Below are 288358 nucleotides of genomic sequence, written 5' to 3'. Positions count from 1 at the left end.
GAGCACTCGAAACACGGGTCCAGCAGGGTATCAGGCAGCAATGAGGTAGGCAAGCTGGCAGCAGGCGTGGGAGCGTGGGTGAGCGACCGCTTCGGGACAAGCCCAGGTGGTCACAGCGCTAGGAGGGGAGGAGGGACGCACTTACTCTGTCTGTGGGCGGGAGGGTCAGCAGGGAGGCGGGAGCGGGGAGGAGCCACGGGCTGGGAGTGGAGGCAACAACAACAACAAAAATGGCCTCTTAATGAATACACGAAACGGGGCACAGCCGAGGGTCTGCAAGCACAGTTAAACAGTTAACAAGAGCAGTCTCATGTACAGAGCAGCGCAAACGGCACCAAAAACGAGCAGCTTCTACAACAATGAATCAATTTCGAAATGTCTGGCAAAGAGAAGTGAAAGTAAATTTAGCGCAGGTAGGGCACTGAAAAGCGCTTAGCTGAAACGATACCAGGCGCAGAGGGAGAGCACTCGAAACACGGGTCCAGCAGGGTATCAGGCAGCAATGAGGTAGGCAAGCTGGCAGCAGGCGTGGGAGCGTGGGTGAGCGACCGCTTCGGGACAAGCCCAGGTAGCAGTTAGATTTAACATGATTTTTACTATACTCATAAAACGTACCAATCTACAGGCTAACTGAATGTCCCCTCCTTCAAAAAAAGCTTTTAATGCTTGTCTACGTGTTCGAATCTATCTTTGGTTCCAGAGTGGTTTTAATAATAGTCTTCGCTCTTTCTCTAGACCCTTGCAAATGCAAAGTAAATGTAGAACGTCCTCTTTAGGGTTTGATGCAGAATCTACAGTTCGTTGTTGTATCTAAACGTTTCCATGGTGGGAGTTTTGCAAGTAAGAAATACAGGAAGCAGATGCTGTCATGTAGTTTATTTGTAGAGATAAAACCCTAAGATGTCACTGTTAGAAAAACCCAGCTTCAACTGCTCTTACATTCCTAAGTACACACAGTGAAGTCATCAACATTCCATTAGAATTAAAGGAACAGTAATAACATTGAGACAGGAGGATGTAACACATCCTTTCTCTTAATTAAATTAAAATAATTAATAAAAACAAACTATATACACTGCAGTGAATATGGAGTCATAATGCATATATATGGAGTCACATCAAAACAAACTATGTACATTGTAATGAATATGGAATCGTTATGTATATATACAGAGTCACATCAAATAATCCTTAAGTTTGACAGGTTTCACAATAATACGACCTGATAATCTCCTGGGTTCGGGAACATCCTCCTTTGGAAGTTTAGATGACGCGGATTGAACACGGGAAGACTGAATAGAACTTGAAGCAGAAATGGAACCAGACCCCTTTTCTAACCAAAGATCACGTTCCAAATTATTGCACCTGGCAACATTACATAAATTCCATTTTTGTCCGTCATCAAGTAGTACACAATTACCCAATACCTTTAACACCTTTTTTTTTGGATAAGACCATCTGGAAGAACCATCCTTGGATAATCCAAAGCGAGAAGACTTAACTAAATCTCCTACATGAAAACTATTTACATGTTTCATAACCTTGTCATTATGCCTGTCTACATACTTCTTCTGATAAGAACTCATCCTACTGTTGAGACCTTCTTTATAATTACGACCAGCAGAAATCTTGAGTATCCATGCAGGAGTCACCTTATTACCAGCAGAACGCTCCTTCAAAAGATGGAATGGAGATACCATGGTAGCAGAATGTGGAGTGTTTCTATAACTCCAAACCAAATTTTTGACAGCAACCTTGCAATCATTACCACCAGACACAGCTAATTGTATACAATCTTTTAAAACACGGTTGAACCTTTCTACCATGCCGTTCTCTCTTGGACAATAAACAGCCGTGGTAATGTGTTTTATGCCACATAATTGTAAGTAAGTTTGGAACTCAGAAGCAACAAACTGTGGGCCATTGTCAGTCGTGATGCTCTCAGGAAAACCTTCCCTATGAAAAACCTCCTCACAAAAGTTAACAATGCTGGAAGCTTTAACCTCCTTAACAAATGCAACTTCTGGCCATTTGCTATAATAATCCATTAACACAATGGCAAACTTCCCAGTAATATTACCAACACTGAACGGACCACAAATGTCCATAGCTAACTTCTGCCATGGTCCGTCAGGAAATGAAACAGCAGAGATTTTGGTTTCTTGGGAAACATGAGATTTATCACTGCATGTGCAAGCGGCACAATTCCTTACACACCTTTCAACGTCCTTGTCCATACCTGGCCACCAGAAATCACACCTACATCTTCTCTTCATGCCAGACATGCCTGAGTGCCCTTCGTGCATAAGATCCAATAACTTATTCCGTAACGAAGACGGTACCACAAGTTTGTTAGCTCTTCTAACCACACCAACCACAAGGTCATAAGAAAGTTCAGCCCAAACTGTTTTATATTCGGACAAGTCAGAATCACTCGCTGCTCAGTTAATGTAAGTTGAACGCAAAATATCGGTAAAATGTTGCTAAGTAACCAGAAACATAAAATGGCTGATACGCGACGTAGTGTTGTTGTGCATCGCCTGACGTTGTCTTGAAGCTTCCGCCTGATTTGGTTGCCGGGTGACGACGCTGATGACGTTGGTCAGCTGGCGATGTTTAATGCGCGTGTGCTCGCGCTGGCAACAGATGCGGATGCTTTTCAAAAGATGCAAAGCATTTTTTGTAATCGCTGATTTCCCAATTTAGTCCAAAAACAAGGCACAATGTAATTTGAAGTAGTTTTTTCCTTTTTTTTTTTTTTTTTTTTTTTGTTGAAATTGAAATAGCAGTCTAAATGAATGTCGCTTTCCGTATCAGTAAGCGCTTTTCAGAAAATTTTGAGACAATGAGATAATGGCAAATTGTAGATACAACTCACTGCTCAAGACGCTGCCACTTCTGGATTGGTTCTGAAGATCTCTCCCTCTGTTGGTCAGTTGTAGAGATGTTTTTCTGGAATTCTCTCTCTTCTGTAGAAACGATTTTCAAAATTGAACTTGAAGACATCAAAGGGTTAGGTGGGTTGTTTTCTCCCTCGTCGCCACTTTTGCAAGTAAGAAATACAGGAAGCAGATGCTGTCATGTAGTTTATTTGTAGAGATAAAACCCTAATATGTCACTGTTAGAAAAACCCAGCTTCAACTGCTCTTACATTCCTAAGTACACACAGTGAAGTCATCAACATTCCATTAGAATTAAAGGAACAGTAATAACATTGAGACAGGAGGATGTAACAGGGAGGTGTTGATTTAACGGTAAGATTCCCATCCTCAATTGCAGATAAGATTCCTTCACAGCCCTCAAGAACCCTATTCCCAAAAAAACTTGTGACAGAGACCTTGTATAACTCTGAATAACAAACCATCCAACGGCCCTCATAGTCAGTGTAGCTTTATCTTCTTCCAGAGATAATATCTTTACTGTTTTGTTTGCAATCTGCTTAAAACGTTTGTGAGTCCCTGTAATTTCCCAGAGGTCTTGTAAAGCAAGAGAGCATATTGTCGTTTAGAGATAGACCATTGCTGGGCTGTCTTTATTCCTTTCCAGCTCTTTCCATAAATATGAATTCAGGGTACCTGTCTCAGCTCCCTTTATTTTGTGCTAGCATTTGGTGTAGGCACCCTTTTGTGCTATTTGATATTTTTGGAGGCCGAACTCTAGCCTTAATTGTGCTGGCCAAGTGTACTGTGGGAGGTTAAATATTATTTGCATTGCTTTGGACACCACTTTATCCAGAATGGTCTTGTCTCTCCCTCTCATACATTCACTGCCGTAAGTAATAGTTGGTAGCAGTCTTGCTCGAAGCACTTCTAGTAGAGGGGTTACATTTGGACCCTTTATTTTGTGCTTAATGTTCTTTAGTGCGATGGCTAGTGTGATCCCTCTAGTTCTGATCGCTACATTTTGTTGCCCAAACAATCCCTTTCTGTCAAAGATTATACCCAGATATGTATATTCTTTGACCACCTCCAACTGCTGACCCCGCAGTACCCACCGAGGTTGATGTATTTTACACTTTTGGTTTAGTATCATCACTTTAGATTTTTCTAAGTTTATACGTAACCCGTTCTTGTCTGAGAAGCTACTTGTAGTGCTTATAAGATGTTGCAGGCCGACTGGGGTTTGGCTAATCAATAATAAATTGTCCACATATAGTAAATTCGACAGTGTTAGGCTCCCTAGCTTGGGGGCATGATGGTTGTAATTATCAAGCTCTGCTGAGATATGGAATGGAATGGAATGGAATATATTCTCATTTGAAGAGAAGGAAAAGGATCAAACCCTAGGAAAGAGCCATGTTTTAATGTGCTTCCTAAACTCGAGTAAGGAGTCCATTTGTCTAATATTCTGAGGAAGCTTGTTCCAGAGGAGAGCGGCGGTCACACTAAATGACCTTCCTCCCATCCTGGATCGCTTAAATCTGGGAGTAACCAACAGACTGGCACTTGAAGAATGAAGTTGTCTTTTGGGATGGTACCAGGAGAATTCTTCTTGCAAAGGTACGGGGCCTATATCATGTACTGCTCTGTGGACTAAGCATAATGCCTTAAATTGGACCCTTTCCTCAATAGGCAGCCAGTGAAGTTCCCTCAAAGCTTGTGTGGATGAGGCGCTGCGCTGCCTATTTAATGCCATTTTTGCTGCTGCCGGCTGGACTCCCTGCAACCCCCTGATGATATATTGTGGAGCTCCAAAATATAGGGAGTTGCAGTAGTCCAGTCTGCTAAGCACTGTACTTCTCACCACCATCGGACGCAGTTCTTTCGGTAATAGTGGAAGCACCTGACGCAGCCCACGCAGCACCGAGAAACACACCCTGACAGTCTGATTAGCCTGTGATTCCATTTGGAGGTCGCCATCAATTAGTACTCCCAGATTACGTACTGTATCAACTGGTATCAATGGTTCCTCCTCCGGAGTTAGTCTCAGCTCGAGAGGAAAACGGTTGGGCATCATAGCAGAAAAACAGTATACTACCTCCGTCTTACTACAGTTGAACTGCAGGGAGTTTTCTCAGAGCCAGTTGGCGGTACTGCGCATGCATCGTTGGAAAGTGTCCACAGACACTGCATGTTCGCCTTCCAGAGAGAAGGCTAACTGAGTATCATCGGCATAGTTAATTAAATCAACTCCAAAAGATTTAATAATAGGAAACAACGGCTGAAGGTAGATATTAAATAATATGGGGCTGATCGCTGAGCCCTGTGGTACCCCATACACTACCGGAGTTTTATTGGAGGTAAACGGTACCATAGACACCCTTTGATGTCTCCCTGTTAAATAGTACTGCAGCCACTGCAGTGCCTACCCTTTCACCCCTATCCTTTCCAGTCTCTCTACTAGGATAGGGTGGCTTACCGTGTCGAATGCTGCCGACATATCGAGAAGCACTAGAACAGATGCATTCCCATTGTCGGCCCGCATGCGCAGGTTATCCAGCATGGTAGCCAAGGCCGTTTTGGTCCCGTGCCCTGGGCGGAACAGAGAAAATGCTCTTGTCATGGGTGAGTTGAAGCAACTTCCTGTTACTTCTCTATAGTCGCTGGTGGCAAACCTTTTAATTAGGGGAAGTGAGATTATTTTATTGCAAATAGATTAAAAACCACAAAAGAATAAAAAGTGTAGCAGTGCTTGGCCTAAATTTCCCTTACATGGGCAGGGGGTAGAGTCCATATTTTCCTGAAATCCTAAGGGGAAGCATAACATGTATTTCACAGTATAAGCCCTGAATTGAAACAACAAACATCTCTCCCATCGCCCCAAAGGTTGTGTTAAATACATCACCGGTAATCTATCTGCTCCTAAATTCATATATGCTGCTACACTTGACTTCAAAACCTACGCTGCCAATTAGTCAGCGTTGAGAGATTTATACAGGGCCATTTGAAGATCCTTTTTACTAACCGTTGGGGTTCCTTCTCAGTTTTCAAATAAGTGTAAGGTAACCTACTTTCCGTAGACAAGATTCCATGGTTGCCAGCCATGGAATACTCTTGCCTTTTTCAAATGCGAACCAGTCTCAAATAATATCCTTAGTGAGACTTGCCTGTATGGTCGTCCAAAGTGCGAGCCATAATAGTGGAGGTAGGGGTATGCGGGATATTCAATTCACTATGAGAAAATAAATTAGATGAAGAACCCCTAATACTCTTCTGCAAAACCTGTTTTCTTCCACTTGAATAGAACTACACTTATTAGTGCCCCGTATGTGGCTGTTGATCTACACTGTATTTTAAAAATCTGCTGAAGAGGGAGAAAGGCTCCTCCCTTTCCGTGGCTGTGGCAAGCTGAGCAGCGAGTTAAGTGCTCCAGCTCCGATAATTTATAACTGCTCTCTATAACATGCTCAGTCCATAAACCATTATCTGTGAACGTTATTCCCAGATATGAGAAAGTGCAAGTGCATTTTACAGAGGCCTCCCCCACCTTAAGTATTTCCAGGTTTATGTTTTTCAGCCCAAACATCATTATGTATGATTTAGTAAAATTAGTGTGTAAATCTAGGGATTTCATAAAATTTACAAATCCCTACACTAACTGTCATACGGCCCTTGGGGTATGTGCCATTAAAACTTCATCATCAGCATACAGCAGCAAGGGAAGGAAGGGGCCCTTAAATTTGGGCATATCAGGAGTAATAGTAAGTAAAAATGGGTGAAGATCATTTTTGTAAAAATTAAATAAGAGTGGAGCTAAAACACACCCCTGTCTTACTCCCCTAAAAATGTCAGTTGCCCCGGACACTGCCCCTTCAGTAGTTATCAGTGGCGGGCGCTCCATTAGGGCATTGGAGCAACGCCCCACTATTTCTCGCAGTGTCAAAAGCCGAAAATAAAATGGCATTTTAAATACCATTTCATTTTCTGCTTCTCGCTCTGCGAGAAAGCAGAATGCAGTGGTATGCCTGATTGGGGGCGGGCGGGTAGGCGGGTTGGGGAGGAGTGGCTTGCGCCACTTTTAGAACCAGACTGCTTTGGTCGGTCCTGGGGCTGACCAAAGCAGTCATGCGCACTCTACATTTTCTCTATGTAGGCTGCATGCAGCCTACATAGAGAAAATAGCGTCCCTACTGGTGCCCAGCTGGGCGCCGTCCAGGACTCCGCACCAATCACAACACTGCTATTGCAGCGTTGTGATTGGCTTACAGGAGCCTCAGGAGGGGAGGGAGAATGCCTGTTCCTGTTAGCAGAGGCAGCGCTGGACCCGTGAGCAGAGGGCAGAGGTGGTGCTGACCCGGTCAGGTAGATTTTTATTAATTTTTTGAGTTAACATCCCCCCTAACCCTGGCCCAAAACCCCCCGCGACCACCCCCCTCCCGCAAATATATTGTGAGCCGTGTCTCAACAAGATATTGTATTCCGCGTCCTTACATTTAACTCAGTGCTATGATGAAACACAACGCTGCCTGTTGTATGTTTTCAACGCTGGCTGGCAATATGTTTACTTTGCAGATGTTTATTCTGTGTTGTGCTTCCGCATCTTCCGTGATTGATTCACACTCAGTTTGCCCGGCTTGTTGTTTATAGAAAGATGTTGTCTACTATGGCGTGAGGAATTATAATGTAACCTGTGCAATTTGAAAGTAGGCGTTATTGAGCACGGTCACTCATTTACCTTTCAAAATGCTTACACGAAAAAAACACTGCCCTTACCTGTGAAACTAGAAATTTCAGGCTCTCTATCACTTCTTTGGACTCAATAGGAATTGAGCAGTAATCCCAAAAAGTAAGGATAACCAATAACACTGGACTAATCAGTCACCCTGGGTTCTCGATCAGAGTGCTGCCCGGCATAATGCGCTTCCACGACTCGCCGAAGGTTGTACTTGTAAGTGCTATATAAATGCAATTACAATTGGAAAATCAATCAAATCGTGGGCAGAAAAAGACACGGAAAGGTGAAGAGAACTAGAGAATAGATGATTAAAATGCGCTTTGAATCTCGCTGGGGTATTTTAAAGGGAAGGATATATACTTTATAACTATAGACTGTCCAGTGTATGTCCTTTTTCGGAGAGAGAGAGAGAGAGAGAGAGAGGAAGAAGGGACATGCCAGGGAGTGAGGAAAAGTTCCCAACAAAAATTCAACACACTCACTTGATCTGCCTGGCACTTCAGAACACAAGCACACCGTTGGCTTGAAGCGGTTCCTGGACACTCCCACCAGTAAGTAAATTAAAATCACTAAGTAGCATGCATCATAAGAACACACGCACAGATTGAAGTCAGAGCGAATGCCTGTATGAAATGATGAAAAAAAACATGTACAGACAAAGTTTGAATTCTTGTGATACTCAGGGCCTAAGTTAGAATGAATTAACAAAGGAGAAATGTATGTGAATAAATAACTGAATAAACAAAAATAATACGTTTAAAAAGCACACAACTCAATAAAAAGTCACACAGTAAACACTTTCAGAGGCTAGAATTCAGAATTTAGGACGAGCGTGAGCTTGATAAATTATAAGCGCCTAGACAGTGCGCAAATGAAAACATAAATAAGTAAAGAGTGCACAAGCACATATATATTATCTACATGCATACTGTAAATTAAATTCATTTTTTTCTATGGTGCTCCGACGCCCTTCAGGTCTGGCCTGAGCAATGGAATACTATGAAAATAGAAGTAATGAAACACTCAATGGGAGAAAGCATGTACTGTGTGGTGAATTACAGCATGCACATGGTGGTGATGTATGAATGAATGAGCAGTCACTTATGCCAATCATATCATAGGCTGTCGAGTGGTCCCTTATCTTGGTTTCCTCCTTCGGAATAGTATATAGTGTGCACCGATCAGACGGACAGATCCAGCCTTTCTGTGATCTAGTAATATAGCTCACTGGGTTCGCCACATTTTGTGGTGATATGTGAGCATGAGCATTCTGCTGGGATGGTTGCCTAACACTTTCATTCTCCCAATTTTGACAAGCTCAGTATCATTGTCGGGTCAGATTACAATATCTATTATTCAAATGTCTACGAATGGTGCACTATCCCAGGCCTGAACGTATCCCCAGGATCGAATCGATGCTCTAGTGGGTCCACCTCTCAACCTCCCCAACTCTGAATTAAAACCAAACACAGACTAAAGAGTGGTTAAGCGGGGGAAGGAAAGGATGGGGACAGCAGGGAGGGAGACTTGTAGTGAGACACAAAGAAGGCGAGGATTAGATTCTCAATGCTTGTTCTACTGTAATGTTACTCTCCCTTAGACCCCATCTTACACTAACCTGTAAAGGAAAATAACGATGTCCTGCTGACAGGGGTGTTGAGCGTTAGTTCTCTATACACTTGCACAATGCTGAAATTACATGATAATACTATTAGCACATTCCAGTCCTAATGAAGTATCACAAAACTGTATCTCATTCTACATGTGTATACCGGTGAAAGGAAAGGAACACACCAATAGCTCAAAGAGATACGAATCATGTATCACCCCTGTGGAGGAAAAGAAAACAGCAATCCAATGATGAGTAGAGCTACAAATATTGTCACCATCTCAATGCGGATATCAGTATAAACAATTATAAGTCATCCAAAATAGAATTCCAAAAGTACAATGATGGAGTTACGTCACTCAAAACATCAGAAACACCACTTCAGTGTTTGAACAGGACATGTAGGTTGTTGTTATAGCATAGCATAACCACGACCCCTCTCCCTCGCATGAACTCTACAATAGGATCAGGGGAAGAGTTCGCAAACCTAGGGAAAGGATTGAAAATGTCTCAAACCAGAGCTCTCCATAGGAAGCCCCAGTACACTATGAATCAACAAGGTGTGCAGAGAGAACAGGTAGGAGATACCTAACATCCAAATCACCCACACGGTAACTGTTAGAAAGATGCCTCGGCATCCACAAGACTCCAAAAATGCTGAGGCTGTAAAGTCCCAAAATACAGGTAAGTAGAAGAGCGTCACTCGACACCCTTACCACACCAAATACGCTCTCTGAGATGGCCTCCGTAAGGTAGCAACACCGGAGAATAATCGGCAGCGTCTTCTCCCCGATCTCGCCTTTTCGGGACTTCCGCATCATGTGATTGCGGAGTCCTGCGTGGCGTCCTGCGTGCTGTGCGTGCCGGGGATCATGGGAAGTGTAGTTCTTCCCTTTGCGTCAGCGTCTGCCTGCGCGATCAGCGCTGACGTGTCCCGCAACATGCACTTTGTATCATATGCCACTCGGTGCCTTGCCTCTACCAACCGCACCCGCTGTCTGCTGCAGGCGTTCGTGGGGTCTGTCATCCTCTTGCACCGTTTTCCATGAGGCGCATTCACACATACAGCCCTATTTACTAGAGGACAAGCACCCTGCTGCGATGCAGGGACATTTTTGAGGAGATTCCTGTGCTCCTGCAGGGTGAGTTGGGTTGGGACTGAGTCTGTGACATATGGTATCTTTTTAGATGGTAGTGAAGTTTAGGTTAAGTGAAATTTAGGTTAAGTTTAGTCCCGTTTTGGCTTTCGCCAGGGCCCACTGAAGCTTGTAGATTTGGGTCCTCAGAACCCAACTGTGGAGGCCTTGCTGCACTCATTATCTGAGGGTGGGGTAATGAGTTTGCTGACCACATAGCCCGTTTGTCGTTGGACAAAGGAGTGGGGCATCTGAGGCTGAAAAGAGGGTAACAGCCTATGTTTTATAGACATTTTTTGAGAGAGGCGCGGTACAAATGGTGTATCAATGTGGAGAGTTTAGCTGACTGGGGTGTGTGTGATGGGGGTGCCTGCAATTAAGGCCACTGCTGGTGGAAGGGGTTGGGCGCAGACATTCATCCTGCAGCAATGAGCATATGCTTTAGTTATGGTAGCAGGAAAAGAAAACTCGTGCAAGCTTTCAATATTTGATTTTCGACTATAATAAAGTGTGTTAAACGTCTTCGGCTTTAGCTGGAATTTCAAACAAGAGTTTGAAAACAGTGCACTACAGCACACTACCTTATTACGGATAAATAAAATGTATTTAAACCCACTATGCAGCAAAACGTGACCCTGATTGTCAAACGCTGTTGAGAGCCAGTGTCATATTTTAGTTAGAATTTTTGGAGCTAAGAAGTCGGCATTTCTGAGTGACAAGTGCTTACCCAAAATGTCTTCGATCATTCTGGGATGAAATAGTTGCATTGGGGAAGAGACGTGAGGGTGTTTACCAGTATGACTTAAGGTACGATTTGGGAGATTTATATTGCGCTCCCATGCCGCTTCAGTGTATGCCGAAGTTTAATTGCATTAATATGAGTGAGCTGCTGTTGTGTTGCAATATTGAAAACACGTCATCACTATCCATGAATATTATAGATGTGAGCACATTTAGAATTTTGGAGGAATGACTGTGTACTGTCAGTAACCTGGTCAAAGAGGACATGAAACAGCTGAAACTGTACCATATATTCAAAGCTGTTCCTCACAGGGGCCGGGGACCCCTAAATATGTTTGGCCCAGGGCCCCCAAAATCCTTAAGAATCCCAGTTTGCCCACTCTTTTTAAAAAAATCTCAGGGGAGAACCCCCTCGAACCCCCCTTAGGTTGTCCAGGCTCGCAAGCTACGCTCGCTCGCCATGGTGCACTCCCATACAAGTTTTACACTCACCACTTTCAAATGTCACCAGCCGCCACTGGTATTTATTCTTATTCTGGCTTTCATGTCTAAGTACAAATTGGCTATAAAGTGCACCAGTGCAGTATCCAAATCAAGGGTTAAAAGAGTAGACAATACACAGGGTGCCATTACATACCCAGCACGCCGGAAACCTCGCGGCGAGTCACAGTGGGGGCTCTACAATAAAGCCAGACGCTTTGATAGGTGAGACCAGGCGCAGTAAATAATCAAGACCGGACCAGGGGGGGCGAAACGAACCTCGCGCTTCACACACAGAATTGCGAAAGGCGCCAAAGAGACTCAAGGGGTACGCTCGTACAAAACCCCTGAAGGCACCGGCATTCGTCTGCCCATACCATTAACTCAGGATTATAGCGCAAGAAAACGAGAAGAGGGCAACACATTGCAAAGCCTTCAGGATCCACCTGCCAACATTGTAGATAACGACACAGCCCCCTGCAACTGACCCGGTGTGCCAAAATGTCAGGCAGAGGTCCTAGAAACCTCACGACGCAGGCCAAATTAGACAAATATGCCTACAATAAAGACTTTCCCCCATTGCAGGAAGGGAGGACCTCGTCAAGCGGAGCGCAGGGTGAAGGAGCACCAAACAAAGTTACACTGGAGGGCTGCAAACTACTGTGGGCTCCATTTCCACATATGTATCATTACTCCGTGCTGACTTCCAGAAAATCACCACCAGAGTGGCGGAGGTGGAGCATACCACAAAATCACTAGTGGGCGACACAGCGGCGTTAACAAAAACAGTCTCACGATTCGAGACTGAAAACAAAATGTTGGCCGAGAAGCTGGACGACCAAGAAGGGCGCTCTCGCCGAAATAATGTGCGAATTTTAGGTATTCCGGAGAATGAAGGCACCCAGGCTATGAACTTATTCGTTGAAGACCTGCTAAAAACTAGACTACAGCCCAAGGGGCTTTCCACATTCTTCTCAGTAGAACGGGTGCACAGGGTGCCAGGCGGAAAGGCTAAACCAGGGGCGCCCCCTAGACCGGTGCTTGCGCGCCTCTTCAATTTCAGAGACAGAGATGTCATTCTCCAGACAGCACGAATCTCCCCGCAAATCCGACTACAAAACTCTTCGATCTCATTCTTCCCTGACTATACTGCAGCGGTGTCAAAACGGCGTCGCAGCTTTCTGGAGGTCAAAAAAGTCTTGCGATAGCGTGAAATACCTCACTCAATGATGTTCCCGGCGAGGCTCAGAGTGGCTGCAGAGGGGAAGACTTGGTTCTTCGAGACTCCTGAGGAGGCGTACGACTGGCTTGAAGGTTGGAGAAAGAAAGATGGACCCCGTCGTGGTGCAAGAGACCGCAGCCGCCACACAGATGAAGCAGGGATGGGTAGCCCCGAACTCTTCACTCCAAACGAGGAAGACTCACAGAACCCGGAACAAGGAGACTCTGGACTGAAATGAATCAGGCTGAAAAGGCGAAGACTTTCACTTAGTGGACTGCGGATGCAGAAAGAAGTTTGTTATATGCCAGCTCTGGACACGGGGCAGAAACGGGCCCACCCGCAAGGGAGGGGTCACACTCACTTTACACGCAAGTACACTGTTGGGGCTTGGGATAGAGCACTCTGCTGAGTTGGGGTGGCGGGCCGTTCTGAGTCCGTCGGGCAGGGAGGCAGGGAGGAGGGAGGTGTTGAGGGGTGGGGGAGTTCGTAATTCCGAGTTTTTCGTTAGAGTTTCACACAGACAAGACTACAAGGCATGGGGTTTGCGGCATGGTGCCTTCTCACTAGGCACAACAAGGTTACGCTACTCATTTCTCACTCCACTTCGACGGAATGGTAGACACATCCTGTTGTAACACACAATACACGAGTCAAATGGCCCCAGTGGGCCCGCTCACAGTGATCACATGGAATGTCCACGGGTTAGGGGATAAAATTAAACGAGGGTTAGTTCTTCGCGCACTAAAACGCCAAGCCCCTACCCTGGTACTCCTACAGGAGACTCACCTCACGGGGGCGTTATGTAAATCAATGGATCGATGGGGGTTCAAAATGGCGGTGCACGCAGAATTCTCTGTGGGGTCTAGGGGAACAGGTATTTTAGTGAGAAAAAACTACCCATTTATAATCAAACAAACTAAACATGACGACCAGGGTAGGTTTGCAGCAGTCCACGGTCAATGGGAGGGCAGACTAATAAACGTAGTGTCAGTATATATCCCCCCGGCTCTACAATTGGTGGCACTTCCGGCTCTTAGCGATTTCCTATTGTCACTGCCAAGTGGAGACCTACTTGTGGGCGGGCATTTCATCGCCACGATGGACATTAATGTGGACAGACACCCAGTACCGGCGACAACCACTGTGGTCTCCCGCTTACGGAGTTTTGTGGAGGCGCTGGGATTAACAGACGTCTGGAGACATAAACATCCATTAGAGAGGCAATACACTTTTCACTCGGCTGTCCATGACAGTCTGTCCAGATTGGACTATTTCTTGGCCCAGGAATCCGTCCTTTCCAATGTAGAGAACATCACTATCGGCCCGAGAGGAATTCGGATCATTCACCAGTGACTCTGAAGCTCTCCTCCTCACACACCACGCACAAACGACTGTACCCGATATATCCAAGCTACTTACAAGTACCACCAATACGTAAGGAACTCTGTAACACTACAAAACACTTCTTCACCGAGAACGAAACCTCAGTAAGCTCCCCAACTATATTGTGGGAAGCCTACAAAACTGTCCTCAGAGGACAGGCCATTTCCTCCATAACGGAACACAAGCGTGCCAGGCAAAGAGAGCTCGCGGCCCTTGAACGGGAGCTCCAGGTAGCCGACACTGCCCACTCGACCAACCCCACACCAGACTCAGCTCAAGATCTTTTGTTAAAGCAACAACAACACAGGGAACACCTCAGACTAGAAACAATGACAGCTTACACAGCAACAAAGCATAGAATCTATGATGTTGGCGACAAAGCTGGGAGGTTGTTGGCGTGGCTAGACAGGAGAGAACAGGGTAACCGCACTATTGCACAACTTCAAACAGCAGAAGGGCCCTACACCTCAGACTCTGGGGAGATTGTGGAGGAACTAGCCACTCATTACAGTAAGGTGTGCGCATCCTCATCATCAGCCACGGAAGTCGTAGACGCGACATTCCTGCGGGCAGTAGAGATGCCCAGACTCGACTCCGAGGCCTCTGAGGAGCTAGAAGATGACCTCACTGCAGAGGAAATCGGAGAAGCAATCAAGTTTCTTCAATCCGGCAAAGCGCTGGGCCCAAACGGCATCCCAAAGGAGCTTTATAAACTCCTAGCACTCATACTCAGCCCACACCTACTGGCTATGTACAACGACAGCCTGGAACAAGGCACGCTGCCTTTGGACCAACAAATGACCACCATCGTGGCTATCCCAAAACCGGGGAGGCCCCCAGCTGAATGCTTATCATATCGCCCTATTTCATTGATCAATGCTGAGTCTAAAATACTGGCCAAATTAATTGCAAATAGACTACAAACACACATTCTCAACTTAATTCACCTCGGGCTTTATGCCAAACAGAAACACGGCACTAAATCTCAGGCGTTTACATAGTGTGCTGGCGAGGGAACACACTCTGACAGAGACAGCAGCGGTCCTATCCTTAGACGCCAAGATGGCCTTCAACATGGTGGAGTGGCCCTACCTTTTTACGGTTCTGCCATATTTGGGGTTTGGCCCTAAATTTTGCGCGTGGATCCGGCTCCTTTACACAGAACCAGTGGCACACGTGGCAGTGAACGGGCGACTATCACGCACCATCACATTAACGAGAGGGACACGACAGGGATGCCCTTTGTCGCCGCTCCTTTTTGCCCTGGTTTTGGGGCCGTTAGCGGCGCAGATCCGTAGTGCTCCTCTTATCCGTGGTATTACCTGGGCGGAGGGTTGGGAAGACCGTATATCGATATATGCGGATGATATTTTAGTTTACATCACAGACCCTGAAAACACTCTGCCGATCTTATTTGGAATTTGCGACGCATTTGGACGACTCTCGGGATACACTATAAACTGGGATAAATCGGTGTTGTTCCCGTTAAAAGGCCTGACACCGCGGCTTCCTCCAGACTGTCCATTGGCAGTTTCCCAAGAAACTTTTAAATATCTGGGCATACACATTGCAAGGGGCCCAGTGATCTTCTTTGCCAAGAATTTGGTTCCCCAGCTGGAACGACTGCGTAGAGATGTGACGCACTGGGAGTCGCTGCCGCTGACATTGTTGGGGAAAGCGGCATTATTTAAAATGATGGCCCTGCCCAGATTCCTGTACGCACTGGAAAACACGCCATACCAGGTTCCCATTAAATACTTTAGACAAATAACAGCACAAGTATCCACACTCCTGTGGGGCAACAAACCGTCCCGAATTGCACAAGTTAAACTGTGCCGCAGTTGGTACGATGGCGGCATAGCGCTCCCCAACTTACGCCTTTATTATTGGGCTGCCCACCTCAAAGTGATAAATCAATGGATACACGCCCCACAGACAGACTCAGCATATATGGCAGATGGGGTGCAATTAGGCTCTGACAACGTGTTAGCTGCCCTATATAACAGGCAGCGTGCATTGACACTAGCGGGCCCAACCAAACATACTGTTATGCTGTGGTATACAGCTCAGGCACAACTTGGATGGAAGGGGGTTATAACCAAGCTCACACCACTGTGGGATGCGAAACAGCTAGGGAATCTCAGAAACAGCAAGGGGTTCGGTCGCTGGGATAACATGAGTATCTCCACAGTGGGGGGCTTATGGGAAAAAGGGGCGATTATCCCATTCGACCAGCTTAGACAACGATATGAACTGGCGCCAACAGAGACATATCGTTATATACAAATTAGACACGCACTCCTAACAGCTCTTCCACAGACCGAGAATTTACCGGAGGCATCTCCATTAGAAGATAGACTCCTCACGAATGTTATGCCTAAATGAGCCACGTACCTCACATATCGCAAACTAATAAACAATATGTCAGACCCCACAGCAACACTTAAAGAGAAATGGACAACGGACATCGGGGCGATGGATGAGATAGATTGGCAGATGGCACTCGCCTCTCCTAAAGAAGTGGGAATATCAGCCAAGCTCCGACTGATACAATTTAAAATTTTACATAGAGCATACCTCCCCAGACCCACACATCACAGAATAGGTAGGGCGGACCATCCATATTGCCTGCGAGGCTGTGAACAGGAGGGAACTTTCTTTCACACAATTTGGGAATGCCCTCGGCTAGCAGAATATTGGCGCAAGATCCTACGCACAATATCTCAAACGCTAAATGTCTCCCTACTGCCTGAGCCGCGAAGGTGCCTCCTCAACATCTGGGAACCAAATGACTTGTCTCGCTATGGGCAGACCTGGGTGACGCTGGGCCTCATGGTGGCCAAAAGAAATGTGGCTCAAAAATGGGGGGCGGCGGAGCCTCCTTCCTTGGATGCCTGGTGCAGAGACATGGATACGACCATGATTACTGAAAGAGCTGTAAATAAAAATAGGAAATGCCCTCGCAAATGGACAGGCGTATGGACTAACTGGAACACATACAGAGGGGATATCTTTGACCCTGTTACCGATTCGGACAATGATAGCTCGGATAGTGACTCTGAAGGAGAATGAGAGATCTGGGGGGAGGGGTGGGTATGTACTAATAATGAGGTTTAGAGTAACAGGAGTTAAGAGGAAAATGGTTTTACTATACGAATACTATTGGATGATTGTAACCTTGAAATTCACCCATGCCAAATGTCTGTTTGTAATGTGTACTGAAACTAATAAAAATTGTTTTATAAAAAAAAGAGTAGACAACAGCTTCGAACGGTTTATGCTATCAAACACAGTGGTAAGGTGCATGAATCCCAGATATATATAGGGGAGTTTTGTTGTATTGTATATTTGCCAATCAATAGGCTAAGATTAAGACATTGCTCTACCGCACAAATCTTTGATCTGAAGCCGTACTGACATGTGAAAAAATTGCTTTCTCAGTTGCCCATTCTTTAATACGATTGTAAAGGGCCCCTCCCAGTATTTTTTTGTAGTGTCAATCAATTAGATAGGCCTGTAACAGCTTGGCTCTGAGCATACTATTATTGAAGTTGACCATGTACTTGGTACGGGAGAGTATCCTAAACTATTAAAATCATTCAATATCAGTTGGCCCAAAAGGCTGGGTTATATTTAAAAAGATCAATCGGTACCTCACCGGGACCTGAGGCCTTTCCCCCGAAACTCTGGTTCATAGACTCCTGGACTTCCCACAGAGTTAACTCTATTGGGATAATATTTGCGGGCAGCGTATAGTACGAGTCTGTGGAGACTAGTGCATAGATGTTCGAGAAGTGCTGTTGCCAGGCCTCACTGGTTATGTTACAGTAAAATTTTTTTACTGTTTACCCAAAAAAGTTTGCTATTCTTATTCTTGGCAGTCAAGGCTAGGAAATCCCATTGCTGGTTAGAGCTTCCTTTTTTTGGCAACGGTTACTTGCTTATAAGTCTTCTGTAAGCCTCTCACCTCCTGCATATTCCTGGTGGAGGCCTTAAGAGCCTGACATAATTGGCAGTTGGCAATAGCGCATTCCTGGCTAAACCATTTTGGTTTACTACTGTGGGCCTTTATAGGTCTCATAAGCTCATTCTTAATGAGGGCGTAGAGTTGTTCAAAGGCCGTAATCACTGGATGGGCCATATGCTCTTTGCTAAAACATGTCATGACCACTGAGAAATTCTCTTTAACATCTTTCTGGAATAGAGTGCAGGCACAACTGCCTTCCATATGAATCTAAGACCATCTGATGAGGGTTCAAGACTACTTGCTCCGATTTCTATCAACTAGTGTGGTCTGGGGGTCTAGGAGAAGACAACCTCAATTGGGTTGTGATCTCCAAAATCAGACGCAATAACTTTTCCTGTTAGAAGCAAGCCCTCCAAATTTGGGTGTACAAAAAGATAGTCAATTGTAGACATGAAGCCTCGACCCCTGAAGGTAGGTAATACTTATGAACAGTTACCTATCACATCCATAACGTTGGTGAATTCATAAATGGCCAAAAACGATGCCAGCTCAAGTCCCCTAATGCCGGATCTGCTTTGTACACAAGGATTATTGATGCATTAAGTGGTATTTGGGGAATAGGAATGGGTGCGGGCTGAACTCAAACTAGCATTAAAATCACTGCCCAAACAAAAAACATCCAATTGGCTGCTATCCCCTATGGCACTCTGTAAGGACAAAATGTATTCAAACTAAATTGGAAAATTATACTTCAGTACATTCATAAAATCATTATTATAAAAGTTGAATAAATATATAGTGGGCTGTGTTGACTTACTCAATAAAAATATTTAATACTAAATATATAGTGGGGCCTATCTGGTACCTCACTGGCTGGATGTTGTTATTGAACGGCTCTAAAGCCTTCACACAGCATCTTGCTTTGATATTCACCCAGATAGCTAGCCCTCCTGCTGCATGGCCTGATTTTGAGGGTATTGCTAAGTTATAATAGCAAGCAAAACCATCAACAAATATTTTGTGAGTAGTCCAGGTCTCTTGAAACATTAAAATATCGAACTGGCTAATAAAGGTAAACCATTCCGAGCTCAGTAGTTTAGAGTGGAGTGCTGCAACATTCCAACTCAGGATTTTTAATGTTTGATTATCATTGCATGTGCGCTGGGTTGGTGGAACTATAAGGGATGACTCAGTTGCCATATTGGTAATTGGGGGCCCACCCTCATCTATTATGTTAGATCTCAGTCAGTCTAGCCCATCAAGGACCTCTAAAATAGATAACTTATTATTGTGTGCGATCATCTGTGGGTAATAACGGCTTCCTAATACTAATGATTTGTAATTGGTAATTATCTTTATTGCATGGTTAATAAAAATCTTTGCAAAAAATCTATATTCAAAAACACCTGTGCAAAATCGCATAACACAGCTTATTTCATTGCAATGAGATTAATTTTAAAACATTTGAAATTTGAAGTATGTTGATACTATTATAAAAAATTAAAATGTAAAATTACATATACTATGCAAGGATTGAAATACAATGAGAGGACCTTAGACTTCAAATTAACAAATGTTAGACCAATACTATTTTCTACACACTATACCCTGAGATCCATGACAGATCTAACAAGGAAGGATAGTATAATCATTATAGTAAATAAGGTTTTTTTTTAAATTGGGGCAATACTGACATTTAAAAATTGTACAATTGGTTCTCATTTTTGAGTTGAATCATTTATAATCGATTCATCAGCTAGCAGTTAGATTTAACATGATTTTTACTATACTCATAAAACGTACCAGTCTACAGGCTAACTGAATGTCTTCTCCTTCAAAACAAACCTTTAATGCTTGTCCACATGTTCAAATCTGTCTTTGGTTCCAGAGTGGTTTTAATAATAGTGTTCACTCTTTCTCTACTCCCTTGCAAATGCACAGTAAATGCAGAACATCCTCTTTAGGGTTGCCACAGAATCTACAGTTCGTTGTTGTATCTAAACGTTTCCATGGTGGGAGGTGTTGATTTACAGGTTAGATTCCCATCCTCAATTGCAGATAAGATTCCTTCACAGCCCTCGAGAACCCTATTCCCAAATAAACTTGTGGCAGAGAACTTGTATAACTCTGGATAACAAACCATCCATGGGCCCTCCTAGTCAGTGTAGCTTTATCTTTTTCCAGAGATAATATCTTTACTGTTTTGTCTGCAAGCTATTTAAAAGGTTTGTGAGTCCCAGAAATTTCCCAGAGGTCTTGTAAAGCAAGAGAGCATATTGCTGTTTGGAGATAGGCCATTGCTGGGCTGTCTTTATTCCTTTCCATTTCTTTCCATAAATATGAATTCAGGGTACCTGCCTCAGCTCCCTTTATTTTCTGCAAGCATTTGGTATAGGCACCCTTTTGTGCTATTTGCTGTTTTTGGAGGCCGAACTCTAGCCTTAATTGTGCTGGCGAAGTGTACTGTGGGAGGTTAAATATTAGTCGCATCGCCATGGGCACCACTTTATCCAAAATGGTTTTGTCTCTCCCTCTCATACATTCACTGCTGTAAGTAATAGCTGGTAGCAGTCTTGCTCAAAGCTCTTCTAGTAGAGGGGTTAAATTTGAACCCGTTATTTTGTGCTTAATGTTCTTTAGTGTGACGGCCAGTGTGATCCCTCTAGTTCTGATCGCTGCTTTTTGTAGCCCAAACGATCCCTTTCTGTCAAAGATTATACCCAGATATTTATATTCTTTGCCCACCTTCAACTGCTGACCCCACAGCACCCACCGAGGCTGATGTATTTTACACTTTTGGTTTAGTATTACCACTTTAGATTTTTCTAAGTTTATGCATAACCCGTTCTTGTCTGACAAGCTACTTGTAGTGCTTATAAGATGTTGCAGGCCGACTGGCGAATATTAAATCGTCCGCATTCAGTAAATTCAACAGTGTTAGGCCCCCTAAATTGGGGCCATGATGGTTGCAATTATCAAGCTCTGCTGAGAGATCAGCCATAAAGAGATTAAACAGGGTCAGGGCAAGAACGCAACCCTGCTACAACCCCTTAGTGGTTAATATCTTCCTTGATAGACAGTTGCCTGTCCCCAGCTTTATTTGAATCCATGTCTCGGAGTAAAGTAAAATTAACTGATTCAAATGTTTTGGATCTAATTCCCAGCCAGATTATTTAGCCCAGAGTTCCCCCCTGTCTATACTGTCGAAGGCAGACATATAGTGAATAAAGCTAACAAATAATGGCTTTTTGATTTTTATGGTGGCGTCTATTAGGAGTGAAAGAGCGAGAATGTTTGTCGTTGTCCCTGTGCATTTTTGGAAACCTGTTTGCTTAGTGGGTATTAAGGCTTTCCCCAATGCCCATTTGGGGAGTTTGTCCAGTATGAGACCCGCAAAGTATTTGGCATCAATGTCAATTAGTTCGATGAGTCTATAATTCTTTGCTTGGCTCCTGCTTCCTGTTTTATATATCGGGGAAATGATTAATCCCTTCCAGGAATCAGGGATTCTTTCAATTTCCAAGGTGTTAGTAACACCTTGGAAGTTGAAAGAATCCCTGATTCCTGGAAGGGATGGGGAAAATGATTGAGCCCTTCCAGGATTCAGGGATTCTTTCAATTTCCAAGGTGTTAGTAACACCTTGGAAGTTGAAAGAATCCCTGATTCCTGGAAGGGATCAATCATTTCCCCGAGGCCATAGTAGCTCCGCCCAGTAATTCGGGTCCTGCATATATAGAATTGGTGGAATGCCATTGGGACCAAGTGCCCACTATTTTCTGCCTTTCAAGATTCTGTTCTTAATCTGTTTTATTGTGCATTGAAAGTGGATCTCCTCGGCTGGATTTTTTAGTGCCGGCAGACCTAGCTGGCAAGCCAAGACATCATGTTTAATTTCGTCGGCTTCTTTGTTAAAATGATGCAACAAGTACTTTACCCAGGCTTCCTCAGTTATGTAGAAGTTGATTCCAGGAGGCATTGGGCTCTCTATATTATTAACTGTGTCAAAACATGGCACTGTTGTTGGCTTTTGCATCATATAACAATTTGGCCCATATCTTCTCTGCGTTTTCCTGTTTCGCTTGCCAGATGATTTTGTTCTTACTGCACTTAAGCTTCCTCAATTCCTTCTGTGTTCTGTTGTCAGGGCCCTTTTAACACAGTATGCAGATTGTTCTGTTAATGTCCCTTTTTAGTTGTCTTAATTTGCCAATTTGATTTGTTTTTAATTGCTTGTGTGCCCAATAGATAATTCCTGTTGGTCCTTAATCCCACTAGTTGCTTTTGTTGGTTTTAGTTTAGACTACTGATCTGTAAAAGTAACCCAAAGGAAGGCAAAAGATTTTGGAATTAGGATCACCACACTCCTCCTGTCATTTTAACATATTACGCACGCTCTGGAGTCTGTCAAAATTAATAACAATACACTCACCCTCAATATCTTTGTTTTGGCGACCAAGCCACCCAACACTCTGTACCGTCAAAATGTCCTTACATCTTGCTGGATTAAATGTTTATGTTTAGTTAACCAGTCCATACACTTGTTCCACAGGTCCCCCAATGTTTCACTTTGGGATTCCCTCAGTGGGGGCACACCAACTAAGACCATTACATATGGGCATGATGCAGGTGGTAAGTCCAGTTGATCCTTGCTGGAAACGTGCCTTACAACATGTGGGCGATTGCAGGCGGTAGACGATTCTGTCCTTGCCCCTCTATCAATGGGGGGTACTGGTTTCATTTGTGTAATACTTGTATTAATTGCAGTAACAATATCCCCCACAATGGTTTGTTTAGCAGGCTGGATTAACCTGCAGAACTGCTCGGTCGGGGCTGCATTAGTTAACCCATCCTTAAGGGTACGTTTAGAGTCTGGGGTACAGATGCCCTAATCGGAGTATGTTTCGCGGAGTAGACATGGGGTACAGTGCCTCTGTCCTAAACCTCATTCCCTGCCATTACGCAGTTCTTAATTGTGTGTATCATCTATTATGGTATTAAGTTAGAACAGTACTGTTCAAAGAGCAGGGGATCTGCGAGCAGGCCAGCAGTTCCATCAGTGTCTTGGATCAGCGTATGGGGGGAGTGTTGTGTTTGTGGATTAGGGGCTGATGCTGACTGTACTGGTTGTATCCAGGTAATAAGGCGGTTATTGGTGCTGGCAACCCAGCTATGCTGCTTCCTATTTGTGGGCATCTGTTTACCTGTTGTTCTTTTCCTCTTTACAGCCAGAGCAGCAGCAGAGCAGTGGTCCATCACCAATGTTGCGGGCTCAAGCGGGAGTGTATTATTTGCGTGTTCAATGTTTTCACTTAAATTAAGTGTCTTCTATTGCAAGGAGGTAATTTCCTTAGATTTGGGTTTGCTAGACAACTTTCCACCTTTGTTTTGGGACACTGGCGACCTCTCAGGGCCCAGTGATAATCTGAGCTCCTCTAGTTTGACTCATTGGAGACTATCCCCACAACACTTTCTAACATAGAGTCAACGCTAACAGTGGGGTTTGTGGTAACAGTACTATTTTCGTTTTTACATTTCCCCATAATAATATATAGAGTTGTCCTACCTTCCTGCAAAGCTCTGCTGATGTCTGGTGAAGGATTTCCAGATCCAGATCCAGGAGGGAGGGCCCAGCCTCATCTGGCCGGGATCCCATTGTTGTAAATAGGCACCTCCAAGCTCTAGGTGCAATGTCACCGGTGGTAGTGCACTACTGGACCTGCAAAAGACTCTGCCGGTGTAAAGGCTGCTGTCGCAGAAAGATTGCCACTTTACTGGGACTGTCTGTTCCCAGGAACTGCTGCCTGCTTTGTTGGGCCACCCTGCTGACCTTTGCCTGTGAGCAAGAAATTCAAGACTACCGCCAGAGTGACTCCAAGGGCTTGCCAGCGGCCTCTGTTCACCCCCAGGGTCTCAGGATCACCGCAGGACCTAGCTGGGTCAAGACCTGCCTCTCATACCACCATGGCCGAGTGATAGGGGCCCTGCGTGCTGCAAATTGCCTGTGCCTGGTTGGGTGATCCCCCTGAGTCGACTGGCACTGAGTAAGGGAGTGCCCCTGTGGTCACAGTAGTACAGCTTGCACCGGCACGCTAGCATCCGCTCTCAATGCCATGAGAGATCATTCTGCCGCCCCTGGCCCCTGAGAGGTAGGCCGCAGACCCTCCCCCCACCTTCTCTGGAAACCCCAAAATTTGGATATTACTGAACCGGGCGTGCCCCTCCACGTCCTCAATCCGGCGGTCCAGGGCTTTCGTTGCTGAGGACATTTGGACCACTTGCTTCTTAAGTGTTGCCACCTTCAGGCCTTCGATGTCTTCCTCCGCAATGGTCACCTTATCTGCCACTTTTTGCAGTTCTGTTCTCAGGGGATTCACATCAATCGACAATGCCTTATTTTGGTTCTCCAGGGCCTTCCTGGACCCCTGTATGACAGCCAGGAGTTCGGCGCAGGAGGGTTCCCTGCTGTTCTCCACCTTTTCTTCTCCCCCATCTTTGTCATGATACACTGTGGGTGGTGGCGCGGCGTGGTGTATTGCATGATGGTGTTAGAACCAGCCGAGCATGCAGCTTTATCCTTGCCTATGATCTTTCGCTGATGGGGCACCCCCCCCCCCCCGGCAATGTTGCCTCTTGACAAGTGATCTCCCACTTGGTGGAGCCTGGGGCTGACATATTCTTTCCGACTATTGCTGCAACATCCTAGCCCAGCCAGATAGTCAATCCCTGGGAGCTAGTGCTGATATTCCTCAGTGTGAGGCCTCATGCCCGACTACTCTGTGGCGCCTCTGTTCACTGGCATGCTGGCCTCTTTCACTGCTCTCCCTCTGTTCTGGAAATACGGGTGGACAGGTGAAGCCCTTGGCACGCCACCCCGGCCAGTCATCATGCACGCTAGCTGCCCTATTGTTGGTCCAGGCCTTGTACAGGGGCTGCGGGTCAGCTCAATCCTCTGTCTGAACACATATCCTTATTTACAACAAGGGGTGGTGAGGGACAGAGTCTCTGAATTAAGCAGAATACTCTCACCCAGTCAAGAGATCAGGGCTAGATCCAACACCGTTTTTTAGCTCACTGCACCATCCCAGTTTCAGAACCTGGCTGTATGCAAATTAGTCTGTTCCTGTCCCAGTGCATGATGGGAACAGGGCAAACCAAACTACAAAAGCCAATTCTTACACTGGGAAGGAAACAAGCTTCCGGGGACCGGTTTCTGGCATTACAGCCGTCTTCGGCCCGGCTTGCTTGAATCCTGATGGTGCAATGAGCAAGGGACTCATGTCTGAGTATACCCTTCCACGCTTAGGGTGGACAAAAATATTTACAACAAGGGGTGGTGAGGGACAGAGTCTCTGAATTAAGCAGAATACTCTCACCCAGTCAAGAGATCAGGGCTAGATCCAACACCGTTTTTTAGCTCACTGCACCATCCCAGTTTCAGAACCTGGCTGTATGCAAATTAGTCTGTTCCTGTCCCAGTGCATGATGGGAACAGGGCAAACCAAACTACAAAAGCCAATTCTTACACTGGGAAGGAAACAAGCTTCCGGGGACCGGTTTCTGGCATTACAGCCGTCTTCGGCCCGGCTTGCTTGAATCCTGATGGTGCAATGAGCAAGGGACTCATGTCTGAGTATACCCTTCCACGCTTAGGGTGGACAAAAATATTTACAACAAGGGGTGGTGAGGGACAGAGTCTCTGAATTAAGCAGAATACTCTCACCCAGTCAAGAGATCAGGGCTAGATCCAACACCGTTTTTTAGCTCACTGCACCATCCCAGTTTCAGAACCTGGCTGTATGCAAATTAGTCTGTTCCTGTCCCAGTGCATGATGGGAACAGGGCAAACCAAACTACAAAAGCCAATTCTTACACTGGGAAGGAAACAAGCTTCCGGGGACCGGTTTCTGGCATTACAGCCGTCTTCGGCCCGGCTTGCTTGAATCCTGATGGTGCAATGAGCAAGGGACTCATGTCTGAGTATACCCTTCCACGCTTAGGGTGGACAAAAATATTTACAACAAGGGGTGGTGGTCTGCCCTGTTCCCATGATGCACTGGGCCAGGGGCAGACTAATTTGCATACAGCCAGGTTCTGAAACTGGGATGGTGCAATGAGCTAAAAAACGGTGTTGGATCTAGCCCTGATCTCTTGACTGGGTGAGAGTATTCTGCTTAATTCAGAGACTCTGTCCATCACCACCCCTTGTTGTAAATATTTTTGTCCACCATAAGCGTGGAAGGGTATACTCAGATGTGAGTCCCTTGCTCATTGCACCATCAGGATTCAAGCAAGCCGGGCCGAAGACGGCTGAAATGCCAGAAACCGGTCCCCGGAAGCTTGTTTCCTTCCCAGTGTAAGAATTGGCTTTTGTAGTCTGGTCTGCCCTGTTCCCATGATGCACTAGGCCAGGGACAGACTAATTTGCATACAGCCAGGTTCTGAAACTGGGATGGTGCAATGAGCTAAAAAACGGTGTTGGATCTAGCCCTGATCTCTTGACTGGGTGAGAGTATTCTGCTTAATTCAGAGACTCTGTCCATCACCACCCCTTGTTGTAAATATTTTTGTCCACCATAAGCGTGGAAGGGTATACTCAGATGTGAGTCCCTTGCTCATTGCACCATCAGGATTCAAGCAAGCCGGGCCGAAGACGGCTGAAATGCCAGAAACCGGTCCCCGGAAGCTTGTTTCCTTCCCAGTGTAAGAATTGGCTTTTGTAGTCTGGTCTGCCCTGTTCCCATGATGCACTGGGCCAGGGACAGACTAATTTGCATACAGCCAGGTTCTGAAACTGGGATGGTGCAATGAGCTAAAAAACGGTGTTGGATCTAGCCCTGATCTCTTGACTGGGTGAGAGTATTCTGCTTAATTCAGAGACTCTGTCCATCACCACCCCTTGTTGTAAATATTTTTGTCCACCATAAGCGTGGAAGGGTATACTCAGATGTGAGTCCCTTGCTCATTGCACCATCATGATTCAAGCAAGCCGGGCCGAAGACGGCTGAAATGCCAGAAACCGGTCCCCGGAAGCTTGTTTCCTTCCCAGTGTAAGAATTGGCTTTTGTAGTCTGGTCTGCCCTGTTCCCATGATGCACTGGGCCAGGGACAGACTAATTTGCATACAGCCAGGTTCTGAAACTGGGATGGTGCAATGAGCTAAAAAACGGTGTTGGATCTAGCCCTGATCTCTTGACTGGGTGAGAGTATTCTGCTTAATTCAGAGACTCTGTCCATCACCACCCCTTGTTGTAAATATTTTTGTCCACCATAAGCGTGGAAGGGTATACTCAGATGTGAGTCCCTTGCTCACTGCACCATCAGGATTCAAGCAAGCCGGGCCGAAGACGGCTGAAATGCCAGAAACCGGTCCCCGGAAGCTTGTTTCCTTCCCAGTGTAAGAATTGGCTTTTGTAGTCTGGTCTGCCCTGTTCCCATGATGCACTGGGCCAGAGACAGACTAATTTGCATACAGCCAGGTTCTGAAACTGGGATGGTGCAATGAGCTAAAAAACGGTGTTGGATCTAGCCCTGATCTCTTGACTGGGTGAGAGTATTCTGCTTAATTCAGAGACTCTGTCCATCACCACCCCTTGTTGTAAATATTTTTGTCCACCATAAGCGTGGAAGGGTATACTCAGATGTGAGTCCCTTGCTCATTGCACCATCAGGATTCAAGCAAGCCGGGCCGAAGACGGCTGAAATGCCAGAAACCGGTCCCCGGAAGCTTGTTTCCTTCCCAGTGTAAGAATTGGCTTTTGTAGTCTGGTCTGCCCTGTTCCCATGATGCACTGGGCCAGGGACAGACTAATTTGCATACAGCCAGGTTCTGAAACTGGGATGGTGTAATGAGCTAAAAAACGGTGTTGGATCTAGCCCTGATCTCTTGACTGGGTGAGAGTATTCTGCTTAATTCAGAGACTCTGTCCATCACCACCCCTTGTTGTAAATATTTTTGTCCACCATAAGCGTGGAAGGGTATACTCAGATGTGAGTCCCTTGCTCATTGCACCATCAGGATTCAAGCAAGCCGGGCCGAAGACGGCTGAAATGCCAGAAACCGGTCCCCGGAAGCTTGTTTCCTTCCCAGTGTAAGAATTGGCTTTTGTAGTCTGGTCTGCCCTGTTCCCATGATGCACTGGGCCAGGGACAGACTAATTTGCATACAGCCAGGTTCTGAAACTGGGATGGTGCAATGAGCTAAAAAACGGTGTTGGATCTAGCCCTGATCTCTTGACTGGGTGAGAGTATTCTGCTTAATTCAGAGACTCTGTCCATCACCACCCCTTGTTGTAAATATTTTTGTCCACCATAAGCGTGGAAGGGTATACTCAGATGTGAGTCCCTTGCTCATTGCACCATCAGGATTCAAGCAAGCCGGGCCGAAGACGGCTGAAATGCCAGAAACCGGTCCCCGGAAGCTTGTTTCCTTCCCAGTGTAAGAATTGGCTTTTGTAGTCTGGTCTGCCCTGTTCCCATGATGCACTGGGCCAGGGACAGACTAATTTGCATACAGCCAGGTTCTGAAACTGGGATGGTGCAATGAGCTAAAAAACGGTGTTGGATCTAGCCCTGATCTCTTGACTGGGTGAGAGTATTCTGCTTAATTCAGAGACTCTGTCCATCACCACCCCTTGTTGTAAATATTTTTGTCCACCATAAGCGTGGAAGGGTATACTCAGATGTGAGTCCCTTGCTCATTGCACCATCAGGATTCAAGCAAGCCGGGCCGAAGACGGCTGAAATGCCAGAAACCGGTCCCCGGAAGCTTGTTTCCTTCCCAGTGTAAGAATTGGCTTTTGTAGTCTGGTCTGCCCTGTTCCCATGATGCACTGGGCCAGGGACAGACTAATTTGCATACAGCCAGGTTCTGAAACTGGGATGGTGCAATGAGCTAAAAAACGGTGTTGGATCTAGCCCTGATCTCTTGACTGGGTGAGAGTATTCTGCTTAATTCAGAGACTCTGTCCATCACCACCCCTTGTTGTAAATATTTTTGTCCACCATAAGCGTGGAAGGGTATACTCAGATGTGAGTCCCTTGCTCATTGCACCATCAGGATTCAAGCAAGCCGGGCCGAAGACGGCTGAAATGCCAGAAACCGGTCCCCGGAAGCTTGTTTCCTTCCCAGTGTAAGAATTGGCTTTTGTAGTCTGGTCTGCCCTGTTCCCATGATGCACTGGGCCAGGGACAGACTAATTTGCATACAGCCAGGTTCTGAAACTGGGATGGTGCAATGAGCTAAAAAACGGTGTTGGATCTAGCCCTGATCTCTTGACTGGGTGAGAGTATTCTGCTTAATTCAGAGACTCTGTCCATCACCACCCCTTGTTGTAAATATTTTTGTCCACCATAAGCGTGGAAGGGTATACTCAGATGTGAGTCCCTTGCTCATTGCACCATCAGGATTCAAGCAAGCCGGGCCGAAGACGGCTGAAATGCCAGAAACCGGTCCCCGGAAGCTTGTTTCCTTCCCAGTGTAAGAATTGGCTTTTGTAGTCTGGTCTGCCCTGTTCCCATGATGCACTGGGCCAGGGACAGACTAATTTGCATACAGCCAGGTTCTGAAACTGGGATGGTGCAATGAGCTAAAAAACGGTGTTGGATCTAGCCCTGATCTCTTGACTGGGTGAGAGTATTCTGCTTAATTCAGAGACTCTGTCCATCACCACCCCTTGTTGTAAATATTTTTGTCCACCATAAGCGTGGAAGGGTATACTCAGATGTGAGTCCCTTGCTCATTGCACCATCAGGATTCAAGCAAGCCGGGCCGAAGACGGCTGAAATGCCAGAAACCGGTCCCCGGAAGCTTGTTTCCTTCCCAGTGTAAGAATTGGCTTTTGTAGTCTGGTCTGCCCTGTTCCCATGATGCACTGGGCCAGGGACCGACTAATTTGCATACAGCCAGGTTCTGAAACTGGGATGGTGCAATGAGCTAAAAAACGGTGTTGGATCTAGCCCTGATCTCTTGACTGGGTGAGAGTATTCTGCTTAATTCAGAGACTCTGTCCATCACCACCCCTTGTTGTAAATATTTTTGTCCACCATAAGCGTGGAAGGGTATACTCAGATGTGAGTCCCTTGCTCATTGCACCATCAGGATTCAAGCAAGCCGGGCCGAAGACGGCTGAAATGCCAGAAACCGGTCCCCGGAAGCTTGTTTCCTTCCCAGTGTAAGAATTGGCTTTTGTAGTCTGGTCTGCCCTGTTCCCATGATGCACTGGGCCAGGGACAGACTAATTTGCATACAGCCAGGTTCTGAAACTGGGATGGTGCAATGAGCTAAAAAACGGTGTTGGATCTAGCCCTGATCTCTTGACTGGGTGAGAGTATTCTGCTTAATTCAGAGACTCTGTCCATCACCACCCCTTGTTGTAAATATTTTTGTCCACCATAAGCGTGGAAGGGTATACTCAGATGTGAGTCCCTTGCTCATTGCACCATCAGGATTCAAGCAAGCCGGGCCGAAGACGGCTGAAATGCCAGAAACCGGTCCCCGGAAGCTTGTTTCCTTCCCAGTGTAAGAATTGGCTTTTGTAGTCTGGTCTGCCCTGTTCCAATGATGCACTGGGCCAGGGACAGACTAATTTGCATACAGCCAGGTTCTGAAACTGGGATGGTGCAATGAGCTAAAAAACGGTGTTGGATCTAGCCCTGATCTCTTGACTGGGTGAGAGTATTCTGCTTAATTCAGAGACTCTGTCCATCACCACCCCTTGTTGTAAATATTTTTGTCCACCATAAGCGTGGAAGGGTATACTCAGATGTGAGTCCCTTGCTCATTGCACCATCAGGATTCAAGCAAGCCGGGCCGAAGACGGCTGAAATGCCAGAAACCGGTCCCCGGAAGCTTGTTTCCTTCCCAGTGTAAGAATTGGCTTTTGTAGTCTGGTCTGCCCTGTTCCCATGATGCACTGGGCCAGGGACAGACTAATTTGCATACAGCCAGGTTCTGAAACTGGGATGGTGCAATGAGCTAAAAAACGGTGTTGGATCTAGCCCTGATCTCTTGACTGGGTGAGAGTATTCTGCTTAATTCAGAGACTCTGTCCATCACCACCCCTTGTTGTAAATATTTTTGTCCACCATAAGCGTGGAAGGGTATACTCAGATGTGAGTCCCTTGCTCATTGCACCATCAGGATTCAAGCAAGCCGGGCCGAAGACGGCTGAAATGCCAGAAACCGGTCCCCGGAAGCTTGTTTCCTTCCCAGTGTAAGAATTGGCTTTTGTAGTCTGGTCTGCCCTGTTCCCATGATGCACTGGGCCAGGGACAGACTAATTTGCATACAGCCAGGTTCTGAAACTGGGATGGTGCAATGAGCTAAAAAACGGTGTTGGATCTAGCCCTGATCTCTTGACTGGGTGAGAGTATTCTGCTTAATTCAGAGACTCTGTCCATCACCACCCGTTGTTGTAAATATTTTTGTCCACCATAAGCGTGGAAGGGTATACTCAGATGTGAGTCCCTTGCTCATTGCACCATCAGGATTCAAGCAAGCCGGGCCGAAGATGGCTGAAATGCCAGAAACCGGTCCCCGGAAGCTTGTTTCCTTCCCAGTGTAAGAATTGGCTTTTGTAGTCTGGTCTGCCCTGTTCCCATGATGCACTGGGCCAGGGACAGACTAATTTGCATACAGCCAGGTTCTGAAACTGGGATGGTGCAATGAGCTAAAAAACGGTGTTGGATCTAGCCCTGATCTCTTGACTGGGTGAGAGTATTCTGCTTAATTCAGAGACTCTGTCCATCACCACCCCTTGTTGTAAATATTTTTGTCCACCATAAGCGTGGAAGGGTATACTCAGATGTGAGTCCCTTGCTCATTGCACCATCAGGATTCAAGCAAGCCGGGCCGAAGACGGCTGAAATGCCAGAAACCGGTCCCCGGAAGCTTGTTTCCTTCACAGTGTAAGAATTGGCTTTTGTAGTCTGGTCTGCCCTGTTCCCATGATGCACTGGGCCAGGGACAGACTAATTTGCATACAGCCAGGTTCTGAAACTGGGATGGTGCAATGAGCTAAAAAACGGTGTTGGATCTAGCCCTGATCTCTTGACTGGGTGAGAGTATTCTGCTTAATTCAGAGACTCTGTCCATCACCACCCCTTGTTGTAAATATTTTTGTCCACCATAAGCGTGGAAGGGTATACTCAGATGTGAGTCCCTTGCTCATTGCACCATCAGGATTCAAGCAAGCCGGGCCGAAGACGGCTGAAATGCCAGAAACCGGTCCCCGGAAGCTTGTTTCCTTCCCAGTGTAAGAATTGGCTTTTGTAGTCTGGTCTGCCCTGTTCCCATGATGCACTGGGCCAGGGACAGACTAATTTGCATACAGCCAGGTTCTGAAACTGGGATGGTGCAATGAGCTAAAAAACGGTGTTGGATCTAGCCCTGATCTCTTGACTGGGTGAGAGTATTCTGCTTAATTCAGAGACTCTGTCCATCACCACCCCTTGTTGTAAATATTTTTGTCCACCATAAGCGTGGAAGGGTATACTCAGATGTGAGTCCCTTGCTCATTGCACCATCAGGATTCAAGCAAGCCGGGCCGAAGACGGCTGAAATGCCAGAAACCGGTCCCCGGAAGCTTGTTTCCTTCCCAGTGTAAGAATTGGCTTTTGTAGTCTGGTCTGCCCTGTTCCCATGATGCACTGGGACAGGGACAGACTAATTTGCATACAGCCAGGTTCTGAAACTGGGATGGTGCAATGAGCTAAAAAACGGTGTTGGATCTAGCCCTGATCTCTTGACTGGGTGAGAGTATTCTGCTTAATTCAGAGACTCTGTCCATCACCACCCCTTGTTGTAAATATTTTTGTCCACCATAAGCGTGGAAGGGTATACTCAGATGTGAGTCCCTTGCTCATTGCACCATCAGGATTCAAGCAAGCCGGGCCGAAGACGGCTGAAATGCCAGAAACCGGTCCCCGGAAGCTTGTTTCCTTCCCAGTGTAAGAATTGGCTTTTGTAGTCTGGTCTGCCCTGTTCCAATGATGCACTGGGCCAGGGACAGACTAATTTGCATACAGCCAGGTTCTGAAACTGGGATGGTGCAATGAGCTAAAAAACGGTGTTGGATCTAGCCCTGATCTCTTGACTGGGTGAGAGTATTCTGCTTAATTCAGAGACTCTGTCCATCACCACCCCTTGTTGTAAATATTTTTGTCCACCATAAGCGTGGAAGGGTATACTCAGATGTGAGTCCCTTGCTCATTGCACCATCAGGATTCAAGCAAGCCGGGCCGAAGACGGCTGAAATGCCAGAAACCGGTCCCCGGAAGCTTGTTTCCTTCCCAGTGTAAGAATTGGCTTTTGTAGTCTGGTCTGCCCTGTTCCCATGATGCACTGGGCCAGGGACAGACTAATTTGCATACAGCCAGGTTCTGAAACTGGGATGGTGCAATGAGCTAAAAAACGGTGTTGGATCTAGCCCTGATCTCTTGACTGGGTGAGAGTATTCTGCTTAATTCAGAGACTCTGTCCATCACCACCCCTTGTTGTAAATATTTTTGTCCACCATAAGCGTGGAAGGGTATACTCAGATGTGAGTCCCTTGCTCATTGCACCATCAGGATTCAAGCAAGCCGGGCCGAAGACGGCTGAAATGCCAGAAACCGGTCCCCGGAAGCTTGTTTCATTCCCAGTGTAAGAATTGGCTTTTGTAGTCTGGTCTGCCCTGTTCCCATGATGCACTGGGCCAGGGACAGACTAATTTGCATACAGCCAGGTTCTGAAACTGGGATGGTGCAATGAGCTAAAAAACGGTGTTGGATCTAGCCCTGATCTCTTGACTGGGTGAGAGTATTCTGCTTAATTCAGAGACTCTGTCCATCACCACCCCTTGTTGTAAATATGAACACATATCCTTGGCAGCCGCAGGGCCCCTTGCCATCCTCTGGGGCCCAATCCTGACAGAACTAGTTTGCAGGCCTGTGTGAGGAGGGCCTCCACCCACCGCCACTCTTGAATGCAGTTTCATGTGCCTTCCCCATGTGGGCTCCTGTGCTCTGCCGGACTGCCCTGATGTCCTGTCATGCCATGCACAGCACCTCAGGTCAGCACAGTCTCAGGGCCTCAGCCCACCCTGCTTGCAAAGGCAGCGTAGGCGGCTCTGGTCCCAGTTCTTTCACTCCGTGCCAATTCAGGAGCTCATTGGTGCCCTCCCACTGGGAGTCCGCATGGCCCTATGGGCGCTGCATGTTTGTTTGCCAGTCAGGCCCTGGAGCACCCCCGCAGCAGCTTCCACCTCCATTTGCGCCTGGCCCAAATTTCACAGGCCTCAGTTTTTTCTCTCTTCAGGCCCGGTGACTCTCCCACTGCAGTGTTCGTTCCTGCTTACCTGTTCGCCCCCAGTTGCTGCCCTCCTCTCTGGTCCCTGCAGCATGCCTGGTGTCCCCAGACTGGCCGACGGCATACAATGCTTCCCAGCCACCCCCAGCTCACCTCAAACTGCCAGTCACTGGGCCGCAGTCCGCCCCAGCCTGAGCAGCAACTCTAGATGGGGGCCAACTCTGTTACCACAAGGCTCCCTCCGGCTCCAGTCCCCGCCATCAGATCATCAATGCAGTGGATTTATTGTGCCAGGGTGACCGTGCTCCAAAGCTACTCCTCCGACAGGAGGTGAGGTATAGTCAGATGCATTGCACCGCCGACATCTCCGATCCGGCGGCCCAGGGGCGGCTCTAGGCTCATGGCGGCCCTGGGCAGGGAGTGTAGGTAGGGGGCCCCGAAAGAGGGGGTCCGGGCGGGGCGGAACCAGGTGGAACGCAGGCGCGGATGCCAGTGAAGGGGGGGGTCAGGGTATTTGGAAGTGGAACAGCGCCGGAGGCCGCCAAATCTCTGCCAGGGGCCGCCATGCAAATATGTATCCATCCTCAGAGGATTATTATATTAAGGATATATATTGGCATTGCGGCCCCCTGGGGTTTGGCGGTCCTGTGGAGGTGCACAGCTTGCATATGCCTAAGGCCGCCCCTGGATGGCTGCACCTCATGGACACGGATCGTGTAGGCGGTCTCCTGGCCCCTCAGTGCACTCCCAGCCAGGCTCTGGTGTGGGCCGGAGCTCGGCCTTCCGGGCTTCCACTCCTCCTCGTTGTCGGCCCGCCCTGATCGACACCGCATCGGATGCATGGGTCTCTGATAGCTGGCTGCCGAATTCTTGGCTGATTGTGAATCTTTTGAGCAAGATAAAACAGAATTAGTGGGCAGGCCGGGAGCTCAGAGGCTCACATCCTGTCGCCCATGTTGCTTGGCCACGACCCCAGTTGAAAGAAGGTTATGTATGCACTGTGTCTAGTGTAATCGGTGCATCTGACTTTTCACTACTGTCTGTCTCCTTTTGTCTATGTGTGTTTCTCTTTCACAAACTCTGTCACTCCTTCACCCTGCTTTTCCTATACCATTTCTTCTCAAGAGAGGAGATATAGTGTGAGAGTAAAGATATTAGAAACATAAAATATCACTATGGTATATGCAAAAGGTGTTAGAAAAAGGTATAAGCACCCTGTCTCAGTGTAGTCTGTATTATCAACATTTCTGGCTGTATCTTTCTGTATTTGGCCTTGATTACGAGTGCTTGGGAGGGGTGAGTGGTTCTTATAATACATATTAAAAGCAATACCCCATGATGATGAGCTCAATAGCTTAGACAAATGACACTGGTTATGAGCAAGGGAGATGGAGGTATTTAGAAAAATAAAATATCCCCTCTAAATATCATATACTGCCATGCCCTACATAGCTCTCAGCAAGTGAATCAGAGGAGACGCTAGGCAGTCATTTGGAAGATTGCTCACCTGAGGACATTGCTTCATTCATTCTCTACATCTTTTTCCAAGTCTTTTGTCCATTCTCTCCATCTTCATTGTCTATTTTCATCCGCTTTCCTTCTATTCTCCTTTATGTACTTGTTTTCACTGATACATCCATTTTTCTTTCTGTCTTTTCCATCCATCTATCCCTTTTTCCTTCCCACCATCTTTCGTTCTGTTTATCCTGCTTTCCTTCTCCCCATCCTTATTTGTATTTTTCCTTTCTACCTTCCCTATTTATCCATCATCCATCCTTCTTTCCTTCTCACTATCCCTCCGTCTCTCCACCCTTCCTTCTCTCCATCCATCCACCCAACATTTGTTCTTTCTATCCATCAGTGTCTTTTCTCTCCATACATTTGTCCTTTCCTCCATTCATCTTTGTCGCCATCCATTCATCATCCATCATTCTCTCCAGCCACCCTTCTCTCATCCATCCATCTCATCCATCCCTTCATGCTCCTCCCCATCCTGCATATTTATCGATTCATCCATTTCTCCATACATCCTCTCTTCATCCTTCTCTCAATTCAGGCTTCTCTCAATCCATCCATCCTGTCATTTATCTTCTCTTTATCATTTTGTCTATCACTCTTTCTCTCCTCCTCTCCCACCTTTAGTGCTTCCCTCCACTGCAAGAGACTATATTTGTGAGTTTCTTGGAGACTAGAGTCTCTGATCAACGGCAAAGGAGTTCTAAACAACAACTTGAATGTTTCAAGTTACACAAACTCTCCAGTGGCATACACCCCCTGCTAAAGTGGTGGTGGGGTGGGGGGGGCTAATGATGGTTCTGGTTACGAGTCATACTATCAAACAAGTTGCTTGGCACGCAGATTCTGGTGCTTTCCAGTATATCATTCACAGGGCCCAGTATTTTTAGGGATTGTCTACTGTAAAATGTTGGCAGGTTTGACCTGCTGAAGATTTTAAGGAAAAAAAATTGACGGTGCAGTTACTGAATGCAAAAAACGTCGCACAGCTTGTAATTGCGATCTGTTTGTGCAGGGATTGTAATATAAAGAGACCCCATAACAAGGATCTTGCCTTAGCTTCATTTTATTTTTTTCATTTAATTTTCCTCTCATCTGTCTCATTGTCACCCACTCATCCTGTGACTGTATCTCTGTCTTCCCCAAATCTCCTGCAATGTTTATTTATCCCCTTTTTTTCCATTCTTCACGTTCTTTCGATTGTTTACTACATTCCTCTCATATTGAAATGAACTGTAGTGTAGGAAAGATACCAAGATCAATTGTTTGTATTCGTCCGGAGGAGGCCTTAACCCATCCTGTGCTTATGACGAGCTCAGCTGGTCATGAGCCACGGCCCTCCAGTGCTCATGACGAGCTGAGCTCGTCATGACCTTGCCTGTTTGATGGAACGCTCGCATGCTGGGCTGATTCCCCTGCTGTGCTGAGCTCGTCATGAGCATCGGGGCGCTGTGCGCGCCAGCCCCCTTCCCCCAGCACAGCGGGGGGGAAATGCCCCGCAGGCAAGGGGTTAAACAAGGAGGCAACCAGTCGGGGATTGAGAAAGCCGTATAAGTCAGACAATGGGTGAGACAAGAAGACCTGCCCCGCACACATAAATATTACCAAAATAACTGGGAGTGCCAGCCACAGCGGCACAGCCATTACCTCTTGTTTTATGTTGCCGCTTGTTTCCCTGCCTTTTGGCACTTAGGCAGATCCTTTCTGCAAGTCACAATTTTGCAGCAAGGATTTAGGAGTGCGCCAGTGGCGGCACAGAAATAACTTTTCTTCACCTTTTCCATAAAGATGGTCTCCAACGTCACACCTTGTTCTTCTTGATATTTACTGGACCTTTGCCACTGTTTTAGAATGGAGCATAAATCAACATCAAATATTGACACTCCTTATTATGTTCAGTCAATAACGAGAGTTTAGAATAATTGTTAAAGCCTTTAATTATTGTTTAAAGTTTATCATTTTTGGTTGTGATCTCGTTATTCAGATTAGAAAAAATATGACAGAATCTTCCATAAATGAATAGTTAACTAAGTCCCTATTCTACTCTAATAGATCCTAACCTACCAGAACCCATAAAGAGTCCTTTTCAGAAAAGAGCGAGAATTTTAAGGAGCATTTAGAATAGGATTCGATTTTAGTTGAACTCATCATAAGGAGCAGTTCTGGAAACTTGTCAGAGTCTCCTCTCCTAGTTTAGAAGTTAGTCACAGCAGTAGCTGTATAATTCAAATAATTTAGAAAACACCAGCTCACAGTATAAAAGGCAAAAACCAGGAAAAGGATAGTCACAGAACAATTAGCTTGAACTAGTCTGGACAGCATAAATCTCTCAGAGTGTGCTCTAAGGAAAGAGTAGTGGAAGAGCTCTGAAGGCTCCTAACTAGGAATGTTTAAATGAAACACAAAAATGCATGTATCCATCTTCTTCAGTGTTAGGTCATCTTAGTCCAATAGTAAAAGTAACATCCGATGGTCTGCTACATCCTTCTTCATTCTCACGGTAAACATATGAAGGCAGCAAAGCAGTATCTGCAAACAATCTATTTAGTTGCTCACTTTCATGTGTGTTAGATTCATTCAGAGTTCCCAGAAGAACCCTTAAGTTGACATCTATTAACTATTCATAACTTCACTGTGTGACAATGAACTAGTCTAAAACAGAACATTCTAGTTGTAACTCCTAGGGAATTAAGTCATATGCTTCGCGTTTTCCTGCATACACTATTGTTTTATTATACTGTTGGTATTTATTATTGTGAATAAATGGCAGCCAAAATCTAATCAAATTCAACGATGACATGTAGCTTAGGAAAGAAAGAAATACATTTTTAAAGTCAGCACATTCTACAAAGATGACATGTCTAACGAAGTCAAAGTAAAATATTTATGTAATGCTGCGCCATTCAACATCTTGCTAAAACACTTATTTATTTAAGGAGCATTTAAATAAAGGCAATGCAGAAAATAGAGAAATAAATGTGGCCTAGTTTAGCTTGACAGTGTAAATATGATAGAAATGGAGGCTTACTACAAAACAAATCATGCTATCATGCTACACGTTAATTTGCACATTTAAGGAAAGACACATTCTCAATTTGTTCACTCTTTAGGCATTTTCATGTTAATATTTTTAAAAGTTAAAACACTTATTTATAAACTAACTTTTCCTGCTTCGTTAAATCTTACCATCTGAAGGTTTCTAAAAACCAACACACTAGTTGATTTCTGTGGGAAGCTGGCCCTGTATACACTATACCAAAGTACGGTATAGTGTGCTCAAAGTCCAGGGAGTCCCCAGAGGTATAGCAGAGGCTAAATTAGGTAAGTACTAACAGCTCTCTTTGTGGTAGTGTAGGTGAGCAGTTAGGCTTATTCAGAGGGTGTGTTAAGCATGTATTGTATTTTCTCGATTAATGACAGATACACACACTCAGAGACAGAATCCAGACCAATTAGGTAAGTATAAAAAAGGTATACTTTTGTTTTATTTTAGAACCAGGCAGGACTTGGCACCAGTAAGTCAAATATACTTTCAAATGCAAGACTGTTCAAGGAAATGCAGTTGTGCTTGACATTGCAATTATTACAGATTGGTAAATGTTTTGAAGACAGTTTCAATTACACAATAATTACTTTTTCATTACTTTTGCATTACTTTGGATTACGTGCAGTACTGGGGGTGGCATGCCTAGATACCACACCTTAGGATGTCTATATACAAATTGAGGTCAACTTTTTATACTTTACAATTAAGTTCACTTTTCCCCATACATTCATAATTCCACACTTTTAGTCCCAAAGTCTTAAAACCTGCGTTCCTATGGGAGAAAAATGGTTATCATTTTACAGGTAAGTAAACGTCTTACAAGTGGTACTTTTTGGGGCTAGGACCATGGCTCCCCAAAGTCCAGATAGGCACTCAAATTGCACCACCAGCAGCACTAGGGCGGCCGGGTGCAAGTTCAATGTTAGCCAATGGGGCTACGGGGCTGGTCACGGGCAGGCCACACGGTTTCGGGAGCCAAGCTCCTAGGGTTAAGGTCAGGGCAAAGGGGGTCCCCAGTCAGCACCAAGTTCACACCACCAGCGGCACTTGGGCGGCCGGGTGCAGGGTGCTTAGGAGGGGTCAGGAGCCCAATGCAATCCTACGGGGGTTGCCGGTTTTGGATTTTGGCTGCAGGCTTGGTCCAGGAAGTCTTCTGGGAGGAACCAACAGCAGGACAGGTAAGTTGGAGGGCTCGGGGACGTAGGTGCACCTCTGGTCCTCTTCTCCAGGGCACAGGGTGGCCAGATGCAGGGGTGCCTATTGATTTTACCTTACTGGGCTACTCGCAGTTGGAGGGGTCTCCCTGCAGAGGCTGGAGGCGATGTCGGGGTGTCCTGGGGGGTCAACCCACAGTGGACCCAGAGTCTGGAGCACCGCTGGACCTCTCTTGAACTGGTAGGCTACTAGTTGTCGGGTGCAGTGGTTGCTCTAGGCATCATTTTGTTTTGTCTTTTTCAGGCTCGGAGTCTTTCTTTGGAGATACGTTTGAACAGAGCTACTGTTCACAGGAGATCTGGTCTTTGTTAAAGGCAGTCAGTACTCCCAGGGGTTCTGAAGGTTGCTGGCTGCTGGACATGGTGACTTTTGGCACAGTATCTCTGGAAACTGTAGGCGGGCCAGTAGGGCTGGGGCCAAGTCAGTTCTTCTCTGCAGATTGCGGGAATCTCCTTCTGGGTTCATGGTTGCCCGAAATTACTGTATTTGGGGGGGGGGGGTTTAGGGGTCTTGTGTTAGTAGCCAATGGATACTGACCTTAGGGTGACTGCACCCTTGGTGTGCTCACCCCACGTGGGGGAGTGGGAACAATCCCTAATCCTGATTGGAGATTGCCTGCCATCTGCAAGATGGCAGGCATTGAAGAGTGGGCTTCACCTCCCCTCCCCCACCTGTGGGGTGGGGATTGCAGAGGTGGGCACACCTTCTGGCCTGTTCTAACTTTTCCCACCTGTCTTTCTCTCATAAAGGAGGTGAGACAGGGGGGTCTTTGAAGCTCCCCTGCCACAAATGGTTCTTCCTGACCTGGGGGAGGTATTCACAACTCCGCCCAGTAAAGGATCGTGTCTGGGCTCAGGGAGCGAAGGCTTCCACCCCAGGGGTCCACCCCAGGGGTCCAGAAACGTGTCTCATGGTGGCAGCCTGGTGTTTATCAGTCACAGAACCCACCAGAGGCTGGTCGTTTTTCAGGGGGCATCTCTAAGATGGCCTCTGAGTGCATTGTATAATAAATACCGCACTGGCATCAGTGTGGGTTCATTATGCTGAGAAGTGTGCTACAAAACTTCCCAGAATTCAGAAAAGCCATTATGGTGCTGTGGAGTTTGTAATGACAAACTCCCAGATCATATACTCTTTATGGCTTTACTGCACTTACAATGTCTAAGAATGGACTTAGACACTGTAGGGGGTACACTGCCCATGCAACTGTACCCTCACCAGTGTTATAGTGTGCCCAGCTAGAGATGTGACTTATCTATACCATAGGCAGTGGGTTGCAGGCATGGCACACAGGTGTGTGTGCCATGTCGACTCTTCACTTCTCTCTGCACCAAAACACACAGCCTGCAATGGTAGTGTGTGTGTGTTAAGGCACAGGACCCCTAAGGGTAGCACAATATGTGCTGCAGCCCTAAGAGGACTTCCCTGGTCACAGTACCCTTTTTACCCATGCTACCTTTTACAAGGAACTTACATGTGGCCAGAGGGGTGCCAATTTCGAATACAAATGTAAAGTTTTGGGAAAGAACACAAGCCGTGGGAACCTGATTGGCAGTGACTCAGGGCACATCAGAAACCTGGCAAAAAGTGTGGGGGGTTATTGCAGCAGAAATCCACTTTCCTACAAATTCCCACATGAGTTAAATTTCAGAGGGCACTCTCATCATCAACAAAGGGGGTTGGAGCAACCCCCTTTGTTGACTGTTTAAAATGGCTCTCGTGAGCCGCGAGCTGACGAGCTCAGGGGCACTTGCTTGCTGAGAGTGGCACTATTCCTGAGAAAATTGCGGCAGCACGTCTAGCGACCTATGAATACTTTCCCTACTGATGAAAGAGGAATCTAGAAACACTTGTCTAGGGATACGCTTGAAGAGAATACTGGCACTGGCCAATGAACTACGAGAACTGTGCATTGAGCGAATAACACTGAACCACATCAACCATGATGCAAAGAGGTAATTCAGCTGTGACGTGTCAAGCGATATGCTCCAACCCCCTTTGTTGGCACTCTCATCATCAGTTGAATCTTGTCTCTTTCGTTTCAAACCTCTAAATTTCAGTGAATTTGTGTAATCATCATTAATTATCCCCGTCAAATCTAAATCCCTCTCATATAACTTTCTTTGCATCCTTTCTTTACTTATGCATAAAATACAGCTACAGCTCATGAACAAAACATAAAGAAATATTAAGCTCATCCCTATTAATATTATTGGCATAAGTATAGCCTTTGGAATTCCTGCCCCTGCTGTTGAAATGCAGTTTACAATCATGTGTACTCCCTTCACAAAATTATCAAAAATACTTGGGGGTCATTAGGATGGTGGGCGGATTGCTCCCGCTGGGCTTGCGGTAGCTGCCGCTGGCCCGGCGGGGGTAATCCACCCGCCATCCTCAACAGAATGACCCCCACCACATTAGGATACCATGCAGCATCCATTTCTTTTGCTTGTGGGTGTAAATTCATACTTTCTATCAAAGGATTACTAGAAAGTATCAGATCATAGTTAGAATAAAAGTATTCTAAATGTCCTCTTCTGTATACTAAAGAAAGTATAATGCTACATGAAACAGCATAAGACAAAGGCATGTGGTAGTATGTTACCTCTTCTGAAACTGATGTAGGTAAGTGTACATAGATATAACAGTCTTTAGCGTCCACAGCATTAGTGTATTCCTCAACTAATGTAGAGTATACATTTGAAGAAAAAACATCTTTCTTATAACTCACAAAGGAATGTCTAACTTGATTTTCTAAATTAAGGTAGGTATGTGGTTTAGTAGAGTTCTTAATGTTGTTTTCTGTCTCAGGTGTTAAATAAAATCCCATTAGTACTATGGAAATAATTATTACTGTTATTATGAAAACTGAACCCATGATATAGTTACACTTATTTATAATGCAACACATTTCACTCTAATTCATTTCCCTGCTTCTTGAGTTTGTTTCTTCTTTCTTTTTGGTATTAGCCTTTTGAAAGTTTGGTTACTAAGTCGACAATCCTTAACCCTACTCCGTGTTCTTCTAAAATGTTATCCCTTTTCTTCTATTGCACACTCGGTCCTAGTTTGATCTTCTGTAAAAGAAAAGAGTAAAATAATAAAAGTCTAACAGCCCAATTTGTCTTGTCAATGAGTTTCTTCAAGGTTTCTTCTTTTTGCTTTTTCAAAATCATTTCCCCTAAAGCTGTTCAGATTGTTCTCAAGCGGGATCTGAAGCAACATTTAATGCTGTGTTCAAGGAATATAACCATTCAGGTGCTGACTACCTGTGAGAAGGCACCCTTGCTTCTTTGGATCTTCGCAGAGATTTTTCCTTTTGTTCTATACCACTTTCATCACTGGACTCGATTTCTTCAGGTATAGTCTCTGATATTCATGCTATTAATGAGTTTCGTCTCTGGCCTTTGTGGTAATAGCTTCGTGGCCATCCAGCTGGTCGATTTACTATTTTTTATACAGTACTCCTTCCCTCACCTGGATCTTCTGTTTGTGCAGATACAGTTTCAGTGCCCCTTCTGTTCTGAGGAGAAGTCTCTGATTCCTTATCGTAAGAGACTTTGATTCTACTTTGTGTGATTTTGGACACTTCAATTTCTCATTCAGTTGGTTGATCTTTACCCCTTTCATCCTCCTGCTGTTGCTCAGGCAACTGTGCTGCTGGTCTGGGTGGTCTAGCAGATATTGGCGCAGTCACTAATGCTCTTCTTTCAGGATCATAGACCACAATTGCTTCCCTCTGGGTTTCTCACTTTCTTGGTGTGTGAAACATGAATCCACTTTGCAATTCCAGTACAGCTAACAGCAGTATATTGCTGTCAAAATCACCTGGAAGCAGCTTTTACATCTGGGCTCTAAACAAGTCTTCCAAACGTTCTTCTTGATCACAACCCAGTCACCAGGGCTGAGGGTTTCGCACTGTTCTTGATGCAGATGTTGAGTGGTTGCTGAAACCTGATTTGCAATAATCAGATAATGTTGTCTTCTTTACAATTTTCCTCTCAGGTGTGGAGACAGAATATCGATTGAAAAATATTGACTTGCATAAATATTGAGTTGCAAATATTGTGGGTCAGAAATATTGACATACAGACTCTCGTGGTCAATAATATCGATTTTAGGTAAGTAATATTGGTGTTAAAAATATCAGTGTTTAATATCGTTTACAAAAATATAGTTGTTAAAAATATCGTTTGTTTATTTTGTATTTTACTATTTATTTTATATGTGTGTGTTGTATAAGAATTGTTTGTATTTTGAATATATAAGTTACATTTTTAAGAGTTATTAATTGTTCTTTTATTTGAATTTTGCATTTTTAGTTCTGTGGCGAGTTGTGGGTTTATAGGTGAACAGGGTGGGAAGTAATTTAATTATATAAAATGCATTGATTATTTTTTATTTATTAATATTTGTTTACCTGAGATAATATAGTGCTAAAAGTCTAAAGTAATTTATTATTAATTAATTAATAAGTGGTTGTTAATTAATTTAAATTCATTAATTGTTAATTAATTATGGTAATTGTGTAATCATTTGTAGGTGTGTGTTGGGTGTTTATAGGTATTAAGGGTGGGAAGTAATTCATTTTTAATTGATGAATTAATAATAGGATGTTAATTAATTTTAATTAATTAATTAGTACTTAATTATGTTAATTGGGTAATTAATTTTAGGTGTTTGTTTTGGTGTTTATAGGAGTAAAGGGAGGGAAGTAATTTGTATTTAATTAATTAATAAATAGGTAATTCATGTCAATTGTTTGATATGTATTTTTTTTTCACAACAAAATTTTTATTTTATTGATCAGGTTAGGCATAAATGCAGTCCTCCACAGTCAGGAGAATCCTGCCAAACGTCAACACATGTATAAGCCTCTCACAGACCCAATCAAAAACAACCCCACTTATCCCCCCACCTCCCACTCCCACCCAGTGACCCACCTACCCACCCCTTATCCCTCCCTAACCCAGTGCACGTGATCCCATTGAGCCTCTAGTAACTGTTTTCTCAAGCCAGGAAACATGTGCCTCATCAGGCCTGGACTCCTTCTTCCAAATCTAGACCATTGTCAGGCTCCACCGGGGGCACCAGGGTTAAACCCCAATATTCCGCCTAACTCTTCCAGATTTTATAATGTTTTCGGGGGCAGCCTCTGGCCTCAAATACTGGGGGCTCTAGCCCCATAAAATAGTCCATCCCTGCCTTCCATACATTCAACGGGGGGCACGATCGCTCTTCCATGCACGTGCCAAATCCCGTTTGGCCACAACAAGACCCAGCAACAAGAGGTGGCGCTTGTAGGTATTCCCCCACACACCGTCCAGCACATGCAGAAGGCCCAGCCGATGAGTACGGGGAAGATCCCACCCCAGCACCTCCGACAGACAGCCCCATACACCCCCTCAGAACCTGGTCAGGCCAGTACAAGACCATACAGTATGCAGCAGGGTACCCATCTCAGCTCCACATCGCAAACACTCCGGTGACCCAATCAAACCTGCTTTCCACAGCCGCTCCCTTGTGTAGTAAGCCCTATGCAGATATTTAAATTGGACTAGTCTGAGACGCACCACTATAGCAGTCCCTCGCGGGGACTCCAAGGCCTCCCTCCAATCGTCCTCATCTAGGGGTCCAACGTCTCCTTCCCAGGCTTCCTTTAATGCGAGTAGCGTAGAGGAACAGTGGATGACTAGGGTTTGATAAATATGTGACACCTTCTTGTCACCAAGGTCTCCCATGAAAACCTTCGCTTCCAGGGGGCTAAACTCCGGCAGCGACTCCAAACCCACTAAACTGGGCTCAAGCGCGTGGCGGAACTGCAGGTATTTGAAAAATTGAGTATTAGGCATATGGAACTCGTCTCTAAGCTCCTGGAACAATTTGAGGGCTACTCCGGACACAACATCTCCCAGCGAAGAGATCCCTATAGAATCCCATCCGCCAAACCCCGGTAGCGAGGCCAACGCGGGGAGTCGCCAATTTCTCCACAGAGGAGTCTCTGCTGTCAATCTGCCCCACCAGCCCATGCGACGCAGCGCCTGTCGCCATACCACAAAAACCACTTGCGTGGCATGGGGCAGCTGCCTCCGCAGTCTGGCCGAGTACAAGATCGTGTGCAGCGTATTAACACCCATCAACGAGCGCTCTAAAGCATAAGCCGGGTCTCCTCTATTTCCGTACCACCATTCATTCAACACTAACAAGTGGGAGGCCTGGTAATACGACAGCACGTCAGACGTTGCGAGACCACCACAATAGGTGGACAGGAAACATGTACGCAGCGCCACTCTGGCGGCACCTCCTGCCCACAAGAAGCGTCCCAGTACGGAATTAACTTGTCGGAACCACTGAGGTGCGACCAAGTGCGGATGGTTCTGCAGCTGATACAAAAGGCATGGTAGTACAACCATTTTAAAGATCGCAGATCTACCAAAAATAGTAAGTGGCATCCGGGACCACGTCTTAATGTCTGAATGGACCTTTTCCCAGACCGGTATCACGTTGCGCTCCCAAGAGATCGCCACGGACTCAGACAGGAACACGCCAAGATACAGCAGGCTTCCAACCGCTACCTGCAAAGCTGATGCCCAGGAACCCGCATAAGCCCCGTCATTCAGCACCCACAGGGTGGATTTACGTGGGTTAAGATAAAGACCCGACACCTCGCCAAATATGTGCATTATTTCCAACACCCGTGGGCCCGATCTATCCAAGTCCGTGAGGAAGAAGGGGACGTCATCCGCATAGAGCGCGATCCTGTCCGTGAGTCCCCCGTCCCACTTGAAGCCCCGCAGCTGTGCATCGATTCGCACCCAAGAGGCCAGGGGCCCCATGGCCAGCGCAAATAAATACGGAGACAGCGGGCAACCCTGGCTGGTTCCCCGACCAATTGGAAACCTCTCGGAAACCGCCCCGGAGACTCGCACGGATGCCGTGATGTCAGTGTACAGCAACTTGATATACGAAATAAAAACAGGGCCTAGTTTAAGATGGGGCAGGAGCGCAAACAGGTAGGTCCAGCTCACGGAGTCAAGCGCCCGATCAATGTCTGCCAACAGCAGGCTGCCCGCTCCCCTGTGGCCCCCATCGTGTCCACCGCCGTCTGCGCCCGTCGAATGTTGTGCCGCGTCGCCCTGTGCGGCATAAAGCCTGCCTGGTTCGGATGGACCAGATCAGCCACGTGGGGGAGAAGACGATTTCCAATGCCTTTGCCAGCAACTTAGCTTCGATGTTAAGCAAAGATATAGGGCGGTAGGAATCATGTTGATCAGGCGGCCTACCCGGTTTCTGGAACACCACCACCTCAGCGTGGCGCCAGTCAGCTGGCAGCCGACCCAGCTCCCTCGCCGCTTCCAACACAGCCCTGTAGTGGGACCCCAATTGGAGCCGGAATCTCCTATAGAATTCGCATGGGAAGCCACTCGGCCCAGGTGCCTTCCCGGTGTTGAGCTGTCCCAACGCATCACTCAGCTCCTCCGCCGTAAGAGGGAGGTCCAATGCCACTCGTGTCTCGTCAGAGACGGCCTTCGGGGGCAAGTCAGCAATAAATGTAGAGAAGTGTGGAGAAGTGTGGCTCAGGGGTTAGAGGCAGCAGACCCGGAAGCTGAGATCGGTCCTGGACCAGGGTTCAATTCCCCGCCTCGGCGGGTCTTGGGCTAAAAATTCCACGGACTCGATAATTCTCGCCCCGGTGCCTCCTCGACTCACGGGTTCACACTCTGCGACTCTGGGCAATAGCTTGCTTAATCTCCACAACGGCCCCTCGCGGCGGGATGCCTGACTTTCACCTTGTGGATACCCTGCTATCTCACAGGGGAATATCAGGACGGGTTCCCTAAGCAAGCGCCGGGAAACCCACTGCGGGTAGCGGTGCGCTATATAAGCTCAACTACATTTACATTTACATTTACATTTACAACCGCATCGGCTGAAAGGCATTCCTGTGGCGCATATTGCCTTGCGTAATATCGAGCACAACTAGCCGCCAACTCCCCTGGATCCGTCAACGTGACTCCGTCTTCATCCGTGAGTCCCGGCAGTGTAAGTGGCTGCAGGGTACGCTGACACAACCGATGGAGCATAGTACAGGACTTGTCCCCCCACTGGTAAACCCTACTTCGCGTGGCTAACCACGCCTGTCTGGCCTCATCTAATAACACGGACGCATAGGACTGCTGCGCCTGCAGGAGGAGCCGCACCGCCACGTAGTCACCCTCTCCCTGACACCGCCGCTCAAGAACCTCCACGCACGCCGCAGCAGCAACTATGGCCTCCTTACGTCGGCGACGGGCCGCCGCACACCACGCAATGTCGACTCCCCTCAACGTGGGCTTCATGGCCTCCCAGACCACCATCACATCCACGTCTGCCCCAAGGTTCTCCTGCCAATAGTGGGCAATCGCCCCCGCATGTGATGTACATAATCAGCCTGCTGTAGATGCCATGAGGACATCCTCCACCTAAACGGTTGTCTCCTACTGTGCAATTCAATGTCCACGGCTACTGGGGAATGGTCAGATAGCCCCCTAGGCAAAATATTAGCCCCTCGTACCCTACTCAGAAACGCACAGGGCACAAAGACACAATCCAGTCGCGAGAAGGAGCCATGCACAGCCGAAACATAGGTATACTCACGGGCCTTAGCATGCAAGTGTCGCCAAGCATCCACCCAGCCCAACCCTTCCATCATCGCACTCAACCGGGTGGGGGCAGCAGCAGGCGGTGTCCCTTGCGGTCTCCAACGGTCCATACTCACATCCATCACATCATTCCAATCTCCTCCCAGTACTGCCAGGGACTCTGGGATTTCCGCCCACACCGCAAACAACCTCTCAGCCAGGGACCACAGCAACGGGGGAGGGGCATATATACTCCCAAACACAACAGATTCAGCACCCACCTTTCCCTTCACAAAGACATACCGACCCTGTGGGTCTAGCCACTGTCGCTCATGAACATAAGCCAGCCTGCGATGGACCAATATGGCGACCCCCCTGGAGCCCCTAGAAAACCCAGCATGAAAAACTTGTTGGTAGCCAAAAGGTTGCAGACTAAGCACCTTCGTCCCCATCAGATGCGTTTCTTGTAGCAATAGGACATGCGCTGCTTCCCTCTTCCCCCATCGCAGAATCGCTCCCCTCTTAATGTTATCCAGCATCCCCCTGACATTCCAACTCAGTATGCACATGGACGCCCTAGGGAGTCTCGGAGTTGATGCATCAACCATGATCCCAGGGGACACAAACCCAGAACACCCAGCAGCAGGCCCGAGTAGACAGCACAATCAGTAGTAAAGCTTTAGAAATCACGTGCACCCCCCCCAACCCCTCCTGTCCCTCCCACCCACCCCCCCAGAACACCCCCTTCAACACCCAGTCCCCTTTCCCCCGCCCCCCACCCCTATACCTCATAGAACACTGAAGTATCTGTCGCGGCATGGGCAACCTCGGGCCCAAAACAGAGCGCCCAACGTCAACCATACCAAGGGATCCCAACTACCCACTCAACCAGTACGAACCCCCCCAGCCAACTCCCACCCATGTAGGAGGCAAGTAGCCCCTGTAAACAAGCTCCCCGAACCCCACCCCGCAGCCCCACACAATCACTAATATGCAAAGCGAAGAGTCACAATATACTCAGTCTTCAACTGTCCAATCAGCAGAGCACAGCCATCCGACCACTCCCGGCAGGGGCCCTAGATACCAGCAGACAAACTCGCACTCCGATGTCCTTCAATGCTCCTTTCCGGAGTGGTCAGAGTCAGCAGTTGCCCCATCCTGTGCTCCACTGCGAGAGGAGGAGCGCTTCCGCGAAACCTGAATCTCCTGTGTCTCTTGCTCCGGATACTTTGGTCGCCTCGCTCCTGTGACCAACCCCTTGACGGACCCGGATTCAAGCCCGGCTGGGCATGCGGCCGGACCCTCACCGTCTCGTCCGTCCACTTGAAGACCTCCTCCGGGGTATCAAAAAAATGGGTCTGTGACTGGAATACCACCCGAAGGCGGGCCGGATAGAGTAAGGAATACTGATGCTTCAGGCCTCGCAGTTTTGCCTTGGCAGCTATAAAGGAGTGGCGTTGTTGTTGTACTATCTTAGTATAGTCCGGAAAGATCATGATCTTCTGGTTCTCAAATGTAAGAGAATCCTTTACACTCGCCTCCCGTAGGATAGTGTCTCTATCGTGGAAGTTCAGAATTTTTGCAATCACCGGTCGGGGCGGCTCCCCAGCAGGCGGCTTCTGCGTCTGGGCTCAGTGTGCACGCTCTATTACAAAACAACGTGAGTGAACATCCGGAGGGAGCCAGCTCTCCAGCCACTGGGATAAGAAGTGTTCCATGTTCCCTTTCTCGCATCCTTCGGGAAAACCCACAAAGCGAAGGTTATTCCTGTGCGCGCGCCCTTCAGCATCCTCCACTCGGAGCGCAAGACCTTTTTGAATTTTCTCCATCGCAGCCACCTTCTGCTTTAAGGTCCCCATATCATCTTCCACACTCGAGATTCTGGATTCTGCCTCCGTGATGCGAGTCACTGCATTGCGAAGGTCCTGATGCAGCAGAGTCACGTCGGCCCCTACCGCCCCTATTTTGGCGTCCAACATGTCTCTAGATTGAGTTATCGCCGCCATAAGCGCTGCGTTGTCCGGCCCCGCGCCCTGGCCGCCACCAGATGCCCCAGAACCCCCACTCGGCCCTGTGAATTTGTCAATGGGCCCCTGCTTGGCGGATCCACTGCCCCCTCCGCCTCTGGTCATGGCGGGGATGCACAGGGAGGCAGCAATCTTTAGTCCGCTCTCAAGACGCCTCAATTCGGATTCGCTGCACCACCAATATCGACAAGGGCCACTCCACCCCACGATCTCCACTGCCCTCAGGTGCACGGCTCCTCCACGCAGTCGTCCTCCGGTATCCAGGGACACCTCAAGCCTCCATGTAGCCCCAATCTCTTGCCAAGGACTATTGCGTGGTCAGGATACTGCCCCTCCTCAGGAACACCATGGCTCTGGCAGGGGGACCTTCCCAGGGCACCCCCGGGTCGCTCGGATCTGCCAGTCCCCCGCACCGCCGGCATCACACCACCGCCCCTGTCAACTGCCAAGGCGTGTGTGCGGTCGCGTTGGGCCCTCCAAGGGGCCTCGCAGTTCTATTCCAGACCCCCCAGAGGTTGGTCGCAAGCTTCCGGCCGCAGGGGCCCCCTCACTCCACTGCACAATCTTCCAGGGTGGACCACGGGCACTCCAGCAGCGGGCCGCGGCTCCCCAGCCACTCGTCCACACACACGGGGGCTCCGGGGACACTCACTTCTCTCTCCTTGCATCTGCTGCCTCTGCTTACGGTCGCCTCCAGGCCCCGCGCACTACACCTGTGCGGGCCCCAAGAAGTCCGCCGGTCAGAGGTCCAAACGAGTTCGGCAGCGTTATGCTAGGCACACCAGGCAGGACCTCACCCCGGAGGTCACAGCGCCGCCGGTCCCTTCGCTTCGCCGCCCAGGCCGCCTCCGAGCACCACCACTGGCAGCCAGCGACCTCCAAACTCGAGGCCCCGGTCTCCGGGCCTCAGCGCAGGCCGCAACCCTCCACCAAAGCCTCCACCGTGCGGGCAGCCACACCTGCAAAAGAGGGCACCGCCGGGCTCCTACTCTCCACTCCGCCGCCGGTCATAAGCCCAGGGCAAGGGCCAAAAGTCGAGGCGGCAGGCCAGCTCCGGGATCTCCCGTCAGGGAGTCGTCAAAATCGAGGCCCCGGCTGCACACGCCGGGACCAGGCCGCAGGTCGCCACCGCCGCTATCGCCACTCCAGGGGGCCCGGGAGCTCAACACTCCACACCGGAAGGCACCCCCCGCTGATCGCCACTACGGCTACACTCGTGGGCTGTAGAGCAGGTCCGGGAGCCAGGATAATTGGTCGGATTAGTGTCGGGCTGGTGGGAGCTCTAGCAGGCTGCGTCCACCATCTTCGCCCGCGAAGCCACGCCCCCGTTTGATATGTATTTTGGGTAATTGTTTAATTTTTTGTCTGTTGTTTTTACTTTTAAAAGGGTAAAGGGTGGCTATTAAATACATTTTAATTACTTTATTATTAGTTGTTAATAGCAATAGTTCCTAATGTATAAATAAGTTTTAATTGTGTTTTATTATTTTAGAGTTTAATTTGGGTGTGTGTTGTAGATATCCTAGTGTTAAAGTGTGTGTAGTCAAATAATGTTTATTAGTTTCTATTTATTAATAATATTTTTTAATTGATTATTAATTATGCTAATTTTGGAAAAAAATTAATTAGAAATGTTGAAGTGTTTTTTATTGGTGTGGTGTTATAGGGTAGGAAATACAATAAATACACTTATGTATTATTTAATGTATTTGTTTGTAAATATTTTCTAGTTGAAAATAATTTTATTTTATGAACCTATTATTTTAATTATATATTATTTGTAGGTTTTTATATGTAATTAATATTACAATATTTTTATTTTGTATACATTTACCATATTATATTTTTCATTTCTAAATATTGTTCATTTTTGTAATGATTTTTTAATTTAAAAAAAAATTCTTAGTTTTAACTGCTTGAGTTTGGATAGTAATTTTAGGGCTCGCCTATTAATATCCCGCAGGGATATAATAGGCGAGCCCTATTGGGGTGAAACCAAGAGCTAAACTAAGCTCTCAAAAGCAAAGCGGTTTTCCAGAAGTGCACGTCCTCGTGCACGAGCTTGCCCGAGCCTTCCAGCAGCATTTCTCCTCCCTTTACCATTTGCTCCTGCCTCCGAGAGCTTCAAAGGGATCTGCTTCCCCGCCCACTGCTTCACACTTCACGGCCGCCAGGCCATGAGTCGCATTTCTCCTTCCTTCGTGCCCAGCCCCCCTCCCAGCGCTGCCTTGTTCTAAAGTCCATCTGTGGCTCCTCCTAATCTCGTCCATCTTCCCTTTCTTTCCCTTGCCTTCGATCCCTTCATGCCCTCTCTCTTCTACCCGCCGCTTTGCCTACCCTCCCTTCTTCTCTCCTCTCTCCTCCTTTCTCGTTTATTTATATTCCGTAAATCACTTTATCTTCCTGTGCCATTCTCCCGCCACCCGCATGTCGCTGCTTGTTGATTGGTTACAAGTGCTAGCATACTTCTGTGGCTTTCTTCAAAATATGTAATTTTACATATGCACTGACCGACTGACGTACAGCCTAAACAGAATCACTTTGTTACGTTTGTCACCTTGGTGACTGCATATTGGAAGAAGATGCATAGGGCCAGTACAGCATAATTTCTCTCCTCTAACTTCCTTCACTCCATTGCAAGTTATTGTCGAAACTTATTTGTCGCGATTTTAATTTGTTTTAAATGTCCATGTTAGTGGATCCCAGATTCTGTGTTGCGCTCTCCCTTGTGTGCTGCAGGCTCTCTCTAGCTCTTTTGTGTGCTTCGCCACCACCAAATTGCTCACTCACGTGCTCTGTTTTGCTCTCCGTCTTATGTACTTGCCCCACGCCGTATATTGCTCTCTCGCCTGACGCCCATTGCTACACAAAAACTGCTTCTGTGCCAGGCCTTGTGCTTTGGCGTACATGCGTTATTAAGAATTTTTACAAATTTGTTTGAAAATATATGGACGCAGACAATGTGGCACATCAATCTGTGAACGCGCACTTTTTCAGCTGTACATTTTCGATGATTAAAATTGCATTAGCTAAAGTTGCGTTCTACCTATGTAAGCTAGCTGCCGTATTTATTTTGCACCTTTCGGCTTTAGCTGGTTTAAAATACATTGACTAAATTTACGATCTAGCTATGTATGCAGCTTTGCTAGCGTGTTTGCAGTCCTTTGCTTTAGTTATTTGAAATACATCAAGGCAGACAATGTGGCGCGTACAACTAGCGCCAGATTGGTCATTTATTTCCTTCCTGCTAGCACCTCAACACTAACAGTTAAGTTACCCTGCCGCCTCGCCACATGTCCCATTTGTTCCTATCCTTGTAACACCTAGCGCACGATATTTGAGTTAGGCTGGCTTCCATTGCTACAAAAGAAGTGCTTCTATAGAACGTCTTCTTCTCTGCATCGGTAATGGCATTTTGCATATAAAGTTGCCTTTAAGTCTTCTGCTTTATATGTTGTTAAAAGCATTTTGTGCTAAATTACTAGCGCAGCATGCATGTGGTATTAAAAAACACATGTGCGTAATATACACGCAGTTCGTTTGCCGTTATTTGTGCATTATCAACCATAAAATTAATGCCGTAATGCTTATTTGTATGCCCATTATGCTGCAATAATCTACTAGTTATCCGTTTCTTAGCATTTTATATGTAGCTTTTCTGTGGTGAGCCCTATAGTTTGCATTGTTAATAGCATTTTGTCTATAAAGTTGCCTCACCCTTCAGCTTTAGCTCTTTTTAAATACATCGAGACAGTCAATGTGGCGCGTCCAGCTAGCGACATATTGGTGATTTATTTCCCTTTCCTAGCGCTTCAGAAACATTTGTATATAAAGTTGCCCTTAACCCTTTTGCTCTGTTAGGAGCATGTTGTGCTAAATTGCTAACACAGCATGCGTGTGGTATTAAAAAACACATGTGCGTAATGTGCACGCAGTTCATTTGCCGTTATCACACCATATTAAAAAACACATGTGCGTAATGTGCACGCAGTTCATTTGCCGTTATCACACCATATTAAAAAACACATGTGTGTAATGTGCACGAAAGTTCATTTGCCGTTACTAGTGCATTATAAAACTATGAAAATAAATGCCGTACTGCTTATTTGTATACCCAATATGACGCAATGATATACTAATCCAGCCCTGACGCTGAGCCACATTTCAAATTTGTTACCTTCGTCGTAACACGTCACACAAAATAATAGTTAGCCTGCACCTATTGCTATAGAAGAAGTGCTTTTATGGCTCCACATCACCGCTCAACTCCACACCACCGCTCAACTCCACACCACCGCTCAACTCCACATCACCGCTCAACTCCACATCACCGCTCACCTCCACATCACCGCTCAACTCCACATCACCGCTCAACTCCACACCACCACTCAACTCCACACCACCGCTCAGCTCCACACCACCGCTCAACTCCAGACCACCACTCAACTCCACATCACCGCTCAACTCCACACCACCGCTCAACTCCACACCACCGCTCAACTCCACACTACCGCTCAACTCCACACCACCGCTCAACTCCACACCACCGCTCAGCTCCACATAACCGCTCTTCAACTCCACACTACCGCTCAACTCCACACCACCGCTCAACTCCACACCACCGCTCAACTCCAAACCACCGCTCAGCTCCACATCACCGCTCAGCTCCACATCACCGCTCAGCTCCACATCACCGCTCAGCACCACATCACCGCTCAACTCCACATCACCGCTCAACTCCACATCACCGCTCAACTCCACATCACCGCTCAACTCCACATCACCGCTCAACTCCACATCACCGCTCAACTTCACACCACCGCTCAACTCCACACCACCGCTCAACTCCACACCACCGCTCAACTCCACATCACCGCTCAACTCCACATCACCGCTCAACTCCACACCACCGCTCAACTCCACACCACCGCTCAACTCCACACCACCGCTCAACTCCACACCACTGCTCAACTCCACACAACCGCTCAACTCCACACCACCGCTCAACTCCACATCACCGCTCAACTCCACATCACCGCTCAACTCCACATCACCGCTCAACTCCACACCACCGCTCAATTCCACACCACCGCTCAACTCCACACCACCGCTCAACTCCACGCCAGGGACGGCTTTAGGCATGTGCAAGCTGTGCACCTGCACAGGGCCACCAAACCCCAGGGGCCACCACGCCAATATATATCTTTAATATATTAATCCTCTGAGGATGGATACATATTTGAGTGGTGGCCCCTGGCAGGGATTTGGCGGCCTCCGGCTCTGTTCCACTTCTAAACACCCTGACCCCCTCCCCTCTTCACTGGCCTGCTCGCCCTGCCCCGCCCAGACCCCCTCTTCCGGGCCCCCTACCTACGCTCCCTGCCCAGGGCCACCATGAGCCTAGAGCCGGCCCTGCCACCGCTCAACTCCACATCACCGCTCAACTCCACATCACCGCTCAACTCCACATCACCGCTCAACTCCACATCACCGCTCAACTCCACATCACCGCTCAACTCCACATCACCGCTCAACTTCACACCACCGCTCAACTCCACACCACCGCTCAACTCCACACCACATCACCGCTCAACTCCACATCACCGCTCAACTCCACACCACCGCTCAACTCCACACCACCGCTCAACTCCACACCACCGCTCAACTCCACACCACCGCTCAACTCCACACCACCGCTCAACTCCACACCACCGCTCAACTCCACATCACCGCTCAACTCCACATCACCGCTCAACTCCACATCACCGCTCAACTCCACACCACCGCTCAACTCCACACCACCGCTCAACTCCACATCACCGCTCAACTCCACATCACCGCTCAATCCATCCATCCCCCTACTCCATCCATCCATCCCCCCACTCCATCCATCCATCCCCGCACTCATCCATCCATCCCCGCACTCCATCCATCCATCCATCCATTCCCCCGACTCCATCCATCCCTTCCCGCCCCACACTCCATCCCTCCCCCGCCCCACACTCCATCCCTCCCCCGCCCCACACTCCATCCCTCCCCAGCCCCACACTCCATCCCCCCGCCCCACACTCCATCCCTCGCCCACACTCCATCCCTCGCCCACACTCCATCCCTCGCCCACACTCCATCCCTCGCCCACACTCCATCCCTTGCCCTCTTGCCCTGTCTCTCTCTCACCCTGCCTCTATCTATCTTTCTCCCTCCCTCTATCTATCTTTGGCCCTCCCTCTATCTATCTTTCGCCCTCCCTCTATCTATCTTTCACCCTTCCTCTATCTATCTTTCACCCTTCCTCTATCTATCTATCGCCCTCACTATCCATCGCATCACCACAGCATCACTCAGGGGCACCACAACATCACTATGCGCTACCAGAGCATCACTGAACGCCACAGCATCACTCGCCGCCACAACATCATTCAGAGCCACCACAGCATCAATCTGTGCAACCATTCAACAACAACTGATTCAAATATGTTCTCTCAATGTTTCAAACTTTATTACAAATGTCACAAACATTTTTTAATATTTCACTTCTGTTCTTGTATTTTCATCACAATAAAATACACTAAACATAATCTTCCAAAAAGTTATTTGCAAAAGTTTAAGCTATTGCCATCATAAATTACAATAACTTTTATTTAAGTATTAAATATTGAAAAAAATACAACCCATTGTTATTTTTAATATTAATACATCTATGTCATGTAAATACAACACATATTGCATTACAAATGCTATAGGTGTCACGTTTGCAAAAGTTAACACTATTGGCATTGTAAATGACAAAGTTATTAATTTAGCTATTTTCAAAACAAAAACATAAATAAAAAATGTGTCATTTGCAATACTAATACCTCTAACTTTACTAATGTGAGCCCTATTGCATTGCAAATGCTTGTTGTCTCCTTGCTATCCAACACGTTCCCTACTGTTGCACTCACTGGAGTGGGAATAATCATTTCTAACCCTGCACTAACCAACACTTTCCCTACTGTTGCACTCACTGGAGTGGGAATAGTAATTTTTACCTCTCCGCTATCCAACACTTTCCCTAATATTGCATTCACTGGAGTGGGAATAACAATTTTTACCCCTCTGCTATCCAACAATTATTCTACTGTTGCATTCAGTGGAGTGGGAATAGTCATTTTTACCCCTCTGCTATCCAACACTTTCCCTACTGTTGCACTCACTGGAGTGGGAATAGAAATGTTTTCCCCTCCTCTATTCAACACTTTCCTTTCTGTTGCTCTCACTTGAGTGGGAATAGTAATCTTTACCCCTCTGCTATCCAACACTTTCCCTACCTTTGCACTCTTTGGAGTGGGAATAGTAATTTTTACCTCTCAGCTATCCAACAATTGTCCTACTGTTGCATTCACTGGAGTGGGAATAGTAATGTTTTACCCTCCGCTATCTAACACTTTCTCTACTGTCGCTCTCACAGTAGTGGGAATAGTAATATTTACTCCTCCGCTATCCAATACTTCCCCTACTGTTGCATTCCTTGGAATGGGAATAGTAATTTTCCCCCTCTGCTATCCAACACTTTCCCTACTGTTGCTTTCACTGAAGTGGCAATAGAAATTTTAATATTTTAAATTATTGACATATCTATATATATTTTATTTTTATATAATTTTAAAGTTTTAAAATAAATTAAAGATAATAGTTTATTAAGTATTTTAAAGTAAATATATATATATGTATAAATTATGTTTTGCATTTTTTTAAGTTATAAATACGTCTATTTGTTATGTTTTGTTAAAAACTATAATACATTTAATTTATTTTGTTAAAATTAATATTTAATATGTTGAATATATATTATTTTATTTTATATATATATATTTAAATTGCTATTTTTTACATCTATATTTTTACATCAATATTTTTTCATCAATATTTTTGTACTTACCTGTGTAGGTATGGGAGTCGATATTTTTGTATTCTATATATTTTTTCTGATATTTTAAACATCGATGTTTTTGTCATCGACATTCTATCAGTGAACTTTCCGCACATTCACACAACTTCAACAATAAACGTCTAAACTTCTTCTGGTTTCCTTTTACTAAAGAAATACCAGTATTGCAATCACTCAAAAATATTTTTCTCAACCGCAAGTGAAATCTCGACCAGCGTGAAATCACTCAAATCAATGCAGCTTCACCTGTTTGCACAATTAGGTTCCACCAACACTGATTAATGTTAATCAATAACAACAATGCTTAGTCTCCCTATGTCAAAGGTATAGGTAATGGTACCTTACACACCACACCTTATCCTGCAAACAAGACTTCTTATTCAACTTATGTTTGCTAAACAATGGAGCGGTGCACTTCCCAAGTCATAAAATGTCCAATAAGGAAGCCCAATCAGTGTCTTCGTTGAAAAAAACTTTATTCAGGTGCATCGAACATGATAAGCAAACATCAGCCAACGCGTTTCGTTCGGTTTTCGAACTTCGTCAGGGCGTGTATGTAGTATATTTTAAAGGTGTGTATTCATTCATGTGAAAAAGATCCAGGATCATCAAATGCAAATAAGCAATCAGCATGCCTGGGTGTCCTCCATGTTATGGGCTCACAATCGATATTCTGCCGCTATGGTCCGGGCAAATCAGCAAAGCTATGTTTGTATACCCGGGGTCATCCAACTACAAAAGGATCTAAATTCTTCAATGGCTTATTTTCAACAACTTCTTAATACTTCTTTTCCACTCACACATGTGCAATAATGCAACCTAAACCAAAACACAACTACCATGAAGAACATACAGCCCTATAAATACTCACACCTTCAAAACTGCAACCACCTTCTAGTACCACCTTGTCAGATCTTCAAGTTCTGGACACTAGATTCGGGTATCAGGAGTTTTATTCTGACTTCGGAAATGACGTTATTTTTTAGCTCCATTCTGGGTGTGAACCATATCTCTGCTACCAGAAACTCCTGCCGCAGAAATCTATTTTCTTTAATTTAGTTAAATCCTTGACTTACGAAGGTGCTCTCCAACTCCGCGCTTTGTTCTTCTTCAGTTCGACTGGATCTTTGCCACTGTTTTAGAATGGAGCATGAGTCAACATCAAATATTAACACTACTTATTATGTTCAGTCAATATGAGAGTTTAGAATAATTTTTAAAACCTTTATTCATCGTTTACAGTTCAGTATTTTGGTTTGTGATCTCTTTAGCAGCAAAAGTAAGATTTTGAAATCTCTTTTTTCAAGGCTCCAGCTAAGTTTCTTTACAGTCTTGTAATTGCAGATCTTCAGTAAAGGCACAGTTCTCATAGATTGTTAAAGTTTTCTCCATGAGAAATTGACTCAGTTCTTTTATCTGGAAATCTATTTCATGAATTTCAGCTGGAAGGAATACAGAGTTTCCTCAAGGGGGCTCATGCAAACTTGGATTGTTGTAGCAAGAGACGTGATATGCTTTTTCCCAGTCATTCAGCGCTAAGTAAGTCCATTCAGGTGCAGCATATTTTCGATTCGGAATCTAGTTTCGGACCTTCTCATTAATGGTCCCTCATCATTACTGTCACTTTTTTCTGACTGACTAGAGACTTCTGCAATTGTTTGTGGTGATCTTCATTCTGTGTAAATGCATCTCAATCTTTCTGGTCTTCTTGGCCAACGGTCTCCGGGTGCGACTTGCGTTTCAGTTGTACTGTCCCCCTCGGTGAGGTCAAGATAATGCCTCATCATCCCTCCTTCTTGTGACTCTTTGATACCTACAAGAGCACCAGTAACTGGAGCCCACTCAACAGCTTGACTAACCTGAGTTGGTTTTCTCCTTGTAACCACCAGCAGATTTGAAACAGGCGCTGTATCATGAAGAGAACATGGGACTCTGTGAGTATGAGCAACATGAACCCAATCTGGAAGACCACCACACTTAGCAGCAGTTGTGGTTACCAGGATGACCAGGAACGGCCCAAACCCAACGAGGTTCCAAACATGACTTGCAAACCTGTTTCTTCACCAGGACCCAGTCACATGGACTGAGCTTGTGGCACTGCTCCTCCAGCTTCCCCAACCTGCTGAGACACAGAAAGTCCCATGTCAGCCAGTCCTTTACAATAATCAAGCACCAAATCATCTGTAATATTCACCAATGCTTTGGCGGTAACTACAGGCTGCCTCCTATCCCTCTCATAATCACTTCATGATGCGATAGTCCCATTCTTCTGTGTGGGGTACTTATCAAACTCATCAACACAAGAGGCAATGCATCAGGCCATTTTAGAGAAGTTGAAGCACACACTTTTGACAGACTGATTTTCAGCGCTCCATTTATCTGCTCCACAATTCCTGAGGCTTCTGAACGATAATCATAATGGAGCTTTTGGTCAATTTGTGATGCTGCACTTAAAATCTTTAGGAGCTCATTGGTAAAGTGAATACCTCGGTCTGATTCCAAAGAAGTCGGGAATCCGATACGCGTTATCAACTCCCTCAACAATACCTTGGCTATAGTTAGACTGTCATTTCGTCTTGTTGTGTAAGCTTTTGCCTACCGCTAGAATATACAAAAAATTACAAGAATGCAGGTTAAACAATTGCACCTAGGCATGTCGACAAAATAAAGCTGCATTCAGTTAAAAGGACCTCCCCACATGACTCATTGTGACAGGTGTTCTTTTCCCTACATTTTGTTGTTGACACACCAAGCAAGGGTGACACAAGCTACTGCCACCGATCTGAACCTTGGGTTAAATCATGTCTGATAAAAGAGACGCATCATAGAATCCCTTCCAATGTGTGCAGGACTATGATAGAACTATGCCATAATAGGCAGCAATATATTGGGTAATACAGGTCTCCCATCAGTGCACATCCACAACTTATCTTCTTGCCTTCTACTGCAACCTGATCTGACCCATCCGTGTTTCTCAGCATCTGGTACCTCATCCTGTAATGCTTTCACTTCCTCCCAAGGATTCACAGTGAATAACAACAGTTTGCAATCTGTGACATCAGTGTTCTCTCTCAGGGGATCTCCATTGAAGGTGTGGGAATTTAGAACGCAATAACATGCAGTCTCTGCAATTTGAGCAGGCAATTGTAGTGACAGCAATAGAGGTTTTTTACACTCTATCCATTTCGATGGGTGACCCTGACGAGGTCATGAACCCTTGCTGTGACCATAATTGCCCAAAGTCATGTACGACACCAAATCCGTACTGACTGTTGGTGTAAATGGTTACTGGCAACTCGCAATTGATCAGAGATGTCACAGGCTTATGACAGGGCTACCAACTCGGCCCCTTGAGCAGGAAATGCACCTTGCAACGATGAAGCTTTAATCACACCCGCGACTGTACATACAGCATAAGCAGCCTTTAGATTTCCTTTTGCATCAATCAAAAAAGATCTGCCAACAAACAGCACATGATCTGATTCAGGCAAAGAGGTGTCCAGGTTATCTGGCCTTTGCTTTGTACACAACTCAGTCATGTCCAGGCAATCATGATCAGCCTCATCAAGCACAACCTAATTTCCAGGAAGAGTCATCAAAGTTTCAGGATTTAAACTTGTGCATCAGATTAAAGTCGCATTCTCAGCTCCCAAGATTATCTGCTCATATCTCATAAGGCGACTGTTTGTGAGGTGTTGCATTGGAGTACGAGTAAGCAAGACCTCAGCTGAGTGTGGCACATACACCATAAGAGGATGCCCCATCACAATGCTGTAACTCTGCTCCAAACTCACACACATTGCTGCAATAGATTTCAAACATCCAGGCAATGTAGCGACAACAGGGTCAAGAGTTGCCCAAAAATATGCTACAGGTCTTTGTGCAGTACCATGCATCTGAGCTAGCACTGATAATGCATAGCCCTCGCACTCACTGCAAAACAGAGTAAAGCTTCTGTTATAATCGGGCATTCTCATAGCTGGAGCTCGACAAATACTCTCTCGCAGTTCAGTTAAAGAGCACATGCAATCATCATCTCAGGGTACCGGGTCTGATGCGTCTTTGTGTGTCAGCCTCTGAAGAGGTTTGGCTATTAAAGTAAATTGAAAATCCATTGTCGACAGTAGCCAACCATTCACAAGAACATGTGGACTTCCTTTTGAGAACTTGGCGGACTCATATTCAGAATCACAGTGATCTTGTCTTGGGACACTTGCCTTGCTCCTTTCTCAATATGATGTCCATGGTACAGAACAACTCTCTTGCAAAATTGTAATTTGTATGGTGACACCTTATGTCCATTTACAGCCAAATGAGTCAGTCTAGAGATGGTATCGCATGTGCAAGCCTCTTAAGTATATGACGCTACCAAGTTTTCAATGTACTGGACGAGAACAGAATGATTTGGCATCTACAAGGACTCAAACTTTTTCTTCAAAATCGGATTAAATATTGAGAGGCTCTCCATATACCCTTTTGGGACTCGGCACCTTGCCAAAACACGACTGCTAAAGTGGAAAACAAGCACAAAGATGCTGACTTTCCTCGTGCAACTGGATGAAAAAGAAGGTTTGACACAAATCAATGACAGATACCCACTCAGCTTCACATGGAAACTGAAATCAAATCATTGCTGGGTTTGGTAGCCCGGGACAACATCGGACGACAATCTGATTCATTTTGCACAAATCCTGAACAATGCGGTATTTACCGTTGGGTTTCTGCGAACTGATAATAGGAGAGTTACATGGACTTCCCATTATTTATTTCAGGATTACTTGTTCAATCATCAAATCAATTAAAGATTCGTGTCAATTCAGCATTAGGCTTCACAGTAATGTTTACTGAAGGTACATCTTTGATCAGACCAAATTTATTTTCCTGTAAATTCCCAAACATCTGGAAATATGCTGTCTCTCAATTCTAGAGGTAGGTGATCTCAGGTTAATATGGGAAACAACCCTTCAATCTCTGATTTCTCTTTAGCCAATTTAAATACTCTGGTCTACCTCTAAGGATGTGCAAATCAGACATTCCTCCTCTCCTCTCAGGCATCACCATTGTGACAGGTCTGAGTCTGCATCATCTATTTGGATCAAAGAATATTGTTGAGACACATTCTGATTTGCATGGAATTCTGCATCTGTATGAAATCCTTTATTTGAATTGCATTTCTGGACCTGACCGTTCTTTTGAGCAATTGGGGCTCGGAGCTCATTTTGAGTTTGATTTCTTTGTCTGTGAGACTGTTAAGTTTCTACCAAGCCACCTCCCTGTGATGGTGCATTAGCAACATTCTGAATTTGTCTCCCATTTCCTTGATTAATTGGATTAAATTGACATTTGCACTTCCAATGCCCCAACTTGTCACAAATTTGACACAGATTTGTTCTCTTCAACACGTCAATTGAAACACCTCAAAACTCTACTTGAGGCTGCATACCCTGCTGTTGTCCTCCCTTTACCCTTCACATCATTGGAAGTTGCTGATAACCTCCCTGCACAACAAACAAGGGATCAACACCTGTTCCACTTTGGCCCTTCCGAACTGCTTTCATTAGAGAAATCATTAATTTCTCTTAGAGCGGTTTGTGTTTTGATTCAATTTTGCCCACACAATATTTTGCTCACTGGAGTATTTCATCTACAGCAAATTAAATGCCCTCAGGTCACAGTCCGTACACAAACCAATAAAAGAAATGTCCCATATCTTTTTCGAACACATTCTCCATCCCACAGTACTGATTGAATGTCTGCAATAACCTCTCATAGTAGGCATGAACAGTTTCCTTAAATTCTTGAGTCGTCCGGTCAATCTTTACTCAATCAATTACATTAGGAGCAATTTTCCCTATCAAATAGGTAAAGGCTTGGGAGATTGGTACACCTGTGCGAGCATTCCTAACTGGTTCTGTGTCAGCCCAATCTACAGCAATTTAACATTCTGCCCACAAATCACTTGGGCTCACAACGTTAAATAAGGCATCTAAATCCTTCGGAAAAACCTTTGAAACCTTCACAAACTGTTCAACGTGTTCAACTGTTCAACTTGTTTGCATCATTCAACAGGATTTTCTCTCAATTTAAAAAAATCATTTGTAAATGACAGTATGTCTGGTCTAGTCCAAGGAACATGTACATATCCTCCTCCAGGTACCTCTCTCATAGGGAACATCCTCACTCCCTCACTCGCATCATCTTCGATGAACTGTAACAGCTGCATGGTGACCTTCTTTTGTTTCAATCTTCTTGGCCCATCGACCATCCCATTTTTTACAGCTCTCCCCATTTTCTAAGCATAGCCAATAATTCTTTAATCTGCAGCCTCACTCCTGAAGGTCTCCTGTTTTCGATGTCCCTGTCACTTAAATCTATAGGGTTTTTGCAATGTTCTTGACTTTTGTATATCCACTATGCCAATTCAGAAATCTTCTCATGTGTGTTTTGAGCACGCCCGGTAATGTCTTTGCAGATGAACAATATTTCATCATCCTGATAAGCAACTATCCTGGCAGGGCTTATGGTTCCTATAATCATTTCTTTTAATTCAACCTTAAGCCTCGCAACATCAAGGGACCTATCTTTTTACGTTCCTGAAGCATTTGTTCCAATGATTCCAACACCTGTGTCATTCGAAGTAGTAACTATACCTTTAAGCCAATCACCGAGTTATTGAAAAGTAGGACCTGTTTGGCCTTCTATTGTATCCCCTAATAAATCCTCAGGCTGACCTTCTATTTTTGCAATAGGTGTAGAATGTAAAAGGGACACATCAAAGTCTGGCCTTCCCATTGGAAAAATGTGTCCTGAAGTATTCTGAGTTACCCGCAGTGGAGATACCATACCACTCTCAGGAACATAGAAAGTTTGGGCCTGGCCTGACCTTCCACTGGAAGAATTTATTCTAATACAATGCACACTTGAATCAGCGCTAGTTCCACAAGGAATATCAGCTGTGTTTTGAATTAAAGGCTCTTAGGTAGGCAGTCTCAATCTCAAATCTGCAGGAGTAGATGTTGAACCATTTATCCCAGTAGGAACAGACAATGTATGTACATTGTTCCCGCTATCCTCAGGCTGATATAAAGGAACTACAGCACCTATAGTCACTGGGACAGTCACATCATCTGGTGTATTCAAAACAGTCTTATTATTCACATTAGGTATCCTCATGTTCGCACCCACTGGTCTGAAGGGGGTGTGTGGAACTGGGTCTTCAGGCACAGCAGATGCATCAGGAATTGTCCCCGAATATGAATTTGTTAAACTCTGGGATTGGTCTTCATTATAAGGTGGTGGACGGTTCAAGAATAATTCATTTAAGAATTCGTCATCAAAGTCATGAACATTATCTCCAGCCGGAGATAGTGTTTTTGGCTCTTCAAGATGTTTTTTTCTTTCCCTTATGATTCTCCCATTTTCCTTTTCTGAAACAATTACAGTATACGTTCTTGTTCACTCTGCTATATCTGTTCTCCAAGCCTATCGTTGTGCGACCTATCTAGCACGACATATCAGTTTAAAGTATTCTTGTACCTGCCCCGATATTTATGTTCCTTTTTTGGTGGGCGATATGTTCCCTTCCCAGTCACTAAGTGCTTCAAACTGCAACGGTCTAGGAGGCGGTTTAATCTCATATAGTTGTCACCTTAAGTTTTTAAGAATTCTAATATTAAAAGTTCCAAAATGTGGGAAAGCAAATGGTCCATCATTCTCAGTGTATTTCATCCTATATTCAAGCCATATACATGTGTGATATCCTCTCTCTTAGGACGGATACCTTGCTGGTGTCTCCTCGGGTGGTCTTGGTGCCCCTCCTCGAGTTGGTATAGGTGCATCCCCTGTCACCAAACTCTACATATTCCTCAAAATGTTCATCCTTTTCACTTATTTTTGTTTTGTCCTTCACAACTAACTCTCCTCAATCTATTCTCCTACACTTCCTTATTAAGTTCTTTCACAGCCAATATCAGCACAGCTCAAGTGGCTTAGTCACCCTATCACAGCGCGGCATTACAGCAACCAACCAATATCAGAGTGGCACACTGTGACATCAATCTCACTCCTCGCAGCTGCTACCCCTCCTTTACATTCTTCATGCACATTTTTTATAAGCATAAACTTTACACAATGCAAACTATTTCAAAAACTCTGTCTGCTCCACTAAAAAAATGATAGGCTCCACTAAAGAAATGATAGATCCTTTCACACAAGAAGTCTGACCAAATACAATGATCTAATCTACTTTTACATACACTTCAAATGAGACCTTGACCAGCGTGTCCCTAACTCACACAAAGAAAATTCCCTTCTCTTGGTGGTACTGCCAATGACGTCTCATGAACAGCACTTTTGAAACACAGCAGACAAATTACTCAGCTGATGTCACACTGAGACCACCCGTAGGTGTATATCCCGGTATCTTAGGCCGCAACAGACCCCATACAATTTCAACTTTTCTGCACAAAGTGCATCACTCAAGCATGGACTCTAACCACTTCGCATAACCTCATACAGCCATTTCATATTACCGCAATCTAATCTTACGTTTTTTTCAATGCGCAACCCTATTGGTCCTCACACCACTGCTTTAACCCGTGTTCATCGTACTTCTCTGTCAGTACCGGCACTTGGCGTCCTTCAACAACACATGAACTTTGAGCTTGAGCTATATTCTAACTTCATCGGACAGATAACCATCCTACATGCTACCAGAATAACTGCTGTAGCGTCACTGGGTCCATTTATTTTCTATCCTTATTAGAAATTGGATTTTTGGTTAGCTAGGGCATGCACCTAAGCCAGGCAGAAGCCACCACTTTTGTCAGGGCAAGGGAGTTACACACTGAAGATAACCCCTGCTCACCCCCTTGGTAGCTTGACAGAACAGTCAGGCTTATCCGAGAGGTAATGTGTAAAGCGTTTGTGCAACACACCTACAGCAGTGACACACTAGGCTCACCAAAAAAGAAACTCCACACAAGGTCATATAAAATATAGCCTTTGTATTACTCATAAACACATTAGAACGTAATCACATATGAACACTGTGCCATCTGGCACTAGGTATTACTTTACAGAGGATTATGTACATTACAGGGCCAATCAGGCCACTGTCATCACCATTAGAACAGGTAAGTAATAAAACAACCAGGAACTACTGGTAAAGGCACTTAGCATAAACACATTGTGCATAAATCACATTAGGCATACATCCTACATTAGCACTGCACCACAGTAACACTATTAAGGTGCACACATCACCTTAGTGCCTTATGCCCCCACCAGGGCACAAGGTGATCACCAGGCCAACTGGCCTTCCTCGGGGGCCCGTCTTGGGCTGTCCCATAATGCCCTTGTCCCCAAAGTGAGGGCTCTCCCCACTGTGCGTGTCCTTTCTGACACGAGGCCTCCCTACTGGACCCCTGGATGCCGACGCAGCAGGAACAAGGCCCAAAAAAGATCCACAAGAACGATCGGGGGAGGGGTGCAACTCACCCTAGCCTCATCTCAGGAAGATGCCCCTGATGATGCAGGGACGCCCAACCCAACTAGCCATTCCGTGGAGGCTGAGCGAATTTCCTCCTCAGCCAGAGGCTGGATTACACTGGAGCCAGGAGGATTCCTACCTGTCATTGGCTCCTATTCACGTCGGGGTGCAGAGACCAGCAGAGGGGAGCCCACGAGGCTCCGGTCCTTCTCTCCTTGCCCGGTTCATCTGCGGGGCTCCGCCGCCTCTCACCACAACAAGTACAGCAGCACTCGTGGCTCTACCCAGACACGTGAGCCCCACCTACAAACAGGCACAGACATTGCCTGACTTCCGGCCGTTGTTCTCAGCTGTTTCCTGCCCGCAGCCTCGGTCCCGCCCACAACCAGGCAGTAGCTGCCTGGCTTCCTGGATGCAGAAATTTCTCGGAGCGGAGTCTCTGGTGATTTTGGGCCCTCTTCAGAGTGCACAATTGCGGGTTAGGCTCCTACCCGCTTTCTTCCATCACTAGCCAATCCCACCAGGGATTCCTGTGGACTTTGGTGTTTCCTACAGCCCGTGGGCACGTAGCAGAGCCCCGGCTGCCTATAGCTGATAATGCGACAGGGGACACAGCCAGGAGTGGGAGAGCGCTTCCCAAGATTTGACTCCCTCCGTGGCTCCTGCCATAAAAAGGAGGGAGGCGCAGCCCACGCTGCAGAGCAAAAAGCATTCCTCTCCTCACCTGGTGCTACGGCGTCTGTTTGCTGCATGGCATGATCCTCCAGGCCCTGAGGGAAACAGGTCAAGAGCTCACCATGCGCTGAGCCCCCAAAGTCCAGAGGGGCAGAGCTGGGCCTAGGCAGGCAAGCTCACAGGGCCCTCTAGCAGAGGGGAAGTCCTCTGTGGCGGTTCCTCCTTTCGTCCAGCAGTCCTCCCTTCACAGCTCCAAGCAGATACCACTTACATGGGGTCACAGCCCCAATATTCATACCAGCTTAAAAAATTGAGGTTTTATTGTTTATAATAGTGGGTCAATCATTGTAATGGTTTTTTATTAACTGCACAATAAACGTATTACTTACTATTACTTACATACTAGCTATGTTCTTAGTTCTCCCCCTGATACAGGGCTCTGTGCCCGGTCCAAACAAGTTCTGGGGGGTACTCGACTATTTCTTTACAGTGCACCAACACCCCTCATTGTTAGTGTAGGCTCTGCCCCTAGACACACCACAGGGGGGCTGAGCCAGAATTGTCTAAGGCAGGCACAGACCTATTCAGACCCAGGGGCTACTACCCCCACTACTCCAAATGCAGATCAGGCACATTCAGCCTAGTGCTGACTCACCCAGCCCCTATGGAGCCACTGCACCGCCCCAGTCTCTCTCACTCCAGAGCAAGACATGCAATACACAACAGGCAGGCACAAACACACATAGCACACAGAAATGCCCACTTCTAAAAGTGCCATTTCTAAAATAGTGACAATAAATCTGCGCACACCATTACACAGCATTTATCACCACTATTCCAAACATACCAAACTTGATCACACCACTCCTCTCAGATCAGGAATTACCACTTGACAACTTATCATGGAATCCCCAATGAATTCCTATGGGAGGGCAGCCTCATAGTAGTGAGAAACCCAAATGGCTGTTTGTCACTACCAGGACATGCCACATAGTTAAGGCACATGTCCTACCTTTTACCTACAGTGCATCCTGCCCATAGGGCTCGCTTGGACCTACCTTAGGGTTGACTGATATGTAGTAAAAGGGGAGTTACAGACATGGCAACCGGATCACTGACATAATATCGAAGGACATAATATCGAGTGGAAAAAATATAGTTGACAAAATATCGACAGACAGAATATCGAGTTTGTATCTACAAACAGGTAAGTACAAAAATATTGACTACAAAATATCGTTTACAAAAATATAGTTAATTAAAATATCGACTTTATTAAAAACAGTGTTAAATTAAATTAATATTAAAAATTAATTACTAAAATATACTTAAAAATACTTAAATTACCTTATAATATTTAAATAATTAATGAAAGTTATAAAAAAAATTACAATCATATTTGTTAAAACATATATATAGTAACATAATATAATTAAATAATAATCAATATTATTACCATAGGATAGCGTAAATGTAAAAATTACTATTCCCACTCCAGAGAGTGCAACAGTAGGGAAAGCGTTGGATAGCGTAGGGGTAAAAATTACTATTCCCACTACAGTGAGTGCAACAGTAGGGAAAGCGTTGGATAGCGTAGGGGTAAAAATTACTATTCCCACTCCAAAGAGTGCAACAGTAGCAAAAGCGTTGGATAGCGTAGGGGTAAAAATTACTATTCCCACTCCAGTGAGTGCAACAGTAGGGAAAGCATTGGATAGCGTAAGTGTAAAAATTACTATTCCCACTCCAGAGAGTGCAACAGTAGGGAAAGCGTTGGATAGCGTAGGGGTAAAAATTACTATTCCCACTCCAGTGAGTGCAACAGTAGGGAAAGCGTTGGATAGCGTAGGGGTAAAAATTACTATTCCAACTCCAAAGAGTGCAACAGTAGGGAAAGCGTTGGATAGCGTAGGGGTAAAAATTACTATTCCCACTCCAGTGAGTGCAACAGTAGGGAAAGCATTGGATAGCGTAGGGATAAAAATTACTATTCCCACTCCAGTGGGTGCAACAGTAGGGAAAGCGTTGGATAGCGTAGAGGTAAAAATTACTATTCCCACTCCAGTGGGCGCAACAGTAGGGAAAGCGTTGGATAGCGTTGAGGTAAAAATTACTATTCCCACTCCTGTGGGTGCAACAGTAGGGAAAGCGTTGGATAGCGTAGAGGTAAAAATTACTATTCCCACTCCAGTGGGTGCAACAGTAGGGAAAGCGTTGGATAGCGTAGGGGTAAAAATTACAATTCCCACTCCAGTGGGTACAACAGTAGGGAAAGCGTTGGATAGCGTAGAGGTAAAAATTACTATTCCCACTCCAGTGGGTGCAACAGTAGGGAACGCGTTGGATAGCGTAGGGGTTAAAATTACTATTCCTACTCCAGTGAGTGCAACAGTAGGGAAAGCGTTGGATAGCGTAGGGGTAAAATTTACTATTCTCACTCCAAAGAGTGCAACAGTAGGGAAAGCGTTGGATAGCGTAGGGGTTAAAATTACTATTCCCACTCCAAAGAGTGCAACAGTAGGGAAAGCATTGGATAGCGTAGGGGTAAAAATTACTATTCCCACTCCAAAGAGTGCAACAGTAGGGAAAGCGTTGGATAGCGTAGGGGTAAAAATTACTACTCCCACTCCAGAGTGTGCAACAGTAGGGAAAGTAAATACTTCATATATTATTTAAAAAAATATAAATAATATCTATAACAAATTATTTTAAAGTAATTACCAATTTATTTTAATATAACAATTAATCAATTAAAATTCCAAATTAAAATTAATTATTACTATTTGTTACCTATTAATCCAAATTAATTACAAATTAAAAATTATTTAATTAACAATTAAAACTTATTCATCTAATATTTCAAATTAAATACAATTAAATAAATTGAATTATTTAATTAATTATAAATAAATTACTTCCCACCCTATTCCCCTATAAACCCAGAACCTGCTACTGAAAATAAATAAGTAAAATTAACATATTTAGCAATTAATCAATTAAATAAAATTAATTGCCAATTAAAATATAATTAATTACCAATTATAAATTAATTAACAATTCATTAAAAATAATACCAATAAATAAATTTACATATTTAATTAATTATAATTAAGTTACTTCCCACCCTATTCCCCTATAAACCCACAACCCGCTAGGGAAAATAAATTAGTAAAATTAACATAATTAGCAATTATTCAGTTAATTAAAATTAATTGCCAATTAGAATTTAATTATCTACCAAATAAAAATTAATTAGCAATTAATTAAAAAATAATACCAATAAATACATTTACATATTTAATTAATTATAATTAAATTACTTCCCACCCTATTCCCCTATAAACCCACAACCCGCTACAGAATTTAATTACGCAAAAAATAAAAAAACTAATTTCTTTATTTAAAATTAATTATAACATAAATACACAATTTTCACACATATAATAACATAAAAACATTATAAAAAATTAGATACTATTAAAAATTAGATATTTTTAATTACCTATATTATATACTTCGATATTTTGACTGTCTATATTTTTAACATTCGATATTACATTACTTACCTTTAAAACGATATTTTTGATGTCTATATTCTGTCCAGTCGATATTTTGTCTAGTCTATATTTTGAACTCGATATTATGTCCAGTCGATATTTTGGAGTCGATATTATGTCTGTTTACCTCTGCAACCACCTTATGTGCCACGTCACAGCGGCAGTAACCTGCGCGTGCAGGCCCTGCAAAGGCAGAGGCCTGAGACAGGTTTGAAAGGCTACTTTGGTGGGTGGCACAGCACTGCAAGCCCGCAGTAGCATTTAATTTACTGGCCCTGGGTATCTGAGCTACCATTTTACAAGGCACTTATAGGTAAATTAAATACGCCAAACAGGTGTAAACCAATCTTACCATGTTTTACCATAGAGAGCACATGCACTTACACTGGACAGCAGTAATAAAGTGCCCAGAGTCCTAAAACCACCAACACCAGGTCAGAAAAAATAACAGGAGGAAGGCAAAAAGTTCAGGGATTACCCTTCAAAAAGGTCCAAGTCCAATAATCCTTTATCTCCTACAACTACACTTCGGGTTCATCTATTTGGTCCTCCGATGGATCTTGATTTGTGCCAAGAAGGGTCGGACATAGAGATCCAATACAGTTATCCAATGAAGACCAGGAATTGGTTAACTGACCTACAAACTCGTAATTAGATTCATATATATAACTCTCAAAACTAAACTATACAAATACAGGAATATCACAGCTATATCAAATCTCCTGAAGAAATGCAGTCGAACTAAGATCATGCAAACCAATAATTCAATTATAGGTATGGAGAATAATAACATTAGTATCTACTGTCCAGAGATCTCTCTATTAGAATTCCCATCCCTAATTAATACCTCACTTGGAATCCACAATCAATTATTGGAGACAAATCGTGGAGAGAGGGAGACAGGATATAGTTACGGCAGATTTTTCTCAGTAAATTAAGAGGAATAAATACATCAATATCAGGCATATAAATGTAAGAGTGCATGATAAACACTTTTGATTGCCATTAATTACCAAAGTTCTTGGAAAGTTCAGGAAGGGACATGAATATTATCAGCTCAAAGGTCCTCCCCCATCCGGAAAAGAAGTCCGGGAATAGCACGCACAGCGTATGCAACAGCCAAAGGAAAAGCCGGTAGTCTGCAAGAAAGAAGCGAATGAGGTGTTGCTCAGTCAGCGAGAAAGAACAAGGGTGATGTGTGTCCTCACCGCCACATCAATGTATAATATAATCCTTAAGTTCTAAGGTGACACCTACTGGGTCACCTCATCTGCTCAGACCACTCAGTCTATTGGTTAGCTCGTATAGTGTGATTGTCATGTATCATAAAGAAGATACATATTATAGCAACAAGGTGGTGACCATCACGTAAGCTATCGAACCATCCAGTGTGTATAACTTTCAAACGATATTCCTTTAGCAAAAGCACATGAATGAGGTCAAGAGTACAGTTTCTCACAACAGACGTACTCAAAGTATCAAAATTGTTGTGAACAGTCCTAGTATATGAATGGGAACTCTCCCAATGAGACCCCCTTCCTATTGTAAGTTTATGAAACCTTTCCATGAGAAAAGAATCAAGCATAGTAAGGAAAATGCAGGCCCAAATTTAATTTTGTTAATAAAATACAGAATATAAAATAATGGAAATACACATTTCATTTAGAATCTTTTGAGACCTTATATACCTCTTTCACCTAATTCACACTCATAAATCATTTTAGTTTAGTTGTAAATAGCACATGTAAAAATTACATTTTACTGCATTTTCAAAGTACCAATACATACAATTTTTCAAAACATAATGTATTAATATTGTTTTTGGTGATTCATATTAGTACATGTATGAATATTATTCCCTAAAAGTTTCATAGCATTTGGTCTTAGTATAACCATGCAGCACCTTTGTGAGAGGCTGGTTTAGTATATGATGCTCACTTATGTAAGTGTAGCACCCTGCACTAATTCAGCCGACCCTTATGGAGATTTTAGTGGTTTAGACAACCTTAGAAAGGCTCTCTAAGTGGTAGCTGTGGAGGACAGCCTTCAGACTTAGTCTAAGAGGAGTGTAAAGCAGCTTGGTTCACCAGTATCCAATCTTTAGTAGTGAAAAAGAACCCGACAGTGTAGTTATTAAAATAGTTATTTACTACAGTCACTTACTAACACTATACAATATCTCCTGCCCGAAAATATACTACCAATGCACAAAATGCTTCAAAATAGAACAGTAAGGAGCACCAATACACAGTGGTCCCAAGGGGGGGACCAAACCATATATATAACAATAGTGGAATGCGAACCACAACAGTAGATGCGACTGGACCCAGAAGTTGTAGAGAATCGGGGACCCAAGATAACACCCCAGGTGAGAGTCTAGTTACCCCACGATAGTCGTATGCAAAGAGGATGAACGACTGCATACTCAGTACTACTCAGGGTATGTTGTGGTTACAGTCTTAAAGAAGAAAGACTCTTCCCAGTGGACCCGAAGATACCTCGTGGAAGACAGAAGGTTGAGGAGGCACCCCACCTGTGGATACCTTCAGAATCAGGATACCTACAATCACTGTCGAGCACCATCGAAGACGTCAGGAGGAGATCGCTGTTGCAGAAGGATGAAAGAGTCTGTTAGAACCCAGGCGCTGGTTTGTGTTGAAAAGTTCCGGAAAGCAGAGGGGATAAAGTCTATGCGACTCCAGGGAGTCCAGGAGGCACGTAAGACGAAGGCCGCTTGAGGTCAATGAGCAACAAGTCAATTGATGAAGAGGCTTCAAGTTAGGGTAGTCCGAATCAGTAGCTCTGCCCAAGCCACCGTGATGCTGAAGACAACAGATTCCGTCCATCCAACCAACCGCATCAGTCCGTGTCAGTTATAGTGAGGACACAGTCGTCAGCAGAACCTTTCGATGCGTCCGACTTTTTTGACACGAGTCGGTCGTGGTAACCGATGCCGTTACCGCGTGATGAAGCGATGCAGCGACGCAGTGCACAGGGATCCGGTTGCAGAGCGTTCTACAAGGGATTCTGGCCTCAACTCGATAAGAGGACAACTCAGGCTTAGAGGTAATGCAGAACCACCTTCTGTGTTGCTGAGACTTTTGGAGTCCGTTGGACCCCAGGTTCGGCAGACTGGTCGATTGTGTTGTGGTGCCTGCGAATGCAGGGGAGTGACTCCTTCATTCACAGAAAAAAACAAAGGTTACAGGCCCATTATAGTTAGGCTCAGGTTTCACTCATACAAAACCAATGAAATTGAGCTGTTATAGTTAGTGAGCTAACTATAACTCGTGCCCCCGCAATGCACTACTTATAACCTCACATATTACATTAGTCGTGACATGGCATCTCAAATGACTCCCCTTGGCTATTAAGGGTCCTTGAGGGCCAACTACCCCTCCTGTTACTTCAAGTAAGACCCACACAGCTGGATTGCTGAGAGGTTGTCAGAGGCCCCGCCCCCTTTCTTCACCACTGTGCAAATGCACCCCCTGGCACACTACTGGTTGGGGGAAGATGTCCACTCCAGTCCTGAGGCCCCCAGGAGTAAAGTGAAATTAATTCCCCAACCAGCAATGCGCCAGGAGGCGGGTTTGCAGAGTGGTGAGAAAGGGTGTGTGTCTCCGAGTACTCTCAGCAATCCCGCTGTCTGGGACTTCCTGGAGGTAACAGAAGGAATTCCTGGACCTCAAGGACCCTCAGCATCTAACTTACTTATCCACCAACCACCAGTGCACCATGAGGCACGTTTGTAAAGTGGTGCAAAGGGGCATGGCCTCCGGTGACTGGTCGGAAGTTTTTCAAACCATTTTTACGGAGGGGGCTGTATGGATGCCCTTCAATGGGCCATTTTCGGCCCCGGGGACCCCATCCCTGGGGCCAGGTCTTTTTTCAATGTGTGAGGGGGGCAGCGCGCCGCCCTCACTGGGCATATTTCAGTCCTGGGGACTCCATTCCCCAGAGCCAGGCCTTTCTTTAAAAAAAAGAAAATTATTTAAATGACGGTGAGCCAAGCTATCCCCCTCCTCGGCCATTTTCAGCTTGAGGACCCCATCCCCCGGGGCCTGCCCATTTATTTCGTTTTTAAAAGGGACGCGGGCCACGCGGCCCCCCCTTTGTTAGAAGTCGCCCTGGGGGGGGCCCTGTCGAGCACTTTGCCAGGGCCGGTTGTGGTTCCCAGTCCGGCCCTGTCTAATAGTAGCTTCCAATAGCATATTCCGGCAGTAACCTCACATCAGTGATCGTAGTATCATGCCACGAAGATTATCTGGGAACCTCTTATCAAGATTACGGATATAAACTTTTCTTGGATGAATTAAATCTCTCAAGCCCTGAGGAAGGGAAACAATTTCAGGAAACAAGTGTTGACTGTCAAATTCACTACATGTTGATGAAGATTTGTAACCCAATATATGATGTTCTCTGAAAACAATTATCATTTTACCAATTGAAGATGAACTGTTTCGAATGTCCGTGATTAGGACGCAAAATGAAAGAATGTACATAGATACTCAAGATTCCAAGTGTGTCTTTCTCAGTGCATGACCTAAAATAATAAAAAATGTATTAACTCATTCATTAAAAATATTATTACATTATTAATTATTACTAAACTTTACACCCTAGACCCCTACAAACCTAGCAGCCTGCAACTATAATTTGAGTGTGAAATAAAAAGTATTCCATACATGAATAATTAAAATTAAATGATCTAACATATAATCTATTGCTAATTATTACTTAATTGACGTCTCACTCTATACCGCTACAAATATAAGAACCTGCAAATACCATATATCATAAATAAATTAATATTACAAAATGTAAGTGATAAATATCAATTATATCATTACATAACATGTATTAAATAATTCATAATTATTATCAACTTATTGACTTCCCATCCTATCCCTCTATTAACCCAACGACCCACTACAACACTATATGTTAGTATAAAAATGTGTTAAAAATTCTAAATCACTTAAAATTACAAGCTATATTAAACAAATATCCTTTGTATAAACAATAGTAACACATAAAATTAATATATCTACTAAACCACATTCAAATAATTTAGGAAACTATATTTTTACCACTATAGTATTGAAAACGATATTAAAACATCAATATTATTAAGAACGATATTACTAACCTAGAAAAAAATATTCTTTTCATTGATATTTGTGCATCATGATATTTGTGTATCACAATATTTATTTTCCGATATTTCTGCCTCCTGATATTTTTTATCTGATTTTTTGTCCAAAAACTAGAAAAACAGAGCTGGGAAGAGTAGATTAAAAAGTAGATTAATGGAGCAGAACACCTGGCATGCAGCCTGCCCCTTATCAAGGTGAGGAGTACAACATTGGTTTTGTGGGTGGAGGTAGAAAAGGTGTAAGTAGGGACTGGGATTTAAGGCAACAATCACAAGGAACAAAGAATATGGTGAATGACCATACATAGGCTGTTGATAAGACAGCAAACATTATGCACTAGAGGGGGTCATGGTGTACGTGAGAGGAGAATGGTGTCATCAGAACTATAAAAAAAATCAAAGCATGTAACCTGAGGTTATGGACACGAAGGGAAAAATACAATTTTCAGAAGGTTCAAGAAGGAGAGTTAGAAGAGATTTAAGAAGCTGATCAGTGTGGGACAAAGGTAGGCCGCCCATCTGTGACTTGGTAGGGGAAACATCCTTTACGATGCAACTTTTACAACGCAAACCATTACAACGCATTGCGCTGGGGGGCGCTCTAGGATAGGGAATAGGTTTAATGTACTATCCAACACCTTCCCTACTATCCACGGGGACTGGAGTTGGAATAGTAAATTAAACAATTCACTATCCAGCGCCCCAAAGCACTATGCGCTGTAATGGTATGCGTTGTAAAAACCGCGTTGTAAAAGCATGCGATGTAAAAGCATGCGTTGTAATGTCATACATCCCTTGGTAGGGAGATGGAAACATTATGGGCTTTATTACAACTTTGGCGGTCTTCCAATGTGACCACCACTGTGGCCGTCCCAGGAAGACTGCCAAGGCCGTGGTAAGCCTGCCCACCGGGTTATGGGTTTAATCCAGGGCAAGCGGGCAGTGCTGCGGCAATCTGACGGCGATGTCTGTGTTAGGCTCATGGGAGAGCCTTCACAGCATATCGCCTCCATGAGAGTACCAACAGCATGTTCCTGCACAGTGTGGCATGCACCATGTGGTGCATGCCACACCGTGCAGGAATGAGGTTGCAATTCCAGGGGGACACAACATGTGCCCCCCGCACGCACCCCAGACCCATATTCAGCCGGGGATCCTGCTAGGGTCACCTAACATGCATGTTTGCCACCCTTTCCCTGGCGGGATTCCTGCCATAAAAAGGGCGGTGGCTATGCATGTCATAATATGCTTGTCTCTAGAAAAGTCAGGCCGTTTGAAGACTGCCACCGTAGCTAGGGTGACCAGAATTTTAAAGCCAAAAACGGGGACATTTCACAAAAATAGAAGAAGGACTACAATTTTACTTCAAGTGATGAGAGCGCTCCTCAGCAGAGAATTACAGAACAGGCAGTAAGAACATACATAAAATGTACTTTTTAAGCCCAGTAGCTTGTCTGTTAATTAAACTGCTTTCTTGAAACAACTGCTAACTATCCCTGCTTTGTAAAACATAAAAAAACACCTCCCACCATTTTCAGTCGACCCTCTCTAAAAACGGGGACATGAGCTAAATTTCTTGAAATTTGCTGGGACAGCTGGTTAAAAACAGGGACCGTCCTGGCAAAACGGGGACGCAGCGGGATCCTTGATCCTGGCGGTGGGCTTGTGGCGGTCCCACCACCACACTCATAATATGGCAGGCGTACCCAACTGCCATACTGTTAGAAAGGCCCTAAGTAAGGGAGTAGTGAAAGGTAGAGATTTCCTGGGTTGAAAGCTTGTGTACACAGCATGTGGCCTGTGAGAAGGGGGGGAATGATATGGAATGAGGAAGGAGTGGGAAATGGTGATAAGGACACACGTACACAAATGCCTGTGATCTGGCATAAAAATGGTGGGGACTGAGTATCAATATGCTAGTTGTGAGCAAGTGTTCATGGGTGAGAAAGGAAGTAGAATGAGGCGTCCAGAGACAACAAATTATGATGACTCTGCATTCGGGTGGTGGGAAGGGAGAAATAAGAGTCATTAGACGGGGCAAGGGCTCCTAGGAGCAGGAATGATTAACTGAGATGCACAGTCCAACTACCTTGAAAATGACAAGGTCAGGATGAGGCAAACATGCGCCATTTAACTGAAGGGCGAGCAAAGGGCAGTCAATTGCCAAACAACACACCTAAGGGCACAAATCTTAGTGACTCACTATGTAGCTTGGAAAGTAGAGGGAAGACATATTGCTGAGTGTTCAGATTCAAAGCCCGCATTTTGTAATGCATAAAGTAGTATTTCTTAAAATGTTCTCAAGTGATAAAATGTACAATTATTGATTACTGTTTTGTTTCTTTAAAACGTAATAATAAGCTCAATTAAAAAATAAAATTGCATTTTAAGCTTTAAATACGTTTTTAAAAAGCATTTCAATTACATAAGGGTAACCCAGTTTACTACAAACTAAACATAAATGAAAATGTTACGGAGGGTGGGTAATTTATTTTTAAATTATTGCTTAAAAACAATATTTCTGAATTAAATTAACATATTTACATTTATTTTGATGAGATAACGTTTTTTAACATTTTATTTGACTAGTTCCAGGAAAATAATGAATATTTTAAATTATTTTACATTAATATTATATAGTGAAATAGGTAGACTTTTTTAAGTGCTAATGTTTATGAAATTGCCCTATACTTTCATCAATAGTCGAAATGTTTCTACAGTTGTAGGAGTCTCCAGCCCCTCATTTGAGAAGGTGGAAATAGGTGAGGTTACACCAATATACTCTCCTCTCTGAAATGATGATTAGCTAAAAAGTGGACAGTTACATCTAGGTGGAGGAGCAGATCTAAATGTGTAAATACAGGGGGGTTCCTCCATGTGAAGGAGGAGAGCCGCCCAGCCTGCTGCAGAGGCAGCAGGAACAGACGAATAAGTAAAATGGTGTGTGTTAATGCCATTTTAGGGGCGTGACCGAATCCTGCTATTGCAGGGTTAAAGTTGCCCCTGCAGTGCGCGTGTCAGGTTGGCTGGCTCTATTGCTATGGCTACCCCGGCATGCATAGTGTGTACCCAGCAACCCCCTGGCTGTGAAACAGGCTGTGGATTGCAGGCACCCACTTCAAAATGGGCGTTGGGTTAGCCTGTTCCCATCCAGGATTGGTTGTATCTGTGTCCACTGAGTAGGAAGGAAGTCATTCCCTTTCCTCCCCGTGGTGGATGCTAATAGGGAGAGAGGTGTGCACCGGGGGAGAAGTATATGGTGAGTTTGGCACCGTAGTACCTACCCCACCATAAATGTATACTTCTAGCCACCACTGAGAAAATATACACATGTAAATTTATATTCGTGAATCAGGCTCTGGGTGTTCAGAGATGGGCATGGTGGTTTGTTATTCTGTATTGTGTTACCAGAGGTGTCATTTATAAAATCAAAGGTTTGTCACTGCCCTTGCCTTTTAACTTTTCTATGGGTATAACATCCAATGTGACATTTGCACGGTTGAATTAGTTGGATACACGTATGTGTATCAGTGCTGCCGTTCGTAATAACATGTTTTATTATGCCACAGTGCTTTGTAATAAAATGGTGAAGGCGATCTCAGTATTGTCAATACCAACTCTTGTCATTTATTCTTTCTTGTCAAACTGCATGGACAGCATTAGCCAGTAAGGTAGGTCTGGTTGTTAATGATCTTCATGGCAAAATGTGGGTTCGCATCCTTTGAGGTCATAGCTACTTTAGTCAGCAAACGAGCATTATCGATTTAGGAAATTTAAAAAAACGAATGATAAATCTGATCTCCGAGTTAAACAAACAAAAATAAATTGTACCGGTAACAGAAAAAACATTTTGCTAGTTAATTCACACTTTACCGACTGTATTTCTACATCTACCTAACGAAATGCAATAATGTAATTGGATGGTCAGTGGTGCCAGAGTGTAGTGCCGCACGATGGCCACATTGCAGGGAGGCGCTACCAGCCACAGTCAATATTCATTCATTATGCAATTGATGGAGTGCTTATCGGCACTTGGAACAAGAACCTATAGCATCAGTGAGTACTGAGGAGCCTTCAGAGCCATTTGGGCCGATTTAGGTTATACCCTGCAGTAGGTCCTGGTTTGGAGATCTGACTGGCTGCACTGGAGAATGCGCTAGGCCCCAACATTGCCAAAATGAACACTTGCGGGACCTTAAGCTGCATCCCCTCTGGCACTGGGGAGTCTGAGCTGCCAGGTGAGAGGCTGCGACCTTGCAAGGGACGTCCCAGCTCCTTGCGCTGGGCGCTCTGTGGTAGAGTGACCAACCATCCGAAAATTTCACAGACCGTCCGTAATTTGGATCTCATGTCCGTTGTCCGTGATGATCCCTTTTACGGATGCCTTTTGTCCGTAAATTTGGGCATTGCAGGGAACAGCACTGTTCCCCTGCATGAAGCCTCAGCTCCCTGATGGGGGCGCCTCGCACTCCTCCTTGGAGCAGCCCTACCCCGTCCATTGTCATTCTGTCTGCGGCTGATGATTGCCACACACAGAATGGTGTTGTAAATAGGATGGTGATAGATGACAGGATACTTCTAGTTGATTACATGTAGATTTATTGTAGGACACAGCCGAGTACACATCTCGCCAGCTGACCAGATCCATCAACTGACACACATGGAACCCCAGGGGATAAGTTAGAACACTCACAGGTATTCTGGGAGACTAAGGAGGTGGAAACTGTTGAACTCTCTATCTTTAACTCAGAGCGTAAAGTGTTGGTGGACGGAAACAGATTTGGGAGAGTGGACTGTCTCTTCCTGTTTTGCTGGTCAAAGACAGATTGGAGGGAGTGCACTATCTTTTTCCTGTTTTGTCAGTCTAAGGGGAGTAGGTAGTGGTGATGCCTATTAGTTGTTTTAAGTGTTGTGTCTCACCTCACACTTCACTTTTACACTCTTTACCCCAAAATGCTCTTTTGCCTTCATGAACTAAAATTAGTTCATGAAGGCGAAAGAGCATTTTGGGGTAAAGAGTGTAAAAGTGAAGTGTGAGGTGAGACACAACACTTAAAACAACTAATAGGCATCACCACTACCTACTCCCCTTAGACTGACAAAACAGGGGTATTCTGGGAGACTAAGGAGGTGGAAACACTAAGGAAGGGCTAATGACTACAGTCAGCCATATTACAAGAAGAATCAATATACAACAAATGGCAATGGGCTAGTCTGGGCTGCAAAGCATGTGGTGGCCTCCTCCAGCCTCTGTCTAGGGCAGGGCATTCTGTCAGATGGAAGACGGTGAAACACGTTAAAAAGAAGGGGCTAGAGTTCTTTCACAGTCTCATCGTTTTAGAACTGATGCATTTTCACTATTGTATTCAACAAAGCCATGGTTGCTGCTTTTTTATTTTATGCAACTAACGACCATTGACAAAGCCAATAGTTCTCGCTTGTTGTAGGTGTAAAGTTACTTGTTGTGTTATGTATCTTGATACAATTAAAGAAGAGGCAAAATACCAGTCGGGGGCACACTATACTTAGCACAGATTTTTAGCTTAGGTGTTTTAAGCATGCCCTTAATTACACTGAACACCCCATGTGGAGAGGCTACACAGTTTTTTCATTCCACTTAAAGCCCTGGAAACAACACCATGTCACAGTCACCTCGTGGCCTGGCACTGTGCATCGTGCATGACTCATGTCTCCGACTTTTTCAGATTGTCCATGTGCAGAGGAATAGTGAACCCAACCCCCACCACTTGCTTTAGGAACTACAGCAAGGGTAACATTCTTGATAGGCCTCTTCTTTCTGCAACTCTGCAGACAAAGGCTCAGCTCATCATAATTGATATGAAAAGGTGGGTGAGTGAATAAGTGAATCGATGGATGGATGGCTGGTTTGGTTGATTAGTGAAAGGGTGAATGGATGAACATAAGGGTGAATGGATGGATAGTGAGAGAAAGGATAAATGGATGGATGAGTAAGTGCAAGGATGGATGAATGAGAGAAAATGTAAAAAGATGGATGTATGGGTGAAAGGGTAGACTGATGGGTAAAAGGGTGGGTCGATAAGTGAAAGGATGGCTGGATGAGTGAAAGGGTGGATGAGGGGCGATTGAATGGGTGGATGGATGAGTGAAATTATGAATGGATTGATGAATTGATAAGTGAAAAGGTGAATAGATGGACGGATGAGTGAAAGGGGAGATGTAAGGATGGATGAGTGAGTGAAAGGGAGGGTAGATGGACAAAAGGATGGATAGGTAAGTGAAAGGGTGGATCGATGAGAGAAAGGATGGATGAGTGATAGGGTCAATGGATGGATTCATGAGTGGATGAGTAGATGGATGGATGGATGGATGGATGGATGGATGGATGGATGGATGGATGGATGGATGGATGGAAGGATGAAAGGAAGGATGGCTAAGTGAAAGGGTCAGTGGAGAGAAAGGGAGAATAAATGGATGCCTGAAAAGGTGAAGGGGTGCAAAGATGAGTGACTGGGTGGATGGATGAGTAAGTGAAAGGATGGCTGGATGGGTGAAAGGGTAAATGGATGGATGAGTGTACGGATGGATATGGTGAAAGGGTGGATGGATGGATGAGTGGATGGAGGGATGGATAAGTGAAATGATGGATGGAAGGATACATGATGGAGAGGCTTGCAAATAGTTAAATATGTTTGGATATGGATGGACTCACTAATATACCATTCCGCAACCTCCTCTTATGTGTCTGTAAAACTTACCTTTTATCCCTAATTTTGACCCTTTGTCCTTAATTTTTACACTTACTGTCCTGAATTTGCACCCATGCAAGTTGGTCACCCTACTGTGTGGTGAGCAGCCTGGTACGCTCTTGCGGGGAGCTGGCAAGGCGCCAGGCAATTTTTCCACCTGAAGGCCTTGGGCGGGGCATTATTTCTCCTAACAGAAGATAATGGCTGGGCTGCCTGTGCCAGGATGATGTTTCTGCCCGTGCTACCCAGGTCCTTAAGCCTGCAGTTGGGTGACTGTTGAGTGGGATGAGGCGGAGCCCACGTTCCTAGACTTGCTGAGCTTGTATCCTGCCCACCCCCCCTCGCCTGTTGTACTATTGCTGCCACGGCTGGACCTGCCCTGCACAGACCGGTTTCAGGTTTCCTGGCTGCTGCACACAGGTGTTGCCACTTATGTCTACCATGAGTCAGCTTTATGCATTCAACTGGGCTCTCAAGGGTCTTGGTGTGCACTGTTTGCATAATCCATCCTTGCACTGACTAGCACACCCCGCCTTTAGGCATGTAGTATCTGGCATGGTTAAACAAGATCTCCAAAGCAGTCTAAACTGGATTTTGGAACAGGTGCACTACTAGACCAACTGGGAAGGAAATACGGCTGAGGCTTTTCTGTCGCTACATAATCACATTCAGCCTCCTGCACGGATGTATGACGGTACAACGCATACTGTTACAACGCGTACGTTTACAACGCAGGTTTAACAACGCAAGTCATTACAAGACTTGCGTTGGGGGGCGCTGGATAGTGAATAGTTTAATTTACTATTCTAACTCCAGTCCCCGTGGATAGTAGGGAAGAAGTTGGATAGTAAATTAAACTATCCCCTATCCTAGAGCGCCCTCCAGCGAAAGTCGTTGTAACGACTTTCGTTGTAAATCCTGCGTTGTAACGGTACCGCGTTGTAACGGTTCCGTTGTAAAGGATGTTTCCCTCCTGCACCCTACTATTAGAATTGAAGCACAGACTGGCAACAATTGACTTGAAAAGAGACCATCTGACATATAGTATGAAGTGGGTGAAGGAGCGCCTTGATAAGCACGATGACCACCATTTTTCTGATACACATGCTGCCGCCACTGATAAAGATGAAAAGTTCTCCCACATAGGGAGGACTCATGTGAAGGGAATGCTGAAAGTGTGTTTGATGGTGCGGCCGTCATACCCATTTTCTGTGGAGCAGGCACACAGATGACAAGGTCCATGCCCTCTCCTGGTGCAGCAGTCTGCCCGATAACCACCAAATTCTAAAATTTCAAAGATCATGACATTGTCTGATGTCTGGCTAGAAAAAAATTGATATTTTTTATGGCAGTAATGGTATTTCCATCTATCCTGGCCTCACTGCATCAGTCCAGGCACCCAGCTGTGAAATTCTTCTTGCCAGAAAATCCTTCAGAAAGCAATAATATAATATGTGTTGGCTTACCTGGACAGACTACAGATTACAGTTAGTGACAAAGAGCAACCAATTACATCATTTGTAAGCAAATCTGTGATGTCCTGCCTGAGGTCATGAGCAGTGCATTGATGGGAGGTTTAACAACTATGGTATCTTTTGCCGCTCTTGACCAGTGTGCATAGAACTTTACAGAATCTGTCTTCTGTGTAGGTATATTTTTTTGTAATGATTTGTATACGCTCTTCAAATGGCACAAAGTTGTTGGTGATCCAAAATGTTTTTTTCTCTGAGAACTAACCTTCATAACCTTAAAAACAGTTAATTTACCACATGACTCCCATGTTGCTGATTTGGGCACTCAATTAGCAGCCCAATTAGTACTTGATAAGAGCCCGAGGTTGCAAGTTGGGGCCAGCAGCAGTCATTTTTGGGGACCAGAACTTCTTTTTCATCAAACATTACCTGAAAAAAAGAGAGGTAAAAGCATGCAAAGCTCAATAACAGAGGAAGAGAAAGATAGGAAAACCATCACAAAGGGAGAAAGAAAGAGCTTGCAAGAGTGAGATACGGAGGCAGGGAGTGTCTGATAGTGGGTTAAGGATGCATGAGGTAGATTTAAGACTGCACAACCCTAGTATTCAGTGTGCAACATTTAATTTCACATGCCTCGGGCGCCTGAGAAGAGCTTCACTCATCAACACTAATTCCCAGAACTTGTGTCAACCAGTAATATTAAACCTCTGTTGGATATATATATTGCAAGTCACAGAGGAGTCCTGCGACGACAGGGAGGAACAAGGGCGAAGGCTGAGTTCCTGTATGAGGTCATGGAACTCAGAAGTGTCTTGCAATATCCTTAAAATGTTTGACAGAGGCTATTCTATTAATTAGGCTGTTCGATTTAGAAAAACAGAGCAGAAGAATGAAAAAACAGTTTTAGTTGCTTTATTTAAACTGCAACTATAATGATGCTAACATTGACCTACGTTTCACCTTGGCTACTGGCACAAGGGAGGGTCATAACTCAAATTTAATAACCTATTTATTGCAGGCGACTAGGAACATCACAATTCTGTAATAAGAAAAATAGAGACGTGCGGTTTTTATAGAGGCATTTCAGGATTGCATGTATTCTAACATGCACATTGTTCATTTTAACTAACAGCAACACTGTTTCGAAGCAATTAATAATGGTAGCGGTGTTCTTCAGTTTGCATTCTTTTCTTCAGCATTATCGCCCATCCGATTAAAGATTCTTGGAAAGGGGTTTACCAAGACACTTTTATGAAAACAACGCACGCTCGCCCTCTGCAGGGCTGTATGGGAACACATTTACATTTTTTTGTTACTGTTTAGTCAGCACTTGTAGGGCAACCAACCAGAAGTACGTTTTTCTCAGCACAAGTAATATCAACACAGACTGTAGAAAAGGCAGGCTTTCTTTCCCCTTTAAGACTTTAGCTACGGAATGGAGCTGTTTGGCCACGAATGGGAAAACGAAAATCAGCTGCCGGCATATCAGAACACTCAGACTGGAAAGTCCCTTCCTCGTGTAAAGTAAACACAAATAAACATTGTTTGCACGGAGCTTGCGGAACCATGCTTAAAAAGAGAAGCTGACGTTAAAGGTAAAGACTCGGTGTTGATCATTAATTGTGTATTTCATTGGCGGTACAAAGAGCGACCTGCCACAAACAAAGGACAAGGAACGATGAGCAAGCTGTTCGGCGCCGTCGAGCGAGAGAGTGCAGACGGCTTACCCGGAACTAAGGACGAGAAAGAACCAGGGTCAGTACCTTGCTTACATCGAGGACTTTTCCCTCATGTAATTTAAATTGTCAGAAAGTGAGTAAGAATTTACCAATGCTTTTATTTTTGTATACGTTATTTTTGCTACTACTAACTAAATTGTTCCCTGTGTTTTTATACTGTTACCAAATGACTCGATTTCCGGTTCTATGCTTTCATTCATTTAACAACCCAATGTAGGTCGCAGGCCCGGTTCTAGCGGGTGGGCTAGGCCCACCCAAACAAGACCCTTGGCCCTCCCGGTCACGGTGAAAAAAAAATGCACCTGCAAAATTAATCTAATTTGCCCTGTCGGCTGAACGTTGTGGTGTTTTAGCAAATCCTGTTTCTTGGTCCTGGAGATGTGTGATTGGCAGAGTCTCTGCCTCGAAGGCGACCCAAGCGGGCAGCTCATTTTTGGAGCGGTGGGCTTTATCTCCACCCACCGCACACATGTTGAGGGGAATGAATCATGTCCTCTCTTGGAAATGGATGGTTTGGATTTTTAGCTTCTCTGTTTTCTTCGGCATAGAGCAACTTTTACTGCCTCTTTGGGGTTCCACCACCCTGCTGCACATGCTACCCCTATGGGCCTCACCTTTTCTCTCCAGTCCTTGAGGACAAATAGCCTTGCACCTCTCCTGAGCCCTGCAGCTACTGTTTTATAAGATCATGCCTGGTGCGTGGGTGGGGCCGACACCTTTCCCACAGAAAAATACTGACAATTTGTTCACGTTTTTGAGATTCTCCAGATTTCCATTAATATAACTTAAATGTAAAATAATTTGTTTTCATTGTAAACATTCCCTTTGTGATTTTGTTTACTTTAATTATCAATCAGGTCATATGAGGAACTGTGAACACATTTTAAATTTCATTATTTTAATATTTTCAATTGTAAGTATGAACGGGGGAAAAAATACCCACTTTAGGTGATGTTACTAATTTTTGTACTAGCCAGGGATTGCAATTCTACTGAGGCTTGCTTAAAGGAGGCTCGGTGGCAACCCTATTACCCGTACTATTCTAAGTATAAAAGGGGAAAAAATACCAACTTTAGGTGATGTTATTAATTTTTGTACAAGCCCGGGGCATTACAGTTCCACCTGAGGCTTGCCTAAAACAGGCATTGTGACAACCCTATGTGGTGGATGTAACACCCCAAATGTTTGAATCTTAAACTACAGGATATAGGGCCGGAATGGCTACCGGGCTGTTAGGAATGCTGCTGAGCTGGGGGCTGATTTCGTTAATGGGGACCTGCATGAGCTAAACGAAATTCGTTTTGCTTTCAGTATTTCGAAGCACACGCTGGTCTCCATGGACGAAATCAGCCCCCACTGCAGTAAAATTAGGCAGCAGCTCGGCAGCATTCCAAACTGCCCGGTAGCCAGTCCGGCCCTGACAGGATATAAACGGTGAGGCAGTGATCTATTTTAGAGATATTGGATACTTTGAGTGGAAGGTAGGGATGTTGGGTTGAGGATAGGACAGCAGGATCAGACTGGCCTATGGGGCAATCAAGTAGTTCCCAATGGGCTAGTCTGACAGATCAATGTGTGGGATAGTTTTATAGCATTTTATGGATCTATTTTATGGTCTGGTGGGCTGGTTTTTACTATTGATTTCCCCGATATTACCACGCATATTGCCTGCAATAAACACAAATCCATGCAATCTCCCATACCTTGCAAGATACCTATACACTGTGTCTTTACAAGTTCAAAACTGCCCTGATTTGAAAATGTGGGCCACATATTTTAACTATCTGGTTCGCTAAGGGTGCCACTTTCATTTTAGTGCCCAGGTCGTTTTGTTTTCTTCCCAGTCCATCTCTGTAGGACAGGTACCCTGGTAAGCAGATGACAATAAATACCAGGATGCAGTAGGTGCAGTGGCACTGGGGGGCAGAAGCAAGAAGGGGGCCCATATCCCTGATTATTGCAGTATTTCACAGTTCAAACAGGGGCTCATTTTGTTTCTTGCACTATGGCCAATGACACATTGGCTTCACCACTGACAGACACCAGGGATGAAGACTCTTGGAAGTGAGGTTTTTTAACTTTTTTTTTACAAGTCTATAATTATACCCAAAATTGTAATTTGTTCATCAACTATTGGAGACCTCGTGATGTGAGAACACCTTTCTCAGGACTGCAGTGGTTCTGCAGACCGGTGTGGTGGGATCGCCTGGACCCTGATGGAGCCATATCATTTACAGTGGTGTAACATAAAATGATGGGGTCAATCTGCAAAATGCAATGAGGGGCCCCATAGCCTCCCATATCTCATAGATATTCATTTGCCATGGGATAAATGGGGCCCTCTGAAGGGTTGAGGGCCCCCAAAGAGGGTTGGGGCCCCCCGACCCACAAGTGCTGCAGATTGCTGGTTACACCCCTAAGCATTCTATTCTAAGCTATGACCAGCATAGAAATATGCAGAATTAAAGTGCTCTGGGGCACAGCTCTCAAATATAAATTACAAAAGGAAAATTGGGGTTTATAAATGAAAAGTTTGACACACCGTCATAAGTAGAACAGTATCAGTAGTCACCATTTGTACGTAATTCTATACTGGGGGAGGTTGCTTGAATCTGGAAGAAGGAGCAGAGATTCTGCTTAGGGTTTGATCTCTTGTGGTAAGTAGCAGCCAACTCTTGTGAAAGAGGCAAACACCCTAAAGTTGGTATAGGCTGACCTGTGAGCCAGTTGCATACCTGGTGCTTGTGGTGATGAGTTGCCTTTTGCTCTACTCAGCAGCCAGCATCACTGCAAAGTGTTGTGTAGTTGTACTAATAGAGTAAAGGAGAGATTAACTCAGAGTGAGTTACCATGAATCGGGTGGCTATGTGCTACGCTGCCCGCAACCAGATTCCAGTCTGTCTGGGATGAAAGGTGGCATCTTATTGAGGGGGCTCATCTGGAAATTATGAAAAAATGACCTCCTGAATCTCATGGGATAGGAGCTCTTTGGAGGTAGACCATAGTTATTCTGAGTTCACCCACTTCATTTGATCTCAAGGATTTTCTTCTGCCCATCTTCACTTTTTGAGTCTCTACTTTGCTACCAGTACATGCAGATTTCTGTTACATTAACCTATTCTTGCTTACCTTCCTTACTCCTTTTACTCACTTGTCTGAGATGGTAGAAAAGCAGTTTTAACACTTCCACATAAAAGAGTCCCCTCCTGTGCAAAGGACAAGCGGATTGCAGCCTGGCGAGTCGGTGATTTCAATCCCTATTGCAGCAGTTCTGTTTAGGCCTCATTCCAATTAAGATTTGTACAAACAAGGGGTTAGGCCTGTACCAGGATCCAAACTAGACCATAGTCTAACTTAGAACATACAAAAGTGGTTTGGACGTGCTTACGTACTTGATATAATCATCAATAACCACCTTGACATCTTTAGTGGTTATGGTGCTTTATTTTCACCATTTGTTATTTGAGTTATTTTAAGCCCAAATGCAATCAATATTCAATTCACGTCGTTGGAGGAAAGCACAGTGCATTATGCAGTTCAATACAAACATAGTGACAAAACATTAAACATACTACGAAGACTGCAAAAGCAAATAAATGCATACAAATAACACAAACATTTTGGAAACAGGCTACAGTCCGCACTGCTGAACGGAATTACACCAAATTTGGAAAAAAGGTAGCTCTTGGTTTAGAAAGCGACCTTTTTTTAAATGGTGTAAATCAGTTTGGTAGTTCCTGAGAAATTAAAAAAATATCGATATCTGAGCACCAAGGAGGATTTGCGACTCCTTCCGAGCACGAGCTTCATTCTGATTGGCTTCTAACCCTCCAAACCAGAATGTGTTGGCAGCCATCTTTTGACTCGGTAACCGAGTCCCAAGAAAACAGTAAAAAAAAGATGAAAAACAAGAAAAGGGGGCAGGGTAAAAACACCCTGACCCCCTAGGCCTGTGCAGGGGCATATTAAAAAACAATATTTTTGGAAGAATTGGCGCTGGGTGTGCGACTCCAGCCAAACTTTTTTTTAAAACGAAGCACGGGCTCCCGCACTTTGTTTATTCGAGCCCCCGAGAGGCTCCTTCAAATTCAAAAACCTATACATTTATTACTTCATTGAACCATCTGAAGCTTGAGTGAAATGGGGTTGGGCAGGTCGAGCTGATGTAAATTCCTGGAGAAGTAGCCAAGTTAATCTTAGGGTATATTTACAGGCGCATGGTCATTTTTCAGTATTAATATCTCTTTACGTTTTGTGGCAAGTATGAGGCACTGTAGACATTTTCAGCTAGTGTGGTCAGTTTAAAATTGTGGCGGCATTTGAGTAGTGTGCTTAATTTCACATATTGTGGAACCTTTCAGTTAGTGTGGGCAGTTCCGGAACTGTGCTAATTTCCAGTTTCATGATCAGCCACAGTAGGTCGATTCAGTGCGGTCGGTTTTTGTTGCATGGTCAGTAACAGGCAGTCTGTTTAGTTTCAGGCGGTGCGTTCAGTTTTAGGGTGCGTGGTCGATTATTATAGTAAGACATTGTAATTAGTTAGTTATTGTGATTGCTCGCAATATTGTAGTCTGTTGTAACATAACATTGCATTTTTTTAAAATCAATTTGTTATAGTGGAGTTGGTTTCACATGCATAGCTGGTTCTGGTATTGTGGTCAGTTTCATGTACTCTAGTCGCCTAAGGTACTATGGTCAGCTCCAGCCGTTCTAGTGAGGTGCGTGTATTTCTGTCGGTTTTTGGGGTATTATAATCAGTTATAGACAGTATAGTAAGTTTCAGGTCCCATTGTCAGTTTTTATGTATTGTAGTCAGTTTCAGCTATTGTAGTCGAGTTCAAGTACTCTGGTGAGTTTGATGTGTTGCAGTCGCATTCAGAAACTGTGTTTTCTTTCTGTTGTCATTTTTTTCCCCAAGGGCTGTGGTCAGTTTCAGATATCCTACTCATTTTCAGTCATTGCAGTTAGTTTCACATACTGTGATCAGTTTTAGGTATTGTGGCTGATTTGAAGAACTGTGGTCCGTTTTATGTTGTGTAGTTAGTTTGATGTAGTCAGGTGTGTTTCAGGTATTGTATCTGGGGGTCAGATATTCAAGTGGGTTTCAGAGATTGAAGCCAGGATCAGGCACTAAGGTATGTATTAGGTACTGGTGCCAATTTCAAAGTATAACAGCCTTTTTCAGGTACAGCTATCAGTTTCAGATACTGAAGTCACCATCATCAATGGGTTTCATGTAGTGTGCTTTATTTCAGGTTTGAGGTCAATTTCCTGTATCTTGATGGGTGGCAGGTATTGTTTCATGTCCTGTGGTTGGTTTCAGTTAATACTGCTGATTTCAGGTATACTATTATCAGTTTCAGGCACAGTCCCTGGTTTCATGCATTGATGTACATTTCAGGTGTTATGGTCAGTTTAATGTATTGTGGTCATCTTCTGTCATTCTGATCAGTGTCAGGTATTGTAGTCGTGTAGTGGGTTATATAGTCTGTGGTCTATTTTAGGTATTGTGGTTGGTTAGGACGTGTGCCTCCGTTGCTTCGTTCTGTACTTTTTGTTTCTTTCTGCACCCCTCTTGCCTCTTTCTGCACCTCTGTTCCTTCTATCTGCACTTATTTTCTTTCTTTTTGCACCCCTTGCCTTTTTCTCCACTCCTCATCCCTATTTCCACACTGATGTTGCCTCTTTCTGTTCCTCTGTTCCTTCTTTCTGAACCTCTCTTGTCTCTTTCTCCACCCCTCTTTCTGCACCTGTTGCTTCTTTCTGCACCCCTCGTGCCTCTTTCACACCCCTCTTGCCTCTTTCTGCACCTGTGTTCCTTCTTGCTGCACTTCTTTTGTTTCTTTCTGCACTTCTCACTTCTTTCGGTACCCCTTTTGCCTTTCTGCACACCTCTTGTCTTTTCTGTACCTCTATTGCTTCCTTCTGCACTTTTGTTTCAGTGTGCACCTCTCTTGCTTTTTTCTGCACCCCTCGTGCCTCTTCGTACACCCCTCTTCCCTCTTTTTGCACTCCTCTTGCCTCTTTATCCTCCTTTGTTCTCTCTTTCTTTACCCTTTTTGCCTCTTTTGCACCTCTGTTCCTTCTTTCTGCACTTCTTTTGTTTCTTTTTGCACACCTCTTGCATCTTTCTGCACCCCTCTTGCTTCTTTCTGCAGCACTTGTGCTTCTTTCTGCACCTCTGTCCCTTCTTTTTGCAACCCTTGTGCATCCTTCTGCACCCCTCTTCCCACTCCCCTCTTGTCTCTTTCTGTACCTCTGTTTCTTCTTTCTGCACTTCTTTTGTTTCTTTGTGCACCCCTCTTGCTTCTTTCTGCAACCTTGTGCCTCTTTCTGCACCCATCTTCCCTCTTTTTGCACTCCTCTTGCCTCTTTCTGCACCACTGTTCCTTCTTTCTGCACTTCTTTTGTTTCTTTGCACATCTCTTGCTTCTTTCTGCACCGCTCGTGCCTCTTTATGCACCCCTCTTCCCTCATTTTGCACTCCTCTTGCCTCTTTATGCACTTCTGTTGCTTCTTTTTGCACTTCCGTTGCTTCTTTCTGCACTACTATGCTTTCTGCACCTCTCTTGCTTCTGTCTGCAGTACTCGTGCTTCTTTCTGCACCTCTGTGCCTTCTTTCTGAAACCCTTGTGCCTTTTTCTGCACCCCTCTTCCCTATTTCTGCACTCCTCTTGCTTATTTGTACACCTGTGTTCCTTCTTTCTGCACTTCTTATGTTTCTTTTTGCACATCTCGAGCTTCTTTCTGCACTCTTCGTGCCTCTTTCTGCACCCCTCTTCCCTCTTTTTGCACCCCTGTTGCCTCTTTCTGCAATTCTGTTGCTTCTTTCTGCACTGCTCTTGCTTCTTTCTACACCTCTCTTGCTTCATACTGCAGCACTCATGCTTCTTTTTGCATTTCTCTCCCTTCTTTCTGCAACCCTTGTGACTCTTTCGGCTCCCCTCTTGTCTTTTCTGTACCTCTGTTGCTTCCTTCTGCACTTTTGTTTCTTTGTGCACCTCTCTTGCTTTTTTCTGCACCCCTCGTGCCTCTTCGTACACCCCTCTTCCCTCTTTTTGCACTCCTCTTGCCTCTTTCTGCACCTCTGTTCCCTCTTTCTTCGCCCCTGCTGCCTCTTTCTGTACCTCTGTTCTTTCTGGACTTCTTTTGTTTCTGTATACACATCTCTTGCTTCTTTCTGCACCGCTTTTGCCTCTTTACGCACCCCTCTTCCCTCATTTTGCACCCTTCTTGCCTCTTTCAGCACTTCTGTTGCTTCTTTCTGCACTACTCTTGCTTCTTTCTGCCCTTCTTTTGCTTCTTTCTGCAGCACGTGTGCTTCTTTCTGTACCTCTGTCCCAAAAGTCAAAAAGATTTTATTTGTATTGGTACTCATATAGAGGACCACAAATATACAATTTACAGATATAAAGGAAAAATAATTTTTACATATAATCAATACAATGGTAAAAAAGATTTTAGAAACTTAAAAAAATTATAACAAACAAATTCATTTGACGGATATTTACATAGCTGCAAAAGTTCACTCACTTTGACAATTCTACAAGTTTGATAGATCGGGGCAAGGTATCTGGTGCGTGCAGTAGTTACATTTATATTGGGACACACAAACAGCAAATGCTCAATATCTTGGTCTCCCCCTTCACACAGGGGGCATAGGAGTGATCTTCCAGTCGACCACCTTGCTGTGTAAGTTAATACTGGTAGGATACCCAGTCTTAGCATGGTGATTGTCCTCCTTACACCATGAGTCAGGGAATACCTGATATATGGTTGAATTTGCTTATATTCCAATGAGTCCACGAAGGATTTATATGTTTTCAGTTTTTTGCAGTGTTCATAGTCTAATTCGTAGCTTAGTTTCGGGGTGTAACATCTTAGAAACAATTTCAGTTGAGCTGCTGACCAACTGCATAGAATATCCGAGGTGATTTCTGCCATTTGGAATATAATTTTCATATTGTTTGAGAAGGTCTGGTTTTTTGTTTCACTATAAAGAAGTTCATTTTTCAATAGGTGTCTTAATGTGCCCTCCTTAGCTTTAAGTAGATTGTAGCTCCACCTGATTACATTGGCTACTGCTGTGGCAAAAGAACTTGTAATCGAGAACTCCAAACGTAAAGCCTGAACAGGTACGGAGTCAGAGACCTTCATTAATTTTCTTAAAATTTTCCCCTCTTTACGGTCCATGTAGGTCCACTGTTTTATCGGGATGTACTCTGTTGCATATGATAATACAGGTGGAATTTTTACTTTATAAATTTTGATTAAGGAAGAGAAGTGCCGACTTCCGGTGGAGCGATAGAGTCTTAAAAGAGCCTCAGTGTGTACATCAGATTTCCTAATTAGATTTTCAATGTGTTTTGCATTGGAGATGTTCTTTGATAGTATCCTGCCAAGATAGGGATACTCGTTCACTATTTCTACTTTTCTTCCACCTAAGTTCCAACTGTAATTATTTCTACGTTTCTTCCTTGAAAAAACCACAATCTGTGTTTTATTTAAATTCGGGGTTAAAAAGTTTGCTTTTGAATATGCGTGAAGTATATCCAGGGAGTTTTGTAACCCAAAAGGGGTTAGGTCAAGCATTACTATATCATCAGCGTACATTAGTACTTGTATGTTTTGTTTGGCAATTTTAGGTGATAAACATAAACCCTGCTGTAACTGTTTAGGCAGGTCGCTGAGATACAGGGAAAATAATAATGGTGCCAGTAAGCACCCTTGCTTCAGACCATTGGCTGTTTGTATCCTTTTTGTTAGGCCCTTTTCTCCTCCCATTTGCACCTGACACCAGGTATTGGTGTGGAGATTCACGATGGTTTGTAGAAGTTGTTCTGGAATTCCAAGTTCCCTGAGTTTATGCCATAGAGTTGGTCGATCGACACGGTCGAACGCAGTCGTGTAATCAACGAACACTGCATATACCGGCTGTGATTTTCCTATTACATATTTGTCTAGTATCGTTTGAATAACAGCAATGTTATCTGTGACCGAATGTTTTGGCCTAAAGCCAGCTTGAAACATCGGAATTTTATCCAGTGAAAAAGCCCAGTCCTTTAGTCTTTGTAGAACTTCTGCTGCAAAGATTTTACCCGCAGCGTCCATTAACGCAATTTGCCTATAATTTCCGGCAACTGTCCTGCTCCCCTTTTTATATATTGGGATAATCGTACTCCCCTGCCAGGATTTAGGTATTTGTCCGATTTTGAGGATAAAATTGAATAGATCCGATAATGATTTACCCCATTCCTTTGGATTTGTTTGATAAATCTTTATAGGGATCTGATCTGGACCAGAGGCACCTGTTTTTCTTGCTTTTTTGATTGTCCTTTCCACTGAAGTAGCAGAAAGAAATTGTAAGTCCACTTTAGCTTTGCTATTTCCTTTTTCCAGGCTTTTCCCATCTGATATAGTCAGATTTGCTTTGTACAAATCAGTGAGATAAGTTTCCCACTCCTTTGGGGGGACAGGTATTGATTGTAATTTCTTTTTTGTCCCTGTTAATTTTGCTATGAGGGACCAATATTTGCGTTGATTAGAGTCTTTTGCTGCTACCTGAATGTCAATCCAATTACGGTCTTGAATATCTTTTTTATTTCTTAACTTCTCTCTCCTGAGTTTATTTTTTAGTCGGTTAATTTCTTTCTCAGTAGATATAGAGGCATTCATGTAATGACCACGAATGAGTTTGTTCAGTTTTTTCTTCGTAGTGGAGTTTTGGTTGTTTTTATTGAAGTTTTGATTTTTCCACCTATTAACTCCAAAAGGAGCCTGATGTAATTTATCCCATAAAAAATTCCTAAGCTCATTAATCACGTATTCAAAATTCTCTATTGGGTCCTCCGAGAAAATTGTTGTTAGGAGGTCAGTGTACTCAATCAAGATTGATATTCTGTCCATAATTTTAGAGCTCCAAAAAATTCTTCTCTGATCTCCATTTATCAGGACAGAATTTTTATGAAAAATTAATGGTGCATCTAATGCAGTTTGAGGGTTCCATTCCGTAGTTAAATTCATCAGCGCATGGTCACTCTCTTGGCTTAATTTTACTTGTAGGTGGGTAACAGTCTCCAGTAGATTCATACTACAGATGATGTAGTCTATAGTGGATGGACTTCCATTACCCCGTCTAGTGAAAGACGCCGGGATATCGCCTTCCAGGTTGCCATTCAAGATTGCACCATTTAAAGTTGGCAATATTGATAATAGTAGTTTTCCTCTTTTATCGGATTTCGCACCTTTAGGGAATTGCGGGGCTGAAAATTCAACTGATTCCTCTTTATACAATTCAGCCCGTTTTCTAATTTCAAGGTTAGAAATTTTGCCATTCAAGTCACCAGCTATTATATAAGGAATATGTAATTGGTCCTCTACTATCTGCGCAATAATTTCCATTATCTCCACAAACGTTTGATCTTCATTCTGGCCAGGAGGGGCATATATGTTGAAAAGCAAAATTGCCTTTTCGGTTGCCGTATTATGTATTTTTAATGAGACCTTTATACATTGCAGGTGGTAAGATTTAGTTTGAATAACTTCTTGGCCCCACAGATATTCCTCTGACAATAGAGTGGCCAAACCACCTTTTGCGTGGCCCCGATTTGTGGGTATGGCAGGGGTGACATAGACATAATAGTTTTTCAAAGAAAAAGAGTCAGTTGCCCAAGTCTCTTGTAGCAGCAAGATATCTGGATGATTACTTATAGCCTCCTTTAGTTTGATCGTATCTTCCCCCGCCATATTCCACGATGTTATTTTTAGGCCGTTGTTAAACAGGTTGCCCAAGGCATGCAGAGAATCTCTTACTGTTACAATTCCCTGAAGCCCGTGACCAAGACTTTATACTTTCGCTAAAGTCTCTTCCGTTGGAGTCATGGTGCCATACTGCCCTTCCTCCATTTTCCACTTTTATTTTTATTTGTAGAAAGTCTTTCCCTGTGGAATTAAATCCTGAAGTCGACTCTCCAGCCAAGTCAGTATGTCGAAACTGATTTTTATATTGGGAATTTGCAATTGATCGTATTTGCTCATCGTACCCTGCATAGTTTCTGTCTTCCTCAGGGTTTATTACTGGGATAACATCATACCCGTGTTTATGCAATGTCTCTTTTTCTTCGAGTATGATTTCAGGGATAACATATGACCAAAACGATACTATAACTTTTTTTGTATTGTCTCTTTGCGGGAAGGTTACTAAATCGATTTCACTGCTAGTTAAACTTTCTAGTGACTTTATGTAGTGAAGGAGATTGACGACCCTACTTCTGTTGAGCAGTACCGAATCCGTAGGGAAAAGTTCTTCAAGTTGTAATACTTTAGAGTATCGTTTTTCTGCTCCATAAAAGGGTTTTCCTTCATAGTTTCTTTCACAAATGTCGTGGTGTACTGATTTTTCAAAAAGCTTGTATGGATAAAATTCTTTTGCAACCGGGTCTAGTAGTTGTAAGTTCTCTTCCTTATTACTAGTTTCCATATTCTCAATCAGTCCTGATTTGACAGGTTCAGCTTCTTGTACTTCTTTGGTTTCATTAACAAATGTGGGCTTTTGAAATCTCAACTTGCGATTTTTTCTTTTATGGAAACGTCTTAATGGCTTTTTCCTCTTTTTTTTTCCTTCTGCTTGCTCAGGTTCTATCTTACTACAGGATTTCCCGCCCTTTTTTTCCTCAGACGTACTATTGGAATTAATTACTTGGATATTTTCAGTCGAAAGATCATTGTTTAGTCTATTGGATTTGATAGTTTTTTTGAAAATTGGATATTCCTTATCGCTTGGAGGTTTTTCCATAAATAGTTTTTTTAAAGAGATTATGGAAGTTTCAGATTGATTTTCCGGCTTTCCTTTCTTTCGTTTTGTAGCATTTGATGTCTGGGTACCACGATCATGTTTTTGTGTCTCCTTTTCAATGTTGCAATTCCTTATACTATTATTCTTTTGCAAGTCGTTGTTGTATTCCGGATGTTTGTTTTTCATTTCAGATGATTTTCTTCTCTTTTTTTCCTCCACTAGATGCTTAAGGATCCCAATTTGAACGTCCAAGGTTTGGTCCGAGTTTTCTAGTATATTTCTCAAAAAGGAGAGCACTGACTCAAGTATCTCTTGCAGTGTAAAGAGGGCTTTTGACATAGGAGTAGCAATGTTGGCTGAATAGTTAGTTTTTATATTAAAAGGGTCAACAGATGATTCAAGTGGGATAGGTTGCGATGGGTTTAGTAACTGAGGAAAACTGTTAGATATTTTGGGCTCTGATAGTTTTTCTGTTATCTTTGATTTATTTGCCCAGAGTTCTTGTAATTGACATTTATTTCCAGTATTATTTTTTGGAGTAGACGATACAAGATGAAACTCTTCTTGATCCTGGATATCTGATTTATTGAAGGAATTGATAGATTTTTGCTTATTGTCAAGGGCCACATTACTGAGATGAAACTTCAAGTTGGGTCCAGATGTTATTTCAAAAAGCGTTTTAGGCCCTGTAGGTACTACGGAGATATCTGTAATTTCTGGATCTGTGATAATTTTGTCAGTGACTTCCTTAGTAGAGAGACCAGAGAAATATTCACTGATGGCAGGGGTCCGCAGTATGCGACCTTGTTTGACCGAAGTATCTTTTGTTTTCCGTACGGCATCCTCTGTGCCCATACGTTTCATGAAGATGGTCCGTGAACGTAATTTTTTAAGCCCCATTTCCTTTCACGCGAGTGGTATTGTTTGCAAGCTTTATTTCTCGTGTAGATATTAGACAGAAGGAACTATGAGGATATGGTCGAGTATAAAAAGACCTTACTTTTCGTCGGCCGGTGTTAGTAGGGTGGCCCGTCCCGTCCTCGGTCGTCCCCGGACGGCCACAGACGGCCCGCCCTTTGCCCGGGCTTCTCCCGGGCGCTACCCGCGCGCTCCCGCGCAGCGGAGTAGAAGTACTCTAATTATTGACTGACCTTAGGAGGGGGCGTGGCCTTGAGGGAGAGCGTCACCAGGTGAGATCGGTGAGGCAGCTGCTGGGACTCTTGGGAGTTGGAGTCCAGCAGTCTGCCCGCTCGCAGCCCTACTTGCCTCGAGCCCCCAGTCCTCAGCTGGCAGTCACAGCAGAAAGCGCCTCCGGTGAAGCGGGACCCGCGGAGGGGGTCCGGCAGAAAGTAGCACTTAAAAAAGCGCTTCAGCAGTAGCACAGAGCGCCGTCTCAGTCCTTCAACACAGGTGCAGTTCAGCTTGATAAGATGCAGAAAGGAATGCGCTATTGATGGTAATCCGGCGCCTTTTACTGGAGAGAAGGGGGCGTGGCCTTGAGGGAGAGCGTCACCAGGTGAGATCGGTGAGGCAGCTGCTGGGACTCTTGGGAGTTGGAGTCCAGCAGTCTGCCCGCTCGCAGCCCTACTTGCCTCGAGCCCCCAGTCCTCAGCTGGCAGTCACAGCAGAAAGCGCCTCCGGTGAAGCGGGACCCGCGGAGCGGGTCCGGCGGAAAGTAGCACTTAAAAAAGCGCTTCAGCAGTAGCACAGAGCGCCGTCTCAGTCCTTCAACACAGGTGCAGTTCAGCTTGATAAGATGCAGAAAGGAATCCGCTATTGATGGTAATCCGGCGCCTTTTACTGGAGAGAAGGGGGCGTGGCCTTGAGGGAGAGCGTCACCAGGTGAGATCGGTGAGGCAGCTGCTGGGACTCTTGGGAGTTGGAGTCCAGCAGTCTGCCCGCTCGCAGCCCTACTTGCCTCGAGCCCCCAGTCCTCAGCTGGCAGTCACAGCAGAAAGCGCCTCCGGTGAAGCGGGACCCGCGGAGGGGGTCCGGCAGAAAGTAGCACTTAAAAAAGCGCTTCAGCAGTAGCACAGAGCGCCGTCTCAGTCCTTCAACACAGGTGCAGTTCAGCTTGATAAGATGCAGAAAGGAATCCGCTATTGATGGTAATCCGGCGCCTTTTACTGGAGAGAAGGGGGCGTGGCCTTGAGGGAGAGCGTCACCAGGTGAGATCGGTGAGGCAGCTGCTGGGACTCTTGGGAGTTGGAGTCCAGCAGTCTGCCCGCTCGCAGCCCTACTTGCCTCGAGCCCCCAGTCCTCAGCTGGCAGTCACAGCAGAAAGCGCCTCCGGTGAAGCGGGACCCGCGGAGCGGGTCCGGCGGAAAGTAGCACTTAAAAAAGCGCTTCAGCAGTAGCACAGAGCGCCGTCTCAGTCCTTCAACACAGGTGCAGTTCAGCTTGATAAGATGCAGAAAGGAATCCGCTATTGATGGTAATCCGGCGCCTTTTACTGGAGAGAAGGGGGCGTGGCCTTGAGGGAGAGCGTCACCAGGTGAGATCGGTGAGGCAGCTGCTAGGACTCTTGGGAGTTGGAGTCCAGCAGTCTGCCCGCTCGCAGCCCTACTTGCCTCGAGCCCCCAGTCCTCAGCTGGCAGTCACAGCAGAAAGCGCCTCCGGTGAAGCGGGACCCGCGGAGCGGGTCCGGCGGAAAGTAGCACTTAAAAAAGCGCTTCAGCAGTAGCACAGAGCGCCGTCTCAGTCCTTCAACACAGGTGCAGTTCAGCTTGATAAGATGCAGAAAGGAATCCGCTATTGATGGTAATCCGGCGCCTTTTACTGGAGAGAAGGGGGCGTGGCCTTGAGGGAGAGCGTCACCAGGTGAGATCGGTGAGGCAGCTGCTGGGACTCTTGGGAGTTGGAGTCCAGCAGTCTGCCCGCTCGCAGCCCTACTTGCCTCGAGCCCCCAGTCCTCAGCTGGCAGTCACAGCAGAAAGCGCCTCCGGTGAAGCGGGACCCGCGGAGCGGGTCCGGCGGAAAGTAGCACTTAAAAAAGCGCTTCAGCAGTAGCACAGAGCGCCGTCTCAGTCCTTCAACACAGGTGCAGTTCAGCTTGATAAGATGCAGAAAGGAATACCTCTGTCCCTTCTTTCTGCAACCCTTGTGCCTCTTTCTGCTCCCCTCTTGCCTCTTTCTGCACCTCTGTCTCTTCTTTCTGCACTTCTTTTGTTTCTTTCTGCACCTCTCTTGCTTCTTTCTGTATCCCTCTTTCTCCTCACCACTTCCTCCTTTCTGCATCTCTGTTGCTTTATGCACTTCTCTTGCTTATTTTGCACCTCTCTTGCTTCTTTCTGAACCCCTCAAGCCTCTTTCTGCAAATGTCCTACCTATGTAGACATAGTTAGAAATTAGCATTTAAAAAACCTTTGAAATACACTGAAAAACAGGGACGTATTAGTTAGAAATTAGCATTTTAAAAACCTTTGACATTCACTGAAACAACCATAGGTTTCAGGGATGTTATAGTTAGAAATATTCATTTAAAAAAACTTTGAAATTCACTGAGAAAACCATAGGTTTCAGGAACGGTATAGTTAGAAATGAGCATTTAAAAAACTTAGAAATTCACTGAAAAAAACACTGGTTTCAGGGACGTTATAGTTAGTTGGACATTTCACTCGTACAAAACCAGAGAAATTTGTCCGTTATAGTTAGTTGAGCTAACTATATTTCGTGCCCCCGCAATGCACTGCTGATGACATCACATATTACATCACTCTTGACATGGTCAGTGACTTCACTCATGACATCTTTTTTTTCTATTGTTATCCCTAACAGGGGCAAGACTTTTAGCACTTTATAGGACTGATGCATAAAAAGGTGTGAAACAAATATCTGCCAAAAAACTGGTAAGTGGACAGTGGGATTCCAATACATGGGTATCTTTATTTCTCCTTGTCCAACGATCTCATGGGCGCACAACATTAATCCACTTCTTGACGTCCTCTGAGATGAGACAACAATATAGTCATCTCTACCTCTCTCGCTGTATGGGTGCTCTGCGATTTTTAAAATGGTTTCTCTCTCCAGAGTGCTTTATCGGTTACAAAAGTTCCTTTATCATATACCGCGCTCATGGTATGCGCAAAAAAACGCCATACATAATAAATTCTTGTGGCGTGAGGGGGCTGTTAGAGTGGCGCTACAGACATGTGCACAATCTACCTACTGCGGTAGCATTGCTGCGGCAGACGTGTATTCATACTATGTGGCCTCTCACCTATTGGTCATTAACAAATGGTGGTACAATACATCTACAGATCCGGCTTTTGCTCTAGAACATGTAGCCATGGAGGGGGTTCCCCTTCTCCCGTTATTATAAAGTTCACAGAGCCTCTATTTTCTACCCCATACTAGCAGAACAACGATTCGGCTCTGGTGGTATACCGTTCGGTGGATGGGGTGGCATGGGCGTCTGACTCAGGCAACACCCCTGTGGCATGGTACGTACTTGCGCCATGTGGCAACATTAAAGGGGTTCTGCCTGTAAGACCTGGTCAGCATATCCACACTTGGGGACGTTATGCGGGGCACTACTCTAAAGTCCTTCCAACAGTTGCAGAAGGAATTCCAGCTCCATAAAAAACCCAGTTCTACAAGTACCTCCAATTGCGCCATGCTCTCACCCCCATGCTTCTCACCTTGGACAACCTTCCAGAGTTTTACCCTCTGGATGGTCGCCTCCTCATGGGTGATTTGGGTGCCCACAAAATTCGACGGATCTCCCAGACATTGACAAGACACTCCACTACGACCCTACACAGGACCAGAAGGGCGTGGCAAGATTACATCCCAGACGTGATCGACGATGACTGGGCTGAGGCTATAGCTAGTCCCCGGGGTACGGTGGTGGACTCTAGATACCATCTCATTCAATTTAAATACTTCCACCGCGTTTATTATACACGCCTCAGTCTTTTGAAGATGGGGGTTATTACACCGAGGGCTGGGATCTGATTTTGGCCGCCATCTTGGGGGTAGGACTCGCCGCCCTCGCGCTCTAGTAGCGCTATAAAAGGGGAATTTGCTCCTCCACTCAGGGATTACCAAACTGCTACAACCTTTTCCCTCTTGAGGCGGAAGCCGGGAGGTCTCCCTTCTATTCTTTACACTTTTAGCTGTGTATTTTAACTTGCGTGTTATTTCATTTTAACTTGTGTAAAATTGGCTTGTGCTGCACGCTTGATTTAAGAAGCGTTTTGGTGCATGAAAAAGACTTCCTAGCGCTCTTAGGCGCCTTGCTTGCTCCCCTCACCTTGCCTGGGTATTCAGACCGCCCTCGGCCGAGTATTGACGCCGAGGGCTGGGATCTGATTTTGGCCGCCATCTTGGGGGTAGTACTCGCCGCCCTCGCGCTCTAGTAGCGCTATAAAATGCTCACCTCTCCCTCCGCGTAATGCGGATGCGCCTGACCTGTGCCTGAGTCGCGCCAGAGTCTGCCCGTCTGCGCCCGTCCCGGCGCGACTCAGCGTCCCGGAGGCGTGCGGCGTGCCAGGCTCTTCTAGTCCCTACTTTTCCCCCATATATATCACTATGTTTTCTTACACATCCCAGGAGCTCCACTCTTTCAACAAAGCGGCGGAGTCCTGTTACTCAGTTTTCCCCGGACGATACAGGGGTAAGCATAAATGCCCAGAGTGTAACTGGCAGCTTACTAGCACACGTTCGCCTACTTCTCATATGAAGGAGTGTAAAACTAAACACCTCTGCCTACTCCTCAACACTAGATCCATGCACAGACACACTAAACCTGCCTGTCTGATGCTTACTGAGACATGGCTCAATGAGTCCTCTCATCCTGACATTGCTGCAGCTATCCCTCCTGAGTATAACATCCTTAGACGAGACAGAGATAAGGGTAGAGGGGGAGGAGTGGCCCTCGTTGTGAAAAAAACTATCGCGTGTTCGGCCATTCACACGGAATCTATCACGGGCACCGAATCCCTGGCCTTCTCCCTAGCCCTGTCTCCCCAACAATCTGTAAAGGGGCTCCTAGTATACAGACCTCCGGGGCCTGCAGGGTCCTTTTTTGAGGAACTCCAACAAGTCATGTCTATTCCAGTGCTGAGAACGGAGAGGTGCGTGCTAGCCGGGGACTTTAACTTCCATATGGAAGATAGTCATGATCCGGATACTATTAGGATGCTAGATATCACATCCTCCTTGGGCCTGTTCCCCTATCTTTCTGGCCCGACCCACGACAAGGGTCATACTTTAGACCAGGTCTTTTCTACCTTTCCGGTTGAGGTGACTGCAGTGTTGCCGGTTCTATGGTCTGACCATCGACTAGCCTATTTCCAAATACCTGGCACTGAGAAATCAGCAGTCACCGCTCCGAGACAACAGGGTTTCGCCTTTAGAGCATACCATCGGGTGACTCCTGACCTGCTGTCTCAGGCCCTTGTGAACCATCCTGTGTCCTATACTGGTGACCTGGATAAGGATCTTGAAACTCTGCAGACCTGGCTTTTAGCCAGACTGAATGACCTTGCTCCTGCACAGCCCCCTCGTACCGCCATCAAACGGGTCTCGGCACCATGGTTTACCGCGGAATTGGCTCATTCCCGTAGACTATGTAAAGCTGCCGAACGGACATAGAGAGCTGAGTACGATACCGAGGCAAAATTGACCTATAGATCCATGATTAAAACCTACCATAGATTAGTCCTCCAGGAAAAGAAAGGCTACTTCGCTAAAAGAATTGAGGAAGCAGCCAATTCCTGTAAGGAGATTTTCACGGTTGTCAGAGAATTTACTACCCAGCGATCTAACTTAGCGCAGGTAGTCCCTGCGGACACCTGGGCTGACACCATAGCCAATTTCTTCACCACCAAAATTAGGCAGATACAGGATTCCTTTCCCCCGAGGCCTATAACTGTTATCCCGCCCTCATTGGAAGAGTCAGTTTATGTGCCTACCTCCGGCCCCGTGCTAGCGGTTTTTCCATCTCTTACGGAATCGTCCTCATTAGCACTTATGAGGAGTTTGAAATCTGGATCACCATGTGACCCTTGCCCTGCCAAATTTCTAGCCAGAATGGCAGAAGTTGTTAACCCTCTTGCTAACCCCATTTTAAACCTTTCTTTAAGTCAGGGAGCCCTTCCACATCTGTGGAAACAGGCCATGGTCATCCCTCTTCTTAAAAAGCCTAACCTTGCCCCAGACACCCCTGCTAACTACAGGCCTATCTCGCTCCTCCCGGCCTTCACGAAAATCTTGGAGAAACATATTCATGGCGTACTCTCCAATTTTTTGGAATCCAACAAGCTCCTGCACGTGTCTCAATCAGGTTTTCGACCTAACCTAAGTACAGAAACCGCACTCCTGGAGGTTTCAGAGATTGTTAAGGAGGCGATGGATGCCGGAGGCAGGGTGATGTTGGTAATGTTGGATCTGTCGGCGGCTTTCGACACCGTCCCCCATGAGGATCTCCTCATAAGGCTACATGCCATCGGGCTGAGGGGGTCGGTGCTCAGTTGGTTTCGTTCCTTTCTGACCAACCGCCGACAAACGGTCTGGGCCTCCCCTGGATCTGCCGAAATGTCGCCTTTGGGAGTCGGAGTTCCTCAGGGCTCAGTATTGAGCCCAACTCTTTTTAACATCTTCATGACCCCTTTGGCGGCTTTGGTGGAATCCTTTGGGGCCCAGATCGTTTCCTATGCTGACGACACCCAGCTTCTCTTCACCTGCCGGAGGGGCGAAGATTTCGAGGGTGATAGTATCCGTGAGTGCCTTGGGGCTGTTTTTAACTGGTTCCAACTGAACAGCCTCAAGTGCAACTCAGATAAGTCCGAGATACTTTTTTTCGGATGCCCCTCGGAACCGGACTGGCAGGGGTGGTGGCCGGCTGACATATTCCCTCCAGCTAACTCCTCCGAGTCAGCCAAGAACCTGGGAATTAAAATAGACAATGGGCTTACTCTTAAGTCTCAGGTGCTGACTCTTACAGGAACATGTTTCGGTATCCTCAGGATGTTGCGGAAGTTTTTTCCGCTGTCTCGGAGGACCATAGGAGAATAACTGTTCAGGCTCTCATTGGGTCCAGACTCGACTACGCCAATATCCTGTATCTGGGCCTGCCGGAATACCTCTTACAGCGTATGCAGGTGACCCAGAATGCTGCCGCTCGTACCATCTATGGTCTGCATCGACGAGTGAGGGCGTCAAACCTACTGCGAACCTTACATTTGTTCCCCATCCGGAAGCGGTTAGTGTTCAAGGCTATGACATTGGCTCATAAAGCCTTGCATGGCGCGGGGGCCCAATACTTGCAAAAGAGGATGGCTTTCTATCTGCCTGCACGATCTTTAAGATCAGAATCATTGGCACTAGCAGTAGTCCCCCGCGTAAAGAAAGCCCGTATCGGAGGGCGATCTTTTAGGCTGTTAGCCCCTCAGCTTTGGAACTCCCTACCTCTGTCCTTGCGTTCCATGTCCAACTTATCTGCTTTCAGGAAGAGTTTAAAGACCTGGCTCTTTACTGACTAGGTTCTCACAATGTCCTACTCTGCCCTTGCTGTTTTTTTCTTTTATTGTTATGTGGTGTATGTTTCTTTTCTCTTTCTTGGTCTGGAGCATAAAGCGCCGGGACACTCCTTTGGAGTAGCCGCGCGCTATGAAAGACCTATAATAACATAACATAACATACATCCCCCTAGTGCTTATGCTGCGGAAAAGAGGAGGGGACGTTTTTCCACACAGTATAGCGTTGTACCACTATACAGCCCTTCTGGCGTAAAGTCTCAGCTTGTCTAAAAGAGGTGCTGTCCTGGGATCTCCCACACAACCCTAGACTGTTCTTACTTAATAGCACTGACGGCATAGGTGGAAATCGATACACACAACACCTGCTCTTCCTTGCCCTCACTATTGCCAAATGCTACATTGGTCAGCTAGGGAAATAGCAAAATAAATTAGACAAATGCATGGGTGCGGAGATAGTAGTCTTCCAGGCGAGGAGCTGCCCTCAGAAGCGTAGACAAATTTGGTCTAGATGGGCTACATATCGAGGTATAGACCTTCACCCCTTCCCTCTCAAACCCCTTGATGAGCAGTCTTCATCAGATGTCCCGGGACATAACACACTGCATATTGTATTTCCCATTGTGGTGATCACAGATACTTAAACATGCCCCTAACTGTGGGTGGTGTGGAAATGTCTGCGCAAAGTTCTTGTTTTTGTTGTTGTTATATATACAAATTGTAGCCAATGATGTTTACAAGCTTGGTACTTTGCCATTATCCTGTCATAAGTTTGGTGCATGTCGGGCAACAGCCCAAGCGGTACCATAAAAACTCAATGATACATGTTTTCAAACACAAAAAAATTTGGTAAGTGTACACGTACAATCTAGAATATGGATGTGTTAGACTATGAGCTGGAGATTTCACTGTTTTAATAAATCAGCCCCTAAGAGATCATCTGTGAATTGCTGCTCATATCACTAATTCGTAGCTGATGCATCTTTCATAGACTTACACATTTCTCTGTTATTTCTTAGGTCCACTATGGCCAAGAAGTTGCTTCTGGTTGATGTTGATTGCGGGTTGGATGATGCCCAAGCACTCATGATGGCCTTGGCAGAGCCCAGTGTGGAAATATTGGGGATCACGTGCTGCTTTGGAAACACAACCATTGATAATGTGTGCAAGAACGTACTGCGCTTGTTAGAAGTCTGTGAAAGGACTGAGGTAAGCGGCATTAAGGAAAGAAAGGGTTCAACTTCTGAAGAAGGCCATGCATAGCAGTGAATTTGCATGCCACTAATGTGTCAGTTTCCAAGGAAGAAAAGAGCAAAGGCACAAAAAGAACCAGTGTTTTTGCTACATTAGGACCATTATGAGAATCTCCTTTTGGTGCCAACCTAAGAGGCCGTACACAGGCACCACATTGCGTCAAAATCATCTTGTTGCTAGAGGAGGCCCAGTAGCCAAAAAGGCAAACTGTCCTTGTGTCTGGTGTTTTTAGGAATTCTTGCACTGTAACTGAATAGAATATAGTGAAAAAGAAGACTGTGGTAAAACATAGGGGAACCATGTATAAAGAAGCAAAGTTTATGGTTACCTCATTTCAAAATGTAAAAGCTAAATATTTAAAATGTGGTGTTTTTGAAACGCCAGTCAAGAAATAAGTATAATAAAGACTAACAATCGAAATATACCATAAAATAAACATAAAAATATAAAATATTTGGTCATTTTTAGAAGCCCCTTTGAAATCTTTCAGATTGTTTGCTCTGTTAAATTATTGCTGGTAGCACTAGTACTTTTGTTGTGACTCCTCGAACAGCATCGATGGGGGCGAAATCAAGTAAAGACATATTGTTTTAAAGTGTCAATGTTCTGCAAAACAGCAGATTTAGAGACTTTTTTTCTGTGTGCCTGTAAATGTGCCCTGGTGTATGTTTTGTTTGGGACTTTGGAGCATCTTATGCAAGTGAAGGGGGAAAAGCAGAGGAACCCGGCATACATGGCCCAAGTGGTATTGTCTGTGACGTGATGGGAAGATAATAAAATGATTTGAAGCCCGGACTTCACGGTCAGAGGCTTCATGAAAACCGGTGTGTACTCTTTATTTATTTACACTACGTGATCGCCTCCAGCTTCAGGCAGCGCTTAAATACATGACAAATTGGCAACAAGGGTGGTTTGTTTCCTACCCATTGTCCGCCTCCTGCTGATGCTGTTAGCGTTTGCACGCCTCTCCTGTCTCCTCTCCGGCCTTGCCACACCACGGTCTGAAGCTGCTCATGCCGATTGAGGTGGGCTTCATCGATTGTCCTTCAGGCCAGTGGAGGGCGTTTGTCCTTCTCTTTTTTTTTTTGTTTTTGTTTTTATTGAAAGTTCATGAAAATAGCATATCAGATACGTAAGAAAAATAAACACATTAACAAAGGGATTCCGAATAAATATGCATACAGGATGTTACAATAAATATAAGACAATAGTATGAGACAAGTTACGATAAATATGTGGAGGACAGGAATAAATATCAACATAGTTATTAAAAAGCTAAAGGCGCATGCTTTTTAACCGCCTCCATGCTGCCACGGGCGCCCAGATCCTTAGTCCCATGCCCCTGGATTTCGCTCCCTTCAGTGCGTACAGCTCAGACTCAATGTTATGGATCCCGAGCAGCCTACAAATCCACATCTGAAAGGTTGGGGCATCAGCGTCCTTCCATGCAGCAGCAATTAATATTCTAGAAACAGCTGTTGCTATAAACACAAGTGCCTCAGACTCTATGCTTAAACCCAATTTGGCATCATACCCGAATATTAAAAGTGTAGGGGATAGGTCGGTCCTGACAGCTAGCAGCCCCTCTAAAAACTTTACGATTTCGTTTTTAATTGGCCCTAATTTCTCACAGCTACAAAACATGTGAAGCAGATCAGCAGGGCCCTTACCGCATCTAGGGCAATTGTTATCCGCTCTCTTTCCCCAATCAAACAGTTTTGCCGGTGTATAATATAAGTTAAATAGGGTTTTAAAATGCTGTGCTCTTAAATTTGAGGATCGTAGAAACCTTTTATCCATAAGGATAGCTCTGTCTAGATCAATATCGGGGTCATTCAGTTTCCCAGCCCAGGTAGCCTCTGTCGTAAGCATATCATCTGGCAGCGTTCCCAAGAATAATGCATACATTTTCCTTATGCGACAGCCGCCTCCCTTCATGTAATCTAAAAGTGTACATTCTTTGGATATATCAATGGTGGGTCTTTTGGATTTAATTGTATTAGTCAATTGTATATATTTAAACTCTTGAGGGCCTTGGAGTGAATATCTTGACTTCAGAAGATCGAGGGGCCTTAGAGCATCCTTTACCATAACTTGGCCCAATGTAGTGATCCCCTGACTTTCCCAATGTCTCCAAGAGCCGTCTCTACTTAACCACTTGGATGCTAAGTCTATTTTTTCTCCTTCATGTAATTTCCATTGAAACCAATGGAAACTCCATGACGAGCTGGGCTCGTCATGAGCGTCGAAGGGGTTAAGTACGGGAATAGTCCTGATTTCCAAAGTGGGGTATGTTTATTAAACTTCGGAATGCTCTGGTTCTTCTGTATTGCCAGCCATACCACCCGAATATCTTCCAATATTTTGTAACCTGGGGACTTGAAGAAGCGTTTATCATAGTTTCTTAATAATACACCAAACTCCTCGTTCCCTATTGCTAACTGGTATATGGATGGGATGCCACTCTGGGGGTGTATCATGTCAGCAGGGAAGAAAAGTATAGCCATATCTGTGAGGAGACAAGACCAGTGGTATAATTTTAAATTAGGTATACCCAAACCACCCTGTTCCTGGGGTAGAGACATAAATTTGATTGATCTCCTCACCTTTCCGTATTGCCAGAGAAAATTCATAAAAATAGCCTCCATCTCCCTGATCAGAATGTCATCTATTTTAAAGGGGATTGACCTAAACTTATATAACATTTTTGGGAACATTACCATTTTGATAACATTAGCCCTACCTATAATTGATAAATGAAGAGTATCAATTCTTTTTAGATCCTTTTTCATTTTCAGCAGTAATGTCGAGAAGTTGTCTTTGATAATGTCCTGTGTCTGGGCATTAATTGTAATTCCCAGATAAACTACTGAATCCACATATCTATCATCGACTTTGACTGTTTGGCTTGAACATAAGACCTGTGTTTTTGCCACATTGAGTCTGTATCCAGACGCATTCCCAAAATCGGAGGTGATGTTGATTATTTCCCTCATAGCACTGACAGGATCAACAGTGGTGATAGCTATGTCATCCGCGTATGCGAGGATTTTGGTTTCAAGACCATTGGTAATAATTGGTTTTATATAGATATTACTCATAATGCGGCGAATCAGGGGATCAATATAGAGGGCAAATAGGATAGGTGAGCACGGACACCCTTGTCTCGTCCCTCTTGAGATATGGATCAAGTTGGAACCCTGACCCATTAACTGAATGCTAGCTATTGGATTGTAATACATGGCTTTGATAGCCTGCAGAAATCGAGGACCAAATCCTTTGCCGACCATCACATCCCAGAGAAAGCTCCACCTGACCCGATCGAACGCCTTCTCTGCATCGAGGAGGATCATCGCGATCCCCCCCTCCCCCCGAGCATGCATGTCAAATAAAGTTATAGCTCTTTTTATATGGTCGGTGGTACCCCTTCCAGGGATAAAACCATGCTGCCAGGGAGAGACGAGGCCCGCGATAATCCTCCCCAACCGTGACGCCAATATTTTGGCGTAGAGCTTGTTATCGCTATTGATTAGTGATATAGGCCGATAGGAGCCCGGGCTCTCCTTGGGTTTGCCCTTTTTGTGAAATATCACAATGTTGGTTATGGTCCAGGATTCCGGTATCTTGCCTGTATTAATAACCCCGTTAAATAGGTCTAGCAGGAGGGGAGCCATTTCTTCCCTCAGGCATTTATAGACCTCCAGAGGTATGAGATCAGGCCCTGCTGCCTTACCTGCGGATAGATCTTTCAGTGCCTGAAGAAGCTCCTCTATAGTAATATCCTGCTCTAGGGATTCCCTCTCATTGGACGTCAGATTACTACCTGTATCCTGCCAGTTTGTACCCGGATAGGCTGTATCAGCATCCTCCTTATAGAGGTCCTGATAAAAACGCCTGAAAACCTCTAAGATTTCTGTTGGTTTTTTATAGGTCTGCTCACCTTCTTTAATTTCAGTGATAATATTTTTTGTAGTGGCTTGTCTTATTCGGAGCACTAAAGCCCTGCCGGCATTCTCACCTGTTTCGTACATACCTGCTCTGCGGGTCTGATATTCTGCTGCTGCCTTTTTTGCCAATTGCCGCTGGATATCTGCTTTTATAGTATTTAAACTTTCTAGGCTCTGAGACCCCTGGATCCCGTGACATATGTCTCTCCTATGTTGCTCCTCCGCCTTCGCCAGTTTGGCCAAGAGACACTCCCTGTCTTCCTTCATTTTTTTTTCCAGCCGTGCCGAAAAACTAATTGTCTCTCCTCTTAAACCAGCCTTAAAGCTATCCCAGACAATACTGCGGGATGCGCTAAATCTATTAGCGTCAAAGAAGGATTGGGACCACCCTTTAATATGCGCTATATAATTGCTGTCCACTAGAAGCTTTCTATTAAATGTCCATGGTCTCATTTCTTCCCTTGGTTTGCTGATAGATATATTCAAGAAAAGGGGGTTGTGATCGGATATTAGCTTAGGGAGCATTGAAATTTCGACATTGCTAAGTTGTGTGGCTGATACTAAAAAATAATTCAGTTTTGTATATTTATTGAATGGGTGTGAGAAATATGTGAACCCAGGATCATCTTTCTTTTGATTGCCCCAGACATCCTTCAGGCCGTAAGAGTGAATTATAGAGGACACCGCCCTGAATACCCGGGGCTTGCGGCCACTGTATGGGGTATTGCCTGTGAAATCGGCTGAGATGTTAAGATCACCGCAGAATACCATGGGTGACGGCCAGTTAGTAAGCTCACGCTCAATGTGGTCCATCACCCCTGGGTCGTCCAAATTAGAACCATACACTGAGCATAGAGTGATTCCTATTTTCAGCTCACATATTGCCCATCTGCCCAACGGGTCAGCTTTTGATTTTTTAGCCCCCCCCAATCCTACCCGGCCTATAATTGCTACCCCCCTTACAGTAGAGGTCTGTGAGGAACAAGACAAGATTTCATACCCCCTCATATTCAACCAATGTTTCTTTTTCCATGGTAAATGAGTCTCTTGAATACACAGAATGTCGGCCTTGATTAATTTGACATACTCCTCAAACTTTTCCCTCTTTTTCCAGTCATTCAGCCCTCCTATATTGAGGCTAACTATCTTAATCCTTGACATACCCCTGGAGAGAAACAAGCCAGCATACTAACCAATCACATTTTATCCTGAATCTATCAGCGACAAATATCACAGCTATCAAAATCTCAAATGTATCAATGAACGTGTTTATTGCATGAACTTTCTTTTTTTGCTTTTTCCCCTTCCCCCCCCCTCCCTCAGGAGTCCCCTCCCTCCCCACCCCCCTGACCCCAACTCACTCCCAGGTGAGGCGCGCAGACTGAGTCTGTGCCTGTGCGTGTGATGGGTGCGGCCCGGCAGTGGGCACAGTGCGATCCAGAAGAATAGAAAAAACAAAAATCAACTTCAACCTCAACCTCAACCATTACATCCAAGAACCTGACCGAGTAAGACGTTCGCCTCCACGAGGTATTCATCCTAGAAACCACAGGATTTCATTGAGTCGAATCTATCGACTGAAACCTTTTTATATCCACATTGCGCTACACCGCCGATATTCAAAGAGCTGCCAGTAAAGGCTTGGAATTGAGTACGGCCATTTTCAGCAGAGCGAGCACCAAACAGCGTTTGATTTTAAAACAAACACGTTCGTGATTTCACAAACCACTCGACCATGCTGGTACCTTCAAGCTTTAGAGGCACAATCACATAGTGTGGAGGCGACGTAATTCCAGAGCTCCGTTTGCAGGAAGTCCATGATCCCTCGTAATAAAGACCTAAGTAGCCAAGGCGCTGAAGTACTCCAATACTCGCCCCTATATCAGAGCTGCAAACTTATCAGATGAGTATCTCTTTTAAACAGAAAAGGTAAATCAACTTTAAGAATGACACGGTCCGCCACAGTGTTGATATTCCACCCATTGTGTTGTGAATCATCGTGTCTAGTTCACTTTTTCTTCCGAAAGTTGTAATCTGTCTTGAGAAAGGCGCTGGTCGCCGAAACGCGTCGACACACAACTTAATCCTTTATGTCCACGAATTTTTATGATATAATTGATGTATGTGTACTTTCTAAGGAAGGTATATTTTTAACTATTGATGTATGATACATGTATTTTTTTATTATGTGACTGTAATAAACTTTGTAACTACTGAGAATCTGTTCACCACTAGTGCTGGTCCTTTCAACAATATTGTTTCATATTTTAGAAGTACTGCCTAGGTAGTTTGTTCCACAGGCCTTGATTAATTTGACATACTCCTCAAACTTTTCCCTCTTTTTCCAGTCATTCAGCCCTCCTATATTGAGGCTAACTATCTTAATCCTTGACATACCCCTGGAGAGAAACAAGCCAGCATACTAACCAATCACATTTTATCCTGAATCTATCAGCGACAAATATCACAGCTATCAAAATCTCAAATGTATCAATGAACGTGTTTATTGCATGAACTTTCTTTTTTTTGCTTTTCCCCCTTCCCCCCCCCTCCCTCAGGAGTCCCCTCCCTCCCCACCCCCCTGACCCCAACTCACTCCCAGGTGAGGCGCGCAGACTGAGTCTGTGCCTGTGCGTGTGATGGGTGCGGCCCGGCAGTGGGCACAGTGCGATCCAGAAGAATAGAAAAAACAAAAATCAACTTCAACCTCAACCTCAACCTCAACCATGAGTTCACCATGAGTTAACACACTTTCCTCTGTGCAATTCAAACTAGAGCTTGAACTGATCTAAACCTTAGGTTTCAGCCCGTGACAGAGATTAGAACCTTAGCCTTTATTGGCTTATATAAGTAATGAAACATATTATAGAGAGTCTAGAAACTCCTGAGCCTTGATTTCCGAGGAGAAATATATGGTCTTGCCTTGGTGGATTATCTTTAACTGAGCAGGATTAATAAGATAGACCTGCACTTTTTTGTCCTGAAAAGGTTTGAATAATTGTCTTAATCTCCATCGTCGTTCCACGGTGGAATGGCAGAAATCCGGCCTGACGAAGAAGGACCCCCCTTCAAAGGTTCTTTTGGAGTCTGGCCGGGCTTTCTCTGATATAGACTGTCGAAGGAGAAAATTGCCTATGTAGATCAAGATTGCTCTAGGCTTATTACCTTCTCTGGCGTTTTTTCTCAGTCTGAAGGGAGTCCTATGTGCTCTCTGGATTTCGGTGGCCCAGTTCCAGCCGGCAATGTCTGGAAAAGCTTTCTCAAATGTTTTTACGATGAACATTTTGACATCCTGACCCTCTGCCCCTTCAGGAATACCCAAGACCCTAAGATTGTTCCTTCACTGTCTGTTCTCTAGGTCTTCCAGCTTCCACTGGACGTCGATAGCTTGAGCTCCAAGTGTTTCCACTTTATTTGTGGCTGCGGCCGCCTCGGCCTCTGTAGCAACTACCCTCTCCTCGAGATTTGTGACCCTGTCACCAACATTTACCCAGGCTTTTGAAAGCTTTCTGACCACTGCTTTCATCTTTCTTATCGCGGCTTGGGATTTGAGGCTGTCTGACCGGGTCTCCTCTCTGTGTGCAGTTATACCTTGATGGATTGATTCCATCATCGCCATCATTGACAACTGCGTAGTATCGTCGCGCCTCGCGTTACCCTTAGCCGGGTTAGAGCTCCCCTGAAGAGATGTCGTAGGAGAGTGATCCCAAGTTAGTGCTGTGTGGGCCCTTTGTGGAGGCACGTTTTTGATGATAGATGGTGGTAGCCCTGCCTCACTGTCGCTCTCTGTTTCCGGATTACTACCGTCGATATCAGAGCTGTGTGGCTCGTCATCCTCTTCTGACCAGTTGGCCTCCTCTGTGACAGAGAAGAAGCACTCACTGGGGGTCTTCACCTTCTCCCTCTCACCATGAGTGACCCCGGGGTAGATTGCATTAGCTTTAGAGTTAGCGAGTAGGCCCATATATTCCTCAGGGGCCATGGTAGAAATGGTGCTCTCTTCAAATACTTCAGCTGTTATTGGGCCTCCTTGATCGCCCTCATTATTAATTGGTATGGCCACTGATACTTGTATTGGAGGGTTCATTGCATCCTCTGAAGGTAGTGGGGTGGTCACCTCAATGTTGCGGGTGGTACCGGAGTCGTCCGCCCCCAATACAACACCTAGAGGCTCTGATTGTGTCATCGGGATCATTCCCCCGCCAGCGACGTTTTCCCTAGGTTCCCCCTCCTGACATGGCTAAGGATGCTGTATCTGCAGATGAAACTGCTGTTGCTGGGGATTAGGAGCTGGTTGCACTGTTGGCTGTACTGCTGGCTGTGGTGCTAGAACTATTTCAGAAAACCTCTAATGGAGCAATGGCCGGAGTAATAGTCAGTACAGGTGGAGAAGGCAGCTCTAACAACACAGGTAAGATAGGCAATACCAATGAGCCCGGCAGCACAGAAGCTACTGGGGCTGGCTCAGTATCCTTCAGTTTTTTTTCCCTTTCGTTACGATTCAGCATTTCCACCACACTGACAGTTGCAGTGGCTGTAGCTTGCCGGGTTCTGACTGAGGGGGGGCGCATCTCCTTAGGGGTGTTCTGCCCTGTAAGCGATTGCAGCTTTGTCCGCCCTGATCCAGCTTCTAATGCAATTCCCTCCATCCCAGTATTTGCCACAGTGTCCATGCTTACAATACTGTCTGTAATGCTATCGTCAGCCAAGCCTTTCTTTTTTGATTTACCCCCTGTGTTGTTTTTAGGAGCCATAGATGCTGTGAATACAATAAGCAGAGAGACTCTCTGCCTCACCTTGACTGAGGCACAAGACCGAGCCTCCCCTCCTCCTTTCACCGGCCTGTCGGGTCTGACGGGTCTGTGTGGTCTGTTTGAGCTGCTGCCGTTCCTGCTCTGATCCCTGGGTCTCGCCGGCTTTGTGTGGCCCCGCCTCCAGGCTCCGCGAACTTCGTGAGCACTGCCGTGAGCCAGCCCGACTCCAAGCACAGCTGTAGTCAAGAGCCGCCGCAGATCCGAGTGGGGCAGCCTGCCATGAAATCCGCTGACAAGCATTGCCGTTCCCATGGGCTCTGAAAAGGTAAACAGCAAGCGTGATAGCGGCTTTTACTTTTCTCGCCGCTTACTCCTTGCTACTCGCTATTTTGCTCGGTGTGAGAGCTTTGTAGCAGCTGTAGATATCCGTGCCGATGTAATGCGATGGCTGTGTACCGCGGTCAGACCCGGCTGAAAAAGTGCACCGTGATCCGGGAAGACAGACAGCCTCGCATTTCTGTAGCTTTTCCTTTTCTTTAATATTCAGAAGACGCTGGCATGGATGGGAACCTGGTTATTTCATGGTTGCGTCGCGTAACAAACACTTCACATCGCACTGCATCCAGTGCCGCCGCTCAGCCGCTGGTCACGGCCGCCATCTTGGCGTTTGTCCTTCTCATGGCAGGCCCACCAGGTGACATTTCTTTGCCTCCTTCAGCTCTGTGTCCAGAGCATGCTGCGGCTACCCTTTTGTCTCCTGCACAGGGCAAGCTGCCTAGAGGGTCCAGCTGTTTTTGCCTGCACTGACAAGTTTCTTTTGTCTTCTGGACTGAACAAAGTCTCCTGCTGCCTTCATCAATGAGAAGGTGAGAGCCTTCCCAACCTCTATGGTGCTGCTACTGCCCCTTAAGGCAAAAAAAAAAAATGGCTCCTGGTAGTGGTGTCTTGGGGGCCCAACTCCCTAGCCCCACCGTATGACTTTTGCCTGATGGTTCCTTTCTCATCACAAGTTGCTTGGCTCCTACTTTTGCTCCACCTTCTTACTCTGCATAATCTGCTACCTGCTTGACCAGGGATGGCCTCAGTACCTTCACTTGAACCTTTTATCATAGAAAGCCCCCCATTTGCACAGGCATCACGATGAACAGACTAGGTAGAGAGACTGAAAATTTATTTTGTTGCAGTAGCCTTGGAAAATAACCGCTGCCGCCCCATGCTCCTACATCTTGGGGGTGCCACCATCCACAAGCTAGGGAAATTGGTAGTGGAGGCTGGCACACCATTTACACATTCTACTCTGAAACGACCCCTCACTGTGCATTTTGAGTAACTTGCGAATACCGACTATGAACGATTCCTCCAACGCCAAGCCAGGCAGCTTCCTGAGGAATCGGTGGACACCTTTTACGCGCGACTGAAAGAACTTGCTAGCACTTGCATGCTGCGTGAAATACTTCGCACACAGTTCATACGGGGTTGCGTGTCTGTCAAACTATGGGAGAACATTCTACAGGTCCCACGGATGTCCATGGCTGATATATTCATGATGGGGAGGTCAAAGGAACTCCCTAAAGTGCATGCTGCGCATATGGAAGTGACTCTCCAAAGACAAGTAAAGACTGAACCTGTCACTGCAGTAATGGCTGTGGGATTAGAAAAAAAACACCTGCCTCAAGCCAAGATGTGTTACACGTGTGTAGGGCCGTACCCTCGTCAGGTGTCATGCCCTGCTCAGGGCAAGAGATGTAATGCCTGCAATAATCTAAATCATTTTGCCAAAGTATGCCGCTCTGCCGCCACTCAAAAGGCACCAAAACCCAAATCTATTAATGTCATGCAGACCCCAGAGGCTCCAGATGACGATGAAGACATAGATGATGAAAATGATGTGGTTGGGGTAGTTCATGTGATACACGCTATGCAGCCAGGAGACTACCTTCGATGGCGCATTCTCAAATGCACAATCCTCCTATTGGGCCACCAGGTTCTGGCCCTGATTGACACACTGGCGTAAATAAACATTCTTGTGCAGTCTCTACTGATAACTCTCCCGCTACAGCCTGTCCTGCGCCCAGCTGTCACCCAGGTGTTTGCCTCAGGATCTTCAGCACCACTGGCAGGGTCTTTACTACAGAAACCTCTCAAGAATCACGTTCCACACGTGCAAAGATATACATCACCAATACTGGCTCTGGAATGTTACTGAGTTGTCGCACAGCAGAACAACTTCATCTAGTCACTTTTACTCTCAGTGTGCATCTGGGAAGTGTACACGATCTGAGTAAGTTCTCGCCGCTATTGCAAGGCATTGGTTGTCTAAAAGGCCGTCTCATATACCTCCATATAGACTAGTCGATCCAGCCGGTTGCTCTAAGACATCCCCAGTTGGCCTTCCATCTGTGCCCAAAGGTAGAGGACGAACTGAGAAAACTGAACCAGGCAGACATCATTGAGAAAGTAGAGGGTCCCATGCCATGGGTGTTACCATTTTGTAGTAGCCCGCAAGCCTAAACAGTCCGGTGAAGTCAGGATTTGCATTAAAATGTTAGGCCACCTAACATGGCCATCGGGCGTGATTGTCTCCTGATGCCCACTGTGAATGATATTGTGGTGGAAGCGAGTGGTTAGTGATGGTTCTTCAAGATGGATCTTTGAGCAGGATACCATCAACTGTTGCTAGATCCGGAATCCAAAGCTATCACTACTTTCTCAACACACGTGGGTCTAAAGATATACAAATGCCTCAGTTTCAGGGTGTCGAATGCAGCCATAGTTTCTCAAGATACCATCAGAGGCATGCTGGCTGGTCTTGAAGGGGTCATCAATGTCATTGATGACATCCTCATGCATGCTTCAACCACCGAACAACATCTTGACTGGCGGAAGGCATCGTTCAAGTGATTTCGGGGCAGTGGACTTACCCTGCACCGTGAAAAGTGTAATTTTCTTTCTAAAGCGAAAAAACAAGCTTTGTCAGCACAAACCCTTACTTTGACCCTCGCCATGAATCAGTCGTGTCCGTGGATGCCAGCCCTACTGGCCTCGGGGCCATTGTCTTTCAAAAACAGGACACCGGTGAATGGGCACCAGTGGTGTGCACTACTGTTGCTCTAACAGATACGGAGCAGCGTTACTATTGAGAAGGAAGCCTCTGCTTTCCACTGAGGGTTTCACCATTTTCACCTTCATCTTTACGGCCATCCGTTTGTAGTTCACACGGACCACAGGCCACTGATTCCTCTATTCACATGGTCCACATCAAAAACTAGCATTTATTACTTATTTAAAAACTTTCAAATAGGTTCCTAATTGACAACAGAAAAAAATATCTACATAGATAATTTTATGTAGAAGATTCTTTCTGTTTTCAGTTACTGTAAAACTTGGCAGTAACAAAATACACTTCAAGAGAACTAAAATGTCTGAACACAATAGGATGTTTAACACTGTTTGTACTCCTTTTCTGCCCAAGCTCTGGCAATTCCATTATTAGTAACCAGTTAATTCTTCATTTTAATTTCCATCTTTTGACTTGTATATAGCGAATATCCTTGCGATAAATCTGCGGTTCATGAAAAGTACCCTGTGTGTTTATATTCTCATTTTTTGGCTTTTGTTTGCATTGAACTTGAACCCGTTGGCTGCTTCCGCTTTTTTGCGGCAGTTCGGCCGTTTTAAAAAACAGGCACGGTCGCGTCGGCCTTTGGCCGACGGCAGCACCAGCGAGGTAGGGCTGCCGAGATTCTAGTAAGATCAGCCTTGCTAGATAAATATTAAACATAGTCATAAAAACAAATTTTAAATGTAAAGCAACAACAGAACTACCTTTAAGCAACTGTAATCTTGACTTCCAGGTGCCTATTTTAGATGTTTGTACATTTAATATACTATTGTCTCCAAAACACCAAGCCACACATCATCATCTATAGAATAGTCAATTGATAGGCACGGATTAGGCCTTAAATTTAGCTATGATCATTTTGCATCCACTTTATTCAGGGCCCAAGCAACCACCATTGTTCAGATTATAATCTGATTCATTGGAGAGGCATATGTCAAATTCTAAGCAAAGTTAACTCCTAGATAAACCACCTCCAAAGGGGGATCGTCTATTCACCAGTTAAACATGTATTTTCTGTAATCTATAATGTATATGCATTTTCAAATAATTACGCTGACAAAATACATTAACATTTTCATAAGACATTGCAGACCCATTGGGGCCTGTTATACAGAAATGCCACAGTAGCATAAAACAGTATTTTTATTTCTTTAAAATGTACTTTAGGTGGAAATGCTCAGACATCTTTTAAAGTGCTGAGGGCATTAAAAGCTTAATTAGTTTTAAAAAAAACAGCAGTACTAACCATTTGCATGTTGAGTCATGATGAAAGCTATTTGAAGTCGTTCTAGCCAATAAGCACTGCTACCTAGCATCCATATTGTTAGATCTGTCACCAGGTTAAAATACTCCAGTATTAAGATTTTTTTTTTGTGTGGAGTTTTATATAGCGCGAACTAGACCCGAAGGTATCAGAGCGCTTTACATGAGCACCAATTACGTTATAATAATATAATAGCAATGCCCTTCCACCAATGATCATTCTCCAATATATCAATTTATTATTGTTAATCAATTATAGCAAATCTCAATTTTGCCTTCTGTAAAATTAGAGGTGATATTTCCCAGCGAGTCTCACGGTGGCCTATGTATTCATGAAGGACAGTTTCTCTAGGTATCTTTGCATTAACGTTCCCTTGAGCTTGACTTGGTCTCTGTTATATAACATATCATTTTGATCTTAAAAATGTGTATTAATCAGTATATCAGTTCAGAGATTACCACCAACTGTATGCAATGTATGCCTCTGATGAAATACATAAGCTTTCCCTCTTTTGTTTTGGATGTTGAGCTCTGATTTTGGTTATTGAGCATTATACCTTTTTAGGGATCACAGTAAAGGTGGTCTTGTGAACATCAGATACATGACCCCTATCATCCGTAGACGAATGCACAGCAATGACATACTGTTGGACAAGGTTAACCTGTACTGGCAGTCATCAAAGCCAACAACAAGAGAGAATTAGAGAGCAAGTTGAACCGTACAGAAGCGCGGCGAATAGAAAAATACCATACTGCGACAGAGGGTCTGAACGACAGAGATGAAATATGGGCACTGATTTAAATACTTACTTTGTCTGAGAATAGGTGCAGTTAGGCACAGATAAGTTATCCCGCCTTTTCAATCGATTGGAGGGCGTGGTTACAGGCAGTGAGAAGTACACCACTATCTGTGATTTCTAAGTGTATACTATATTGATGCTCGCGCTTCACATAACTTGTTGAGATGTTGAGATAACAATGTGTAAGTACATAACTAGGATAGGTACACTTGGATTGATTGGGCCATACTTAGAGTGCTTGTGTTATTTTTGAGTGATGTCAAATAAATTTAGATGATTCGTAATCTATATCCCCTAATGGACCCTCCCAGTCTGGACAGACAGTGATGTTGGTCACCTTGTTTTTGATTCAGTTATCTGTGAGTGCCACGACTTCGTCTGGTAGTGAGGTGACTTTGTCTGGTAGTGAGGTGACCGCGTATACACTATTCCATTATTTATTCTTTTGCACCACCCTGACTTTTGATGTACACCGGGGGGTGGTTTCTCCTGATTGTTTACATTTTTTCCTATTTGGTTCTGTGCAGAGTGTGGAGAGGCTCGTTTTATCTTCCTGTTTCAAGTCCACAGGTAGAGTGTTGTAGAGTTCGGAGGCCGCGTTACGCTTGATCCCTTTTTTTGAATGACGGGAATTGCAGTTTAGGAATTGTCAGCGAACCTTAGTCCTTCACTTGTGTTGCTGGCGTGCCGGTCGTGACCTAAGCACGTGTACGCCTTGAATACGGTGTTGGAGGAGATGCCTTGGACTCTCAGTTTGGATACGAGTGGTTCTAAAGCTTCCTGATTTGGTGTTCTTGACGGGGAACCCTTGTTGCAGGTAATTGAATTGGGGGGGTCTTACGACAATTTTGGAATAGTTGGTGCATTGTGCATCGCACATTGTGAGGGAGTTAGTGAAAGGGGTTTTTAACTCTCCTTCTTTCACTTGGTTCTTTGTTAGGAATTGACTCCCTGCTTGTTGGAATACGTGACTAGTGGACTGTTGATTTTTCCCTTGAGCCATTGGATACAACGTGTTAAAGGTAGGATTGAGGCCTTATGCTCAAAGCCACTTCAATGAACGACAGACAGTCACCTGTGTGTTGCTGTCTTTTACAAGGTGTGTTTTGTTGTTCTTTTTGTCTCAGGATTTATAGTGGCCACATTAGTTGGGTGGCTGCGGGATTTTTCCTGCTAGCCTTGTGGTTGGAGAGAGCCTTCATTCAGTCAAGGTATTTATGTGAACACCACGTGTGGTATTCTCCACCCGCACTTTGGTGATGGCCAGGCTATGATTGACACAGTGTAGAGTATGTTTGACACTGCATGTGGTTGTTTGTGTGAGTTTGAGCTTGGTGGTTTGCTTTATCTAGATCTTTCCCCCTCGACCTGAGTCACATGACCTTTCTGGCACTGCATGTTCACTGTTCTTTGTAGCGTAATTGATCTATTTAAATATAGATTAAAGTATATATTATTATTATTGTAGAGATACCGATCCCCCTGTCCTGATGAAGCCGAAAGGAATTATTGGCTGAAATGCGACCGTGCCTGCGTCGACATTCTCAGAGGAGTCCCATCACTTTGAGTTGTCTTGAATTAAGGAAAGCGCCCTACTAATATTCTTGAGGTGTTATCCCTCAGGTGCAATAGGGACTACCTTACAGTGTACTATGCTGAATTAAGAGTGTACACTTTGATTGTTTTGTTCTCAGTAGGGGAATTACTTTTTCTGTGGATTATATTTGTATGTTTTATATATGTTTATATGTTGTATATATCGTATATATGTAGTGTATCATATATATGAATGTGATTCAAATGTATTTGTAATGATTGTATATGTCTTGTACATATGAGGTTTATATATGTATTTTTGTTGTGATTTAATTGTGCTCTGCCCCGTCATTAGACACGTATATAAGTTTGAATAGTACAAATTAATTTGCTGTAAATAAGATTTGGGATAATCAGGATAATTAATTGTACTCTGATTGAAAATAAATATTTGATTGGTCCCTCTATACCTTTTTTCTTTGGATATACATCAATGATGTTTTTTTGCTCAGGTATATGAGGGTGATTTGGGCAAAACCCCTTTCTTGTATGTACCGAACAAGGTTAACCTAGCAGCCATTTTTAGGTCGAAGCCTAGAGCTGCGCACATGCGCAGTCTCGCTGGCGAGATTTAGTGACATAGAGAGAGATTCACTAGCGGGTTTTAAGCCCCACCACTCTTTCCCATTGGCTGGCGTCCTAAATGGTGCCCAGCCATTGGGAAAGAGCTTCCTCTGACGTACAGTTTTCTCTCTTTGAGCCGTCCCACTTGGACGGGCTCACTTGACTTACTCCTGTCGCAAAAGGATCCTTATTTTATGGGGCCATGTGTTTCAAAACACATGGCCCCATAAAGACAAGCTCCGGCGAGCCCATCCAAGTGGGCCGTCTCAAAAAGAGAAAAGTGTAGTCATGGCAAGCTTTTTTTCTTTTTTCTTTACTTTGGGTATAATCACGGCACCCGCGCTTTACTTTTAACATTAAAAGTAAAGCGCGGGTGCCGCGATTATACCAAAAGTAAAGAAATAGATTTTTTTCTATTTCTTTACATTCAGTATAATCTGTCTGGGGCCACCCCCACACCTTCCATGTCCAGCATCAACAATGCACTTCGCATGCGCAGACACCACTCGGGATTGAATTGGCACTGCTCATAGTATCAGTGCAGGTCCCGGGAGTTAAGCAGTGTTGTGTATGCTGTGTTGTGCTTCCCACACCAAGGAAAATTAAGTCAAGTGCAACCATGTGGGTTATTATGCACTGTAAATGGTGTGTACTGCCTGTTTTAGTGACCAGTGTGCAGCCAGGGGCATCTTCTATTCAGCCCAACCCCGCAGACCACCATCTCCCTCAACACGTCTGCTAGAGAGGCGCTCGCGCCCTCGCCGTGCACTGTGACGTCATCTATTCCCCCGAGAGGAGCCTGTCAATTGTTCTGTCCGCCACCCCCTCCCCGCACTTCAAGTGATTAGCGCACCCACCCCACGTAAGGCCTGATGTGGAATCTGCCCGCCTCGAGAATTTCCTGTCCGGGTTCTGTTATTCCACTAAACATTGGTGAGGAGGAAAACCAGAATTGTGCTCTACCCTTAACCCCAGGCTTAAGTCTGACAACTGGACTCCTTCCCCTCTCGCCAGAAAAAGTATACGCATTTTAAATAAGAAGTGTTCATGCAATGAAAACAAAAATATTCTATTGTAAAACTGCTAATCTCTTGGCAGATTGTTTTACAATAACGGCTCATCTCTCGGCCTCTTTGCACATATTTAAAATACGGGTGCGGGTTGGCGGAGGTAGAGAGGAGGTTATATATGAATAATTATAGCACAAATTAAAGCAGAGGTTGACCTGTAGAGGGGTCAGTCTGTGCCCCGCCCCGTTAGCTCTTGACTGCAGTCCCTGTAGAATAATAAGAGAGTCCTCTTATGAAGTCAATTTGTACAACCCCAGACCATGGAAACGAAAGTTTGCCTTTTGCATCACCTCGAACCCAAAGCAGGCACACTGTATCACCCACACTTCCACCAGCCTCATTGTAATTAAGAGCGTGGCTTAAAACATGTGAACTAAAGTACTGTGCTTCACACATTGTGTCACCTGACAAGTATTTGGGTATCATTCTGTGATTTATCTTTATTGCACCCATGCCTATAAAACATAGCAGTACCAAAGGGGGTGGTGATGGACGGAGCATCTCAACCAATCAAACACTCACACCCAGTCAACAGATCTGGGTTTGATCCATCACCGTTCTTTAGCCCACTCTGCCACTCCAGTTCAGACATGGCCAAATGCAAATCAGTCTGACCCTGTGCCTCATGGGAACAGTCCAGCCCGAACTGCCAAGCCATGCCTTCCCTGGACCGGAAACAAGCTTCCTAGGACCGGTTTCTGGCATTTCAGCCGTCTTCAGCCAGGCTTGCTTGAATCCAGTGGCAAAGTGAGCAAGGGACTCATGTCTGAGCATACCCTGCCAACTTATGGCAAACAAAGCGGTACAAAAGGGGGTGGTGATGGACATAGTGGACATTGGTCTAAAAGAAGGCAAACCTATTGGCTTTGGCAATGGCTGTCATCAGCATGAAATGAGTAGGGACAATGATTTTGTGGTAAATAGTCCAGATTGACAAGTTTCAGTTCTGAAAATACGAGATTGAATGAGACATTTTTAAGGTCTCTGGAAAGGGTAGTGGGCTTCGGAGTGTCTCAATTACTCCCGTTCTCACCTTCACATCACTTTCCTCTGTGGTCTCTCTAGATACTTAATGCCCTTTTTCTCCACACATCATTCTGAAATCCTCACTGCATCTTCCACACGCCATCTTTCTTCAGCACTGTATTCTCACTCTCAAACTACTTGTACGACCACTTACGTCTCCATTCAACACCCCTTCAGACAGACCACACCGCTCAACACTTTCTCCTGTAAGCACCGATTTTCTTTTCTTGCGTGCTGTTAATAGTTCGACAACTATATACCTCTTTCCTACACTTCCTCATTGACTCACAATTGTGAATGGCACATATGTAGTCATTGCGCTCTGCAGAGAGGCCAATGACTGGATGTGCACTATAGTCTAAACACTTTCATGACCGCTGAAATATATTGTAAGAAACTTGCACTGCCTTCAGCCTGACCTCAAGAGCTTGCAATAGTGCCCTGTCATAACTACCCACCTACAACATGAACTCACCCAGACACCTACAGATGATTCAGTTCACAATATGTTGCATGAAAAAAATCAGATGAACAATATCTGGAGAAGGCCCATTTCTTTAGGTTATGCAAGATGAAGTAAAACGTGATTTGAAAACGACTACATCGCTGACGTGGATTACCCTCGTTAAGTGTTTTTACAGTCCTTGATAGGGTTTGAAAGGGACCAATTTTCAAATTCCGTTTCTAATTACTGCTGGCTCTAATACACCGAAGGACCCACCCCACTTAAAGTCCTGGCAGGCAGTGAACACTGATCATTCTTTGCGAAACCTGAAACACTCACAGCATATGAAGGTAAACTCGGGGCTTAATGTGAGCGCTCTGGTACTTAATCAACACCAGTGCATTTTATGAGCACCAGTTAAGGACACATTTATTTATTTAGCATGGGGAGATGAAGTGATTTGCTCAGATTACAGGATGTTGAGCCGACGCCGAGACTCTAACCTGGTACCCCAGCCCCGAAGTATTCAGCTCTGGCCAGTACGCCACATCCTCTCCCCACTTTCCTGGTTAGTTTTTTGGTTCTGTTTTAGGCTGCACAAACAGGAGAAATGAAGCACGTTGCGTCCCGACGAGTGTCCTGACACTTACTTTTTTTATTTTTGTTGGTTTTTTTTTACACATTAACCACTGGAAAACTACATGAAGAGTTCTGCAGCTGATCTCAAGACTGGTGTAAGAATGTGTGCTCCAGTCGGCATTTACAGTCCCTGGCAACAATTTCATTACACCGGTGTTATCTTGCATGTGATTTCTGGCATTTCACGTAATGCTTGTTTCGGATAATGCACAAAATTGCACCACGTCGTCGTCGCATAATTTCAAGTCTGTTCATGTAAAACATCTTTCACGGAACTATGAAAATACTGTGACCGAACAGAACACAAGCAGCTGTTTGTGTCGCTTGTGTTTTTAGTGTTTTTTTACAGTTTTGGACACAGTGATACATTTCAATCTAAAAATGTAGTGCTAGATGCTAGATTTGCATTTCATGTAATTTGTCCATATTGTTGCAAAATGAAATTATGCAAATTTTGCACACCTGTACCCATGGCTTGGTTGTTGGTTGGAAACTCTTGGTCAATTAGCGCCGTGAAGGTGTGTGCTGCATACACTATCCCTGGGATGTACATTTTGGGCCTGATTTAGATCTCGTCGGACTGGTTATTCCATCATAAGGGTGACGTATATCCCGTCCGCCTAAATATAAATCCCTTAGGATAGAATGGGATTTGTATTTCTGCGGACGTGAATATACGTCACCATTGTGATGGAGCAACCTGTCCCACAAGATCGAAATCGAGCCCTTTCTCTGGAAGACTACAATCAGGGGAGTTGAGTGAGTGGGTGTGTTCACATTCTAACTGCAGCCAGAAAAGACACATTCAATATGTTTCCGCCTCTTTCCTCATGGTTGCGAGGTCTGGCAGTCACAACCAAAATGTTTAGACAGCAAGAGCGTCTCTGTCTATGTACATATTTATGGAAGAGCTTGGGTCTGGCAGCCTTGTGCTAAATACATGGCCTGCCAAGTATCACGCATCAGGCGTGACGCCAACGCATTTCAGTGTGGTATTCCGCAACACCGCACTGAATTGCATTGTCACGCATTTTAATGCCACTGTCCGAGTCTCTGCTCTACCAGCACTGAAGTACTAGCGTGCGAGCCTGTGACCTGTGCCGGCTCTGCTGCTCCCCGCAGCCTTGCCGAACCGGGCGCTTCCACCAGCACAGGCTCATCAGTAAGAGTTAATCTTGTGCCCTCACTGCTGCCACAAATGTAGCTTAATAGCTGGCTGCTGCACTGAAATTCCCGTCCGTGGCGCTGGCGTGGCTGGGTCACTCAGACTACAGCCCAAGCCTGACGTCACCGGGTCAAGATAGTAGCCGTGCAATTCCAAGGCAGTAACACCCACTGGGCGGGGTCTGTCCTCAGTAGTCTCGTGATTTACTGCTGAGGCACCGCAGGGGGATGTGATCTCGGTTGGCTACATTCAATCGAAAGCAAGTCTCGCACTCTCACCACGACGCGGGCAGCTTCACGGGACGCGGCTGCAACAGATTGGCAGGGCTGCCCTGAACAACCTACACGAGTTCTTATTAAGTTAAGAAATCACCCCGCAGTAGTAGGCCTGCACTTAATGAATCGGGAGGCAGTGCAGTGGTTGATGTGCGTGACTGGCACCCCCTGCTGTTTGTTATCCTGCCTAGCCCCAGGAAGGCATCCATGCTGCTTAAGGCGGGCCCACGCGGCGCCGGGATACAACTTTAAGCGGGGTCTTTGAATGACTGAAAACTACCGCGGCTTGAAACTCTTGAGAAGAGCTGCCTGCCTGTGGTTCGCCGTGTGCTCGGACACCGCTGTAACTCGAGACCTGGCAGCACTCGGGCTTGTCATGCATGCTGCTTAGAGCTCGCACCTTTCCAAGAGAAAATTACAAGCCATTCCTTGTTATTTCAAGAGTCTGCAAAGGCCTGGATCTTGTCCATGACATATTTACTGGTCTGGAGACAAAATCGTATTTTACATTTTAGTCATTCGTAAAGTGCAATTTCTGTGTTTGTTTGTATTAGTCTTGGATCGAACACATTTAAACTAACTGCTTTCTATTTAGATTTGTGAAGTATACAGATAAACGGTAAAAATATGTACCAGCTGTCTTTTTGCTTATTCTTGTACCGGCTGGAACATCAACATATCAACCCTCTGTTTATTTGATCTCTGCATAGGGTGACCAGAATTTTAAAGCCAAAAACCGGGACATTTCACAAAAATAGAAGAAGGACTACAATTTTACTTCAAGTGATGAGAGCGCTCCTCAGCAGAGAATTATAGAACAGGCAGTAAGAACATACATAAAATGCAATTTTTAAGCCCAGTAGATTGCCTGTTTATTCAATTGCTTTCTTGAAACAACTGCTAACTCTCCCTGCTTTGTAAAACATAAAAAACACCTCCCACCGTTTTCAGTCGACCCCCTCTAAAAACCGGGACATGAGCTAAATTTCTTGAAATTTGCTGGGACAGCTGGTTAAAAACAGGGACCGTCCTGGCAAAACGGGGACGCCTGGTCACCCTATCTCTGCAGCACGTACTTAACCGTATTATTTATGAGAATGCAATAAAGTGTAATGACATTGGGGTGTAGGACATTTATGATGTTTACTCTACCTTTATATCTTCTTGGTACACAAATAGTTTTGTATCACTATTTTAACCTTCCATTTCAGGGTTTCGAAGCAGTTGAAAGATATTTTAGAAGGTTTCCCAGTGACAAAAGGGTGTAATTTGTCAAATTTAATTATTTCCATGCACTTCGTTTTACTGCAGGACAATGTCACACATTTGGCAGTTGAGTGGCACTCACAAGTGCACTGAAACAATGATAATGTCACACAATCTGCAAACTTGGCAGTTATGTGTGTGAAGCTCTCTCACACCCCTCTACTTCTCTGAAATCCCCTGAAACTGAGGCCTGGCTGCAGTGACACACAGTCTCCAGGTAACAACCCCATGTAGGGAGCCTTTGCACACCTCCTGCTTTCCTCAAACACCGACTCTGGAGCCTGGCTGCAGCAACGCACTGCCTCCATGCAGCATCCCTTTGTAAAGGCACTAGGTTAGCACCCTTCCATTTCTGGTGTTTTGCAGCAGTTTTAAGATCTTCTTAGAGTTTCTCGTTGCTTCAATGGGTGTAATTTCTGATATTTATATATTTCCCTCATCTTCAGTGCTTGATTTTACTTGCGCGAAAGTGTCACTCATAATCGTTGAATGTCACTCATAATTGCACTGAAATTATGAAAATGTCACACATGAGCAATCCAAAACCTTGGCAGCATGTGCATGTTTAAGTGCTGAATTCTTTCAAAACCTTAATTTGCTGCGCCACCACCTGGGATCTTTGATCTGCCAACTGACACATTCAAGTGCCACCCAAATCACCCTCTGCAGCTCCCAGTTCCAGATCTCGTTACTATGTGGTCCCCTCCACTGGAATTCAATGCCCCTGCTATCCAGACCTGCCCCTCACTAATTGAGATTACAACAATCTTCCTCATGTAATCAGAAAGAAAATAACTTCCGCGCATCGGAACAAACTGTATATGTTGATTGTAAAGCTTAGAAATGCATCTTTTCCCAGTTTCTATTTGCTGTCTCTCTGACACATAACAATACCTTTTCACAAGACTTCAGCCTCTTCTTGCATGTGCGGTACCGGGTGTTCTTCTTGGTACTCTGGGATTTATAGTCCATTTTTAATTTGTGATTGAAGGACTACAATTCCCAGAACGCAAAGGAGCATACCTGGACTGAAGGAACTACTTACGCATGGAACTGGACACTTGAGAGCACGGTGGACTTCCCATTGGAATCTGTTTTTTAGTTGAGCAATCTCCCTCGTTTGTAGTTCTCAGATGTGGGAATAGGTCTTCCACAGGGGTACATTATCGGATGTGATGGCCACCTGTGTCATTTAGGTTTCCTTAGAGGTCATAATTGTAACATCTGCTGATCCCCTTAGCGTGCATAGGATTCCTGGTTCGTCAGGCACAATGTCTGCAAGTGCCGGCAGAGAGCAAACAAATTCACTTTAAAAACCTGACGAATGCCCCAACCAATGTGACAGACGAACCGATCCAGGGATGATACACACGCATAAAACCCCAGAAGCATGCATAAACCTCTTATTCATTTGCATAAAACCCAGACGCATGCATAAACCTCTTATTCATTTGCATAAAACCCAGACGCATGCATAAACCTTATTCATTTGCATAAAACCCCAGAAGCATGCATAAATCTCTTATTCATTTGCATAAAACCCAGACGCATGCATAAACCTTATTCATTTGCATAAAACCCCAGAAGCATGCATAAACCTTTTATTCATTTGCATAAAACCCAGACGCATGCATAAACCTTATTCATTTACATAAAACCCCAGAAGCATGCATAAACCTCTTATTCATTTGCATAAAACCCCAGAAGCATGCATAAACTTCTTATCCATTTGCATCAAACACCAGAAGCATGCATAAACCTCTTATCATTTTGTAGATTAAAATAAGTAGAGCTGGAGACCAAAGCTGCCCTCTCGTCTACCAACATTTGGAAACACGTCCGAACTGTATGGGGGATTAATTATATGGATGTCGTTTCACTAAAATGGAAGGGGGAATGGAAGTGGCATCTCATGCCTTCAACCTTAATGGGGCGTGGCTAAGCAAGCCACGATGGCGGCTGTGTCTAGCTGAGGCTCCGCGATCGGGCTAGCATCCTGCCCATTACCTGTGATTGCCGGGAGCCTCAACTTCCACGCATATCACCTGTGCTGACCTGGGGCATCCCCTAAGCGACCTACAGAAGCAGCTGACGGACGGCGCGCCCTGGAGAGTCTCCTACCGAAATCGAGCGCTGATGTGAAAATGGCGGACGCAGCCCCGTCTCCCGGACGCGGAACCCGCTAAGAGCCGACACCTTCAGCGACAGCCGCAGAAGATACTGCCAGCTGACGACAGTGGGGAATCCCGGGGAAACTGTGGGTCCGACCCTCGAGGGTCCACCTTGGACGACGCTCAGTCCCACCTCTACACCCCCGGTGCGCAAGATGGCGGCCGCCTGCACCAGGGCTCCGCAACCCCGGCGCTCCTACTGCATCGGAGGCCTGATCAGGCCGTGACACCGACCGACCCGCCACAGCGAACCACGAGGGGCCGGCGAACGTGCCGCCAGAGCGGGGCTGTGCCTCCGGGGGCCCGCAACACTCCTCGAGGGCGGTGAGTGCTACCCGCTCCTCCCCCCCCGACACCGATACCTGGCGGGACCCCCCCCAGCCTATACGAGGCCCTGCAGGGGTGCGCAGCCCACATAGCCACCGGGCGGAGGGACCCGGAAAAGATTACGTTGGGAGCTGGGTGGAGGGCCCGAGTGCCTGACCCTAACATGGCGCCCGCGGAGGCCTAGGCGCCGGGAACGATCCGAACCTCGCCCCCCCCTGGGACGCTACCACCTGCCCCAGCCGACCGGACACTAACTCTGCAATATACATTAGCGAGGGAGAGGGCGCTCCCACGACCTCCTGGCGCCGGGCGCTGCCGGCCCTGACGAGCCACCTCTGACACCCCGGGCCGGTGGGGAGCCCCACTTGGAGCCCGGGTGGAACTGGAGAGGCCTGCCAACACCGGGATACCACCTACCCGGACGCGCGGCGAGGTGAGGGAGCCGCCCCTGCGAGAGCTGGAACACCGAACGGGGCCCTCTTTCACCCCGGAGCCCCGGCTCCCAAAATGGCGGCCGCCACCCCGGGGCCCCGAGGCTGTGTCCCTACCGGGAGCCTGACCGGCCCTCAAACCCAGACAGCTTGCCACCGCGAACAACAGGAGGACCGTCATTCGCACGGAGCTGAGCGCTCTGGAGGCCCCGCCATTACCATCGGTGAGTGCTGTGCTGCCATTTCCCCTCCTGCTCCCTGAGGATCTCGGGTCAGCACCCCGGTGGCCCCCTCTTCACACCCACCCACGAGGACAGTCACAGAGCACGCTGTCACCCGCCCGGAGCACCCAAGACTGAGCAGGCCCAACATCAGGAACAGCCACGAGTCCCGCTCTGGGGACGAGAGCATCCCACTTGCATTGGAGACATTGTCAGCGCCTCCCCCAGCTTACGCCGCCCGACCTCGCCCTGCCGGTCGGCGTGGGCACTGGACCCCGCCCTGTGAGGTGCAGAGGCCCCCACACGATTGAATCCACCGGCCCGGTAACCGCATACCACCCTCAACGCCCTTGGTGATGGCCCCCCCAGGGTGAAACGAGCCTCGCCTTGGATCCGGAGGAACCGGAGTGGTGACCCACTCATCCACCGATACCACGTGGCGACGACCTACCACCCGCAGGACTCGAGACGCCCGAGGGGAAAACCCCCCCCCCTCCTCCCCTCAGCAGCACCCATGGGGAAACCGAGGAACATCCAGGGGACGGCAGTCCCAGAAACGGCTGTCGAGAAGATGCCCCAGACGAGGGCGTGGACACAATCCAATACGTCGCAAACCGACCCTACGCTATCAACAAAGCTGGACCAGGTGCTGGCAGCAATAGAAATGTCTCGCCTATCGATGGAGGAGAGATTAGGCACCCTGGCAACAGACATTAGCCTGATCCGGGATGAACACCGTAAACTGGCGGACAGAGTGAAGGAGGGTGAGCGGATCGTGACTGAATTGCAACCAACAGTGCAATCGCAGGCAGCAGATATGCAGGAGATCCTACGCCGCGTGGCGACCCTGGAGGAACGCACAGTGGATTTGGAAGGACGCTCGAGACGCTGCAACATTCGCGTCCTGGGCCTGCCGGAAGGGATAGAAAACTCAGACCCTCTGACCTACATGGAATCCTGGACTAAATCATTCACCCCGGACTGTGACCGGTCGCCGTACTTCTCCATCGAGAGGGCACACAGGGTCCCGGCCCGGGCACCCAAACCTGGTCTTCCCCCGCGGCCTATGTTGGCCAAATTTCTGCACTTCCGGGACCGAGATGCGGTGCTTCGTGCGGCCCGGACGGCGGGCCCCCTGCAGGTGGAGGACCAACACGTTATGGTGTTCCCAGACTATGCCAGGGAGATTCAACAACGTCGATCCACGTTTCTAGAAGTCAAGAGGCGCCTCCGCGCAAACGAACTTCAATATTCCCTGCTGTTCCCTGCCCGCCTCAAGGTGATCCACAAGGGGAAAGCCCTCTTCTTCGACACGGTGGCAGACGCACAGGACTGGACCGAATTTCACTGCCCACTGCTCCCTAAGCCCGGACCCCGGAAGGCACACAATAATGACTCCAGACGGCCCAGGAGACGTGGCGCTAACCATGAGCGATCTGGCCACCCCAAGAGCCAGGCGTCCTCCCCGGCGGGCTCGCCCGATCTCACCCAAATCATGCAGGAACGACGAGACGCCCTGCGGGCGGTCACTGAACTGCATTCGTCACCCCCTGCTTCGGACTTGGAAGGTCAGCCACACCTATTCACCCCGGAGAAAGATCGAGACAGCGATGGAACCATGTCGGGATTTGGCCCGATCTCCTCCCCCCTTGCTGTGGCACGGCCTCTGGACGCTGCCCTCATCAGCCAACCTGTCACTTCCTCGTGAACAACTGAACTGACACCTGACATATCCTTTTCTTGATTGCCTGTGATGATGCGCGACGTCTAGAAGCCTAGACTGACCTACTAGATAATTGTACGCGCCAGCAAGCGATAGATATTTCTCCTACTAGAGCCCGAACCGCGCACAGGCCCAGCGAAGACACATGCTGCCACCCCCGCAAACTACTGTTGACTTTCTCCCCTAGTGGGACACTAGTTTGGATATGCCACCCCCAGTGACGTATCCTCAGTATTGGGACAGTTACCCACCCGAAGTTTTAGTTCCTGTTCACATCCCCAGTTCCCCCCCCACGTTTAAGGAAGCTTGGCGCGCAGGAGCATACACGACACACACACATAGGCGACACGCGGGAACTGTGGAGGGGCCCCTCCCCCAACCAAGTCACCCTAGCAATGGCTGTCCCCCACTCTGACATTAGTATCCTTACACTAAATGTACGGGGTCTACACACACCCAGCAAGCGCTATTCTGTATACTCCTACATACGGCGCATGTCGGCCAACATAGCGTTCTTACAAGAGACGCACATTAACGCTACTGAACTCATTCGCCTACAAGCCAAATGGCGAGGGACCATCTGCGCCACACAATATTCAGCGTTCGCACGCGGCGCGTTAATCTGGGTGAGGCCTGGTACTCCCTTCCGGGCGCTCCGACGAGTAGTAGATAGGGAGGGCAGATACGCGCTTCTGGAGGGAATTCTGGATGGGCAAGGGGTACTACTGGGCAGCATATACGCCCCTAATACAGATCAGGACCGGTTCTGGGATCACCTTACGGGCGTCCTAGCCCAGTTCACCACTATCCCGTGGATACTGGGAGGCGACTTTAACTGCACACTAGACCCCTCACTGGACCGTTCACACCCTCCCCCCACGCACTCCCCGGCCCCTCGGCAGGCGGCCCTCTTCAGGGCATGGACCACACACTGGGCGCTCACTGATGTATGGCGACACCTACACCCACTGGCTCGCATTTACTCCTTCCACTCGATTCCACACAATCTTCGGGTCCGCCTGGACCGTTTCCTCTGCTCTGCTCCGATCCTCCCTAAGGTTACGTCTACAGATTATCTGGGACGGATCCTCTCGGATCATGATGCCCACATACTGCGGCTTACCTGGCGCCCCCCGCATCCACCGGTCCCCACCTGGCGCCTCCCCAGAGACTGCCTAACAGACCCGGTCTTCAGGGACGCGCACAAAACCAGCATAGGCGACTACTTTATGCACAACGAGAACACAGCGTCATCGGTACTAGTGGAGTGGGACGCATATAAAGTGGTAGCGAGGGGAGAATGCATCAAACAGATAGTGGGGGTCCGCCGCACCTTAGAACGGTCGCTTTTACAGACGGAACAAACTCTAGCTGCTCTCACTAAACGGCCTGATGACTCAGAGGAACACGCCGTGCTCACGGCAGAGGCCAAAACGGAATACCAAACTGCCTGCGCTGACCTCCGTAAGTATAACTTCAGGGCATACGCCTCTCGGGTGCACAAAGACAGAGACAAAACCGGGGCTCTTCTGGCCTGGATGGCGAAACAAGACACCGAAAACAAGCCGATCACGGACATTCTCAACCCGGAGGGTGTACTGGTGCAATCGCAAGCGGAGATTCTCCTAGCATTCCAAAGCCATTATGCACGAGTATACGATGCCCCGACATGCTGTACCGCGTTTACCGTAGATCAGTTTCTGGACCCCCTGACGCTGCCCACGATATCGGATTCCGACAAGCGCACACTAGATTCCAGGATAATCCCCTCGGACATAACCCAAGCGATACGCGCCATGTCCCGAAATAAAGCACCAGGATTGGACGGCTTCCCACTAGAATACTACGCAACATTCTCTTCCCTGGTGGTTCCCCGTCTATCACGGGTGTTCGGGGCGTCACTCCACTCGGGGAAACTACCCCAGTCGCTACGGGAATCCGTGATTGTCACCTTTCCTAAGCCCCACAGGGATCCACTGCACATGGGGTCATACCGACCTATCACACTCCTGTCGGCTGACTGTAAGATCCTGGGGAAGATCCTAGCTGATCGTTATGCACAGGTCATACGCCCGCTGGTCCACCCCGACCAATGCGGCTTCGTTCCCGGGAGGAATACCTCCCAGAACCTCCGCCGGGTCTTCCATATCCAAGATCAGGTACGCGACAGATTTCCCCGCGCTGCCTGCCTCATTATGGACCTAGAGAAGGCGTTTGACACCCTCACCTGGCCCTACCTATTTTCGGTCCTGCGGCGCCTTAATCTCGGCCCGACGCTCCTGGCATACACCCGCCTCCTATACACCGACCTCACTACTCGAGTTCGTATCGGGAAACGTATCTCGCCGGCGTTTGCAGTCCGACGAGGCACAAGACAAGGTTGCCCCCTATCGCCCCTCCTGTTCGCGCTAGCAGTCGAGCCGCTGGCGGTTCGACTGCGTCAAGGGGGGATGGACTGGGGAGTGCCGCTCGCAGACGGGACCCACTGTGTGTCCATGTACGCGGATGATCTCCTCATATTTGTCCGAGACATTGAAATGGACCTAACCCCCATAGGGGCCACATTGGCGGACTTTGCAACTGCCTCGGGTCTACAGGTCAACTGGGACAAGTCCACGGTTTACCCCCTACACCCGGACCTACCCCCCCGAGACATAGACCTTGGACCGCATAGGCTTTCATGGTCCACGGAGGCTCCCCGATACCTCGGCGTCCGCTTATACCATTCTCCGGCGGACATCTTTGAGGGCAATCACCGCAAGGTGCTCGAGAATCTGCGCCCGACGATCGCCTTCTGGAATAAGTTGCCACTGGCCCCGATTGGACGGATAGCCCTTGCTAAAATGGTGATGCTCCCCCGGCTCCTCTATCAGTTCACAAACCTGCCGGTGATACCACCCAGATCCTTCTTCCGCGACGTTGATTCCCTCTTAGGAACTCTCATCTGGGGAGCAGGCCGCCACAGAGTCGCCCTGAAAACACTTCAACTCCCCACCACACAGGGGGGACTCGGAGCTCCATCCTTCGAGGCATATTTCCTCGCAGCACAGCTCCAGTGGCTGTCCTACTGGACGGCGGACCGCTACCCTCAGGAGACGGTTACCCCTACCGGTAGAATCGTGACTCCGGAACTCACCCGTCTGCTCCTCCCGGGCACCAAACCGCGGCGCACTTACCCCCTCCAGGTGACGGTAGCGCGCCGATGTATGCTACGGATTCACCGGCTATCTCCCGCTAGACCCCCATACTCCCCGCTGCTGCCCCTGATAGGCGGCCCCAAGCAGGATTCCTACTTTGCGGCCCCACTACTCGCCGACTGGTCACGCTGTGGCATCACAGATCTAGGATCACTCCTCGAGGAGGGTCAACTGAAACCGCTGGACCGCCTGGTCGCTGAATACGGGCTTCCCCCAGGCCAGTTCCTCAGGTATAGGCAACTGCTCGATGGATACCGACCCCATTTCAATCTCCAAAATGGCGAGCCAGACACGCATCCAGTAATACATACTATCCTACATATGGGGGTGGGTCGCCACCTGGTCACATGGCTATACAAATCCATCCGGGAACTCTCATTCACCCCCCTGACGACCCTGCGAGCCACTTGGGAGGAGGACATAGGTCGTGATCTACACGACTCGGAGTGGACTAAAGCTCTTGAGGCCCCTAAGCGTGTTTCTAGAAATGCCCGCTTCAAAAATATTCAATATTATATATTACACAGGGCATATCTCACCCCAGCGCGATTACAGAAATACTACCCCTCCACGCCATTCCTGTGCCCCAGATGCTGTTCCCCAGCTGCGAACTTCCGTCACATGTTTTGGGACTGTCCCAATCTCCAATCTTTCTGGCAGGAGGTACACAACACACTGCTGGAACTCACGGGTCTCACTACACTAGCCACCTGGGAATCCAGTGCATTAGGCATCCTCCACATCTCTAAACGTAAGCCGGTGCATAGGCGCTTCGTGTCCTTAGCGCTCCTACTAGCCAATAGATGTATAACCATGCGCTGGCGCTCCCCAGAGGGTCCCCCCATAGCACACTGGCAGGGGGCAGTTAACAAATGGGCGGCAGCGGAGGAAGACGCTTTAAGGGAAGAAGAAGCCAAAGGCGCGCGCAAGCTTCCCATCTCCATGGAATGGGCCATGCTCCTCCACAGCTTCCGCCAGTCCACGCAGGCTGGAGACCCGCCTGACCCTTCCCCTCCCCCCACCCGAGAAGACCAGTAGCCTTCACCGGAAGTGAGCCACCCCAGAATCGGACCCCAATAACCCCCTATATCCTAAGCGACCTCTCGCAGGTCCGGCCATCCATGGGTTTCTTTCCCCCCCCCCCCCCCCTCCCATGACACCCGCCGCCATTATCTCCCGACTCAGACCCTGCTAGCGCCTACATGCTTCCCTCCCACAGTTTCGTTACCCCCCTGGTCACTGGTAACACTGCTGTGTGCACAGTACAGATCTAGATCCGGCGCTGTAACGGCATGAAAGTACCCATCTGTTCTTATTCATCGCCCCTATGGCGATACCGTCCCGTTACCTTTCAGCCTACAGGAGCCTTTACATGATTGTAATGCACTGATTCACCGAAGTCATGTTTATGTATACCAGTTTTATATAGCAAGAAAAACGTTGCACACATAGCTGTACGTGGCTGAATGTTGAAGCCACGCCGGCGGTCTGCTTCTTCTGTACTGAAATACTTTACTGCAACAATAAAAACAAATTTAAATAAAAATAAAAAAAAATAAAAAAAATGCCTTCAACCTTAATGACATCACAGGTAGTGAGAGTGTATGACCTTTGACCTTCAATGTTCCCAGGAGGTTATGTCACATTATCTGAACTCTGACGACATACTAAGGGTGATCGCTAAAGATCAATAATAAAAGCATAATTATTAGAACACAACACGTGCACACGTCTATTTTAGGTACCACCTATATCAGGGTGCTAGCATGATCTTTGAAAGCTCTGGGGCACTGATACTCAAAGTACAGCCTGGGGCTGCCCCCTGGTCAACAGGAGCACTGGGCTGCTGTTTACTCCACTCGGCACTAACAATAAAAAAGATGTTCAAGAAATATGCAAGCATTTATTTAAAGGTTAATTGGTGTTAAAGAAAGTATTTAACTCCGGGAGTCATGCACTGCTTTACTTTGGAAACACCGTTTTTTTAACACCTCTTGTAGCAAAAGCGTAAAAATGAGTCTCTTCAAAATTCAAAAAGTGTATTCAATTAACATGCAGAATCTTTTCACCTTAGTCCAACTGATTCTATCATTGCCTTCACAAGCATTTATTCAAAAGTGATAGGTTTCAAACATGAATTTGAAAACATTATTTATTTCCCCTACCCTGATAACAATGACAATAGTGAACAAAAGAGGCATGTTAGTTGTTATGGTCACTCTTTGGGTGGCCTGGGTTCCTATTATACATGAACAACATTATAGTTTATTAAATCAACCAAAGGAGACGGTTTTCTAAACGCGCACATCCTGACGCCATGTATTTCAAGGTCTTATGTATAATAATGAAGAAAAAGCATTAAAAATGCAATAGGTCTCGCCTTTTATTAAGTTAAAGCCATTCGCTTTGCTTTGCTATACAATACCATTAGCAATGCAAATGGCTTTAACTTAACCAAAGGCGGGACCTGTTGCATTTTCAATGCTTGTTTGAAGGCTTCTCAAGTGCAGTTTCTCATTTTTTTAAAGAAAGGAGCCTGAAATAACCGTTCTCGTTCCTTGCATGAAAAAAACTGTTTACTACACAAACTGCTGGACTTATTAACATTTTCCCTATATGTCCAATACTCATTGGAATCTTAATTGCCTGTTCATCTGTTTGCAGAAGGCTAACTAAATACAAATGTATTAACTGACTTGTTCACTTGGCATTTTGAGTAGGGTAGTCATGTTACACCACCTTAGAATAAAAATAGAATATGCACATAATCAGGTTTCTGTTGAACACTGTTGGCTGACAATTGGCTATCGGCCCTCCCATGCATATCTTACTACCCCTGATTGCAAAATGGTATAACTGACGTCTGTTGTATCAGCATAATGATATCAAACCGTTGAATGTCTTTACGCCCTGAATTTTCAATAAAAATACATTTTTAAAAAAATGCACATAATCAGGTTTAACAAATAATTAAGTTATACCAGACTGGGCAGTTTAAAGTTTGTCATATGGTCTAAAGGTAAATAAGTGTTTATCTTTTACAAAACGTTTTATGCTTTAATGTATTTGCCTTTGCTCTGAAGGACATCATGGAATACATCTTTTATATTTCTTTCCCTTATAGTTCCTATTAAATGCAGATACTGGGCAAGGGGACCATGCATTGCTCATCTAATATACACCCTGAATTTCTCCCTACAGATTCCAGTGTTCCCTGGTGCCTCAAACTCCCTTCTTGGGGAAGTTAACCCTACGTTTGCTCACTTTGGAAGTGATGGTTTGGGAGATGCTGGCGAAACTGCCAATGTTCGACTGGAACACGCACAGAAAGAGCATGCTGTAAATGCTATTATCAGAATTATTAATGAACATGTTGGAGAGGTAAGGACAAAAGTAAATATTTCAGTAATGCCGGTGTGGTAGAATTGACGTATTTAAACCATGTCAGTCAGTCAAGCAAAGAGATCATCAATGTAAAATTCCATGGCCATTAGCCTCCACCAAATACACTTGAGGGGTAACTCAACGTCATAGAATAGCATGGATTTATTATTATTATTATTGTTGCGGTTGTAATTATTTTATTATATAGCTCACCTGGACCAATTGTATAAGGGAGCGTTATATTGTAACTTTGTTAGCGTGTTTGGTTTTACATTGAGATTGAGAGAACAATATTTAAATAAGTTATATATACAGCAGGACCAGGATTGCTACATAGTTCAAAAGTTGCTACATGAATCTATGCAGTATCAAGACAGTAATACATTTGAAAAGAAATACAATAAACATTTCACACCAAATTAGAAAAATAAAGAGAATTGTAATAAATAAAAGACACCAAAATGACAAAAATCCAATAAGGTGAACCATGGCTATGAATTTCTAAAGTTTTAAGTAGGAATAGCCCATAAAAGTATAAAGGGCCAATGAAAGGCAATGGTAACAGTAGACAGGGACCAATGCACAATTTGACGCTGACCACGAAAGAGGATGGGTCAAACTACCAGGTTTGTTCTGGTCGAAGGATTGCCTTCTGACTTTAGTCCTTTAAGTCTCAAACAATCACAGGAGTACACTTCTAAAGCCCCTCGTGACTCAGGGGAGGCTCTTAGAGACTGACAGGGTGTCGGGTAGAGGCCAATAGCATGGTCCAGTTCATTTCCAGGTGCCACTGGTCAGCTGGGCCATTGCAGGAAATGCCTCTTGTAGCTTGTTGTATCTCTGTAGCTTGAACAGGAGGTCAGCCTTATGACCCTTGGAGTCCATTTCTTTGCCTGGGTACAAAGGAGGTTTTGGAAAACAAGGGTACCCCAAAAAATAAAACCCGGGGTTGAAGTATTTTTAAGAGAAAACAATGGTTTCTGGTGGCCTAAAAAGGTCCTTGTGTAGTAAGGTATAGTTTATGTTATTTGAATCAATCCTGGGAGAGAGGCTTTTCTGTAGGGTAACATATAAAGAGATACTTTATTTTATTTAAAGACATATTTTTCAGGTGCTCACACTGGTGACAAAGTGCATAGGGTGACTGAGTGAAAAATTACAATAAAGCTATATACAAATGTCACACAAACAAGGACGTATTCCACAAAAATATATACATTAAGGCGGGGGAATTTCCTTGGTTGGGTCGACGGCGTTTCGATCTAGGTAATTTTATATCATCATCAGGACATGGTGAGCTTATTTAGAGAGATGGCAGAATGAATTTCCATCCAGTTAAACAAATTAAACAATTGGTAATTTGATTGCTCAGTCGGTTGATTGGTATCTAGTATCGTCAGAAAATTGTAAATTATTTTCTTTAGTCTAGCGGTTAAGGTTGGCGGTCATAATCATTAGTATTATGGTGTTGTATCATGCAAGGCAGAAGGTGCAGATTTCAGTTTATTTAGTCTAGATCAGTTACTTATACATCGTCCCTGCGGGAGTCGATCACCGCGGTCTGCGGTTCGGATGTGTCTGCCTCGCTGTCCTGTCGTTCAGTTCAATAAAGTATCTCTTTATATGTTACCCTACAGAAAAGCCTCTCTCCCAGGATTGATTCAAATAACATAAACTATACCTTACTACACAAGGACCTTTTTAGGCCACCAGAAACCATTGTTTTCTCTTAAAAATGGGTACAAAAGAGAGCTTGTCCAGTCCTTCAGTGGCTTTTCTCAGGTTGCTGACAGCAGGTTCACTCCTCTTGTGATCTTCCTCTCTTCCAGGGGTAGTCTAAAGTGGGTGCCTGGAGGTTCCACATATATTTCTAGCTCAAGCTAGTGGGACAAAATGACTCCTGGGCCCACCCTAGCCAATGGTGTAGAAGTTCTCAGGATCAACCTTACCAACATTGAGCATTTTCAAAATGGGGAAATCCTTCAGCCACACTGAACTTGAGCTCTGAGGGCTCAAGGTGGGTATGAGCAGTGTACTATGGTAATCATAGTGACCTCTCACATATAATACTAAAATACAGTTTGAGACTGCCACTGTACCCACAATAAAGCGAAAGACAGAAGTCTGGTAGAACAAAAGTAGGGTGTTCCAGCAACCAGGCAATGGATACAAAAGCATTGTTTTGGCACCCTGTTTTCCTTCTTTCATGTGCGCCCTAGTGTTGTATGTAAAACGCAAAGACAGAAGTCTGGTAGGGCAAAGCTGGGTTTATCAGCAACCAAATAGTGGATACACAAGAATTGTCTTGCCATCCTGTTCTCTGCCTTTTAAGTACACCTCAATGTATTATATGTCAACCCAGCGGACCTGTCAAGCTTGATTTGACACTCTAATATCAAAAAGGATACTTGCGGCCCCCACCCTGCAAATTGGATGTGGTTCAGATGAGTCATCCCGGCCAGGGCACAAGTCCTAAAAAAGAAGCGGGGGTACTAACCTAGTTAATCAGTAAGCAAGTGGCATCGCAGCATGTGACATCACGGCACGTGACATCACAGCACGTGACATCACAGCACGTGACATCACAGCACGTGACATCACATGAACTGGCATCACAAGGAGTGATAATAGATCTTAAGCCCTCACATATATGTTTAGGAGGTGTAACATGAGTACATTTGAGCACATTTCAAGTATACTTGCAAACCCTCCTGATTTAGGCAGAAGATTCACACTTTTGTACGCTACATATAAAACAATGTTACCTTTTGTCAGCATTAAGCTTTCTATAGCTATAGTGCTTTAAAAGAAATTGTGATATTTCAATTATTACAACGCCTCCTCAAGGGTAACAAGTGTATATAAATGCAATTTATTTTGTGCAAATACTGGGAAAGATCAACAGATCTGACATTCTAACAGTGCATGCAAGCCTCATAAACAGAGACTGAACAAAGTGAACAGCTGCCTCTCCTAAGTGTGTGTGAAGTGCTAACAAGGTGCAAACCTTTGTTTTCCCTCTGCTGCATTTGCATCAGGTGTGAGGCTCCTGACTGCTGCCAGCCAGGAAACTCCAACAAAATGAGGCCTGATAACCCCTGAGACTCGGCCTTTGTTATGGTCGAGTATCCCAACAGGAGTCAGAAATAAGAGGGCCCGTCCCTGCCTGCACGTTGTTGTGATCGAAAGCAGACAATATGCAGGCACTGCTGAATGTGTGCCGGTGTTTGGAAATTATACCGGGACGAATTCAGCATCTTTTTAGTGGGGCCCAACTTCTTGGCAGGGTGGACGGCATCTACTCTATGAAAGAAGTGGGGGGACGCCGCCCACCCACGTGGACCCCCGACTCTTACCCTGATCCCGGCCCATTCAGGTCAGCTTATTGTTTGCTACTGAGAAGCTGTTCACATTTGTAGGGGACAAGACATTACTATGCTGCAGTTTTGTTTGATTATTCTTTGTTCTGTGTCAGGCCATATCCTGATGGTTTCATTTTCTGCATTTGTATATGCCGTAACATTTGCAAAATGTGAATAAAGACATTTTGAGGAAAAAAAATGGTGATAAGTGTAATGCCCTTCCTACATTCACCCCTACTCCATTGGGCTGTTGGAGGAAGTTTTCCGGTGAAAGAGCCTTTGGGGGCTCCGTCGAAGGAAAGCTTTCGGTTGGCCCACCTCTAAATGAGAAGCAGGAACCAACAGTTTGACGAGCAGGGTACTCTGTTGAGTTTGTAATGGAGTCCTGTGTCTGCCAAACTCTAAATCAGGCCCTGAATCATTTTTCTTGAAAACTAAAACTAAATTGATAATAGCCTTATCCAAAGCTCTAAATGTACTACAACATCTCTAAGATTGATTCGATCAACATTATTATTAGTAAAACCCTACAGCTTTTGTTAAGGTTTCAGTTGTAGTTCTGATTTTGGGAAAAAGTAATAGTTTTTATCTGAATCAAAAATACAATTTTAAAAGGAAAACTGTACCATCAGGCTTTTCCATCAAAGACATTACCCCAGGAAAAACCTGGTAAAAGGTCTGAGGAAAAGGGAGAGAAACTGAGGAATTGCCACTGATATATGATTCATAAACACAGCTTTCCACTATTATTCTGTATGAGTGTGGTCATTCTGCTTCCTGGAATGACCTTACCCGGTGGTGACAGTAATTCCAGGTGCAGAATTACCCTTGTAGTTTTAACACAGCAAACCTAATGAGGGTCTGAGTGTTCCTATATGTTATTTTTCTTTCATATTTACTGTTCAAATCGTTGACTTTCACCTTTTTTGATTTATAAGGAAATGGTTGAACTACAAAGCACGCATTTGGCACAGTATTGAAAATGAGATTGTAGTTCAGCCCTAGTAAATCTGACAGCAGTTTGACAATCAACCAATTTGTAAATAAAACTGGTTGCGACTAAGACATGCATGTTACTATTCAGGACTGCACTCACAAAAACAGTTGCGACACTACACCGTTTAAGAGATTTTAAAAAATCTCACATTTGTGAAACAAGCATATTGTTTAGATTCCCACCAATTCAGAAAATCCCAATAATTTGTAAGTGCAATTTGGTTCTGTCTTGTCCCACACACATAAGAACATGTATCCATACTTTTGTCTAACTCAAGGAATGCTGCACAGCAATGTCTGACTTTGGTGACTACTATAGATGCAACAGTGATCGATGTGATGAATTCCTAGGCGAATCGGTAACTCAAATTACAAGCCACCCAGAATCCTTTTGAGTTTAGTACATGGAGACCATATATATACGAGGGAGAGGTGTGGCGCCGCGGCCAGGGCGACTGACGCTGGAATCTGGGGTTCAGGGTTCGATCCCCAGCTCCGGCGGCAGGTTAGCCCAGCACCATGTGACTCTGGGCAATAGCTTGCTTAATCTTCCCGACGGCCCCCAGCGCCTAGAGACCCTTACGGGTGATTGTGCGCTATACAAATGTGGATTATTATTATTATTACCTTACACTAAAATCATCACATTCATTGAGTATAAGGCAGACGGTCAGACTCAAAATACATCAACTGGTACACAAGGATATAAGGCACAAAACCCTATCATTCTCTCCCAGCAATGTTCTGGTGTCCAACATAGGTACTCAATCAGCCATGCTTGCTTCTTGCTTCGACCTCTGACCTGATCAACACCAGGTCCACATGGATAATTTAACATACACTGGAATGCAGTTTATGCTTCCTCTGCGCCCTCTGTGTTTATTATTTTTGCATGTCACAGTTTTGTGTATTTATATGCATGTGCACCCTAACTCTTGTCTTTCAGCTAGAGCTTTGAAGTTGTCCGCTGTAGATTTCACACTATGCTAACACCCAAAATGGTGTCCAATACAAGAGTTAAATAGTACCAATATACTATTGTTTGATATGTTGGGTGTCTTAAAATGGCTGACATACCAAGGATGTGCTATGGGCTTAATTTTACGTTTATGGTTATGCACTGTTACCTATATTTTCTTGAGTAGCTATTGAGACACTAGCCTGGATTTGGCTGTAAAACTGGACCCTAATTTCATTTTACGTGTATGCATGTATGTACACTAACTGTGTTGCATCTGCTTTTCCTAAGATTTCATTGGTAGCAACAGCACCACTAACTAACCTGGCTTTGGCAGTGAAATTGGATCGGGACCTACCCAAGAAGTTAAAGAATTTGTACATAATGGGAGGAAATTTGGAAGGTAACTGGCTGGGCATCTATCACTACTGTCAGTCAAAGCGGCACAATATTGCAGTGAGAACAAGCATTGGTAATGCATCAATTTTACCTATGTGATGAATAAAGTGCTGTTTTTATCAATCATCATTTGGGAGAAGGAAAGAGCTCCCTGACAAATAACACAGGAGTGGAGATGATGTGGAGAACTACTGACTCGATAGATGGGGATCCCGGTTCAAGTCTCGGTGACTCAACATCCTGTGATTCTATGCAAATCACCTAATCTCTCTGATAATTTAATATATGAATATGCTGCAAGAGTAAAAAGCATAAACAGGCAAAACTTTATAAACAAATAGTTCCAGCAAAGCGGATGTAAACAGTATTTTGGCTACGTAGACCTGATAAGAGAAGCAGACGAGTAACAAGCATTGGTCAAAGCAGAAATGTGTGCTACAACCAATAATAAATGGAGGAAAAATAAGTAGCATGCACAGAAACCAATGAGAAGCCTGTAAAGAGAGGAGGCTGGATGTATGTCCCTTTTAAGTTTATATTAAAACAATAGATTTCTCAAGCACAGCGCAAGCGCTGTGCAGGCGAATCCTAAAAAACTTGAGCAGTGTGTTGGTTTGTTTCTGTTGCATTATGACGATGGATTAAATCAGTTTAGCAACCAATTTTGCATGCTGATTGCAGTGTTTAATTTTAGACAGTGATTGCAGGTGGGGCCACCAGCATTCATTTTTGAGGACTCGTAATTATTTTTCCTCATTAGACTTTGACCAGGAGCAAAAGAGAGAAAAACACAAAATGGAGAAGTAAGGAGGAAGAGGAAAACGGAATGTCAAATAGAGAAAGCAGAGATTACAAAAAACCTGCAAGAGTGAGCTAAAGGAACAGGGAGTATCTGTTGGTGGTTGAAAGAGGTACAAGGTGGAATCAAGACTACATAGCCTTGGTATTAGACAAAAGTGGCATTTGATAGCCCCGGCCTCGGCCTTCTAAGCAAAACTTTGGACCCTGCATATATTCTTTTACAAACAAGCACTGGCTAAGTGTGATTACTTATGTAATGCCCTCTTCCTGTGGGTAAATTTAGAAGTCTGTAAGGCGGAAGGCAGAAGATTGACCCAATCGATGTATTTTTGGTAGCAAACCCAACAGTGAGTGTTATAATCAGAAAAAGGTGTTGAGAGGCAACACACAAAATCAATAGATTATAGTGTACATAACATTAAGTATAGTTGTCAGATGTTGATTGCAAGTCTTTTATTTTTCAAAAGTCCTTTTTGTACATGTGGAGAACATCCAACGGGTTTCACCCTTCACAAGGGCTTCTTCAGGGCAATATATGGTAGCCAGATTCACGAATCCGTATGTGGGTACCAGCAATGAATAAAGTCACAAGGGGTTCCTGTGGAAGGATATATAGTCCACAGTTGAGGCCTATGGTATAGGGTCAGTGCCCCTAAGTCCTCAGTCCAGATAAAGGCAGACATTGACTGAGGTCGCCGGACACATGCCGTCTCTTCACTTCACAAAGGATTACTAGAGTACTGATACGGATTACCCTGGAGGCTTACCAATTGCCCCATACTAGGTATCTCTTCGCCACCCAGTCCTTATGGATTGGAGGAAATTACTTCTTAGGCCTGGAGAGTGTTAAATAAGTAATCCTCTGAAGGAGTAGTTATTAGTGAGTTCCAATCAATACAAGACTGCTTCACACTCCAGGTTGGGCATAGGGTCAATTTGCTCTTAAAGCAGTTTTTATAATGTCCCTTAGCCGCCCTCCTCTTTTTACAGGTCTAGTTAGTCTGGCTATAGAGTGCCCTTGAGGCGTTGCGTTTAGAAGGTCAGGGCTAGAAGAACTATTTGCCCATGTTTCTGTGACAAATATTATGTGAAACAGGTGGCTCACTAGGAATTTCATGGGCATGTTTCATGACTGATCGGGCCTTGATAAGTGCACAGAGAACTTTTACAATGGTCTTTTGGGGGGGGGGCTTCTATCCTGGTAGGAGGTTTGGGCATTTAGCAATGTCTTAGTATGAGGGATATGATAGCCACAATTTTTGCATGGAGTGTTAAGCCCTAAAGGCAAATGAGTAGGGTCAGCCAGCGTGCAGCCCTGTTTGATATTGTTAAGGGAACAAAGTTTCTTACCTGTTAAGGTAATTCTGTTCTCTTTCCCTGGGTAAAAAAGGGCAGAGTTTCCGGACCTCACCGCAATCCAGGCACAGACGGCTTGGCTTTGGCCAGCCAGAGGATCGGACATGCCATGCTGTTCTTGAAGTAGCCCTCGACTGAGGAGGGGCGTGGCTACCTCCAACCGCACCAGAGCACGATGGTCCTAAAAACAGATGGCACAATTAAGTGTACCAAACCTGGGTCCCAGCTACCCTGCAATCCCAACGGAGGCTCCCATGCGAGGGGAAAGTAGTGGGAAAGCAGAAAAACTGACAACAAAGTTTAGAATGTTCTAAAACCATAAAAGAATATTAAAATATTGGAGGAACTAACCCTCTCCAAGATGGCACCCAATATCGGAAGTCAGGCAACTCTAAACTGGAGGTGGGCGCCTAAGGCAACTGCTTCCTACAAGGAAAGAAAAGAGGCACCTAATGATGTATGCAGCATCTGTGATGCTCTACTGAGCCATTTTGTGTAGTTCCTACCAATCCGTAGGACCTGCGCATTGTTCGGACAACATAAATTAAGGGCTTGGTGTCCAGACTGATTTCGGACACCCCTGCAGGATATGTTGGCCTATAGACCAACTAGCTCACAGTGCAACTGTAATCCCCCCTAACCTACCAGGGAGCGAATGGTTTCTGGCAACCACTGAACATGACAACCCTGTCCACTCAGGGACTGTAGAACAGACAGAACCTTTCACTCAGTCACCCATGCTCACTTATTCTCAGAGAAATATACAGAGAATACACAGTTGGACGTTTTCAATATTATTTATTGAATCAACGTTATTCTTGCATAAAATAAGTCTGCTGCAATGATTAGTAGACAGAAGCAGATAAACGTGATTACAAGCACCAAAAGCGTAAATAGTATATATAGTTCTACCATAGTGCTAAACAATGTATATATGCAGTCATATAAACCAGGCAGAAATCTAGTGTACTTCTACTATGCGAACCCTACTTTAAGTGTACCTAGAGTGTTTGTCCGTGTAGCGCCAAGAATTCCCCCAAGGAACGATCCAACTCCATTACCTGATGGGATAGAGTGAAGGACCCCATATTTGTCACAAACTAGACACCCCTAACGAGATGTCAGCATGGTGATTTCTCAGCATGTAAGTGCCGCAGATTTAAAATAGGTTGAACCTTGTTATCAACGAACTTGTGTTTGATGTATAACACAAGTACATGTAAGGACCTGTTTATTGTGTGGCTTATTTCATGGGCTACTGGACTCTTGACATAAAAGAAAGTAAATGCTCCCTAGCAATTAACACTCAAATGCAACAGAAATCGGGGGTCATATAATGACTTTAAATTTCTGGATAGACATAAAGGAGTAGTCTAAGGCTTAACTCAAGTGAGGATGTATGCCAGTACTTACGGCTCCGGCACACACTTACACCCTATATTGCCGACCTGGAAGAGCTCCCGGAGTACAGCCCCTTAGAGGCCTATGTTCTGATGGGGGAAGTCACAGACCACAAGATTTCCATCATTTAGTGGTCTCTGATAATAAGTTCAGCAGACTGTATTTGTATGTTGCAGGAGCATTGGGAGCGAAACCTAGGCTGTCTGTTGGAAGATGATAGGCAGGAGGCCAGAGATGCATGATCACATCACAGTTCGAGCCATACAGCTGAAATAACTCTGCCAGGCATACTTTACATACAACAGACCGTGGACATTAGTGGTGGTGTGGTCACCACTTTGCTTGAGGTGTGCTTCCCAACTTGGGAACTTGTTCCATACTGTGTGGAACTGCACGAAGAATATGCTCTTTTTGGAAGGGGTGCTCAGTTGTCTGGGAGGGGAGCTGGTTTGAAGGCTTCCCCTGGACCTAAACTGACATTTTTGCATGTCTGTCTAGACATAGACGGTAACAGATATAAAACAACCATGCTGCACCTGGGCCTTCTAGTGGCTAAGATGGACTCTTAGACCTGTCAGTCTTTGGGTGGTCCTCCCCCAAACTTTTTGCCTTACTCCTTTTTATTTTTCTGATCTCGTTTTTTTGGTCTTAGTACTGTGTGCACTTTTCCACTGCTAACCAGTGCTAAAGTGTGTGTGCTCATTCCTTTAAACACAGCAAAAACTTTTAAACATAGTTAAATTGGCTTATACCCAATTGGCATATTTAATGTACTTGCAAGCGCCTAGTAAAGTGGTACTACCTGTACACAGGGCATGTAAATTAAATGCTAGTGCTGGGCCTGCATCAGTGATTGTGCCACTCACTTACGTAGCCCTTTAAACATCACAGGCCTGTCATTGCAGCTTTAAACTGCCGTTTTGACCGGGAAAAATAAACATTTTTCCCAGGCCCAAACCTTCTTTTTTTAATACATATAAGTCACCCCTAGGATAGGTCTTAAGCAGCCCAAAGGGCAAGGTGCAATGTATTTTAAAAAGTTGCACATGCACTTTTAAGTTTTGCATGTCCTGGTAGTGAGAAACTCTTACATTTGTTTTCACTACTGCAAGGCCTACCTCTCTTATAGGATACCTTTGGGGTTACCTTATTACATTCCAAAAGGATAACTTCAAAATGGAAAAAGGAAAACAGTTCATGTTTGATGTCTTTGGAATTGTAATGCAAAATCCTCTTTTATGATATATTCAGATTTTGAAATACAAGTTTGAAAATGCTGCTTTAGAAAGTTAGCATTTTCCTGCCTTAGCCATTTGTCCACTGCGCAAATCAAATTAATTTCATATTTCCCTAGACTAATTCACCACTAATCCTTTTTTGGTTCTGGAGTAACGTGCTACTCACCAAAAAGCACTTCAACACCTCATCAGGGGTAGCAAGCGCTATATAAATGCAAAACTTTCCCTCTTCTATCCCTCCACTATCCTTCTCAATCCAAATAACAGACTAACATATCCACGCACTAGAAGGATCCCACACTAAATTAGAAAAATAGAGTAATGTTTAATAAATAAAACAAGACCAAAACAATAAAAATCCAATCAACAGAACCATTGATATGCAGGTTTGAAGATTTCAGTGAAAATAGCGCTAGAAAGCACAAAGCGACAACTGTGAAGATCTGGTCGCCTGGACCAGGACAAAGTCACATGTTCAGGATGACTGGGCTAGAGCCCAGGTCGGAGGCAGAAACCGAGTTAGACCCACTAAACAAGAGTATCAAGTCGAGGATTCATAGCTCAGTCGAAGCGATATAAGGTCCAGGTCGGAGATGCATAGTGTCGGTTCTGGGGAGTTGTGCCGTCGGCATCGAGGAGGCTGTCATCAAGGGAAGCTTGTGGCGTGAAGCCCTGCATTGAGGGTGCGTCGTTCACCGGCGAGTTCCCAAGAGCCTGCATGGCTTGTAATGTGAAATCTTGGATTGTTGTTGTGGCTGCTGTTGACAAGGGTTTTGCAATGCGAGGGCCTGCATCGAGGATGCATCGCGTAGTGGTGGTTCAGATAGGTTGAGAGCTGAAAGGCTGATGTGGAGACCTTGCGCTCGAAGAATTCTTGCAGCAGAGTCGATGCGTCAGTTCTGCTTGGGTTTGCGGCGTGCAGCAGAGAAGGTGCGTCAGTTCTGCTGGATCTTCAAATGTGCTGGCAGAGCAACTTCAGTCCCACTTCCAAAGGTACATTACTGGGGTGGCACCACTTGACATGGCAGACCTCACAGTGACAGAGTTAAGGTGCTGGATACAAGAGACCAGCCATTGTTCTCACTACTGTGGTCCTGGGTACAGGTTTCAGGTCCAGTCTTTCTTACCCAGGCAAAGTGCAGCAGGTCAGTGCAGTTGGCAGAACTCCTTCAAGGCGGCAGTCCTTTCAGAAGTACAGTAGTCCTTCTTCCTGGCAGGGTCTTCCAAAAGTCTAGAAGTGTACTGAAGATTTGGTCCCTCCGGTCTAATTCATAGACCTGGTGTCTCCTTTGAAGTGGGAGAAGCTTCTAGATGTTTCCTGCTTCCCTTTCCCTGGTTCCAGGCGATCTACAGGGGGTGTGCAATCCTTTGAGTGAAGGCAGGACAAAGCCTATTCAAGCATAAACGGAGCTGTGCTTAATTCCGCATTCCCATCCTGCCGGTGGTGGCCCACCTAGGCACACCTAAGCACTCTTTTATGTGTGGCTGTCTAGTGGGAAATACACAAAGGCCAAGTGGCAACTACTATTGACACTTAAGGATCCCGGGAGATGTCCCAGTGTTTGGAGGGTCAGAGAGGTAATCTTACTCGGAGTATATCCTCCCTTCAAAACATGAATCACAAAAAATACTCCAGATGACCACACAGTGGTCAGAAAATTTTGGAAAACTACCCACATTAAGGGAGGAGAGGTTCCTCTCTAGTGTAAGATTGTGCTAATCACATTCTTGTGTTTGGGCAAAAGCAAAAGCACTTTTTATTTTAATTAGCCTCACACACCTTAATGGTGTCATGCTTCATCATCGGGTCACCCCGACCCCTAAAAGTCGGGGTGGGCTTAACCACAGTGTTGGGAGCTCTTTATATATATAAAGACTGGTGGGGGTTTAAAGATTAAAAACCCTCAGGCAGACCCCAGGTTTCCTTTTATTCTTGGGTCTGTCTGGGTCAATAAAAATCTACAAAAGGGGCTTATTTGAGTTATTATGCTCCTAAGACCCTAGTGCCGACATGTTTCAGTCCAGAGAGGCCTTAAAGGTCCCGGACTTTCTTCAGGGCAGATTGAAAACGCCCCCTATGTGAGGAGTACTACTAGGATGGGAAGTCCCTATCCTTTTCGTGAGATGAGGGCAGAGTAGCTGCTCCTCACGGTATGTGATGTATTTGTGTATCAGCGTGCTGCCAAACTCCACCAATTGCGGGGGGCTGCGCGTACCACACAGGACCAGAGCGATAATGAGGGGGGTCTTCACTTGAAGTTCTCACCCGGCATCTCTACCTAATGCGGTTCTGGCCCTCGGCTTGGCACCTACACCTAGTCATGTGACCCAGAGACAGGCTGCAGGCACTAAATGGCTAAGGTAGGAAATTCTAACAGGCATTTTCAAACTTGTATTTCATAATCTGAATTTACCATAAAGGAGGATTTTTCATTACAATTCCAAAGACACCAAACATGAACTGTTTACCTTTTCCCATTTTTAAGTTATCCTTTTGGAATGTAATAAGGTACCCCAAAAGTTATCCTATGGGAGCGGTAGGCATTGCAGTAGTGAAAACAAATTGTTTAACTACCAGGACATGCAAAACTTAAAAGTACATGGTCAACTTTTTAAATACATTTCACCCTGCCCTGTGGGCTGCTTGGGACGTACCCTAGGAGTGACTTATATGTATTAAATAGGGTGAGAAATAGGTGAGAGTCTAGAAAGGTTATTTTGGGGATCACAGTAGTAGAATGGGGTTTTGGATGAGTGATGGAGTGGAGGTAGAGGCTATATTGAGAGAGGTATAGGGTGAGAAATAGGGTAGTGTATTGGAAAAAGTAGTAGTATGAGGTGTGAGATGATTCAGAGTGGAGGTAGAGGATATATTGCGAGATATATAGGGTGAGATATAGGGTAGTGCATTGGATATGCTGAATTAGAAGCAAAATAATACATGTAAAAATACATAAGTACATGAAAGGCTTATATGCATAAGGAAGGTTATATATGTAGATTAAAGTTGCATTTAATAAACTCAGACTTTCAAGTGTTGCTGTACTTTTGTCTTTCAATAGTGAAGCAGCTGTAGATAAATAGTTATGATAAAGAATGTACTTTTATATGGAGTCACTTATATACGTGTTAAACATAGAATAATGCCACTATAAGTAATATGTACATTTGTTAACCAGAACTAACGAATATCTATATCTTTAATAACATAATTATTATACACGTTTATTCAAAGCAATACACATATGTAGGTACACATCTATAGTCCAAATAAATGCTTATATACAAAGGGATATGCTGTATATTTATGTTTGAGTATGGTGGTTATGTGGGAGGAGCCAATTCTTGAGTAGTCTTCTGAAGAGAAGGCATAATTTGCTTTTCTTTGCTAAATAATTCAGCCAAACAGGGTGACTAATTTGTTCTCCTACTTGCAGAATTCCAGTGGTTCTGATCTATTTGAACTGTATAATAAGATTAGCCCTGTACTTGTTATTACCTCAAAATATATGTAGGAAATGAAACAAAAGTGGGGAGAGGGTGAGGAAAGGTGGACTGGGATGTAAAGAGGAGGAAAAATAAGATGAACTAGTTACTTAACTTCGGAGATACTTTTTCTGATGGATAATCTCTCTAACTCCAGATTCCTTATCTTTAGGATATTCCCACGAGCCAGAGTGGATCCAGAGATTTTTCAGCAATGCTCCGCATGTGCCTGTAGGCTCCACAGTGACTTCATACTGCCCGGAAAGTGAAGTAGCGGAGCCACATATAACCTTCACCCCTGTGCTGCCAGTTTCTTAATCGTTCTTCCTTGTCTTCGGATGCACAGCACTTCAAACAAATTGCAAACGATATAGTACCAAAATCTAACTTGGAACCTTAATACGATGTACAGAATGGGCAGGTGGGAGGACAGAGAGGAATCTGTGGTTAGAGAGAGTACCCTCCAGAAAAAGCATTACTGAAGGTAAGTAACTTGTTCTTCTGCTGGATACTCAGGTTAGACAGTCTTGCAGGACTGAGCAAGCTAACTGCTCCCCTTTGGACATGACTGTCAAAGCAGTAGTGCTTGGTGAATATGTGCACTGATGTCCACATTTCCGCATGGCAGATGTCAAAACTGGCCACTACATGCCAGTGCAATTGTAGTGACCTTGGCCCCATTAGAATGATCCCACATCCCTTCTGAAGGTTTCTTTTTAGCTAGCACATGGTAGCAACAGGTGTTCCTGAAGGGTCTACCTTGAGCCCCCTTTTGTTCAATGTTTACCTCACCCCCCTGATCGGTCTCGCGGAGAGGCTGGGTGCCAAAATTATGGCTTATGCTGACGACACCCAGCTTCTCTTTACCTGGAAGGGGGACGATTTGAAAATGGAGGTGGCCCATCGCTGCCTATCAGCGTTTTTTTCATGGATGGCCCAGGCCAGCCTGAAATGCAATGAGGAGAAGTCTGAGGTGCTTCTCTATGGTCATTTTCCACCTGCCTTTAGAGAGTCTCTCTGGCCTCCTGGATTTCCCTGCCCCTCAGGTGATTGCGGTGTTGCAAAAAACCTGGGAATCTGGTTTGGGGGCGACTCAGGCTTCCATGAACAAATTATGCAGCTGTCAGGGGTGTGCTTTGGCACACTAAAAGCCCTGAGAAGATTCTTTCCCTTGCTTCCCCGCGCTGCCAGGGAGACGGTGGTCAGGGCATTAATACTGGCACGCCTGGATTATGCCAATGCCCTCTATCTTGGCATTCCAGGATACCGTCTGGGAAAATTACAGGTTATCCAGAACGCGGCAGTTAGGCTTGTATTTAACATCCCTAGATGCCTAAGCGTGCGCAAGCAGCTGAGTAATCTGCACTGGTTACCTGTTGACCAGCGAGTGCATTATAAAGCACTTACTATGACCCACAAGGCACTTCACGGTCAGGGACCTGCCTATATTGGTGCCAGGCTCTTCCTTTACACTCCCACTCGTCCTTTGCGTTCGGCTATGCAAAGACGGCTGGTGATCCCTAGATTCCGGAGAGCTCGTCTGGGGGGGATGTCCTTTTCAGTCAAGGCCTCCACTCTCTGGAATGCACTCCCTGAGGATCTCCGGCATCTCGAGGAACTGTCTACATTAAAAAAAGGCTAAAAACTCATCTGTTTAAACAGTCCATTTAGTCCCTCCTGCCTCCCATGTTTACTTTTCTCCTACGCGCCAGGACACTCTCGAGTAGCAGTGCGCGATGAATAAATTCCTTTATAACATAACATAACACATAGCAAACGTTAATGCAGTGGACTATGCACCTTGATAATAGTTCTCTTTTGCACCGTGTTGCCTTTCTTGGTCCCAGTGAACCTCATAAAGAGCTCATCATCCACACATTGGTCTCATGTGGTCATGTAGAGAACCTGCACTCTGGCAGAGCAACAAAATGGTGCCAGGGTAATCTATTGATGACATGAAAGGGTGATAACACCTTTGGCAGGAAGGAGGCCCAAGTTCCAAGTACCAATTTGTCTGGTAAGTAAGTGGTGTCGGGAAATTGCACAGAGAGTGCCTGTGGATGACTCATGCAGTGTACAGAAGTAATGGTGATAGGAAAGACTACCTTGATTGTCAGTAGCCATAGTGAGCAATTGTGCATAGACTTAAAGGCGTGCAGATAACACATTCAGGATTAGATTCAGGTCCCACTACGGCATGCCAAATGACCTTTGAGGAGACAAATGCGGTAGGCCCTTCAGAAAATGCATCACAAAAAAAGATTTAAATAGAGAGGCCTGATCAGGCAAGCATAAAAAGGCTGAAAGGGCCACAAGTAACCCTTATCTGTACCCACTGCAAGGCCAACAACAAAACAAACAATACATCAGAAACTGTTCCTGCAGAGGGTCAAGAATACTGGCCCCACACATTGCCACATACCCTTCTTAGTATCCACAGCAGCTGGACCTTGTGGATGGGCATCTGGCTGCAAGAATAACATCTACTACTTCAGGTTGTAGGTGAACTGTTGCCACTCAATATCCATGCATGGAATTGCATATTGTGGAGATCTGAGTGTAGAACCCTCTCCTTTTGCTGAGAAAGAAGGTCGTTTTGAAGTGGGAGCCAGATTGGAGGGTAACTATTCAGACTTAGGAGCTCTGGGTACTACAGTCTCCTGGTACAGTTCCATTAAGGTGATGATGGCCTGGTCTGTTTTGACTCTCCTCAGAACTCAAGGCAGGAGAGGTATGACAAGAACATGTACAGGAGTCCTCAGTCCCATTGCAGACTGAATGTATCTGCCATTTACCTTATTGGAAGAAACACTAGTGCACAGAAGCTTTGGCATTGCATGTGCTCAACAGTGGCAAACAGATTTAGCCAGGGCATACCTTACAGACTGAAAATGCCCTGTACCACCTCTGAAGGGAGACCCAACTCACGGCCAAACGCTGAAGCCTGTTTAGCTCTTCCAGTCTAGCATTCAAGAACCCACTTGGTGGATGACTACCAAAAATATTTTCTGCTGGCCACCTCCAGAGACATTGTGCATCCAGGCACAGAATAGAGGACCCCACAAACTCTGCTTGAAACCTTAGGTTTTATTGTAAGATCAACATGAGGATTCTGGTGTATGCAACAAGCAATATGCATGAGGCCAGGAGCCCAAGAAGCCTCAGAACCATCCTCACTGAGACCCAGGAGTGGACAAGAAACCGTGGGAACATTTCCTGAATGTCCTGGCCTTGCTGCTGCACTGGAATTGGCGGATAGTCTCTACGAAGAGAATCCTCTGCATAGAGCTTAGATGGGACTTTGCCATGTTGATCGAAAGTCTCAGAGCATTGTCTGAAAGGACTGACCCAAAGTGGACTCTTTATATATTTGAAGCAGTAGTACTAGTAGATAGCTGAGCTGTAAAGCCAGACCTCAAAGGCACAGTATTGTAAAGTATGAATGTCTAGATCATCCCATAAAATGTATACACAAATTCTATGTACGAATTGCTCTAATGACTACAAAATTATTTTTGTTTTTCCATAACAGGAAAAGGCAACAAAACTGTCTGTGCAGAGTTTAACTTCTGTTTAGATCCGGAAGCAGCCCAGATAGTACTGAATGAATTCACATGCCCCACGTACATCGCTGCTATGGACTTTGCTCATAAACACGCCCTGAGTAAGGTAAGCACGTGGATATCGATCTAACTGTTGATTGTGCATGCATTAGCCTACCACTGCTATGTTGGGTTACCTGCATTTTAAGGTCCTGATCACAACTGCAAGGGTGGAAAAAATCTGACATTTCCTCTTGAAGGTTTCGTCCTACATTAGTAGCGAATATCCAGCTTTCCAGGGATTTGCAAAGATTGCCAAAGAGCATTTTAGAAACTGTATGATGACGGTAGATTGTTTGAAGAACACTAATCGATATCATTCACACATGTAGGTCTTCCACCAACTGGAAATTTGTGTTTGCATAAATATGCATAGGCGTATGTAACTCTTTTGTTTAACTCCATGAGGAAAATATTTTTCCCTCAGAGGCTCCCTTCTGCAAAACCCCATGTGAATATGAGGTTTTTGCGCCCCTAATCTCACCATCGAAATGCTAGCATAATTGTCTTTGACAGGAAACAATGAAGGTATTGTTCCAGTGAGGGAAGCTCCATGTGAGGCTATGTGAAAAAGCTCTAACTTACTTGGGTATTGGTGTTCTTCTACTTTTCCAGAGTATCCCTGCAAAAATCCCATTACACTGGTAGAACTGTCACATTCGTAAGACCTCAATCCAAAAGGAAAATTACACCAGTTTGCTCGTTGCAATCAAGCGGTGTACAATGCCTTGTGAACTGAGCACAGCTGAGCTTCTGAAGGGATTAAGGGGGCTTCAGTACCAGTGTCGATATGCTTGTTGGTGAAAGTACCCATGGATTGATGATTACTATTTGAATTCTTCCTCCAAATTCACTACAAGCACTGGCAACACCAATTGGTTTGGCCTTGGCTACCTGGTGTCATGTTTAAGCTGTTTTTTAATGCAAGCATAAGTTATGAAAATAAAAAATACATTTAAAAAACATGTTACCACCTAAATGTGGCAGCCATAAAAAATGTGATATCCCTAAAAATATATTATCACTTCTGTATTGTCCTCTCCCCCATGGGTACCCACAAAGGACTAAACCACACACGGAGCATAGTAATACGTATCTTTATTCTTATGCATGTAACTTGAAACCCAACATTCTAAACCAGCCTTTAGTGCATTTTGCTCTAACACAGTTCTACGGGGTCCATCTGAAGCCAAAAGGGTTCCATCATTTCTAATTCGCAAGACACTACATCCCCTCTGTTAAAAAAAACTTAACATTTTTACAAAACATTTTTATAGATAGACATACACATTCAAACATCTTCAATCAATTTCCTTGGCTTTTTAATTGTTCGGCCTGATCTTGTTTTGGGAATATGGGAAGTGTCATCACCAATGTCCATGATCTGCTTCATCAGTGCAGTTGCTGATGTTTCAGGCCCAGTCTCTCTTTCAACTATTAGATTCGATGAACGATTGGCCAAGTGCCTGAAATTAGAAGAGTCTCAGGTAATAGACTACCCAGGGCGCTAGGCAGTCACCATGTGTCCCCTAGTAGACACCCCATAGAAAAGTTCTACATCAAAAGGAGTATCAGATTTTCTTTTCTGCATTTGTCGTACGAGGACTGGATCTCCTCTCTTAAAGACAAGGTTCTTTGCATGTCATCTTTTGTCAGCATACATTTTCATCTTTTGATTGTTAACCAAGTCCTTCTCATGAGTTGTCATCGCCTCTTTCTTTCTCTTATTGATCCATTGAGATAACTTGGTATTCATTGCTCTTCCAAACATCAAAGTCGCAGGACTTTCACATGTGGTCAAGGGGAGTTGTGAATGATAAGCTGTCAATGTAGAATTCTATGCAGTTTACAAATTGAGCTTTTCAAGAGTGGCACCCTGCACTGCTTTCTAGCATACTTAGAAAATGCTCAAGCAGTCTGTGGGCTTATGGCCAGAGAGGTGTGGTCTTTTATGATGCTTTATTTTCAAATGCTCCCAGAAATCTCTGAAGGCCTAACCATTGAAAGGTGGTCCATTGTCAGACTTCCCGATGGCTGGAACACCCCATGTCGCAAAGATGTCATCTAGTCTTTCAAAGACTTGTTCTTGAGTTGTAGATGAAAGATCTTAAGTTAGCTGAAATCTTGAGTATTCATCAATAATCACCAACAGATAATGTCCATTGTGAAGTGGACCAAAAATGTCAATGCCTGAATATCGGGGAAAACATGGCAGCCGCAGGCTAGCGCGGCTCGCTCGCTCCTAACGGCCTCCTGATGTACCGTGGTGTTCCTGGGGCAGAATGCTGAGGAAACAGAGCCATGAAGTGATTCTCACTCACTTGTGAGAGGTGCCGGTTGTTTTCCTTTTGGCTGTTCGTCTTTCCCATCTCTTGTGGATGTGTTCGACCACCGGATCACGGTCCCTTCCCACCCCCCCGCCATGCTGGGCTCGAATACTGAGGAAAATGGAGCCATGAAGTAATTCTCACCTACTTGTGAGAGGTGCCTTCGCGTTGTTTTCCTTTTGGCTGTTCGCCTTTCTGATCTCTCGTGGATGTGTTTGGCTGCCGGTTTGCGGTCCCCCCCCCCCCCGCCTCCTTGCCTCAGTGGAGACGAGCAGCACTGGAGCTCCGGCGTGGCCGCACGGCGGCAGCTCGGGGTTCCTTGGTCGAGGATCGGGAGGCGGCGGGGCGGGTGAGGCAGCTGGCTATCGGGCGGCACTATTTAGCGCATTCTCGATGGGCCCCGGGGGTCCTGCTGGCAGCATTCCTGGCAAGGAAGGAGCGCTTGAAGAACTGGTGGACCATAATTTACCCGTGGAACAGGTACCGGGAGCAGCAGTGACACCTGGAAGTAAAGTTGGGGGGCGAAATAGGGGCACAAACAAACCAATAAATAAAAAGCAGGCCCCTAAGAGCACAACAAAAAAACAGGGGAGAGGACAGAAAGCCTGTAAAAAACCACAGGTCCCAGAAGGCATAGCAAGGGTTGAGGAATCAATAAAGAAAGGAACAGCAACAGACACGGTTGTGGAGGTGGAGGGTGAGGGTGAGGCTGTAATTGGGGGAGAGAAAGGTGCTAACCAGGGGGCTAGGTGTAAGGAAGTTGGGAGAGATACTAAAACCAGGGGCAGCTCTCAGAGAGGGGCTAACAGTAAGCACTTGAATAACAGCACTGTACGTGTCACCCCCTCATTGCGTTCCTTTTTTAAGGTGTTACCCCAGGTGTTAGACATATTTCCAGTTAAGGCTGCATCTACACCTACGTTTATGCCTATGCCTATGTCCACATCTTCACCTGCACTCACACCTCCCGAGGCTGTCTCTACCTCTACTATAAAGTCAGTGATGGCTGAACCCTCTCTTGTCCCGGGAGTTGCAACCGAAGTCACTGGTGGTGTTGAGAGTATCTCAACAGCACTGGAAAATGTACTATCTGGTGACAAAGGTGGGGATGATTTGGCCAGAAAAGGGGTTGGAAACACGCTTGATGCCCTTGTTACGTCAATTACATTAATCAGGGAGGAAATAAGATGCAACTTTTTGGTCTCTAAAACTAATCAGAATGAGATTAGGGCATCATGCGAGATCCTCGAGAGGAAAGTGGACGGCCTATGTGAAAGAACAGAGGTGGTGGAGAGCTCTGTGGGGGTGCTGAAATCCAACCTAGAGATCGCTGAGTCATAAATTCAAAATCTTCGAAGAGAGGGGGATGCTATGCGGGAGAGGGTCGAATCGTTGGAAAATTATTCACGGCGTAATAACCTTTGGCTCTTGAAAATCCCGGAAGGAAAGGAAAATGGAGATATCAAGGCTTTTGTGATTAAACTATTGAGAGACTCCCTAAATCTCGAAGAGACAGCCGAAGATCTGGAAAAAGACATACAACGGATACATCGGGATCCTTTTCGTTTAAATCCTGGAATAACCAAATCTAGAAAGATTTTGATAAATTTTCTCACATATACTCTAAAGGAGAAAATTTTAAACCTTGCGTTGAAAGCCGAAACGTTAAAGGGCCCAGACTTCTCTTTCGAGGTACGGTCTGACCTTTCTAAATCTACACTAGATAGGCAATGGGAGCTCGGCCAGAGAATGGACAAGTTTAGGTCCTTTGGTGCAACGGTACAGATGCGGGTTCCCGCATTTCTACGTATAATGTATAACAACAAAATGCACAATATTCGATACCCTCTAGAGGCCGATGAATTACTGGAGTCTATCAGAACTCACTCTTGCTCTCAGAGTGCAAGTCAATAAAGAGTCACTTAGCTGTAATCCTAGTACCTGGTTTTGTTCCAGTCATTATCTACATACGTATGCTGTACTATAGGATTGAGAGTCCTTGGTTGAAGGTTACTTTCCTTTCTGGGGGTAGCGAAAAAAAAAATATATATATATATATATATATATGTATATATAAATAAATAAATATATATATATTCCAAAGAAAGAATCGATGTAATTAATCACTAAGAAGTGTTATTAAGTACCAAAAACCATATATAAATTGAAACAAAAATACAAAAAAGAATAAATAAGAATGAAACAAAATAATGGGTCTCCCTTTCTAACACTAGGCAAGCGTCTCTGTAGGGTTCTCTCCGTCTTCTTGTAAGGTAATTTTGATTGGCTCCAGTAGTACACACGGTGCGGAAGGGGAGGGCTGTTAGAGGGCGTAAATCTGGCTATACACCAGGCCGGAGTCAGTTTGGGAGGGTTTTTCAAGAGGGGGGGCACAGGGGGGGTAATCTTGGGTGGGGAAGAATAATGAAAAAAAATCCTCATGAGTCTGTCCTTTTCAACTTTTCTATGTGTCCTAGTCGTATATATATTCAGTTCAGTAGGACCGACAGGTGGCCGAATCCAGGTTATTGCGGCTATGGGAAGAGCTTTGCAATGGTGAGGGAGAGATGATGATGGAAGTAAAGCTATGACTTCCATTCAATATATGTCCTGGAATGTCAATGGTCTGCGAGTGAGGAGTAGAAGAGATCGTATTCTACAATATTTGAGAGACTCCCCCCGCGCAGATCATTGTCATACAGGAGACACACCTTCTTAAAGCAGAAGTTATCTCACTACTAAGAAAGCAGAGATGGGTCGATAAATTTATATGTACAGACCACAATGCAAACATTAGGGGGGTCCTCTTTATTTTAAAAAAATCAGCGAAAGTCCAGATTTTGGACTACAGAGAGGATCACTCTGGGAGATGGCTCCTGTTGAGAATCTCAGTAGATGGCTGGATTTGTACACTTGTGGGATGTTATGGCCCAAATTCAGACGACCCGTCTTATCTGGATACTATTAGGAATTATCTGGTCACCTCCCAAGACCCAGTAATTTGGATGGGAGATTACAACATTGTGCTCGACCAAAAATTAGATAAATCCACCAATTCTAGAGCCTGCATCTCTTCCCAATCAAGACAAACGCTTCGAACTATAATGACACAGTTGGGTCTGGCAGACCTGTGGAGGGAAAGGGTGGGTAATAAATTTGGGGTCTCCTTTTGGAATCTCAAATATAAGCATAAATCAAGAATTGATTATGCCTTATTTAGTTATTGCCTTAAAGACTCACTGACTCCGATAAAATATCTCTCTTCTCATTTGTCCGACCACTCGGCTCTTACGTTTATTCTAAGATCAGACTTGCAGATTAAAAATACCGTCCTGGTCCTTTGATCGGACCATTCTCTTGGAGGACGAAGAAGTTAGCTTTCTGGCAACAGAGACCGCATCATTCTTAGAGATTAACCTAGAATCTGCTGTCTTAGCCACTGTGTGGGAGGCATTGAAAGCTTTTTTGAGAGGCAGTATCACCAACAGAGCCTCTTACAGGCGGAAGTTATATAGGGAGAAGATAAAAAGTCTAGAGCAGGAGATGTATCTAATCGAGCAGAAGCTCGGTACCTCCATGGGCTTGCCAGTCGAGCAAAGGAAGTTGGAAGAGTTGAGGAAACAACTGGAGGATATCTTACAAGAGAGGGTGGCTAAGAGATGGGAGGCTAGCAAGCTCTCCCATTTTGAATTTGGCGAGGCAGCAGGTAGGATTTTGGCATGGAAAGTTAAGGCTGACCAAGCCCAAAGTTATATCAGAGAGATAAAATTGGAAGGGGAGGCTGCTGTTAGGATCTCTAATTCGGAGATTGGGAGTGCCTTTTTGGATTATTTTGAGGGGATTTATAGAGAGGATATTTCTAATAACCAAGTGGCAAGGGATACATGGCTTGATAAGATCTCTCTGCCAAGTCTCTCAACAGTGCAGAGCAGCTGTTTAGAGATGGAGATATCAGAGGCCGAAGTGATCAAAGCCATAGGGCAACTTAAACGAGGAAAGGCGGGAGGCCCAGATGGACTACCTGGAGAGTTATATCGAGCGCTAGGTGGTGTTATTCTCCCAACATTGACGGTCCTTTTTAATGGTATTCTTAGGAAGGGGGAAGCTCCTCCAAAATCCTGGGGAGAGGCGTCTATCGTTCTGATCCCTAAGCCAGGGAAGGACCCAACAGAGTGTGGTTCCTATCGACCAATCTCGCTTTTGAATAGCGACTATAAAATCTTTGCTACCATCATGTCAGCGAGATTGGGGAATGTAATTGGCGCAATTTTACACCAGGATCAGAAAGGTTTCATTAAAGGGAGTCAGTTATCAGATCTAACACATGACTTGGTGGGGGCAATAGACATTGCCTCAGCTTTCTCCCTTCCGTTGGCCACCCTTACTTTAGACGCGACAAAAGCCTTTGATGGGGTCAATTGGCCCTATTTAGCAGCCGTTTTGAAGAAATTCAATTTTGGTGAAGGCTTTCGCCGAGCCATCACTCTTATGTAGGGGGCTCCATCGGCAAGGCTGTTAATTAATGGTGTCCTGACAGATTCTTTTAACATCACGAGGGGCACGCAGCAGGGCTGCCCGCTCTCTCCCCTCCTATTCAACTTGTACATTGAACCGTTTGCCCAAGTTTTGCGGGCAGAGGAAAATATCCCTTACTTCAGGTTTAAGGAGTGGGAGAGGCGGGTCGCACTCTACGCAGATGATATTCTCATCTTTACATCTGACCCGGTTCTAGCATTTCCCGCTGTTATCAAGAGGGCGGAAGAGTTTGGACGCATTTCAGGGTACGAGATTAACGCCAGCAAAACAGAAATAATGGCTTAGAATATCCCCAATTTACATCTGGGGTGACCACTTCTATGCAATATCTGGGAATACAGGTTACCCAAGATGTTGGGAACATCGCACAAAATAATCTTGATCGAGTTTACAACGAGTGCAGAAAGCTATTAAAATCTTGGGCTCACCTTCCACTTACCATATTGGGTAGGGTAAGCTTGATAAAGATGACTATCGTCCCCAAATTCACTTTCATCTTTAACACCATCCCCCTGGCCTTTGATGCGAAAATCTATGATTAATGTGATTTTTAATTCACTTACTCACACCGATCTTCAGGGACGCTCTGTGCTCGATTACTCACCTGCACGCCTCGGGCCGACTCGGTGATTAGCAACGTTGAGCGGAGGGCGGACAGGCAGAGCCAGAGACACTTCCGCCTCACGAGCGGTTAGCGCTCTAGCTTCCACAACAGCAAGGGCTACAAAGGCAGCAAGGAGCAGCGGCTCTCGGCGGTAAAGGGGTGGACGGTGGCAGAGTCTTCCCTGACACGCTTCAGATGCTAGCTAGCGTTGTCCTTAGAAAAGTCTGATGCTCAGAAAAGGTTAAAGGCTTCAGTGTTATTAAGGCAAATGAATGTGGATTTTATTTTTTTACAGGAGACACATGTTATGACCTCGCAAGAATTTTATTTGAAACAATTGGGTTTCCTGGTGTTAGTAAGCTCACAGCAAAGCGTTAAAAAAAGGGGAGTAGCTATACTAACCAGGAATAAAAATTTGCTTTTGACAAAAAAGGCACAAGATCAATGGGGGAGATAGGCAATGGTTGAGTGCATGATAGATGGGGAGTGGACTACGCTGATAACGGTATATGGGTCAACCGAGGATGATCCGGAGATCTTTCAATTTTTAGATGTGGAATTAGCTACCTGGGCACCCAGAATTATCATGGCAGGGGATCTGAATATCAATGGTGCTGATGGCCTTGGGCTCATTTGGTAAATATTCAGGTAGAAAGAGGCGTGTATGCCAAGCCCTTCAGGGATTAGTTGTAAATAACGCTCTATCCGATGTTTGGGGGAAAGAATGGTAGGAAATAAGGGTTTTACATATTACTCTGCCCCACATAAAATCTGTGTTAGATTGGATTATTTTTTTACCTCAAATAAACTCTTATCGGAATCAAAGATAGAAAGACTCCCACGGGTTCTAAGTGACCATAATCCCCTAATCCTTACAACAAAAAAGTCAGCAAACATTAAACAGCAAAGAGTTGGACTTTTGAAAGAGGGTTATTGCGGGAAGATAAATATGTGGACCACATGAAAATATGGATTAAAGAATTTTTTGAGAATAATAGAGATAGTTCTACTGTAGGGGTAGTATGGGATGCCTTTAAAGCAGGGGTTCGGGGGGAAACCCTGAGCTTTAATTCCTATAAGCGTAAACAGGAGCAGATGAGGAATATGGAACTTGCAAAGGGAGTACTTAAGGCCGAAGAGAAACTAGAGGAGTGTATTATGAGTGGAACCCCATTAGATAGTGCAATGTTGGTACTCCTTAAAGCGAAAGGGGATGCTGAGGGAGACATCGCCAGAAAGGCTGCAAAATTATATGTAACAAAAAGAGAGAAATGCCACGAATTTAGTGAAACAGTGGGCAGAACCTTGGCTGTACGAACTAGGCAGCAAGAAGCGTTAGGTACTGTGAGGGAGATCAGGGATACCTCCGGTAGGATCCATACAGAATCAGAGGAAATAAGGGAAGTCTTCAGAAACTTTTATGAGAAATTATATGATGAACCGATAAGGGGAGATGTTAGTAGAATTAGAGATTATCTACAGGAAATTCCGGTGGTCACGTTCACGGATGAGGAGGCAGATAGCTTGGAAGAGGTTTTTCAGGGGGAAGAAATAAAAAACGCTATCTCGGACCTCCCCTCTGGAAAAGCTGCAGGTCCGGATCAGATTCCAATAGAATTTTACAAGATATTCTGGGATATACTAGAAGTTGACATAATCAGGACAATGCAACAGGCGCAGACAGGTGAATCTATACCTGGGTCATGGGGGAGGGCTGAAATAGTGATAATTTAAAAAAAAGGGAAGCCTCCGGAAGAACCTGGGTCCTATAGGCCCATTACATTGATGAATACAGACACTAAACTCTTCTCTAAAGTACTAGCAACAAGATATGCGAAGATAATTGATAGGGTGGTGAGCATGAACCAGCATGGCTTTATACCTGGAAGGGGCACCACCCATCATACGCGTAAGGTAATTACTCTATTCGATGCTGCAGCAGTCTCAGGGGACCCGATGGCGATCATGTTACTAGATGCGGAAAAAGCATTCGACCGGGTCTCCTGGGACTACCTGTGGCACACCATGGAAAGATCAGGGGTTAAAAAAAGATTTATCAAGGCAATCCAGGCATTATATGTAGACCCAGTGGCCTCTGTACGAGTGAATGCAGGGACTACAACTCAATTTCAGATAAGGAGAGGTACGAGGCAAGGTTGCCCTTGCTCCCCACTGCTATTTGCTATGTATATGGACCCATTATTATTATTATTATTAAACTTATATAGCGCACAGCTACCCTGAGGCATCCCGGCGCTTTGAACAGTGCATCAACCGTGAAACCATAAGATGGTTGGATCACCTCATGCAGGAAACAGATGTGTTTTCAGGCCCCTTCGAAAGCGCAAGATGCAGGTCTCAGCACGAAGTTTTAGGGGCAGAGAGTTCCAGAGCGTTGCTGTATGCACGGAGAAACGTCTCCCGCCCGTACGCGATCTTTTTACTCTCGGGACATGGAGCAAGCATTTCTGATCGGACCTCAGCGCTCTGGTCGCTTTATAAGGCACTGCCAAATTCTTCAGGATAGATGGTCCGTTACCCTGAAGAATTTTGTGTGCGATGCAGAGTGCCTTAAACCTCACTCTCTCCCGCACCGGTAACCAGTGCAGAGCCTTAAGGGCGGGTCTAGCCGATTCTGTTCTGGGGATGCCCATGAGTAGTCTAGCCGCCGCGTTTTGCACCTGCTGAAGTTTGTTAAAAGTGGATTCAGGGGCGCCCAGAAAAAGACCATTACTGTAGTCAAGGCGAGATGTTATCAAACCCTGAATCAACAACTTCTTCGATGGAAAAGGTAGGAGCGGGAAGATTTTACGAGCGGCCCGCAGCAGGGCAAAACATACTCCCGCAGTTCTTTTAGCGTGAGTTTTAAAGGAGAGATCTTGCTCCAGCCAGACTCCCAGGCTCTTAATCTCCTCTTTCATGATGGGGAAATCACCCATACAACTTGGCCAGCATGTTAAAGGCAATGGGGGAGCTTTGTTTCCAAGCAGCATAATCTCTGTTTTAGAGCCGTTCAGCTTCAGAGCTGAGCTGCTCATCCAGGTGTAGACGTCCACCAGGCATGAGTGCAACAAGTCAGGGTTCTCCACCAGTTGAGGAAGGGCGACCACCAGCTGAGTATCATCAGCGTAGCTGATGATCTTGATGTTATAAGGGGCCACCACATCCTCCAGGGGGGCCATGTAGACATTAAATAATGTCGGGCTCAAGGACGAGCCCTGCGGCACCCCCCACTGGAGAGAGATGGATGTAGACTTGTTGCTGCCTTCCCAGACCTGGTAAGACCGGTCTTCGAGAAATGAACAAAGCCATTTCAAGGCATCCCCTGCCACCCCCACCTCTGACAGTCGTTGAGTCAACACCCGATGGTTCACGGTGTCGAACGCAGCACTCAGATCCAGGAGGATCACTGCCACTGATCCTCCCGAGTCTAAGATGCGTCTAGATTCTTCAACGACTGCCAGGAGGGCCGTGTCAGTACCTTGACCCGGGCGAAAACCGGTCTGCGAGTCTCGAAGCAGACCATTCGACTCTAAAAAATTGGACAGTCGATGGTTTGCAAGCTTCTCAGCGATTTTGCCGAGGCCTGGCAGCAGAGAAATAGGCCTGTAGTTGGCCAGCTCCGCCGTGTCAAGGTTAGATTTTTTTAACAGGGCCTTAACCACAGCTTTTTTCCAGCTAGGTGGCACCAGACCATGAGAAAAAGAGGCATTTATCAGGTCCGTAATGGGCCCTACCACAGCGGTTGCTGCTTGCTTTAAGATTTTAAAAGGAACTGGGTCCATAGGGGAGCCGCTTTTTATGGAGGTTATGGCTTTTAGCGTTTCAGCTTCTGAAACTGGGCCAAACGTGTCCAGGTAAATCAGACGCTCTTTCCCCTGGGTTGGGGGAAGCTCTTCTTGGGTCCCTTGAGGTTTAGTAGCCTGAGGTAGGGAATTGAGTATTTTCACGATTTTGATGTGGAAAAAATCGGCCAACTCCTTGCACTTCTGAAGGTCATGAGTGGCTTCTGGTTCGGGGACCTTAAGGAGTTCTTGCACCACCTTAAAAGTTTCCCTGGATGAATTTGAGGCAAGTTGTATTCGTTCCTCGAAAAATTGCGTTTTTGCCAAGTGGAGGGCTGCTTTATAGCCTCTCATCGCTATCCAGTAGTCCTTACGCTTGGCAGCATCATTGATCCGGAGAATAGAGACTTGCGATCTAATAAAATCACTACCTACACGAATTGGCCACTGTAAAATATTAGCATACGCCGATGACGTGGCAGTAATTACACCAACTCCAACGGAGGCTATTGCCCAAGTGGAAATCGAGGCTTCGAGGTTCGGGGAAATTTCGGGCTATAAACTTAACAACACTAAGACTCAGGTAATTAAAAATCAATATACTACCTGTGCAGATAGCCGAGTTACTCAAGCAGGAACATATCTGGGGGTGACTATATCGGCTGATTTAGATCGCTTAGTGGAAAAGAATATGATACCCTTAATTAATAAAGTATGGAAGGACCTGGATAGATTAGACAATTTACATCTATCGATCGTGGGGCGGACGAACGTAGTAAAGATGTTGGTCTTACCTAAGTTTCTTTATTTTTTTAGAGCGATACCTTTATTATTTGAGGCCAAGTTGTTTAAGAAGATTGAAGATTTGATTAACAGATTTATATGGGCAAAGGGGAAAACCAGGAGAGCACTCAAGTTTATGACACTTTCACGAGAGAGGGGTGGGTGGGCACTGCCAGATTTAAAGTTTTATTATTGGGCAGCAGTTTTGCAAAATATGGTTGGCTTGGTGGGGGGGGGGCAGAATATGAAGGATTGAATGAGCTGGGAACATTGGCAATTTATGGTTTGATACTGGGACCAGAAGCAGAGAATGTGTTCTTAAGATATACTGAATGCAACTACTTCAAAAGGACACGGTTTAAAACGCTTCTGGCGGCTCACACTGTCTGGAAAGCTTTTTCTAAAAGATTTGGGTTGGGGAGATATAATTCATACACTAGACTGAAAGGAAACCCGAATCTACCGGAGGAAGTTGTTGCTGGTCCTATACTTGCAGAATGGGAAAGTAAAGGAGTCAGAATGATAGGAGACATCCTGGGACAGCAAGGGGTTTATCAGTTTTCTGAACTCCAGGCCAAGTATGCACTAGATAAAAGACAATTCTTTAAGTATTTACAAATAAGGAGTTTTCTGTATAACAAAAAAGGTGGCCCGTCAGGATTTAGCAAAAATACAATCATGGAAGTGATTCAAGCAGGGGAGGATTGTACCATAAAGAGATTCTATGCCGAACTACTGATTGCAAAGGAGGATGATATCGAAAAATGGGCAAATACATGGAAATGTAGTTTGGAGATTAGTGAGGAATGTTTCTACATGTCTTTAGAAATGGGGTATACACTGCTGTGCTTAGCGCCTCTTCAGGCACAACACTATAAAACTATATATCATCTTTACCACACGCCTGCAAAGATAGCTCAGTGGGGGGGCACCGCAGGAATTACTTGTTTTAGATGTGGAAACGTAGATGCAGATCTAATACATGTATTTGCAACATGTCCTCACCTGCAGACGCTCAAAAAAGACATTGAGGGCTTCATAAATCGAGTATTAGGAACAGATATTCCCCTAACCCCTTCATTATTTCTTTTGGGTGTAAAGGAGGAGGAGGGGCAACAACAGGGCGGGGGGGAATTTTTCTTATTCTTAGCTATGTCAGTTATGAGACTTTGCATTGCATCTGCATGGCTGGACCCTTTGCCACCGTCATTTCATCAGTGGTTGGCTAAATTACTAACAGTATATAATTTGGAGATTGAGATTTATGCAAGGAAGGGGAAAAAGGGAAGGAAAACTGGTAAACAGATTTGGGATCCTATCACTCATTGGAAAGAAGGGAGTAGGGATTGAAAGGCTTGAACTATATATAAGAATTATATATATGTTTAATGTGTATTGGACTGTTAAATTTATGTTTATGTTTTGATGTTTCGCTTAGCTGGTCAGATATTTTATAACTTTGTTTGGACTTTAAAATTATTTCACTTTTTTTTTTTTTTTTTTTATTCTATCCTTTCTCTCTGTAATTGAGAAGGAAATTGTAATAAATGGAAACCTTATTCTTTGCGTTTCTGTTTCGTAATGTCTTCGTTATATGCAATATATCGCCGTGCCTTGTATGTAAAAGTGGGAAAAAATCACTCAATAAAAAGATTTAAAAAAAAAAAAAAAAAAGGGAACATCGCACAAAATAATCTTGATCGAGTTTACAACGAGTGCAGAAAGCTATTAAAATCTTGGGCTCACCTTCCACTTACCATATTGGGTAGGGTAAGCTTGATAAAGATGACTATCGTCCCCAAATTCACTTTCATCTTTAACACCATCCCCCTGGCCTTTGATGCGAAAATCTATGATTAATGTGATTTTTAATTCACTTACTCACACCGATCTTCAGGGACGCTCTGTGCTCGATTACTCACCTGCACGCCTCGGTCCGACTCGGTGATTAGCACCGTTGAGCGGAGGGCGGACAGGCAGAGCCAGAGACACTTCCGCCTCACGAGCGGTTAGCGCTCTAGCTTCCACAACAGCAAGGGCTACAAAGGCAGCAAGGAGCAGCGGCTGTCGGCGGTAAGGGGTGGACGGTGGCAGAGTCTTACCTGACACGCTTCAGATGCTAGCTAGCGTTGTCCTTAGAAAAGTCTGAGAGGAATCAAATTCGACTGCTGAAGCAGGAGTGATATTTTAATGTTTCATTTCACAAAACGGATACGATTTTAATATTAGAAAATTTTGTATGATTAATGTGATTTTTAATTCACTTACTCACACCGATCTTCAGGGATGCTCTGTGCTCGATTACTCACCTGCACGCCTCGGTCCGACTCAGTGATTAGCACCGTTGAGCGGAGGGCGGACAGGCAGAGCCAGAGACACTTCCGCCTCACGAGCGGTTAGCGCTCTAGCTTCCACAACAGCAAGGGCTACCCCTACATTGAGCGCGCAGCAGTCGCGCGCAGGGGTGTGCCTAAGAAGACGCCTAAGAGGAGCCAAAGAGTAGCCCGTCTGCGCCCGTCCGCAACAGGACGGGGCCAGGGGCTATGCCCCCTTTATGTGGTATCTCTAGCTCGACCACCATCCCTCGGGTAAGTTACTCATCACGAGAACTACTAAGCTTATGGACTCCCGTCCAGTTGGGATGTCCAGGGGAGGTGGGAGATCCCCCAAAAGGCCTGTTCTCATGCCGATCTTGCCACTTTCAGGCTACTGCTGAGGAGAAAGATTATGGACAATGTCAATCCATTATAGGGAAGACAGGGCCTGATCTGAGACTGGGTTACAGGAATTTACTGTGTAATATAAGATCACTGCCCAAACATCACGCGGAAGTCTGGGATCTTATCTCATCAACACAACCAGACTTATGTTTTCTAACCGAAACATGGTTAAAGCGCCATACTGTCCCAGCTATCACCTTAGGGATCCCACAGGGCTACCATATAGCTAGGTTAGATCGCCCAGTCAAAATGGGTGGAGGCATAGCAATTGTGTATAGGAGTGAGTTACGACTATCCATTCTAGAGGAACGTAGTACTCCAGAGCTGGAGATACACATTTTTAAGATTCAAATATCATGCAGAGTGAGCCGTAAAGGGGCATTAGTTTATCGCCCCCCTGGCTCATGCGCCAATTTCTCCATCACATTGTTGAAAGCACTGGCCAGCCATGTTAACCCGGAAAGTGATTTTTTACTCCTTGGAGATTTTAATGTCCATAGCGAAATAAAAGAATGTGGCGAGGTGCAATCCCTGCTGACTGACCTGGCATTGCTAGGTCTCACACAGATCAACAGTGGACCAACGCATCAGGCAGGGCATACTTTGGATCTCATCTTTTCGACCACATCAAACGACATTAATTGCTCTCCTTCCATACAAGTGAGCTGGACAGATCACTACATTATGGAATTCCATACACCCAGGCCTGAGAAACTCCCAAAACAAATAATGACACTACCCAGCAGACGGAGACAATGGCATAAGGTCACTCCGGATGTCTTCCAGGAAGGGTTTATTGAGCCCTTTATCTGCTCTACGGACAGAGTGGACAGTGCTCTAGCCAAATTTGACCAAGCCATACAGATAGCAGTGGATACAATTGCCCCCACGAAAATGTTTAAATCACGCCCTGCTCAGAAGCAGGAAGTGTGGTTTTCGGAGCATTTACACTCCTTAAAACAGGCTGCCAGGAAATTGGAAAAAGTATGCAGAACATCCCATAGAGAGGATGACAGGAATCTTTATTGGTCAGCCCTCTCCATGTACCATAAAGCCATTCGATTGGCACGCAAGACTCACATTGCGTCCCTCCTGTCAGCCGCAGGAAATGCCCCTAGGGTGCTGTACCAAATTCTGCAGTCCTTTGTCAAGCCAGTAGCTTGTGAAAGTCCAGAGCTGACGTCACAGCAATTATGTGACGAAGTATCACAGTTCTTTACCAGTAAGATAGACAGGATCTATGATAACATTACTAATGCTAATTTATCCGCCACAGGAGGCGTGGTAATGCCACAGGTTCCAACTAATCCCCGCTCATGTTCCCTTAGCACATTCCCTCCTATCTCTTTAGACGAGGTAGACTGTTATATTAACCAAATTAAGAGTGGGAGCCCACTGGACATCATTGCAGCAAGAATAATGCCAACTGTTGGGAACATATTGGGCCCAGGGATCCAGAGAATAGTGAACCTCTCATTGGCAAATGGTCAGGTGCCCAGAGAATGGAAAAGAGCGTCGGTTAGACCGATCAGGAAAAACCCTACAATTCCATGGACAGATCTGTCTAATCTAAGACCGATATCTCTACTCCCTTTTATGGGAAAATTAGCGGAAAAGTACGTGAATAGGCACTTATCTAACTTTCTTGAGCAGACCAATTGCTTGGATCATGCTCAGTTTGGCTTTAGGCCCAAACATGGTACGGAGACCGCGTTACTATCAGTAACAGATGACCTTCATAGATCCCAAGATAGAGGCTTTTCCGTTGTTCTGGTGCTGCTAGATCTGTCAGCAGCGTTCGATACTGTTTCTCACAGTATCTTACTCGAACGATCTGCTGACATTGGGCTAAAGAACACGGCTCTAGCTTGGCTAAAAAGCTTTCTATCTAACCGGACCCAAATGGTTAGCATGGGTACATTTCGTTCCGCTGAAATGGAGATTGCCAAGGGGGTGCCACAGGGCTCTTGTTTGAGCCAGACTCTTTTTAACATCTATGTGGCCCCCCTGGCAAATATCCTGAGAGAGTTTGGTTTCATCCCCGTATCTTACGCGGATGATACCCAGCTACTGTATCCTTTTAGACATCTTACGGACGAAGTGAAGGTCTCCTTTTCCAATGGCATGAAGGCAGTAGCCAAATGGATGTCATCAAACTGCCTTCAATGCAACGTAGGGAAGACAGAGGTCCTGCTCCTTGGAGAAGCTAAGATCCTGTGGACCCCGGATTGGTGGCCGCAAGATCTTGGGCCAGTGCCTGAACCCAAACTGGTCGTGAAAAACCTGGGGGTACGCATGGATCGAGATCTTTCTCTGAAGCAGCACGGCAACTCAGTGGTGGGCACTTGTTTTTATGTGATCGGCCTCCTTCGAAACTTTTCCCCTTGCTACCAGATGCCACCAGGAAAACCTTGGTACAGGCTCTGGTTCTCAGTCGATTAGACTATTGCAATGGGCTCTTGCTGTCAGCCAACGAAGGAGTTAAAGCCAAACTCCAAGTTGTGCAGAATACAGCAGCAAGGCTGGCACTACCTGCCCCCCCAAGAACGCCATCCAAACCACTCTTGGATAAGCTACACTGGCTCCCTGTTCGGAAAAGGGTGATATTCAAGACCTGTTGCCTTATCCATAAGAGTCTAAATGGATTAGGGCCAACATACTGGATAGACAAATTTGTACCTTCTACTCCGGTGCGATCTCTCAGGTCCAGTAACCAGCTGCTCCTAACAGTGCCAGCCGCCAAGAAAGTAAGGCAGGGTGGTAGGGCTTTGTCCATAGTCGGTCCCACCCTATGGAATGGATTACCCCTGCCACTTAGGAAATGCACAGAACACTTAAGTTTTAGGAAGCAACTTAAGACCTTTTTGTTTCAGTCATAATCTTTTCCCCTTAGGACTTGCTGACAGCGCTCTCTAGGTCACAGGCGCAGAGATACTCCTTCAGGAGTCGATTCGAGCGCGTTACAAACCTACAAATAAATAAATAAATAACTAAATAAATAAAATAAATTGGATAAGTGCTAGCGAGAGATTAATTCCTTTATCTGGAATTACAAATCAACCAGACTGGCATGGAAGAAGTTGAGGAGGAGGAAGGAAAAAGGGGGGCTTGCACTACCTGATTTACAGCACTATGTATGGGCTTTTTAGTTGTCCTAATCCAGAATGCTTTTAAAAACACCATCTAATTCATCGATAGGGCCAATGTTTAAAGCCATGCTGGTTGGAGCGGACTTGCCAATGGATGGCTTCCTGTTTAAATTTGGGGACCAGAAATTCTTTAAAAAAGTCAAGCTGAAAATTCTTCAGTCCCTGGCGAAAGCCTGGGTACAGATTAGAAAGAGATTGGGGCTGCCTTACTATTCAAACTTTGCACCAGTGTGGAATTCCCCAGGCCTACCATTATGTTTAAAGGATAGCCTGTCTATTCCATTTAAGGATGCTGGGATTATAAGATGGGGTTAGTTGCTGGTAGAAGGGTCCGTGAGGGCATGGGAGGAGCTACGGGAGCAGGTTGGCCCTGGTCTCTCTAGATTTAAGTTCATGCCGTTGGATAGCTGGGCCAAGGCCTTGTGTCGGAAAGGAATTGCACTGGGGAAAACTAGCAATTTGGAACAGCAGCTAGTAGAGCGAGTTGGGGGAGGCAAAGAGGTAGCTCTGTGGTATTGGAGGCTGCTGGATGAGGTTGATGGGGAGCTTACTTTACCTGATGAGCTGTGGGGGGGGTAGAGCTAGGCCCTCAGTGCGAGGAGATCTGGGTAAAATAATTTACTCTCCTTTATAAAATCGTTAAACCTGCGTGGTTGAGACGTAATCACCTGTTCACGGCACACCGGGCTTACCTCTCGCCCTTGAGCCAAATTCCTCCCAGGAAAGAAATGTAATAAATGCGATTTCATCGAAGCATCAGATGTACATATGTTTAAGGACTGCCCTTACATCAGCCGGTTCTGGGAAGAAGTGAAGTCAACTCTGGACTCTATCTTAAATACATCACTATCCATTACTCTGCCATTAATGATCTTTGGCTTGGATGCTGGCATCACAGGCCAGGCAAGGTCCTTTTTGATTTATGCAATCCTCCGGGCTAGGAGACAAATTTGTAAAGTTTGGAAAGAAAAAACGGCTCCATCACACAGTGGCTGGTTGATGTCCCTATATGAAACATCTAAGGTGGACTTGACCAGATCTTGTAGCAAACATAACTTGGCTTTTGGGACCTGTTGGTCCAGTGGAGATAGTGCTCCGGGTTTTTGTTTTTTTCTGTGTGTTTTTTTTCCCGGGTCCTATGATTATACCTATAATACTCCATGGACCTTGGTCTCCTCGGCTCATTACTGGTCCTACAGGTTGGAAAATACCTCAATGGAGTAATTTCAAGCCCACTCCCTCCCCCTCCCCCCTCTGGTTTTCTTCAGGACTCTTCTGACACCAATGCTATCAAATCGTGCTCGTTGCGGGAGACAACAAAAATTCTAAGCTTCTCCGCGACGGACACGCACGGTGGTTGGTGATCCTTGAAAAGAGGGAAAGGCAAATGAGGACAAAAAGAAAAAAAAAAGTCAATGCCCATTCTCTCCCTTGCATGCTTCGGGAGTTCTGACACGTTCAAGGTGTGATTAATAGTTTTTGTAGAAAGACAGTTGCATAAATGACAGGCCTTTCATTACTTTTAAAGGCTATCAACAAGGTAAGGAAACTAAACTCTGTCTTGGAGATATCGTTTTGTAGTAACAATTCCATGCTGTCCTTCATGGGCACCTCAAAAATTTTCTGTCTCAGACTCTCTGGTATCAGAATTCTCGACCCTCATAATATAACTCCTTCCTGAGTTATGGACAGTTCATCCTTAACATGTTTGTACTTTTGATATTCACCATCACAGATGAGCGGTCAAGTATGTTGGTTCCATGACTGATGTGTAATTATATCTTTCAGCTTTAACATGTCACTATTGTGGCAGTAATTATCTGGGTTAACAAAATGACAGCTGGTGCATTGGATTTTACAATGAAGTTGATATAGGCATCAGCCGTCTTGGATGGAGTACCGTAACCATTTATAGGCACTCTAGAAAAGTAGTTAGCAGGGTTCTGATCTTTCCCTGGACAGTGCACAATGGTATTAGCTTGCTCCTGTAACTGTGGTACCCATCGTTCAATGCAAGGAGGAATTTTAGCCTTTGGATTTCCAAATATGGTCGGTAAAGCTTGATGATCAGATACCATCTTAAAAGGTTTCCCATACAGGAATACATAGAAATGTTCACAAGCACATACCACAGCTAAGCTTCCTCTCTCCGGTTGTAAGCATGTTCTGTTTGGGCCAAACTTATACTTAAGTATGCCCCAATATGCCTTTGAACAGTGGGGTGTCCACTGTGGTGTGCATAGATTGTGCCTAACCTGACTGGGCTAGTGTCAACAACAAGCTCTGTATGAAGCTTTGGATCGAAATATGCCATTTCAATAGCATTCTCAATGGCTTAATTTTCTTCAAACTTTTCTCACATTCATGTGACAAATGAAAATAATGTTTTTTTTCGGCAAGTCTCTCAATGGTTTACTTACAGTGGCAAAGTCTTGTATGTATCTGGAACAGTATCTGGCCATGCCTAGAAATGAACACAGCATGGGAACATCTTGCGGGGATCAGTATTTGACACCGCTTGTACTTTAGCAGGATCTGGTGTCATACCCCCATCAGAAAAGATATGGCCAAAGACTTTTAGCTATGTCTTATGGAACTTACACTTGTCTGCAATCAAAGTCAAACCTTCTTCGGCAAGTAAACTACATACTTGTGCAAGAGCTCTAGCGTGTTCTTTTTGTTTAGCTTCAAAAAGCAATATGTCATCGCTGTAATTGGACGCATTCATGACAGGCTGTGTAAGAGGTCAAATGACGTCTTGAAATAGTTCTGCCATGGATGACACGCCAAAGCGTATGGCCTGATTTAGATCTTGGCGGATGGGTTACTCTCTCACAACGGTGACAGATATCTCGTCTGCCGAAATATCAATCCCATTATATCCTATGGGATTTATATTACAGTGGACAGGATATCCGTCACCATTGTGACGGAGTAACCCATCCACCAAAATCGGGCCCTTAGTTGTTTGTATTGAAACAAACCAACATTTGCAGAAAAGGTTGTAATGTAACTGCAATCTTCTTCAAGTTCTAACTGATGATAACCTTTATTTAAATCCGGACGAGAGAAGACCTTTAGACCATTTAATTGCATTATCATGCAGCAATGTGTGGACCTGGATGTCGTTCTCATTCAAATGCCTTGTTCGCTTGACGCATGTCAACCCATATGCGTACAGCTCCTTCACTGTCCTTTTAGGGCACTACTACTATGCATAAGTAACAATTCAAGTTCTTTCTCAACAGCTTCTTGGAAATGAAAAGCAATTTGTCTATATCTCTGAGCAACATGACGGATATTGTCATTAATATGCAACTTCACTTTCATAGTCCTAAGTTTTTTCAAACCATGAAATAACAAAGGTAACTGATTTACTATTTTGTGGTGAGAGAATTCACATAGTTCACAGAAAGATACAACAGTGTTTTAGACTGATGTTGGGTGTTTCATTGGCAGTGTGCATTTTAAGAAGTCCATACACATTTATTAGGGATTCCTTTGTACTGTGTAATTTGACAAACTAAACTTTGAATGATTTACAATAAAACATGGAAACAACTGGTCAGTGTTTATTGGTGCTTAAAAAAAGTGCAGTGTTTTATATTAGCACTACTTGCTGTTTTTTTTTAAAGAGATAAGCACTTGCATAATGTTACAGCACGTGCAAACTTCTGCAACAGATGACCAGATCCTTGTGGTTCAGTTGCAGAAATGATAACTTTTAAAGTGGCACATTTGTAAAACAATTTGAAGTATTTTTTTCACCTCTGCCTTGTTTACATGGCTTCAGAGGACTTCTCACGTGAAGCACATTTTGTGCAACAAGTTCACGTAAAATGACATGGCAGGCCAGGCTGTGAATAACTATTTGACATATTCTCCAAAAATACACAGCTGGGGAGGAAAAGCTGCTCATCTGCTTTGCCTTCAACCGCCAAACATGACCAATGGAAACGTATTTAACAGTATTTAAATCTCTAAAACATTTTGTTTGAAATCTACTCGTGCACGCCTCATAGTGCTAGAATCAATCAAATCAAAGCTCAGTACAAAATAACCGGGAAAAAAACAAAACTTAAAAAAGGGAAAAAAATGCTCTATGGTTATTTTACTCACAAAAAAAATAATTTTTGACTCCTCACCAAAATACAAATACTTACACACTCTGGACTGTCTGGGTCTTCGGTGCCCGAGCTTGGAACGAACTGTGTGCCAAAGAGCTAATGCTGATGTAGCTCTTAAGATATTTACTATGTTAAATACCATGAGAGCTGCGCCGGAATTCGGCAGACAAGGCAACTCAGCACCCCAATGAAGAAACAAGGTGCTGTTAACTGGCCCAACCCCTGCCTTCTAGGAAGAGTGGATTTTTACTGAAAACGCCTGAAGTACGCATGTCAGGCTGGCCGAGTCCCAAGATCACAGTGGAAAGCAGTGGGTCAACGCCCTTCTGCCCCTTTTATAGGAGCCGCTGCTGCCTTTACGTATGATTTGACCAGCAGCTTCTCAGTCCTCGATCAGAAGGTTTCTTTGCAAAGCTTTCGTAATCTTTAACTTATTTACAGCAGCAGCTGCAGTTGTGCTTTAACTCCACATTCATTAAACATTGGTTCCTCACTTCGATTGCAACACATGTGACTTGCGCAAGCAGTTTACTTGGACCCGGCAAACTCTGAGTCTGCACTGTCGATCTTCAGTTTATCCCCTAAGTCGTCGCCAGTTGTAGCTTCTTCCCCAGCCTGGGGACCTGCAAAGGACTATTCTATACGGAGCTTAGTAATACATGTCTTTATTCTTCAGCTTGAACCTCCAAACTCAGCATTCTAAACCAGCCTTCAGTGCATTCCGCTCTAACACTTACGTCAGTTTTATGGAATCCATTTGGAGCCAAAAGCGTTCTATCATTTCAAATTCGCAAGACACTACAACTGCTACTTTCAATAGAATAATATGGATATTTTCTAGCAGGCAGGACATGTATAGAAAAGATTATTAGTTTAATGCACATCACCAGAAAATATCATTCTTATTGCTGCAAAAAATTCACTGTTGGCTTTGAATTACAGACACATCTCGACATAATTCAAACACACAAGAATTGCAATAAGAAAAAATAAAAAGATAAAGAAAGCAAAATAAAACATACTGGCTAAGTAAAGTATTGACCCACCCGCCCCACCACTAAAGTGCTGGGGCCTTATTTATGAAGGCCTTGCGCTGCCGGTGCGTCACTTTTAACATGGGAAAAAGTGACGCACCGGCGGCGCAAGGCCTTCATAAATAAGGCCCCTGGTCTTTTTAGGCAGATGTTTACATGTGAACAGGCTAAAGGCCATCACTTGCAGGGCAAGAGGGCGAATGGCTAAAGTGGCTGACCCATTGCTATATGCTGAGTTGAGCTGAAAACAAAAGGTGAATGAGAGTCGAATTAAACATAAATGAACAAGCTGACCCAATGTCCCTCTAAGTATTTATGTGTATATTTCTTATTTATGAGTCACTTTGTATTACATGAGGATGGAGAGACACTGAAAGCTGCCTCTAGGTCAGACATAAAAAAAGAGATGTCCAGCTACTCAAATTATTAAAAAAGAAATCCAGAAAATGGCACTCTACTTTATACTTGCTACGATCACTTCTATATGTTTTACTTGAGGGTAACTTTCATACATGTACTTTGCTTGTTTAAGTGCAGTAAGCATTGCTTCTGTATAATGGAACAGGTGTGGTGCATCAGATTTGCACCATGCAGATTTCCGGTGCAATGTCAAGTACAGGATGCACTCAAGAGGTGGTCTTTAGTTCTGGCCTGAGGTGTGACAACAAATCAAATACATTTAAATATCATGAAGCATATTTGGCCTCACAAAAATGAAGGAGAGTGTTAGATTTGCAAACCATGAAGGTTTATTTATATATAATACTTTACAAACTCAAATCAATAATGTTTGTTGTAAATCAGTAATATATACATGAATGCATTAGTCAATATGGTTCAAAGCAATTCAAAATCCAAAATGCAAAGACAAACTGGTTCAAGTTGGCATAAATCAAAGCAGGTACAGTTTCCCATGAAGGAAAATTTCCCTAATCTGCTAAATTGGAAAAGTCCGGAAAGTTTGAGAAGTCAGGTAGAAGGTGTCAGCCGGTAAAGCCTCTAAAAGGCAGAATATATTATAAATTTACAGAAAGAATTTGATCACGACACACTAATAGTAATAAACAACTTCACATAATGAGATTTTTTCAGACGTTCCTTTATTCTTTAATCTTATTTTCTTCACCGGTTAGCCAACAAGTTACGTCCTTTTATAGGACTTCAGGGCTACAAAACATAGACAACATACATGACATTTTTTAACATCTTATTGTTTTCACATATGTCAAAGTTCAAGACATTTGTGCTCCACATATATATATATATATATATATATATTATAATTCATGCTCTATTTACATATTTACAAAAACTATTAAAAATTGGCATTTTGTTAGAAAGAACACACAAACAATACATTTGGAGAGGCCATGATGTTTGCATAGGTATAACTCAATAAATTATCGACATAACCATCAAATGTGAAATACATATCATTAACAAAAATGCAAGTCAATCATCTAAAAACATGTCAGTCAGGCAGTATGGGATACCTTCATTTCGGAACTGTCCGACTGATTTTAATCAAATAGTCATATAGTATTGTTATGTACGGTTATATTGGCTGAAGGGAGAACGTGAAAGAAAAAGACAGAATAAACAGAACAGAAGACATTTTGTGACACATTACAAGGAATTCAGCACACAAAAACCCACAGTTGTCAAATAAATATGTCCATTGTATGACATAGTTACCTCATCAATAGCACTTTCAGGTTCGCAAATATCCGGGCTCCACAGGTTCAGTAAAACATGAAAGGCTTCTTCTAAAAAGAAGTTGGAATAACGGAATGTCAAGTAAAGTGATACAATTTCTATACAGACCTATCTATCTTTTTTGTAAAAAAAAAATATATATATATATATATATATATATATATATATATATATATATATATATATATATATATATTGCCATGAACTCCTCCCAAAAGAACGAGTAGAGACCCAGGGGAACTGTTGGAGGTCTTTTAATGGAAAGTATCGGCGGATGCATTTCTGGCCGGTGTTTGGCCGTCGTCAGCGCCCCAAACCTCCAACGATGGAATGCACTCTGCTGCTGAGCGCCGCCTTTTCTGAACTCGTGATGACGAGCTCGCACCGCCCCCTCAGAAGTGAAGCACACCTGTGTAGAGTTCTCAAATGTTCAAAGAAAACTACATGTCCCAGTGTCCTGTGTTGCGGGTCCCTGGGAATGTTGTTGGGGGAAGGATCGGTGGAAAGTGATCCATTGTGCACGGCGGAATTGCAGCAAAATGTGCCCAAAAGAAAAGAAAAAAAACCAAATGTGACGGTTTAGATTCTGTGGGTTTGTGATCCAAAAAAAGTTCTCCTTGGCTCCCCGTACCACTTCAGCTTCAGGTTGCGGGGAATGCATGCGGCAGGGGCTACGCTGTCAGTGCAGGCAGCCCAGAGCGAGGTCGGATGACCTCATCACCACCAACTCCCTTCCCCGGGTTCCAAAGCGGGCTCGAACCGTTCAAGATGCTCTTGAAAAGGGATAGACTGTAGCAAGGGATTGCCACAGTGGGTGCCAGTGTAGTTCTCGCCCAAACGAAGCAGGGATCTCCGAAGTGCACCTCTGGCCGATGCACAATTGAATTGCCATGAACTCCTCCCAAAAGAACGAGTAGAGACCCAGGGGAACTGTTGGAGGTCTTTTAATGGAAAGTATCGGCGGATGCATTTCTGGCCGGTGTTTGGCCGTCGTCAGCGCCCCAAACCTCCAACGATGGAATGCACTCTGCTGCTGAGCGCCGCCTTTTCTGAACTCGTGATGACGAGCTCGCACCGCCCCCTCAGAAGTGAAGCACACCTGTGTAGAGTTCTCAAATGTTCAAAGAAAACTACATGTCCCAGTGTCCTGTGTTGCGGGTCCCTGGGAATGTTGTTGGGGGAAGGATCGGTGGAAAGTGATCCATTGTGCACGGCGGAATTGCAGCAAAATGTGCCCAAAAGAAAAGAAAAAAAACCAAATGTGACGGTTTAGATTCTGTGGGTTTGTGATCCAAAAAAAGTTCTCCTTGGCTCCCCGTACCACTTCAGCTTCAGGTTGCGGGGAATGCATGCGGCAGGGGCTACGCTGTCAGTGCAGGCAGCCCAGAGCGAGGTCGGATGACCTCATCACCACCAACTCCCTTCCCCGGGTTCCAAAGCGGGCTCGAACCGTTCAAGATGCTCTTGAAAAGGGATAGACTGTAGCAAGGGATTGCCACAGTGGGTGCCAGTGTAGTTCTCGCCCAAACGAAGCAGGGATCTCCGAAGTGCACCTCTGGCCGATGCACAATTGAATTGCCATGAACTCCTCCCAAAAGAACGAGTAGAGACCCAGGGGAACTGTTGGAGGTCTTTTAATGGAAAGAATCGGCGGATGCATTTCTGGCCGGTGTTTGGCCGTCGTCAGCGCCCCAAACCTCCAACGATGGAATGCACTCTGCTGCTGAGCGCCGCCTTTTCTGAACTCGTGATGACGAGCTCGCACCGCCCCCTCAGAAGTGAAGCACACCTGTGTAGAGTTCTCAAATGTTCAAAGAAAACTACATGTCCCAGTGTCCTGTGTTGCGGGTCCCTGGGAATGTTGTTGGGGGAAGGATCGGTGGAAAGTGATCCATTGTGCACGGCGGAATTGCAGCAAAATGTGCCCAAAAGAAAAGAAAAAAACCAAATGTGACGGTTTAGATTCTGTGGGTTTGTGATCCAAAAAAAGTTCTCCTTGGCTCCCCGTACCACTTCAGCTTCAGGTTGCGGGGAATGCATGCGGCAGGGGCTACGCTGTCAGTGCAGGCAGCCCAGAGCGAGATCGGATGACCTCATCACCACCAACTCCCTTCCCCGGGTTCCAAAGCGGGCTCGAACCGTTCAAGATGCTCTTGAAAAGGGATAGACTGTAGCAAGGGATTGCCACAGTGGGTGCCAGTGTAGTTCTCGCCCAAACGAAGCAGGGATCTCCGAAGTGCACCTCTGGCCGATGCACAATTGAATTGCCATGAACTCCTCCCAAAAGAACGAGTAGAGACCCAGGGGAACTGTTGGAGGTCTTTTAATGGAAAGTATCGGCGGATGCATTTCTGGCCGGTGTTTGGCCGTCGTCAGCGCCCCAAACCTCCAACGATGGAATGCACTCTGCTGCTGAGCGCCGCCTTTTCTGAACTCGTGATGACGAGCTCGCACCGCCCCCTCAGAAGTGAAGCACACCTGTGTAGAGTTCTCAAATGTTCAAAGAAAACTACATGTCCCAGTGTCCTGTGTTGCGGGTCCCTGGGAATGTTGTTGGGGGAAGGATCGGTGGAAAGTGATCCATTGTGCACGGCGGAATTGCAGCAAAATGTGCCCAAAAGAAAAGAAAAAAAACCAAATGTGACGGTTTAGATTCTGTGGGTTTGTGATCCAAAAAAAGTTCTCCTTGGCTCCCCGTACCACTTCAGCTTCAGGTTGCGGGGAATGCATGCGGCAGGGGCTACGCTGTCAGTGCAGGCAGCCCAGAGCGAGGTCGGATGACCTCATCACCACCAACTCCCTTCCCCGGGTTCCAAAGCGGGCTCGAACCGTTCAAGATGCTCTTGAAAAGGGATAGACTGTAGCAAGGGATTGCCACAGTGGGTGCCAGTGTAGTTCTCGCCCAAACGAAGCAGGGATCTCCGAAGTGCACCTCTGGCCGATGCACAATTGAATTGCCATGAACTCCTCCCAAAAGAACGAGTAGAGACCCAGGGGAACTGTTGGAGGTCTTTTAATGGAAAGTATCGGCGGATGCATTTCTGGCCGGTGTTTGGCCGTCGTCAGCGCCCCAAACCTCCAACGATGGAATGCACTCTGCTGCTGAGCGCCGCCTTTTCTGAACTCGTGATGACGAGCTCGCACCGCCCCCTCAGAAGTGAAGCACACCTGTGTAGAGTTCTCAAATGTTCAAAGAAAACTACATGTCCCAGTGTCCTGTGTTGCGGGTCCCTGGGAATGTTGTTGGGGGAAGGATCGGTGGAAAGTGATCCATTGTGCACGGCGGAATTGCAGCAAAATGTGCCCAAAAGAAAAGAAAAAAAACCAAATGTGACGGTTTAGATTCTGTGGGTTTGTGATCCAAAAAAAGTTCTCCTTGGCTCCCCGTACCACTTCAGCTTCAGGTTGCGGGGAATGCATGCGGCAGGGGCTACGCTGTCAGTGCAGGCAGCCCAGAGCGAGGTCGGATGACCTCATCACCACCAACTCCCTTCCCCGGGTTCCAAAGCGGGCTCGAACCGTTCAAGATGCTCTTGAAAAGGGATAGACTGTAGCAAGGGATTGCCACAGTGGGTGCCAGTGTAGTTCTCGCCCAAACGAAGCAGGGATCTCCGAAGTGCACCTCTGGCCGATGCACAATTGAATTGCCATGAACTCCTCCCAAAAGAACGAGTAGAGACCCAGGGGAACTGTTGGAGGTCTTTTAATGGAAAGAATCGGCGGATGCATTTCTGGCCGGTGTTTGGCCGTCATCAGCGCCCCAAACCTCCAACGATGGAATGCACTCTGCTGCTGAGCGCCGCCTTTTCTGAACTCGTGATGACGAGCTCGCACCGCCCCCTCAGAAGTGAAGCACACCTGTGTAGAGTTCTCAAATGTTCAAAGAAAACTACATGTCCCAGTGTCCTGTGTTGCGGGTCCCTGGGAATGTTGTTGGGGGAAGGATCGGTGGAAAGTGATCCATTGTGCACGGCAGAATTGCAGCAAAATGTGCCCAAAAGAAAAGAAAAAAAACCAAATGTGACGGTTTAGATTCTGTGGGTTTGTGATCCAAAAAAAGTTCTCCTTGGCTCCCCGTACCACTTCAGCTTCAGGTTGCGGGGAATGCATGCGGCAGGGGCTACGCTGTCAGTGCAGGCAGCCCAGAGCGAGATCGGATGACCTCATCACCACCAACTCCCTTCCCCGGGTTCCAAAGCGGGCTCGAACCGTTCAAGATGCTCTTGAAAAGGGATAGACTGTAGCAAGGGATTGCCACAGTGGGTGCCAGTGTAGTTCTCGCCCAAACGAAGCAGGGATCTCCGAAGTGCACCTCTGGCCGATGCACAATTGAATTGCCATGAACTCCTCCCAAAAGAACGAGTAGAGACCCAGGGGAACTGTTGGAGGTCTTTTAATGGAAAGAATCGGCGGATGCATTTCTGGCCGGTGTTTGGCCGTCGTCAGCGCCCCAAACCTCCAACGATGGAATGCACTCTGCTGCTGAGCGCCGCCTTTTCTGAACTCGTGATGACGAGCTCGCACCGCCCCCTCAGAAGTGAAGCACACCTGTGTAGAGTTCTCAAATGTTCAAAGAAAACTACATGTCCCAGTGTCCTGTGTTGCGGGTCCCTGGGAATGTTGTTGGGGGAAGGATCGGTGGAAAGTGATCCATTGTGCACGGCGGAATTGCAGCAAAATGTGCCCAAAAGAAAAGAAAAAAAACCAAATGTGACGGTTTAGATTCTGTGGGTTTGTGATCCAAAAAAAGTTCTCCTTGGCTCCCCGTACCACTTCAGCTTCAGGTTGCGGGGAATGCATGCGGCAGGGGCTACGCTGTCAGTGCAGGCAGCCCAGAGCGAGGTCGGATGACCTCATCACCACCAACTCCCTTCCCCGGGTTCCAAAGCGGGCTCGAACCGTTCAAGATGCTCTTGAAAAGGGATAGACTGTAGCAAGGGATTGCCACAGTGGGTGCCAGTGTAGTTCTCGCCCAAACGAAGCAGGGATCTCCGAAGTGCACCTCTGGCCGATGCACAATTGAATTGCCATGAACTCCTCCCAAAAGAACGAGTAGAGACCCAGGGGAACTGTTGGAGGTCTTTTAATGGAAAGTATCGGCGGATGCATTTCTGGCCGGTGTTTGGCCGTCGTCAGCGCCCCAAACCTCCAACGATGGAATGCACTCTGCTGCTGAGCGCCGCCTTTTCTGAACTCGTGATGACGAGCTCGCACCGCCCCCTCAGAAGTGAAGCACACCTGTGTAGAGTTCTCAAATGTTCAAAGAAAACTACATGTCCCAGTGTCCTGTGTTGCGGGTCCCTGGGAATGTTGTTGGGGGAAGGATCGGTGGAAAGTGATCCATTGTGCACGGCGGAATTGCAGCAAAATGTGCCCAAAAGAAAAGAAAAAACTTTTTTTGGATCACAAACCCACAGAATCTAAACCGTCACATTTGGTTTTTTTTCTTTTCTTTTGGGCACATTTTGCTGCAATTCCGCCGTGCACAATGGATCACTTTCCACCGATCCTTCCCCCAACAACATTCCCAGGGACCCGCAACACAGGACACTGGGACATGTAGTTTTCTTTGAACATTTGAGAACTCTACACAGGTGTGCTTCACTTCTGAGGGGGCGGTGCGAGCTCGTCATCACGAGTTCAGAAAAGGCGGCGCTCAGCAGCAGAGTGCATTCCATCGTTGGAGGTTTGGGGCGCTGACGACGGCCAAACACCGGCCAGAAATGCATCCGCCGATACTTTCCATTAAAAGACCTCCAACAGTTCCCCTGGGTCTCTACTCGTTCTTTTGGGAGGAGTTCATGGCAATTCAATTGTGCATCGGCCAGAGGTGCACTTCGGAGATCCCTGCTTCGTTTGGGCGAGAACTACACTGGCACCCACTGTGGCAATCCCTTGCTACAGTCTATCCCTTTTCAAGAGCATCTTGAACGGTTCGAGCCCGCTTTGGAACCCGGGGAAGGGAGTTGGTGGTGATGAGGTCATCCGACCTCGCTCTGGGCTGCCTGCACTGACAGCGTAGCCCCTGCCGCATGCATTCCCCGCAACCTGAAGCTGAAGTGGTACGGGGAGCCAAGGAGAACTTTTTTTGGATCACAAACCCACAGAATCTAAACCGTCACATTTGGTTTTTTTTCTTTTCTTTTGGGCACATTTTGCTGCAATTCCGCCGTGCACAATGGATCACTTTCCACCGATCCTTCCCCCAACAACATTCCCAGGGACCCGCAACACAGGACACTGGGACATGTAGTTTTCTTTGAACATTTGAGAACTCTACACAGGTGTGCTTCACTTCTGAGGGGGCGGTGCGAGCTCGTCATCACGAGTTCAGAAAAGGCGGCGCTCAGCAGCAGAGTGCATTCCATCGTTGGAGGTTTGGGGCGCTGACGACGGCCAAACACCGGCCAGAAATGCATCCGCCGATACTTTCCATTAAAAGACCTCCAACAGTTCCCCTGGGTCTCTACTCGTTCTTTTGGGAGGAGTTCATGGCAATTCAATTGTGCATCGGCCAGAGGTGCACTTCGGAGATCCCTGCTTCGTTTGGGCGAGAACTACACTGGCACCCACTGTGGCAATCCCTTGCTACAGTCTATCCCTTTTCAAGAGCATCTTGAACGGTTCAAGCCCGCTTTTGAACCCGGGGAAGGGAGTTGGTGGTGATGAGGTCATCCGACCTCGCTCTGGGCTGCCTGCACTGACAGCGTAGCCCCTGCCGCATGCATTCCCCGCAACCTGAAGCTGAAGTGGTACGGGGAGCCAAGGAGAACTTTTTTTGGATCACAAACCCACAGAATCTAAACCGTCACATTTGGTTTTTTTTCTTTTCTTTTGGGCACATTTTGCTGCAATTCCGCCGTGCACAATGGATCACTTTCCACCGATCCTTCCCCCAACAACATTCCCAGGGACCCGCAACACAGGACACTGGGACATGTAGTTTTCTTTGAACATTTGAGAACTCTACACAGGTGTGCTTCACTTCTGAGGGGGCGGTGCGAGCTCGTCATCACGAGTTCAGAAAAGGCGGCGCTCAGCAGCAGAGTGCATTCCATCGTTGGAGGTTTGGGGCGCTGACGACGGCCAAACACCGGCCAGAAATGCATCCGCCGATACTTTCCATTAAAAGACCTCCAACAGTTCCCCTGGGTCTCCACTCGTTCTTTTGGGAGGAGTTCATGGCAATTCAATTGTGCATCGGCCAGAGGTGCACTTCGGAGATCCCTGCTTCGTTTGGGCGAGAACTACACTGGCACCCACTGTGGCAATCCCTTGCTACAGTCTATCCCTTTTCAAGAGCATCTTGAACGGTTCGAGCCCGCTTTGGAACCCGGGGAAGGGAGTTGGTGGTGATGAGGTCATCCGACCTCGCTCTGGGCTGCCTGCACTGACAGCGTAGCCCCTGCCGCATGCATTCCCCGCAACCTGAAGCTGAAGTGGTACGGGGAGCCAAGGAGAACTTTTTTTGGATCACAAACCCACAGAATCTAAACCGTCACATTTGGTTTTTTTTCTTTTCTTTTGGGCACATTTTGCTGCAATTCCGCCGTGCACAATGGATCACTTTCCACCGATCCTTCCCCCAACAACATTCCCAGGGACCCGCAACACAGGACACTGGGACATGTAGTTTTCTTTGAACATTTGAGAACTCTACACAGGTGTGCTTCACTTCTGAGGGGGCGGTGCGAGCTCGTCATCACGAGTTCAGAAAAGGCGGCGCTCAGCAGCAGAGTGCATTCCATCGTTGGAGGTTTGGGGCGCTGACGACGGCCAAACACCGGCCAGAAATGCATCCGCCGATACTTTCCATTAAAAGACCTCCAACAGTTCCCCTGGGTCTCTACTCGTTCTTTTGGGAGGAGTTCATGGCAATTCAATTGTGCATCGGCCAGAGGTGCACTTCGGAGATCCCTGCTTCGTTTGGGCGAGAACTACACTGGCACCCACTGTGGCAATCCCTTGCTACAGTCTATCCCTTTTCAAGAGCATCTTGAACGGTTCGAGCCCGCTTTGGAACCCGGGAAAGGGAGTTGGTGGTGATGAGGTCATCCGACCTCGCTCTGGGCTGCCTGCACTGACAGCGTAGCCCCTGCCGCATGCATTCCCCGCAACCTGAAGCTGAAGTGGTACGGGGAGCCAAGGAGAACTTTTTTTGGATCACAAACCCACAGAATCTAAACCGTCACATTTGGGTTTTTTTCTTTTCTTTTGGGCACATTTTGCTGCAATTCCGCCGTGCACAATGGATCACTTTCCACCGATCCTTCCCCCAACAACATTCCCAGGGACCCGCAACACAGGACACTGGGACATGTAGTTTTCTGTGAACAGTTGAGAACTCTACACAGGTGTGCTTCACTTCTGAGGGGGCGGTGCGAGCTCGTCATCACGAGTTCAGAAAAGGCGGCGCTCAGCAGCAGAGTGCATTCCATCGTTGGAGGTTTGGGGCGCTGACGACGGCCAAACACCGGCCAGAAATGCATCCGCCGATACTTTCCATTAAAAGACCTCCAACAGTTCCCCTGGGTCTCTACTCGTTCTTTTGGGAGGAGTTCATGGCAATTCAATTGTGCATCGGCCAGAGGTGCACTTCGGAGATCCCTGCTTCGTTTGGGCGAGAACTACACTGGCACCCACTGTGGCAATCCCTTGCTACAGTCTATCCCTTTTCAAGAGCATCTTGAACGGTTCGAGCCCGCTTTGGAACCCGGGGAAGGGAGTTGGTGGTGATGAGGTCATCCGACCTCGCTCTGGGCTGCCTGCACTGACAGCGTAGCCCCTGCCGCATGCATTCCCCGCAACCTGAAGCTGAAGTGGTACGGGGAGCCAAGGAGAACTTTTTTTGGATCACAAACCCACAGAATCTAAACCGTCACATTTGTTTTTTTTTCTTTTCTTTTGGGCACATTTTGCTGCAATTCCGCCGTGCACAATGGATCACTTTCCACCGATCCTTCCCCCAACAACATTCCCAGGGACCCGCAACACAGGACACTGGGACATGTAGTTTTCTTTGAACATTTGAGAACTCTACACAGGTGTGCTTCACTTCTGAGGGGGCGGTGCGAGCTCGTCATCACGAGTTCAGAAAAGGCGGCGCTCAGCAGCAGAGTGCATTCCATCGTTGAAGGTTTGGGGCGCTGACGACGGCCAAACACCGGCCAGAAATGCATCCGCCGATACTTTCCATTAAAAGACCTCCAACAGTTCCCCTGGGTCTCTACTCGTTCTTTTGGGAGGAGTTCATAGCAATTCAATTGTGCATCGGCCAGAGGTGCACTTCGGAGATCCCTGCTTCGTTTGGGCGAGAACTACACTGGCACCCACTGTGGCAATCCCTTGCTACAGTCTATCCCTTTTCAAGAGCATCTTGAACGGTTCGAGCCCGCTTTGGAACCCGGGGAAGGGAGTTGGTGGTGATGAGGTCATCCGACCTCGCTCTGGGCTGCCTGCACTGACAGCGTAGCCCCTGCCGCATGCATTCCCCGCAACCTGAAGCTGAAGTGGTACGGGGAGCCAAGGAGAACTTTTTTTGGATCACAAACCCACAGAATCTAAACCGTCACATTTGGTTTTTTTTCTTTTCATTTGGGCACATTTTGCTGCAATTCCGCCGTGCACAATGGATCACTTTCCACCGATCCTTCCCCCAACAACATTCCCAGGGACCCGCAACACAGGACACTGGGACATGTAGTTTTCTTTGAACATTTGAGAACTCTACACAGGTGTGCTTCACTTCTGAGGGGGCGGTGCGAGCTCGTCATCACGAGTTCAGAAAAGGCGGCGCTCAGCAGCAGAGTGCATTCCATCGTTGGAGGTTTGGGGCGCTGACGACGGCCAAACACCGGCCAGAAATGCATCCGCCGATACTTTCCATTAAAAGACCTCCAACAGTTCCCCTGGGTCTCTACTCGTTCTTTTGGGAGGAGTTCATGGCAATTCAATTGTGCATCGGCCAGAGGTGCACTTCGGAGATCCCTGCTTCGTTTGGGCGAGAACTACACTGGCACCCACTGTGGCAATCCCTTGCTACAGTCTATCCCTTTTCAAGAGCATCTTGAACGGTTCGAGCCCGCTTTGGAACCCGGGGAAGGGAGTTGGTGGTGATGAGGTCATCCGACCTCGCTCTGGGCTGCCTGCACTGACAGCGTAGCCCCTGCCGCATGCATTCCCCGCAACCTGAAGCTGAAGTGGTACGGGGAGCCAAGGAGAACTTTTTTTGGATCACAAACCCACAGAATCTAAACCGTCACATTTGGTTTTTTTTCTTTTCTTTTGGGCACATTTTGCTGCAATTCCGCCGTGCACAATGGATCACTTTCCACCGATCCTTCCCCCAACAACATTCCCAGGGACCCGCAACACAGGACACTGGGACATGTAGTTTTCTTTGAACATTTGAGAACTCTACACAGGTGTGCTTCACTTCTGAGGGGGCGGTGCGAGCTCGTCATCACGAGTTCAGAAAAGGCGGCGCTCAGCAGCAGAGTGCATTCCATCGTTGGAGGTTTGGGGCGCTGACGACGGCCAAACACCGGCCAGAAATGCATCCGCCGATACTTTCCATTAAAAGACCTCCAACAGTTCCCCTGGGTCTCTACTCGTTCTTTTGGGAGGAGTTCATGGCAATTCAATTGTGCATCGGCCAGAGGTGCACTTCGGAGATCCCTGCTTCGTTTGGGCGAGAACTACACTGGCACCCACTGTGGCAATCCCTTGCTACAGTCTATCCCTTTTCAAGAGCATCTTGAACGGTTCGAGCCCGCTTTGGAACCCGGGGAAGGGAGTTGGTGGTGATGAGGTCATCCGACCTCGCTCTGGGCTGCCTGCACTGACAGCGTAGCCCCTGCCGCATGCATTCCCCGCAACCTGAAGCTGAAGTGGTACGGGGAGCCAAGGAGAACTTTTTTTGGATCACAAACCCACAGAATCTAAACCGTCACATTTGGTTTTTTTTCTTTTCTTTTGGGCACATTTTGCTGCAATTCCGCCGTGCACAATGGATCACTTTCCACCGATCCTTCCCCCAACAACATTCCCAGGGACCCGCAACACAGGACACTGGGACATGTAGTTTTCTTTGAACATTTGAGAACTCTACACAGGTGTGCTTCACTTCTGAGGGGGCGGTGCGAGCTCGTCATCACGAGTTCAGAAAAGGCGGCGCTCAGCAGCAGAGTGCATTCCATCATTGGAGGTTTGGGGCGCTGACGACGGCCAAACACCGGCCAGAAATGCATCCGCCGATACTTTCCATTAAAAGACCTCCAACAGTTCCCCTGGGTCTCTACTCGTTCTTTTGGGAGGAGTTCATGGCAATATATATATATATATATATATATATATACACACACATGTGAGAAATCCTACCTGAGCGCATTTAAGACTTCACTGAAATCATGTATGACTGGGGTGCTATTGTCTTGTTGAATAATGTGCTAGGGAAGATAATCCTATTCTGAGCACATATTAGGCTCCAGAATTCCGCCATTTACATTTACAGTATTCTGCCATTTAATTCAGGTTTTGTTGGTCAATGTCGACCTCCGCATCTAAAATAATAAGACAAGACATTTTTGTATAGGCATTGGTTGTTATTTTACATCAATTATTCATAACACTCAAAAACTACTAATACAACATTTGTATTCATTATTCTTTCACTAGCAAGAAAGACTTCATTCGATTGCTTTTTGAGACAATCATAAAAGTACATATAAAAAGGCAATTCATACATTAAATACAGTAACATTTCATATACAATGCCTATTTACAATAAGATTTAATATTGCAAGCAATCGTACTATTATCCATGGTTAATATGTGATAAATTTCCTGTGGCTAAATACTTTTTGTTAAAAACATGCCTACCCTCCAGACCCTATGTACATCGTCCAGAAGCTGTAACACAAGTAATGCTGGACGGCATTGTCTCAGCCCAAGAGCCTTTAATATTGGGACAATCCAAACTTTCTTTAAATTACAATAAAATCTACAAAAAAGGATCACATGTATTGTCGATTGTTCTGAGCAGTTATCACATGGGCACAGTCTTAGTACTTGCGACCAATCGTTTACAACCGGAAAACTCACAAGCCTGTGAAAGATATTACATCTAAAAACGCGTTCGTAAAAATCTGTCGTAGCCACAAGGAATAAACTACAAATAAGACTGGATACTAAAAGTAGTTAAAACCAATTGATTATGCATAACAGTGGGCTTTAAACTTTCTGCTGATAGTCTTATGGAATCCAGATGTAGGAGTCCCTCTCTCTTTAGCTCCTTTTTACTAATAGATTGCATGGATATGGGATTACTATAATATTCCAAATGACCGAGATCGGACATAAAATTTCTGATAAACTTCAGCCATGGAATCGCTAGGGCTCCTTCGCATTGTAGGCTGTCTGCTAAAATGTCCCAGTTTAACTTAGTCTCGGATTTTTTCCATAACCTATGCCATAGGAGAATGGGCTCCATTTTTATTAGATCAGCGATATAAGGGAGTCCCAGCTCGGAATGGCAGACATACACAGATAGACTACTAGGGGCTACTAAGATGTATTCATATATAGCTGCAGAAATGCATTTAGCTTTGTAGATCTGTATTAGTTCCGATGGAGGTCTTCTCCCAAGTTTTCTCGCGAAGTTAGCGAGGGCCAATGTAGATCTTACAAAAGCTAGTTTTTTTGCCACAATGGCTCGTGTCCATGAGTCATTGCGGTCAAAAAGTATGCCCAAGTAAGCAAAACTATTTGTGTGCTCAATTTTCTGGCGTTCCAGAAACATATCCTTGCATTTGTGGCTCCCCGACCCACACCTCATTATGTATGTTTTTGTAATATTTACTTTAAGATCCAAGTGGCCCATGTACTTGGTAAAACTGTTTAAAATCTGCTGTAAACCCACTTGAGTGCGAGACAATCGGACCGCATCATCAGCATTGAGAAGTTTGGGAATGGGACGCGCAGCTATTTGTGGGAAGTCCTGGTTATCCTTAATAAGTGCCTCATACAAACCATTTATGTAGAGGTTAAAAAGAAAAGGGGCCAGGACACACCCTTGCCTGGCCCCTCTTCTAATAGGGAAAGAGGCAGTGCGATCGCCGGCCAGGCTGAAACGCACTCGTCCCTTGGCTTTTCAGTATAGGCGTCTAAGAAAGTTAATTATTTGTGTGGCCACCCCTATCTGTTCAAGGATAACCCACAGCTCCTTGTGTCTCACTGGATCAAAAGTGGCAGTAAGATCTACAAACGCTAAAAACAAACTACCTCTCTTCACCAGAGTATACTTCCCAACTAAGATGGCTAAGTTTAAACTTTGCTCTACTGTCCCCAGCCCTTCGCGGAAGCCATACTGGATATCGGACAGGACATTATTTTCTTCTGCCCAATCTTGTAAACGTTCAAGTATGATTCATCCCACTACTTTGGTCATAGCACCTAGCAAAGAAATGGGCCTATAGCATTTTGGGTCCTGATGGTCCCCCTTTTTAGGTCTCGGCCTGTTCCAGCGCATGCGCTGGTCTGGCCGAGACCTTTAGTAGCTGCTTTTAAAAGTGCTACCAAAGCTGCCACCAGCTTACTGTCACGTGCACAAGCTCGTGCGCTGCTGCGCGTGCATCCCTAGCGTGCTTTAGCGTGTCATTGCGATCACTTTCGCTTTCAGAGTGATCGCGATGACTTACGCATTCACGGCCTGACATGTGAAAGTTATATTAACCACACGTCGAATATCCTACCCCTTTTACCTTTGTTGTTTAAAGAATGTTTTTAAGTTTTGAGTATCTCTACTTCGGATACACCACCTACAACACCTTTCCGTACCAAGTGTGGTGACAGTCACAAAGCTACAGTGGATCTAACTCGACACCTACGCTATCACTTGGCACAGTATTTTTAGACATTTAAAGTATGATTTTATTTTGCGAATTTTAAAAGGATTGCATAAACTCCGTGTAATCAAGTATGTCACAGATGCGCAGTGGCTCTGCTCATTTTAATAAAAGAGCGAGCTTTCTAACTCAAACATAACTATGGTTAAACGATTTTCATGTTATATAGCCAGGCAGAATGGCCGCAGGTGAGTTGAGGATATAATACACAAACACAAGACTGAGAGATTCAATTTTCGATCACCATGAGTCCTTAATAAGCAATTACGGTGTGCTACTGTGCATGTGCCACATTCAAATATAACTTATATTATGCGGCACCGATGCTTAGTGACTCTTCACAATTTAATATGAGAACGAGCCTTCTAACTCACACACAGCTACCATTAATGGATTTTCGCATTATATAGCCAAACAGAATGGCTACATGTGAGTGGAGCATATAGTGCGCTAAACACAATTTATAAGGATAGAATTCCTGGCTAACATCAAGATTTTTGGATGCCTTTTTCATGTACTCAGCCATCCTGGAGCGGAGACCAAGTACATAGTCCACAATATCCTGTTTGGGGATTTGAGAGGTATCTCGCATACCTCCTTCACCAGACAAAGTGGTCCTCTAACAGGGTGCCCAAACAGAAGTTCAAATGGGCTGTAGCCAACCCCCTTCTGTAGAACCTCCCTGTATGCAAACAAAAGGCAGGGTAGCAGGATATCTCATCTTCGCCTGAGCTTTTCTGGGAGACCCTTAATCATACCCTTTAAGGTCTTGTTGAACCTTTCAACTAGACCATTGCACTGGGGATGATAGGGTGTGGTGAACTTGTAGTTCACTCCACACTCCTTCCACATTGCAGTCAAGTAGCTAGACATAAAGTTTGCACCTCTGTCAGATACTACCTCCTTAGGGAAACCCACTCTTGAGAACACTCTCAAGAGGGTTCTTGCCACAACAGGTGCTGTAGTGGTCCTAAGGGGAATTGCCTCTGGGTACCTGGTGGCATGATCCACTACCACCAGGATAAACCTGTGCCCAGATGCAGTTTGGGGATCCATTGGTCCAACAATGTCAATCTCTACACGTTCAAATGGAACCCCCACCACAGGTAGTGGTATAAGGGGGGCCTTTGTAGTGCCACCTGCTTTGCGACTGGCTTGGCAGGTTACACAGGAGCGACAAAACTCCTTGGTGTCTTCAGACATGTGGGGCCAGTGAAAGTGAGGGAAACTTCTGTCCCAAGTCTTGTTCTGGCCCAGGTGTCCTGCTACGGGAATATCATGGGCGTGTGTCAATAGGAAGCCCCTGAATGCCAAAGGTATGACCTGGAAGGACTCCCAGCAGCAGGAGGTCAGACTTGTGTCTGTGGTGGCAGCATCCATTTTGTGATGCTGAGGCTTGAGTTAACTTTAACCGGGGTTCACAGTTACATACATGTCGTGCCCCCCTAGAAGGGTGGAATGCTAACCCCGTCGCCAGAATTGGGGAGGGGTTAGTATTCCAATTCGTATGACACCTTACTCGACATGTTTTGATAATGCTATGCCAAAGTTAGCATTTGACCGCGAGGTTCATAATGCACTTAAGAGTATATGGTATAGCTTTATCATGGAACAGCTATAAGGACTTGGTTCCGCAAGCTGCAAACGGGCTCAGCTCATGCCAGAGCACCATCTCACATAATTCCAAGCACTCTGCCTTCAGGATTGATAAGGCCTGCCATAGGAGTGACTGATAGGAATATATGTGTCCATTTTAGGGTTAGATATAGGAATACTATATCTAAAGCAAAGGGTGATTACACCACCTTGCCCCAGCTGTCGTGCAGCCAGTTGTGTCAGATTTGGGTGGCCAGCCAGGGGTGGCATAATACATGCTGCAGCCCCTGGTAGGCCCTGGGTACACCTATGCCCTGGATACCTAAGGTATACTGTACAGGGACTGATAAGGTGTCCCAGTACCAATTGGTAAATGCACCTAAGGTACATGCTTGTCAATTTAGAGAGAGAACAGCTAGGCTGTGGGTCTGATTAGCAGGCCCACAGCCAGGGAAAGTCGTAAACCAGTGAAGCAAAAAGCAAAAATCTGGGGTGGCCATGGGATTGCAGACCCCACTCTCCTACAAGCATGAACAGGCTAAATGGTGGGAGCATAAATCACTGCAAAAATACCTGGAGGTGGATCGAATACCGAGGGGCTTAAGAATCATGTTATCACCGAGCTTTGAGAATCCAAACCCTCACACGCTATAGGAGTGGGCGGAGTGCAATTTAGAATCATCCAAATAGTTGGCGAAAAATATGGTCAAATATGCAGAAATAGGACGCATACAACTGCAAAATGAAATTGATTTTATCAATGATGAAATAAGTAAATCGGACGGAACTGATTTTATAAAGAAATACCGCGAGGAGATGGCAATCAGGTTACGTACACAAGAACATAGCATAAAAAAGCCCACAAATTTCAGAGGGATAACATAGACTATGGGAATGCTCAGATATTTACCTTCTCAAGAAAATACGACGCAATGAAGACCCAGAAACAAACTGCCAGGAAGATCGTAAATCAAGATGATGGAATCAGTTCAGTACTCCCTGGCACAATATCAGCGTCTGACCTTAGCTCTGCCTTAGAAAGTGAATACGATTCAGAGTCAAATAGACCATCAAGTGAACAAACGGTGAACAAGCTCACATTAGCAGAAGAATTCGATTTTTTTAAGGCAGGACAGGAGTCAAACGCTGCGACCCAGAGCTCAAAACTACAAAGCAAATAAAGGAGAAACAACAGGCGTTGAGAAAGAAGACAACTGCACAGAAAGCGCAAGAGGAAGGAAGTAACCAACGACCAAAGGGTGAATACAGCATCCCATGATGTAAAAAAGATAGCCTTAGATCAAGCAGAAAAACAGCTTTTATCCCTTGGGCTGACTTTTTGCCCAGAGAGCAATTTCAGCTATAACCAAACCAGGATAGACGTTTATAAGTTTATTCGCAAGCAGAAACTTGAAAAATATCACCAGTTGAGAGCCAATACCACAAACAATAGGATGCCATCAGAGGATACTTCTATCAACACCAACAGTCCGGATAATGTACAGATTTCGGATTTACATCTTATACAGGATTACAAGAGGTGCAAGATGACCTGGAGATGAGGCCTCGATTATCTACGCGAGCAACAGTATTGCAGCAGGGATTAAGAACTCATGGGACTGTAGTAACTGCCTTTAAGCCTAAATCAACCTTTTTGCCAATCACTACACGTGACTCCATTGATATAATTTATGAAAATCTAACTGTGCAGAATAAGAAATTAACTCATCAAACTCAGAGGGCTCCAAGTAAGCGAAATCGTCACAACAGAAAGTACCAAGAATTACGTGACAAATTACAGAACAAAAAGTAACTAGAGATTCGAAATGCTGACAAGGGCGGTAACATAGTCATTTGGCCCAAATCAGAATCCATAAAAAAAGTTTGAAACAACTCAGCGACACATTGTGCCACTTAATCTCCCCGTGCCTAAAAAAAATGAAAGTGTGTCCTCATGTAACGTAACTGGTGCTATGTAAAGCGCTCTGATAACTGATTTGGTTCGGTTCTAGTTCGCGCTATATAAAACTCCCCAAAAAAAACAACTCCCTGGCTGCACCAGGCCTGGGGTCTCTACTCTTTGAATACAGGAGTCCATCATCCCAATAGATTTTATGAGGGCCACTGGCAGTCTCAGCAGCAGCTTGCTGTCTGAGGGGTTCAAGAGAAGGGCAGCTCAACTGTGCCTGACTCAGATCTGCACTGGAAGGGCCCCCTGTCCCCAGAAACCCAACCTGATCAGACTCAATCTCTTCTGGGACAGTTCCTTCTTCAGGCTCACAATCAGCTTCCTCAGAAGGCTGATCCTCACTCTGAGTCAGGGGGGAAGGCACTATCTTAACCCTACTGCTCCTTTCCTTGGTAGGCAACTGGTCCAATATTCCAGAATCCAGTGCCTGTCCAGTGTTAGACTTTCTGACCTGTGACCTAGTCACTGCAAGGACGACATATGCCGAGATTCCTAACATTTCTGCATGTGTCCTATACTCCACTTCACACCAGGCTGAAGTCTCTAGGTCATTTCCAAGCAAACATTCAACAGGGAGGTCTGCACTTATCACAACCTTCTTGAGGCCAGTTACCCCTCCCCATGAGAAATTAACAACTGCCAGACTATGAGTGATCTTGACATTGCTAGCACTGATCACTTGGTAAGTCTCTCCAAGTATGACTTGTCCAGGGTCCACAAAGTCTGGTATCACCATTGTGACACTTGCCCCTGTGTCCCTGAAGGCCTAAGCCTTTTTCTCATTAATTAAAGGTGTTTGTCTGTACTTGCCCAGATTACTGGGACTCACAGAGGAGGTCATATCTATGCCTCCATCACAGACCAAAACAGCTTGAGTTGGCACTCTGACTGGGAACCACCACTTGTAGCTGTACTAGGAGTAACAGTTGCCTTAGGGGCAATGGTGGCTGGAGATGTCTCCTTTTTGGTGCAATCACTAGTCCAGTGACTATTATTCTTACAAACTTTGCACCAGGGTTTCTTTGGGCCTTCTTTCTTTTTAGATTGGGGACCCCCACCATTAGAAGCTTTTTAGGGACCTTGTGAAGACTTCTGGTCTTTATCCTTCTCCCCACCCTTTTGGTCTTGCTTCTTTTGGTCACCACCTTGGTTCTGTACCTCTGCTTCACCCTGGTTCTGACCCATTTGATTGCCTTCTTTCCCAATTCTTGGGGAGAGGTCAGATCAGAGTCCACCAGGTGCTGATGCAACAGCTGGTTTTGACAGTTATTAAGAATTTGTTCTCTCATGATCAGATTATACAATCCTGTATAGTCACACACTTTACTGCCCAACAACCAGCCCTACAGAGCCTTAGTAGCACAATCTACAAAATCAACCCAGTCCTGAGTCTGTGCCTTCTGGGTGTCTCTGAACTGTATCCTGTACTGTTCAGTGGTTAAGCCAACCCCATCTATCAAAGCACTCTTCAGGACTTTGAGTCATCAGCACCTTCTTCTCTTACAGTGAGGAGCTCATCTCTACCTTTGTCTGCAAAGGAGAGCCACATGATTGCTGCCAACTGCTCCTGGGGTACCTTCTGTACTTTGCAGGCCCTTTCCAGTGCAGTAATCCATTTGTGGATGTCATCCCCATTCTGATAGGGAGGGACATTCTTGCTTACGTTTCTATGGTCATAAGGCCTATCCCTACCACTAGAGACATTGCTGCCAACATGGGGCTCTAGCCCCATCTTTTGTCTTGCTCTTTCCAGAGCTAGGGTTTCCTTTTCTAAGGCTACTCTTTGTCTCCTTACTCTCAGTTGAGCTTCTTCCATTCTCACCTGATACTCCCTCTTCTCCTGGGAGGTAGCCCTCCTATGAGAAGAGGCAGAGGACCCTACAGATGTGCCAGAATGATTAGAATGTGATCTTGGTCTTCTGGGCCCACCACCAACTCTTCCTGGGGGGACAAAGAGAGGGCCGCTTTGGCCTTCCTCATCTCCAGGGAGAACTGGATTCTCCAGGTCTAGTTCATTGTCAACTTCCTGGTCAGCATCAGAGTCTGGATCCTGTGGGATTGGACCACTAGGATCCTCCTCATCTGCTGTCCCCAACCCACTGCCTACCCTTATAGGCTCTGTAGACTTCTTCAGGTCATCTAACAGTAGTACCTCTCTGAGGCGTTGGGTGTTGGCATCTTTGCCAGCCTTCAGTTGCCTAGCTGTACACAGAGCCCTTAACTCATAGACAGGGAATGTGTCATACTTAGATGTCTGTAAAGTCGATCTGGCAAGGACCCACTAGGTCCTGCTTCTGAAAACAAAACTAGTGAGGTGTGGTGTATGCACTACCTACTCTAGTTGGTTTCCTACTAAACTCTCTTGAGTTGTAGTGAGGGTGTGCTAGGCCCTTACCACTCACAACTCTAAGTTCAGTAGAACTTACTGTATTCTAAGCTTGATTTATATGTACCTACTGGTACCTTTAGTGTTTTTTCAAATGATATTCTCAAGATTATCTGGTAAAACAATGCAAGCTGGAATCCCACACGCTGCACACCAATGTGAGAAGTTGGCCTGGCATATGATGTCCACTATTCTAGTGGGCACCTTGCACCAGTCCAAACGACTCTTTCTGATGGTAGGTTTAAGACAACCTTTAGAGAAAGATATCCTAGTGGTAGCTGTGGAGAGCAGCCTTCAGGCTAAGTCTTGAAGGAATGTAAAGCAGCTTTTTTTACCAGTCTATAATCTCTTGAATGATCAAATGAAAGGGAACCACACCAGGTATGTATCAAATATATATGTATGTATTCTAAACACAACCCCTCTAGTCTCTTTATGAGGCTAGAGGCAAAAGTACAATACAAGAACTTTAAATAGCACACAGTAAATAGCACAGTATACATTTTGCCCTAGGGGCCTCACAAACCATATACTAAAATAGTGGTATAAGAACCACGTGAGGAATAGAAGTGAGGCCTAGGGCCTGTAGAACCCCTGGGGCAACCAGGAACCACCCAAGGTAGGGATGCAGGAGACCCACGGGGGACGCGTGCAGTGTCTAAACACAGCCGCGAATCACCATAGACTTCTATGAGGAAAGTTTAAGTTACAGTTTTAAAGTTTAAGGACACTTAGGAGTGGACTGCGGTGAAACCCCTGTAGACTAGGACACTTCGAGAATCAAGACCCAAGGGAGCACTGGAGTACTCGTGTTACCTCACCCAGGGAATCCGGGTGCATCTTGTGTTACCTCACTCAGGGAAGCCGGGTGCATAGGTGTCTTTTTGTGTCGGGTTTCGTCGTCGATTCCAATGGAGAGCTGCGAAGAAGTGCTGCAGGCGACCAGAGGAAAAGTGTCCGGGTGGATCCAAGGGTGTATCGGAGATCTGAAGAACCTGAAAGCAGAGGGGATAGAGTCTGGGTCACTAGCCAGTGACCAGGATGGCGACAAGAAGATGCCAGCCGATGTTGGGTGCTTTCAAGTGAAGTAGGTGAAGCTTGACTCTTCAGCCACGAGGACCAGGAGGCGTCGAAGATGACCAGGAGCTGGATTTGAGCTGTCCACAAAGGATGTCAAGTGCTGCAGTTTCGGAATCCGGATTGGACCCAACAAGCCTTGGCAACAGCAACCCACACAAGATGCAAAGGTTGGCTTCGGTGCAGACCAGCAAGGTCTGATGGACTCACCCTTTGGAGGGGAGTCAGAGCACGTCCGGAGCAACCAGGAAAGATCAAGAAACAAAGGATTGTCCTTCATGGGGACCCACTAGCCAACGGACTAGAGATCGCGAAGGAGCCTCGAGCTGCTGTGAAGAAAACGGGCCCACGGAACACTCGTGGAGTGTAGGCCTCTCAGCTTCGGTGCAAAAGGTGCTCGGGCAAGGGCAGCAAATAGCTCAATGCACAACTTCGGGAAGTAGGTGCACTTGCAAACTTGCAGGATATCCAGGAGTTCCGGTCCCACATCTCTCGTGATAGCTACAGGTCTCTGCTTTGCTGGGGACTCGTGTCAGCCTCGGAGATGTCTGGAAGTCTGTGTCCTGTGTCGCAGATTCATCGGGATCCGACTGGAGCCTCGAAAATGGAGACTGGCAAGATGCTTCTTTGATGTCGGTTTGAACAGGGAGGTCATTCCTTGACCTCAAGGGAGATTTTGTCCGTCTTCCAGTCGATATGGGATGTCAAAGGTCCAAGATTTCGTCTTCAGAGTTTCGTCCAGGGTAATCTAAAGTCCTAGGGACGGGGTTCCTATACTTATCCTAAGTTTAGGGGTTGGACTATCTCTAGGGTCCCACCTAAGTGAAGACCTGGGGAGGGGGTGGTTACACCCCTTCCCCTTTGTCCAGTTTCGTGCCAGAGCTGGAGCTGAGTGCCCTCAGCCACCGGTGTGAACTGGGAAATGCATGGAGCACCTTGTGTGCCCCAGGCAGTGTCTGAAAAGCATTCACTGAATGCAACCCACCCTGACCCAATACACTAAAGCCTGTCTGGGGAGGTGATAGAACCTCCCTGGGCAGGAAACCTATTGTCCAGGCCTCCCCTGCCGGAGTTTCGTCCACCAGCAGGAGGTCACACTCGTGTCTGTGGCAGCAGGATCCATTTTGTGATGCTGGGGCTCTTTTAAACATTTACCGGGTGTACCAGTGTGCACATGTCTTTCCCCTCTAGAAGGGTGGAATGCTACCCCCGCCACCAGAACTGGCGGGGGGGGGTGTAGTATTCCAAAGTGTTTGACACCAAATAAAACATGTTTTGATAAAGCCAAACCAAAGTTAGCATTAACCACGAGGATTATAATTTATAATGCACTTAAGAGTATATTGTATGGCCATATCTCAGAACAGCTATAAGGAAGGGATTCCGAAAGCTGCAGAGGGGCTCAGCTCATGCTAGGGCACCCTCTCACACAAAACCAAGCACTATGCCTTCAGGATTGTCAAGGCCTGCCATAGGAGTGACTTATAGGTTAATATGAGTCTGTTTGGGGGGTGTGGCCAAGCAGCATGGCCGACAGGACGTGAGCTCCGCGAGCTCCCGGCCTCGGAACCCACAAATCCTGTCTAAATTATCCTCAGAGTACCTGTAACTGGTCGCAGCGGTGGTCGGAGGTCCCCCTCCTGCTAGAGACCCCCCCTGCGAGCGGCGTCGTGGAGCGCTGGACCGCTCGGCCGACCCGCGGCTTGTTGAGGGTGAGCCCCGGGCCCCTGGCTCCACGAGGCCGGGGTCTGCAGCCGAGTTGCCCGCACCGGAGGTGAAGCGGCCTGATTGCCTGTGGCTCCTGCGGGTGCAGGTGCCTTCGTCCCGCACCGGAGCCTGACGTCATCTGCGGCTCGTGGCGCGAGCCCTGCACCCTCCTGACTACCTCCGACCGAGAGCCCTGATCGTGCCCCGGGCCTCTGACTACGCGAGGCCGGGGTCTGTGGCCTACACGGACTTGCCGGAGGTGGTGCGATCCTCTGCCCCTGGGGCTCCTGCGGGGCCTGGCGCCTTCGTCCCGCACCGGAGCCTGACTTCATCTGAGGCTCCTGGCGCGAGCCCTACACCCTCCTGGCTGCCTCCGGCTGGGAGCCTTGATCGTGCCCCGGGCCTCTGTCTACGCGAGGCCGGGGTCTGTGGCCTAGCCGGAATTGCCGGAGGTGGTGCGAATCTGTGCCCCGGGGGCTCCTGCGGGGCCTGACGCCTTGGTCCCACGCCTCAGCCTGCTGCTGCCTACGGCCCCTGCGGCGGGCCCGGAGACCTCCTGGTTGCTGCCCCGGACGTGCCTGTCTTACGCCCCGGACAATGCCTACGTGGGGCCCGGGGTCTGGGGCCTAGTCGAGGACCCTGAGAGTGGCGCGGTCCTGATCCCTGGTGGCTCCTCCGGGACCCGGCGCCCTCCTGCCCACACCGGACCCTGATGTCCTCTGCGACCCCTGTGGAGAGCCCTGCTGCCTGTTGATTCCTGCCGCGCGAGCGCCATTTTGAGGTAGCCGCTCTGCAGGGCCTTTCCCCCAACACCACATGGCAGACTGAGAGGAGGCTGTGGGAGACGCCGGTGGTGGCGGCGAGGGGCCCTGGTCGGCCGGGCGACCCCATCCTCTGGGTGCCCGGGGATACGGAGGCTGCCTGCGGGGGTGGCCAGAGACAACCTGCTACTCCTGGAAGTGGACCTGACCCATGGACATATCCACCCTATCGCGTGAGGATTGAGAGACCGAGGGGCGCTCTGGTGAGTGACATTTTGATTCCTGACCCCTTCCCCCCCTCCGCGACTTACCTGTTCTGGGAGCCGGCATATCGAGGGGGACTGGTGTGTGGTGTAGCTCCGCTCCTCCGGACTGCGGCTGCTGGGGCCAGGACTTTGCCTCATTACACCTAGGGGCCCGCTACCTCCCTGTGCCCGTTGGCTGAGTATCGACTGGACCATCGGTTCGGAGGGAGCCCGGCGATGTTCCTATCTGAGGGGAGCCTCCGTGTGGCCCTGGCCATGCGTAAAGACAGGATGGCGCGTGCCACGCAGCCCAACACCATCACCCAGTACACCACGCAGCGGCAGCCCTCCCAGCGGATTACACACCAGTCGGGCCAGGATGAGGGTGCGGAAGGCCCTGGGGAGCCAACACGGGCGGAATTGTTGAAGGCCATACAGGGATCGCATACTGCGCTGGAGAGGCGGATCGAAACGGTCTCCATTGACGTCAACCTGCTTCGCACTGACCTCCGAAAGGTTGCTGATAAGGTCACTGATGCTGAAGGGAATATCCTGGAGCTACAGGGAGAGGTGACCTCTCTCAAAAAGACAGTCACGCACCTCACGGCTGCGACCCGAGCTCTGGAACGGAGGGCTGAAGATGCGGAAGGGAGGGCTCGCCGCAGTAATATTCGGGTTCTTGGGGTGCCGGAACGGCTGGAGGCGGGGAACGCTGAACGCTTTCTGGAGACATGGATCCGTACGGAGCTGTGCCCGGTGGGCCTCTCAGACGTTTTTGTAATCGAGCGAGCGCACCGCGCTCTGGTCCCACCACCGCGCCCCGGGGACCCCCCGCGAGCTTTGATCGCTAAAATACTGAACTATAAGGACCGCGATTGTATACTGCGGGCAGCACGGGAAACAGCGGATCTCACCATCGAGAATAGCCGGGTGTTTATCTACCCTGATTACACGCAACAAGTCCAGGAGCAGAGGAAATCCTATTTGGGAGTGAAAAGGAAACTCCGCGAGATGCAGCTGCAATATATGCTATTGTACCCCGCAAAACTTAAGGTGCTCTCGCAGGGGAAGGCGCACTTTTTTGACTCCCCTGCGGAAGTTTGGGAATGGCTGGAAATCCGGGGAGACGACCTACCTCCCGGAGAGAGGGGGGGACCCCGGGAGACCTGGGGAACCCGACCTCCACGGAGACGACGTGGCAGACGGAGGCGAGGATCTGAGTCGGCTGACGCAGTGGAACCTAGAATTACGGTGGGCCGGGACGGTGCTATGCTTCTGGAGCCGTTGCCAGGTGCCCCTGGCTTGGGGAACCCACATCAGGTGGACCCCGAGGAGGTCCTGGTCCCTGACACCTTACAAGACACGACGCAGAATACGTTACATTCTACCTCTGTGGTCCCGGAAACCGGAGGAACTGGGTTGTTGCAGGTGCCGGTTTCATCCTGAGGTGATATGACTCCGGGCTGTTCTATATCTTTGATCTGCTTGCCTGGGTATGGGCCGCACTCCTACTTGAAAACTGCTGTTGGCACCGTTAGACATCTGCTGCATCCCTGCCTTGAAGAACCTCCTTTGTCTCTGTTCTATATGGGTGGTCTGTGGAGATGTTGGGGGGGGGGGGGTTGCTTACCTGTTGGAACGATCCTTGCATTGCACTGTTAGCACGGGGAAGGTACGACTACTCTTTGTTGGGTCCGGTAGGGGGCTTGGGGGGGGGGGGATGATTGGTGTGGTTGGGTGTGTGTGTGGTGTGGGGTGAATGGGGTGGCTGTGTACGTCCTGGCACTGGCAGGGGGAGGGCGGGGTGGCATGTATTGTTGTTGCGCTACTTCTGCTCGTGGGAGGGGGAGGGGGGGTTCTTTACAGTTTGAGTGGTTTGGGGAATTGTGGGGTTGGAAGGGGTTCTGCGGGGAAACTGTTTTTGGCATCGTGTGTACCATTGTTCGTGCCCCTAGGAGGCGGCTTGCGGATGCAGAACTTGGTTGCCCGGATGGGCGTGGCCTCTGCTTATGGGATACAAATTTTTAACTTGGAACGTGCGTGGTTTGGGCACTTGCACTAAGCGCCATAGAGTACTGTCCTTTCTCCGCCGCCATGGGGTTTCTGTGGCGTGCTTGCAGGAGACGCATCTAAATGAAGAGGGTGCCCTTAAATTGGCCAAGAAGTGGAGGGGTCAGATGTTCCATTCCTCCTTCTCTACCTATGCTAGGGGGGTCCTTGTCTGGGTGGCACCCGGGGTTCCTCTGGCGGTCCAGTTTGTTGAAGCGGATATAGAGGGCAGGTATATATTGTTGCGGGTGAAGCTGGATGGGAGGGATTTCCTGTTGATGAACTCCTATGCACCCAATGTAGATGATCCATGTTTCTTTTCCTCCTTACAGGAGCTTCTAGTGTCGGATTTAGATTCCCCCCTCCTATGGTTTGGTGATTTTAATTGTATACTGGATCCACTCCTGGACAGGCATCCTCCCCGCGCGGGCACGAAACCACGGATGACGGCACGTCTCCGGGAGGTGATGGATAACCTGGGTGCGGTCGATGTCTGGCGCCTCGCTAATCCGGGCCTGAAACTGTACACCTGTTATACCCCCACACACAATACACATAGTAGACTCGATAGAGTCCTTGCTGCCAATGTTGACCCATCTCTTGTCTTGACGGTCACCCATCAGGCTAGGTTCTTGTCCGATCATTCGCCCGTAACATGCGCTCTGCAATGGGCAGACCGGTCCTCCCGTCCGCGGACCTGGAGGATGCCGGGAGATCTCCTTCTGGATCCGGTAGGTCGGGACCATCTGGAGACGACCCTACATTCTTATCTGGATCTGAATTGGGGAGATGGCAACATACCTTATGCGACCAAATGGGACGCTCTTAAGGCGGTTGTGCGGGGCGCACGCATGGGCTTGACTTATGGAGTTCGGAGACTGCTGCTCCGTGAACTCGAGTGTGCTAAGGAGCGTCTCCGCCACTGTCAATCGTTGTCAGACCCGGATGAGTCGGACCTGGACTCTGAAAGGACGGCCCGTGAGGGCGTTCACGACATCCTTACCCGGCTGGATAAGTTTACTCTCGGCCGATATCGCCAGCGACTCCACCGTGAGGGGGACAAATCGGGCCGGCTATTGGCCTGGATCCTCCGGAGGGAATCGGCACCTGAGCGGATCGTGGCGTTGAGGGACTCCGCTGGGGACCTGGTGCACTCGGAGAGGGACCTCCTTGAGGTGCTTCGCACGCATCTACGGACGGTATATACCGCGGACCCTCTAGTAACGGAGGCATCGAATCAATCATACCTTTGAGGTCTGACTCTCCGGACCCTCTCTCGGGCAGACGCAGAGGAACTGGACGCTGCGTTGACGCTCCAGGAGGTCAGGATGGCGATAGCTGCTCTGCCTTCGGCTAAGACACCCAGTGGGGACGGTTTTCCCCCGGAATTTTATCAAGCATTTGCCGATGCCCTTGCTCCCTGTCTCCTCCAGAGCTACCATGAGGCGCTGGAGAATGGCACGCTCCCTCCTACCATGCAGCAGGGGGAGGTTTGCATGATTCTAAAGCCGGGCGGCGATAGCTGTGATCCCGCGGCCTATCGACCTATCACCCTAATTAACACCGATGCCAAGGTCCTCACTAAGGTCTTGGCTACGAGGCTGGCACCGCATATGGCGCACTTAGTCCACCAAGACCAGTGCGGGTTTATCCCGGGCCGCAACACTGCCATGAATCTTCGGCGCTTGAACCACGTCCTCCATGAGGTGCGTGATAGGGAGGTTCCTCAGGTGCTGGTGTCGATAGACCTTGCTAAGGCCTTTGATACTGTCAGCTGGGGGTACCCTTTGGAGGTGCTTCATATGGCTGGGGTGGGACCCCTTTTCTGTGCTTGGATCCGACTCCTTTATAGTGCGCCTACAGCCAGAGTCAGGCTCGGAGCGGCCCGATCGGAGGAGTGGCAACTGGGCAGGGGCACCCGCCAGGGGTGTCCCCTGTCGCCGCTTCTATTCGCACTGGCGATTGAGCCCCTGGCGGTGTCGCTCCGAGAGGAGATGGCCCCGTGGGGGATCCGAGTGGGAGACGCAGTGCACTTGGTCTCGTTATACGCAGATGACGCGCTGTTCTACCTTGCCTCCCCCCGGGAGTCGTTGCCACTCCTATTGCACCACTTGGATCGCTTTGGTGCGGCCTCTGGTCTACGCCTTAATCCAGAAAAGTCCTTGATCTTCCCTCTTGCGGGGTGTGGTGAGGACCCTAGAGTGGTGTTCCCACCCCTGGGACTTAGGTGGGAAACGGAGGCCTTCCGATACCTGGGAATTCAAGTGGCTGTATCCGATGAGCAGTTGCTGGCACGTAACGCCGACCGAGTCCTCGATTCCTTACGACAGTCCGTGTCCTTTTGGAATACGCTTCCACTCTCTCTTATGGGGCGATTGGCCATCTCGAAAATGGTGATGTTTCCCAGAGTGTTGTATACCTTACAAAATTCCCTGTGCCCTCTCCCCCCTCGTATATTCCGCACCCTTGATACGCTACTCACCTCCCTGCTTTGGGCGGGTGGACGCAGCAGAGTTGCATTGCGCACGGTGGTCAGGCGCTGGGAGGAAGGTGGCCTATAGGCCCCGAGATTCGACCTCTACTACTATGCAGCCCAGCTGCTACCGGCCGCGCGCTGGATTGCCGGTACGGACAACTGGGAGTTGCAACTACTGGCGGGCAGAGCAGACGAGAGGACCCTACAGGTGGCCCTGATGCATGGTAGGGGAGCGGATCCCTCCCTACCGTACATTGTTTGACACACTGCTGGACTTTGGCAGCGAGTGGTGGAGAGAGTACTGCGGCGGGCGCCATTTCATAGGGAGCTCCCGGTGTGGATATTGGCACCGGTGACCTTGATGGAGGAACACATGTCGTTCCGAGAATGGCACGACGGCGGCTGTGAAACTTTAGCGGATCTGTATCCCGACGACTCATTCGTGACCCTGGAAAGGGCTACGGAGGCCTTTGGTCTTACTGGGGGACAGTATCTCCATTATAGAGCCCTGCAGGATATGGCGAGGACGGCCTGGCCGCAATATCCGGAGGCGCCCCCGATGTCCCATACTTTGAATATCCTATTGTCGTGTGGCAGGGGACGGCGACTGATAACACTGTTATACTCAGCGATGAGATGTGATTCAACCCCCCCGATCGCCCCGTCCTGGGCAGTATGGGAAGCGGATCTAGGGGTCGCCCTAGACCCGGGACAACGTAAGCGAATAGGGACACTTACCAAGAAAGTCTCGTGTAATGCACGTTTCAAACTGCTACATTTCAATTTTATGCATCGTGCTTACATAACCCCAGTTGCACTACACCGCATTGCCGCGGATAAGTTGGATGCCTGTCCTAGATGTGGTGCAGTCAGAGCCGGATTTCTCCATTTGGCTTGGGAATGCCCACTGATCAGAGACTTCTGGGAGGCGGTGGTAGTCCGCATCAGGAGGATCACATGCCTACACATTGAACTAACCCCACTTCACTGCTTGTTGGCCCTAGTCCCCAAGCCTAGGAAGAAGAACCTTTCCTATAAAATGTTGCAGCTGCTACTGGTGCTGGCTAGGAGACGGGTGGCTATTACTTGGATGGGACAGAGGGCACCAGACGTGTTGTTGTGGCTTCGGGATGTTGGGGAATGGACATTGGCTGAGGAGACGCACATGCAGCATACGCGTAAAGATGAGCGCCTTCAGGAGGACTTGCTCGCATGGAGAATGATGTGCGCTGTGGGGTCAGGTGGCAGCGATTCCGAGGCAACTAGTGCTGAATTGTACTCCTCAGCCGGATCGGGACCTGAGGATGGGGAGGTGGGAGGTGGGGAGGGAAGGCTGGTGTTGGCGTAACGCCCTGAAGACCACGCTCACGATTCCTTAATGACAGTTGTCTTGTATATGATTGCTTTGCATCCCAAGGATTTGAATTTTGTATCTACTGTTATATCTGCACCTGCTGAAGCTGTACTGGAGCTATGACATGTGTACACTTGTATTTTTCTTTTTACCGATGCCGATTTGGGGGGGGATTCTGTTGTTCATTCTGCTGAAAAAATAAAGTTTATAAAAAAAAAAATATGAGTCTGTTTTAAATGGTGGATATAGGTATACTATATCCCAGTAAGGGGTGCTTACACCACCTTACCCAGGCTGCAAGTGCAGACCTGTGGTGTCATTTAGGAAGGCTTCCCAGGGGTGGTATAATACATGCTTCAGCCCCTGGTAGGCCTCTGGTGTACCTATGCTCTTGGTACCTAAGGTACCATATACTAGAAGGTAACCCAGTAACCAATCTGGTATGTACCTAAAGTACATGCAATCAATTTAGAGAGAGAACAGCTAGGCTGTGGTCCTGATTAGCAGGGCCACAGCCAGACTAAAGTAAAAAAAACAGTGAAACACAGCAAAAAGTGGGTGTAACCATAGGAAGCAGACCCTACTCTCCTACACCAAGCTCCGTGTGTGACGTAGGCATTGGCGGGTACCTAGGCTGGGGAAGACGCTACAATAGTCTTTAGTTTTGAAGCACCACAGGTTAAAGTGCAAACCACTAGCAGCAGTGTCACATGAGGCAATGATTGATTAGATCACTGTGATCTAGTGGTACATGTTTATGTGCACGTTTCTGGTCTCCATTTCCGATGCACATTAATGAGAAAATTAAAATGCGTTTTCGGCGCTCATATATAGACATTCAAACCAGAAGTAACATAGTAATATAAGCTTGTGCTTTAAATTCACTTGTCTCATAAAATCCTTCCTCGTTTTGGTATGGCGTACATGGCAATAAATGCCAGGTGCCCACAAGTGTCATGGACCAGTCAGTTGCCCACTGTGCCAGGTATGCTCTGTTAATTTGAGTCTGGATTTTACGACTCCATAGTAAGGAAAGACCTTTGATTATCCACATACTTGTGCCACATAGTAAATGCATTATATAGCTCTTCACTTTACTTCAACGGAGAATCCACGAAATAGGTACTGAACCACTAGATTAACCCCAATATGAAAAATATTTAGTGACTGTTTGCTAGCCTCCAGAAACGTCAGGCCAAATTAACCAGAAGGAGGGAAACAAGTGTCAGCTGTCTGAGTCTCACTTTGTTAGGTAAAGAATTGTACGGCCTTTTTGAACCGCATTCTGCTACAAAAAGAATCGTACCCAATTACAAACAAAAACAAAATGAATAGTCGCACAAGTATGTGAAAGAGTCATAGAACTACTCTACTGATGGGCATTAAACCTAAGGATTAAAGTGCTCTCCCTTTTTATGATCTGGCTTGACAGAACAGCTGTCACCAGACAGTGTTGTGAGCATTACTAGAGAGGGGCTTTGACTCCGCCCGCATTTTGGGAGCCAGAAGTACATGTTCTGCTTGGGCAGAAGTTGTGTTCTTCCACAAAAATGGGCTTGCCCTCCAAGCAGCTGTGATCATTTTGTTTATTTTTCCAGTGGTTCCAGCTAGGACTATCAACCCACACATGACATTGGAATGCTGTTAAAGTGTCTTAGATAACTAAGGAATTTGTTGGTTTTCTCTGGTAGCAACACACATGGGAAGAGGGCAGTCATTAACCTACATTGAGTTTTATGTCTAGTTTGACAGTGCAACTATCTCCTGGTTTTTTAACCTACAGCAATATAATTCTACAGTTCTTTGCTTCCACAGAAATACATATTCATTCCAATGCTACTTACTTGTAATGCTTTGTATTGCCGTATAACATTCTTTTAAAGCCAGGCCTATTGCATTGCTAATGCTTGTTTCTTAGATTCTAGTACTCTGGCTAATTAGGCTTCTAAGCAAAAAAGACACAACAGTACAAACCAGTTTAGCACCAGAAGTAGGTATATGAGAAAATCACTTATTTACTCTATGGACTTTCACTATGATGTACACACAATCTTCAAGGATTGTTCACCCTCGGAGTCTTAAGCCTGGTCTACAATTTAGATGCAATACACTCTGTATTATTTCTATGCACCAATTCAAGTGAGGGTAATTGTGTTAGTTAGCCACAAAATAGTCATGTGGACTGTTATAAATCTTTTATACTTTGTGTAATCTGTAATAGCTATTCAGATGAGCTGATTTGAGTGTGATTAATAATGAAGAGTTACATGTTACATGTAAGTAACACACGAGGCACACTGAGGCCACTGCTGGAATGGTGAGCATGACCAACTGTAAGAGTGCACGATGTAACGCAGTGCTGGCTTCTTTCTACAGTCCGCTAACTCATTTGTTGCATTCTCTTATGCTTTTTAAATTGTAAAGTTGCTATCTCTTATGCTTTTTACATTTTAAAGAGGCCAGATCCCACTTCATGTGCACAGGCGATTATCTTTTCTGTAACACTTCATTTAGTTATTGCTTTGTCTTTCGTATGTACAATCAGAATAGTTCATTGATGTGTTCTTTGAGGAGTTATTGATAAAGGTAAATTTCCACATGCCTATTTCAAATCAAGAACAATTGAAGTAAATCACTTACTACCAGTAAAATGTCAAAGCATTTGCAGAAACCAAAGTAACTGTAGGTACACTGTCGATGTATGACCCACTTTATCCTTTGCTTCTTGCAGGAATTTTTTGAAAATTGGATAAACCAAGATAGTGTGAAAGCCAAGTTCATGAAGAGAATAATAACTGAGGCACAACTGAGTGCTTTAGGCTTTGTGTGCTTTGATTCTTATGCCATGGCTGCTGCTATCGACGACAGCATCATCACCGAGTACCTGGAGTGTGGCGTGCATGTGGATTTGCGGGGAGAATTTACCCGGGGAATGCTAGTCCTTGATGTAAGGGACCAACTGAAGAAAAAACATAAAGCGTTCTTGATGAAGAAATGTGATCTAGAGAAGTTTGAAAATTTCATGATGTCTGCTCTTAAGTAACGAATGCTGGTGAGGGGAGGTGATTGACATGGGCGAACACTACAAGCAAACGCCCCTGTCAAACAGTAGTTGCAATAATGCTTCCCAATGTTCTTATCTATCTTCAAAGTGTGTTTATATTCAATAAAATGGCCCAGAATTGAAGAGCACTGCATAAATCCAACCTGAAGGAACATGATGGAAATGTGTCACAATATCAAATGGCAAAATGTGGTCTTGTAATAAATTGCATCCAGAATATCATCTACCAGAACATTGTGAAGGTAATGAGTAAGAATAGATGTACTCCTTGACAGTACGCATATTATTAAGGTACCTAGATGTGGAGATAATGAATGAATGAATGAGAATTTATAAAGCACTCTTATACTGAAGTGTCTTAGCACTGAAGCGGGTCTTTAGAAACAGCAGGAAAGGAAGGAAAAAAACGAAATCGCTGATGGTGAAAACAACCAGGTTTTTAATGACTTTCTGAAACAAGGAAGACTATGTTGGGACCCTAAGGGTAAAGAGAGAGAATTCCATAGCTTACTGGCGAGATGGGTAAAATGCCGCCCCATCTGGATTTCTTTATCTTAGGGATCGTTGCTAAATGGGAAGTAGATGACCTAAGGGGCCTTTGGGGTAAATACTATGAGAAAGAATTCTGAAATAGAGATACATCTATACTTGCCTATATAGTCTTACTCTCGCAATATTATGGTAGTCAATATTTTGGCAGGAAAATATTTAAAACTCCATATTGTGGTAGAGTATCAACGTGATGGATGAACGTGCTTGTGCACGATATTTGCATTGGCCCAGAAACGAACAATCAATAATAACTGAAGACAGATGCAAAACCTCAGGTACACAGGGCAGCATGGAAAGATAAAGAGCAAGAGAAGGAACATTATCCAACAGGAGACAGATCGGCTGACATTGTATCTCATTCATCACATAGTTTTAGGGTCCCACCCACGTCTGTTAGAGCATAATCAAACTGTTTACAGGCTTCACCCTCTCAGAAATCCGGATGTAACTGAGAAAACTGTGGATGGAAGGGAAGGATGGCACCTGATTAGTGACATGCCCCAAAATAGTGGTAGTGTCTATCATGCGTATGGATCATAACACCATTAAGTTAGCTAAGTCAAGAGCTTATTGACAGGAGGCATGAAGAAGATTGGAACAACAGCATGGGTAGCAGCGATTTGGATGGGTGTGCATTCACTAGTTGACTCGATCCTGAGATTTCACAACCAATGAGTAGATGGTACTACCCTTACAGGAGGGGAGACGTGGGAAACAGCAAGAATGACCTGGGATCATTTACATGTCATATTGCAGTAAGTTCGCAAGTGCAGGACTTCACCTGTGAACTGGATTTTCCAAACCATGTAAAGGGGGACGGTTAGATGACTATATAAATCCGTACACATTGTTCTCTCTTGCTAGCACGGAAACATGGTTTAATCACAGGTACTGCAATACATGGTGTAGCTACACTAATCTCTTGTTTGGAGTGATTCTGCGTGTGACTTGACCCTACAGAGCACAGCGGAAAACGCAATACATTGAAAGTGATCGTCACTAGTGGGCATATTACCAACAACTAGCGATATTTATCGCTAAATGGGCTTAGCGAGTTTATCGCCAAGCATCGCCGGATATTATCGCAGAGATAACGTGCTATGAGCAACGTTTATCTCTAAAGCGATAAAATATCCGGCGTTAGCGGCGAAATGCGTGAATATCGCTGGTAATCCAGCGATATTCACGCATTATCGCCAATGGGGACTTAGCCAGAATATCCACCTCCCATTGGATATAATGGCTGAGAACTGGTCAGAGCAGGTGTTAGGTTTTGGAGGTATTCGCGCTTAGCGCGAATATTTCCATCACTACTCCTGCCTTGCTAATAGGTGATAGCGACGTTAGCAACTGCTTTCAGCCGCTAACAGGTTGGGTACGCCAACTTTGCATGTCATTAGCGATAAATATCGCTGACATGCAAAGGGAGCCCCAAACCGCTCGCTATCGCCAACAAGCTGTTGCTAACTGCTGTCAGCGACAGCTTGCTAATAGGGCGATATAAATATAGCCGCTTAGCGGCCGAAAACAATCTAATATCGCCAGGCTTGGTAATATGCCCCTGAGTTCCCAGTTAAGCAATAAATATTACCTGATTTATGTACCTATTGGATAAAAACCATATTTAAAGAACAATTACACAGATTATCATAGACTATGACATTTCAATATCTAAATGAAGCTACAGACAATCCAATGTATTACAAAATGCTAAATATGCTAAATGATGTCAGGTTCCAACATTAGGTCAAATACGTCCCCCATTCTGAGGAACGTATGCCAGACAGGGTGGGTAATACTGGCTATAGCTAATATCTGTGCCAGATCACTGCTTTATTGAGGTGGCTGTGGCACCTACATATTATTATTATTATTATTATTATGAGTTTTAATATAGCGCCTGGTTACCATTAGGCATCCCCGCGCTCTCCCAGAGAGAAGCCACTACCACATAAAGCACCGGGATTAGGCAGGGAACAGGAAGGTTTTTAAAAGTTTACGAAACCGTAAAAAGCTCGCTTCCGAACGCAGGTGCAGGGGGAGAGAGTTCCACAGGATGGCCACATTTATAGAGAATCTTCTGCCACCTGTTCTCGCCTTCCTTGCCCTCATGACCAGCAGCAGATGTTGATGGTCAGAACGAAGAGAGCGGGAGGCCTTGTAGGACTGGACCATATCCCCGAGAATGGGTAGGCCTTTCCCCTGTAGTATCTTATGGGCTACACAGAGTGCCTTAAATTTCACCCTCTCTCTGACGGGAAGCCAATGTAGCGCCTTCAGTGCAGGGCGCGCCGACTGGCGCCTAGGAATGTCCGTCAGGAGCCTGGCGGCCGCATTCTGCACTTGCTGCAGTTTGTTTAGGGTGGACTCTGGGGCGCCCAAAAACAGTACGTTACTGAAGTCCAACCGCGAGATGATAAGCCCCTGAATAAGTAACCTCCTAGAGGCCGCTGGAAGAAGAGGTAGGATCTTCCGGGCTGATTGGAGCAGGCCAAAACACACGCCTGAGATCTTTTTTGCGTGTGTTTTAAAAGAAAGGTCCTGCTCAAGCCACACCCCCAGGCTCTTGATCTCCTGCTTGGGGGTGGGCACAGGTCCCAGACAGCTAGGCCAACTGCTAGGTGGTAAGGAGGGAGGGGAGTTCCCAAGCAACATCAGCTCCGTTTTGGAGCCGTTGAGCTTAAGAGCTGAGCTACACATCCACGTGAAGATCTTGTCCAAGCACGTGTGCAGCCGGTCAGGATGGTGAGTTACCTGGGGAAGACCTACCACCAGCTGGGTATCATCGGCATAGCTGATGATCTTGATACCCAGCGGCAGTACCACACTCTCCAGGGGGGCCATATAGATGTTAAATAAGGTAGGGCTCAATGATGAGACCTGTGGCACACCACACTGGAGAGGTACTGAGGGTGATTTCTCATGGCCTTCCTACACCTCAAATGTCCGACCTTCCAGAAAGGAAGCGAACCACTTGAGGGCCATCCCGGAGACCCCCACCCCCGACAGCCGACGGAGAAGCACCTGATGGTCTACGGTGTCAAAGGCAGCACTAAGGTCCAGGAGGATCACTGCCACCGATCCCCCTGAATCCAAAATGCTCCTTGCACTCTCCACGACTGCCAGCAGGGCAGTATCGGTCCCCTGACCGGGGCGGAAGCCAGTTTGGGATTTGGCCAGCGGGGAGTTGGACTCCAGGAAGCCAGATAGGCGGCTATTCACCAACTTCTCCGCCACCTTGCCAAGGCCGGGGAGAAGGGAGATAGGCCTAAAGTTGGCGAGGTCGACTGGGTCCAGGTTAGGCTTTTTCAACAGAGCCTTCACAACCGCTCCCTTCCAGCTAGGGGGTACCACTCCTTGGGCAAGAGACAGATTTATAAGGTCGGTCACTGGCCGACCGATGGTAGGGGCTACCTGCTTCAAGTACTTCATGGGTGCAGGATCTTTCGGAGAACCACTTTTCATGGTTATCAGAACTGCGAGAACTTCTTCCACGGTAACAGGACCGAGAGAAACCAGCTCTACCGATCGCACCCTGGGCTGAAGCCCTGGGCTACCATCTGAGGCACCATCCTCGGTGAGCCGGGGGAGAGATGCAAGGATGTTATCAATTTTTGTCTTAAAAAAGGAGGCCAGTTCGGAGCATTTCTCACGTGGGTCCTCGTGAATGACCTGAGGTTCGGGGGCTTTCAAAAGTTGTTTAATGACCCTAAATGATTCCTTCGAGGAGTTGGCCGCAGAGCCAATCCTCTCCGCAAAGAATCTAGATTTAGCTACCCGAATAGCGGATTTGTAGGTACTAAGAGCCGTCCGATATACTCTCCGGCTCGTTTCGCTCCAATCTTTCCTCCATGTCCGCTCCAGCCTCTTGCAGCCCTTCCTCAATGTCCTCAACTCAGATGTATACCAGGGCGCAGATCCCACTCTCTTACCCTTAGTGAGTTGTTTCTTTTTGGGGAGGAGAGCATCCAGTGAGTTGGTAAGCCAGGTGTTAAGATTCTCATCCGCGACTAGCGGATTGGACCCAGGGGGAGGCCGCGACGCCTCCAAATGTGCCGCCCATTTATCAACTTGGAGCCTAGACCAGGTTCTATCCATGGTGTAAACCCTAGGAGCCCGTGCAGCTAAGATGTCAAACTGCCACTGGGCCGGCACCATAAAGTGGTCTGTCCAAGGCAGGGCCAGCGATGGAAAAGCTCTGAGACTAATCGAGTTGGAGAGTATAGGGTCCAGCAGGTGGCCTTTCCCATGTGTGGCACCCGAGTTGGCGAGGTTGAACCCAAAGGTTTTGAGATCGCCTAGCAGATCTGCTCCCGGAGAGTTAGAAGGGTCATCAAGGTGGATGTTGAGATCACCTAAGATGACAAAGTTACCTGTTGAGGAAGCCAGAAGTGCAGTTGTTTCTAGAAGGGAGCTGAGAAAGTTACCCAAGGTTCCTGGTGGACGATAAATGAGCAGACCCGCCATAGATGCCGTAGGTGATAAGCGAAGCGAGAACTGATAGCTCTCACAGTCGCTCACTCCTCCATCCTGAGCTTTACACACTAGTGAGTCCCTGTGGAGGATAGCAACTCCTCCTCCTCTCCCCACAGGCCTGTCCCGATGGGATATGAGAAAGCCTGGAGGGAGTGCTCTGACGATGTCAGGACCCGAGCTGGAGGAAATCCACGTCTCCGTAAGGAATAGCACATCCAGGTCAAAGTCCAAAATAAGGGAATTAATCTCAGTAGCATGGCTAGGTAGAGACCGACAATTCAATAACGCCATGGATAACACTGACTTAACGGAAGCCGCCTTCTGACCCACAGTACAAGCCCTACAAGGCAGAAACGGCAATGATCCTACCTGGGCGAATTTACAAGTAATAGGGTGGGAAGGCCGCCAGGACATGAGATCCTCCCTCCCATACACAATAGGGAGGGAGGATCCTGATCCTGTCAGGTAGATGCAAAATGAACAAGTTACTTACCTTCAATAACAACTTTTCTGTAGAGACTTTATCCATCTACAGATTCCACACCTTTTGAATTACCACAGTGCCAGATTGGATCCAGAAACTTCAATAGCAATTCCATTGTGCACCGGGAGGTGGCGTTGTACAGCTCCACGTTGGGGCTGTCTTACTCGGGGCCACTAAAAGAATGCCAGCTCTATGCACGGACATCATTATAGTGTTGTGAGACTAGTTGTGCTAGGAACCTTGCGGTTCTGGGTGGATTTAGGAGAGGAAGTATGTGACTGGTTAGGAGGTTATTAATGGCTATGATGTAATCAGAGAGCAGAGTGAGATTGTATGCTGAGGAATAGATACATCCAGATCTCCGTGTGTGGTGTATTGATTTGCATGTTCCCGGGCTGGGGAGGATGCTACAACTGGCGATGAGTGCGGGATCTGTGCCCCAAAGAATCGAGACTGCTCTCGCTGGAAGTTTGCAACGCTACAGCAAATTTCTTGTGTGTGTCTCATGTGTCTGTTTTAATGAGAAGCAGTTTGAAGTTTGTGTTTGTGGAATTGAAGCCCCGCTCCAGCCCACATGTGGCTCTCGAAGCAGTTGAAGGCCCTGCAGAGGAGCACCTTAGGAAGTTCGCCAGAAACCCACTGCTAAGGCCAAAAGAAACGATACTGCGCCACAGCCTAACACAGAGCTATCATCGGAACAAACCAGATGCTAAAAGCAGTGACAACCAGGGACAAGAACAAAACTTTACTCACCAGTGATAGCAGATAAAATTCCCTATGACCTCAGAATCAGGCAAGAGAAATTGAGCACTAATATAGGGGCTGTACTTGCAAGGCTCCCGTAAAAAAATCTGAATGGCTGAAATTTTTCAGCAGCTGCAAAAGAAGACATGGAGTACGATGCAACAGCATTTCTGAAACCTCCACTGCCTTTCGACACCGCCAAGAAGCAAAATAATGGCACCAGATGGACTGAATGGATTGAGATATTCAATAATTTCATAGATGCCCTATAAGAGGTAGATGATAAAAAAAATCATTAAGTACCTAAAGAACCATGCCGGTGACATTGTAAAAAGTGCTAAAGAAAATATCACAAGTTGACGCAATATCATACTGTCAAGTCAATTTCAATCTGATGGTACATTTTCAAGCAAGCATGACAGCAAGCTGGTGAAAAGATGGACGAGTTTGTTGAAAGACTTGATATGCTTATCAAGCATTGTACATTTTGTGAATCTAATGATGAAGAAGTCATGCGTCTTCAAGTTATTGATGACTGTCTTTCAAACTTCTTCAGAAGATGCATGTTGAGCGAGATGCCCAGCTTAGACTATGAGGACGTTTGCCTTGTTGCCCAGCAGCACCGCAGAGTTGCTTTCCACTTGCAAGAAGCCGCTGAGAAAGAACTAGAAATGCTGTTGAAGCATGACATCATTGAGTGCTTCAATGGTCCTAAGCCATTGGTGTTGCCCCTAGTGATGGTGCCGAAAAAGGACAGTGAGGGTGCAGTGCGCATCTGTGTTGATATGCGCCAGGCTAACAAACCAATCAAGAGAGAAAGACATCCTGGTCCACACATAGTGGACATGCTTATGCAACTGAATGGTGCCAACGTTTTCTCACATCTTGTCCTGAACAAGGGATATTATCAGCTCGAGTTCGAAGTGAATTTAAGGTATATCACTACCTTTTTGACTCCTGTTGGTTAGTTCATATACAAGGTTGAGTTTTGGAGTGTCGTCCGCTGCAGAACTATTTCAGGATATTATAAACCGAATAATTCAAACTCTCACAAATGCTTTTAATTAGATTTATAACATAGTATTTGGAGCGACACAGGAGAAGCCCAACAAGGCTCTTACACAAGTGTGCAAACACAGAAGGCGTCCCTAACAGTTACTAGCTGATGTGTGTGAGTGCTAGGCAAGCAAAAAACGAAGAAAATCTAAATGCATAAAATTACATTATTCGTGTGCAAAGATGTCAATATAAAGGGTCACTCAAACAACAAAAAATACAAAGAAATACAGGAAAATATAGTTTATAAAAATGGTTATGAACAATTTATTACACAAAATATTTTAAAAACATAATACATTAAAATTTTTATTGATAGTCATATATACAGTAGAGAAATCAAGAAAACAAGGTCGACGCTGCGTTTTGGTCATTTCATACAGATGTTCACCTTCTTTAGGACAGTTTTCTAAATGGCAAAAACAATTCATACTGTTGTTCTTCAAACATGTTGTTGGTGAGACCCTCTTTTAACTGCACACATTAAAATCTTGCCCTGTGCCCGGCCGCGAGCACTTACATTTTTATTATATCATTGTAAACATTCTATACTATAAGAAAAACTCTTAAAGAAAACAATCCACATAAGTCATTAATTATCCTACTCGGCGTTCTACATAAGGAACATAAAAAACATTTCAGCCGGATATTTTAACATCATCTATCCTCGCTGGAATTTAATAATAATGGGACACTGAAAGATAGACATACGTTTATTAATCGCAAGGACAGGTCTAACAACAGTTGTCACTTCCAGAGTATGTGAGATCAAATATATGTGGCTGTACTTTCTAAAATATAATAAAGATACGCCTGGGGTCAGAACCTATTCAAAATAAAATTAGAAAATATCTCTCATAAATGTCCAATGCGTATATTGCAAACTAAACTTTAGTAAGAGAAATAAATACATACCAATGACTACTCGGCTCTCGAAATTGGGAGACCTTCTAACAGTTCCGAATTGATCAAATAAAAACTGTACAAATAAATAGAAGGTCTTAGCTAATTTAATACAGGGTGCCGCTGGTATAAAATTAAATACGAGACCAGGGCCCAAAAAGACTCGCCTGGCAGGGGACCTGAAAATTGGTCTACTTGCAAATCGCGACTGGATAGCGGCTGAGCCTAGCACATCCCCAACTTTTAAATTTTTCTGGCTCTGAAATGTTTAAATAACAGAAAAGATAGTTCAGTTCATCTGAGATTGCCTTAATAGCCAAGGTAATTTAATGATCGTCCAATGAATTTACCTGAGATTACTTCTGGCCACACTTATTTAGAAGGCTGTTAGGTTCTGCATAAACCTGATAAAAAAAGAATATGTGTCAATCTTAAAAATGTGAAAAAAAACTCCAGTTATATCTTACTTTATCTGATGATTTTAGTCGGACCAGTCAGAGCAGGCTTCAACGACCGCACATAAAGAGCCCCCTCAAAGCTGCCACCCAGGAGGAGCCATCTGTCGATCTGAAAGGCCGGGTCACCCTGCGGCCAGTACATACATTGGTTGATTACAGCGAAGTGTGATGCCCAGTAGAATTTCTTTATATCTGGAAGTCCGATGCCACCACCCCAACGTGAGTTTATGTGTGGCAATACGAGGTGGTTTACCCTCCCACAGCAAGTCCCCTAAGATACAGTCGAGTTCTTTAAAGTACCCGGAGCCAACAGGATGTGGAGTATTTTGTAGTGCATAAAAGAATCTGGGAAGGAACATCATTTTAAATAAGGCTGCACGTCCTAAGAGGGACAATGGAAGTGACTTCCAATGTAGGACATCTGATTTAAGACGCACTAGAGGCGGCAGGATATTATGATCGTAAAATCTGGACAGGTCTTTAGAGACCCAGATCCCCAGGTATTTGAAGCCATCGGTGGCTTCCGCCAATTGACAGCCCAGAGGGAGTGAAGGCTGCTTGCCATAAAGGATATAACGCACTGATTTAGTCCTGTTTATTGAATAACCAGCAAATTTACCATACACCTGAAATATGTCCAGGACCACGTTGAGAGAAGCAGCCGGGGAGGCCAAATATAGCAAAATATAATCTGCATATAACGATATGCGGTCCTCCCATCCAGATGTCCATTTGAGGCCCCTTATAACCCATGTCGCCAGAGGCTCAAGGGCCAAGGCAAAGAGAAGCAAAGACAAGGGGCATCCCTGTCTGGTGCCCCTACCGAGAGTGAAAACGGAAGACTTCCTGTTGTTGACTGCCACTTGGGAGAGCGGTTGCTGGTATAGAAGCCAAACCCAGCTGGTAAATTCAGGGCCAAAACCCAGTTTGTGAAGGACAGCGATCATGTAGGGCCACTCGATGGTGTTGAATACCAAGGCAGCATCAAGGGATACCACAACAACATCTTCCCTGACTATGTCGGCACGACACAGCACTCCGTAGAGCCTGCGCAAGTTGAGGGAGGTGTTTCTGGCAGGCATGAATCCCGATTGGTCTGGATGGACCACGCGTGTAAGAACTCTAGGCAGTCAGAGGCAAGAACCTTTACTAGTATTTTTGCTTCGCAGTTAAGCAACGAGATCGGTCTGTAGGAGGAACACTTGTTGGCCGGCTTGCCCACTTTATGAATTACAACAATATTGGCGAGCCTCTGGTCCTCGGGCATGATACCCCGCCCTACTTTCGCAGAACATTCCGGTGAGGTAGGGTGCCGTCCTGCCCGCTGTGAGCTTGAACAGCTCGATGGGCAAGCCATTAGGGCCCGATGCTTTCCCCCCACGTAAGTCGTGGATGGCTTTTTCAACCTCTGCAACTGTGATATCTAGGTCAAGATCAGAACACTCCTCTTCAGTGAGTGACGGCAATGAAATATCACGTAGAAGCGAGGAAGCCTATTCCTCCATATGCGATGTGTGGGATGTATAAAGTCTGATAGTATTGGCCGAATGCATCCGCTATATTCTGGGGGCAGTGAGGCGGGAGTGGGAGTCTGTTTCTATCTCAACCATGCCACAATGGGCCTGCTCCCTGCGATCTAGCCAAGCCAGCAATTTGCCTGCCTTATGGCCAACGTCATAGATTCTGCTAAGCGTGGCCCTATAATGTGTTTTGGCAGCCTCAGTAGCCAGATCAGTGAATTCTTTGACTTAAATACGCAGTTTCTGTCGCACCTCTGCCGAGTCATGGGTCCAAAGTGTGTTCTCTAAGTTTAAGATTTCCCCCTCCAAGGGAGTCATATCTGCACCCTTTTCCTTGCACTGTCCCGTGATCTGGACCAAAACCACCCCCGTATAACAACCTTGTAGGCCTCCCAAAGTGTTGCCAATGAGTCTACCGACCCTACGTTCTCCTGAAAGTAAAGGTCTGACTTGCTGAAGACCGTATCCCTGATTTGAAGAATCGTGAGATACCAGGAGTTTATCGGGGCAGTGCGGACAACCGAGGGCTCTCCCCCTACGTTCGACCCTACGTTCTCCTGAAAGTACAGGTCCGACTTGCTCAAGACCTTATCCCTGATTTGAAGATTCGTGAGATACCAGGAGTTTATCGGGCAGTGCGGACAACCGAGGGCTCTCCCACCTCTAGGCGACACAATATTGGTGAATGGTCGGAGATTCCCCAGGCCAGGTGCTGTATTTCTTTTACGTTGTGGAGTTGGTGTGCTAGCGTCAGCACAGAGTCTATCCGGGACATGCTACGGTGTTGGCCTGAGTAGAAGGTGTATTGCTGCTCATTCGGATGGAGTCCCCTCCAGACATCCACCAGGTCCATCGCACCCAGAAAACTGTGGATACGCATGCAGGAGGGCTGCAAGGCTCCCTGGGGCCATTGGTCGAGGGAATCACAGACAATAGAGTTAAAATCGCCCCCTATCAAGACTCTGCCATCCGGTAAATCTAAAAGTGGATCCCCAAGGTCTGTGAAGGCCTGAGTGTGCAATCCAGGCGGTATTTAGACCGAAAGGCGATTGAGTATGTGCCCCTCCCAGGTCCCGGAGGCTGCAACGAATCTACCTAGGACATCAGTGCGGATCAAGTCAGTTGTCAGGGGGAATGACTTCCAGACCAGTATACCCACTCCCCGGGAGCCAGAACCAAAAGCCGAGTGAGCCACCAGCTGGAAATCCCATCGCGACAAGGCCTTGCATGCATTTCAAAGCAAATGTGTCTCTTGTAGGAGGACTCTATCTGGGGAGTGCTGTTTCAAAAACTGGAGCACTATGCCCCTCTTGATCTTGTCTCCCAGCCCATTAGCATTCCATGATAGCAGCTTTAGCCCCTGTCTAACCGTCTTGCCCATCACGTCTTATTTTGTGTTCGCTCAATCGCAGGGGGAACCACCCCCAAGCGCCCCCAGGTGGAGACACCTCAGACCATTTACCCTTCATAAACAGAAATACCAAAAGCATGCAGCCAGTCGTTGCCCTTTCATGGATCAAGTCATATCTGTCATACCTGTAAAACAGAAAAACAACAATACAAATTAAAAGTACCTCCAATCTTCGCAAACACCCCGAAACCATGAAACAGAACCTCCCTCCCTGCCTTCCTGCATGACGGTGTCAGAACCTCCCTCCCACCCGAACTTGTAGAGTGCCTATCGCCCACCCGGTAAACTTTATGGGTGCGTGTGACCAACCAGGCACTCGTTCCAGAGACGTGAGTAACTGGTAGACATGTACTTTCTAGTCAAAAATACACGTTAGACTACAATTCAGTGTTCAAATCACAGTATGTTTATTCCAAAGGAGTTCCAGAACCACAGATCAATAGCGGTTCACTCACTAAGAGGGCTTGGACCGCATCTCAGTCCAACGGCAAGCAGATAGATCCCCCTACCCACAAATAGAGTAGCATACAGACCAGTCATTCAGACCCTCCTGTCGCCGCTTCCTGTTCGCTAGGCAGGGTGCCTTCATCGAATTGTTCGGTGTCCTTCTCGCCCCTTGCTCCCCGGGCGTGGTTGTTGCTTCAGCCTGCAATGTGCCATCCGTCCAACCAGTCCCAGGGCTCCTCGGGGGTATAGAAGAACCAAGCCTTCCCGTTCGATTCCACCCTCAGTTGGGCCGGGAAGAGCATGGCGTATTTCAGATCTTTCTCGCAAAGTGCTTTTTTGACATCAGGGAAGCTGCGTCGCTGTCGCTGCACCTTGAGGGTGAAGTCCAGCAAAAAGGTGATTTGACTGTTCTGGAATTTCAGTGGGGGTGCAGATCTAGCTGTCTGCAGGATGATGTCCCAGAAATTAAAAATCCTAGCCAGTAAGGGCCGCGGAGGGGCCCCTGGCTTTGGTCTGCCACCCGGCACCCGTTGCGCTCTTTCCATGGAGAAGAAGTTGGATAGTCCGCTTGGTTTGCGGTGAGTGGTGACCAGTGCCTCTACAAACAAGTCCGCTGCCAGCCCTTCCACCCGGAACCCCCAGTATGTGGACATTATTACACCTTGAGCGCCCCTCATAATCGTCCAGCTGTGCTTCTAGTTTGGTAGTGTGGGCCTGAATGTCATCCATCCAGCGCTGCAGTTCAGAGGTGAACGACCAAGAAGCTAGCTTTGATTTCTACATCCTTCAGTCACGTGTTCATGGAGCGCATATTCAACCGAATAAGGGATACTTCAGTGGACACCAAGTCAATTCGTGACTCCAATGATGTGCGAACAGTCGTGATGGCCGTGAGGATGTCTTGCAGTGTTGGTTCTCTCACCTCCTCTCCGGACTGCTGCTTCTCCATTGTGGCCGCTCCCACTTCCGGGCTTGCCCCAGGGGCCTTGTCCCATGCAAATGTTGGTGCCGCGACCCCCAGCCATGACTAAGCCGTTTTGATCAGCGTATGATCAGAGGGAAAGGCGCAAATCAGTTCTGCGCAGCTGGTGATTTATGCCAGGTGCCAATACAGCTTTTCCTGCGGGGCTGTGTGTGAAGCTATGAGCCGAGGGCTGTCAGGGAACAGGCAGTAGTAATGGGCCGATATACTACATCCCCGGGACAAGGCTTCAAACCCTCCTCCAGTTAGCCGGCTGTCACTTCTTCTCTGCGTATGGCCCCAAAAATAGCAATGGCGGCCAGGCTTCACCTTCCATTGTCACTTGCTTCATCCCCCTTCATCTGCTGGGAGCACAATCCGGCGGCTTACCTTGCCACCTCGGGGGTGAACTCGTCATTTGCCCGCTTCTAGCTGCAACCGCCCCTGCTTCTTGTGGTGGCCTCGGACCTGGCCACGTTCGGCCAGGAAGGCGTGGCCCAGGTGCTCAGGGACTATCAGGGTTGCGTCCTTCCCCCGCTTCTCCCACCCCAAGAGGCGGGCAGTGCTAAGGACTGGAGCCACCCGTCACGGTGCAGCTGGTGATCTTACCCACAACTGGGCCCAGTAGTTGGTTGTGGGGCCACACCCTCGCATCAGTGGGGTGGTAGGCTTATGTGTTCCCCGATGGAGGCGAGCACCCGGTACTTCCAGTTTCTACAGTACTTGGTGTTGTAGCGGGCGCCTTAAAGGTCAGGGCCCAGCCAGTTGCGCAGTGCGAGCCCCGCGCAATGTTCAATCAGGCAGTGGTGCGGCTTTTAGGCACAGCCGGCCACCTCTCGTCACATCTTGCTTCCCAGGGCTGCTGTCCAGCCTCCACTCAGCCCCCAGTGCTGCAAGGAGGTGTAGAACTGATTGCCCAGAGCAGAGCCTGAGTCAGCAGTTCCGGTTCCTCATATGGGCAGCACCTGTAACGCCTCCGCCGGGCCACGATGTGCGTCGTCAGGGCGAGAGCTGGAACCACCAGCTGGAATCGGCAGTCTCACAGTTCCTTCGATCCGTGGTGGGTTCCGACTCTTAATAATATCCTTTTCTACCAGTTTAGGAGCGGATTATTGGGCGGATATGCACTGGAACAGGCGTGCTCGGTCAGAGCCGCCTCAGAAAGCGGCCATGTCTCTCAGTGGTTGGCCACACCCCTGCTGCGATCCTTTCTAAGTATGGCCAGTTATTACTCAAGGTACATTCACGATTTTGTTACTGTAAGCGCTCCATTAAGAGAGTTAACAAAATGAAATGTCCCATTTCAATTGTCTGTTGAATGTGATCTATGTTTCAAAGGAATGAAACATGCAATTGAGAATGCAACTGAGATGGCCTACTTTGACTCACACTACACACTGAGATAACAGTGGATGCTAGGCCAGTGGGGCTGGGAGCTATCCTTGCTCAACATAATGGTCACCCGAATGCTCAGGGACACATTGTGGTCTATGCCAGTTGGAGCCTGTCTGACTCCGAACGTGCTAATTCTCAGCCACAGAACGAGATTCTGGCTGTAGTGTGGGCCTGCAAACATTTTTATGTGTTTCTGTATGGAAAACATTTCATGATCAATATCACCAAGTGCTACTCGCTATCTTTGCAAATCTAAAAGCCAAGATTCCACCTCGCATTGAGAGGTGGGCTCTGAGACTGCAAGAGTACGATTAAACAATTGTACACAAGCTGGGTAAAGACCAGAACCCTGCTGATTATTTTTCACGGTACAAAAGGGGGTGGTAATGGACGGAGCATCTGAACCAATCAAACACTCACACCCAGTCAAAAGATCTGGGTTCAATCCATCACTGTTCTTTAGCCCACTCTGCCACCCCAGTTCAGACATGGCCATGTGCAAACCAGTCTGACCCTGTGCCTCATGGGAACAGTCCAGCCCGAACTGCCAAGCCATGCCTTCCCTGGACAGGAAACAAGCTTCCTATGACCGGTTTCTGGCATTTCAGCCGTCTTCAGCCAGGCTTGCTGGACTGTTCCCATGAGGCACAAGGTCAGACTGATTTGCATATGGCCATGTCTGAACTGAGGTGGCAGAGTGGGCTAAAGAACGGTGATGGATTAAACCAGGATCTGTTGACTGGGTGTGAGTGTTTGATTGGTTCAGATGCTCCGTCCATCACCACCCCCTTTTGTACCGCTTTGTTCGCCATAAGTTAGCAGGGTATGCTCAGACGTGACACCCTTGCTCACTTTGCCACTGGATTCAAGCAAGCCTGGCTGAAGACATCTGGAATGCCAGAAACCGGTCCTAGGAAGCTTGTTTCCGGTCCAGGCAAGGCATGGCTTGGCAGTCCGGGCTGGACTGTTCCCATGAGGCAAAGGGTCAGACTGATTTGCATATGGCCATGTCTGAACTGGGGTGGCAGAGTGGGCTAAAGAACTGTGATGGATTAAACCCAGATCTGTTGACTTGGTGTGAGTGTTTGATTGGTTCAGATGCTCCGTCCATCACCACCCCCTTTTGTACCGATTATTTTTCACGAGCACCACTAAATCATCATAGTTCGGCATCCAAGACAGCTGAGGAGTACATCAACTTCATTATAAAGTCTAATATGCCAGCAACCACATCAATGGAACAGATTGTTGAGGCTACAAATGCTGACAAGAACTTGCATACTCTGAAAGACATCTACTGGCTCAATCCTGCAAAAGGAGTGTTCAACCTCTTGTTTACGATGTAGAATTTAAAATTAAAAAATGTACAGGATGAGCTGTCTGTGACCAAAGAAGGTGCTGTATTGAAAGGCTCAAGAATTGTCATGCCTGAGAGCCTGAGGCAACAGGTCATTGAACTAGCCCATTAAGAACCTTGTGGTATTGTAGCTACCGAAAGAGCCCTAAGATACGGAGTGTGGTTCCCACGCTTAGACGAGCGGGTTGAGAGGGAACTTATCCATTGACCGTGCCTGACCTTCATACAAAGGCGTGGGAAAGGATTGCAGTTGATTTCTTTGGGTCCCTAGGAAATGAACATCATCTCATGGTAGTCATTGCTGAATATGCCTGTTTCCCTTGGTAGAGGATTTGTCATCAACAATCCATGACAAGGTCATTAAGCAGCTGGACAACATTTTTGCAGCATGGGATCCCCACCATTCTCAAATCTAACAATGGTCCACCATTCAACAGCAAAGAGTTCAGAGAGTTCCTAGCCAGAATGTACGTTAATAATCAAAAGAGCACACCTCTGTGGCCCCAAACAAATTGTGTTCTGGAACGCTGTTTGTGTACCCTCAAAAGGGTTATTCAGTGAGCCTCCCTTGAGGGGATTGAATTGAAGCATGCCCTGGGTCAAGCCCGCCGTGCATCATTCAACTCCTCTCTCCACAACTTGTGAAAGACCCGCCACCTTTCTGTCTGGGAGAGCCATAGGAAACAAACTGCCACAATGAACAGCAGAGTGATCCTTGAGTGCTGAGAAAGTTCGTGCCACAGTTAGTTCTCGAAAGTGCAAGATGAAGACCTATGCAGAACGTTGTCAAAGAGCCCAGGAGACAGTCTTCAATAAAAGTGACTTAGTCCTGGTTAGGCAGAAGCGAAAGTGGAAAACAGACACTCCATTTGCTGTCGGTCCTCTGAGGATTGTGACATGCAAAGGACACATGGTGACTGCACATTGCCCCAGACAGTCCATCACATAGGACTCATCTCATTTCAAACACCTACCCCTGTGATCACTAACTCCTACACCTACCAATGAGGCTGTCCTGTCTGTCGGTCCAGATCAAGCATCAGAACCAGAACCATCGGTGCCTGAAGAGAGTGCATCTCCACCACTCTCTGTGACTCAATCGACTAGTGCAAGCACTTCAACGACTCAAAGAAATTTAATATAACTGCTGTTTGTACATTTTATTTAACAAAGGGAGAGATGTTGTTTTATGAGACTATATGTGCTAGGACCCTTGCATTTCTGGGTGGACTTAGGAGTGGAAGTATATTCCTGGTTGGGAGGTGGTAAGGTGTGGTCATTACTGGTTATGTTGTAATCAGAGAGCAGAGTGAGATTGTATGCTAAGGAATAAAGACATACAATTCAGAGTTCTGTCTGTGGCGTATTGATTTGCATGCTTCCGGGCTGGGGAGGACACTACAGCCAGTTTCTTTCTAATCTTAGTTCGATCTGCAGATTCTTCACCTTGTGGATAGATACCAAAGCAGTACCTCCGTAGTTTGTGGGTCTGTGGAATGGCTCAGACTAGGGAATCCTGTAATACAGATCAGATGAAGTGCTCATCTCACCGGACCTGGTTGACTAGGCAGTAGTGCTTTGTGAATGTGGGGAGAGACATCCGTATAGAAGCCTAGCACATGACCATGACTGGCACACCGCATGCCATCACTGTGGTTTCGGCCTTTGCTCTAGTGGAAGGAGTATGTAACCCTTATATGGGCTGTTTGTCAGCAAGCCCATAGCTGCTTTTTCTACATAGGACAATTCATTGTAAGATGGCCTTCTGCTGCATCACTTTTCTCTTTTTGGATCCACAGAAGCCAACGAAAAGCTGGTCATTCTGCCAAAATTCTCTGGTTTGATTGATGTAAAAACTAAGGGGATATTCTCAACATTCGGCAAAAACTAACGATAACCCCATTTAGCGTATGATTTTTTATCGCCATTTACAGCAGGAATTTATGGCTGTGTTAGTGGCGTATTCACAACACGCCACTAACAGGCGATAGTTTCAGGGAACGGCGGTGAAAACTGCTGCTAACATCAGCACCAAGGCAATAGGAAATCCAGTGTTAGCGGGCGAAAACTACTGATAGGCCCATTAGCGGCAAAAAAACTCATGTTAGCCAGACCACCATGAGTTTTTTTTCTCTCTAATGCAAAAAATAGTGTATCAGTCAACATCCAATAGAAAATAGGTATAAAACCCTCAAAAATGCAGAATGGAGCAGCCTGGGCCAAGTGCAGCACACATCAACAACCCCTGCAAGCCACCCAACATCTAGGATGAGAGCCAGGTTGTCTCGCTGGACCTGCGTCTGGAGCCTGGATGCCTCACTGGACCTACGTCTGGAGCCTGAATGCCTCACTGGACCTGCGTCAGGAGCCTGGATGCCTCACTGGACCTGCGTTTGGAGCCTGGATGCCTTGCTGGACCTGCGTCTCGAGCATGGATGCCTCGCTGGACCTGTGCCTGGAGCCTGGAGTGGGATGCGGAGGAGCTGTAGAGTCGATGAGCCATGGTGCCAGACATTGTGGCGCGACGAATGCCCGTACCTGGTGGTGAAGTCTGGCAGGTCGCATGGAGACACGTTGATGACCTGTGTGAGAAGACCGCCTTGCGGACCTTGGAGCTGTTAATAGTAGAGGCGCTCCTGCTCCCCAACGTAGGGAGGTCTGCATTGCATACTATGATCCACCACAACACCGGGGTGCACTGAGGGGATTTCCAGCGGTGGGTGCCGCCTCTCTGCATCATCGGCCGGTTGATGTTGGGCTGGCCAGATGCTGTGGAGGGTGAGGACCCTGAGCTGCACCGAATTTGTTTGGCGGGAGCGCTGCAACTTCACGCCTAAGATGGCCCTGCTGCATCAACTGCATCAGCAGCTTCACCAGCGGACTTGGCAGGGACTGCTGTACCCAGGCTTGTGAAATCCCACCTGGCTGATGCTCCTCCTGGCTGAGTCACAGATTTGGAGAGAGTGCAGCGGATTGCGTCACGGTGTCAATGTCCAGGTAAGGAGTAGGTGGGACGTGTAGCACAGGACGCCTGGGGGTCGATTCGCCCAGGCCTAGCACATGTAGATGACGCACCCCCAATGGGGGCTCCCATCTCACTGCTTTCAAGCAGACCAGAGGAGGAACAATCATCAAATGATGATAACTTACTGATGTAACCGTGCTATGTTTCCTTTGCGGGTTAGAGGGTTGGTAGGACTGCTCCAAGCACGGGACAAGGCATGGCCGAATTGGCATGCCCACTCAAGTACGCAATGACTGTTTGGTCAGCCCACTCAGGCCACCCAAAGCAGTCATGTGCACTTCCCTGTTCGTAATGCAGGCTGCATTACAGCCTACATGGAGAACATGCCCACCCCTCCAGCCCCTGGCAGCATGCCTTGTCCCGTTGCCAATTACCAATCTCACCACCACATCGCAGAGTTGTGATTGGCTCAGGGGAGGGAGCCTGGCTGCCTACTTCCTGTTCCTGGAAGCAGACGCAGGAGAGCAGGGTCAACGAAGACACAGGACTCTGCTTCGAGGTAAGACTCCCATTATTAAAATATTTACAACACCTGCTCACACACACATATCCCCACATCCACGACACATCCAGTGTTCATTTACCACCTCACAGCTGTCCAGCACGCCCCCAGCACTTCTCAGTGGTGGCCGCTGAGCACCCGTGCACAGCGGGCCTACCACTCGTGTGCCAAAGGCACATACGTGGTTGCAACGCATGCCATAACATCGCATTCCATTCCAATGCATACTAATACTACGCACATTGCAACAGTAGAGTAGCTGTTGCATAGCAGAGGCATTAATATCTCTATTTCCAGTTCACTGAGTGCAACCCAAAACTAACCTTTGAACCCCAAACCCAAAGCGAACCCTGGAATACCTTTTTGAGCCCCCATAACACACCCAAAACCAAACAAACTCCAATTTTCATATTTTACCCCCTTAACCACCTAAAAAACTTTAAATTACCCCATTACTGACCTCGCAATGCGTTTTAGTCAAATGTGATGTAAAGGCATCTGCGTTGTCGGAGTTGTGTTGTTAATGATCTACTGCCTGCGTTGTACTGGTCGTCTCCCGTGCACTTCATTACTGGGGACCAGGAATGCGCACTATCTTATTGATAGTGCGCATTCCTGCACTGTAGTTTTGTGGCAGGGCAGCGCTGCAACATTGCTTGCAGCGCTGTCCTGCACAAAAACCTGCTGCGATGTGGCCCCCAGTGTTATCCCCATTTTTAAAACCAGCTATATTCTGGCTTTAAGTTACTGGCTCTAACTCCAGTTAGAGCCAGTTTTTTTGGTCTTCAGAAGTTCAAGGTTCCCCTTGTGAATATGGAGTACTCTTCTGCTTATAATGATATGTAACAGGAGTGGCGATCTTTAAAACGGAAGCTTTCACCTAAAAACTGTCGCTGACTGTGTAGTATTCTCTATGTTGTGCCTCCCAGGCATCTGTAGATAGAACTTTGCCTTTTCATGGTTCCATGCTTTGTCTCAGAATGCTGTTATTTGGCAGTTGACCACTGTCACTGCTTCCTGTCGCTGTGCTTCTTCTAAGCTAAATAAACACTTTGTTTCAAGTACTTATGGACCATTTTTATCTATCATTGGTTTTCTTTCATTTTATAGAAAAGAGGATAATGTAGTATTCTCTATGTTGTGCCTCCCAGGCATCTGTAGATAGAACTTTGCCTTTTCATGGTTCCATGCTTTGTCTCAGAATGCTGTTATTTGGCAGTTGACCACTGTCACTGCTTCCTGTCGCTGTGCTTCTTCTAAGCTAAATAAACACTTTGTTTCAAGTACTTATGGACCATTCTTTGAACAAACACTACAGACTGTTAGCGACAGCTTGAGAATAAGGTGATAAAAACATTGCCGCTTTAGCGACAGAAAAGTGCCGCTAACGCGGCGATATCGCCTTGAGAATATGCCTCTAAGAGCCCTCTTAGGGTCAAGTCAGTGAAGCTGTTCCACCTCCTTAGAGGGGTTTGGTGGAGCATAGAAGGCTGGTGAGTAATTGATTGAGGTATATGAAAGGGTGTAACCACCTTCAGCAGTAAAGCTGCATTTCTCAAAAGGATTAGTTTGTCTGTAATGAACTAACTATGTGGTTGGTGAACACACAATGCCTGGAGTTCACTCACTTGTCTAACAGATGTGATTGCGACAAGGAACACCAACTTGATTGTTCAGAAGTGTAAAGGGCGACTGTGCATAGGTTTGAATTGCGCACACATTAGATAAGTGAGAACCAAATTAAGGTCCAGCTGCATCACAAAAGGTGTTGGTGGGAACATGTGGATCAGTTCTTTCAAAAAACGCATCACAACAGGTGACTTAAAAAGGGATGGCTGATCCAGTAGTCATAGGAAGGCTGAAAGGGCGGATAAATTACCTTTAACTGCGGCCACAGAAAGGGATGCTGGGCCAATGAAAGACAAAACAGAATGATGTCTGACAAACTTGCTTGCAAGGGTAGAACATGACAGGGAAACACCAAGCAACAAACTCCCAGTGCCTTAGTGGAAGGGTGCCTGGCTGCTAGAATGACTTCAATTACTTTAGGAGGAAGATCAAAAGCCATCAACTATCACCGCTCATTCTCCATGCCAGGAGGTGTAGGTTGGGTAGACTTGGATGAAGGACCCTGTACTGCTGCATCAATAGGAGGTTCTCTTGAAAAGGGCAGCCAGATTGGAGGACAGGTGCTCATGGCCAAAAGATTTGGTACTAGATTCTCCTTGCCCAGTCTGGGCCACTAGCATGGCATAGGTGGGCGCAGTCTTTCCTGACTTTTTCAGCGCTATGAGCAGGAGAAGGAGAAGCGAAAGGCATACAGAGGTCCCAATCCCCAATGCTGGTGGAAGACATCTCCCAGGGAGGACTGCCTTGGGAACTCCAGCACACAAAAGTTTGAACACAGCATTCTATGCAATGGCAAATAGATGGAGCCAGGGTTCTCCCCAGTGTTGGAATTCCCAGTGCAACATTTCAGTGTAACTGGCAATCGTGATCTGCTAATTAACAGCAGCTGAGTTTGTACGTCCTAGTGTTTTAAAAATCCTGCCAGGGGGGAGGAGCCTAGCTCGCGACCGAGATGGCCGCGCTTTAGCTCGGCTCCGTTCGCCCGCCTGTGTTTTTCACATTTATCCTGCATTTATCCTGCCCCGGGAAGCCCTCCTTGCTGTGTGGTACTACTACGACGCACTGCAGGCACTTACCACTTGTTCCGGTTGTCCTGGCTGCTGTGGGTCCGGTGCAGTGCCCCCGACCATTCCCGGGACTCGAGAGCGGACTGGCCTGGTTCTTCGTCCCGGCTCCTGGGCCGGATGCAGCCTGCGGGCTTGCCCTTCGGGGCGCGCTGGAGGTGATTGGAGGGCCGCTGTTCGTGTGAGCCGGAGGTTCCTGGCTGAGGGACTCCTGTGTGGCGGCAGCCTTGGATGGTGACGCTGCCCTTCATTATTGGGGTTCCTCGTGTGTTCAGCTTCCTCCCCCTTTGTTCTCCGGTCCGGCCATTTTGTTCTTTGCCGCCGGACTCGGAAAACGGGACTGGCGACATTGGGGGGCCGGTGAATCCCCTTCTTCTGGTGGCCCCCCTTCCTGTCCGGGGTGTTCTTCTGCCTGTCGGCGGGACTTCATCTGCTTGACTGCCGCCCCGGCGGAGGTTGTTGGCCGCGCGGCCTGTTCGGGCTCTCAAGATGGCGACCAACCCCATTTGTTTGGGCCGGGCCCGGACGAGCACTGGGGGCCCGCCGCGAGGCCCGGGTGTCGGATACTGTGAAGGTTTTCCTGCACTTAAGGGGATCTTGAACATCCTGCTATCCTGGCGGCTCTCGGTGGCCGCGCCACTCCTGGCTCTGGAGACGGTTCCTCGCTGCGGGCCTCCCGGGCCCCCACGACCGGATGAGGCATTGATATCGCGGGGTGTGGCTGGTACTCTCCTGGCGGACTCGGCCCCGGCTGCCGCCCCGGAGGTGCGCAACCTGATGGCGCCTTCTCCTCCTGTGCTGCCTCCTCTGCCCTTGGCCCGGGAGCTGGATTTTGTTTTGCCGGACTTTCATGATTCTCCTGGTCCCTCTCAATCACCACTGCCCGATGACGTCTCCTGTGCCGGCCCGGATGGGTCGGTTTTTATGGATATATCCTTGGAACTGTGCCGGCATCGTTTGCTACATTCTGTGCTTTTCCTGGATCTTCCGTGCTTTTCTTCCTGTGACTTTTTTGGACTCCCGTTGGACTCTCCTGCTGCCTGCCTTCTGTTCTTTCTGGCAGGGTCCTCATTGGATCGGACCCTTACTGCTTTGGATAAAAAGGGTCAGGGCTGATGAAAACTGACTCTTATATGCAGTAGCTCATGAACGGTTTGGAAGATCTCTGTGTCCTGATATGGTTCTGTGTAATTGGTTAGTGTTCCTGGACTTTGGCCTGATACTCTTTGGCTTCCAGAGGACTTGGACCTTTAACCCGGGCGGGTGGATGGGTGCGTTTACTCCTGTCTTTGGCCCTCCCCCGTGTGTATGTTTGTATGTCTTTACTCCCTTCTTTCCTTCCCTTCCTTCCCCCCCCCCCTTTTTTTGTCTTTTAATTCCAACTTTTCTTGCTCCACTATATTTCGGGTTCTATTTAGGGCGACAGGCACGCTGCGGGGGGGGTAGGCCGTAGCCTTCTGCAGGGGTGCAGGGTGGGCTTAGGGGTGGGTGGGGGGGGTCTGTTTGTGTCGGGGGGTCTTTTTCCCCCCTTATTTTCCCCTTTTTTTGTTCTATGGCTCTTGTGTATTCACTTTTTCGGGACTCTGTCACCTCGTGTCTCCCCCGGGGGTTTTCTGTCCTTCTTCCGGGGTGTGGCTGATTGTGGTTCGCTGCCTATTCTGGTATCGTGTTTCTGTTACATCGCATGCCGGTTTTATTGTCCTGTTTTTCCCCCTGGGGGTGCATGGTCTGGCGGGTGTTCCTTTTGTTGTCATTTTCTCCCTCTTTCCCTTCCTCCTTTATGGAGGTCCCCCTTTTCCGTTGGGGTGCGTATTGCATAGTCTTTGTGATGGGGCTTTTTGATCACGTCTTCTTTGTTCGGGTAGGGGCGGAGGTGAGTGAGCGCGATTGACTGTTGCCACTGTCGCTATTTGATGGTCTGATTCTGTTTCTGTCCTTTGCTAGATTTGATTATATGGAGTCATTTTCTTACGTTGTGTTTATAAAATGGCGGCTTGCCGCGGTCCCTCCCTTGTATTCTCATAGACGGCCCGTTATTCCTTTGGTCCCCTCCCCGTGCTAGAAAATTAACCTTTATTATCCTGCTCTTGCTGAACGCTCGATGGTTTTTATTGCTTCACCAGTGCTCCTGATGTTCTATCCTGTGCAGATCTTCTTTTTGTATGCTGGTTATTCGACCATTCTGTTCTGGCCAGCCCGTGGGGTTGTAGGCCAGTATTTGTGAGCTTTCATTGTTCAATAAAGGTTTTAAAAAAAAAAAAAAAAAAAAAAAAAATCCTGCCAGGAGCGTGGTGGTCAGTAGCGGACAACCACTTCCACATGCAGTGAGCCTCCTGGTACAGGACCCACAAATCACTCTGCCCTGTTTGTTGCAGCACCACATAGCGGTTGTGTTGTCCATGATAACCTGCACATGTTCTCACTTGATGGTTGGGAAGAATGCTTTCAGTGACCAGTTGATGTGGAGTCGAGCTACTGCTGGAGACCAAAGTTCTCTTTTGTCCTGTATGAAAAGACCTCCCCGAGCACACAGATTGTATATAGTCCACAAAAATAAATTTCAATGTCCATAAATGTATTCCTCTTGTCTTTGAATAAAGCATTCTTCAATTGGTACAGCAGAGTTCTCTTGTCCGTACATCCAAAATATTCAATTAGGTGTTTTTAATCCAAAATAAACCAAATCCTAAGCAGCCAACACATGTTTCGTAATGCTATATCAAGCATCCTTGACTTCTTCAGGGCTGGAATTCAGATTCCCAAATAGTAAACTTGAAAATTGGCCCATAACGGTATAAAACGCTCAACTCTCTATCCCTTCTCTCTTGATATGGTACCAATCCTCCTCTCACAAGGCTCCGTAATTTATCAATATATTCGTCAGGCGGTAAACCCAATGAAATGAATATCCATATGGTAGAAAGTCTTGGTCTCCTTCGTCCTTCGTATTCAGACTCCAGTATTCTTAATCCTCAAACAGTCTTCAATTCCCACGTGTACGTGGTCCAATATCCATTGTAAGTTTCACAGTCGTAACGGGAAACTGGCGTTCTACCTCTCGCAGATGGCCTCCCCAACATAACAACTATCCTTTCGTCACAACCATTATCGCTGGGTGAGGTACGGAGAGCGGTCTGCCACCAGGCCGAGCATTCATCGCTGCAGATCTTTAGCAGTCTCCTTCGATACCTGGATTGACTCTTATAGATCCCCTTGGTGCTGAGCCCACTGGGACTTCAGATCCCACTGCAGAGCCCGCATGTTCCACGTGGCATGGTCCACTAGCAGGATGAAGGAGGCCAAGAGGCCCAGAAATCTCAGAACCACACTCACCGAGACCCGAGTCAATGGTTAAAATATCAGGATCATTACTCGAATATTCCAGACTCATTGACGTGGTAGCATAGCTCTGAAGAGTACTGTATCCAGGATGAATCCAATGAAAAGAAGCAGGTGTGAAGTAGTCAGGAATTGTTGATGTACATTGTGGAGAAACCCAACAGGTTGGCTGTAGTCTGGTGGTGGTTTGCAACTGTCTGAGGCAATGCTGCCTTCAGTAACTACTCATCGAGGTATGGGAAGACTGGCATCACCAACATCTGCAAATGGGCTGTGACCACCACCATCACCTTTGTAAACACCTGAGGTGCCCTGGTCAAGCCAAAGCAGAGCAGGGAAAACTAAAAGTGCTCATGATTTAATCTAAATGACAGGCAACCCCTGTGGGACTGCAGGACAGGGATGTCAGAAATATGTTAATGTAAGACGGGCACCACCATCCAGTCCCCTGGATCCAGAGCAGATAGAACTTGTGCCAGCATGAGTATCTTGACTCTGTCCTTCCAGAGGAAAATGTTCAGAAGACAACGATCTGAAATGGGGAGGACGCCTCCACCCTTCTTTGGTACCAAAGAGTGACACAAAGTTTATGTCGTTCATGGCGCTGAGGCACTAGAGGCAGACTTCCGGTGTGTCCGTCACAACAACTTTAAACCATATGGTATTGGACCCATATCTGCACACTTTGAAGAGTTTTGAGGGGAAAAGAACAACTTTTATTGCGGAATAGTACCTATTAAGAGACAGCCCTGCTAGCTCTAGATCCACGTTGGAAGACTCGAAATGAAAGGAAATGACATCATCGTGCAGAGGTGGCTGTCATATAGTGGCCCTGAGGTCACACCCGAGACCGGCAGAGCAGCACAATGCCACCTGGCAACGCCACCTGCAAGGAAATTGCTATTAGCGTTTCTTGATGCAGTCTGACACATGGGAAATTTACAAGGCGAGGAATCTGAAGTTAGAAGTCTCTATCAGAAAGAAGCATACAGCCTTCAGGAAGACGGCAGGAGTAAACAACACAGGTGTTCATCCAGTTGAGGGAAAGGAGGGGGGTGTACCTGTGCGGAGGCTCAGCAGAATTACTCTACTCAAATTTGTAAACAAATTATCAATAAATTCTCCTTTTTGTAGCTAAGTAGAACATTCTTGCAGAATGGTAACATAATACGATTTTAGGAACTTCCAAAAGGAGTTCAGTAACAAAATACTCACTTTAGTGGACTAGTTATACTGCATAACAACCTACTTTTAGGTTAGAACAAGGAACACAGTTAAACCATCCATAAAATGGGGTTAAAAGCTCGTCCCAGGGGCCCCCAATGGTTGACACCATTTAGCGAAACAACAGCTAAGGAAATAATGAAGCTAGTACCAAAGGCTTTTTCTTTTGTCTTCTTTGAAAGGTCCCTAACTGATGCAGGTGAAAATACTAGTGGTGACTGTAACAGTCCCCCATGCATCCATCAGTAATCTATTGCTGAAAGCGCGGAAGGTGCTTCAGTGGGTAAAGTGATATAATATGTAGTTTGCATACAAATCAGGGTTCCCATAGAAGAGGTGCATTAAACTACTGTGCATTAAACAATGAGGATGCATATCAAACCATGGCAGAGCATCCATGCTGAAAGACAGAAGGGAATCCTTGCTTTGGGATGGTGGGCGGACAGCGATTGTGGTCTTGAACTTGTGTGACACACTTGGTACTTACCACTGGCCACCTACCTTCGACTCTAGAAAAGAGGATTTGAATTGTGGAAAACATCATTAAATTTGTGTTGATTTTTATTGCCAAACACACAACAGGTCAAACTAGCTAGCTCTTTTTCACCGTCTCTTGCTCCCAGTTTGTGATGTTTCTGTTGTAAAGAATCCAGGTTCTCAGTATAAGTTCCAGAAGTAGGTTTATTACCAATGAAGATAAAACAGCTTAACAACCACAAGGACGGCTACAAGCGCAATCAGGCTTCAACTGATTCCCCACAGAACCTCAGACATAGAACAGTAATAACATTCTAAGTTCTACAACTCATTTCTACAGCTTACATATAAGAATACCACACACATTCCTCCTTTGTAAAAAAAAAAAAAACCTAACAACTAACATAAACTTTCATATTTACAGGTGGATGTGTAACACGTGAACTTTTCCTTACAAGATTTTCTACAACCCTTTGTTCAGAATTCTCCCTTCTACCTTGATCATTATTAACATTTCCTACAACAACACAAGAATCATTTATATCTTCAGTATTGACTCTTGTGTCAACCACAACATTTTGAGTGTCTTGCAAAGCATCAAAGTTATCCATAAAATTTTGAAAATCCTCCTCATCATACGCACCAGAAACCAATTTGACTTGTCAGATCTAACAATGGATACTCGTCTAAAATTCCAAATTTTCCCTCCTTCAACTCGCACAGCTTTGCTAAAAACCTCTATTACTTTAACAGGATCAGACCATTTTGCCCATCTCTTAGAACAAGAACCTCCAAATTTAACCTGAACCAAATCATCAGTTCTAACTTTGTGATCAGTTAAATTCCTGTTGGAACTTTTACTCATTTTCTCTTGGTACCTTTTAACACGTTCTCTCACCTTGTTAATATCCAAACTAGAAATACTAGATTCATCAGATTTTAACCACCAAGGCAATAACTTAGAACCAGCTTTCCTCCCTCTTAATAACTCAAATGGAGAACAACCAGTTACAGAATTAGGTGAAATGAGATAAGTGAGCAAAGTAGCACGTAATGCTTTCTTCCAATCCAAATTGCTCTTAACTGCTAATTGAATCGATTCTTTGACAACTCTATTGAAGCGCTCAACTTGACCGTTGGCCTGTGGATTATAATTAGAAACCCTCTTGTGAATAATTCCTTGTTCTTTGAAGAACAATTCAATTTCATTACTTATAAATTGTGTACTATTGTCAGAAATTATTTCCGAAGGTAAACCCTCACGACTGAACACATTATTAAGAAAAGCTATAACTTGACTGGAAGTGACCCTTTCCACAATATTAATCTCAGGCCATTTAGGGAAATAGTCAATTAAAACCAAACCATAAACTTCCTTACTAACAGAAATGTTTAAAGGCCCAATTATGCTGATTCCCAATCTTCTCCATGGACCCTGTGAATATTCAATAGGAGAAACCTGTACAGACAATGGTTTCACAGTCTTATCACTATTTGAACATGGAACACAATTCCTGACCCATCTGTCAACAATAGCATCCATTGAAGGCCACCAATAATATTCACGTAAACGCCTCTTAGTAGTTGACATTCCCATATGACCCTCATGAGCAATCTTAATTGATCTTCCCTGACAGAGAATGGAGGAACAATTTTATCACCTCTAGTAATAATTTTATTTGAACACATAAGTTCATCCTTGACTTTAAAAAATGAACTTATATCACCTGACAACTTCCTTTCTTCTGGCCAGCCATTTTTTAAATACTTTTCAAGTGAGCATAGAATATTATCTTCTGACATAGCTTTAATCCACACATCTTCTGAAACCACTTCAATATTATTCCCATTTACATCTTGCATGGTATAAGCTACATCACATTCCTCAAAGTGCTCATTATCCTGGTGAGGTAAAGCTAACCTTGACATACAATCCGCATGAACATTAAGTCTACCTGGAATATACTCCACAGTGCACTGATACTCTTGTAATTTAGCCGCCAATCTACCCAATCGAGCCGTTAGAACTCTACCACCACCTGCAGCTAACATATTCACTAGAGGTTTATGGTCAGTCCTCAGCAGGAATTTAGTGCCCCACAAAAACTGACGAAAATGTTGAGCAGCCCAAGTACATGCCAATAATTCTTTTTCTATCGTTGAATAATTATATTCAGCACCTTCTAAAATTCTTGATGCATAGGACACAATGTTTTCTTCACCAGCATCTTTTTGTAAGAGAACAGCTCCTAGACCAGTGTTACTGGCATCCACAGCCACAATACATTCTTTACCAATAGTGAAAGGTTTTAAAAATGGAACAGAACAAATTTCTTTTTTTTAACTCACCAAATTGCACTTGCTGCTCATTACTCCATAAAAATTTAGCATTTTTCTTAAGTAACAATCGTAAAAAAGACACTTTAGATGCATAGTTTTTAACAAATTTGCTAAAATATTCTGTCAAACCTAAAAAAGAAAACAATTGTTTCTTATTAATCGGGGCCGGTGCTTTAGAGATACTGGAGATGTGATCAAATTTAGGCTTAATACCATCCTTTGATACCTTGTGCCCCAAATATTTGACTTTCTCTTGTCTGAATTTACACTTGGAAAACTTAAGTGTCAAACCTTTTGATTGTATGTTGTTCAACACCGCTTTCAAATTTTCGTCATGTTGTACGACATCATTCCCATAGACTAAAATGTCATCTTGAAATGCAATAGCCCCTTTGCAACCTTCAAGCATTTCTTTCATTAGCCGTTAAAAAACAGACGCAGCACTAGCAAGTCCAAATGGCATACGCAAATAGCGATACATCCCCTCTTGTGTCACAAAGGCTGTTACATTTTTAGATTTGTCTTCTAACACTACTTGGTGATATGCACTTGCGAGATCTAAAGTCAAAAAAACACAAACACCTGAAACAGTGGAAATTAGTTCATTGATTTTAGGTAACGGATGCTTGTCTGTCCAAATGTCTTTATTCAAACTGCGAAGATCCACACATAAGGGGAGTTCGCCGTTGCTTTTAAGAGAAAGAACAATTGGAGAAACCCAAGGAGGCGATTCAATGGGTTCAATGATATTAGATTTTACTAGGTCATTAAGAATATCTTTTAATTTGTCACGATATGCTAGAGGCACATTCCTAACTCTATGCCTGACAGGTATTGCATTATCCTTAAGTACAATTTTATGTTTAAATTGAGCATATTCTCCCAACTTTTCTTCAAAAACGTTTGGAAACATATTTTTTATATCAGAAACAAAATCTCCATTATGTGAAGATACAATGTATACTGGTGGTGAAGCATTGGGACCTAATTTAATTCCCATTTCTTTTTGGTGAGGCCATCCCAAAATAGACTACCCCTTACGTGCTATATATATATCTTCGCTTTTGTAGACCTATCTTTGAAACTGACCTCAGCACAAAAAAATCCTTCTAAAACTATTTTATGTCCAGAATAACTACCTGGTTTGATGTCAGGGCTTAAAAATCCCCTATTAGGCCACAATTCCTCAAAAACGTCTTTACCAATTATAGAATACCAGGCACAAGAATCCACCATCATGGAAACTTCTTTACAATCAATATTAAAAATACCCGAAGGAAAACCTTTACAGTTGTTCGAAGAGATATACAATTGAATTCCCTAAATTCGTCAGTTGTCTCCTCATCATCTAAAGCAATACAATTTACCTTCTGAGGAGAACGGCACATTTTATCAAAATGTCCACTTTTCTTACATTTTACACAAATCTTATTCAATGCAGGACAATTCTTAAAATTTCCTACATGGTCAAAACTTCCACATCTGTAGCATATTATGGATGTACGTCTGTTACCCAGTTTATTCTCCTTCATAACCCCATCTTTTCTGTTAGGATAAATGGTTTTCTTTTGAACTGCTTGACTTTTAACAATTGAAACCTCAGACACAGACTCTTGTATTTTAACTGACAGGTTTTGATTTTGACCTCTTATTTCACTCACAAACTTTTCAGATTGTTCAATTCCTTTCGCTATATTAACTACAGCTTTAAGAGAAGTTTCCGTTCCTAACCACAATCTTTCTTGAATTTTCTTACTTTTAGTTTTAATCATTATTTGGTCCCTTAAAACTTGTTCATAGTTAATAGTATTAAATGCACAGGATCCAGCTAGAGCACGCAAAGCTGATATATAATTTTCAATAGATTCATTTTCCTTTTGTGCCCTTGAATAAAATGTAAAACGTTCCATCACTGTAGTAATCTTCTTTCCAAATGTGATGCTCCGCTGTTTTGTGGCAATCGCAAAAGCATCAGATTCATCAAAATCTTCTAATGGAGGTAATTCTGATAATTCTTTGATGCCTTGACCCCCTAAAGACAGACGTAATAAATCAAGCTTCCTTTTTGAAGAACAACCATCTTCTTCTAATACCTCAACATATGCTAAAAACATGGGATACCATAAATCCCATTCCATTTTTGTCTCTCCTGCTGTAGGTAAGAAATGAGGTGGAACCATTATATTAGACATAGTGAAAATCTTCTCAGTTTACAAATCTATATATTACAAGTTAGAAATTTTGCCTTAAACAAAAATGCTTCAGAATAGTATATAACTATTCCTATGAATTATGTAGTACTAGCTAAAATAAACACTAACAAAGTTGTTAAATTAATTAAAAATGCACAGAAATAATGCTACTCAAAATACTCAAGATGCACACGATAGCGTGCGCATCGCTGTTGTATTATCCACTGATGTGCTTATTATCATCACGCACTAACTAGCGTGTACATCGCTGTTGAATCAAATGTATTCTTTAATACATCTGAAATAGCGTGTACATCGCTGTGGTTTTGATTGTTGAAATAATGAAAATAATTTTCCAAATCCAAGATGGCCGAAAACGTAAAACAACGTGACGACGTCACTCCCAGAATGCACTATGCTCCCAGAATTCTTTGTTGATGACGAAGGGTGAAGAAAGGAGTCGCGCAACCAGGCAACAACAAGTGAAGATGCTCGCGAGGCTGTCCACGCTCCGTGAGTAGCGGTTAGACTGTATTTAAACGCTTAATAAAAGCGTGAACATTTTAACAAAAGATTTCACAAAAATGTTCAAAGAATAAGTATTAAACAGATTCAAACTGCCGCAGGTGCTATCAGATGCACGATTAAAAAACAGCTGCAGTAGCAATCAAGGCTATACAAAAAAAACACTCCAATAAATTTTCCATATATTATTCAAAAAGAAATAATAATGTTCCACAGCCACTGGTGCAATCAAGGCACTGCAAATAACACAGCCGCGGGTGCTAACAAGCACAAAATTCAAGTAAATTAAAATACCTTACTTTCCATGAAGTGAACGCTGTCTCTAGGCTTTCAGGAACAATACTCGCACTGTCGCCAATATGTTGTAAAGAATCCAGGTTCTCAGTATAAGTTCCAGAAGTAGGTTTATTACCAATGAAGATAAAACAGCTTAACAACCACAAGGACTGGCTACAAGCGCAGTCAGGCTTCAACTGATTCCCCACAGAACCTCAGACATAGAACAGTAATAACATTCTAAGTTCTACAACTCATTTCTACAGCTTACATATAAGAATAAGAATACCACAGTTTCACAGGAGTCGGGTAAGTCAGTTTCCATTTAAGATCCTGTATGTGTCTACAGGCAGGAGTCCCTTGAGTGTATCATCTGCATTCCTAGACGTGTTTTGAAGGCTACCAGATGGGATGTTAGGCAGGAGCTGGGCAGGGAAAATCTAATATTTGAATATTTAAACTTATCAAAATGAGACCAAAGGGGTTCTCCATCGACTACATTTCTAACTCTCAAGGTGAACAGGCCAGTCAGTTACCTACCCTCCCTCCCTGTCATGGGTGAATCTACTTATGCCACTGCATCTGTAGAAAGAACTTAGCAGTTTTGTGTGACATAACCCATATTCCAAATAAAAACAACTTGGTCAAATCATACAATGTTTTGAAAGAGCAGGCAAAACATTCTACTTTTGACGAACACCCAATGAAGAAGCTCACGATGAAAGTCCTTATATTTTAGATGATTTCTTATGCCATTAAGCCCATTGTAAATCATGGGAATGCCCGGAAGTGCCTCATGAAGCAGAAACATAGAATAATCTACCTCTCTTGAACTGGAATGCCATTATTCAAAAACAGAATCCTTTCAAAAAAACTTTCTTAGAAAAAGTGACAAAGCAATTATTAATTTGTCCACATTACAGAATACGTCTTTAATGCATGCTCATTTTAGGCTACGGTGATGACACCATTTCAAATGTATTTTTCATATGTAAGCATAGAGGAGGTATAACTCTGACCAGGAACCATGTAAACTGAAACTAAGGCTTGTCACAAGGCAGCTCCTCAAAGAATGTTATTCAACAAATGTTTTTGTTTTGTGATGGTCCTGATTACCTCATCAAAGAAGTTACTTACCTCCTGTAATGCTCTTTCTGGGGGGGATACTCCATATAATCACAGAATACTCACATCGTCAAAGAGTTTACCAACCCCACCGCCGGCACCAACGATATCACTCCCTCCCAAGACCTCTGCGACTCCCTAGCCTCGTTCTTCCACAACAAAATCGCTGACATACATAACAGCTTTGGCGACCAGGCCACCCCACCCACCTCCGAACCAAAACCCCCCTCCAACATCCTTTGCGCCTGGAACCCTATCACCACTGAAGACACCATCCGCCTGATGAACTCCATCCACTCAGGATCGCCAACCGACCCATGTCCCCACCACATTTTCAACAAAGCAGACTCCATGATTGCACCCCATCTCCGAGACGTCATCAATTGCTCCCTCAACTCCTCTACCTTCCCGGAAAGCTGGAAACATGCCGAACTTAGCGCCCTCCTGAAGAAACCCACAAAAGACCCCACCGAACTTAAGAACTACCGCCCCATTTCGCTCCTCCCATTCCCTGCCAAAGTCATTGAGAAAACAGTCAATAGTCAGCTCCTCGAATCCAACAAATCACTCGACCCGTCTCAGTCCGGCTTCCGAGCCAAACACAGCACCGAAACCGCCCTCATCGCAGCAACAGACGACATTCGAACTCTACTGGACAACGGAGAAACAGCTTCCCTCATCCTACTTGACCTCTCCGCAGCCTTCGACACAGTCTGTCATAGCACCCTTATACTACGCCTCAGTAACGTCGGAATACAAGGAAAAGCATTGGACTGGATCATATCGTTCCTCGCCGGAAGAACCCAGAGAGTCCGCCTCCCCCCTTTCAAATCGGAAGCCACAGAAGTCATCTGCGGCGTTCCACAAGGATCATCACTCAGTCCCACCCTCTTCAACGTATACATGAGTCCGCTCGCATCCATCGCGCGCCAACACAACCTCAACATCATCTCCTACGCAGACGACACCCAACAGATCCTCTCCCTCACCAAAGACCCAAACACCGCCAAAACCAACCTACACAATGGGATGAAAGAAGTGGCCGAATGGATGAAGAACAGCCGTTTAAAACTGAATTCGGACAAAACGGAGGTCCTCATCTTAGGACCATCCCCCTCCGCCTGGGACGACTCATGGTGGCCACCGGCCCTGGGAAACGCACCCAAACCAACGGACCACGCCGTCTCATCATCATGCTTTAACATCCTACGTATGCTCAAAAAAATCTTCCGTTGGATCCCCACCGAAACAAGAAAGACGGTCACCCATGCACTGGTCACAAGCCGACTAGACTACGGAAACACCCTTTACGCCGGAACCACAGGCAAACTACAGAAAAAACTCCAACGCATCCAAAACGCCTCAGCCAGACTCATCCTAGACATCCCCCGCCAAGCTCACATCTCCGGTCACCTGAAAGACCTCCACTGGCTCCCCGTCAACAAGAGAATAACGTTCCGTCTCCTCACCCACGCACACAAAGCCCTCTACGACCTAGGACCCGAATACCTCAACACGCGCCTGTCCTTTTACACCCCCACCCGCCAACTACGATCATCCAACCAAGCCCTCGCCGCAATTCCACGCATCCAAAGATCAACCATGGGAGGAAGATCCTTCTCCTACCTAGCGGCCAAAACCTGGAATTCTCTCCCCACCCACCTCCGCCTTACACAGAACCACCTCTCCTTCAGAAAACAACTTAAAACCTGGATATTCGATAAGTAATGTACCCCCCTTCCCTCCCTCAAGCGCCTTGAGACCCTCTGGGTGAGTAGTGCGCTATATAAATTTTAAACTTGAACTTGAAACTTGAACTTGAACATTGTGAATCCCCTGGATCTAGAGATTTTTCTTAGCATTGGTATTTCTACTATTCATGAAAACTTTTTGTAGCCCATATGAAAAATAGTAATATAATCCATGAAAGTATAGCAACCCTTTTGGGCAGGACTGATACTGTGTATGAAAAGGTACTGCAGCCGTTGCTGAGAAGAGGTGGTCCATGTTGTCTTAATAAAGTTGGCAAAGAGCCTAACAAACCCCTGACATCCATCTGGTATGACCTGCAGGTAAGAGGTTCAAATCCTGAGAATGCCTCCTCTGACTTTCATCCTTCTCAGTTTGTTAACCCCTTCCATGCTCATGACGAGCTCGGCTCGTCATGCAGTACACTGCTTGTGTGCTCATGACGAGCTGAGCTCGTCATGAACAATGGTAAATATGCATCTGCAGCACAGCAGATAAATATGTGCAGCATCCATGTGGTTAAATTGGGTACCTTTAAATCTGGTAATAATACCAGTACTAGCAAACAAGGAACACTGCAGTGTGGGATTAAGAGCCATGCACAGCTATGCCATTATGGTACAAGTTAATGCAACCTTTAGCGGAAATCTCATATGCTGTGTCACACTTCAAATTGTAATACTGTGCTACTGCCATTTTAAGTAAGGCAGCACAACTGAGAAGAGCTGGTACTGTCAATGACAAGAATAGCAGCCCTCCTAAGAATGTCTGCACAGTCCTACAAAGCAATGCCATCCGGCTCATGATCTTAATGTCCTGCCAGTCAAGCTGCACTTCAATGGGGCTTCTGGAATGGCAGCTGGTTTGGGTGCCTCTTTGTACTGCTAGAGAGGGTGGAGAGGAGAGCAGGTCCTACAGTAATGTTTCAATATGAATCAGGAGGACCACAATATCCTTTAGCTGTTCCAGTCCATAACATTTAATGTACCAGTAGCCTCTGCTCTTGTCCCGGTCATTTAGAGGCGGTAAGGAAGTCTTGCATCAATTTGGAATACTTAATGGTGGTTACCACATACTCATGTCAAACTTCACACCATAGATATTTAGAACATTGATTCCAAATTGGAGATTTATATATTAGAAGAGGATGGTTGAGCTGTACACACTGTAGGTAAAAAGACACTGTTATGACACCGATGCTTTACAAGCTGGAAGATAAAGAAGATTTCAATTCTAGGACTTATATGGGGGAAAGAATGTACATTTGTGCTTAACAGGGAAAATGCAGAGTTGAAACAAGTATGACAATATATATTAACAAGGATAAATGCTTGGACATTGTGGAGAAATGTGAATACTAGCTTGACCATGAGTATATTACATACAGGTGGCGGGTAGCATAGATGCTAATGTGCCACCTATTTTCCACTGCCATGATAATGCCACAGCAACGCCTGAGCCTCTATGATGAATAACATGAGGGTAGTGTATAACGTGCAATGTCCTAGCATCTGTGGCATGGGGCAACTCACGTATGTCCACCGGCAACACCACACAGTGAGCAGTCCCATTGTCTGGTAACCAGCCTCACATATTTGAGCATTAACTGGTACAACAAAGAGCAATATGCATAGTTTGGTATTATTACTCCTTGCACTGGCTTCTTGATAGTTATTTTCTTCTCAGAGGCAATGCTTTTCAGTGGCACAAATATAGTCATCGACTGCGCACCCAGTATTTTGTAGTGCTATAACATTTTCTCACAGGAACATGCATGATATGATGCTGGTGAGACATAGTGGTCCAAAGGAGTCTGGCAGACTCTAAAATAATACAGAATGTCATTAGCTCTCTCCTTGAGAATGGTCTGTCTAACCTAGTTATTTTTAAACAAATATTTAACCACATCGCTGCTTGGTAGTTTCCCCTGCTGTGCTGGACAGCAATGAAAACGGGTGTGGTCATGACCATGACGAGCTCAGCTCGTCATGAGCACCTGAGAGGTATATGCCATGACGAGCTGAGCTCGTCATGAGCATGGAAGGGGTTAACAATATGGCTGTAAAATTGATTTTCTTTCCCCCACAGGCTGTGAGGGGAGTGTCTTTGAGATAACCAGGGAGGGTCAGGCTTGCTTTTTTCACTTGAGCACTGCATGTTGGAGTTAGTCTAAGCATGTTTACCAGGGCTAAGTCCCAGTCTGAACATGTCTCTGCTGTGTAGTGTTGGTTGTTGTGTTTGTCCTTAGCAGCCTCCAACAATCCCTTTTTGTCATTGTGAGTAACAAAGGTACTTTTTAGGTTTCGCTTGTGAAATATATTGTATTTAATATAAATCTTTAAAGAGGCATCCCGAACTTCCTTTTCATTCGTTCGTGTGCATGCCACTTACTTTCTCTCCATTTCTACTGGTTGTAGCATACCATTCTCTGTTGTTCTCCGTGTCTTCATCTTATCAGTGTCCCAAGCCCAAAGTACTCCTTTCCATCTGCTTGAACTTCTTTGTTATTTTGATTTCGAGCGAGCCCACCACTTTTTTCGACCTACTTCTTGGTGACACTGTGCTTCTTACAGAATTTAAATATTAAAATGTTTGTTATTTGGTGCAAGTTCTTCACATATTTCTATATTTGTAGACATGGGAAGATTATGCGATTTGCTTCCAGGATGTTGAGCAGAAGCCGAATCATGAATCCGGTCCCCCAGTTATCCAGTCGACAGCTCTTGCCACAACACTACATCCTCTCCCATATCTCTAGGCCTTTCTTTTTTCAGCTGTCAGAAGGGAGGGCGCTTTAGGCAAATCAATCAGAGGCAAGGCAAGAATGTCATATGCGCTAAATACAATCTACTCAACTGCATCATAGGACGCCCTTTCATTTCAGTGGATTTGCACATAACCAAACCAATTGCCTAACAAGTGAACATTATTTTATTTTAAATTTCTCTAAGGCGTATATAACATCTATCCGCAAGACAAGCAGCAGCATCCATCAGCAAGGGCTTTTTCTTCTTGCTTCCCCTGTCATCTTTGCTTCCTCATCGTTGATACTTGCATTCCTCTCACCCTTACCACTCCATGCTCTTTGCTCGCCCTCCTCCCAACACGGACCTCAGCCCCTTTGGCAGATTTGGTTTCAGCTGTGGCATGATCGTGCTGCGAGTGCCAAGGTAGGCTGCTTTACACCTTTATTATGCAGTGCTCCTTCAAACCAAATCACACCTCTTTCAAACTGTTTACTCAGTCCACCCAAGCTGTTACACAATGCTAAAAACCAAAAGACGCGACTGCAAAACTCCAACAAATGGGCTGTCATAAAAAAGCACAGTTTACAGCCTCCAGCAAGTAATTTGATTTCGCCACATTTTCTGTGGTTTGTTGTTTGAGGAAGAGGTAGTTGTTATGTATTCATAATGTGTTTAATTCTCATGCTTGCAGTTTTGTAACAAGTACTAGGTGCTTTCACTTGAGCACCAGTTACACTGCACAATCATTTTTTTGTAGTTGCAGAGAGTAAATGATTTGCCCAGAATCACAGAATGTTGAGCTGATGCCGAGAGTTGAACCCTGGCCACCAGGTCCGAAGTCAGGAGTTCTGGCTGCTACACCGCATCTTATTCTCTACTCGTTAATGTGTGTTCTGAGACAGAGCCAAGAACATAGAATTCCCTCCAAAAGCCCACTTAGTGTCTTCACTTGTGTTTCTTGTTTGCATTTCACAACAAGCACTGCTGACAGGTGCATATGCAGGCCATCTCTCTCCTCCCCGTGTCTTGCACCCTCCTCCCACGTCACTCCTCATTGCTTCCACCCCGGTTTTATTTATTTTTGTTTCCACAGATACAGCTCCCATCATTTTGACATAATTTGCCCTCATTCAAAAAACGAATCTCTGGGTCTTTTTTAAATAGTTTCCCTTCAGATTACAGTGATAAACATTAAGTCCTCTTTGCAGAGGCAGACAAGGGATCCTTGTGGCACGACTCAACACTTATCGCTGCAAGATGTCTTTCCAGTCAGAGCAAGGCACAGCCAGCGACATGCGGCAGAGTCTCACCTAATCTAGGCCCCTGCCCTCATCTGCATTCACACTGTACTTATCGGGTACATGATTTTTTCTTTGTTCTCCCCCATTTACCTAATTTTCCCAAATTATAATACAGCCAGTAACAGCATAATATATTGCCTTTCTCCCTATACAGGCCATAACACGTTAACAGAGTTTCAGTAACTTATATTGCACAACTGCTCACCAAGCTACAACTTACAACAAATAAACAGCTTATTATTAATCATATAGACGAAACCTGTTGCATTTACCAATGCTTGCTCCCATTACAAGCACTGTATACCCTTCATTTTCTATTCAAATCCTATCACTGCTATGGTTCTTTTACAATAATTACTTGGTGGGTGTAAGAAATTGGATTATTATTTCGAGTGGATCACTATCATATTAAATGAATATTCACAGCCAGTGTCACCGCAAACCCTCAAAGTCACTAAATTAACCTGAGCTCCACCCACTGGGAGCCATAACAAAGAGCAGACAGGCTCACCTTAGGGCAATGTTTCAAGTATTTATACATACAAAAACAGCAACAAAGTCAAAAGGAAAAACAATAAAAATCCCAAGCTAAATTAGAAGAATGGAGTAAAATGTTATGAACAAAATGACACCAAAATGACAAATATCCTAAATAGGCAATGAGCGATGTGATTTAAAAAAAATATATTAAATAGAAATAGTGCCAGTAAGCACAAAGCGACAATTATAATCAATGATCACAGTAGCCCAGGGCCTAGGCGCAATTGGGGGCAAACTGCGATGCAGCACGGGTTAGATACACCAACCAGGCTCGTCCTGGTCAAAGAATTTACAGTCTGACAAGGTCTTAAGTCCCACCCAACCACAGGAATACACTCCTAAGGACCTCAGTGGAGGCAGTTAGAGACTAATAGTGTGTCAGGCAGAGGTCAACTGCAGGGTCTACTCCAGGTCCAGCTGGCACTTGTCAGTTGGGTACTTTCAGGAAAAGGCCTCTTGCAGCTTGTTATGGCCCTGTAGCATACACAAGAGAGCCAACGGATCCTTGAAGTCTACTTCTTTATCCTACGTACAAGGGGGCGCAGGCCATGTCCCTCAGGGCCATTCTCAGACCACAGACAGTAGGTTCAGTCCTCTTATATTTTTCCTCAGATGCAAAAAGTGTTCTGAAGTCTGTTGCTGGAGGTGCCACATTCATGCCTAGCACAAGCCAATGGGTGAAAATGATTCCTAGGCATGCTCTAACCAAGTGGATAAAAGTTCTCAAGGCTATTCTTACCCACTTTGTCCATTTTCAGGATGGCGAAAGTCTTTGGCCACACTAAACTCGGGGTCAGATTTATCAAGGGTTTATGTTGCCCTTTCATCATGCCAGGTCACACAAGGGCAAACCAAAGCCACCTTGCATGACATAGTAAATATAAAGTAACGCAAGACAGCATAAGTCGCTACCTTGCAATACTCTGCCCTGGGAAGGCGTTCCATGGGTGGAGCGTGGGTGTTCCCATACATCCACCCATATTTTTGGCCACATTCTTAGATTTACTAACATGAGTAAACCTGGGAATGCGTCAAAATGCTACTTCTTCCCAGGGGAGGTGTAATGATAACATATGTTTATGTCTCCTCATTTTTTCCCGCTTTCTATACATGCTGCATTCTGCAGCACACATAGAAAGAGGAAAAGCACTGGAGGATTGTTTTTGTGCAGGAAGGTGTCCCTTTCTACACACAAATAATCCTGGCTGTGATGCAGGCACACTTGCACCATAGTGAAAGGGTGTCTGCTTTGGCATCCACAACTGCACCAGCGCAGAGGGAGAGCAGGAATGTGCCATATCTTAGTAGATATCGTGCATTCCGGCCCTCTCCATTTGACGCAGCACAGCAAGTTGTCTTGCTGCTTTGTGCCAAATACTGAGGGAGGGGGGTGTGCTATTGTAATCCTTGCGTCCTCCTAAATCTAACACTAAAATTCTGTTTGAGGCAGTCTCTGTAACCGCAATAAATCCAGAGAGGTCTGGTAGAACAAAAGCATAGTAATTGGATCCATAAGAATTTCCTTGGTATCCTGTTCTGTCCCCTGTCCCTGCCCTGTGGACTTAAAAAGGTCTATATAGGTGTGACTTATTAATATTTAAAAGGGAGTTTTTGCCCCCTCAAAATGGTTTATTTTGAAAGGTGGAATAGCGGTTTTTACACTGTTTCAGCCAGGCTACTATGGTAGGCTGAAACCACGTTTACACTGCCAATGTAGTAGATGGCACAGTAGGCGCTGCAGGCCATTAGTGGTATTTAACTTCCAGACCCTGCATACAATTTGTACCATATACTAGGGACTTATAGTTAAGTTATACATGCCAATTAGGGTTATGCCAATTTGACCATGTTAAAACGAAACACAGGCACTTTCCAACTATTTGGTAGGGTTAAAGTGCACCAAGTTCTAAAGCCAGCAAACATATAGGGTCCTGCAAAAGGCGAAAAATCTGAGGGGACTGTGCCGAAAAGGCATTTTTCCTACAGTGGAGAACACGCAATATCCTATGTCAAATAATTGTGTCCTTTTATAAATTTTCACCAAAATCACTGACTTAATGCTCTTTAAAACACACGCATTACCATTCATGTTCCTAAAAATGTCTCTGTGAAGAGACAGCAAACTCATTAAAAGGTATCTATAAATCCCATTTATTGGTGACCAAATTTAATGGTCCTTTGTGCTTTAATTCACACCATTGCCACCACATGTTTTTTCTGTTTTTAGGTTTTGCCTTAGCCATGCGTACGAAGTACGCATGCGCTAGCAAAACCTCTTGATTTCTATCTGGGGTGATGACCCGCCTCTGCCTATCATTGGCTAGCTCCATAAATGGAGGCTAGCCATTGGGAGGCAGAGGCTGTCAATCGCGCTCTCGCTTGAAAACGCGATTCGGGGGCGTTTCGCGGTGTTTTTTTAAGCCCCGCCCCTTTGTCCCGGGCCGCGCTGCGATTGGCTGCCGGCCCGGGACACCCCCGTGACGTCATTCCCGGGCCGCGCTGTGATTGGCTGCCGGCCCGGGACACCCCCGTGACGTCAGCCAATCACAGCAGGGCCCGGGACCTGACTTGTTTTTTGCCTTGTTTCCTTTGATGTTTCCAACAGGACCATCCCCTGAGTTCCCGACTATGCATTCCAACTCAATGCAAACGCTACAAAGACCTGGTAGGCAAACAGTGAGCCCTTCGCCTGTATGATTTTATGAAATGTATTCAGTTACGTTGCAGCGATAGCTTTAAATATCACAGCCATCAAAAAGAGCACACCTCGGAGAAATGTTTCCTCATCAACATGTAACAGAAGCTTACCAATTGTTTTTTTTAGTTTAGTTTAAGTTTAGTCGAGTAACAATTTATCTAATTTAATTAAGAGCAAATCATTTTTATGAGCGCTATTACATTAAATACGCCTCTCGCAGGCCAAAAGCACCCAGCGGAATATTGTGGTTGCCGTCCCATGACGTCATATTCTCGTCCCAACCGGAAGCGCAGGTGAGCCTGAGCTCTACAGCCACCAAGTGCCCCGGTAACTCCTGGCGCAGCTCAGGCGATGCCTGCCCACTCTCTTTGATGGGCGTAGCTCGTGACTGGGACCCTCAAAGTTTCACACAGAAACGCCACTCCTTGCAGGAAGCTGCTCTTTCCCCAGTGCTCCTCGAGTAAAGGGGCAGACAGGTCAAGTGCTGTTTCTCCACCACACTGCAAAGGATCTCTGTTACCGCAGTCACTAGTATAACAGGAGCTACACGCACCTTCTGTAATACAAAACTAAGCGCACCCTGCAAAATGTCATAAATGAGCAAATGTCTAGGTTTTGTACCACTTTTGCACTCATGCAGTTATTTAATGTAGCTATTTTATTTAACACTGCAGCTATGACCATCTCCAGTGCACACCTTCAAATAAACGGCGCTCGATTCCAAAACTGAATTTTTAGAATTACAGATCTGCATCAACTGGTTAAACAAAAACCCTCCTCGGATTTCTGAAGGCAGCCCCATCACGAGTGAAGTCTCCTCCCTCCAGGCAACATGCTTCCACTGTCTGATAAGCAGTCTTCACCCCATCCTGTGCCAAGCTAAGCCAGGGGCATACAAAGACCCCACTTTAAGGGTAGCCGTCAGAAAACATCGACTCCAGCATTTGCAGAATCCCGTGTTCGAGGCATTATTTACTGGGGTAACATTGTTCTCTAATCATGAGGTTACTGCTTCAGTGAAGCGCTGCCTAAGGATCTCAATATTTCCATGTTTATGTCCCCAACCATTATTTGACCGTCCCCTGAGTTCCCGACTATGCATTCCAGCTCAATGCAAACGCTACAAAGACCTGGTAGGCAAACAGTGAGCCCTTCGCCTGTATGATTTTATGAAATGTATTCAGTTACGTTGCAGCGATAGCTTTAAATATCACAGCCATCAAAAAGAGCACACCTCGGAGAAATGTTTCCTCATCAACATGTAACAGAAGCTTACCAATTGTTTTTTTTAGTTTAGTTTAAGTTTAGTCGAGTAACAATTTATCTAATTTAATTAAGAGCAAATCATTTTTATGGGCGCTATTACATTAAATACGCCTCTCGCAGGCCAAAAGCACCCAGCGGAATATTGTGGTTGCCGTCCCATGACGTCATATTCTCGTCCCAACCGGAAGCGCAGGTGAGCCTGAGCTCTACAGCCACCAAGTGCCCCGGTAACTCCTGGCGCAGCTCAGGCGATGCCTGCCCACTCTCTTTGATGGGCGTAACTCGTGACTGGGACCCTCAAAGTTTCACACAGAAACGCCACTCCTTGCAGGAAGCTGCTCTTTCCCCAGTGCTCCTCGAGTAAAGGGGCAGACAGGTCAAGTGCTGTTTCTCCACCACACTGCAAAGGATCTCTGTTACCGCAGTCACTAGTATAACAGGAGCTACACGCACCTTCTGTAATACAAAACTAAGCGCACCCTGCAAAATGTCATAAATGAGCAAATGTCTAGGTTTTGTACCACTTTTGCACTCATGCAGTTATTTAATGTAGCTATTTTATTTAACACTGCAGCTATGACCATCTCCAGTGCACACCTTCAAATAAACGGCGCTCGATTCCAAAACTGAATTTTTAGAATTACAGATCTGCATCAACTGGTTAAACAAAAACCCTCCTCGGATTTCTGAAGGCAGCCCCATCACGAGTGAAGTCTCCTCCCTCCAGGCAACATGCTTCCACTGTCTGGTAAGCAGTCTTCACCCCATCCTGTGCCAAGCTAAGCCAGGGGCATACAAAGACCCCACTTTAAGGGTAGCCGTCAGAAAACATCGACTCCAGCATTTGCAGAATCCCGTGTTCGAGGCATTATTTACTGGGGTAACATTGTTCTCTAATCATGAGGTTACTGCTTCAGTGAAGCGCTGCCTAAGGATCTCAATATTTCCATGTTTATGTCCCCAACCATTATTTTACAATGCCAACCTATCTGGTAAAGCAGACGCCTAGCCGCAGAGAGACTGGTCAAATGATTCTAGGGCCTATCTTTCCTCTACTTTCCTAACTTAGACCTACTTCTCTACCAAAAATATAGCCAGCAAAGGGAGACCCGCCCAAAATGTACTTTATACTATGTCTATGCCAACGGCGGTAAACCCATATAACAAATATACGTATTATGTATATACAACTCATAAATTTTTTTTTTTTTTAAAGTATCTAAAGTAGAAATATCTCACACGTATATTATTTTCTACAGTCCTGCATCCTTGTAGTACATGCAAGCTCCAAAGTCTACTCTTACGTTCCTAAAACTCTGCATGACAAGTTTGGCCTGGACTAAAAACTTTCAAATGTTGCTGCTCCTTTTTAGGTTTCGACTTGCCGAAAGCTGCGCAGCAGCGTTTCGTGCAAGGCGAAATCTTTTGAGAAGAGTATGTTGGCTTAGTCCTGCCTCTGTCTTCCATTGGCTAGCTCCATAAATGGAGGCTAGCCATTGGAAGACAGATCTGTCCTTCAATGCCGGAGCAGATTCGGTGGCGTTCCGGCGATTTTTAGGCATTCAGCCCCTTTGCTAACGTCATTGCGGTGGTGGGAGGTTCCTATTTTGGGGGGGGGGGGGGAAGGTTTGTTTTGGTCATTGCAGGCCGACCGCCGCCGGAAGAAGTCCAGGTGAGTGCTTTTTCTTGCCTTCTGCTTTGCCTTTGTCATTTGCTGTTCCTGCCCCCCCTCCCGCTGTCCGTGCCTTTCCCGCCCCCCCTCCCGCTGTCCGTGCCTTTCCTGTACCCCCTCCCGCTGTCCGTGCCTTTCCTGTACCCCCTCCCGCTGTCCGTGCCTTTCCCGCGCCCCCTCCCGCTGTCCGTGCCTTTCCCGTCCCCCCTCCCGCTGTCCGTGCCTTTCCCGTCCTCCCTCCCGCTGTCCGTGCAAAATATCACATGCATTGGTAATCCAAAAGACTGGCAACCAATGCTAGACTTACTGGCTTTGCATATTCTTGTTCTACCTGGGAAGAGTAAATTCAATGGCGCAGTTGTGTGAAGGCCCGACTTGACCACAGGAGTTGAGATGTTTTTCATTGGTGTTGTGGTTCAAGACAGGAATGTCACCTAGTGAGGTTGCAGAAACGTTCGTTTTTGTTCCGGTTAGAAATACCAAAGTATCGCCGGGTTTTTGCTGGGCAGACTGGCTCCGGTAGTTTGGTAACGTAAAAGCCAGGTGGTGACGTTGCTTCGGAGATTAGACCACACATAATAAAGTCGCTTTACATCGCCCTCTCTCCAAAGCCTCTCTGGTAACACAGATGTGTGAGGTATCGGGTTATATTGGGTTGCACTTGCAGCACTGCCTGTCAAATAAACAGTGTTGTACGGTAGCCATGTGGGGTAGTGCACGCGCTGCTGAAAACAGTGAATAGTCTGCAGGGCGCCGGTTGGAGTCACGGTGGGTCTGGCTCAACCTTCCATTCTTGAGTGGCACCGAGGTGGTAATAACGTTGCAGCTTCATGAAGTCCTGGACTTGGCAGCAGGTGCATTTCGGAAGCAAATTATTATTAGGTGATCCACTAATGCCAGTTTTGCCCACGCCTGTGTTTTGAAAGGTGTTTCTGGGCATGAGTAGCACCCCCTCTGGCTGTTACGCCACATCACCTCCCCTTTAACCCCTTCGACGCTCATGACGAGCTGGGCTCGTCATGAGGTAGCCTCCTCGCACGCTCATGACGAGCCCAGCTCGTCATGAATAATGGGTTTTTTAAAACATGAGCACAGGAGCGGAATTTCGCTAGCGCTCATGTGGTTAAGATGGAGGCTTATCGGGACGAACAGAAGGGCCTTCTTCGGAGAAAGGTGATGGTACAGCCATTTAATGGGAACGACGTGGGCAAAATCAAACGACCAGGGCAGTCTTACAGCCTGAGACCAAAGACAGAGCTGGACACCAAGTAGGATTCTGTTTCAGAAGATATTTTAACCATTCTTAAAACGGTCTGCCCAATGCTCCAAGTCTTTTCAATTGTAAACCCTATAACATGATTATGTTGTGCAAATATGTGGCATTGTTTTATCAATTTTGAGGCTGTAAGTGTATATGCAACTCCAGTTTTACAAGCCATTGCATTTACGCAAGTTTGAGCTATTGCCAATGTAAATGACAATGCCATTTCTTTATCTGTTTTCAAAACCAACACATAAATACAAATTTTGTCATTTACAATGCCAATAGCTCTAACTTTTCCAAAGGCGAAACCGTTGCATTGTAAATGCTTGTTATTTTTGGGCTGTAATCCCAAATCTTTTTGTTAAAAAATATCAATTTCTATTTAAAAAAAAAAATCCCCAATAAAGTTTCCTTTATTTATATATGTAATTATTTAAGACTATTGCCCTCTGGATACATCGGGCTGCTACACAGTGTAACACAAAATAGAACACATAGCAAAGATAGGCATGGAAGGGTTCAATCTGACATATTAGAGTTCACATTTAAAAAACTGAGGTCATTTTAGGATTGAAGAGAGTTTTACATAAATGAACTTTGGGTCGTTCTGAAAGAGACCACATTACCACCCATTCTCACACCATTAAATGCAAGGTAACAGTTTGCTCACTCCAGCAGATGTCTCAGCACTATTGACAGAGAACAGGTGTATATTAGCCCCCACCTCAATGGTACTTAGTCAATAGACCTCTGAAGGATGAGTGGCTGAGTGGACCTACAAGTATTCAAATCTATGGTTATAAGACCCCAGAACCCTGGAAGGAATGGTTTAGGGCACACAGCTACCAGACTTGGCCAAAGGCTTACATAGGCTTGGAGCACGAGAGAGAGCTTGTTTTGATATTTCTGTATTTTTTAAAAACTTTTGGTATTTCCAGTATAGCATGTGATTTGATTATGCAATTGTGAGATTCTCCTGGGATAATGTTTAAAGATGTATTTAATTCACATCCGGCTTTGTGAAAATGTACTGGATCATAAGGCATTAACGGTACCATCTGCAGCAGATTTATCAGGAATTTAGCTGAGCGAGGAGTCCAATCCCATACAAAGATCTGTGCAGTTGTATTGAATATTCTGAGCCATATGTTTAAATTCGCTGCAACATTATCAAAATATTCCATGTGTTAAAATGATCATAACATGGTACAGTGCAATTAAGAATCTTAATATATTGTATAAAGACACCCTGAGATCCCTAGCAAGTGAATTTCACGCAGAAGTTCATCCTTCCCCTTGCCTAAGCTGTTGAGGGTCACAACGGTAAAACATATAAACCTGGCTATGTTCTTGTGGTGGCCATTCCCACCCAAAATATATAAACCTAGAATAAGTGGGTTTGGGCGTGGCTACGCAGCATAGCGAGATGGTCGCTGCTTAGCTCAGCTCCGTCCAATCCAACTTTCCCCCTACCATCCGCTACAATAATCTGGTTCCAGAGAGTTGTTCCTGTGACTGGAGGGTGCCCTGAACCTGCTCCAGCGCAAATGGGAACGATCAACGGTCGGCGGCTAATGAGTAAGCCATCACAGCTTAAGGCCTGCACTGAGCGTTTAAGCCAGGACCTGAAGTGATCGCAGCAGCCGCGAAAGTGCTTACGCACAGAGGCACGAAGGGCTGCCTATCCGGCGAGGCAGACAGGCCCTGGTCTGAACTCCCTGAGCAAGTGACGGTCAGTGGAAGGGCGAACCCACCTGCAGTCTAGCTCATAGGCGGCCACGCTACCACCATCAGCAGGGAATCTGTGCACAACAGTGCACGAAGAAGCCTGAACAGAGATATAGTGACTTTCTCCTTTACCGAGGGAGTGGGGGTGCAGCACCAGGGGGGCCGGGAGCCCGAATGCCTGGGGTAAATCGGTGCCCCCCTCTGGTTCCTCACACAGCTCTGGGAGGGGTTCGCCCCCCTCTCCTTGGCCCACGCTGCGATCGCTGATTCCATGATGATAAAGGCCCTACAGGGTGAATAAGATACCGGCAAAGAGCGGGATCCCGCAGTCGTCAGGCCTCACTCCCAAGGGGGCATAAAGGCAGTAAGGGCAACCCTACCAACCAACCTAACAGTGCAGGCCGACGAAGTGAGGGCTTCAGGTCTGCAGACCCGTGGCAGAGTGCCAACCCCTTCGACCACACAGACCGAATTGGCCTGCACCAGAAACTGCACTGCAGCACGAGGAGGCGGCCTACGTGGGTTGAGACGAGAGCAGTGGTGGACACGGGGGCCCATTGAGCGCCTCCCCCATTCTGGAGCCCCGGGAGCTCAAGACTGGTGGCCCGAGGCACCCCTTGCTTGCTCCCCACTGACTTACCCACCTACAGTGCCCGTGGGGGAGACTGAACCTCCCTGCGCGCGCCTGTCGAGATTGTCTACAGGAGGGGGAGAATCGCAGCAAACATACTTCACAGCAACTGGGGACGTGCGGGTCAGTCCTTGACGCAGCCACTATGTCGTCCACGCGGGGGTCTAAGTCAGTACAAACTAACAAGCTGGACCACTGTGCATTCCCTAAGGATACGCTGCCAGACCCAACATCCCGAGATAAACGCACTGGAGACACTGGGGATGAAAGTGCAGAACTCACCCTGAAAGACTTGATGGAGGCTATAACAGGTGCTAAAACTTCGCTGGAACACAAGATGGACTCGATTTCCATAGAAATCACCACGGCGAGCCTAGTGGACGGCATGTCACAGCTTCAGGGCGCGATCCGGGAGTTGCAAACCTTTCGGAAATTCACAGAAACCAAGCTGGATGATTATGAAGGACGCCTCAGAAGGAACAACAGCTGCATCCTGGGGGTGCCTGAAAAATCAGAGGGCCAATCTCCTGACCTTTTTGTGGAGGATTTGATTCTTAAACACTTGCAGCCCAAAGGATTGAGTAAATTCTTTGTCGTGGAGAGGGTGCACAGAGTCCCCGGGGGTCGCCCGAAGCCTGGGGTCTCTCCTTGACCAATGCTGGCAAGAGTCCTTAATTTTCGGGACAGAGATGCTATTCTTCAGACTACCAGAACAGCCCCGACACTCAAATACGAAAATGCGGACATTACCTTTTTTCCAGACTTTACTCAACTGGTACAGAGAAGGTCCTTTGTGGCAATCTAGAAGAAACTCAGAGACAGAGGCATGAAATATGCTATGTTGTTCCCGGCACGGCTCCAGGTCAAGGCTGAAGGAAGGGTCTGGTTTTTTGATCATCCGGAGGCGGTTGCCGACTGATTGGAAACTCAAAAAGAATGAGACTGTACCCTCGGAGGATGTGACTCCAGACAAGCCATCGCACAGAGGACTGGGATCTGTGAGTCCAATACCCCAGGGATTGTGGACATATACCCATTAAGGGACCAGGTATTTGGGGCAATTGTCAGATCTTATTGATGAGGGGGCTCTCTCCATGACTTTGGGATATAGACCTCATAACTTTCTATCATTCAGGGAACTTACCATATTGGTCACAAACAGAGGAGGTCGGGTAACGGGGCAACACGCAATCCTCTTTACTCCTCTTAGTTAACTTGTTGGGTGACAGGCACTCTGCATGTTTAGTCATGGGCAGTTCAGCACCCAGAGTGCAGGGACGCAGGGAGGGGGGTTGTTGGGTTGGGGTTTTACAGTTGTTTTTTGATTTTGTTCTTCCATCGACAAATCGATTTGGCCTTGATGCAGGGGAGACGGAAATTCCCATTAGATCCAATGAGCACACAGTGGGATAAAAGCGCCAGAATCCTGAGCTATAATGTTAACGTGCTAGGGGATAAGATTAAGCTTAGCGTGATCCTCCAGTACATTAAGAGGCAGGCTCCAGACATACTAATTCAGGAGACCCATCTGGTAGGTAATTCCTGTAAGGCACTAAACAGATGGGGCTACAAATTAGTAGCTCATGCCGGCTTTACGACCAGCTCCTGGGGGGTGTGTATACTGATTAGGAATTAATTCCCCTTCTCCACAGACTCCACATGGACGGATGATAGGGGACGCTACATAGGCATCTCAGGGTGTTGGGAAGGGAAGATATTGACGCTTATGCTCAGTCGTCGCCCGCGTACGTGACATCAGCGAGGTCACATAAGTCCCGCCCCGGCTCGCCTACGTCAGTTTTTTCCTTTTCCGTGTGCAACGCGGATCCGGTTCATGCTCGGGCCTGTTTGGGCCTTTCCCTTCTTATCCCTCTTATGATGTTGTAACAGTGTGCGGATGCCTTCGGGCTTCAAGTCTTGTAGGTCTTGTGGGCACTTGATGTCGGCGACGGATCCTCACCTCATTTGCATGAGGTGCTTGGGGGAGGACTACGGCTCCATTGACCGCGAGGCGTGCCAGCGGTTGAAGCCGAAGTCACAGCGGGATCGCCGGATGAAACTTCCATCGGCACGCATGACCAGATCGGCTTCGTTGCCTCACTCAGTCTCTGTGGACGGTTCTCGGAGCGGCCGTCATTGTTGTCGCCCTCATCCTTCTCCCGTGCCACAAGAGCGTCGCTTGCCTGTGGGTAAGTGTAGCAGATTGTCCCCGAGGGCTGGTTTCCGGCCTGTTGGGGGCGGGGGCTCTCCGCGGGTGATGCGGCCCCGCGTGTTGTCCCCCTATCCACCATTCCCCGGTGAGGGGGCGTCGAGAGCCCAGATGGAGACATATGCGGCGGCTTTGCAGGCCTCGCTGGCTTCTCCTCATGGGACGTCGGCGGATCCCCCACGCCGCGCGGAGCCCTCCGCAGCGTCGCCGGTGGCTTCGTCCCCGGCGACGGCTAGTCCGGATCCAGGCTCGGAGGATGTTGTGCCGTTGGGGTGTGGCCCTTCGCGTTTCCCTCCTTCGGACCACGGCACCTCTGCTTCACCGCAAACTCCTGCGGAAGTCCCTGTGGTGTCGTGGGAGGTCGTTGGGGCTCGGGTTGCATCCCAGAGCCCCTCTCGGTCCTTTGACAAGGTGGTCCTGTCTAAGGTCGAGGTGATGCCACTACGGTGCCGGCAGCTGCTCGCCCTGGCGGCGCCACAGGGGTCGGCAGACCCCCCTTGTCCTGTATTGGGTCGAGGCTGGAAGGGGACACCTCGCCCCCCCCTGGGGTCTTCTCATCCATCCACGCAGGTGGCTGCTTCGTTAGAGGTCGAGTCGGGGCCAGCGGCGCCACAGGGGTTGGTGGGCACCTCTTGTCCCCTCGTGGTTCAAGGCTAACGGGGGACTCCTTGTGGGTCCCCTGGTCCTTCTCGTCCCTCTGTTCAGGCGAATGTCTCGCCGGAGGTCGAGTCGGACTTGGCGCAGCCGTGGGGGTCGGCGACCCTCTCTCGTTCCCCCATGGGCCGAGGCTGGCGGGGAACTCCTTGTTGATCGCGTTCCAGTGCCGCCCTTTGACCACCTCGGCTCCGTCCCAACCCCAATCCCCGGCGCCGGGTGGAGAGGTGGTGGCCTGGCCGGTGGCTCCTGTGGTGTTGGATGACGACGACGACGCCCTGCTCCAGGTTGCGGATTTTACGGTGCCGGACAGGCGTCAGATTGTGGGTTTGTCCTCGGACGTTCCCTCTTCTCCAGAGGGTGCGCGCCTGCTGGTGTCGTCCTCACCGGAGACGGGCCACCGCGTCGTGCCATTCTCCCCGGCATCATCAAAAGAGCGGTCCTTGCCGTTGCCGCACCCGTGGCTTTCGCCGGAGGAACAACAGGTCCCCCACTCTTCGGCTCCTCTTTCTCCCTTTCGGGCTTGGCCCTTGCCCACTCCACCTGGCTTTGGGGACGGCCGCTTTAGCCTACAGCCGTCGCCCACGGAGGAACTGCTTTCTCCGCCACAGGGCCCTACGGAGGCGGGTGCGGCCTTTCCTTGCGCTGTTTCCATGGCTGTGGGGATTCTGCGCATGGGAGCTCCGGCAGCACATTTCTCCGCGGATCATCTCTTGGAGGTTCTCCACCAGGGTTCTGGTGGACGGGAGATACTGCTCCCCTTTGAAGGTTCGCTCACTTCCTCTCGGACAGGGACTTAGGGACGCCCCGCCACGGGGGATCGGGTGCCCCAACACCTTCTTCATCAGCACCGCATGACCCGGCATGTCTTTCCCTCCACCCCTCTGCCAGTAGGCCCTTGTTGCAGACCGCCTGTCCTTCTTTGCCGTCGCTGTTGGCTCCTCCTTCCCGGGAGGCCCGTTGGCTGGACTCTTGGGGCCGCAACATGTTTGCTTCCACCAGTGCGGCTTTGCGGGCTCCTAACACCTTCCGTGTGTTGGTTAGGGCCACCTCTTGTTTGTGGGACTCCGTGGAGTCCCTTGGATTCACAGCTTCTCAAGAGGGTGCTGGCATTGATTTTCGGCACCATGCGTTGGATGGCCGAGAGCTGGCAGTGTTTTTTCCTTCGCTCCGATCTGGACATCTCGGAGGTGCTGGGTCGTGCTATGGCTTCATCAGTGGCCCTTCGCCGCTATGCTTGGCTTAGGGACAGTATGTTCTCAGAAAATGTGCGGGAACGGCTGGTGGATCTTCCCTTTGATGGTTCCCTTTTGTTCCACACCCCGGCGGACTCAGCCATCTGGAGGTTTTTGGAGGGGCTTAGGCCTCCTCTTCCTCCTCCTTCTCCTTCTTCTCCTCTGTGACCAGTGAGTTTGGCTAGCTCTTGGTGATCTTCCTTTAGGGCAAGTCGCCCTTGTGGTTCTAGTTCTGTGTGTTTTATGGCCACTTGTGCTCTCCTTGTGGAAGCTGTGGTTCTGTTGCTGCTGGACGGGCCTTCTTGTGTGTGTTTTTGTTGGATTACCTGCTCCAGGTTGGCCTGAGATTAGGTCTCCTGTGTTTTTTCCTGGGCTGATTGATAAGCCCTCTGCTGGGTTTTTTCTCCCCGCGACTTTTTCTGTTGTCCTCTGCTGCGGAAGTTCTTCCAAAGAGGGTTTCCATGTCATGGGACTTATCTTACCCTATTTGGGGTAGTGGTAGCTGTTATATAGCTTATGCTGAGCTGGGACGTTGCGGTAGCCTTCGGGCTACTGCTCTCCTTGGCGCTCATGTACGTTGCAGATGCACTTGCGTTGTCTGTGCGCACCCCTCGCTGAGGTGTGTCCGGGCTCTTCTGTACTTTCATGTTCTCTATCTTGGGGACTGAGCTGCTTTTGCATCCCTCCTTCTTCTGGTGTAGCCTGACTGGTCTTCCGGGGAGGGCATCTGGCTGTTCTTCTTTCCGACTGCTTTCTTGCTGTCGGCGCCGTTCTGTCTGGTCTGTTGCCTTCTGACTGTGGTGAGCTCGCCTTCTTTTCCCTTGTTTCCTTGGGCCCTCTAGGTTGTTCTTTCCTCTTCCTTGCCCTGGCACTGGTTGGAGGTTTTGTTGCCTTGTAGGGGTGTGGGGTGCTTCGGCCTCCCCAGGCTTTGACCTGGGTTCCTCTTCCTCTTCTTCCCGCACCCCCCTCTAGGGGTCGGTGGTGTTCTACTTGTGGGGGTTCCCTCTTGCCTGGGGGGACGAGGCTCTTCGCCTGTCTGTTGGACTAGTCCCCTGTGGGATCCTCTGTTATGTCCAGGCCGGTGCGGTCCTTTCGCAGACCCTCCTTCCCCGGGGTATTGCTAAGGTATCTATTCTACGTTACGGAATCTGCAGCTAGTAGTCTCTATCAGATGTACGAGTTACTTACCTTCGGTAATGATGTATCTGGTAGATACGATTCTAGCCGCAGATTCCTTCACGGTCCGCCCTTCCTCCCCGTTGTGCGAGGACCTTTCGATTGGTCTTCTGCACTTGCCTCCCAGGGGTGGCTATTTCTCCTGTGGGTGCATTCCTTGTTCTTTTGACAGGCTGTTTCGACTTGTTCTTTTCCTTCCTCCTCGGTTGGCGCCTTGGGAGATAGATCTAAGGGTACTTTTGTGTTCCTCTGTTCTGGTTGTTCCAGATTGAGGCGTGCCTTTCCTCTCCTCCATCCCTTTTTGTTGCTCAGGGTCCTGGGCCCTCTGCTGGCCTCTGAGTTGGGGTTCCTTGGTCGTGCCTTGCCCTTGCCTTTGGGGGGTTGTTGCACTCTGTGCTGGGGGTTGCCTTGGAGGTTGACGTTCCCTGTTTTCTTGGAACTGGGGCCCTATCGGTATTCTTGGTTGGGGTTGTGGTTCTGTTCCATTTTGTGTGACATTTTGCTTATGTTCCCTATCTCTGAGGGGGAGCTGTCTACCTACTGGCTGGGTGACTGTTCAGGGTTGTGCTCTGCTCTTTCTTCCTTTCCTGCCTTTGGGTGCTGCAATGTTGCCACTGCTCTTTGTGGTGTTGTTTGTCACCATTTCTTTTTCCATTTTGTCTGCTCCTTCGCACACTGTTCCCATACTCCCACAGTTTGTCTGTTGGCTCCGCGTTGTGGCATGGAAAAGTTCTCCGAAGAAAACTGACGTAGGCGTGGCGGGGCAGGACTGATGTGACCTCGCTGAAGTCACGTATGCGGGCGATGCCTGGGCGGAGCCGCGTGATGCCGTCCCCCCCGGCGCGCAGGGATGCTGGGCAAAAAGTTTCGGGATCCAGTCTCATGCCTGGGGATAATTCTACGTTAAGGAATCTGTGGCTAGAATCGTCTCTACCAGATACATCATTACCGAAGGTAAGTAACTCGTATGATACGGGCGCACATAGTTTTGGATTGTACAAGAGTGGGGAGGATTGCAGCCATCAACCCTTGGTATTTCCGCGACCCAAGAGTCCGGAAAGCGTTACTCCAAGCATTGGATCTCTATTTTCTGGAAAAGAGGGAACGGTGGATTCGGCCCAGACCCTTTGGGAGGCGATCAAATTGGTAATACGAGGGGAAGCACTGTCCCTTATTGCAGGCACCAAAAAAGATAGGCAGAAAGACATTACCGATACTGAAGAGGAGGTCTTCTGTTTGGAAGGGGAGCTGGAAATGGAGGTCTCTAACAAGGCACTCCATGCACTACGGCTCAAGCAGGAAGAGTACAAAGCATTAGCCACTGATAGGGCCAAACTCCTGGGGAGAGAAACGCTGGGAAGAATATACGACCTTGGAGATAAGGCCGGTAAATTGACAGCGTGGCTTGACAAAAAGGAATGGGCTAGCAGAATAGTCCCGGAGTTAAAGGGTGCTGACTACGCATCCATAACTGACCCGCAGTACATAGCAAATTATTTTGCCAATCATTACCAGGAGGTCTACCGCACTAATGGGACATACACTGAGGAGGACTCCCAGTCACTGATACAAGACATTGCCCTTCCCACACTGACAGAAGAGAATCGCCACTTTCTGGACAGTGAATTCTCCAATGATAAAGTAGCACAAGCTATTAGGTCATTGCACTCTGGAAAGGCCCTTGGGCCCAAAGGGATCCCCATTGAGTTGTACAAGCTTAGGCCTGATAAACTAGCCCTGTACCTCCGAGGAATGATTGTGGAAAGCAGGGAGCTGGGAGTGCCACAGGATGACCAAAGAAGGGCCACTCTAATCGCCATCCATAAGGAGGGTAAACCAATGACTGACTGTGCCTCCTATAGACATATCTCTCTGCTCAATGGGGAACCCAAAATCCTAGCTAAACTCCTGGCAAATCGCTTGGTGAAGGTGATCGGTGATCTAGTTCATTCCGACCGGTCGGGCTTTATGCCACATCGGAACACCGCATTGAATCTGCAGAGACTACATGGTGTGTTGGGGAGAGTAGCCACGATCTAAGAGGCAGCTATAATAGTGTCCCTAGATACGACCATGGCTTTCAACACTATCGAATGGCCATATCTTTTTGCAGTCCTAGCTAAACGGGGGTTTGGACCGAGTTTCATTAAAGGGGTCCGGCTCCTATATTCGGAACCCCTGGCTCAGGTCGTAGTTAATAATAAGAAATCAACAGTATTTAGATTGAGTCAGGGGACCCGTTAAGGTTGTCCCCTTTCACCTTTTCACCTTTAGAGCTATTTGCTCTAGCCTTAGTGCCCCTGGCCTCTTGGAACCGTAGGGACCCCGTCGTATGCGGTCTGCGTTGGTCCCCAGATTGGGAGGACCGCATTTCACTCTACGCAGATGACATTCTGTTTTATTTTGCCTCCCCGAAAGGGTTTTGATAAATGGGATCTCATTGGAATCTCGCACATTAGAGGTCTATGGGTTAGAGATGGAATGAAACCATTTGCTTCCTTGCAGCAACAATATGAATTAACTGACTCTGAATGTTTCAGATACTCCCAGATATGCTATGCCCTTGAATCCCAACTTCCGAGAGGCTCACCCCCCCCAGACGCCTTGCCACTAAAGGATAGACTGCTTGAGGGCTACCTACCTGAGAGAGCCATCTCATTAACCTATAAAAAATTAATTAACAACATGGCGGACCCCCTCCTGCCACTCAGGGAAAAATGATGATGAGGAGTGGCAGAAGGCAGTGTCTTCCCCGAGGGAGGCGGCTATCCAGGCCAGACTGAGACTGGTCCAACTTAAAATTCTCCACCGAACCTACATTACAGGGCCTGGCTTAGTCCGTATGGGTAGAGCAGAAGTAGGAGATTGCGGGCGACAATGTGGGAAAGAGGATACATTCATTCGCATATTGTCGGAGTGCGACCTCATACAAACATATTGGAGTAACATACACCACATCCTCAGTGATGTCCTTACGCTAGATCTGCCAATGGAGGCTCGTCGATGTCTTCTGAACATATGGGAGTCCACCGACCTCTCTACCTACAACAAACAATGGGTTACTCTGGGACTCATGTTAGCAAAGAGAAACATAGCACTAACAATTTCTAAGGTTTTTTAAATGCTAATTCCTAACTATAACATGGCTGAAACCTATGGTTTTTTCAGTGAATTTCTAAGGTTTTTTAAAATGCTAATTCCTAACTATAACGTGGCTGAAACCTATGTTTTTTTCAGTGAATTGCAAAGGTTTTGTAAATGATAATTTTTAAATGTATTGTTATATTTTATTTTTATACTGATTTACTACATTGTTTTAAAGTATTTATTTTTAGATATTTTATTTTTTAATTTACATATTTTTAATATAAATTGAAAAAATAATGTTTTTAAAAATATTGAAATTGTAATATTTGTTTTTTTATTTTATATTTTTTTAATTTATATATATTTTATATAGCAGGCAATGATATCCTATGGAAGGAAATCAAAGTTACTGGTAACTACGGTTAAAATTACTTTTCAGAAACAGTACTGGGCTGAAAGGTGCAGCACTGACGTCTCTCCTGATAACAGGTGAGTAAATCGGAATTCGTAGATCGGCTGATTTTAGAGGAATTTTTTAAAGTTCCATAACTCCACACTTAGAAGAATTTCCAAGTGAAACCAGACAATGTTAGCCTATTGAAGGAAATTCAAGTTACTGTAAGTATGGTTAGAATTACTTTTCAGGATCAGTAGTGGGCTGAAAGATGCAGCACCGAGGTCTCTCCTGATAACAGGTGAGTAAATCGGAATTCGTAGTTCGGCTGATTTTAGAGGAATATTTGTACGATTCAAAAATAGACACTTAGAAACTTTTCTGGTGAAAACCACACAATAGATTTCTATGGAAGGAAATACAAGTTACTGGTAAGTATGCTCAGATTTACTTTTCAGGGTCCGTACTGGGCTCAAAGATGCAGCACTGACGTCTCTCGTGATAACAGGTGAGTAAATCGGAATTTGTAGTTCGGCTGATTTTAGAGGAATATTTTCCTCAATAGTGAAGGAAGGGGGTGAGCCTGAGGTGACATGTGTGCAAACACGCCCTGTGGTGCATTTTAAGTTGGGGAATTAATTCCTCTTTAATCCTGAGGTCCCCTGTGGGCCAACTAGCCCACCAGGTACCTCCAGTATGCGCCAGGGGGCTGCATTGCAAAGAGGTGTTCAGAGGCCACGCCCCCTTTTTACAACACTCTGCAACGCAGCCCCGTGGCGCTTACTGAAGGTACCTGTTGGGCTAGTTGGCTCCTAGGGGACCTCTGGATTGAAGAGGAATTAATTCCCCAACTTAAAACACGCCACAGGGCATGTTTGCACACATATCACCTCAAGTCCCACTCCCTACCTTCACCACTGTGCAAACGCGCCCCGTAGCGTGTTCTAAGTTGGGGGATTAAGTCCCCTTGCATACTGGGGGACCCTGGGGGCCAACTAGCTCACCAAGAACCTCCAGTATGCGCCAGGGGGCTGCGTTGCAGAGAGGTGTAAAAAAAAGGTGTGGCCTCATTAAACCTCTCTCCAATGCAGCTCTTTGGCGCGTTTCCAGAGGGGGAACTAAATCCCCTTGAATACTGGGGGTTCCTGGGGGCCAACTAGCACACCAGGAACCTCCAGTATGTGCCAGGGGGCTGCGTTGCAGAGAGGTGTAAAAAGGAGCGTGGCCTCATTACAACTCTCTGCAACGCAGCCCCCTGGCGCGTTTCCAGAGTGGGAACTAAATCCCCTTGAATACTGGGGGTCCCTGGGCGCCAACTAGCCCACCAGGAACCTCCAGTATGCGCCAGGGGGTTGTGTTGCAGAGAGGTGTAAAAAGGGGCGTAGCCTCATTACAACTCTCTGCAAGGCAGCCCCCTGGCGCATACTGGAGGGTCCTGGTGGGCTACTTGTCCCCCAGGGACCCTCAGTATTCAAGGGGAATTACTTCCCCCTTCTGCAAACGCGCCTGGGGGCGCGTTTGCAGAGTGGTGCAGGGAGGGGGCGTGGCCTCCTCCCCGATCCCGTTTAAAAAAAAAAAAGGGCCTGGCTCCCAATATTTTTTTTATTTTTTTTTAACGGGAAGGGGGCCGCGTGGCCCCCCTCCCGTGGCTAATTCCAGGCCCCGGGGACCCCATCCCCCGGGACATGGCCACATTATTATTATTTTTTTTTTTTTTAATGAGGGGGGCCACGCCATTTAAAAAGGAGGCAGGCCGGCCCCGGGAACCCCATCCCCCGGGGCCGGCCTGCCTCCTTTTTAATTATTATTATTTTTTAATTATTTGGGGAGGGGGCCGCGTGCCCCCCCGCTCCCCCCCCCACGGTCCCTGCCAGCTCCCCACATCCTGCGGGACCCGGGATTGCTTTTCTGCATGGGGAGCAGCTAACAGGTTTCCTGCTCTCTCTTTCAAAAACCAAAGCAGTTTGCTATGGTAGGGCAGGAGCCGCGAGGCTCCTACCCTACCATAGCAAACTACAGTGTACCAGGGGTGGGCAACCAAGGGACACTGCAGGAGCCGGCCCTGGGGGGTGGCGGTCCCCAGGGCCACCACAAGGTTCCAGGAGTGGGGGCCGCCCGGCCCCCCTCCCAACATTAAAAAGCCCCGGGGCTTGCGGGTCCGTTACGGACCCCCTATTTTGAATATTAGAGCCCCGGGGAGGTGGCGGAGCCCGGGGCTTGTGGGGGGGCTTGAGCCCCCCAACACAGGTTTTATTTTTTATTTTTTTTAAAAGAAGCCCCAGGGGGTGGCAGTTCCCGGGGCTGCGGGGGGGCCATGAGCCCCCCGCATACATAATATTAAAGCCCAGGGCGGTGGCAGTCCCCGGGGCTGGGGGGCACCTCTGGGCCCCCCATTATTATAATTAAAAGGAGCCCCGGGGGTGGCGGTCCCCGGAGCTACGGGGGGGCCGTGAGCCCCCGGCATACATAACGTTAAGGTGGTCCCCGGTGCTGGGGGGGCCCCCCCATTATAATTAAGAAAATTGCCCCTGGGATTTGGCCCCCGGGGGCTAATTACCAATAAAGCGGCTTCGGGTTTTTAGCTTTTTTTGTGGGATATGCGTACCCTACGCATATCCCGCGATTTAAAAAAAAAAACATTTGGGCCTTGGGGGTCCTTGTGGGACCCCCTGAGCAGGCCTAGGGGGTCAAGGTGTTTCTACCCTGCCCCCTTTTCTTGTTTTTCGTCTTTCTTTTTCAGTTTTCTTGTGCCTCGGTTCTACCGAGGTACAAGATGGCTGCCAACACTTCCTGGTTTGGAGTGTTGACAGCCAATTAGCATAAATCTCGTGCTCAGGAGGGTACGCGTACCGTACTTAGTCTACAGATATATCTATGATTTTACTTTTGATTTTCTTAAGAACTACTGAACGGATTTACACCATTTAACAAAAAGCGTAATCTGCGAACCAAACTGTACCTTTTTGCCAAATTTGGTGTAATTCCGTTCAGCAGTTCGGGCTGTAGCCGTGTCTAAAGGTCCCTATACAAAATTGCATGGGGAAAACACGTTTTGGGAAAACACGTTTTGGGACCCCCCCTTTTTTCTCGACCCCCGCTTGACAAACCACCCCGAATTTCGCGAAGATTCATTGACCGGCGCCAAAGTTATTCCAAATAGAATGTTGTGGATTTCCTATGGAAACTAGGTCCTAACTAAAACTACCTATATGTAATCGTGCTACTGCACTCCTTCTAATGGATACTTCTAACTGCAGATTTCTCACCTTGCGAATAGATATCGGACAGTGCCTACCACTTCCCTACGTAGTGGCTCTGTGGAATGACTTAGATGAGAAAATCCTACAGGACCTACCAGACAAGGTACCCCCCCCCCCATAGCAGACCTGCCTTCCTTAATGTATGAACTGAGATCCACGCTGCAGCCTGGCAAATGCCCAAACTAAGCACTCTGAGTGCAAGGGCAGTGGAAAGAGCTTTTGTTCTGGTATAATTAGTGCACAGACCTTCCAGAGGCTCTTTCTTGGCTAGCCCATAGCATAAATAATGCAAAAGACCATCCATCTGGAAATGTATCATATTTGCACTGTTTTTTCTATTCTTCATCCCAGAGAGCCCACACAAGGGGGTGATTGTACACCTGATTCTCCTTGGGTCATTAAATGTAGAAACCAAGAGCTATCCTTGAATCTAGGTGATAGAGCCTGTCTCCCTCTTTGGATGGATGGGGTGGGGCGAAGAACACCGAAAGAATGGCAAACTGTCCAAAGTGGAAGGATGTTACAACTTTAGGGAGGAACTCTCCCTTAGTCCTTAGCACTAGCTTGTCCGGAAAAAAGATGGTGTACGGTTGCTGGACAGAAAGTGCTTGCAGCTCACTAATGTGATGAGCTGGTATGATCGCTATGAAAAATACTGTCTTCACTGTGAGCAACCTCAGAGGGCAACTGTGCATAGGCTCAAACGGGGTGCACATCAGGAATGGGAGAACCAGATTGAAGTATATATACCAAGGGAGAGTCAGGGGAAAAAAAACAGGCACATCCTCCTGTCCTTAACTCGTACACACACAAGGTGCTAAGGTATTTCTGATCAGCAATCTTTGTTTAAGTCACCTGTTGTGATTCAATTCCTGAAAGGTCTGACTTACGTTTCCATCAAGACCCTTTGTGAAGCCTCAATAGAACTTCAATCTGATTGTACACACACAAGGTGCAAGGGTATTTCTGATACATGAAAGGCAAAACTACTTCCCTACATGCAAAAGATCGCCTTAACTATAGGCTCAAAAATAGATATTTGAGTGGTCGCTTAAACCCACAACTTCTCGTGGCATGCTTCATCCTCAGCAACCCCACACTGGAGTAAGAAGATACTACACCAGTGGACTCAACCAAAACTGAGAGTTCTTCATTATTATTTTCAGGACAGTAATAAGGCCCAGATAAATCAATTAAAAATACCTTAGAATATACCCCAAGAATATTTTAGCACTAAAGTGCTAATTGGCAGCAAGTTCCCTGGGGCCCAAAATCAGTCTTACCTGCACCTCGCAGGATAAGAGCGGCCAAAGTTCTTTTTTTTTTTGAGAGCAACATTTGTTTTTATTTTTTTTAACTGTTTTTATCTAGTTTTTTAGGTTGTAATGTACAAACAAAGAAATCATGGACACACAATTCGTATTTGATAAGTCATTATCAAGTGATGTAGGGCAAAAAATACAGCATAAAGTCTTCTGAAAGAGAGCCTGAGTTGAAAGCCAGGTATCACATATGTATATTTGGTGAGGGTCATACATGAGTTGTTTAAACCCATCAATGATGGGCCAGGGACAGCAATCTTCAAGGCTCTTTTTCTGATGAGAGCAACGTGTGTCACTCTTTCAGTAGGTTATTTATTTATTTATTTTTTTATTGAAAGAAGAAAAAACAACATACAAGGCAAAAACGGAAACAGTGTACATGGACATGTGTTCACATAGGAGGACACCTAGGCACAATATTATACAATGGATCAATAGTACATATTGTGGGGAGGGGGGCAGCGGGGGAACAAATTTAAGGATAACAGAGAGCACACAATACATGGAATGCCGGATCAGGGGGACAGGGGGACTTCGGGGTCGTCCACGAACGGAGGCGCACATAGATTTCCACGGTATGCGTTCCATTGGCTCCAGATACTATTCCATTTTCTAGGTTTGCCCCGCGCCACATACACAGTCTTCTCTCTGAACATACACCAGTCCATATTCTCCTTCCACACCGATACCGTGGGCGGGCGCTGGGAACCCCACAACTGCGCTACATCTCTTTTGGCTATCATATTCCCAAGGGTCACCCACTGCGTCTGGGCCACACTATAATCATTCGGCTTCCACACATTCAAAAGGCATCGCCTGGCCTCGGGCTGCAGCTCCACCCCCGTGACTCTACTCATCACTGCATGCACACTATTCCAGAACTGCACCACCTCCGGACACTCCCAAAGTGTATGGAGGAAAGTGCCAAGCATCCCACAACAACGCTTACATAACCCGTCCGAGGAATAACCCATGCAAATCAAGTGCGGACCAGTGATATACACACGGTGTAAGATTTTGAGCTGAACGAAACGGAGACGGGCAGGAATCGCGACTTCTTTAGGCGAGGATAGTGCAGCTTGCCAATCCTCATCGTCCAGCTCCAAACCATCGCCGGTCCAGACCTCCCTAAGACGCACTAACAGATCCACTCGGGTGTTAATCAACTTCTTATATATCAGGGAAATGGTACTGTCGGGGACATGGCCGTCAAGGATCCTATCTTCAAGGGGGGAGGACTCAGGGACGACAGTACCCGCAGGGAGAACCGAACTCAAGGCATGGTGAATCTGTGTGTATCGGAAGAATTCCCTGACACTTAATTCATATTCTGTCTGTAGTGCTGCAAAGGTCTTGATTTTGCCCTTGACCCAAAGATCGCCCACGCAGCTAATACCAATCATATCCCATTTTTCAAACCCTTTCGTTTTACAGAGACATACCAACCTTTCAGAAGCATACAAGGGGGTCGCACGAGTCAATCGATCTTCCCATCCCACAGACGCATTCGCAGCATGCCACACGCGTACAGCAATCTTGGTAGGTCCAGATAAATCCTTGCCCGCTGCCTTGGAGTAGAGCGCCCTCCTGTAGTCCCCGCCCGGTAACAAATACTTATCCATCTCGAATGCCGGATTAGGAGCAGGCGCATATGTCGCATGGTTGATCGCACTCAATTGCGAGGCCCAATAGTAACGCCTAATATCCGGCAACGCTATACCCCCGTCATACCAGGGAAGAGTGAGTTTAGCGAGGGAAATACGTGAGCGTCCATACCAAATGAATCGTCTCTGCAGGCTCTCAACCTCTCTAAAGTAGCTCGCCGGAATAATATAGAACGTATTCTGAAGCGCGTACAAAAACCTCGGCAGGGCCATCATTTTAAAAAGGGCTGCGCGCCCGAGCGGCGATAGCGGCAACCCGCGCCAGCGCACAACGTCAAGTCTCAGTCTTTGAAGGGGGGGGAGCAGATTATATTCGTAGCGAGCCGCAGGGTCTAAAGATATAAAAATCCCCAGGTATTTAAAGCCCGTCGGAGAGACCCGAATGGGGCATCTGCGAGGCAAGGGGGGGGGGGACCGCCCGAGAGCACGTACACACAGGATTTAGCCCAGTTGATAACGAGGCCCGAATTTTTCCCAAACGAAGTGAGCACATCGAACAAAACATTCAGAGATTTTCGAGGGGACGTAAGGTACAATAAAATATCGTCCTCGTAAAGAGAGACGCGATCCTCAAAGTCTGGGGACAACTGGATCCCCTTAAGCGAGGGCTCCCAGCGCAACCAGGCAGCCAGCGGTTCAAGGGCGAGTGCGAAAAGCAGTGGTGACAATGGGCAGCCCTGTCGCGTGTCCCTCCCGAGGACAAAAGACGCTGAGACCCGACCATTCACAACTACCTGAGCCAGTGGCTCCGCATACAAAAAGTTTCACCCAGCCGATGAACCCGGGGCCGAATCCGAATTTCACGAGAGCGGCCCAAAGATAAGGCCACTCAAGAGCATCGAAGGCCATCGTAGCGTCCAATGACGCCAAGATGGCCGGTTCATGAAGAGACGCCGCCCTCGCGAGAACACCGTGCAAGCGCCGCAGGTTAAGCGCCGTGTTACGGTGCGGGATAAAACCGGACTGATCCGGATGAATCAGGTCGCTGATAACGTTCGTCAGGCGGTTAGCTAATAACTTAGCCAAAATTTTCGGTTCAGCGTTTAGAAGCGAGATCGGTCTATAAGACGAACAGCGATCCTGTGGCTTCCCCTCCTTATGAATCACTACGATAGTAGCAAGACGCTGGTCACGTGGGAGGGAGCCAGCGTCGCGTGACTCTAGAAACATATCACGAAGATATGGAGCCAGTTTATCTGGGCACAATTTATACAGTTCAATGGGCAGACCATTCGGACCCATGGCTTTGCCCGAGCGGATTGAACGAATGGCGGTAGCCACCTCATCAGCCGACAACACCGCGTCCATCAGGTCTCTGTCAGCCGCAGACAGGCAGGGCAAGGTAATATCGCGAAGCAATAAATGAGAGTCAGCCTCAGGTCTGTCAGAGACCGGAGCATATACAGTTCGGAAGTGTTCCGCAAAGCAGTCAACAATCGCAGCCGGGTCAGTCACGCACACTCTGTCCAGGTTCTCAATCACAGGAACTACACGACTCGCCCTTTCTTTCTTGTCCAGCCACGCAATCAATTTACCCGCTTTATCCCCAACATCATACAACCTGCCCTGCTGTTCCCTGCTCATGACCTTCGCAGCGTCAGTAACCAGGGCCTTATAATCTAATTGTTTTAGGCTGAGGGAATGAAGTTTGGCACGGGACACTCCGTGCTCCAAGACACTCTCCAGTGCGGTTATCTCTGCCTCCAGACGGACCACCTCCTCATGCTTACTTTTCTTGGCGGTGGCAATCAAAGATAAAGCCTGCCCACGTAGCACAGCCTTAAACGCCTCCCACAACGATACAGCAGATGACACAGACCCCACATTTTCTACAAAATAACAATCAAGGGATTTCACCAATTCGGTACGGGTCTTGGGATTGCGAAGAAACCAGGGGTTTATAGGGGCGACCCGTCCCTCATTACTCATAGTAGTATCCATGCTAAGCCAAACTGGGGAGTGGTCGGATATGCCCCGGGCGAGGTGCCTCACCTCCCCAACGGAGGAGGACAGCGCCGCCGGAAGCAGAATATAGTCGAGTCTGGACAGACTGCCATGGGCTCCAGAGTGAAAGGTGTATTGCGCCTGATCCGGGTGCAGCAACCTCCAACAGTCCACCAGACCAAGTATCTCCAGGAACCCACTCAACCATGATTGCGACTTGGGGAGATCCCTGGGGGGGTAGCGATCTATGTCACCGGAGACAACCGAATTGAAGTCCCCGCCTATCACCAAAATGCCCTCAGGGAGTCCCAGTACTACACGCCCAAGGTCAGCAAAAGTCGAGGTCTGTAGACCCGGCGGGACATAGACAGTGACAAATGAGACCGTCCTCCCCTCCCATTTACCAGTGAGAGCGGCATAGCGCCCCCTATCGTCGAGAAGCACATCATCGATTGCCAAGGGGAGGGAGGACCTAACAAGGATACCCACACCCCTAGAACCAGAGGTGAAGCCAGAGTGTGCCACCAGACGATACCCTCGCCGATTCATGGCATGACACGTGTTCCCAACCAGCGGCGTTTCCTGCAACAACACAACATCGGGGGAGAGGCGCCGCAGTAGTTGCAACACCACACCCCGTTTTATCCTGTCCCCCAACCCATTGACATTCCAACACATTAGTTTCAACCCACTAACCCCATCCCAGAAAGATGCGCAGAGTCCACCCCACAACGAACACAATGACCTGCTCAAGAATAAATACGATACGTTGCCTTGAAAGAAACCCACAAACACCCAAGAACCCCCCACCACCCCCCAATAAGAACCCGTTACAACGCCCCCCACCCTGCACCCCTGCGTTAGACTCAAAAGCCACCCCAACTTGCAGTGTGCCTGTTGCCCCATCATTAAACTTGTCTACAAAAAGAAACCCCTGAGGAGGAAAGAGTCCCACTCCCCACGCTACCCTCGGTACATAGCAATAAGACACAGTAATAGAAGAAATATCGAACCCAGCCAAATAATACTTGAATGTTCAGAAATCAGGAAACATAATGTCACTCTTGTTCCGATACGCCGCCCTCGGCTCCACCCGGATGCCCGGTTGAGTCAGTCTGTTTGGGGAGGGTATCCAGCCAGTCACTAACTCCGTCAGGACGATCGAAGAAGAAAGTCCGGTCCTCATATTCGACACGCAGCCTGGTTGGAAAGAGCATTGCATATTTCAGGCCCAAGTCTCTCAGCCGTTGTGTCACTCCCTGAAACCCCATCCTTTGTCTCTGAACAAGCTGCGTGAAGTCCGGGTAGAAACTCACCGTTGTATTCTCGAATTTTACGGGACCACTTACTCTCGAGGCCTGTAGGATGGTGTCTCTGTCCCTAAAATTGAAGATTCTGGCGATGATAGGTCTCGGCGTGGCGCCCGACTTCGGCTTTCCGCCCGGCACTCGATGGGCACGCTCCACAGCAAAGAATTTACTCAGGCCTGTGGGGGCCAGGTGATTCAAGATGATGTCCTCAACGAGAAGATCAGTGGCCGAGGCACCAGAAGTTTCAGGGACCCCGATAAGGCGTATGTTGTTGCGCCGGGCCCTATTTTCAAAATCCTCCAGGCGATGGACCATGAGATCGTTAGAGGTGCGCAGGCGTCCAACTTCCGTCTGCAGATCTGAGACATCGGTCGTGAGGCTAGAAGTCTTCAGGTCCAATGACTTGACCCTTTCATTGGTCTTCGACAAGTCAGCTCTGATCAAAGTAACATCAACTGCTACAGTGTCTATTTTGAGAGCGAGAGCCTCGTATTGCTGACCAATGGAAGTCTGCATATTGGCAATGGCGCCCATGACGTCCTGCAAAGTCAATTCGGCCAACTCAGTCGGATCGTCAGTGGGGCCCTCAAAAGCTCGACTGGCACCACCGGGGGACCCCCTGCGTTGGGTGTAGCGATCCATGACGGTTGGTTTGAATTGGTCCCCCGCGTAGAGGCGTTTTAGTCTTCCGCTTCTCGTTGTCAGGCCTGGTGGTCATGTTGAATGGTGAGCACCGAGGGGCCCCTCGAGACCTGGTGAAAATGGCCGCTCACCCCCAGACCACTGCAAATAACGAAGGTGGGCTGAAAGGGCAGGAGCAGCAGCTCAGCCCAACGCCCAAACCCTCAGGACAGTTGGGGTATAGTCAGGCAGCAGAGTTAGGCTGGACCCCGATGGGGGAGCGAGGCAATCACGCAATCAGAGAAGGCAGCTGCCCAAAAACGAAACGGGGATTGGTCCGGAAGTGAGAGACCCAGATTGCGACTTGGAGGTACACTGATTTCCACACAAACGCTCTGGATGGGAGTGGAGGGAAGAAAGTAGCCATGTTTTGACTTCTTGTGTTTCTTATTTTTCCACTTACTCAAACTCTTAGAGTGGGACGATGACCTCTGTTGGATACGACCTTGGGACTGAGACGCAACCAAGTCCTCGACTTTCACTTGGTCTGGGCGTTCAGAATCTTCCTGTAGTGCTCAGCGGCATAGAATTTGGTCTTGTGGTCCAGGATGGTCTTCAGATTCATCTGAGAGCATTTGTTGCATGGGTTTGAGTCATACAAGGCAACCAGAGACAGATCTTATGAGGGTATGTCACCGACATTGTCTTGTTCGTTACCAGTTTTAAAATGTGCTGTTTTAGGGGAAGACATCCCAAGCACACTGCAAACATTTTGAATAAGGAACTCTGCCAGATGGCAGAAATCGAGGGAGCAAGCTCTGTAGGCACATCAGAAAGCGTGGAAAGAAAGGAACTTATGTCAACCAGTGTTTATTTTGTGGTACAGACGTGACTTTCAAGGCTAACGGTCCCGACGCAGACCCACGTTACGCCACCTATCGGCATGCAAGGCAATTGCTTAAAAAAATATCTGAATCTAGACTGGTGCCTGGTTTATTCACCATATAAGGAAACTGCAGTTTTAAGTATCCATAAGAAAATAGGGTCTAATGGCATCAGCTGCATCAAAGGCAGGAACATGATGGCATGTGGCACTGGGTTTAAAGTCAGAATAGGCATCAGAACTGGAGTCTGGGTAAAACCCTCTGCGGGGTCAAGAGGTACAAATGGTTTTGAGGACATATCTGCCGATGGTAACCCGACTTGGGCCTCCTTAGAGCAATAGGGCCCTAACCAATGTCAAAGTGAGCTGGAAAGGTGCCAAAGATCCACAACCTGACTTAATTTAAATCCTCCTTCAGCATCACAGATGAACCTGAAAGCTCGGTTCGCATTGGAACCAATTTTGGAGTTGATTACTTGATAGGAGATTGGGAGCGAGAGGCACCTTGACATCCACATGACTTCCCTGAGCAATAGTGGTGGGATTGAGAAGAATTCCACTTTGTCTTCTTATGAGGAACATCTTTCTATAGAATGGCCTCAAAAGAGGGATAGGGTCTGTACCCCCTATTTCAACTGGGAGCAGGCCATATGCACTTTTCTTCTGTGTTCAGTGATGTAGAGTTTGGCTTTGGTCTATCCCATCACCTTGGGGTTCATCTGGGTGCAGTTGTTGCAGGTCTTGGAGTTGTATCTGTCACATACATCTGCTTGTGACTGTTCCCACAAGGGTTAGAACCTGTAATTTTCAGTAGAAAAATGTCCACTGCATTCTGGAATTTTTTTGGGGGACAAAATCTTTGTCAGAGACGAGGTAAAATATTGGGAGTCGGCTCTGGATCCACATCCTAAGTAGCAGAAAGAAAAAGATAAGAACAGTGCACAGGGACGGTGCTTATATGTGGCTCCGATGTCACTTCCGGGGGTGGGGGGGATGAGGCCAATGAGCAGCAGCACAGTGCCAACTGCTGGCAAATGAAAGCAATGCTGAGAAAAATCACCGGATCCAGTTGGGCACCTAGTGATATTCACAAAGTGAGGAATCTGTGTTTAGAAGTAACTATTTGAAAATCCATGGTCTGTAATGAGTACGCAGGGATAAACTTCTAAATATGTTTTCTGTGTGGGATATTGCTTTAACCCATGTCTTGTTGAAGTGTAAAGAATGGAAGAAAGAGGGCAATTCCGCCCATCTTCAAGCACTGAAATTGGTGCTTAACAGCAAACCAAAAAGTACTCCTCTCGACCGAGTAGCCTGAGAGATGATGCTTCTCTCATCCTATTCTTTTGAGAAATAAGATATATATGGATATTGGATTTAGGAATGGAGATGTTGTTTATTCCATAACACATTGATGGATTACTATAGGAAGATTAATATCCGGATAGATGGGAATAGAAATATAGAAATAGATGGGAGTACTTGGTTGTTGTCATAAGAGCGGACTATTCAATACAATTCTACATTTTTATTGTGCCACGAAGAAGTCCATTGTATATGGACGAAACACATTGGCTGGTTCTGCTGTACACATATTGAAAGAACTTTTCCAGAAAAGAGAATCTTTTTTTACTATTGTTTGAACTTTTATGAGAAACATTTATTAATCTTTGTGATTGTTGGAAATGTGGTGGATCTCTGGTGTTCTTGTATACCAATTCTCCCTAGCTTAGGGTGGCACTTTTTGGCGGACAGTGCTCACAGGGAGTGCACACAGTGGTATACTCAATTTGTACCATACACAGATATTTTGGTATATAACGTCTCAGGTGCAGCAATCTTTTTGGTCACTTCCATTTCTTAATTTCATAGGAAAATATAGAGTGTTCTATTATCAATCAGTGGACCTCAGCATTAAGAGTAGTATTAGCAGGGGCTCTTGCAGTTTTTGGGGAAGAACTCCCCCCTCCTGAGCAGTGTTATAGCTATTACCCGTGGGCGTCCCATTGCCTGTGGGCCAGGATCTCAC

At 46.2% G+C, this 288358-nt stretch overlaps 1 protein-coding gene across 1 annotated transcript; it reads left to right on the top strand.

Annotated features, from left to right (window-relative positions):
• Positions 1-87193: 87193 nt before the first annotated feature.
• On the top strand, positions 87194-217706 carry LOC144773303 (inosine-uridine preferring nucleoside hydrolase-like). Its single transcript, XM_078658244.1, has 6 exons — positions 87194-87627; positions 108905-109094; positions 142342-142521; positions 148132-148243; positions 160054-160190; positions 217160-217706. The coding sequence occupies exons 1-6, from the start codon at positions 87551-87553 to the stop codon at positions 217469-217471; spliced, it is 1008 nt and encodes a 335-aa protein (XP_078514370.1). The 5' UTR covers positions 87194-87550; the 3' UTR covers positions 217472-217706.
• The last annotated feature ends 70652 nt before the right edge of the window (positions 217707-288358 follow it).

Source organism: Lissotriton helveticus, chromosome 8 (genome assembly GCF_964261635.1).
Source record: "Lissotriton helveticus chromosome 8, aLisHel1.1, whole genome shotgun sequence".
Classification (NCBI taxonomy): domain Eukaryota; kingdom Metazoa; phylum Chordata; class Amphibia; order Caudata; family Salamandridae; genus Lissotriton; species Lissotriton helveticus.
This window is presented reverse-complemented; position numbering and strand designations above follow the sequence as displayed.

What these genes read in the sequence shown, in the direction of transcription:
- LOC144773303 (XM_078658244.1), top strand. Translation starts at nt 87,551, where the DNA reads ATGAGCAAGCTGTTCGGCGCCGTCGAGCGAGAGAGTGCAGACGGCTTA. An exon ending in AAGGACGAGAAAGAACCAGG is followed by an intron (nt 87,628 to 108,904) that starts GTCAGTACCTTG and finishes GTTATTTCTTAG; the next exon opens with GTCCACTATGGCCAAGAAGT. An exon ending in AATGGGAGGAAATTTGGAAG is followed by an intron (nt 148,244 to 160,053) that starts GTAACTGGCTGG and finishes TTTCCATAACAG; the next exon opens with GAAAAGGCAACAAAACTGTC.